This window comes from Pseudophryne corroboree, chromosome 11 (genome assembly GCF_028390025.1).
Source record: "Pseudophryne corroboree isolate aPseCor3 chromosome 11, aPseCor3.hap2, whole genome shotgun sequence".
In the NCBI taxonomy this organism is placed as follows: Eukaryota; Metazoa; Chordata; class Amphibia; order Anura; family Myobatrachidae; genus Pseudophryne; species Pseudophryne corroboree.
In genome coordinates this window covers 82,720,465-83,008,822 of record NC_086454.1, presented here as the reverse complement: position 1 = coordinate 83,008,822, position 288,358 = coordinate 82,720,465, and the positions used below count along the sequence as shown (strand labels likewise).

Sequence of the window (288,358 nt, the reverse complement as noted above, 5' to 3'; positions counted from 1 at the left end):
TGCTCTTACCAACTTGCACATTCCTTCCTTGCCCAGATGAGTCAGCCCGTGTGCTGCCTCAGCTAAACATGGAAGATATGCTCTGGGGGCCACCGGTTTACCTTGTCCATCCGTCCAGAGTCCTGAGGACTCCTGGCCATATCCCTTTGCCTTCCAGACTGCCTTTTCCTGTGTGGAACACAAATTTTGCATTTCACACAACTTCTGTGTGTTGATGGTATTAAATACCATCAGTTGCGTGGTATCTGTCTGTCTGGGGGTACCAAAGAAGTGTACCAATAGGTAATGGATCGGGCGCTGAAGGTTGCCGCAACTCTAATGCTGCTGCTAATTAAAATGGGGTAGTCACACCCAAAAGTAACAAAAACACAAACAAACAATAGCAGCGCTGATAAAATTGCTAACACATCGGATTGAGTGAAAAATATTTCTATTTAATATAGTGGCAATCTAAGCCTATTAAAACAAAAGTGCACAGCTCATAAACTGGAATGTAAAATTAAAATGGGTCTCAATTTGTAATTGCCTCAGGTAAGCAGTCCGTTCCTATTAGATGAACTGGATGAGCAGATAAACAATTGTGAGAAAAGACTGACTGCGCAGTCTAACCGTCCAACTTTACCCGTGCCGCTAGAGGTGTAGTCCCTTGGGAATTATTGCTGTAATTGCACGTCCAAACGGGTTTCCTCAGTATAATGCGGTGTCCTTTCACTTAAGGCGGTGAATTGTGGGATGTTGGAGAATTGGTTCCTCAGTGTATCTGCAGCAATGAATGTCCAGTTCTGGTCCGGATATAGGCAATAAGATGGCAAGTGGTGACCCAGGTGGTGGTTCCTGACGCGTTTCGCTGTACAACCTACAGCTTTTTCAGAGGATAATTTTGTGGCTGAACTGGTCTGATATTTATACCAGTGTTAATTAGCCAAACTATCTGCACCTGTTCACTCAATCCTTTTAATATACAGATATAGTGTTCAAAGCATATACATACTGTGACAATTGTACTCTATTTAAAATTCGTGGACAGACTCACCTGATTAAAACAAATTATTTCTATTATATCTAATATATTTAAAAAATTCATGGTATCGTATGTTAATTACTTCCGGGTGAAACTATCATGTGACATATACATCGTATTAATACATTAGTTATTTCTTCATTGTTTTTATTTTAGTATAAAGAGATCTTTATCTATACATACCTACAAAAACAGAAATGCTCAAATTCAGAATACAATAAGTCATCTTAGGCCGTTGATCTGGTTACGTCCATTATGTTAATGGACACTTCCGTACATTGACCCATTGAACTTCCGCCTTGTGGAACGCATCGAGACGATGTCATTTCCCTATCCGCCCACCGAGGCGTCATATGACTAACCACGGCTCTCCGCTCCCGGTCACCTGACTCAGTGAGTCCGATCACGTGACCCGATTACGGAGTCCCGTGGGGAAAACTCAGGGATTAACCATTTCAATAAGGGACCAATTATATGTTGGTCACGTGGTGTTGATACTCGAGAGATATGGATTTGTGTTTACATAGTTCCTTACCTTTAATTTAAAATTACTTCACATACATTAAACCATCTTATAAAGTTGCCGATTTTTTATTATTGTTTATATTCGACTATTTGTTTACCTATTCCTTTTATTTTTCTGGGCTATAACGAATTAGTTTTCTAACACATGACAGGGGGAAAAAAAATTTTTTATTTAATAATTCGCCCACATATTAAACCAATACTTCAATGCGGTTCTTAATAAGCTAAAACATTTCACATTACCTTATAATTTATTTATAGTGTTTAAATAACACATCAATATTTATATATAGAAATATATAAATGGAGAGAGAGAGAGAAGGTTCGCTTTTACTGTGGCTTTTTTATATATTATTTAGGCACGCCATGTTCGCAGAAAATTGCCCCATTATTAAGGGCACTAGGTTATGTGTATAATTGAGAATCACCTGTGTTAACAGAGAATAATTAACATTGCACATAATTTCCTGAGGGATCGGGATGGTAAATATGCATAAAATATGAAGCCATAGGAATCAAAGGCCTTAAAAAAGACATTCTCTATATTTATAAAAATTGATAAAGTTGATCTTATCAGTGTTATCGGCTTCATCAATATTACCAATGTCAGCCCATTGTTGCATAATGAATTATACAACAGTGTCGGAAATATCCATGATGCTATAAATCTGTCTTTAAGAGGGCAGAAAGTGGAAAAGGCAGAGGAAGAAGGGAGGTGGAAAGAGGATTAAGATAGCTGCTTCTTTCATGATGTACTGTCCTTTACCAGGAACTAAATGATTGAATTAAGTTCCACTGATTCGTTTAGACCATCAGGGAAGATGCTGTTCATCTGGTACATCCAGAAGACCTCCTGTCTACATAAATTTCTATATCTGTCACCACCTCGTTTGGTTTGTGGAATAAATTCCAAACCAATAAGTTTTAAACATTTCGGATCTCCTTTATGAACAACATCGTAATGTTTTGACACACTATGTGTCTGTAAGCGTTTGATAATGTTCCGCCTATGCTCCAAAAAACGTGTCTTGAGTGCGCGTGTTGTGCGCCCTATATATTTCTTATCACACCCACACGTTAACATGTATATAACGTATGATGTGTTGCAGTTGATGAAACTTCTTATTTCAAATGATTTTTTTGTGCTCTCTATCATTACTTTTTTCACCCGGTTCTCTATGTAATTACAGGTTATACACCGGTTTCCGCCACATTTGTGGCACCCCTTTATTGTCTTTGAATGTGTTTTCAACCAATCTTTCTCCCCTGCTTCTGCTATGTGATTCTCTTCTTCAGTTTTCAAAAAACTGGGAGCCAACATGCTTTTGAGAGATTTATTTTTACGAAAAATGAACCTGGGTTTGACTTTTAATACAGGTAGAAGAAGGGGATCTTGTCTTAGGATTCCATAATTTTTTGAAACAATTTTTTTAATTTCAGAGTGGCAGGTGTTATAGGTGGAGATAAAAGATATCTCCTCCGTCTGTACTTCTTTAATAACAGCTTTTTTTGTTTCTAGAAGGTCTTCCCTATTTATGTTTTTCACTTCTTCTAATGCTGAATCAACTAATAGCTTAGGATAACCCCTAGTGATAAATGCCTCTGACATTTCTTTAGCTTGTGTATTGAAGGAAGTGAGGTCCGAACAGTTTCTACGGAGTCTCTGTAGTTGACTCTTGGGGATACTCTTTTTCCAAGGCATATAGTGGCTACTTTTAAAGTGTAGATACGCATCAGTCCCCACTTCCTTCATATAATTCTTAGTACTGATTCTTCCGTCTCTGACCTCCAAGGAGACGTCCAAAAAGTCAATTTTGTGAGGGTGAAAAGTGTATGTGAAACTTAAATTAAAGGAATTAGAATTCAAATAAGTGACAAATTGTGAAACTGAATTAATATCACCATCCCAAATGATAAATAAATCATCTATATAACGGCCATAGAGGACCAGGTTGGCGCCAAATCCCCCCCCCCCACACGAGCTGATCCTCGACCTCGCCCATGTAGAGGTTGGCATAACTCGGCGCGAACCTGGTCCCCATGGCCGTTCCCATCACCTGTAAATAAACCGTGTCTAAAAATGAAAAATAATTATGTCGTAATATAAACCGTATAGAATCCAAAATAAATTGTTGGTGTAGGTCAGTGAGATCATTATCCTTTTTGAGTTTTTTCGCTATTACACTGATGCCCAATTCATGCGGAATATTGGAATATAGACTTTGGACATCAAGTGTAAGAAATCCAAATGAGTCCCTCCACTTGATGTCTTTAATTAAATTTAAAAAATGTGTTGTGTCCTTAATGTGTGATTTAAGCAAAGAAACACGTGGTTGTAAATAAATATCGACATAATGTGACAAATTGGAAGTGAGGGAACCCACACCTGAAATAATAGGTCGCCCAGGAGGTGCCTGTAGTGACTTGTGAATTTTTGGAAGGTGATAATAAATAGGTGTCATGGGGTGAGAATTATAAAGAAAATTAAACTCCTCCTTGGAGATCAGACCGGCGTCCACTGCTGGGTCTAAAAGAGCATGAAGTTCCAGCAGAAAGACGGAGGTGGGATCTTTAGGTAGAATTTTATAGAACTCAGGGTCATTAAGCTGTCTTTCCGCTTCAATAATGTAATCGGACCTGTTCTGTATAACAAGCCCACCCCCCTTATCTGCTTGTTTTATTATTATCGAGTTATCTTTCATTAGTTTACGAATCGCCTGTCTTTCCCACTTATTTAAGTTATCGTCTTTATGTGTGGAAGATGGTTTGGAGCATAAGTTCTTAAAATCCTCCAGAGTGGTTTTATAGAAACTGTCTATGCTAGACCCTTTGGATTTAATCGGGTAAAATTCTGATTTCTTTCTCAGTCTATCCTTACCCTTGATGTCAAACAATTTCATGGAATTGGGCTTATCCCCTGGGTTCTCGCTCAGGAGGTCCGACAGAGCCTCTAGGGCTCCCAGATCCTCCTGGTCGAGAACTATGGGCAGGGCTTCTTCTCTGTTTTTCAAGAGTGTTTGTTTAGCAAAGTATTTCTTACGACAAAGTGTCCTGACGAACCTATTGAGTTCCACAAATAGACCAAAAATATTGGGTGGAGCTGATGGGGAAAATTTCAGACCCTTATTTAGTAGTTGTACTTCAGTTTCTGTTAATTGTCTTGATGAAAGATTGAATATGTTCTTTTTTTGGGTTTGGCGTCTAATTTTCTTTAATCTCTTATATGCTTCCTTCCTACCTCCTCGTTTTCCTCGAAACTGACGTTTCTTCTTTTCCCTCCTTTCTCCCTCTGCCACTCCTTGTCTAGATCTTGGTATCTCCTCTTTCGTTGCTCTAAAAAACTTTCAGAAGAGTTGGTGGAATTGAATTTAGGTCTCGCTCCCAACTCACTATTTCTGGTGGAGGAGGGGGCTCCCTCTTGGGACTCTTTTGAGGGCATATCTCTTTCACACCACTCCCGGGAATCTTTCCTGAATTGGGTTCTATTTCTATACACGGACCTGGGAGTACCTCCTATCGATCTTCTCTCATCTCTCCCCTCCTGTCTCCGTCTGTATCTGTCAGATCCTTGATTATCAGTAAATGATTCTCTGGGATTTAGATTCCTATTCTGTCTATATGACCTAACATTCTCCGTTCTGTAATCTTCCACATCTCGCTGAAACTTTTTGCATTTCGTTTCAAGTATTGATTGTTCGAATTTATTAATTCTTTCTGTGACTCCAATATCTCTCTCCTTAAACTCATTACTCTGGCTATATACTTCTAGCTTCTTTTTCAAAGATTCAATTTCTATTTCTATACTCTTTAATTTCTCAGTTCTATACTCGATTACTATCCCCATTAAAGCCAAGGAGCATCGGTCTAATGTGGAGTCCCATTTCTTTTGGTACTCCACATTTTCCTTAAAAATAGAGGGTTTAGATAATCTTAGACCCCTTGGGACAATTTTTTTATCAATATACTTCTGCATGTTAACAGTGTCTAGCCAATGTTTAATTTCTGATTTGAGCAAATCTTCTAATTTAAAATTTTTATTTTTAGACACGTGGACAGGGAGTGGCTCCGTCTCAGGCTGTATTGTAAACAATCTGTGGTGAATTAACTGGTATTAAAAAATAAAAGGTGGCTCCTGAATGGCTTTCCTGTCTCAGCGGTCATGTGACATCACTTCCGGGTCAGACCTCTGAGGGTGTTTTATATCTTGGTATCTCCTCTATCCGGACCAGAACTGGACATTCATTGCTGCAGATACACTGAGGAACCAATTCTCCAACATCCCACAATTCACCGCCTTAAGTGAAAGGACACCGCATTATACTGAGGAAACCCGTTTGGACGTGCAATTACAGCAATAATTCCCAAGGGACTACACCTCTAGCGGCACGGGTAAAGTTGGACGGTTAGACTGCGCAGTCAGTCTTTTCTCACAATTGTTTATCTGCTCATCCAGTTCATCTAATAGGAACGGACTGCTTACCTGAGGCAATTACAAATTGAGACCCATTTTAATTTTACATTCCAGTTTATGAGCTGTGCACTTTTGTTTTAATAGGCTTAGATTGCCACTATATTAAATAGAAATATTTTTCACTCAATCCGATGTGTTAGCAATTTTATCAGCGCTGCTATTGTTTGTTTGTGTTTTTGTTACTTTTGGGTGTGACTACCCCATTTTAATTAGCAGCAGCATTAGAGTTGCGGCAACCTTCAGCGCCCGATCCATTACCTATTGGTACACTTCTTTTGCATTTTGATGTGAGCTGCATGCGCTATCGGTGTACCAGCTGCCGTCATGAAATTTCTGAGGCGCCATAGGGCTCCGAAATCATGGACTACCCCGAATGCGTATCTAGAGTCGGTGTAGATATTGGCTGATTTGCCCTTAGCCAATTCACATGCTCTGGTTAGGGCGACCAGTTCAGCAACCTGGGCTGAGTGAGGTGGGCCTAGCGGTTCCGCTTCTATGGTGCCTTGGTCATCTACGACTGCGTATCCAGTACACAAGTCTCCCGAGTCTGACTGTCTGTGACAACTACCGTCCGTGTAGAAAGTTAGATCTACATCTTCCAGTGGGTTGTCACCGATGTCAGGCCTTGCGGTAAAATTTTGGGTCAAATATTCCATACAATCATGTGTGTCTTCCTTTGTGTTAAATTCTCCTTCCCCACCACTCTCATCCTCCACCCTTTGTGCCTGTCCAGGCACACCTGGGAGATATGTTGCAGGATTTAATGCACTGCATCTCCTTATGGTGATGTTTACGGGGGCCATTAGTGCCAATTCCCATCTTGTAAACCGCGCTGATGAGACGTGCCTGGTTTGGGCAGAATTTAGCAAGGCTGACACTGCATGTGGTGTATGAATTGTGAGGTTGTGACCTAGCACTACATCTTCGCTTTTCGTTACTAGCAATGCTATCGCAGCAACGCTTCGCAAGCATGTGGGGAGGGATCGCGCTACCGTATCTAGCTGAGCGCTGTAGTATGCTACTGGCCTGCTGGCATCACCGTGCTTTTGGGTTAGGACGCCTGCCGCGCAACCAGCACTTTCTGTTCCGTACAGCTCAAAGGGTTTCCCATAGTCTGGCATACCTAATGCTGGTGCCTGCGTTAGGCACTATTTAAGTCTCTCAAATGCCATCTCGGACTCGTCTGTATGCGAAATCCGATCAGGTTTGTTTGAGGAAACCATCTCCTGCAAAGGTAACGCTAGAATGGAAAATCCTGGGATCCAGTTACGGCAATACCCACACATTCCTAAAAATGTTCTGATCTGTTGCTGGGTTTGTGGCAGAGTCATGTCTCTAATTGCTTGAATTCTATCAGCGGTCAGGTGTCTCAGTCCTTGTGTTAGACAGTGTCCCAAATATTTTACCTTAGTTTGGCATAATTGCAACTTGTCTTTGGAAACCTTGTGTCCTGTGTCTGAAAGATGAAACAGGAGCTGTTTCGTATCCTTCAGGGATGCTTCCAATGAATCAGAACACAGTAGTAGATCATCCACGTACTGTATTAATACTGATCCACTCTCTGGTTGGAAAGACTGTAAACAATCATGCAAAGCCTGGGAAAAGATACTTGGACTGTCTATGAAACCTTGTGGTAATCGAGTCCATGTGTATTGGACTCCTCTGTATGTGAATGCAAACAAATATTGGCTGTCAGGGTGCAGAGGTACCGAAAAGAAAGCGGAGCAGAGGTCAATAACAGTGAAAAATTTCGCAGTGGGAGGGATTTGCATAAGGATGACAGCTGGATTTGGCACTACGGGGAACTGACTCTCAACTATTTTGTTAATCCCCCTTAGATCCTGCACTAGCCGGTAACCCCTCCCCCCACTCTTTTTCACAGGGAAGATGGGACTATTGGCAGTGCTGGACGTTCTTACCAGAATGCCCTGTTGTAGCAAGCGCTCTATTACGGGATACACTCCTAACTCCACCTCTGGCTTCAGAGGGTACTGTGGGATTTTTGGAGCTATCCTACCATCTTTTACTTGTACAACTACCGGAGCTACGTTTGCCATTAATCCAGTGTCCTGTCCATCTTTAGTCCAAAGTGACTCTGGTATCTGGGATGTCATTTCCTCTACTTGGGATGGAGTCCTATTTGTCATAATGGTATGTGACATTAATTTTGACGGGGAGTCTAACATGTCTCGCACTTCCTGAGCGTGATTCTCAGGTATGTCCAAGAATACACCTTCAGGAGTACAATAAATGACGCACCCCATTTTACACAATAAGTCTCTTCCCAGGAGATTAGTCGGTGCCGATGCAGCCAGCAAAAAGGAATGCTTGGTATGTAACGGCCCTACTGTAATCTCGGCTGGTTTGCTAACAGGGTAGTGCTGGACTACTCCTGTTACTCCTATGGCTGGAATTGTCTTACCAGTGGTTCTCATGCCCACTGTCGAATTTATCACTGATTTGGCCGCCCCTGTGTCTACAAGAAAGTTTAATGATTTACCAGCTACATTGATTGCAATTTCTGGTTCACTCCCAAGACTTGCAATCAATTTTACTGGCTGCAGATTACAGGTATGGCCACACCCCTATTGGGTATGGTGACCTCCCTGAATCCCGCTGGCAGCAACTACTTGTGAAGGGGTGAAATGGGAACTACCAGTGGCTTGCCAGTCTCTGTTCGGGGGGTATCTTTTTGTTTCCCCTGTATGTGGCTCATAACTCCGTCTCTGCGGACCTTGCTCCCAATGTCGCGTGTCGTGTCGTTGTCTAGGGGGTTGGTATGATCTTTGCGAATTTTTCGCTCTACAGTCTCGTGCTATGTGTCCCTGTTTATGACAAAAATAACATGTTACCACCTTTGACTTACCCACAGGGTTTGGTGATATAAACACAGGCTGTTTTGTGGTCAGGGCCTGTATACTTACTGACATTAACTTATCACCTTGCGACTCCCTGTGTCTGGTGATATTCCGGTCGTGATCAATAGCAGCCTCTCTCAAAGTAGCCACCGACAGACCTCGCCAACATGGTTGTGTGGTCTGTACCCTGGTCTTTAATGCCTCTTTTAAACCATCCATTAGCACAGATACTGCTACTTCTTGATGATTTGCATTGGTCCTAATGTCCTCTATGCCAGTGTACTTTGCCATTTCTAATAATGCCCGGTGAAAATAATCAGCAGCTGTTTCTGATTCTTTTTGTTTAATGGAAAAAATTCTATTCCATTTGGCTACAGCTGGGAAATACTCCTTTAACTGTAAATTTATTCTTTTTACGTTATCTTTGTTGTACACATCTGTAAGAGGTACATCCTGATCCAGTCCACAGTCAGCTAAAAATTGAGCTGCGTCGACATTGGAGGGTAAACATGCCCTCAGCAATACCTGCCAATCTTTGTTATTGGGCTCTAAAGTGTTTCCTAGGTCTCTGATGTATTTTTGGCTAGCAACTAAGTCTTTTCTGGGGTCAGGGAATTCAGACACTATGGTCCTTAATTCCATTCGGGAAAACGGGCTGTACATGGCAATGTTCCTAACAGGAGTGACTCCTGAAGTGTCCGTTTTCCCATTTGGCACTACTATTACCTTAACAGGATTAATTCTAACAACATCATTCTGTGTAGGTTCTACAGTCTGTGGCGAAATAGTCTCAGCATAGTGTATGGTGCCGTACTTACCCGTTGATACGACCTCACCTGTCCCTCCGCTAGGGGGCTTTGTTACTAATCTTATGGGTTGGGCCGTGCCTACTGTCGTTTCTGATATGGTGGCTGCTAGGGAGAGCACCGATATTGTTGCCGATTCGTCTTCCTGATCACACTCCTGGGGAAAGTTCAAAACAGGGTACAACTTGCACGGGTTAATACTTGCATGGGTTAACTTATTAACATTATCCTTAACATTTATACAGTTGCTAAGTGCCTGTTTGTTACCCCCTGATGCGTCATTCTCCGCAACCAATTTCTCTCCTGATATGTATGGTGGCGGCGGGGCCGTGGCTATCAGTTTTCTGATAGGGCCAGATCCCGCCGCCTGAGCCAATCCTCTCTGTATTTCACCCTCCTGTTGCCATAGCTGCAAATAATCATAATGTTGGATTCGTCTCTTTGCTGATTTAATGAGACATATCCTTCTCCTTAAATTCATTAACACTTCTGGGCTGAAGCTACCTACTCTTGGGAATTTCTCCCCGTCATGTACAGTCATTTTCTCCCATTCATCACATAAAATTTGTGTGTGTCTTCCGTATTTTTCACACATTACATACCTTGCCGACCCGACTGGTCGGTTTACAGAATCAACCCGAACCGAGGTTGATCGCCCCCCTCCTGAACAACTGGCCCCCATAATTTGCAGGTGTTGCTTGCTCTACCTCTGACCTTTATATCAGGGTCTTCAGCGAACCCTCACAAAAAAACCAAAATATTCAAAGATAGGTTGACGGTGAAGTTTACCGAGCACCTCACTCACTCGCCCACGCCGACCAATATGCCCACACACTGATATAGTGCTGGCGTACTCGACCCAGGGCCCCTATTAACCTGAGTTTACTGGAACATGTGGGTGTAATCCGAAGAGCATTAACCCTTTCCAGTAAAGGTGGGGTTGTCGGATAATTCCTGAGTGACCAGAGAATTTCCCTTTTTGGTTAAAATAAAAAATTGCACAAATCACGTTAGAATGTACAAATAGCGTTTATGACCGGGTTTGTACACAAATGGTACTGGTCAGGTTACTAACTAATGCACACAATTACGTGCGGTACAATCGTTCAGTACATAAGCAACTAATCTTATGTACGGAGCGACCAGTGGAATCGACATTCAGCAGCTGCGAATTCCTTCAGCCTGAGCTTTATTTTCCTATATGGGTGTCGCACCAACCCTTCTTTGGTGTTGTGCCTTGTCTCTATAGCGGACTTCCTTGTCTGCTGTACCTGGACCTCCTGGTCTGTTATGCGACCTCCTGGTCTGACCTCCTGGTCTGTTACAGTATGACCTCCTGGTCTGCTACACTCTAATGCTCAAATTTTATATATGTTTAACCAGAGATGCCTCCCTAGCCACCATGTATGTCACTTACACGTATGTACCTTCACGAGAACTCGATGATTTCTGTGGTTCAATCCCCAAAATTGTAAAACTTAAAAACACTCACTCATCACATACACACTTTTGTTTCTATTTCTATTTCTGCGCAGAAATTTTTCTTTAGACCAGATGTGTTGTAAATTTGGAGAAGGATCTGTTAATTTAAATTTCGGATTTAAAATAGATTTGCGCTACTTATCGCCTGATGCGCTACTTATCGCCTTTTGCGCTATTTATCGCCTTTTGCGTTACTTATCGCCTGTTGCGTTACTTAAAAATCAACACTATCGTGTGACTTGAGTTACTTGGGCGTACCCAGACGCTCCGTTGCGTAATTTACGCTGCGTGCGTCGGCCTTTGCGTACGCGAGTCTCAGTCCTTTGTTAGAGACACGTGTACACAAAACCAATGTCCACCGTAACACAACTAACACGTTTATCAATGTAGATGATCCTTGATCGTCTACCGCGCAACACACCAATCTCTCCTTTTACCTTTAGGTAGAGCTGTGTGTGCTTTACACTTTATCCCTTAACGCATTACTTTTACACTTTAACTATGAAATAGCGACAAATCTCTCTTAGCACGTTTTATCAATTATAAAATGGCAAACAGGAGAGTGATATATGAAAATACACGAATGAAAAAGAAATGCAGATATGTGCGTGTGTACGCAAGACAGAAATAAACAGTTTTAAAAGACACTAGCGTGTTCTTACCTCCGGTTCCGGATTCCTTCAGCACCCTTTACTAAGCGAAGCAGACGCTTATCCCGTCAGCACTGCGAAGAATATGATCTCCCGCCCTTTGCTGATGGATAATGTCTGCTGAAATTACCTAGCAGAGATATGTGAAGGACAGGACGAGCCGCCAATTGATAAAGCTAAATATTTATCTTATATAAAACCCTTTATGAGGTCTAAGAACACTGTACGCTATTTACGTATGGAGTACCGTAAGGGTACGCTCGTTGCGTAACAATCGCTTAGCCGTGGTCGAGACGCTCAAGCGTGACGTTCGCTCACGGCCAAGAGATCACAGGCAGGCACGCTATTGGCTGCCGACTAACGTAATGATTCGCTATAGCGTAGCGGCCGCTCGGGACCACGAGGAGATCACCAGCGGCGCAGACGCTCACAATGTTAAACCTTTATATCTAAACCATAAACAATGTAATATGCTGTAAAACCTTAGTGTAGAGATAGGGTGTAGATGCAACACAGTGTAACCTTATTATCTTAAAAGCTGTTTGAGCGTCACCGACGCTCTGAGAATACTTAACACTATAAGAAATACACAGATACCGTGCTTAGGGTCCAACGCCTAATATATATATATTATGAATGTTATACTTGCAAAAGAATTAATACAATACAAGTCATACACTACAATATAACATAGACTACCTAACCAGATAACTACACATGAAATACAATACAATACTATTACGTTTAAGAGAATACGAGAGAAAGAGAAGAAGAGAGAGAGAGAGAGAGAGAGAGAGAGATATGGCCCACAACAACAAGAAAGACAATATGATTGCGGAGAAAACTTACGCACAAAGGAAACGATCGCATGCGCCTCTGGACATCCAGCTCCCGATTTTCAGCAATGATAACCGTTGAAGAGTGAGCTGGATGTGATCGGCTTGTCTATTTATGCCCCACACACAATACAATTCAATAGTCCCTACAATCTCATTGTTCATTGGACACAGGAATTCCTCCTCGCATTATAACAAAAGGTCATAGGTTGATTCATACAGGTGGGCTGTGACGATTTCCAACTGCTCAGGTGGGTGGGAAACTAGGTTTCCCGCCGCATGGATAATTAAGTGCAAATAATAGTAAATGGACTTAAACTTCTTATGTCCATAACTATTCGCACGAGCGATTAATCCGCTTCAAACCAACACCGGAATATTGCTAATTAAATACTCTTCCGATGGGTACTAAACACCACTGTATTACTCCTGTCTGACCCTTCGTATCAAACAAAGGGGGATTTCTCTGTTCATGAACATTCTACATTAACCAAACTTTCAGATTCTATCAAAGGGACCATGATCTACAAAATACATTATATGGTGAAAATATGTAACGATTGAGTCGCACGCTACGAACACATGAACTCTACCGTAAATGCACATACCGCGCGCCCGCGGGTGCCCGCAACAGCGAGTATGCGCACGCACGGGAGAGCGCACGCATGCGCAGCGCAGACCTGTGTGAGGTGCAAATATGGCAGTGTGCATCGTGATATTTTTCTGACTTTGACAGCGCAAAATTGATTGGTTGCAGGAGGGTGCTGAACACCCTAGCACCGGCCCTGCTTACACATATGCCACACATTATTAATGCCCTTATACACATAATGACACACATAGTGCCCCCTACACATTTGTTGCACATTATTAGTGCCCCTATACACATGATGACACACATACAGTAGTACCCTGTTACACATATGCCACACATTGTTAATGCCCTTATACACATAATGACACACATAGTGCCCCCTACACATTTGCTGCACATTATTAGTGCCCCTATACACATAATGACACACATACAGAAGCACCCTGTTACACATATGCCTCACATTATTAATGCCCTTATACACATAATGACACACATAGTGCCCCTTACACATATGTTGCACATTATTAATGCATTTTTACATGACACACATAATGCTCCTTACACATATTCCAAACACTACTGCACAACCAACCCACTCACATGCACACAGCACTCACACTTCCACTAACACTGTGACCTCTGCCTCTGCTTGGATACAGATGTGTCCTCACAAATCTTGCATCAATGCTAACGTCGGGCACCTTCTTTTTATTAAAATGCATCTTATTTGCATTGCTATGTGGCTAGGATGCACAAGCAGCTTCTGCTGATTAAAATGATATGCAGCATGCCTATATATTGTGTGAGACTGTGGCTGTATCTGCATATGAAATGCTACATACATAATATAGGCATGCCGCATATCATTTTAATCAGCAGAAGCTGATGATGCCCCTAGGCATATCAAATGCCCTAGGCAATTGCCTAGTTTGCCTATGCCTATGGCCGGCTCTGGCTGAATAATGAACTATATAAAGCAGCAAGTTGCATAATGTCACTTTGTGAAGACTAGGTGGGTAATTCAGACCTTATCGTAGATGTGCTAAATTTAGCACATCTACGATCAGCTTCCCTGGCATGTGGGGGGATGCCCAGCACAGCGCTAGTCCGCCCCGCATGTCAGGCCCTGCCCCGTCGCACAAGTACAAAAGCATCACACGGCGGCGATGCTTTTTTACTTTAAGAGTAGCTCCCCACCAGTGCAGCTCCTGCACGCTGGCAGGAAGTTACCAGTCGCTGTGACGGTCGCAGCGGCTGCGCGTGACGTCACGCAGCCACCGCGGCCCACCCTCCCAACTGTCCGGGCATACCTGCAGTGCCCGGACCGCGCCCCCTAAACGGCGGCCAAATGCCGCCAGCCCGCCCGGCGACTGCCTCTGCCTGTCAATCAGGCAGAGGCGATCGCAGGACTGAAACAGCCGTCAACTGTCTGGCATGCGCCGGTGCCGCATACGAAGTTCAGACCTGATCGCTGCTGTGCACAAATGCACAGCACTGATCAGGTCTGAATTAGGTCCTAGATGTCTAAAAGGTGAAAACAAAGATTAGAAAGACTGTGGCGGTCATTCCGAGTTGTTCGCTAACTGTTTTCGGTCGCAGCGCAGCGTTTAGTCAAAAAAGCGGCACTTCTGCGCACTTGCGACGTACTTTCACAACAGCCGATGTAGTTTCACACAAAGTCTAGTGGAGCTTTTCAGTCGCACTGCTGGCCGCAGAGTGATTGACAGGAAGATGGCGTTTCTGGGTGTCAACTGACCGTTTTCAGGGAGTGTGTGGAAAAACGCAGGCATGTCAGATACAAACGCAGGCGTGCCTGGGGAAACGCAGGCGTGGCTGGCAGAACGCAGGGCGTGTTCGTGACGTCAAAACAGGAACTAAATAGTCTGAAGTGATCGCAAGCGCTGAGTAGGTCTGGAGCTACTCTGACACTGCACAATCTTTTTTTTGTAGCCGCGCTGCGATCCTTTCGTTCGCACTTCTGCTAAGCTAAGATACACTCCCAGAGGGCGGCGGCTTAGCGTTTGCACGGCTGCAAAAAGAAGCTAGCGAGCGAACAACTCGGAATGAGGGCCTGTGTACTTACGTTACAGAACTAAGGGCCTAATTCAGACCTTATCACTGTGCTGCAAATTACACTGTCTTGCGATCAGATAGTCGCCACCCAGGAGGAGTGAAAATTCCACCCGTGCAAGTGTGCGAATGCATGTGTACACTGTGCAAAAATTCCCCTCAGTCAGCGGACAGCTGCAAAACCGTTCACATCACACTCACCATCGAATGTTTTTCCCATTCTGTGCAATGTGTGCATAGCTCAATACTTAGTCCTCCAGTGTGAACAAATCAGGCTGATCGGGGCCGGAGCTGACGTCACACACCCGCCCTTGGGAATGCCTGCAATTTTTCTGACACACCCAGAAAACGGCCAGTTACCACCCACAAACGTCCTCTTCCTGTCAATCACCTTGCGAACGCCCGTGCAATCTGAATTTTCGCACCATCCTGTTGCTGTTTGGCAACACGCATAAGCATGCACAGTAGTTCGATAATCGCCCGCTGTGCGAAAATGCACAGCTGCGATCAGGTGTGAATCGGGCCATACAGTATGTCAAATATGAGTTTATTTGCTCTGTAACTAACTCTGTAACTCTTTTTTTTACATTCAGGTGTAAAAATGATGGACAGGAGCAGCTGCCTAATATACTATTGGAGATGAGGATGTGATCTCAGACTTTACAGCTGGGTGACTGTCAGGACGCACTTGCGGACAGCCTTCCTGCTGATGTTAGTAAAGGGGGTCACTGCAGCCCGAGGGAAAGGCACCAATTACAAAACGGACCAATGTAGGTGTTCTAGTGGCTCCAGGTCATGTCCTACTAGAGGTCAGGAAGAATATTTCATAACAAGTGATACCTCCTAATAACCAAAACACGTTGTCATTTACAAAGACATTACACCATTAAATTAAAATCAGTATTCCATGTGACTCACATTACATTTCATGTTCATTTTTAGAAGTCTAAATGCACCAAACACAAATATTGAGCTGAAAATCAACTTTTTAAAAGTATGACAATAATATACAGGGTAGGTCGTCATAAATAATTAGAGCTTAGAAAAAGAGCAAAATGTACTCTTAGTAGTTAAATGTTATGGTTTATATGCGTGATTCATGTTACAACAGAACGGACATAGGAACGGAGGGGAATTTTCTATTTATTTAAACCTGCTCTCCTAATTATTTTTACAATATGTTATACTAAGACCCTAAACTTATGATTGACACACAAACAAAAAACTGAATGTTAACCAAACTATACTTAAAATCAATTTTGACTTGTGACTCGTGTGACATACGAATGTAACTCACGTTGCACTTCTGTCCCCAGTCACAGGGCTGGGTGTGGTTCGTTTTATCGACAGTATCTAGGTCGACAATGTTTAGGTCGACCACTATAGGTCGACAGTCACTAGGTCGACATGGATGGAAGGTCGACAAGGTTTCTAGGTCGACATGTGCTAGGTCGACAGGTCTAAAGGTCGACATGAGGAAATTTTTTTTGTGTGTCGTTTTCTTCGTAGTGTGACCGGGATCCCAAATTAGTGCACCGCTTTGCTCGCCATGCTTCGGGCATGGTGCCTTTGCTCCGCTACCGCTTCGCTCGGCACACTTTACCGTTCCAATCGTAGTCCACGTGGATCGTTAAGTATGAAAAAATCCCCCCCCCCAAAAAAAATGTGAAAAACTCATGTCGACCTTTAGACCTGTCGACCTAGCACATGTCGACCTAGAAACCCTGTCGACCTTCCATCCATGTCGACCTAGTGACTGTCGACCTATAGTGGTCGACCTAAACATTGTCGACCTAGACACTGTCGATCTTCAGACCGGATCCCCACAGGGCTCTGATACAAATTACTCAAACCTGTAGAATCCACATGAATGAATCAGTGGAGGCCTGTGTATCTTCCTGAATAACTGTGAAGATGTGTAAAGTATTTCATCTGATGATGACGAATATTTCCAGTGTCTGCATCGTGCTTACTAAAGGGCCCTACAATTTTAACGAGCAACGATATTATCGTTGGTCGATTTATTTTCATCAGCGATTTTTGCCTACACACTGGACGATATCGATGGCCGATTTGGACAATATTACAGTACATAAATCTATATCGTCCCAGTTGACTTATATGTATGAACGAGGATAGAGCAACGATGAACAACTGAGGGGCCGTGCATCGTTCATTGTTGATGCATCCACACTGAGTGATATGGACAATTTATCCTCGTTATCGTCAAGTGTGTAAGGCCCTTAAGAATTCACCATTTTTGCATCCGCTTAAACAACTTCCACATATGTTCAATGTTTGCACACGCAAGAAAGAGACACGTGATAAATATATCTATTTCCAATTATCACACAATATACTACGATCTTTTAGCAGCAGAAATATGCTAAAATGTTGTTAGTAGTTATGTGATTTTATATCCATGTGTTGTATCCTATATTTCATGGAATGATGCAGTATTATTTTCCTGGTGCCCTTTCTGTTTGACATTTGTTCTGGATTTATTTAAAATATAATTAATATTTAAAATTTATTTAAAATATTTACACATACTGTCAAAAGTGTAAACTTCGAAGTGCGCCCAACATGGCTGCCCCATATGGTACACTTGTGGATGGGATGAAAAATACATAGGCCTGATGGTTTTGATGGAACCCTACTATGAACTGTAGGACTCTGAAATCACCCCCATTTTGTGTCATCTCTTCTAGGGGTAGACTATTCCACCCTGGGTAATCCTACGCTGTGCAGTGTGCACCCATGATGGCTGCCGCACCTGGTACCTTGTGAGGGTGGAATACACAACCCTTGGAAGTTATTACCCAAATTACCTACACCAATCCTGCATTATGCTTTCTGTGTGTTTACGGTTTTCTTTTACTGTATGTGTATTGCTTATCTATTGCTGTATTACTTAGATCCTCTATATTATGTGCATTGTTTTTGATGTCTGTAAAGCACCTTGAGTCCTGTTGGAGAAAGAGCGCTATATAAATAAAATTATTATTATTATTATTGTTAAAGGCCAGCAGTACGCAAATAAGACAGATCGCAGCAATAGAATTTCTTAAAGAGATGGCCATGGACGCTGTAGCTATGGGAATTAAGAAATTCATAATTGATGCTTTAAAAGGACAAATAACACCTTGTCACACTATCATTGTTTCAACACCAATGGGCCTAGATATGCTAGGGCATCCTATTGGTTAGGGCCGGCTCTGGTAACACAAACATGGTAATACATGCTGTTGAGGTCTGTACCGGCTTCACAGTGATTAAGCAGTGAAGCAGATGTGAACATTTAAAGAATGATGTATGCTTTTTCATATATCTACCCCTATGTTACCTATTATTACCTTCTGGTTCATGTTGCTGTATGGAATTTGTCTGCGTAATGATTCTCTCCAAAGTACAGCATAATAGGTCAGTATTTTATATATACATAATATAATGCACTCACCGAGTGTCTTATGCACAGTGCTTTATCATCCACTACACACTTACGGTCACTAGGGCCATCTTTCCATATGGGCTAAATGGGCAGTTGCCCAAGGGACCCAGGAGTATAATGGTCCTGTGCTGATAGCTGAGGGTCCCCTCTTTCCAGGGGTACCAGATTTTTTTTAAATCGGCCCTGGGAAACTGGATATATACGACTTCAAAGCAGTGGTCCCCATCCGAGGCTGTTAATTGCTCTTCCCAGCCACATATCTCGAGTTCTGTCTGACTTAGAGTTTTTCTGAGGATATTCCCCAAAAGCTGGAACTCTCCCCTTTCGGTGGACACTGGCAGCATGTCTCTAATATGTCCAGAACCAGAGATATCAGCCTTCCAGCTGCTGGTTCCTGCTCCAGCTCCACACACCTGGTATGCAGTTTTATATTTTACTCAACAGATTGCTTTGGATTCTGAACTCTAATCCCCAAGTCCCCAGTACCTCCTGAAAGGTAGGGCTCTCTAGTGTTTCCCCATTGAAAGCTAAGAAATCTATTTCCAGAAACTGGAGATATCTGCAGTCAAGCAAGCTTCTCTCCCACCAGAAAATGAAGAATATTAAGCCCACTCCACTATCCACCCATCCCCTGTGTATTAAACACCCCTTACCACCCTGGAAGTCATGTACCAGGGCCCCTTCATTCAGCCCAATGCCCCTGCTACAGTTTAGTGTTCTCCTTCCTGCCCATCTCCCTCCATCTGTGCAGTAAAGGAATAATTAGCAGAAATTACTGCTCCGGGACCTACATGCTGAGCGGAAGATAGAACACCCCCTACTGCCCGCGGGACATCAAAGCTGCCGCTGATAGCACCCCCTGCCCCTACCGCTGGAGTATGGGTAGCGGCCCCAGTGCATTGCTTTGCCAAGGGGCCTACACAGCTGTTAAGATGGCCCTTATGATCACATATCTTTTCTGCACAAAAGGCTTGTTATGTATTATGGAACTACAAATACCAGCATACCAAGTCAGCTGGATAAAGGCTACTTATTTATTAATATCAGTGATAATAACTTCTATAAAGTCTGTCCTGAGTCTGACGTACAGTGGGAACAGGAAAAGGGGACATACATCAGCGAAGCGTCGGGGCAATTCCCCATTATCCCGATGCCTGGGTCAGGGGATCTGCAAAATCAACGATTAGGAGGTTTCAACCAAAAAAATTACTGGGATCAGTGAGCCAAAGATTACAGTTCACCCGGAAAGTATTCACAGCGTTTCACTTTCTCCACATTTTGTTATGTTACAGCCTTATTCCAAAATGGAATAAATTCTTTTTTGTCCTCAAAATTCTACACACAATACCCCATAATGACAAAGTGAAAATGTTTTTTTGAGATTTTTGCAAATTTATTAAAAATAAAAAACGAAGAAATCACATGTACATAAGTATTCACAGCCTTTGCCATGAAGCTTAAAATTGAGCTCAGATGCATCCTGTTTCGACTGATCATCCTTGAGATGTTCCTACAGCTTAATTGGACTCCACCTGTGGTAAATTCAGTTGATTGGACATGATTTGGAAAGGCACACACCTGTCTATATAAGGTACTGCACTTGACAGTGCATGTCTGAGCACAAACCAAGCAGAAATCCTCTGTGGAGAGAGGAGAACCTTCCAGAAGGACAACCATCTCTGCAGCAATCCACCAATCAGGCCTATATGGTAGAGTGGCCAGACGGAAGCCACTCCTTAGTAAAAAACACATGGCAGCCCGTCTGGAGTTTGCCAAAGTACACCTGAAGGACTCTTAGACCATGAGAAACAAAATTCCCTGGTCTGATAAGACAAAGATTGAACACTTTGGCATGAATGCCAGGCGTCATGTTTGGAGGAAACCAGGCGCAGCTCATCACCAGGCCAATACCATCCCCACAGTGAAGCATGGTGGTGGCAGCATCATGCTGTGGGGATATTTTTCAGCTGCAGTAACTGGGAGACTAGTCAGAATAGAGGGAAAGATAAATGCAGCAATGTACAGAACCTCCTGGATGAAAACCTGCTCCAGAGCGCTCTTGACCTCAGACTGGGGCGATGGTTCATCTTTCAGCAGGATAACGACCCTAAGCACACAGCCAAGATATCAAAGGAGTGGCTTCAGGACAACTCTGTGAATGTCCTTGAGTGGCCCAGCCAGAGCCCAGACTTGAATCTGATTGAACATCTCTGGAGAGATCTCAAAATGGCTGTGCACCGACGCTTCCCATCCAACCTGATGGAGCTTGAGAGGTGCTGCAAAGAGGAATGGGCGAAACTGCCCAAAGATAGGTGTGCCAAGCTTGTGGCATCATATTAAAAAAAAACTTGAGGCTGTAATTGTTGCTAAAGGGGCATCAACAAAGTATTGAGCAAAGGCTATGAATTCTTATGTACATGTAATTTCTTCGTTTTTTATTTTTCAAAAATTTGCAAAAATCTCAAAAAATCTCTTTTCACATTGTCATTATGGGGTATTTTGTGTAGAATTTTGAGGACAAAAAATAATTTATTCCATTTTGAAATAAGGCTGTAACATAACAAAATGTGGAAAAAGTGAAGCGCTGTGAATACTTTCCGAATGCACTGTATAAGATGCTATTTGTTTAATTTTTTACCAATTCTCTGACTGATTGCTAATCATCGATGTCATCCAGCTGATGTATGGCTAGCATAAGACTCTGGACATACTCATGTCCCCTGCTAATGGCTCTCACTGCAGGGGATGGAGAGAAGGGACTACAGGAAATTGCAGCTGGGGTAAGTGTAGGGGGACCCCTCAACCTGGATCTAATATCCTAGTTTATCTATATAGGGCTAGCATATTCTGTGCACTTTATAATTTGGTACACAGTAATAAAACAAGACTGGGTATTGACAAACAGAGAGGTCAAAGGACTATAGGAAAATACAGTAGGAACTTGATACATGCGGATTAGTGCTACTGTACATATAAAAGTGCTTAGTAGTGAGCTGTAAGATTTCGTCACAAAGCACAAATATCTAGACACAGCGAGACGAGAACAGAAAGAACACATGTATATTTTGTTTGAACTGTGGGTAGATAATTAGAGTAGCTTAGGGAGGTAAGTGGATGGTTCTGGAGTCTGCTAGCTCTGTACCAGGGCACGGTGTCACATTATAGCCATGAGACCCATACAGTGAGCACCTTACTGATTCTTGTATAATGAGAAGAGTCAGGCTGGCAGCATCACCCGGGAGGGGAGACAAATGCCCTGACAGGACAGGATGTCACCAGATGATATCACGCTGGCAATGTACCCGATGCTCTCTCACCAGCGGTAGAACTTGGGGACACCCATCCTGCTACCATGCGGTACCAAGCAGCTGCAACCAGAAACACACACACACCAGCCGAACTCCCCACCGTCAAGTCCAGCGCAGCTCCCTTACACCATGTCATGGCAGGAGGGGCGGAGAAGAGGGCGTCACAGGGAGAGCCGCCAATTTGTTCACCCGGCGGCGGCTGCTGCTGATGGTAGCGGTCACCGAGTTACATCATCGGCAGCCGAGTAAGTGAGGTTATATTATTATCCCTCCTGTGTGTGTGCCCTGGGCTGTGCCTATGGCTTCCGTTCCCATAGGTGCGGTGTGTACACATTATTACCATGTGGGGTGTGCATATGTAACTATTACAGAGGTGTTCTAGCAAAATATGAATAAAGACCTTTAATACAGTAGTTTACAGGTGATTGTGTAAGTATATAGATGCAGGAGAGCTGTGCCTCCGGGTATGTGCCTCCTTTTCTGCGGGTAGCTGCAGAGTGCTGTCCCATTCGCCTTCCGTCTGTTGCTGGCTGGAAAGTTGTGCACTGGCTTCTGTGTTGTTTCTTTACATTACATAAAATTGTTGAAGTGTACGAATATCATTTTACAGAATAGTGCATACATTTATTTATTATTGTTTCGTTTCTGTCAGGTGTCAGCGTTCTATGTAGTACTTTCTGCTTGGCCAGCTTCTTATTCACTTCTTATTCCAGCTCCAGCTTCTTATTCACGCTCCAGCTTTTTATTCACTTCTTATTCCAGCTCCAGCTTCTTATTCACTTCTTATTCCAGCTCCAGCTTCTTATTCACTTCTTATTCCAGCTCCAGCTTCTTATTCACTTCTTATTCCAGCTCCAGCTTCTTATTCACTTCTTATTCCAGCTCCAGCTTCTTATTCACTTCTTATTCCAGCTCCAGCTTCTTATTTTCTTCTTATTCCAGCTCCAGCTTCTTATTCACAACATGTTGTATTAAAACAGTTAAATCAAGTTGGATCACTCAGTTAACACTGACAATGCATATTCCTTACACAAGCTTCCATTGTATTTTTCCTGTGCTAACAAGGTTTTTGGCATGCAATAGATTGCCAAAGTGGACACAAACCATATTTTACCATTTTGAGTAAGTAGCTGTAGTTTTGCAAGGGTTAAATAGACTTGTTGGGGTCCCAGAATCAAACTTAGTGTTAGGGATCCACCAGAGACGAGATCACCTAGACACTGTTTGGTGGGCTAGTATCTTTTGGCCAAAAAGTATACCAAGAACCTCGAATTTGCTCTATGTTAGATTGCAGAGCTTATTATAATTATCCTGACTGGCAGTACTTGGTATTGTGGAGTGGGCATCGGCACCACTATAGAATAATTCAGGCTGAACTCCCAGTTATTGGAAAATCTGCCCAATAATTGCATTGTGTGTACTTAGTTTAAGATTATACATTTCCCTATACTGTATAGTGTACCATATTTCCACTCTTATTTTTCCATTTTTCCCCCCAGTATTATAAACTTAAAACTCAAAGCCAAAACCTAGATCTTTAGAAAGGACCTACCTACCAGAACGTTAAGTCCCAGTATATAAAGAGAGCTCCTGTATTCACAACTTTTTCAATACCCTGACAGTTTGCTATCAATAAAATAAAACACAACTCAGTTTTATGGTTTAATTGCGTTTATTTTTATTTGATGTTATTGCATGCAGGAGACTGTGGGGGGTATTTAATAAACAATTATCTCATAAACACTGGAAATTGTAGAGATGTTTGTTTAAAAAAAGAGATAAATATCTATTCTCCGTACCCTCCCACACCTGAAGAAGAAATATTTATCTCTTAATTTAAACTAACATCTCCAGAAAACATAAAATGTCAAATTTTCCAGCTTTTATGAGATAATTGCTTATTAAATATTCCCCTGAGCTTTCATCTTCTCACTATTACATACATGGTAGGGACAGGACCATGCGGCAATGTATCGTCAGGTCCAGGCAGAGAAGTGGGGGCAGGTCCATGCTGCTCGATGGTGGCAGGTCCACGTAGCACGATTGTTCCAGGTTCATGCTGCACGGAGATGGCAGGTTCATGCTGCACGGAGGAGGCAGGTTCATGCTGCACGGAGGAGGCAGATTCATGCTGCACATTGGTGGCAGGTCCATGCTGCACGGAGGAGGCAGATTCATGCTGCACATTGGTGGCAGGTCCATGCTGCACGGAGGAGGCAGATTCATGCTGCACGGCGGCGGCAGGTTCATGTGGTGCTGTGGTGGCAGGAGCATGCGGCGATGGTGTGCCATGTCTAATTTACGCAATTGTTCCAGCTTCATGCTGGACGGTGGTGGCAGGAGAATGCTGCCCGGTGGTTTCTGGTCGATGCTGCGCGGTGGTGGCATGGCTACAGGAGGCAACATTGTCGCTTCTCACTGCAGATATGGCAGTAAACTGCCTGGAGGAGAGCTTATCTAGCTACAGGGGCCATGAGCCAGTGACATCACAACTGTGCTGACATCACAATGAAGTGTAGATCACATGCAAGAGAACAAGGTCATTGTCCATTAACTAACAATATTGCTGGGGGCTGTAGGCTTAAATGCATTGATCAATACATGAACTAAAACGCCACTGTTTGTTAGATAATATGAGTGCAGAGCCCCTGGGATTTCTATTTAAACACTGTGGTCACATACTGTGTAGCACCCCAAATATAGGAATACAGTAGGTGAGTGCCGTGGACTAGTGCTTTCTGTTTATTAGATTCATTTTTAAATTCATCTTTTTGTGATCACATTTTCTCATGCACCCTGTTTAACTTAATTATAGCTTGTATCAGCTGTTTTCCTAGGTGCTTAACAACAGGTGTGTTGGTAACGGTCTCACCTTTATAAGCAAAGTTGCGGTGAGCTTTAGACCAGATAGCATGACCAAAGTTTAACACTAATGTGATAGATATTTTCATGATAATTATTTAGAGCAATAGAGTAGGACCTGCAGCATAGTGGAGTCCCTTGCCGGGGGCTGCAGTTATGTTGCCGGCGGTCAGGATACCTACGCCGGAATCCCGACCACTGACAATGCCACCAGCCGGGATCCTGGCAAACGGGCTATTCCCTCTCGTGGGTGTGCGTGTGCATTAAAGTGGGAATAGAGCACACAAGGGAACTCACTCACTCTATCTATCTATCTATCTGTATGTCTGTCTATCCATATACACACACACACACACACACACACACACACACGTACTGTATATATGCACACGTGTGTGTGTGTGTGTTTGTGTGTATGTGAGTGTTGTGCATATGGAGCCGCAAAGGGGGGCGGAATAAAGCTGTGATGGTGTGAAAGCCAGAGAGGGGGCAGAGCAAAGTGGGGGGACTATATATATACACACACACACATACATACATATATATTATACAAACCACAGTATTCACACATATAATACATACATATATTATACAAACCACAGTATTCACACATATAAATATATATGAAACTTGATCAAAATATATATTTCTGCTAGTGCTTGCATGCTGTGCCTTTTATGAGAGCACTATCTGAGGCTCGGTGATCAGTAGCAGCCAGCAGGACCTGACATCCCGATCACCAGTCAGCAGCACTGCAGGATCAGTCACTCGGCTGTCTGGGCTGCCCTCATGGAGATGAGTTCACACTCAGCTGCATAAGATTGAGGTGGTGAGGTCGGCACATAGGACATCATGCGGTGTGCTGTCACGTGGAGCACTGAGACACTATGCAGTACAGGGGGGCTGGTGCAGCTGCAGCCTACCGTGCGGCCATGTATCTGGTGGTGTTTGAAGTTAAACTGCTGCTGGGGTTTAAGTGGGCGGAGCCTCAGGTGGCCGCTGGCAGGAATGCTGTAGTGTTGCAGGTGCCCCCCCCCCCCTCCGTTTACAGCAGTGGGCCTATTTTGATGGTGGGCCTGGAGCTGGAGCTCCATCAGCCCCATTGTTAATCCGGCCCTGGGAACGTCCTAAGAAGGTATAGAGGTGTATAATAGTCGTCACTTTTCGACATTTTAATATTAAATTGAAGCGCTATTTTTCCGCCCTGTCGAAAACTCTGAAATGTCGAAAAACACACGGATGAGGGGAATCTCTGCTTAGCCATGTGTTTTTGACCCCGCTGTGGTCGAAAATGGGTCCGTTCTCGACCATACATTTTCGCCTGTAGGAGAGGGCGAAAATAAATGGTCAGAATGAGAGGGGAAACAGGCGGAAACTGCCCGTAATAGAATACTGAAGTGTCAGATCCTCACTGTCCGAGAGGATCCAACACTAATTGAATGCTCCCCATAGTGTGAAATGACCAAGACTTTTGTGGACAAGCACTTTCTTTGAAATTTCCTCCACAGTGTATTCTCGTGTCTCTGTGTATAATGGGGGGTCTTTCCGAGTTAATCGCTAGCTGCCGTTGTTTGCTGCGTAGTGATCAGTGAAAAAGATGGCTAATCTGCGCATGCGTATGCACCGCAATGCGCACGCACAACGTACGGGTACAAAGAGCACTGTGGTTTTGCACAGGTTCTAGCGAAGCTTTCAGTCGCACAGCCGATCGCAAGGAGATTGACAGGAAGAGGGCATTTCTGGGTGTCAACTGACCGTTTTCTGGAAGTGTTTGTAAAAACGCTGGAGTGGCCGGGCGTTTGCTGGGCGGGTATCGGATGTCATTACCGTGTCACTCGTCGCAGCAATGATCGCACAGGATAAGGCAAAAGATAGAGGTGACTGTTCAATATTAATCCTTCTGGATCTCTCGGCAGCATTTGATACCGTGGACCATGGGCTTCTGATTGAGCGACTGATACATTTCTGTGGTCTGGATGGCACAGTCCTAAACTGGTTCAACTCATTTCTCACAGGCAGGTCACAGAGAGTATCATCTGGATTATACTCATCACCACCAGTGCCATGTGGTGTCCCACAAGGTTCTATACTATCCCCCATGCTTTTTGCAGTATACATGCTCCCATTGGGCGAAATAATCAGGCGCCATGGCCTGGTCTACCACTGCTATGCAGATGATACACAACTGTACTTGTCCTTTGCTCCGGGCACTGATAACCCAATAGCAACCCTAAATGGCTGTCTAGCTGAACTACATGAGTGGATGAGCGCCAGTTGGCTGCGACTGAACCCGGATAAAACAGAGGTCCTTATGATACGACTGCAACATCAAAGGACAAGACTGCAGCATAGCCAACCAACTGGACTTACACTCGGGGATTCAGAATTACAGACCAGTGATCGTGTGCGGAATCTTGGCGTTGTCCTGGATGGTGGCTTGACACTTAAACATCAGATATCAGCCACAATCAAATCCTCATTCTTTCACCTGAGGAACAAAGCCAGAATCAAGCACTTAATTCCCTCAGATGATATGCCAAAAGTCATACATGCATTTGTATCATCTCGTTTAGACTACTGTAATGCCCTCTACCTTGGTCTACCAGCAAAAGAATTGCAGCGCTTACAGCTGGTGCAAAACACAGCTGCCAGGCTATTAACCAACCAGCCCCGTTCTAGCCACATAACACCCATCCTCTACTCCCTTCACTGGCTGCCTGTACGATGGCGAATCATCTTCAAGATTGGCTTACGGAGTTTCAAAGCATTACATGACCAAGGCCCAATGTACCTGAAACAGCTTCTGACCCCATACTGCCCCACTCGATTACTGCGATCTGTAGATGAAGGACTTTTAGCAGTACCTAGAATCTACCGTAATTCATCTGGGGGTCGAGCTTTTAGTCATGCGGCTCCGACTCTATGGAACTCACTTCCCCGCACAGTACGAGAGGACCCAACTATAGAATCCTTCAAAAGTAGACAAGACTTTTCTGTTTACTCAAGCATTTCCATAATGTCCCTTTTAGTACCTTCATGCTTCTGTATTTTATGAAAATGTACTTTATTATTTTCTGTACTATATTATGCTATGTATCTGTTAAGCGCCTTGAGTCCTATTGGAGAAAGAGAGCTATATAAATAAAATTATTATTATAAGTAATCACAGGGCTGGTCTTGTTTTGCACAAAATGTATTTGCAGGCGCACTGCTGCACAGGCGTTCACTCCTGCAAAGCAAAAAATACACTCCCCCCGTGGGTGGCGACTCTGCGTTTGCACGGCTGCTAAAAACTGCTAGCAAGCTATCAACTCGGAATGACCCCCAATATCAAGCAGGGTTGGGGAAAAACAAATTTGCTTGTTTTCAAGAATTTCCTGTACATTTGTGAAACAGACACTTTTCAGAGGCAGAACTACCATTGGTGCAGCAGGTGCATTGCACCGGGGCCCCTGATGACTAAGGGCAGAGCCAGCCCTAGCCATAAGCAAACTAGGCAATTGCCTAGGGCATCTGGTATGCCTAGGGGCACAAGCAGCTCCTGCTGATTAAAATGATATGCGGCATGCCTATATTCTGTGTTTAGCATTTCGTATGCAGATACAGCCACAGTCACACACAGTATATAGGCATGCCGCATATCATTTTAATCAGGAAAAGCTGCTTGTGCATCCTAGCCACATAGCAATGCAAATAAGATGCATTTTCATCAAAAATAGGCACCTGACGTTAGCAGAGCTACCAGTTGACTTGCGCCAGGCATCTCCCGCTGCATGGTGCCTGGAGGCAAGATTTATGAGGACTCATCTGCATCCAAGCAGAGGCAGAGGTCACAGTGATAGCAGCCGTGTGAGTGCTGTGTGTGTGAGTGGGTTGGTTGTGCAATAGTGTTCGGCGTATGTGTAAGGGGCATTATGCATTTCATGTGTATAAATGCATTAATAATGTGCAGCAAATGTGTAAAGGGCACTATGTGTGTCATTATGTGTATAAGGGCACTAATAATGTGCGGTATATGTTTAAGTGACATTACGTGTATAAGGGCATTACTAAGGGTTGGCATAATGTGTAAGGCGCATTATGTTTATAAGGACATTAATAATGTGTGCCATATGTGTAAGGGGCATTACTGAGTGGTATTGTGTGTATAAATGCATTACTAATGTGTGGCATTATGTGTATAATGTGCTCTACTGTGTGGTGTAATGTATAGAAAGGGCACTACTGTGTGGTCTAATGTGAATAAAGAGCAATATGGTGTGGTGTAATGTGAAAAAGGAGCAATATGGTGTGGTGTAATGAGAATAAAGAGCAATATTGTGTAATGTGAATAAGGAGCAATTCAGTGTGATGTAATGTGAATAAGGGGCACTACTGTAAGGAGTAACGTATATAAGGTAAAGTGGTACTACTGTGTGATGTAATGTGAATAAGGGACACTTTCGCATGATAAATTGTGAATAAAGTTGTACTACTGTGTGACATCATTTGAATTGGGGTTATTATTGTGTGGCCATGCCTCTTGCCAGCAAAAACACATACCTTTTTGGGCTGTGCGCCGACTGTGCACACTGTTCTTATTTAAAGCGGGTAGGAAAACCAAAATAAGGACTGCTATGGGTGAGGGGTGATGGTGCTGGGAAAGGGGTGCAGGGATCCGAGGGGAACTAGCGTTGGTGCTAGGGGTCACTAGCCAAAATCTTGCCTAGGGCATCATATTGGGTAGGGTCGGCTCTGGGTTCCGGAGGCTACAGGAGAAGGATCTGAAGATCCCTCTCCTGTGACATTGCCGCCATAGGTATAAAGGGGTCATGTCATCAGATGCTGGCGTTAACCACTGGAGCCAAACTCTGGAAAGCTACACTTTGTGGGACATACGGCTCCGACCATAGTTTCCATTGAGAATAACTGCGACTGCAATCTGCAGAGCTAATAAGCCTTCTGTGAAATCTGCAATAGGCTATAAGTACATAGTTCTGAGATTTTTTTCCTGAAAAACTGGTTCTTGTCCTTCTCTAGGAGAGTATCTAATAGTTGTCTGTCTCTGTTATTCATCCCTGGTTTACAGCGATTATTTTGCCTGCTCAAGAATACACTCTGATCCACCCGCCAAATAGTTACCCAGTGATTGGGTTGCAAGTCTCCATCTGGGAGTTATTTGAGAGAAATAAGGCTGTGGCAGACCATCGTTCCATGCTCTTACTATGGGCAGATTTAAAAAACCGCTTGTGCCATTTTTACAAACACGTGACAGTTAGGAGCTGATTGATTGGAGCACCAGTTAATATTAGTAACAAGTGATAACAAAAATAGCTCTACGTTTTCTGCCCCTATGCGTGCACGCCCAAAGGTTACACCTCTAATATTGGATGTGCTCCGTTATCATAACTAAATAGAGCATCTCAGATCCATAGGGGGACATACCCACAAACTTTTGCAATGAGAACGTAGCAAGGAACACAGTAAGGAAAATGTAAGTGTTGGGACTATGGGGGTAATTCTGAGTTGATCGCAGCAGGATTTTTGTTAGCAGTTGGGCAAAACCATGTGCACTGCAGGGGAGGCAGATATAACATGTGCAGAGAGAGTTAGATTTGGGTGTGGTGTGTTCAATCTGCAATCTAAATTGCAGTGTAAAAATAAAGCAGCCAGTATTTACCCTGCACAGAAACAAAATAACCCACCCAAATCTAACTCTCTCTGCAAATGTTATATCTGCCTCCCCTGCAGTGCACATGGTTTTGCCCAACTGCTAACAAAAATCCTGCTGCGATCAACTCAGAATTACCCCCCTATGGCCCTCATTCCGAGTTGTTCGCTCGCTAGCTGCTTTTAGCAGCATTGCAAACGCTAGGCCGCCGCCCTCTGGGAGTGTATCTTAGCTTAGCAGAATAGCGAACGAAAGATTAGCAGAATTGCTACTAAATAATTCTTTGCAGTTTCTGAGTAGCTCCAGACTTACTCCTAGATTGCGATTAGCTCAGTCCGTTTAGTTCCTGGTTTGACGTCACAAACACGCCCTGCGTTCGGCCAGCCACTCCCCCATTTCTCCAGACACTCCCTCGTTTTTCCCTGACACGCCTGCGTTTTTTAGCACACTCCCGGAAAACGCTCAGTTGCCACCCAGAAACGCCCCTTTCCTGTCAATCATTCACCGATCAGCAGTGCGACTGAAAAGCGTTGCAGAATCCACAGCAAATCTACTAAGTTTTTAGTTAAATAACTAAGCGCATGCGCCCTGTGTACCTTCCGCATGCGCAATTAGCAACAAATCGCAGCATAGCGAAAATCAGCAACAAGCGAACTCGGAATGACCCCCAATGTTCCATCCCTAATTCTGCACTGCGATGCTAGGCACATCAACACATACACCCATCTGTATGAGTAGTAGGTAACCTGTGGACCTACACACCCCAGCATGGCCTTACATCTAAACTGTGGCAGGGTATGCTGGAAGATGTAGTCCCATAAACTGCCTACTCCTGATCTGCATCATCCTCAGTGGGGTATAACAAGCCACACGTCAGGTAAATATCTGGTATGGCCAATACCAATGTATCAGCACACCGGTAGAGGGGCAATGCGGGAAACGGTCTATATTCGTGCACACAGAATGAATATATCACACCAGGTAGGAACTTCTTTCAGAAAAATGCTCATTTATAAATTGAATATTCTTTTCTTTGGAGGGAATTTAATTGTTATTGCCGCCCAATCTCCCATCTAAAGTGACAGTGAGATTGCATTGCAGTTTCCAGTCTTCCATTTCCCCCCCATAAAACATGACGCTAATCCGCAGTAACACTCCGTGTCCGCATACAGACATCACAGCTGTAGTTACAGATTTTACACTTGTTAACGGAACGCGTGCCGGCAACATGACATGACATACTGTATCTGGGTATGTTCCTTTGCAGATGTTTATTTTGCTCAGTGAGTACATTCCTTTGATCTCTTGCAAAGGATCAGATGGGTGTGCAGCTCCTGATCGGACCATTTGAAACGGTACATGACAATAGACATACTTCTAACAGTCTGCGTGAAAAGTGGAGCGCAAGTAGAGTAGAAGAGGCCTGATAAACCCCTGGCAATTTTCAAGCAGAAGTTTAAAATTAAATTATCATGACACCTGTTGCACGCAAGCTCTGATTGGATGCCTGCCACGCTGCTTAACAGATGAACAGACTGGGTGTGGTATGGAAGGTAGATAGTAACTAGGTTGACCACTATTGGTCGACAGTAACTGGGTCGACAGGGTCTCTAGGTTAACATGTTCTAGGTCGACAGTTCAAAAGGTCGACATGAGTTTTTAATTTATTTTGTGTGTCGTTTTCTTCGTACAGTGACCGGGAACCCCAATTAGTGCACCGGGTTCGCTTGCCATGCTTCGGGCAAGGTTACCTTTCCCAATTGTAGTCCACGTGGATCGTTAAGTATGAAAAGGTTTAAAAAAAAATCGTGAAAAACTCATGTTGACCTTTTGACCTGTCAACCTAGTTACTGTCGACCTGGAGACCGGATCCTGAACAGACTTCTCTGGCTTTCAGGAGAACTGATGGTTTGTGAAATACAGGCGGTATGAGAGATGGCAAGGGCCTGCTAATGGGTGTAGTATGGTATGCCGGCGGCCGGGCTCCCGGCGACCAGCATACTGGCGCCGGGAGCCTGACCGCCGGCCTACCGACTGCGTGGCGAGCGCAAATGAGCCCCTTGCGTGATCGCTGCGCTCGCCACGCTGCTCCTCCAGGGGGGTCGTGGACCCCTGCGAAGGAGAATGTGTGTCGGTATGCCGGGTGTCAGGATTCCGGCACCGGTATACTGTGCGCCGGGATCCTGACATTCGAAAACCAGAAGACCACCCCCTGCTAATACCACAAAGAGGATAATCAGTGATATTATAGTTCTGGTTGGAGTGCTACTTAAAGAATACATCAATGTGAAGAGGGCATGTTGCAACATTCATAAATACGTAGGGTAAAACGTCAATCACATTATGGGAGATAAAAGGCTACAGTATTTAACTTATGTGGCAAACTACTGCCACTTTGTTTTCAGCCATTGTGGTCTGCGTAAGGCACCCAAGCTTGGTCTTCAATACACTTACAGCTGGGAGCACCGCAAGTCCCTACATTACTTGTTCTGGAAAGCAGATATAACTTTTTTTTTTAATATAAGGAAATTTGTATTTGTCTCTCTTTAATTTATATTTTACTGTAGGCATCTGTAAAGATTTATATATTGTATCGATCAAAAGATTGTACACAGAAGCTGGCCCCAAACAATAAGCAGAACCACACAATACTGATTAACATGTCTGCAATAATCCACATTTTTCAATAAAAAGCGGTTCCATTTTAATGTGTTCAGTAACAGCAAATTATAATACAAAAACAGTTTTATTTACATTTGCATACATTTGATATGAGTAATGTAAAACGCTACATTTGAACGGCTGCTACCTCTGACACTCAAAGGCAAAACACACATTGTTGACAAGGATGATGGACAATAAATTAGGGTTCTTGACTTAAATTCCAGGGCTTGCCGATGGTCTTCAGACTTTCAAAGCTGTACACATTTCTCTTTTCAATGTCATGTTCCCTGTATTTCCCACCTACACTCACAGCAAGAAGAGTCAGCCAGAAGGTGAATACAAGAAAAAAAGCTTAGAAGTTGTATTTATAAACTCCTATAGAACAGGGCACTTTGACATCATTGGTCATAATCAATGAGGTTCGTATGTTACCTGGGAAACCTTGTGTATTGTAATGATCAGTCCTTGCTTTAAAATAAATCACAGATATTAGATGTTACATTGGTTTGCTGTGACCATTATACAAATCATTCTGCTTTATATGGTGACCGATTTACTCCGTGTCTTTCAGCATCCATATGATTTGCAGGAAACCATGCAATAAGTAGACATATAATCAGCATGAATGGTCATTTAAAAAAAAAAATCCATGAATGAAAATCAGGACATCATAAGAACACTATGCCCCACGTTACTGGTCATTACGAATCAGACACAGACGAACAGCAACTAGTGCACTGGGATTAATTCAGAAGCGGGCACCAAATTCAGCCGATGAAGGCTGTACAACAGCAACATGTTGGTTTGGCATTTTCTGTTCTCAAAGTATTTTGGAAACTGAAGACCTCTCTTACATTATACATTAGTAATGTTCCTGGTTCTAGTCATGATCATGTAAACCAAAGGGTTATTTGAAATCTCATTGCCTGTACTCCAAGGGGTAGATTTCCGAAAACTTCTAATGTTGGGTACACTGGCCCGATATATCGGCCGTTCTATTTAACAACGGATATATCGGTGGCACGTCGGCCAGTGTGTACCAACATAGTCTGTGAACGCCGTCGTTCACAGACATATCGCGTCAGCCCTGCTGCACACACAATGACCAATTTATCTGCAGATATACTGTTACATCGTTCTGTGTGTACGAGCGGTCAGCAGTCCGCCCGTACACATGCTGCAGCAGGCGGCGGTGATTGACAACTGAACTGAGCGGGCACATGTAAATGCCCGTCCAGTTTGTGACGTCAGTCACGACAGATTGGGCGATCCAGCTACAGATATATCTGCAGATCCGTTGATCTGCAGATATAGCTTCTACTGTGTAACCAGCTTAAAACACACAAGCGGTGGCCGTAGCAACCAGACTGTTGCATTCTAAAAAAACTATAGGTAGAGAAATTATAGTAACACCACCACTCGTCTGTTTTAGAAAATTTAGTACATCTGCCCCCTAGTGGTACCATGCAGTATTTGGTTTTTTTTTTTTCTGAATTACATCCAGACAACAAACAGGTCTTATTGATGGTCTACAGTCCCCATAACATTGATTTAGCCCACTACTTCAATGACAACGTTGCATCCTCTACATGTAGAGTACAGGTATACTTTAATAAGTATTTTGTTGAGCTCAGTGCACGAGTATATACACAGGACAGACAAGGGTAGGGACCACACTCTTTAGGCTCTTTAGGTATACATGTGAAGTTTCTTTAGTAGCATCTTATATAGCCTGTAACCAGCAGGGAGTGATTATAAGTCAAAATCAACAGTGGGGCAGATGTATTAACCTGGAGAAGGCATAAGGAAGTGATAAACCAGTGATAAGTGCAAGGTGATAAACGCACCAGCCAACCAGCTCCAATATGTAAATTAAATTAGTAGATGATTGGCTGGTGCGTTTATCATATTGCACTTATCACTGATTTATCACTTTTTTATGCCTTCTCCAAGTTAATACATCAGCCCCAGTGATTCCCAAAGCAATACCTATACAATGAGAATGTATGTTCTGTATATGTAACATAAGGTAAACGGGAAAAAAAAAAAAAAAAAAGTGTGTGACCATAGGTAAAATATACATGTATCATCTCCCTTACAAAGAGTTAATAGTGAGTATTATATGTAGATCCACTTAGGTAGAACTGGCTGCAAGAGTCGCACATATGAAATAAAAAAAACAATCTGGAGAAGTCAACAAACTTTATATAGACTTCTCCAGAGGTGGAAACATTCCAGCAATTAGGCTAAGATTTCACTTCTAGCATTCACATTGAGGGACTTTATTCATTTATCTATATATAAACTGGAAAGCTTTCAAACGTATTGAAGCAGGCTTTAGTTCCACATATGTTGTACATTATAAAGGCTGCTCCATCTGTATAAATATTCTAAATACAGAGTGTAATGATAACAAAAGCAAACAAAACAAAAAAACAGGTCAACACAAATGTGTTCGCTCTCGCCCTTGTCCTACTACTAGGACAATGGACCCATTGTTCCCCTACATATTTATATTACCAAATCATTTTATGAAATGCCATTAACTCTTCATACAAAATAGATTTATACAGGGTAATTACTGGGATTTGTATTGTAATATGCTTGGCACAGCTTTTGTAGCTGTAGTAAATCTGAGGCTAAACGAGCCAAAACTCTGCATTCTACAGTGAGACATTGTAGTCTGCAGTAACGCAGGGAGTGTGGCACCAGGTGGACTACAGGAGGAAAGACTTGGATACGGAGAGAGCCATTCATACACACCCGCAGGACAAAGGCCACATTGACCGGCTATACCTGCGTTTTATTTGACCGCGCTTGTAGAGATGATTAGGAATGCGCAACTGAGTTGATATTGCGACAGAAGCTGTAGAATTCCATAGGGATGCACGCAAGTAGCATAAGACAAAGGAAGCCAGTGTGGCTCAGACGTCACAGTGTGGCATCTGTACAATCCAGAGCGCACAGGAGAAAAAACATTTCACCTGTGGAATTCCACCCCTCCCCACCTTGCTCCATATTACATGAATTATCCAGGATTCTCTCCCCTGCATCACTGTGGTGCATGATACATTCTAGCAGTAGATCACAACAGGTGGTTCCAATGCTGAAGTGGGCAGCCTGTGAATGGCATGGGATGTAATTAATATCCCGGCAGTCAGAATACCAATGCCGGGATCCCGACCGCGAGAATGCCAACAACTGCGCCAGGGCTACTCCCACTCCATGTCTGCATACTGACCACCGGGAACCCGGCCGCCGGCGTTCCATCCCCAACCCAATGGTACAGCCTCCTGCTCACTCTTGACAGCACATCACCTGTGGATACTAGAGGTCCACACGCCAATAGTATAGCTCTGGGACTTCTAACATTAACAGCCTGGAACAGGACAATGGGGGTAATTCAGAGTTGATTGCAGCAGCAAATTTGTTAGCAGTTGGGCAAAACCATGGGGGTTATTCTGACCTGATTGCTTGCTGCCATTCATCGTAGCGCAGCGATCAGGTCTGAAGCGGTCATTGCCTAGCAATCGCCTCTGCCTGATTGACAGGCAGAGGCAGTAGCACGGCGGCGTTTGGACAGCGTTTTGTGGGCACGGTCTGGCCAACGCCGGCGTGGCAGGACCGTGTGTGTGTGTGGCGGGCCGCAGCGGCTGCGTGACGTCACACGCAGCCGCTGCGACCCGGGCAGCAACAAGTAACTCCTGGCCAGCCGCAGGAGCGTCGCTGGCCGGGAGTTACTCTTCAAGTAGAAAAGCATCACCGTTGTGCGATGCTTTTGTACTTGTGGGGGAAGGGGGGCGCCCTGACATTCTGAGGCGGACTAGCCCTGTGCTGGACGTCCTCCCACAGGTCAGTGTAAGTGATCGTAGCTGTGCTAAATTTAGCACAGTTACGATCAGGTCGGAATGACCCCCTCTGTGCACTGCAGGTGGAGCAGATATAACATGTGCAGAGAGAGTTAGATTCGGGAAGGGTGTATTCAAACTGAAATCTAAATTGCAGTGTAAAAATACAGCAGCCAGTATTTACCCTGCACAGAAACAAAATAACCCACCCAAATCTAACTCTCTCTGCACATGTTACATCTGCCTCCCCTGCACCGCACATGGTTCTGCCCAACTGCTAACAAATTTGCTGCTGCGATCAACTCAGAATTACCCCCAATGACCCAAATCAGTAGACAGAGCTCACATGGTGTCAGCTGGCAGCAGTTGCTTGATCTGTTGTAAGAAGCCAATAACATTATCCCAGTAGTGGAGCAGATATGTTTCTAGGGCGATACCCATAAGAGGAAGTAAGGGGGGGAAGGGGTGACATAACTACTATAACTGGAGTAATTTACTACTAATATACGGGGACTGGCTCCCAGCATCCTAATATACAGGGACTGGCTCCCAGCATCCTAATATACAGGGACTGGCTCCCAGCATCCTAATATACAGGGACTGGCTCCCAGCATCCTAATATACGGGGACTGGCTCCCAGCATCCTAATATACGGGGACTGGCTCCCAGCATCCTAATATACAGGGACTGGCTCCCAGCATCCTAATATACAGGGACTGGCTCCCAGCATCCTAATATACAGGGACTGGCTCCCAGCATCCTAATATACAGGGACTGGCTCCCAGCATCCTAATATACAGGGACTGGCTCCCAGCATCCTAATATACAGGGACTGGCTCCCAGCATCCTAATATACAGGGACTGGCATCCTAATATACAGGGACTGGCTCCCAGCATCCTAATATACAGGGACTGGCTCCCAGCATCCTAATATACAGGGACTGGCTCCCAGCATCCTAATATACAGGGACTGGCTCCCAGCATCCTAATATACAGGGACTGGCTCCCAGCATCCTAATATACGGGGACTGGCTCCCAGCATCCTAATATACGGGGACTGGCTCCCAGCATCCTAATATACGGGGACTGGCTCCCAGCATCCTAATATACAGGGACTGGCTCCCAGCATCCTAATATACAGGGACTGGCTCCCAGCATCCTAATATACAGGGACTGGCTCCCAGCATCCTAATATACAGGGACTGGCTCCCAGCATCCTAATATACAGGGACTGGCTCCCAGCATCCTAATATACAGGGACTGGCTCCCAGCATCCTAATATACAGGGACTGGCATCCTAATATACAGGGACTGGCTCCCAGCATCCTAATATACAGGGACTGGCTCCCAGCATCCTAATATACAGGGACTGGCTCCCAGCATCATCATATACAGGGACTGGCTCCCAGCATCATCATATACAGGGACTGGCTCCCAGCATCCTAATATACAGGGACTGGCTCCCAGCATCCTAATATACAGGGACTGGCTCCCAGCATCCTAATATACAGGGACTGGCTCCCAGCATCCTAATATACAGGGACTGGCTCCCAGCATCATCCTATACAGGGACTGGCTCCCAGCATCATCATATACAGGGACTGGCTCCCAGCATCATCATATACAGGGACTGGCTCCCAGCATCATTTGGCAGCGTCAGACACCTGGCAGAAAAGCTTTTCAGTGTTACACAGTACAGAGGAAACATGCAATGCAATACTAGCTAATTAATCTTTTTGGGGACGATTCACAATGAAACAAAGTAAAATGCCTACTTTATTGAAATGTCTTTGCAGTTTAATGTATTACAGCCTAATAAAACCTATGCCTGTTCCAAAAGGTACAGATACCTCTTGGAAGCTGTGAACAGCACTATGAGGGGATTAGGCTGCCTACAGAAATGAAAGGTCTGTACTTGAACAATGATTTCAGCCTCTCCCTTAAACGTTTCAATGTACCCAAGCAAAGAGCATTAGGCTGGGACTCTCATGATACCCCTTTTCCACTAGCTCAAAAAACAAGGGTAAATGCACGGGGGCACGCATTTACCCGTGTTTTTTGCAAGTGGAAAAGGGTAAACCCGGATCAAGTGACCCGTGAATCCTACCCGGCTATTTACCTGGGTAGGACACGGGAATGATTCGGGTAGGGTTGTAGTGTAAACGGGAGTCGTGTCGATGCGACACGGCTCCCGTTTACACTGTATGGAAGGGCGGCGCTGGGAGATCATGTGATCTCCCTGCGCCGCCCCTGCCGCTTCACTAGAAGCGTCACCAACCCGGCATATGCCGGATTGTGACTGCTGATGGGAAAGGGGCCGAGCACGGGTCGCAGCAGGGGGCAGCTCCCGTGTCAGGCTCCCAGCTGCGACCCGTGCTCGTAAGTGGAAAAGGGGTAGTCTGTTATGCCAAGGGTGCGACAATGCAGAAAGGGGTGTGTCCTCATCAGTCCATGCAAACGCTATTTAGCCTGGAAATGAAGGGAAGCTATAAGGAAGGTAACTGTAGGAGAGTGTGACGTGGAGAAAATAAGATTTTACTTACCGGTAAATCTATTTCTCGTAGTCCGTAGTGGATGCTGGGGACTCCGTAAGGACCATGGGGAATAGACGGGCTCCGCAGGAGACAGGGCACTTTAAGAAAGAATTTGGATACTGGTGTGCTCTGGCTCCTCCCTCTATGTCCCTCCTCCAGACCTCAGTTAGAGAAACTGTGCCCGGAAGAGCTGACAGTACAAGGAAAGGATTTTGGAATCCAGGGCAAGACTCATACCAGTCACACCGTATAACTTGTGATAAACTTACCCAGTTAACAGTATGAACAACAACGGAGCATCAGATCAACCTGATGCAACCACAACATAACCCTTATTTAAGCAATAACTATATACAAGTATTGCAGAAGAAGTCCGCACTTGGGACGGGCGCCCAGCATCCACTACGGACTACGAGAAATAGATTTACCGGTAAGTAAAATCTTATTTTCTCTAACGTCCAAGTGGATGCTGGGGACTCCGTAAGGACCATGGGGATTATACCAAAGCTCCCAAACGGGCGGGAGAGTGCGGATGACTCTGCAGCACCGAATGAGCAAACACAAGGTCCTCCTCAGCCAGGGTATCAAACTTGTAAAACTTTTCAAGTGTGTTTGAACCTGACCAAGTAGCTGCTCGGCAAAGCTGTAATGCCGAGACCCCTCGGGCAGCCGCCCAAGAAGAGCCCACCTTCCTTGTGGAGTGGGCTTTTACTGATTTTGGAAGCAGCAAACCAGCCGCAGAATGAGCCTGCTGAATCGTGTTACAGATCCAGCGAGCAATAGTTTGCTTTGAAGCAGGAGCACCCAGCTTGTTGGATGCATACAGGATAAACAGCGACTCAGTTTTCCTGACTCTAGCCGTTCTGGCTACATAAACCTTCAAAGCCCTGACCACATCCAGCAACTCGGAATCCTCCAAGTCACGAGTAGCCACAGGCACCACAATAGGTTGGTTCATATGAAAAGATGACACCACTTTTGGCAGAAATTGTGGACGGGTCCGCAATTCTGCCCTGTCCATATGGAAAACCAGATAGGGGCTTTTATGTGACAAAGCCGCTAATTCTGACACACGCCTAGCTGAAGCCAAGGCTAATAGCATGACCACCTTCCACGTGAGAAATTTTAACTCCACGGTTTCGAGTGGCTCAAACCAGTGTGACTTCAGGAAACTCAACACCACGTTAAGATCCCAAGGTGCCACTGGAGGCACAAAAGGGGGCTGAATATGCAGCACTCCCTTTACAACGTCTGAACTTCAGGAAGAGAAGCCAGTTCTTTTTGAAAGAAAATGGATAGGGCCGAAATCTGGACCTTAAAGGAACCCAATTTCAGGCCCAAAGTCACTCCCGACTGTAGGAAGTGAAGGAAAACGGCCCAGCTGGAATTCCTCCGTAGGGGCATTCCTGGCCTCACACCAAGCAACATATTTTCGCCATATACGGTGATAATGTTGAGCTGTCACATCCTTCCTAGCCTTTATCAGCGTAGGAATGACCTCATCCGGAATGCCTTTTTCTGCTAGGATCCGGCGTTCAACCGCCATGCCGTCAAACGCAGCCACGGTAAGTCTAGGAACAGAAAGGGCCCCTGTTGCACAAGTCCTGTCTTAGAGGCAGAGGCCACGGGTCCTCTGTGAGCATTTCTTGCAGATCTGGATACCAAGTCCTTCTTGGCCAATCCGGAACAAAGAGTATTGTTCTCACTCCTCTTTTCCTTATGATTCTCAGCACCTTGGGTATGAGAGGAAGAGGAGGAAATACGTAGACCGACGGGAACATCCACGGTGTCACCAGTGCGTCCACAGCTATCGCCTGAGGGTCTCTTGACCTGGCGCAATATCTCTGCAGCTTTTTGTTGAGGCGGGATGCCATCATGTCCACCTGTGGCAGTTCCCACCGACTTGCAATCTGCATGAAGACTTCTTGATGAAGTCCCCACTCTCCCGGGTGGAGGTCGTGCCTACTGAGGAAGTCTGCTTTCCAGTTGTCCACTCCCGGAATGAACACTGCTGACAGTGCGCTTACGTGATTCTCCGCCCAGCGAAGAATTCTGGTGGCTTTTACCATCGCCACCCTGCTCCTTGTGCCGCCTTGGCGGTTTACATGAGCCACTGCGGTGATGTTGTCTGATTGAATCAGAACCGGTTGGTCGCGAAGCAGGGTCTCCGCTTGACTTAGGGCGTTGTATATGGCCCTTAGCTCCAGGATATTGATGTGAAGGCAAGTCTCCTGCCTTGACCACAGCCCTTGCAAATTTCTTCTGTGTGTGACTGCCCCCCACCCTCGGAGGCTTGCATCCGTGGTCACCAGGACCCAGTCCTGAATGCCGAATCTGCGACCTTCTAGAAGGTGAGCACTCTGCAGCCACCACAGGAGAGACCCCCTGGCCCTGGGGGATAGGGTGATTAATCTGAAGATGTGATCCGGACCACTTGTCCAGTAAGTCCCATTGGAAGGTCCTCGCATGGAACCTGCCGAAGGGAATGGCCTCGTATGAGGCCACCCTCCTTCCCAGGACTCGAGTGCAGTGATCCACTGACACCTGTTTTGGTTTTAATAGATTCCTGACCAGTGTCACGAGCTCCTGAGCTCTCTCTATCGGGAGATAAACCCTTTTCTGGTCTGTGTCTAGGATCATGCCTAGGAGAGGCAGATGAGCTGTAGGAACCAACTGCGACTTTGGAATATATAGAATCCAGCCGTGTTGCCGTTACACTTCCAGAGAAAGTGATACGCTGTTCAGCAACTGCTCTCTTGATCTCACACTTTTATGAGGAGATCGTCCAAGTACGTGATAGTAGTAACACCTTGCTTCCGCAGGAGCACCATCATTTCCGCCATTACCTTGTTGAATATTCTCAAGGCCGTGGAGAGACCAAACGGCAACGTCTGAAATTCGTAATGACAATCCCGTACCGCAATTCTGAGGTACGCCCTGATGAGGTGGATAAATGGGGACATGAAGGTATGCATCCTTTATGTCCCGAGTCACCATAAAATCTCCCCCTTTCAGGCTTGCAATGACTGCTCTTAGCAATTCCATCTTGAACTTGAACCTTTTCAAGTATATGTTCAGGGATTTTAAATTCAATATGGGTCTGACCGAACCGTCTGGTTTCGGGACTACAACATGGTCGAATAATAACCCCCTCCTTGTTGAAGGAGGGGAACCTTGACCACCACCTGTTGAAGATACAATTTGTGAATTGCAGTTCACTGTTTCCCTCTCGTGGGGGGAAGCCGGCAGGGCCGTCGGTGAGAGGGCATCTTCTCAAAGTCCAGCTTGTATCCATGAGACACAATATCTATTGCCCAGGGATCTAACAGGGAGTGAACCCACTTGTGGCTGAACTTACGAAGGCGCACCCCCACCGGGCCTAGCTCCGCCTGTGGAGCCCCAGCGACATGCGGTAGATTTTTGTAGAGGCCGGGGTGGACTTCTGTTCCTGGGAACTAGCTGTGTTGTGCAGCTTCTTTCCTCTGCCCCCGCCTCTGGCAAGAAAGGACGCACCTCGGACTTTGTTTCTTTGTTTGAAAGGCTGCATTTGATAATGTCGTGCTTTCCTAGGCTGTGCAGGAATATAAGGCAAAATATCAGAATTACCAGCTATAGCTGTGGAGACCAGGTCCGAGAACCCTTCTCCACACAATCCTCAGCCTTCCATATGCCTCTTAAGTCGGCATCATCTGTCCATTGCATATTCTACAGGACACATCAAGCAGAAATCAACATAGCTTTGACTCTAGGACCCAGTATACTCATGTCTCTTTGGGCATGTTTTATATATACATATCTCTTAAGACAGCATCTTTAATATATATATATATATATATATATATATATATATATATACATACTAGGGTCTCAATCTCTGCTGATAAGGTACCTGTCCACGCTGCCACAGCGCTATAAACCCATGCCGACACAATCGTCGGTCTGAGTAGTGTACCATAATGTGCACGCTATCTGCAGGCTCCCTGAGAATAGCTGTTACGTCAGGGCTACCTTTTGGGCAAACGTGACACCCTAGGGGAAGATTCCCATCATATCCTGGCCCTAGTGGGGAAAGGATACTGCCTGAGAATTCTTTGTGGGAAACTGCAGTCTCTTGTCTGGAGATTCCCGCTCTTTTTCTTCATGAGAGGAGGGAAATGTACCTCAGCTTTCTTCCCCTTAAACATGTGTACCCTTGTGTCAGGGACAGATGAGTCATCAGTGATATTCAAATCATCTTTTATTACAATAATCATATATTGAATACTTTTCTGCCATTTTGTCTGTAACTTTGCATTATCGTAGTTGACACTGGAGTCAAACTCCGTGTCGATATCAGTGTCTATTATTTTGGATAGTGAGCATTGAGAGACTCTAAAGGTCTCTGCGACATAGGGACAGACATGGGTAGATTTCCTGTCTGTTCTCTAATCTTTTGTGCAATAAATTCACATTAGCACTAAATTACACATATCCAAACAGGTGTCGGCGTTGTCGACTGAGACACCCTCTCACACACATATTTGCTCTATCTCCTCCTTAGGGGAGCCTTTTACCTCAGACATGTCGACACACACGTACCGACACACCACACACTCAGGGAATGCTCATCTGAAGACAATTCCCCCATAAGGCCCTTTGGAGAGACAGAGAGAGAGAGTATGCCAGCACACACCCCAGCGCTATTAACCCAGGAATAACACAGTAACTTAATGTTAACCCAGTAGCTGCTGTTTATATTGATTTTTGCGCATAATTATGTGCCCCCCCTCTCTTTTTACCCTCTTCTACCGTGTAACTGCAGGGAAGAGACTGGGGAGCTTCCTCTCAGCGGTGCTGTGGAGAAAAAACATGGCGCTGGTGAGTGCTGAGGAAGAAGCCCCGCCCCCTCGACGGCAGGCTTCTGTCCCGATTTCATGTACAATTTTGGCGGGGGCTCATACATATATACAGTGCCCAACTGTATATTATGCAAACTTTTGCCAAAGAGGTCTCTAATTGCTTCTCAGGGCGCCTCCCTCTGCGCCCCGCACCCTACAGTGACCGGAGTATGTGGGTTTAATGTGGGAGCAATGGTGCACAGCTGCAGTGCTGTGCGCTACCTCATATGAAGACTGGAGTCTTCTGCCGCCGATTTCGAAGTCTTCTTGCTTCTGTCACCGGCTTCTGGCTCTGCGAGGGGGACGGCGGCGCGGCTCCGGGATCGGACGACCAAGGGTGCGATCCTGTGTACGATCCCTCTGGAGCTAATGGTGTCCAGTAGCCTAAGAAGCAGGACTTATCTTCAGTGAGTAGGGCTGCTTCTCTCCCCTCAGTCCCACGTAGCACGTGTTGCCAGCAGATCTCTCTGAAAATAAAAAACCTAACAAAATACTTTCTTTTTAGCAAGCTCAGGAGAGCTCACTAAGTAGCACCCAGCTCGTCCGGGCACAGATTCTAACTGAGGTCTGGAGGAGGAACATAGAGGGAGGAGCCAGAGCACACCAGTATCCAAATTCTTTCTTAAAGTGCCCTGTCTCCTGCGGAGCCCGTCTATTCCCCATGGTCCTTACGGAGTCCCCAGCATCCACTAGGACGTTAGAGAAATGTAATTGGACTTTTGTACATTAGGCTCTGGTGAAAGCATCGATGTGAAATCTCAGCACGGCAAAGTGCACGTTCCCTTTAACTTAGGGCACCAGTTTAGTTTCTTTATTGAAATTCACCCTAATACTTGCGTCACATTAAACGTTACCCGCAAACAAGGTCTTGTCTATACTTTTAACAGATGGTTGTAAACGCCAGTGTGCAGACTACCTTTCAGTCAAAATGGCTGTGGGCAGTGCATAAATGCCACCCTGCGATTTTTAATCCCACAACTGAAACTTCCTGGCATGTCACACTCGGATCATAGCAAATCATTGTGTAGATCAGTGCAGCCCAACAGTCTACGGTTCTACAAGAGGGGCGATCTCAGCAGCAAATATACAGCTACAGGATCTATACTGCAGAAAGTTATGAAAAAGTAAATACAGTCAGCTGATATTCTGTACACGTGGGCGGAGCTACAGAAACTTTCTTCCTACAGTTAATTACTTGTGGGGGGTGAAGGGACAGTGCTAGGAAAGAGTAGGGTAACTCTTAAACATAGTTTTACAATAAATTACATTGCAGAGAAAGTTTAGGAGTTCTTTCCCCAAGTGTCCTAGCCGCTCACGTAATAAACCCCCCTCCTACCTGAATATGTAGGAAGGTTTCAGGAATAAGTATATTTCATATCTGTCTGATGGGAGATTTCTAGAGCCCCTGTAAGCAGGTACAAAGAAGAACACTGCAGAGTCACAGAGCTGACAGGGATCAGTACACTATACTGTTCCTCTTGAAACAGCTAGCATACACATCAAATCAATGATAGTATATTGCATTCTGTCCGGATATGGCAACATTTCCATACACACGTTTGTGAAAGAGATTGGATCAGCCAGCATGTTACATTAAGCTGTAACCTGAAAAAAGCTCTATATGTTCTAGTTTAGGATCTCTCCGGCCAGGTACACACTGGAATTTGTACTTAAAATTGTTCAATAAGATTACACATTCTCACTTGCATTGGAAATCACTCCCATGTGACCTCACTGCATTTAATAAAGCGTTCAGAAAACCATAGCACAAGATAGTATGCTGAACTGGAAATGTCAGACCTACTGACCTGCATTGTAGGGCCATTAGTAAGCACGTCATGCAACAGCAGTGGGTATGAGGCCTTACTGACTCTAGACTCCAGGGAACAGCACCATTAAGGGTTTGCATGTGAGGGAATGCACCTGGTAGCTTGGTATAAAGCCATGATCTTCCTGAGAATGCCACCACCATGTGAAAGCGATTAACAAAGCGAAGCGTAAATAAATATGCAATACATTCTAATCTCTAGCAAGGATACTTGCACATTCTGGGAATTTCAGCAATGACTTTATAAAGCAAATGGGAATTACCTTCAAATCCAAGTATACGTTTGCAGATGTGCCTGTGGTATAACAACATGTAGTCAGTTGGTAACATTTGTTTCATTGGTTAGTTTCAAGATGACTAAATGGAAGGTAAAAAAATACAGGAAGAATTTGACCAGTTACAATACACATTGAACGTCCACGTGAGGCGGTATATTGGCTGAACTCAGAGGGGGCTTTTGCGAGAACATTACAGTCATTGAAATAACAAATAGAATGCACTGACTTAACGAATACAATGAGTCAGAACATTAACAATGTACTCTGAATGCGTTTGGTATGTTTGGCCAGCGGCAGGGATCCCGGCAGTCAACATACCAAAACCGGGATCCCGGCTGCCAGAATGCCGGCAAGCACAGCATAGCCCCTTGCGGGCTCGCTGCGCTGACCACAGGTTCTATTCCCACTCTATGAGTGTCGTGGACACCCAAGAGTGGAAATAGCCCTCGGCCCTCTGATGACATTCTGACGTCCAGGATCCCGGCGTCGGTATGCTGATCGCCGGGTTCCCGGGGCACCGGAATCGTAATTACAGTCCCTCTAAATGGGTATACCTCAATCCGCCTGGCGTTTCACTGCACAAGTAAACGACAATGGTCATAGTAACCCTAGAAACGAGGGTCTGTATTGCCCGATTTCGTCTATTACAAAATGCTAGTAACACATTTTAAAACTCCAGTGGGTTTCAGCCCTAACTTAGGACCTAAAGAGACAATTAATAACGGAGCTGTAACTCCTAAACCTTACATAAATCATGTCGAGCCACCAATTATAAACTAACAGAAAAAATAAAAAACTGCACATTGACCCTCAACAGGGTAAATTCACTAAGGTGGAGGGTTTTTTTTTTTTTAAACTGGTGCTGTTGCTCATAGCAACCAAACAGATTCTATTTAACATTTATCTAGCTGCTTCTAGACGATAATAGATAGAAACTATGGGCAACCATCACACCGTAGTAAATTTACCCCAGCGTATTACACAAAGCATTCTTGTTCTTGGACTCTGTAATCAGCAAAGGACTCACATAAGACACTTTAAAGAAAGCACCACTAAACTATAGAAAGGTCATTACAAACACAAGGGCAGCACCAGAAAATAATAGAATGAGAAAGCCATGAGATTGGCCCCTCTCTAATGTATTGCAGAAGACCTGTGAGCGAATATATCAACGAACACCCGGTAAATACTCCGGCATAGATCACCACAATGCATGATAAGTGACATTTTATTTTGGTATGGCCGACTGTCCGCCAAACTCAACAGATGTTGCCATATTGTGACCCCAAAACCCAATGGTTCCCAGTGAATGGACAAGCCGCACTCATTAGTTCAGCTCAAAAATGGCATCTCCCAGTGTGCATTGTACCAAGATATTTTAATATTGAATCAACCTATATAAGGTTTAGTAGTATATACATTCAGCATGTTATGATTGGGTACATGGCGGGACAAAGGTCTCAAACTAAAACATATTGCAGAGGTTTTTTGTAATCAATGCTCCATTCATCGAATACATGTTAAGTAAGTAATTTATTTCCAAGGATCAGAAAATTGGTTGCATTGTCTACATTGTAAAAACTATAGGTAACCCGCTTTACATATGGCGGTTAAAACTGTAGCTAACAACTAGGTGGAGGGGGAAGAGAAGCATTGCTTAAAGATATTGCATACAATCTGAAATCAACATGGAGATGAAGAGGATTTACCGAGAGACAACGGGAGGTGTATTATTACAAAGATCCAGGAAACAGAATTTTAACCACAATATTTTCTCTGTGAAAAATACAACTATTCGTGAGATAAAATGTACAATTGAAATTTTTTTTTTTTTTTAAAGAAAAAACACAGTATAAAGGAAAATAGCTTTCTTCAAAACAGGGAAAATAGTTAATGTAATTTTTTTTATCCATTACAATATAATTTGACACAAAAAAAAGCAGTCAAAGGATTGCACCAACTCCGCGTTCAGTCTCCTGAACAAAAAAAAAGGAACTTGTAAGAGGAGTCCGTAAAGCATAATGATTCCGTTTCTACTGGTTTTATCACGGCGGCTATCTTATATTGATGGATCGCAAAACTCTCTTTTACAAAATGTACAATATTCTAAATGCGGTGGTCTGGAAATTAAATTGCAAATATTGTTCTTGTACCTCCACCTTGAACCTTTTTTTTTTCTTTCAGTTTTTATTTTTTTTATTTATCCTTGAGCATGGAAGAAAAACTGGGGGATGGAGAGGAGGAAGAATTTTTAGAGGCAGGAAAAACAAAAAACTGTAGTAAAGCAGTTTAAGTGTTAACGCTATAGGTAATAAAGAAGGTCATTCTATATTTTTAGTGCATGCTGTATCATTTTGCCAGAGGGGGAAAAGAAAAAAAAAGAAAAGAAAAAAAAAGAAAAAATCAATGATAAAAATAAAAATGGGTAAAACGTGCTGTTTGTCGCCCCGGTGATCCGGGGCGTATATTCCTTCCCAGGGCACCATTGTTGGATAGGAGACGAAGCATTCGCCAGCAGTCTTGCGAGGCCAGCCAGACATGTGTAGTGACATTAGTCTTTTGTCTCCTCTTTCAATATGTTAATGCTCTTGGGGTGATATACTGGTAGGACAGGGGTCAGAGACGAATGCGGGTGGGTTAAAGTCAGGGTCTTAAGAACATGTCTGTTGAACCCGGCTCAAAAGTTCGCCAAATTTTTCAAAGAGATCCTCCACCCACTTCATTTTTTTCAGGCAGTGGTTAATAAGCTCCACTTGCTGTAGGTCCCGGTTTGATTTTTGAACAGAGGTAACCTGTAAGAAGTTGGACAAAAAAAAGAAATGTAAAAATCATGTGGCCAAGGCATACGTGATGTATACCAGGCACAACACTGCCCTCTAGTGGACAAGTTGAATGTGCATATAAATCACTCAGCTCTTGTAGCAGTCGCAAAGAACTTCCCGAAAAGGTTTCTCTACATAAGAGCTTCAAAAATAATTATCTCATCATGCATATTTCCTCTATAGAGACAATGGCGATAAGTTAGCCAAGAAACATCAGTGATCTTATTTCCTATACTTTGCCCTGCCTACTCTCTTACTAAGTGATATCAACATTCCCATAGACAACTTCACTGCATCTGCTGCCACCTAACATGGCCTCCTTTGGTCATCCACTGTGGTGGACAACACCCGATCCTTGTCTGCGCCATTTCTTATTTCCTCAGCTTTGCCTTCTCACCTGACCTCCAACCTCAGCTTACCACACCCACACCCACCGAAACGGTCTCAACTTGATGAAATTCTCGTTTGCACTGTAACAACCACGCTCTCCTATGATCACCCCCATATTGTATAACAAACCCCACAGCCTTTAAGCAATGCAGCTTCAGCAACCACATATGATTCTAAGTTGGATGGATCTCTGATCACAGATGGTTGAGTTTCTGCATACAGAGCATGCATAGATGCACATTTACACATTTCTGCGTCCGTCCGACTCATAGTTGGACAGAGCTTGTCCGAATCTGTCTTTCTGTGACATAGGGTGTTTTCTGGGGTAGGAACCTGGCACGACAATGCAAGCACTCGACCCACCCTGACTTGTGGGAGAGACTGTATTTAAAGATCTGTGCGATTCTGAGTCTTGCGTACGGGGAAGGAAGCCTGTGCCTACCAGCAAGTATAATGACGATGGTTGCGTAGGCTGCTGTACAATAACTGGGGGCACCGCTACCAGACGCACAAACCCTAGATTATATCTACGCATTTTCACATTAGCATAATGTAGTAAATCTGTCTTCCGCAGCTGCCAGCAAATACAGCCATGATCGACTCAGAATCACCCTCAAAGTCTCTGATGATCCAAACTTCAGCCATGGCGCACCGAACAGACCCAATACCTGCAAAGGTGCTTCCGCACAGCGGACTGCCAATGGAAGGAATCTGACTCCTATGCAGACTTCCTCTATACTAAACTCATCCAATTACAACACTGCCTCTCGCATATCCAGCCGGGCTACTAACTCCGATTTCCTCCATCACCTTCAGCTAGCTTCATCCAATGTCCTGCACGTTGGGATACAATATGCCCTGTAGGAGCACTGTAATGCTGCCAGTGATTGGCCATCACATGCTGCATCCCAGCACTACAAATACACTGGGATGTTACTGTAATTGCTTGGTGTGCAGAGGCCATAGCACACCAGGTCGTACAGCTCAGTCATTTACACAAACCAGTAAGTAGATTACTTTCTGAAGCACCTTTCAATAATGGTGGGCAGCACATATACTGCACCGGACTCTATGGGGGAGATTCAAATGTTTGAAAAGTCGGTTGAGTGTCTGTTTTTTCCTGACTATTAGATTGAAAAGTCAGTTGGGAGTCTGTTTTTTCCTAACATTTGAATCTCTCCCAATATTTGAGGGGTGACTTGTGGATCGCAGAATCTCTCTATGAGGGGCAAGGCAAAATCAGCAATTTTGGTGGTCGCAATGTGCCGTTCTGGAATGCACATCGCACCCATCACTCAGGACTGAATTGTCCTCTTTATTTTTGCAAAATGTATAAATTCCTTCCTGCATCAATGCCCTTACAAAGGGGGCTATTCAAATGTTTGTTCTTTGTTGATAATTAAAGGGCGCCCATTGTTGCTATTCAATTGTTTTGGGTGACCTTTAATTATTGCACCCAGTTAGACAGGTAAAGCTGCAAAATCTGTCTAAACTAATAGGCGCAACGGGGAAAAGTCATGGGAGGCTAATAATCTCTCCAACATTTGAATAGCCCCCAAAGACACGCACAAGATTTCCTGCAAGATGGGACGGTTGAGTTACAAGCACTTACCTCGTCTTTGCATATAAGATATATGTGGTATTTGTAATGGTGGAGTGCGTGATAAAGTGAGCACAGCTGGGATTTCTCTGGATCTACAGTGAACTCCTGTTGCAAAAAAGAAAGATCAAAAGGATAACAGTCACTAAATACGTTTACAGAGACAAAATGTATAAGTATAAATAGGGCACCAGAGAAAAGGGTGATCAATACGCAGATCATCACTTGTGCAGCTGGAATCTACTTGCCCCGCCAATACATGAGTTTGGGGACAACGTGGGGATACTGTGATTTATTCCCAATTTGGTAGTTGCAGACATCTGTAAATCATCAGAGACGTTTCTGGTAAATAATACACTTAGGGGGACATGTACTAAGCAATGATAAAAATGGAGAAGGGAGCCAGTGGAGAAGTTGCCTATGGCAACCAATCATCTGCTCTGTATACTTTTAAAGTATGCAAATTAGAAATGTTACATCAATACGGATTGGTTGCTTTGGGCAACTTCTCCACTGGCTCACTTCTCCACTTTTATCACTGCTTAGTACATGTCCCCTTTAACATTTACATTGCTAAGGAAAAATAGAACACAGGGTCTGTGACACTATTCCAATTCTGAAGGGAGATAATAGACATATGCTTTGACAAGTTATTTTCCTATGTAACATCTCAGCGGCATCTATGCTTTGCCTCTGACTGACAGTCTGCAGATCTGCCTTGCACTGTGAGTGATGTGGGCGGGGCTTGGACGGAGCTACAGAAGAAACTGAGGGCAATGCTGCAAACATTTCATAACTAATCTCTGTATATAAACATGTCACTTTTCTTCGTTTTATCTAGTAATACGATGATCTGCGGATTGCCTGCTAGATTTTGATTACGTGAAGGCTTCTAAGTGCCTAATCCAGAGCTGGATATTTCAGATGGCATGTAAACATACTATTTAGTTTGGGCTCCCATAACCCCTTCCATTGGTATTATACAGTGACATGTTTTTTTTTTTTTATTATTGAAGCAAGAGGTGCAAACCCCAATCACCCCATGCAGTGCAAAAACTGTGCTGGAGGGCTGGTACTCTGGATATTCTCCAAAAGAATAAGGGGGCAATGGACACACATGGGGTCAGGTGGTACAGAGTGAAAGGATGGAGCAGGGATCAGAAAGGGGGATGTAGTATAGAGTGGGGGGATGGAGGAGGGAACAGAAAGGGGGATGTAGTATAGAGTGGTGGGATGGAGCAGGGAACAGAAAGGGGGATGTAGTATAGAGTGGTGGAATGGAGCAGGGAACAGAAAGGGGGGTGTAGTATAGAGTAGGGGGATGGAGGAGGGAACAGAAATGGGGATGTAGTATAGAGTGGTGGGATGGAGGAGGGAACAGAAAGGGGGATGTAGTATAGAGTGGTGGAATGGAGCAGGGAACAGAAAGGGGGATGTAGTATAGAGTGGTGGAATGGAGCAGGGAACAGAAAGGGGGGTGTAGTATAGAGTAGGGGGATGGAGGAGGGAACAGAAAGGGGGGTGTAGCATAGAGTAGGGGATGGAGGAGGGAACAGAAAGGGGGGTGTAGCATAGAGTGGTGGGATGGAGGAGGGAACAGAAAGGGGGATGTAGTATAGAGTGGTGGAATGGAGCAGGGAACAGAAAGGGGGGTGTAGTATAGAGTAGGGGGATGGAGGAGGGAACAGAAATGGGGGTGTAGTATAGAGTGGGGGAATGGAGGAGGGAACAGAAAGGGGGATTGTAGTATAGAGTAGGGGGATGGAGGAGGGAACAGAAATGGGGGTGTAGTATAGAGTGGTGGAATGGAGCAGGGAACAGAAAGGGGGGTGTAGTATAGAGTGGGGGATGGAGCAGGGAACAGAAAGGGGGATGTAGTATAGAGTGGGGGGATGGAGGAGGGAACAGAAAGGGGGATGTAGTATAGAGTGGTGGGATGGAGCAGGGAACAGAAAGGGGGATGTAGTATAGAGTGGTGGAATGGAGCAGGGAACAGAAAGGGGGGTGTAGTATAGAGTGGGGGATGGAGCAGGGAACAGAAAGGGGGATGTAGTATAGAGTGGGGGGATGGAGGAGGGAACAGAAAGGGGGATGTAGTATAGAGTGGTGGGATGGAGCAGCGAACAGAAAGGGGGATGTAGTATAGAGTGGTGGGATGGAGCAGGGAACAGAAAGGGGGGTGTAGTATAGAGTGGGGGGATGGAGCAGGGAACAGAAAGGGGGGTGTAGTATAGAGTGGGGGGATGGAGCAGGGAATAGAAAATAAGATTTTACTCACCGGTAAATCTATTTCTCGTAGTCCGTAGTGGATGCTGGGAACTCCGTAAGGACCATGGGGAATAGACGGGCTCCGCAGGAGACTGGGCACTCTAAAAGAAAGATTAGGTACTATCTGGTGTGCACTGGCTCCTCCCTCTATGCCCCTCCTCCCAGACCTCAGTTAGGATACTGTGCCCGGAAGAGCTGACACAATAAGGAAGGATTTTGAATCCCGGGTAAGACTCATACCAGCCACACCGTATAACTCGTGATACTATACCCAGTTAACAGTATGAAATATAACTGAGCCTCTCAACAGATGGCTCAACAATAACCCTTTAGATAGGCAATAACTATATACAAGTATTGCAGACAATCCGCACTTGGGATGGGCGCCCAGCATCCACTACGGACTACGAGAAATAGATTTACCGGTGAGTAAAATCTTATTTTCTCTGACGTCCTAGTGGATGCTGGGAACTCCGTAAGGACCATGGGGATTATACCAAAGCTCCCAAACGGGCGGGAGAGTGCGGATGACTCTGCAGCACCGAATGAGAGAACTCAAGGTCCTCCTCAGCCAGGGTATCAAATTTGTAGAATTTAGCAAACGTGTTTGCCCCTGACCAAGTTGCAGCTCGGCAAAGTTGTAAAGCCGAGACCCCTCGGGCAGCCGCCCAAGATGAGCCCACTTTCCTCGTGGAATGGGCTATTACTGATTTAGGATGCGGCAATCCAGCCGCAGAATGCTCCAGCTGAATTGTGCTACAAATTCAGCGAGCAATAGTCTGCTTAGAAGCAGGAGCACCTATTTTGTTGGGTGCCTACAGGATAAAAAACGAGTCAGTTTTCCTGACTCCAGCCGTCCTGGAAATATAAATTTTTAAAGCCCTGACTACGTCCAGTAACTTGGAATCTTCCAAGTCCCTAGTAGCCGCAGGCACTACAAATAGGTTGGTTCAAGTGAAAAGCTGATACCACCTTAGGGAGAAACTGGGGACGAGTCCTCAATTCTGCCCTATCCATATGGAAAATCAGATAAGGGCTTTTACATGACAAAGCCGCCAATTCTGACACACGCCTGGCCGAAGCCAAGGCCAATAACATGACCACTTTCTACGTGAGATATTTCAAATCCACAGTTTTAAGTGGCTCAAACCAATGTGATTTTAAGAAACTCAACACCACGTTGAGATCCCAAGGTGCCACAGAAGGCACAAAAAAGGGGCTGAATATGTAGCACTCCCTTTACAAATGTCTGAACTCCAGGCAGTGAAGCCAGTTCTTTCTGGAAGAAAATCGACAGAGCCGAAATCTGGACCTTAAAGGAACCCAATTTTAGGCCCATAGTCACTCCTGACTGTAGGAAGTGCAGAAAACGACCCAGCTGAAATTCCTCTGTTGGGGCCTTCCTGGCCTCACACCACGCAACATATTTTCGCCAAATACGGTGATAATGGTTTGCGGTTACTTCTTTCCTGGCTTTTATCAGCGTAGGAATGACTTCCTCCGGAATGCCCTTTTGCTTTAGGATCCGGAATTCAACCGCCATGCTGTCCAACGCAGCCGCGGTAAGTCTTGGAACAGACAGGGCCCCTGCTGTAGCAGATCCTGTCTGAGCGGTAGAGGCCATGGGTCCTCTGATATTATTTCTTGAAGTTCTGGGTACCAAGCTCTTCTTGGCCCATCCGGAACCACGAGTATCGTTCTTACTCCTCGTTTTCTTATTATTCTCAGTACCTTTGGTATGAGAGGCAGAGGAGGGAATACATAAACCGACTGGTACACCCACAGTGTCACTAGAGCGTCCACAGCTATTGCCTGAGGGTCCCTTGACCTGGCGCAATATCTAGTTTTTTGTTTAGGCGGGACGCCATCATGTCCACCTGTGGCCTTTCCCAACGGTTTACCAACAGTTGGAAGACTTCTGGATGAAGTCCCCACTCTCCCGGGTGTCGGTCGTGTCTGCTGAGGAAGTCTGCTTCCCAGTTGTCCACTCCCGGAATGAACACTGCTGACAGTGCTAAGACGTGATTTTCCGCCCATCGGAGAATCCTTGTGGCTTCTGCCATCGCCATCCTGCTTCTTGTGCCGCCCTGTCGGTTTACATGGGCGACTGCCGTGATGTTGTCTGATTGGATCAGTACCGGCTGGTTTTGAAGCAGAGGCCTTGCCAGACTTAGGGCATTGTAAATGGCCCTCAGTTCCAGAATATTTATGTGTAGGGACGACTCCTGACTTGACCAAAGTCCTTGGAAATTTCTTCCCTGTGTGACTGCCCCCCAGCCTCAAAGGCTGGCATCCGTGGTTACCAGGACCCAGTCCTGTATGCCGAATCTGCGGCCCTCTTGAAGATGAGCACTCTGCAGCCACCACAGTAGAGATACCCTGGTCCTTGGAGACAGGGTTATCAGCCGATGCATCTGAAGATGCGATTCCGACCACTTGTCCAAGAGGTCCCACTGAAAAGGTTCTTGCATGGAACCTGCCGAATGGAATTTTGCTTCGTAAGAAGCTACCATTTTCCCCAGGACTTGTGTGCAGTGATGCACCGATACCTGTTTTGGTTTCAGGAGGTCTCTGACTAGAGATGACAGCTCCTTGGCTTTCTCCTGTGGGAGAAACACTTTTTTCCTGTTCTGTGTCCAGAACCATCCCCAGGAACAGCAGGCGTGTGGTAGGAACCAGCTGTGACTTTGGAATGTATAGAATCCATCCGTGCTGTTGTAGCACTTCCCGAGATAGTGCTACTCCGACCAACAACTGCTCCATGGACCTCGCCTTTATAAGGAGATCGTCCAAGTACGGGATAATTAAAAACTCCCTTTTTTCGAAGGAGTATCATCATTTCTGCCATTACCTTGGTAAAGACCCTCGGTGCCGTGGACAGTCCAAACGGCAGTGTTTGGAATTGGTAATGGCAATCCTGTACCACAAATCTGAGGTACTCCTGGTGAGGATGGTAAATGGGGACATGTAGGTAAGCATCCTTGATGTCCAGGGATACCATGTAATCCCCCTCCTCCAGGCTTGCAATAACCGCCCTGAGCGATTCCATCTTGAACTTGAATTTTTTTATGTATGTGTTCAAGGACTTCAAATTTAAAATGGGTCTCACCGAACCGTCCGGTTTCGGTACCACAAACAGTGTGGAATAGTAACCCCCGTCCTTGTTGAAGTAGGGGCACCTTGACTATCACCTGCTGGGAATACAGCTTGTGAATTGCCTCTAGCACAGCCTCCCTGCCTGAGGGAGTTGTCGGCAAGGCAGATTTGAGGAAACGGCGGGGGGGAGACGCCTCGAATTCCAGCCTGTACCCCTAAGATACTACTTGAAGGATCCAGGGATCCACCTGTGAGCGAGCCCACTGATCGCTGAAATTTTTGAGGCGGCCCCCCACCGTACCTGGCTACGCCTGTGGAGCCCCCGCGTCATGCAGTGGACTCAGAGGAAGCGGGGGAAGAATTTTGATTCTGGGAACTGGCTGACTGGTGCAGCTTTTTCCCTCTTCCCTCGTCTCTGTGCAGAAAGGACGCGCCTTTGACCCGCTTGCTTTTCTGAAGCCGAAAGGACTGTACCTGATAATACAGTGCTTTCTTAGGCTGTGAGGAAACCTGAGGTAAAAAAATTTCTTCCCAGCTGTTGCTGTGGATACGAGGTCCCAGAGACCATCCCCAAACAATTCCTCACCCTTATAAGGCTCTATGTGCCTTTTAAAGTCAGCATCACCTGTCCAGTGTCGGGTCTCTAATACCCTCCTGACAGAATGGCCATTGCATTAATTCTGGATGCCAGCCAGCAAAATATCCCTCTGTGCATCCCTCATATATAAGACGACGACTTATGTTCGCAAAATAGTATCCCTGTTTGACAGGGTTACAGACCACGCTGCAGCAGCACTATCTGCAGGTCTCAGTCTAGTACCTGAGTGTGTAAATACAGACTTCAGGATAGCCTCCTGCTTTTTATCAGCAGGTCCCTTCAAAGTGGCCGTATCCTAAGACGGCAGTGCCACCTTTTTTGACAAACGTGTGAGCGCCTTATCCACCCTAGGGGATATCTCCCAGCGTAACTTATCCTCTGGCAGGAAAAGGTACGTCATCAGTAACTTTTTAGAAATTACCAGTTTCTTATCGGGGGAACCCACGCTTTTTCACACTTCATTCACTCATTTGATGGGGGAACAAAACACTGCCTGCTTTTTCTCCCCAAACATAAAACCCTTTTTTAGTGGTACTTGGGTTAATGTCAGAAATGTGTAACACATTTTTTATTGCCGGGATCATGTAACGGATGTTCCTAGTGGATTGTGTATATGTCTCAACCTCGTCGACACTGGAGTCAGACTCCGTGTCGACATCTGTGTCTGCCATCTGAGGGAGCGGGCGTTTTTGAGCCCCTGATGGCCTTTGAGACGCCTGGGCAGGCGCGGGCTGAGAAGCCGGCTGTCCCATAGCTGTTGCGTCATCCAGCCTTTTATGTAAGGAGTTGACACTGTCGGTTAATACCTTCCACCTATCCATACACTCTGGTGTCGGCCCACAGGGGGCGACATCCCATTTATCGGCACCTGCTCCGCCTCCACATAAGCCTCATCAAACATGTCGACACAGCCGTACCGACACACCGCACACACACAGGGAATGCTCTGACTGAGGACAGGACCCCACACAGCCCTTTCGGGAGACAGAGAGAGAGTATGCCAGCACACACCAGAGCGCTATATAATGTAGGGATAAACACTATCACTGAGTGAATTTTCCCCAATAGCTGCTTGTATAAACAATATTGCGCCTAAATTTAGTGCCCCCCCTCTTTTTAACCCTTTGAGCCTGAAAACTACAGGGGAGAGCCTGGGGAGCTGTCTTCCAGCTACACGGTGAAGAGAAAATGGCGCCAGTGTGCCGAGGGAGATAGCTCCGCCCCTTTTTCGCGGACTTTTCTCCCGCTTTTTTATGGATTCTGGCAGGGGTAATTATCACATATATAGCCTCTGGGGCTATATATTGTAATTATTATGCCAGCCAAGGTGTTTTTATTGCTGCTCAGGGCGCCCCCCCCCAGCGCCCTGCACCCTCAGTGACCGGAGTGTGAAGTGTGTATGAGGAGCAATGGCGCACAGCTGCAGTGCTGTGCGCTACCTTGGTGAAGACTGAAGTCTTCTGCCGCCGATTTTCCGGACCATCTTCATGCTTCTGGCTCTGTAAGGGGGACGGCGGCGCGGCTCCGGGAACGAACACCAAGGACGGGTCCTGCGGTCGATCCCTCTGGAGCTAATGGTGTCCAGTAGCCTAAGAAGCCCAAGCTAGCTGCAAGCAGGTAGGTTCGCTTCTTCTCCCCTTAGTCCCTCGTTGCAGTGAGCCTGTTGCCAGCAGGTCTCACTGTAAAATAAAAAACCTAACATATACTTTCTTTCTAGGAGCTCAGGAGAGCCCCTAGTGTGCATCCAGCTCGGCCGGGCACAGAAATCTAACTGAGGTCTGGAGGAGGGTCATGGTGGGAGGAGCCAGTGCACACCAGATAGTACCTAATCTTTCTTTTAGAGTACCCAGTCTCCTGCGGAGCCCGTCTATTCCCCATGGTCCTTACGGAGTTCCCAGCATCCACTAGGACGTCAGAGAAAGGGGGGTGTAGTATAGAGTGGGGGGATGGAGCAGGGAACAGAAAGGGGGGTGTAGTATAGAATGGGGGGATGGAGCAGGGAACAGAAAGGGGGATGTAGTATAGAGTAGGGGATGGAGGAGGGAACAGAAATGGGGGTGTAGTATAGAGTGGGGGGATGGAGGAGGGAACAGAAAGGAGGGTGTAGTATAGAGTAGGGGGATGGAGGAGGGAACAGAAATGGGGGTGTAGTATTGAGTGGGGGGGATGGAGCAGGGAACAGAAAGGGGGGTGTAGTATAGAGGGGGGGAGCAGCGATAAAGATGGGACCCAGGTGTTACACAGGGGGGTGGAGCAGTGGACAGAGGTGGGTGAGGCAGACTGAGCTGTCCCGCTATACATATATATTTACTAGTAGATAAATAGTGCCGTAAGGCCCCAAACCTTTGGCTAAGAATGTTAAATTGTCCTAACACAACCAATAGACTATGCCAGTTGTTCTCAAACTCGGTCCTCAGGACCCCACACAGTGCATGTTTTGTAGGTAACCCAGCAAGCGCACAGGTGTATTAATTACTCACTGACACATTTTAAAAGGTCCACAGGTGGAGCTAATTATTTCACTTGTGATTCTGTGAGGAGACCTGCAAAACTTGCACTGTGTGGGGTCCTGAGGAGCGAGTTTGAGAACCTGTGGACTAGGGCAAAAGGACAAATGGGCCTGCATGAAAAAAAATAAGATTTTACTTACCGATAAATCTATTTCTCGTAGTCCGTAGTGGATGCTGGGACTCCGTAAGGACCATGGGGAATAGCGGCTCCGCAGGAGACAGGGCACAAAATAAAAGCTTAAGGATCAGGTGGTGTGCACTGGCTCCTCCCCCTATGACCCTCCTCCAAGCCTCAGTTAGGATACTGTGCCCGGACGAGCGTACATAATAAGGAAGGATATTGAATCCCGGGTAAGACTCATACCAGCCACACCAATCACACCGTACAACTCGTGATCTGAACCCAGTTAACAGTATGATAAACGCAAAGGAGCCTCTGAAAAGATGGCTCACAACAATAATAACCCGAATTTTTGTAACAATAACTATATACAAGTATTGCAGACAATCCGCACTAGGGATGGGCGCCCAGCATCCACTAAGGACTACGAGAAATAGATTTATCGGTAAGTAAAATCTTATTTTCTCTGACGTCCTAGTGGATGCTGGGACTCCGTAAGGACCATGGGGATTATACCAAAGCTCCCAAACGGGCGGGAGAGTGCGGATGACTCTGCAGCACCGAATGAGAGAACTCCAGGTCCTCCTCAGCCAGGGTATCAAATTTGTAGAATTTAGCAAACGTGTTTGCCCCTGACCAAGTAGCTGCTCGGCAAAGTTGTAAAGCCGAGACCCCTCGGGCAGCCGCCCAAGATGAGCCCACTTTCCTTGTGGAATGGGCTTTTACTGATTTTGGTTGTGGCAATCCTGCCACAGAATGTGCAAGCTGAATTGTACTACAAATCCAACGAGCAATCGTCTGCTTTGAAGCAGGAGCACCCAGCTTGTTGGGTGCATACAGGATAAACAGCGAGTCAGATTTTCTGACTCCAGCCGTCCTGGAAACATATATTTTCAAGGCCCTGACAACGTCAAGCAACTTAGAGTCCTCTAAGTCCCTGGTAGCCGCAGGTACCACAATAGGTTGGTTCATGTGAAATGCAGAAACCACCTTAGGTAGAAATTGAGGACGAGTCCTCAATTCCGCCCTGTCAGAATGAAAAATTAAGTAAGGGCTTTTATATGATAAAGCCGCCAATTCTGACACACGCCTGGCTGAAGCCAAGGCTAACAGCATCGACACCTTCCATGTGAGATATTTTAAGTCCACAGTGGAAAGTGGTTCAAACCAATGTGACTTTAGAAAACTCAACACAACATTGAGATCCCAAGGTGCCACTGGAGGCACAAAAGGAGGCTGTATGTGCAGCACCCCTTTTACAAAAGTCTGAACTTCAGGTACTGAAGCCAGTTCTTTCTGGAAGAAAATCGACAGGGCCGAAATTTGAACCTTAATGGACCCCAATTTTAGGCCCATAGACAGTCCTGTTTGCAGGAAATGAAGGAAACGACCCAGTTGAAATTCCTCTGTAGGGGCCTTCTTGGCCTCACACCACGCAACATATTTACGCCAAATGCGGTGATAATGTTTTGCGGTTACGTCCTTCCTGGCTTTGACCAGAGTAGGGATGACTTCTTCTGGAATGCCTTTTTCCCTCAGGATCCGGCGTTCAACCGCCATGCCGTCAAACGCAGCCGCGGTAAGTCTTGGAACAGACAAGGCCCCTGCAGTAGCAGGTCCTTTCTTAGAGGTAGAGGCCACGGTTCGTCCGTGAGCATCTCTTGAAGTTCCGGGTACCAAGTCCTTCTTGGCCAATCCGGAACCACGAGTATAGTTCTTACTCCTCTCCTTCTTATGATTCTCAGTACTTTTGGTATGAGAGGCAGAGGAGGGAACACATACACTGACTGGTACACCCACGGCGTTACCAGAGCGTCCACTGCTATTGCCTGAGGGTCCCTTGACCTGGCGCAATATCTGTCCAGTTTTTTGTTTAGACGTGACGCCATCATGTCCACCTTTGGTTTTTCCCAACGGTTTACAATCAGGTGGAAGACTTCTGGGTGAAGTCCCCACTCTCCCGGGTGAAGGTCGTGTCTGCTGAGGAAGTCTGCTTCCCAGTTGTCCACTCCCGGAATGAACACTGCTGACAGTGCTATCACATGATTTTCCGCCCAGCGAAGAATCCTTGCAGCTTCTGCCATTGCCCTCCTGCTTCTCGTGCCGCCCTGTCTGTTTACGTGGGCGACTGACGTGATGTTGTCCGATTGGATCAACACCGCCTGACCCTGAAGCAGAGGTTTTGCTTGACTTAGGGCATTGTAACTGGCCCTTAGTTCCAGAATGTTTATATGAAGAGATGTTTCCATGCTTGACCACAAGCCCTGGAAATTCCTTCCCTGTGTGACTGCTCCCCAGCCTCTCAGGCTGGCATCCGTGGTTACCAGGATCCAATCCTGAATGCCAAATCTGCGGCCCTCTAGTAGATGAGCACTCTGCAGCCACCACAGGAGAGACACCCTTGTCCTTGGCGACAGGGTTATCCGCTGATGCATCTGCAGATGCGATCCGGACCATTTGTCCAGTAGATCCCACTGAAACGTTCTTGCATGGAATCTTCCGAATGGAATCGCTTCGTAAGAAGCCACCATTTTTCCCAGGACCCTCGTGCACTGATGCACTGAGACCTGTCCTGGTTTTAGGAGGTTCCTGACTAGCTCGGATAACTCCCTGGCCTTCTCCTCCGGGAGAAACACCTTCTTCTGGACTGTGTCCAAAATCATTCCTAGGAACAGTAGACGTGTCGTTGGAATCAGCTGCGATTTTGGAATATTTAGAATCCACCCGTGCTGACGTAACACTACCTGAGATAGTGCTACTCCGACTTCTAACTGTTCCCTGGATCTTGCCCTTATCAGGAGATCGTCCAAGTAAGGGATAATTAAAATGCCTTTTCTTCGTAGAAGAATCATCATTTCGGCCATTACCTTGGTAAAGACCCGAGGTGCCGTGGACAATCCAAACGGCAGCGTCTGAAACTGATAATGACAGTTTTGTACTACAAACCTGAGGTACCCTTGGTGAGAAGGGTATATTGGGACGTGGAGATAAGCATCTTTGATGTCCAGAGACACCATATAGTCCCCTTCTTCCAGGTTCGCTATCACTGCTCTGAGTGACTCCATCTTGAATTTGAACCTTTTTATGTAAGTGTTCAAGGATTTCAGATTTAAAATTGGTCTCACCGAGCCGTCCGGCTTCGGTACCACAAACAGCGTGGAATAATACCCCTTTCCCTGTTGCAGGAGGGGTACCTTGATTATCACCTGCTGGGAATACAGCTTGTGAATGGCTTCCAAAACTGCCTCCCTGTCGGAGGGAGACTTTGGTAAAGCAGACTTCAGGAACCGATGAGGGGGAAACGTCTCGAATTCCAGTTTGTACCCCTGCGATACTACCTGTAGAATCCAGGGATCCACTTGCGAGTGAGCCCACTGCGCGTTGAAATTCTTGAGACGGGCCCCCACCATATCTGAGTCTGCTTGTAAAGCCCCAGCGTCATGCTGAAGACTTGGCAGAAGCAGGGGAGGGCTTCTGCTCCTGGGAAGCGGCTGCATGGTGCAGTCTTTTTCCTCTTCCTCTGCCCCGGGGCAGAAAGGAGTGGCCTTTTGCTCGCTTGTACTTATGGGAACGAAAGGACTGAGTTTGAAAAGACGGTGTCTTTTTCTGCTGATGTGGAGTGACCTGGGGTAAAAAGGTGGATTTTCCAGCCGTTGCCGTGGCCACCAGGTCCGATAGACCAGCCCCAAATAACTCCTCCCCTTTATACGGCAATACTTCCATGTGCCGTTTGGAATCCGCATCCCCTGACCACTGTCGCGTCCATAACGCTCTTCTGGCAGAGATGGACATAGCACTTACTCTTGATGCCAGGGTGCAAATATCCCTCTGTGCATCACGCATATATAGTAATGCATCCTTTAAATGTTCTATAGTTAACAAAATATTGTCCCTATCCAGGGTATCAATATTCTCGGTCAGGGAATCCGACCATGCGACTCCAGCACTGCACATCCAGGCTGAGGCGATTGCTGGTCGCAGTATAACACCAGTATGTGTGTATATACTTTTTAGGATATTTTCCAGCCTTCTATCAGCTGGTTCTTTGAGGGTAGCCGTATCAGGAGACGGTAACGCTACTTGTTTTGATAAACGTGTGAGCGCCTTATCTACCCTAGGGGGTGTTTCCCAACGCGCCCTAACCTCTGGCGGGAAAGGATATAATGCTAATAATTTTTTAGAAATTAGCTGTTTTTTATCGGGGGAAACCCACGCTTTTTCACACACCTCATTTATTTCCTCTGACTCAGGAAAAAATATTGGTAGTTTTTTCTCACCCCACATAATACCCTTCTTTGTGGTACTTGTAGTGTCAGAAAGGTTCAATGCCTCTTTCATTGCCGTGATCATGTAACGTGTGGCCCTACTGGACATTACGTTTGTCTCGTCACCGTCGACACTAGACTCAGTATCTGTGTCAGGGTCTGTGTTGACCCACTGAGGTAACGGGCGTTTTAGCGCCCCTGACAGTGTTTGAGACGCCTGGACAGGCACTAATTGATTTGCCGGCTGTCTCATGTCGTCAACAGTTTTTTGTAAATTGCTGACATTATCACTTAATTGTTTAAATACAATCATCCAGTCAGGTGTCGACTCCCTAGGGGGTGACATCACCAACACAGGCAACTGCTCCGCCTCCACATCATTTTCCTCCTCATACATGTCGACACACGCGTACCGACACACAGCACACACACCGGGAATGCTCTGATAGAGGACAGGACCCCACTTAGCCCTTTGGAGAGACAGAGGGAGAGTCTGCCAGCACACACCCAGCGCTATATATATATATATATAGGGATAACCTTATATAAGTGTTACTCCCTTATAGCTGCTGTTAATATATTTATTTGCTGCCAAACGTGCCCCCCCTTCTCTTTTTTACCCTGATTCTGAAGCAGGACTGCAGGGGAGAGTCAGGGAGCCGTCCTTCCAGCGGAGCTGTGAGGGAAAATGGCGCTTGTGTGCTAAGGAGATAGGCTCCGCCCCTTCACGACGTCCTTATCTCCCGCTTTTTTGTGTAAAATGGCAGGGGATTAAAATACATCCATATAGCCCAGGAGCTATATGTGATGTATTCTGTTTTGCCACCTAAGGTATTCTGTTATATTGCGTCTCAGGGCGCTCCCCCCCCAGCGCCCTGCACCCTCAGTGACCGGAGTGTGAAGTGTGCTGAGAGCAATGGCGCACAGCTGCGGTGCTGTGCGCTACCTTAGTCTGAAGACAGGATGTCTTCTGCCGCCGATTTCACCGGACCTCTTCGTCTCTTCTGGCTCTGTAAGGGGGACGGCGGCGCGGCTCCGGTGACCCATCCAGGCTGAACCTGTGATCGTCCCTCTGGAGCTAGTGTCCAGTAGCCTAAGAAACCCGATCCACTCTGCACTCAGGTGAGTCCGTTTCTTCTCCCCTTAGTCCCACGATGCAGTGAGCCTGTTGCCAGCAGGACTCACTGAAAATAAAAAAACCTAACTAAACTTTTATTCTAAGCAGCTCAGGAGAGCCACCTAGATTGCACCCTTCTCGGCCGGGCACAAAAATCTAACTGAGGCTTGGAGGAGGGTCATAGGGGGAGGAGCCAGTGCACACCACCTGATCCTTAAGCTTTTATTTTGTGCCCTGTCTCCTGCGAAGCCGCTATTCCCCATGGTCCTTACGGAGTCCCAGCATCCACTAGGACGTCAGAGAAAAGTGCCATACTACATGAGAAGGTAGGACGCCACCTCCAGTGACATGTCGGACACCTGTGGCTCACGCAGCACAGAACTTAGCCAAAAGGCTGAAAAACAATAATACTAAATTATCCTACATTGTATATTAAGGCGGCGGTGTAATCTCGGTAAATATATTGCGTAACTGCACGCTTCTACTCTGAGGTCACAGCGGGACGTACCTGTGTCTGCTTTGCTGCGGTCTTCGTGGGCCGCATGGTTTTCTTGTTGTACCATTTGCCATGTACTTTTATTTTACACACAGCAGCTCCTCCCGATTTGCCCTTTGCATCGCGATTAATCGTGGTTATATCTGGGTAGTTTTCCAAGGCGTTCTACAGACCCCAAACCAGAAAGATTAGTCAGCAGCAATGTACATCATACTTTCCTATCGTCAGACTATCACATTACACACACAAATCAGAGACCTAAGTCACACAGTGGGATAACTGCAGTTTCACTTACAAACTGGCAATAGAGAAACGGAAACATGCATTTTATTTTACCAAGGCTCCTGAAATATTTATTTCCGGCTCGACACAAGGTTACTAAAGGTTATGATATGTGACATGGATAGTCAAGGATGGATAAAGTCCAAAAACACGAAAAAAAAAAACACCACGTGTTGACCATATGTGCATCGACCATTGACCTGTTGACCATTTGCCCATGTTGACCTCTTCCAGTGTCAACTTTTCGCTTATATCGACCAAATGGTGTTGACCTAGACACTGTAGATCTATAGTCCGGATCCCGTCACAGGGATAAACTTTAAGGGATTGGCGTTAATTTGTTTTTCCAAATATTTTGCATAACAGTTCCGTCTCTATACCAACTAGAATTGTTACCACGCTTGAGGGAGGGTTGGATAACATCTATAGAAGGGACACCCAGGGCCGTCTTTTCGTATGGGCTCTTGCCCAAGGGCCCCAGGAGTAAAAGGACCCTAGACTGATAGCTGAGGGTCCCCTCTGTCCAGGGGTACCAGATTTTTGAAAATCGGCCCTGGGGAACCGGAGATATCAGACTTCAAAGCAGTGGTCCCCATCCAAGCCTGTTAATTGTTCTTCCCAGCCAGATATCTCGGGTTCTGTCTGACTTAGAGTTTTTCTGAGGGTATAGTCCAAAAGCTGGGACTCTCCCCTTTCGGTGGACACTGGCAGCTTGTCTGCACTATGCACAGAACCAGAGATATCAGCCTTCAAGCAGCTGGTCCCTGCTCCAGCTCCGCACGCTTAATATGCAGTTTTATATTTTTGTTGGTGGATTGCTCTGGCTCCTGAACTCTGATCCCCAAGTCCCCAGTACCTCCTGAAAGGTGGGACTCTCTAATTTTTTTTGATCCCATTAAAGCTAAGAAATCTATTTCCAGGAACTGGAGATATCTGCAGTAAAGCAAGCTGCCCTGACCCCCAGAAAATGATGAATATTAAGCCCACTCCACTATCCACCCCTCCCCTGTGTATTAAATACCCCCTATCACCCTGTAAGTCATGTACTAGGGCCCCTTCATTCAGCCCAATGTCCCCTTCTACAGTTTAGTGTTCTCCTTCCTGTCCCATTTGTGCAGTAAAGGAGTAATTAGCAGAAATTATTTCTTCAGGTCCTACATGCTGAGCGAAAGATAGAACACCCCCTACCCCCAGCGGGACATCAAAGCTGCCGCTGATAACAGCCCCCACCCCTACCGCTGATGGGTTGGTAGGGGCCCCAGTGCACTGCTGTGCCCAGGGGCCTACACTGCTGTTAAGACGGCTCTGGGGACACCAGTGGTGGCAACAGGGGCTGGAATCATGACCATACTTTATCTTATGGTGGCCCCTGAGGAGACCCTCTGGTGCAGACTGAAAGAACACCTGATATCCCTCCTTACTGGGTTAGAGATGAGCCGATTTGTGACTATATAGGACTTTCATTTATCAGGGAGCATTTCGGGCTGATAACCACACACATCAGGGTTATACCCGGTTTAACACTGCACTAATATAATTTTGCTGATATAATGGTCACATGGAGAACAGACATTGACTGGTCCCAAACATACCATGTAGCAGCTGCTTCATATACTTTGGACATGTAACCTGCAGTGGTATCTAAGGAGAAATGCAGACCACAAGCTCATCTAACCACTGTACACATGGGGGTAATTCAGAGTTGATCGCAACAGCAAATGTGTCAGCAGTTGGGTAAAACCATGTGCAATGCAGTTGGGGCAGATATAACGTGCAGAGAGAGTTAGATTTGGGATGGGTTATTTTGTTTCTGTGCAGGGTAAATACTGGCTGCTTTATTTTTACACTGCAATTTAGATTTCAGTTTGAACACACCCCACCCAAATCTACCTCTCTCTGCACATGTTATATCTGCCCCCCCTGCAGTGCACATGGTTTTGACCAACTGCTAACAAATTTGCTGCTGCGATCAGGTCTGAATTAGGCCCATGATGCTGTAACATTCCAGTTGTTATTCATTTGGGGAAGTTGCAGACACCAGTGAAAATAGTGGCTGCAGCAGAAGAACAGCCCCCATATAGCAGATGGAGCTAATACGCAGCTACTGCCTCTTGTATTCTATCATTTACATCTCTGCCCCAAAAATGACAGCATGCTGTAACATGTGTTCTTGCCACATGTACAAACGACGTGCAATGCTGGATATGGGCTTCAACTCCTGTGTGAACCACGCTCCAGCGGCATGCTGGGAACGTCATGCTAAGGTTGCTTACACTAGGCACAGTACCAGTGGCGGATCCCGGCTGCACACTAATCTTGTTGTGTCTGGAGGCTTAGAAGAATGCTAAACGGTTACGCAGATCCCTCTGCCTGCAGTGTGCTACCCAGTATCTGTGGACAGGTGGATGCAGTGGACCAGAAGGTTAGTGAGGGGTTCTGGTGTGTACTTCATCACAGAGTATCAATTACCCCTATTTGATTTCCAGTATGAGATACGTTCAATAGACCCAAACACAGGGACTCAATCAATGAGAGATAAAACTCATATGATAAATGGTGCTCCAGCCAATCAGCTCCTGTTATGTGTTTGAAAAATGACAGGATCTGATTGGCTGCAGCACCATTTATCATACGCAATGAGTTTGATCACTTGTTGATAAATGGACCCCCCAGATTGAAGTTAGCATACCACGGATGTTGAGAAGTGCTACGTGAACAGAACCTAAGGGCAGAACAACCACCTTCAAATTTAGATCAGTAGGTCCAGGAGATGAAGCACCAGCAGATACGCAGTTGTAGCATTGATGGGCTACACTGTAGTGTATTTAATCACATGCAATGCTATACAAAGCCCTGGTGTCCAATACTAAAACTATTTTTATACCTTTAATGGCTGATCCAATTGGAGCTTGGTGAGCAGTCGTCTCCTGTTCTCATTTAGCATGCCTTCAATCTTCCTCATATGCGGCAGAAGAACATCATCTGAAAAGACAGAATTCCGGCAGGGTCAGTGGTGGCTTCTGCAAGGAAGAACCTCAGCAGAGGAGCTCGGAGGTGTCGTGCTGCTTATGGATGTGATGGAGCAGCACAATAAGGGGGTGACCGTACAAACAAGCTTACCGTTGTCTTTCTCCAGGTTCTGCATCATGTCAGCATCCAGTGCAACGCCAACCAGCAGCTCGATGTAGCCCTTGTAGGTCTCCTTCATGGCTCGTGTGTTTAAAAAGCGAGTTACAATTGGAGGTGGCGGGGGCTCAAACTCTGGATAAGATATAGCAAAATGCAAATCACAAAAGGAATATAGTTTAACACATAGGGCATAAAAATATACTTTCCCAACCTATAAACATTATTAAGTGCCATAAGAACACATGCTCTAAAGGTTCCTCAAATTAACATGTGCATGTATGCTGCAAAGTGACAAAAAAAAAGTAAACTGAAATATTAAAGTCTACTGAACGTTTCATTAGAAATAATACCACCCCCCATCTCTCCTGTGACAGCTGAGAGATCTCCTTGCAGTTACAAGAACCCACCAGAAACTCTGCAGTGCACTGCTCTGCTCGCCTCTAACCTACAGATGTGTCCTCGTACACCTTTGCTGCAGTCGCAACAAACAGCCCCTCTTGGCACGCAAAATCACATGAGACTCTTCTAGCGCCTGGCGTCTTTTTTGCCGAAAATGCATCTTATTTGCAACGCAATGGGACTAGGACGCACAAGGAGACTGTATTGATCGATGTGATATATGACACTTGTATGTGTGTGTGTGACGGAGTCTCTGAATCTGTACACAAAGTGCTACAGTGTAGCAGCCGCAGCTTTTTCCAAATATAGGTTCTGTTCTGCTCCGTATACACTGGGTTACATACAATATACAAGTGCTATACTGTATATCAAATTAAATCAGCAGTCTCCTTGTGATTCCTAGTCACATTGCGTTGCCACTGAAGCGTACTTTCGGTGGGAAATAAAAAAATAAAATAAAAATAAATGTGCCCGACGTTGGAAGAGTTGCACGGAACCTGGCAGCTCACTCCCACCAGGCATTTTGCGCTGCATGGCGTATTGAGGCTGGATGTAAGAGGACGCATCTGTACAGGCTGAAGGAGAAGCAGACAGTTCACAAGGAGACACCAAGCTTCTTCAGTATTTCTGCCCCAGACGAAGAAGCATTGCAGGAAAGGAGTGGTATATAAATATCTGATATTACATTGACAATAATATACACATTTACAATTAATACTAAGTCAAAACTTTGAATGCAGCTGAAAAGGTCAGGCTACGATGTCCCTTACATTATAAATCAGATCTATTTATAAACAGAATAGTGAACGTCCTCAGCTGATGAGCAGAGGAAATGCAGCATGGCTGGCGTAGTGGTTAGTATTACTGCCTCACAGTCCTGAGCTCTTGAGTTTGATTCCAAAGGTAAAGAGCTTATATGTCCCCTCTGTGTTTGCATGGGTTTCCTCTTTGTACTTTAATTTCATACCACAATCAAAAATACTGGTAGGTTAACTGGATTCTGTCCAAAAAAATTTATTCTAGTGAATATATGTATAAGGGTGTGTATGGAATAGAAAATACAGGGGGGAGATTCATCACAGCTTGGAAAGACAAAGTACCAACCAAATCAGCTAAATCTCTCCAAACTTAGATAAATATCCCCCATAGATTCTAAGGGGGCAATTCAATTGTTTTTAGGGTTCGCAGAGCAATTCAATTGTTGCTTTGATCGAGTTCCCATTACTTCTGACGTGCCACAAAAATTGCGGGATTAGCCACGCAAATAGTCTGGACCTGACTTAAGTCAGCACTACAACACGTTTGAGCATCCAAACAGGACGCTTGGACATTATTCGTCGTCACCTCGCGAATTGCCAGCGCCCGCTGAACTCCACCAATGCTGAAAAAGTTGAATTGCTGCTGGCGAGACGCATCTAGTAGCGGACGCCTAAGCAACAACTGAATCACTCTATAAGCTCAAATTGGCAAGGACTGATGGGAATAACAAAATGTTTCTGTAAAGTGCTGTGGATAATGTGTGCGCTACATAAATAAACTTCAGAAATGAAAAATAAATCTATACATAAGTTAGTATTCTAAGAAATAAAATAATAGAAAACAATTTTGCCATTTTTGTCAATGTTAAACACACTGTAGGCGCTATACATGCCAGCCTTAGGAAAAGACACTGAAACTGGCCTGGCGCATAAAGGTACCAGGTATGAAGAGGTTACAGGCCCACCTTCCTCGTCGCTCTGCATGTCCGGCGAGGAGTCTGACTGAGAAGATGAGAACTCCTCCTTCCACTGCTTCCTCTTCTTTGGTGGAGGTTCCGCTTTTGCCTTCGGCTGTTTGGCTTTTGGTTTTGCAGAGGCCACTTTTGGTGGAGCGTTTTTCGGCGGCGGAGTTTCGGAGGCGGCTTTGTTACTCGCATTGACCTTTGTGTGAGTGGTCCGACTGAAATAAAACAATGGAAAAATAAAAAAAAAAGTCAACACTAAAGGCTGATTCAGACCAAAAAATAAATAAAAAAAACCTAACTAGGCCAAGGCTCCAATTTATGTTCTTAAAATATTGTTAGACGTAATGAACAAGTAATCCTCTTAGTTCATGCAGCAAATGCTTGCTGGACCCGTCATCCCCCACTGCTTGATGCTTTACATCAGAGGTTCTCAAACTCGGTCCTCAGGACCCCACACAGTGCGTGTTTTGCAGGTAACCCAGCAGGTGCACAGGTGTATTAATTACTCACTGACACATTTTAAAAGGTCCACAGGTGGAGCTAATTATTTCACTTGCGATTCTGTGAGGAGACCTGCAAAACATGCACTGTGTGGGCCCCAGAGGACCGAATTTGAGAACCTCTGCTTTACATAGATGCAGAGAGCGGGTAGATAAAACACTGACTGCTGAGCAGGGTGTCTAAACGTAGAGGAGGGGAAATAATGTTATACTGTGCCAACAGAGATAAAAACATTTTCTAACAAACATAAAAACACTGTACGGGAGGAGGTAGCCCTGCAAACGGAAACCCTTTTTCTAGCCATCCTTGTTTATATTGGAGCCCACGCTCTTCCCCAGAGGAACTCCTTTCCTGAAACAGCGTCTGCCATCGTGACAAGTGAGGAGGCAGGGCAGGTACCTGGGAACTGGAACAACCTTGCTCTTGGGTTTTCGGGAGCAAACCCTCACGTACTCCTTTTTGTTAGCGTTCTCGACAAACTTCACGTACACGCGCTTATACTTCGTTTTGGCATCTCCGAAGTAGCCAAGATACTGTTCAAAAGAGGAAACCATAAAAGTGGCAGAGGGAAATTGATTTGAATTATAAATAAGCTCATATACTTCATCTGAAAATATCTTTTGACAAACATTCAGCAAAACATATGGACAAACTTCTAATTCCTCTAAAAACACATTTTACGTTTAGTAAACAGTGGAAGCTGCCATTGTGCTGCTCTGGCAAAGTTAACCAAAAAAATTGAATAATGGAAGACTGCCCCCTGGTGATTACGCACTCACACAGCACGTTATTCAAGTAGCAAGGATGAAACAAAATAGAACTTGGACACAGAGGGGTCAACCCTATTAGCCACGATAATCTCGACGAAAGTCATCGCAGCAGCAGCCAGAGTTTCCTGCGGCCCAAGTGCTCGCTGCCCCATAGGGCTCCAAAGCAATTTGTGCGAGATCGGGTGCTGTTGCCGGTGTTTAAACGCCGCGGCAATAGCATATCGCACCTTTCACAGCTAATGGGATTGAACTCATACAGCTGGGCCAGGCTTAGCTAACACTGATTGAGTACTGCCTAGTTCTAGCCACCGATTCCTACTAATCTGACGGGATGACTTGTTTTGCAAACCCAAACAGCGCTCTTTAATACCTTTTCCACTAGCTCAAAAAACACAGTTAAATGCACGGGGGCGCGCATTTACCCGTGTTTTTTGCAAGTGGAAAAGGGTCCCCCCGTAAAAACCCGGATCAAGTGACCCGTGAATCCTACCCGGGTAAATACCTGGGTAGGACATGGGAATGATCCGGGTAAGGTTGTAATGTAAAAGGAAGCCGTGTCGATGCGTCATGGCTCCCGTTTACACTGTATGGAAGGGCGGCGCAGGGAGATTATGTGATCGCCCAGCGCCGCCCCTGCCGCGTCACTAGCAGCGTCACCAACCCGGCAATATGCCGGGTTGGTGAGCGCAATGGGAAAGGGGGCTGAGCATGGGCCGCAGCCGGGTAGCACCCGTGTCAGGCTCCCGGCTGCGATCCGTGCTCGTAGGTGGAAAAGGGGTATAAGATTACACCAGAAAACCCACTACACTTTCATACTAACATTTTTAATATTTTATTTTTGCAATCAGCATCTGCCCCACTACAATAATCACACGTGACTAGGAATAAATTTAGTTCAGTGGCTCCCAATCTCTCTCGTTATGGCACTTGTTGAAACAAATGGCCCATTATACATTGTTCTGTGACACTCCTATCATAAAATGTTGTAATAAATAAATCTAGACTCATGATTAAATGTGATTATGTTTGAAAACCAAAGTAAATTACAACCAATTTGTTTTAACAAGTAAAATATAGTCCATGAAAAATCCTAAGTGCATCTATAAATTATTTTAAACTCTGTCACTACGATTTGTACATTTTCGTTACACATGTGGCTTGATGCAGAGACACAGGGTGAGAATTACTGATCAAGTCTAAAAACCAGAATCATTGCCAGTTGAATCCTCCAGGATTGGTACCAGACAAGGCCGGGGGACATCTGTCCATCTTGGATAGTTAAATCATAAATAGACACTTGACCCTGCAACAGTTGGAGGGACACAGTGTATCTACCACGGTTCTAGATGGAGAACTTACACTGTTTGTGGCTGCAAATGATCTCTGTCCTTCCCGTATTTCAGGAATAAATTTCTGAAGCAAGGCCTTCTGCACTTTCCATATAGCTGGGGGTTCCTTGCCAGTATGCAATGCTTCCTAAATAAAACCAAATAAAGGCAATGGTAAAAAGTACTGTATTAAGGTTACAAAATTATTTTGAATAACAAACCTGCCCATAACTTGATCAACCTCTAGAACTAATCTAAAGCAAGAATAATCTAAACAGAACCTGCTCAGACAGTACTTACACGTATAATCTATCCGATCTTAATGTAAGTATACACAAAACAACACTACAGAATTGGTTGTCCCTTTTTGCCAAATACGCAGCTTAGTCAAGAGACTGTGCGGATTAATTTGCTATGCGACACGTGAGTATCTGTGTGCGACTGAGTCTGTGTATGAACAGAACTTGGCAAGGAAAAAAAGCAGCATCTGCTGCAACGTAGCACTTTGGATACAGATTCAGAGACGCAGTCACACACAGATAGGTGTGCCAGTGTCCCCTAGTGGCTGACAGAAGAAAACAACCAGTTTAAAAATAAAAATAAAAAGCACTTTTTTTTTGTTTTAAACCGTTTCTTGTTGTTTAAAATAGGTTTTATTGCATTGATGTTTTAATGAAAAAATATTGAATCCTGCTTATATTAATAGTGTGCAACATTGCTATGTATTAGAAATCTTGATAACCATGTTAACACTTTCTAACAATCCATAGTTATTAGGCTTTGATAGGATTTATATTACATCTTTAAAAAAAAAAAAAAAAAAACTTTTTTACTGCTTATAATTCCTATTGCATCTGAATATATCAGAGATAGATGAAACTGAAAATAAGAACAAGATAATACTAAGCATTAGTCCTACTTATTACTTATAATTAAATAAATCTGAATAGTAACACAAACTTGAAAATGCAAAAGCACTTTTCAGAGGAAAACACACACACCAAAAAAAAAGGAGGAGTTAAGCATTAGCACTGGGCATCCAACTGGCATTAAACATTTTAAATAAAGTTTTTCTTGTATAATAGGCTTTTTTTTAATTTATAAAGAAGTCACAGCGCTGTGTCTGTAGTCACAGCATAATAAAAACCATAGTGTTTAAAAAAATAATAAAAAAAAAAACACCCAAATTTGCAGTCTCACTGGGCCTGGCAGGCTAAGCTAGCCGCTTGGCGCAACTGCATCAAAGAGGTATAAGGACACATCTGTAGGAGTCAAATGAGGGCATGATCAGATCAATGAACTAAAACTTGTCAAAGGGTAGCCAGCTACAAGGGTATCATTTGTGTAATAAAGGTTTACTCTACACAGATCACTTCCAGTGTGATAGCACAAAGCAGTGGTGGTTCTCAACCAAAGTCCTCAAGTACCCCCCAACAGGTCATGTTTTCAGGATTTCAGGCTGTGAAACCATATGGGAATATCACTGACCCAGTAAAATAGATCAACTCACCTGTGCATGATTAAAGAATTCCAGAAAACATGACTTGTTGGGGGGCACTTGAGGACTGGATTTCAGAAGAACCAGTGGCACAAATCATATACAACCAGTGTCACCTATATTTAGATAGAAATACTGGCACTTAGAGTGTATATACGGATTAGATGATGGGTTTAATGTTAAATACAGGAATACAAACTTACTTTTAGCATTTCTATGTCTTCAATCTTCACCACAAACTCATCACGCTCCCGGTAAATTCCCTCCCCCCCACTTTCCAGGTTTTCATCGTCCGTGAAACCTTCAATTGCGATGCAATCTTGCGACTTGGCGAGCGGCTCGGCTGGGGTGGGCTCACTCTGTGGGGTCTTCTGTGCATCCCCTTTCAACTTATCCTGAGTGTTCCTTGGGGAAGATACAGGAGGAGAGTCCTGCTTTCCTGAAGCTGCTGTCTTGTCGCCTTCTCCGAAAAAATAAGAAGGTGATTAGTCAAATGAACACTCTGTATTTGACATGTTTCCACTTGCAGAACCACAATCCCTTCTTGGTTGATATTTACCATGTGTTAATATTTTCTTGCCTCTGTTCCCAGGGAGGTTTAACCTCACAGCTCACCCGTGATTTACGGGCACCAATGACAAGTGAGAGGTTTATTACCAGTCCTCAGCTTAAGGCTGTAAGAGTAATTAAAGAGCAGAGCCTACCCATACTGGCACACAGTGATTTAAATGTGAGCACAGATATTTTACTAAAATATATTGCTGTATTAAATCAAGGTCAATGCAATGAGCTTGAGGAAGAGGAAATCAGCTCTATAGACGGAGGGTGACATCAAGCGCTAAAGGGCTTCTGGAACTACAAGTCCCAGCATAGCACTTTCAATGACTCAACTTCTAGAAAGCCACAGTCTGCACACTGACATTGGATAAATAACTTATTTTAAGTCCCAGCTGACCTATAATACAAGTTTATTTAACATAAAAGAGCTTCTGGTCACACTGACATTTAAATCCCTGTGACTTGACACAATTGAGAATGTGTTACCAGAGCGCCGAAAACACGTCATTATCGGTCTCTTTCTCGCTGCGATACCCTTATAATACTTATAAAAAACAGTTTATTATAAACAAAATGAGTATGTCTTAATACAAAACCTCAAAATGAATTGTACAGATAAGAAGCATAAGGTCAAACGCATTGTTAAGTGCAGTCAAGACTACGGGGTCTATTTACTAAGCTTTGGACGGAGATAAAGTCGACGGAGATAAAGTAGCAGCCAATCAGGGGCAGATGTATTAAGCCTGGAGAAAGCATAAAGAAGTTATAAAGCAGTGATAAGTGCAAGCTGATAACGCACCAGCCAATCAGCTCCAATATGTAAATTGACAGTTATGAGCCGATTGGCTGGTGCATTATAACCTTGCACTTGCTTTATCACTTCTTTATGCTTTCTCCAGGCTTAATACATCTGCCCCTCAGCTCCTAACTACCATGTCACAGGCTGGGTTTGAAAAATTATAGTTAGGAGCTGATTGGTTGGTACTTTATCTCCGTCCACGGCTTAGTAAATAGACCTCTAAGCTCCCAAGCTCAGTTACAGGATGCCTGTAACCCCTCCGGCGTCATTAGTAGGAATCGGCTAGAAGTAAAAAAGCAGAAATCCAATTATTGGGCTATCAATGGCCCTTCAACTGTGCATGAATCAACCAATCCACAATATGCATTTCTACAATGCAGATTTTTGTAATTTTATTTTTTACAGTAAAAAATAAGGCACTTAAAGTACATTTTCAAACCCATAATTCCTTATTTGTCTACACGGCATTAAATAAAACCTGAAAAACATGCTGCTTGCGCTAATATTCAATTCCTGTGCAGCGGAAACTCCAAGATTAGACAAATTAAATATAAGGTTTTGCGGTCAGATGAAACAAAACAAATTGTAGCTTGTAGGCCCAATTAAAAATGCAGTGTGTGGCACAAACCTAACATTGCCCATTTATCATCACACATCATCCCAACAGTAAAAGCATGTGGGTGGCAACACAGGATCCGGTCTCTAGGTCAAAAATAACTAGGTCGACAGGGTTTCTAGGTTGACAGGTCGACATGAGATTCACAATTTAAAAAAACTAAAAAAACCAAACTTTTTCATACTTAACGATCCACGTGGACTACGATTTGGAATAGTAACCTTGCCCGAAGCACGGCTAGCAATGCGAGCCATGTGAGGGGACATGGTGCACTAATTGGGGTTCCCGGTCACTGTACGGAGAAAACGACACCAAAAAAACAAAAACTCATGTTGACAATTTCACCTGTCGACCTAGACCATGTCAACCTAGCATCCCTGTTGACCAATAGTGGTCGACCTAGTTACCATCTACCTTCCATAGCACACCCGGCAACACCACGTTGTTTCCTCAGCAGAACATCTTTTTAAAACCAGAAGGGCTGATACAGTTTGCAAAATACAGGGAGATACAGCTAGAAAACCTGTTTCTGTCTGGTAGAGAACTAAAGCTCAGTGGAAAAGCACACCTTTCAGCAGGACAATGATCCCAAGCACAAAGAAACACTAGCGTGCTGGAACAAGAAGGTGCATGTTCTACAATGGCCAAGTCAAAGCCCATATCTCAATTCTATTGAGAATCTGTGGCACGATTTGAAAATTTGTGCACAAATATCACCCAACCAACCTGGGGGGTAATTCCAAGTTGATCGCAGCAGGAATTTTGTTAGCAGTTGGGCAAAACCATGCGCACTGCAGGGGAGGCAGATATAACATGTGCAGAAAGAGTTAGATTTGGGTGGGTTATTTTATTTCTGTGCAGGGTAAATACTGGCTGCTTTATTTTTACACTGCAAATTAGATTGCAGATTGAACACACCACACCCAAATCTAACTCTCTCTGCACATGTTATATCTGCCTCCCCTGCAGTGCACATGGTTTTGCCCAACTGCTAACAAAATTCCTGCTGCGATCAACTTGGAATTAACCCCCCTGGAGCAAATCTGCAAGGTAGAATGGGCAAGAACTACTTCCATACAGTGTGCAGACCTGGTAGATTCTTACCCAAACAGACTTAAAGCTTATTGCAGCAAGAGGTGGTTCTACAGAATACTAGTCTGCAGGGGTTTAACACTTATGCAATCAGTTATAATGAATCAGGAGTTTTAAAATTTACGTTAAGATCCTACTGGTCCACAAGAAAGATGAAAGCAACAATGCATGCATAATAAGATAGGTGGTGACGGTGGCCATTACTCAGAGTTGGCTACAAAATCATGCTGTATGTTTATGTTGCTACACTGTATAGTAAAGTATGTGTCTTCGTAAACTACAACTTGAAAACTAGCGTATGGATACGTCCTTCACAAAGTAGTGCAGCCATTGTTATCAGCACAGAAAATGACATGTCCTATGGATGGTGTAAAATGCCTATCCAAAAATTAATACAGGTTGAGTATCCCTTATCCAAAATGCTTGGGACCAGAAGTATTTTGGATATCGGATTTTTCCGTATTTTGGAATAATTGCATACCATAGTGAGATATCATGGTGATGGGACCCAAGTCTAAACACCTTATACACACAGCCTGAAGGTTATTTTAGCCAATATTTTTAATAACTTTGTGCATTAAACAAAGTGTGTCTACATTCACACAATTCATTTATGTTTCATATACACCTTATACACACAGCCTGGAGGTCATTTAATACAATATTTTTAATAACTTTGTGTATTAAACAAATATTGTGTACACTGAGCCATCAGAAAACAAAGGTTTCACTATCTCGCTCTCACTCAAAAAATTCTGTATTTCGGAATATTCCGTATTTCGGAATATTTGGATATGGGATACTCAACCTGTATCTTGATCCTTCTATCATACCCTTCAGGGATTATGGGGGGATAACCAATTAGCCCGAATAATTTATCTGGGCTAATTGTCCCGCCGGGGACTAGCTAATTAGCCACGATAAGCCGCGGCACGCGCCGGCTTATCAGGGATTTAGTTTCACCTACCTCCGGCAGGCGAAGCAGAATCCCCGGAAACGGCCCCGTTTTGCTTCTGAAAACGGGGCTGTGTCACACAAAAACACACAGGTTTCACCGAACCTGTGTGTTTTCGGGAGAAGGGTTTTCTTTTTTTCTTTTTTACAGGCAATCCATCGGGATAGCCTGTAAAAAAAAAAAAAAAAAAAAAAAAAAAAAAAATTGTTAAAAAAAAATAAAAAATAAAAAAAAAACACGGTGAAACAGCAGAAAAAAAGTTCTAAAAACATCCGTTTTTTGGACCCGATTTATTACCGGGGATGATTGGATATCATTCTATTATGTCTTATTGGCATCTTAAAGCCCTTATTGTGCTAAACCTGTGTGTGATGTCCCCAACGTCTCACCAAGCACAGGGGGCTGCAAGCCTAACATACGCTCAATACAGCCATAAGTTGTGCATATGAACTAACAGTCAACGCTAAAGAAGTGAATGTGTATTTTACAATTATAATAAATGGTTACAAATTAAAGCCAGATTTTGGAAGCGTGATGCGAGGGTGATCTAGTTTTGGCTGCATATACTTATTTTTGTATGGTTAATGTCATTTACCAGTTTCACAACGATGGACAAGAAGCATTGGATAACAGCGCTTATTTAAACACGGATTTTCGATTCTTCGGGAGGGATCCATTAGGTGAGAGTCTGCAAATGCCAGTTTGTTTCTTAAAGCTCACAGAGTTCACACAAATGCATGAACAGAGAAATTTTCAGATCCAATTAGAAGTGGCAATACATGGGGGCTGACTTATATGTTGCGTGCACCCACCTAAAGTCCAGCTTTGGGCGTCCCAACTACTGTTGGATGGCCAAAGTGCTGAGGTTGCACACATTTTCTCTCGCTCCTCAGGAGGCAGCCAGAAAAATAAAAAAAATGTGTGTCCTCCCGCCCGAATGGCAGAACAACTGAATTGTTGCTGTCGTGCGCCATCTAGAGGCAGCCGCGATAAAAACAAATAGTTTCCCCCCCATGGTAGTTGCAGCAAGGGGGTGCAAATTTTCTACTAAATGTGACTTAGGGGAAGTGCATGAAAAATTGGGGAGACCTTTCTGGATCGCAAATAAGTGATAACTTCATTATCAGAATCAAAGACGGTCACTTTTAAAATGTGTCAAATGGATGATTGATGCATTAAAAAAAAAAGTTAAAAAACAAAAGCTTATGAATTTTAAGTACAAAAGGAAAAATGCAAAAAATAAAATAAAATGTGTTTTTGGGGTAATTTCTGGTGACCATTTTAAAATTTTTTTATAAAAAGCAATTTTTTTTTAAATACTTTAAATATGGGGTGTATCATCACACCCTCAGGGGTGCACAAATAAAACAAAAAAAGGATTTTAATTACCAACCGGTATATCCTTTTCTCGCAGTCCGTAGAGGATGCTGGGGTCCACATTAGTACCATGGGTAGTGTTCACTCTAGGCTGTTTTAGCAGGGCGCCGCGCCCTGCCTGTTTTTTAAAAGGCAAAACCCGCCCTGCCCTTTTTGCTGTGCCCTGCTAGAACAGCCGCCCGCTTCCTGCCCTCCCAGCTTGTAAAGATGCGCATGGCATCCATTCACGCTATGGGAGAGAGCTGGGGGAAGCCCAGCACTGACGGAGGTGCTGGGCACGCCCCCAACAGTGATGCCGCCGGCAACGGACGCCGCTACAGCAGCGTCTGTGGGCCGCCGCTACAGCAGCGTCTGTGGGCCGCACCGCCCACTAAAATGACGTAAGCGTAGCCACACCCCCTAATTTGAATTTTGATGCCTCCGGAGTCCGGCGCCCTGCCCCATTTAATTTCTAGAGGGAACTCTACATGGGGTATAGACGGGTCCACTAGAAGCCACTGGCACTTTAAGAGTTTAACAGTGTGGGCTGGCTCCTCCCTCTATGCCCCTCCTACCAGACTCCGTCTTGAACAGGCATTCCCAACCACGGTCCTCCAGGCACACCAACAGTGCAGGTTTTAGTGATATCCAGGTTGCAGCACAGATGGTTAAACCAAAATAACTGAGCTACTAATTAAGTCACCTGTGCTGAAGCCTGGATATCACTAAAACCTGAACTGTTAGTGTGCCTTGAGGACCGTGGTTTGGAATGCCTGGTCTAGAAACTGTGCCCGAGGAGACGGACAACTTCGACAGAAAGAATTTACACAGATGGTGGCGAGATTCACACCAGCTCACACAACAAGGCAAACCAAGCTAACTAGCTTAAAAACTCAGCAACAGCTGAATAACATTACTGAAACAAGTAATAATGCAGTACTTAATGAAGAACAAAGCCGTACTGACCAAGTAACCACTGCAGGATAACAAAGCGCTGGGCGGGCGCCCAGCATCCTGTACAGCAGGGGTGTCAAAGACAAGGCCCGCGGGCCAAATCCGGCCCGCCAGACCTCGTCTGATGGCCCGCGGTGCCGCCGCCATGAAACCCCCTTCTCCCGAGTGCCCAGCTCGGGGGGGGGGGGCGGGGTTTCGCGGAATGACGCGATTGCGTCGTGACATCACGGCGCAAACGCGTCATTCAACGAAACCCCGTCGGAGGAGGGAGAAGGGAGCCGCGCAGACGAGGAGGGAGAGGCGGCTGAAGAGCGGCGAGAACCGCTTCAAATGTAAGTCAGCCCCTCTCCCTTCCTCTCTTTCTCTCTCTCTCCCTCCTTCCACCACCTGCCACAATGTGTAAAATGGGGACCTGTGCCTGCCGCTATGTGTAAAATGGGGACCTGTACCTGCCGCTATGTGTAAAATGGGGACCTGTGCCTGCCACAATGTGTAAAATGGGGACCTGTACCTGCCGCTGTGTGTAAAATGGGGACCTGTGCCTGCCGCAATGTGTAAAATGGGGACCTGTGCCTGCCGCAATGTGTAAAATGGGGACCTGTGCCTGCCGCAATGTGTAAAATGGGGACCTGTGCCTGCCACAATGTGTAAAATGGGGACCTGTGCCTGCCACAATGTGTAAAATGGGGACCTGTACCTGCCGCTATGTGTAAAATGGGGACCTGTGCCTGCCACAATGTGTAAAATGGGGACCTGTGCCTGCCACAATGTGTAAAATGGGGACCTGTGCCTGCCACAATGTGTAAAATGGGGACCTGTACCTGCCGCTATGTGTAAAATGGGGACCTGTGCCTGCCGCAATCTGTAAAATGGGGACCTGTGCCTGCCGCAATGTGTAAAATGGGGACCTGTGCCTGCCACAATGTGTAAAATGGGGACCTGTGCCTGCCACAATGTGTAAAATGGGGACCTGTACCTGCCGCTATGTGTAAAATGGGGACCTGTGCCTGCCACAATGTGTAAAATGGGGACCTGTGCCTGCCACAATGTGTAAAATGGGGACCTGTACCTGCCGCTATGTGTAAAATGGGGACCTGTGCCTGCCACAATGTGTAAAATGGGGACCTGTGCCTGCCACAATGTGTAAAATGGGGACCTGTGCCTGCCGCAATGTGTAAAATGGGGACCTGTGCCTGCCGCAATGTGTAAAATGGGGACCTGTGCCTGCCGCAATGTGTAAAATGGGGACCTGTGCACTATAAAAGGGGGCACATGGCTGGGCACTATAAAAGGGGGCACATGGCTGGGCACTTTAAAAGGGGGCAGATGGCTGGGCACATATAAGGCAGGTGGAGCGGTAAATTTTGGATAGACCTACAGATACAACCGGCCCTTTGATGGGGACCAAACTGCTGATGCGGCCCCCGATGAATTTGAGTTTGACACCCCTGCTGTACAGACTACGAGAAAACCGGTAGGTAACTAAAATCCTATTTTCTCTTATGTCCTAGAGGATGCTGGGGTCCACATTAGTACCATGGGGATGCACCAAAGCTCCCAGAATGGGAGGGAGAGCGCGGAGGCTCCTGCAGAACTGATTGACCAAACTCCTCAGAGGCCAAAGTATCGAACCTGTAGAACTTAGCAAACGTGTTCGACCCAGACCAAGTAGCCGCTCTGCAAAGCTGTAAAACCGAGACACCCGGGCAGCTGCCCAGGTAGAACCCACCTTACGAGTAGAGTGGGCCTTAACAGATTTTGGACACGGCAATCCTGCCGTAGAATACGCATGCTGGATAGTGAACCTGATCCAGCGAGAGAGCATCTGCTTAGAAGCAGGACACCCAAGTTTCTTGGGATCATACAGGACAAACAGAGTCTGATTTTTTTGTGACGAGCAGTCCTCACATAAAGCTTCAGAGCCCTTACAACATCCAAGGACTGTGATGGAATTGAGGCGTCAATAGCAACTAGCACCACAATAGGTTGGTTGATATGAAAAGCTGACACAACCTTTTCAAAGGAATTGCTGACGTATCCGGAGCTCAGCTCTATCTTCATGAAATATAAAGTAGGGACTTTTACAAGACAAAGCCCCCAACTCCGACACATGTCTAGCAGAAGCTAAGGCCAACAAAGTGACAGCCTTCCACGTGAGAAACTTGACCTCAACATTGTGTAGAGGCTCGAACCAATCCGATTGGAGGAACTGCAACACCACGTTGCGATCCCAGGGTGCCGTAGGCGGCACAAAGGGAGGCTGGATGTGCAGAACTCCTTTCAAAAAAGTCTGAACCTCAGGGAGCGAAGCCAGTTGTTTCTGGAAGAAAATGGATAAGGCTGAAATCTGGACCTTTACGGATCCCAAACGCAGGCCCATATCCACCCCTGCTTGCAGGAAGAGGAGAAACCGTCCCAGTGTAAACTTCGCCATAGGAAACTTCTTGGATTCACACCAAGAGACATACTTTTTCCAAATGTGATGGTAATGTTTAGACGTAACTCCTTTCCTAGCCTGTATCAGGGTAGGAATAACCTTTTTCGGAATGCCCTTCCGAGCTAATATCTGGCGCTAAACTTCCATGCCGTCAAACACAGCCGTAAGTCTTGATAAGCGGACGGCCCTTGTTGCAGAAGGTCCTCCCGAAGAGGAAGAGGCCTCGGATCTTCCAGCAGTAGATCCAGAAGATCAGCGTACCAAGACCTTCTTGCCAGTCCGGAGCAATGAGGATTGCCTGAACTCTTGTTCTGTTTATGATTTTTAGAACCCTTGGAAAGAGTGAAAGTGGAGGAAACGCGTACACTGACTGGAACACCCACGGAGTCACCGCCACTGCTTGCGGGTCTCTCGACCTGGAACAATACCTCCGAAGCTTCTTGTTGAGACGTGAGGCCATCATGTCTATTTGAGGTACACCCCAAAGATTTTTCACCTCCGTGAACACCTCCGGATGGAGGCCCCACTCTCCTGGATGGAGATCGTGTCTGCGGAGGAAGTCCGCTTCCCAGTTGTCTAATCCCGGAATGAAGATTACGGACAGCGCCAGTGCGTGCCTTTCTGCCCAGAGGAGGATCCTTTTTACCTCTGACATTGCAGCTCTGCTCTTCGTTCCGCCCTGTCGGTTTATGTAGGCCACCGTCGTTAAACTGTACTTGAATGGCCTGATTTTGCAGAAGATGTGCCTCTTGGAGAAGACCGTTGTACACGGCTCTTAGTTCCAGAATGTTTATTGGAAGACTGGATTACAGGCTTGACCACCTTCCTTGAGGTTAACCCTTGAGTGACTGCGCCCCAACCCCGGAGACTTGCGTCCGTGGTTAGAAGGATCCAGTCCTGAATCCCGAACCTGCGGCCCTCCAGAAGTTGAGACATTTGCAGCCACCAGAGGAGTGAAATCCTTGCTCCCGGCGACAGACGTATCCTCAGGTGCATATGTAGGCGAGATCCCGACCACTTGTGAAGGAGATCCAGTTGGAAGGATCGAGCAATGAATCTTCCGTACTGTAGAGCCTCGTAGGAGGCCACCATCTTCCCCAGAAGGCGAATGCACAGATGAACAGATACCCGGGCTGGCTTCAGGACATCCCGGACCATTGTTTGAATCACCAACGCTTTTTCCTCCGGTAGAAACACCCTCTGCACTTCCGTGTCGAGGATCATCCCCAGGAAAGACAATCTCCTTGTCGGCTCCAAATGTGATTTCGGAAGGTTCAGGATCCAACCAAGTTCCCTGAGAAGATGAGCTGTGAGAACAATGGACTGCAACAAGGACTCCCTGGTCGAGGCCTTTATGAGCAGATCGTCCAGATATGGAATTATGTTCACTCCTCGTCTACGGAGGGAAACCATCATCTCTGCCATCACCATGATGAACACCCTCGGTGCCGTGGAGAGACCGAATGGTAGTGCCTGAAACTGATAGTGACTGTCTAACAGTGCAAACCTGAGATAAGCCTGGTGTGGCGGCCAAATCGGAAATGTGGAGGTACGCATCCTTGATATCCAGGGATACCAGAAACTCCCCCTCCTCCAGACCTGAGATCACTGCTTTCAGAGACTCCATTTTGAACTTGAACTCCCTCAGATAAGGGTTTAACGATTTCAAGTTCAAAATCGGTCTGACCAAACCATCCGGTTTCGGTACCATGAAAAGGTTCGAATAGTAACCCTTGTTTTGCATATGCGGTGGAACTGTAACGATAACTGCTGACCTTTCCAATTTTTGAATGGCTTCCTGTAGGACAGCCCTGTCTGTCAGTAACGCTGGCAAGCCTGATTTGAAGAATCGGTGAGGCGGGAGTTCTTGATACTCCAGTCTGTACCCTTGGGATACAATATCCTGTACCCAGGAGTCCAGGCCGGAGGATACCCAGACGTGGCTGAAATGTCTGAGCCTCGCACCCACCAGACCGTCCTCCAGGCTGTGCGGTCCACCGTTATGCTGAGAATTTGGAGGAACCAGAAGCAGGCTTCTGGTCCTGTGAGCCTGCAGGTGCGGGCTTTTTGGCTTTTGCACGCCCACCTCTAAAGAAAGTGGTAGGGGGCTTGGACTTTTTTGTCTTAGCGGTCCGAAAGGACTGCGATGTGGATGAAGAAAAGGGGTTTCTTCGTAGAAGACGTAGCTGAGGGAAGGAATGGTGACTTACCCGCGGTTGCCGTGGAAATCCACACATCCAACGCTTCCCCAAACAGAGCCTGACCTGTGTATGGTAGGTTCTCCACACTTCTCCTGGATTCCGCGTCTGCCGACCATTGGCATAGCCAGAGTCCCCTGCGAGCTGAGACAGACATAGAAGATATCCGTGCATTCAGTGTACCCAGGTCCTTCATGGATTCCATCATGAACCCCGCAGAATCCTGTATGTTATGTAAAAACAGTTCAATGTCACTTCTATCCATTGTATCTAAGTCTTCTAGTAACGTGCCTGACCACTTTACTATAGCTTTTGAGATCCATGCACAGGCAATAGTAGGCCTTAATGCCATCCCTGAAGCAGTGTATATGGATTTGAGCATAGTGTCAATCTTACGATCAGCCGGTTCTCTTAACGTGGTAGATCCAGGGACAGGTAAAACCACCTTTTTTGACAGTTTGGAGACAGAAGCGTCAACTATGGGTGGGTTTTCCCATCTTTTTCTATCCTCCTCAGGGAAGGGAAAAGCAACCAGAACCCTCTTGGGGATCTGAATTTTTTCTCCGGGGTTTCCCAGGATTTTTCAAATAAAGCATTTAATTCTTTAGACGCAGGGAAGGTTAGCGAGGCTTTCTTATTGTCTGCGAAGTACGCCTCCTCAACCTGCTCAGGTGGTGTGTCAGTAATGTTCAACATATCTCTAATGGTCTCAATCATGAGCTGCACCCCCCTAGCCAGGGATGCTGCCCCCCCTCAGCACATCCCCATCACCGTCTACCACTTACTGGGGGCACCGGTGACTCACTCGCCACCGGAATCTTCTGGCTCTGTTAAGGGGTGGCGGCATGCTGCGGGAGTGAGCGGTGCCCTGGGGTAGCTAACGATCATCACCCTCAGGAGCTCAGTGTCCGGTGAGCAGAGATAGTGGCCATAAACCTCTCAGGGTTGGACACTACTCCTCCCCCCTAAGTCCCTCGAAGCAGGGAGGCTGTTGCCAGCAGCCTCCCTGCGCCTAAACTCTAATTAAAAAAATAAAACTAGAAAAACTCCTATGGAGCTCCCCTAGCTGTGACCGGCTCCTCCGGGCACATTTTCTAAACGGAGTCTGGTAGGAGGGGCATAGAGGGAGGAGCCAGCCCACACTGTTAAACTCTTAAAGTGCCAGTGGCTCCTAGTGGACCAGTCTATACCCCATGGTACTAATGTGGACCCCGGCATCCTCTAGGACGTAAGAGAAACACATTTCCTCTGAAAAAAGCAATACAAGTTTAAACTGAATAGCAAATGCAATATGCAGTGCAATTTTGCTATGAAAACAGCTCACACTTAATTGGATTGACCCCTTTGTGCAAGACCGAGTTGGACCCGGAAACCCTAGTTTTGTACCAACAGAAAGGCATGGTCCTTGAATACCCGCCACAAGCTTGTTTTCTGAATCACTAAAGTGAAATTCCTACAGTTACTACAGGTTGCCCCGGGCATTTAATAACCTAACTGCAGGAAACTCCACTAATCTCCAAAATAACTATAAGAAGGGAATTAAAAGATTAAAATGAGGAAATATCTCAACTACTCGCCCATTTCCATAAATATGAGCTAATGTGAAAGGTAAAATTTAGGCCCTCAAATTTACAGTGTTAGGCAACAAGATACATGACCCATCCTTGCAAAACAATGGGCGGTATTCAATTCTTTTCACCCCCTTCCACACCTGTTCTGTTTCTGCTGACGGGTGTGGTATAATCATTTAAGCTCGCTAACCCCGTAGAAGCGAGGGCGCCCAACACTTTACGCAGCTAAACCAGATTACAATGGGCTTGATATGCACAATAACGGGGATCACTTTAGAAAGGAGATTGGGCGTGATATATCATTTGAATACCCCCCAATGTATCTAGTATTACTCTCATAACTGCACATTAAACCCAGCGTTAACAGCAATACTAGCTCTTTCTAAAGTAATCCATGACAGGGGGAAAAAACAAATCAATGTTATGGATTAAATATTTTCATTTATTAGAAGGTGGAGTCTATGTATATTCCTATAAATCCAGTAAAACATCAAATTATATATATATTCCTATAAATCCAGTAAAACATCAATGAATTGTTTATCTTCCTACTTGCATCAAACGGGAGCGGACATTCTGCCCATATCATCCATGGACTGCAGCAGAAGGGTATGACCAGTAGTCAAACGAAAAGGATAAAGAGGAAATAATAACAGTAGACTTGCACTTGTCCGTCACACCGTGAAGGCAGCCTATCAATTCACTATTTATAGTGTTCACTATAGGCTGTTTTAGCAGGGCGCCGCGCCCTGCCTGTTTTTTAACAGGCAAAACCCGCCCTGCCCCTTTTGCGGTGCCTTGCTAGAACAGCCGCCCGCTCCCTGCCCTCCCGGCGTGTATAGATGCCGTGCGCATGCGCGTGGCATCCATTCACGCATTGGGAGAGGGCTGGGGGAAGCCCAGCACCGACGGAGGTGCTGGGCACGCCCCCAACAGTGACGTCGCCGGCCACAGACGCTCTCTATAGTAGTGTCTGTGGGCCGCACCGCCCCCTAAAATGACGGAGGCGTGGCCACGCCCTCTAATTTGCGTGGCCGCGCCCCCATTTCGGACGCGCGAGTGCCCCCGGAGTCCGGCGCCTTGTCCCTTTTCACTCCTAGAGTGAACACTATATTTACCAGTGACTTCACCAAAGTACTGTGGGAGGGGAAGGGGGGTCGAGACTGAATTGTTTTACCCGCCACGCTAATTAATTGGCAACGGCCTGAGAAATTCAATTGCACCCAAATAGAAGTTTTTATTCCCGGTTAGCGCTCCCAAACTAAGGACTTTTTGCATGTTTCCATATCAGTCTCCGGGCAGAAATGTGAGCGTCTACAGCATTCTCACCCGATCAGGGCAACAACTGGATTGCTCCCATTACTTAGTGCAGCGTTTAAAACAATGGAATTCGCCAGTGTCTTCAGTGATGTTGTTAAGTCTCCGATGTCTATGATTTCTAATGAATCTATAGGGGTAGATTCAACCAGGCCCCTAGTAGATCGCAAGACCTTTTGCTACTCAACTAGAAGTCTGTTTTAACGCAGGCATCAATGGGAGTTAACGCAACTTTTAGTTTGGAGCTCCAGAGTAGGTGGAAAACAAACAAATCCTTATTTTAACATAAAAATTTACATGACATATTACAGTAACACTAAGGACACCCCATTCAATGCATAATAATGTATTTAGGATTCTAAACAGTAACACTGGGGGGGGGGGGGGGGGGGATTCAATTCAGCGCAAGTTTGTTAAGATCTCGTGCTGAGTACCAGGAGCTATTTAATTGGCCGTGCTGTAAGCCCACGCTAACTAGTGCATCGGGGCTAGTCACTGTGTTACCACATATGATAACAGCATTACGCCCTGGGGCTTAAGTCAGAAAAAATAAGAATTTACTTACCGATAATTCTATTTCTCGTAGTCCGTAGTGGATGCTGGGAACTCCGTAAGGACCATGGGGAATAGCGGCTCCGCAGGAGACTGGGCACAAAAAGAAAAGCTTTAGGACTACCTGGTGTGCACTGGCTCCTCCCCCTATGACCCTCCTCCAAGCCTCAGTTAGGATACTGTGCCCGGACGAGCGTACACAATAAGGAAGGATTTTGAATCCCAGGTAAGACTCATACCAGCCACACCAATCACACTGTACAACCTGTGATATGAACCCAGTTAACAGCATGATAACAGAGGAGCCTCTGGATAGATGGCTCACAACAACAATAACCCGATTTGTTAACAATAACTATGTACAAGTATTGCAGATAATCCGCACTTGGGATGGGCGCCCAGCATCCACTACGTACTACGAGAAATAGAATTATCGGTAAGTAAATTCTTATTTTCTCTGACGTCCTAGTGGATGCTGGGAACTCCGTAAGGACCATGGGGATTATACCAAAGCTCCCAAACGGGCGGGAGAGTGCGGATGACTCTGCAGCACCGAGTGAGAAAACTCCAGGTCCTCCTCAGCCAGAGTGTCAAATTTTACAAAAGTATTTGACCCTGACCAAGTAGCAGCTCGGCAGAGTTGTAAAGCCGAGACCCCTCGGGCAGCCGCCCAAGATGAGCCCACCTTCCTTGTGGAGTGGGCTTTTACAGATTTTGGCTGTGGCAGGCCTGCCACAGAATGCGCAAGCTGAATTGTACTACAAATCCAGCGAGCAATAGTCTGCTTAGAAGCAGGAGCTCCCAGCTTGTTGGGTGCGTACAGGATAAACAGCGAGTCAGATTTTCTGACTCCAGCCGTCATGGAAACATATATTTTCAGGGCCCTGACAACGTCCAGCAACTTGGAGTCCTCCAAGTCCTTAGTAGCCGCAGGTACCACAATAGGCTGGTTCAGATGAAACGCTGAAACCACCTTTGGGAGAAATTGAGGACGAGTCCTCAATTCTGCCCTGTCCGTATGAAAAATCAGGTAAGGGCTTTTACAGGATAAAGCCGCCAATTCGGACACACGCCTGGCTGAAGCCAGGGCCAACAACATGACCACTTTCCATGTGAGATATTTTAATTCCACAGTGTTGAGTGGTTCAAACCAATGTGATTTTAGGAAACCCAAAACAACATTCAGATCCCAGGGTGCCACTGGAGGCACAAAAGGAGGCTGTATATGTAGCACTCCCTTAACAAACGTCTGGACTTCAGGCACTGAAGCCAGTTCTCTCTGAAAGAAAATCGACAGGGCCGAAATCTGGACCTTAATGGATCCTAATTTTAGGCCCATAGACACTCCTGCTTGCAGGAAATGCAGGAATCGACCCAGTTGAAATTCCTCCGTCGGGGCCTTTTTGGCCTCGCACCACGCAACATATTTCCGCCAGATGCGGTGATAATGCTTTGCGGTTACATCCTTTCTGGCTTTTATCAAAGTAGGGATGACTTCGTCTGGAATGCCTTTTTCCTTTAGGATTCGGCGTTCAACCGCCATGCCGTCAAACGCAGCCGCGGTAAGTCTTGGAACAGACAGGGTCCCTGCTGGAGCAGGTCCCTTCTCAGAGGTAGAGGCCACGGGTCCTCTGTGAGCATCTCTTGAAGTTCCGGGTACCAAGTCCTTCTTGGCCAATCCGGAGCCACGAGAATAGTTCTTACTCCTCCCCGCCGTATAATTCTCAGCACCTTGGGTATGAGAGGCAGAGGAGGGAACACATAAACCGACTGGTACACCCACGGTGTTACCAGAGCGTCCACAGCTATTGCTTGAGGGTCCCTTGACCTGGCGCAATACCTGTCCAGTTTTTTGTTGAGGCGGGACGCCATCATGTCCACCTTTGGTTTTTCCCAACGGTTTATCATCATGTGGAAGACTTCTGGGTGAAGTCCCCACTCTCCCGGGTGGAGGTCGTGCCTGCTGAGGAAGTCTGCTTCCCAGTTGTCCACTCCCGGAATGAACACTGCCGACAGTGCTATCACATGATTTTCCGCCCAGCGAAGAATCCTTGCAGCTTCTGCCATTGCCCTCCTGCTTCTTGTGCCGCCCTGTCTGTTTACGTGGGCGACTGCCGTGATGTTGTCCGACTGGATCAGCACCGGCTGACCTTGAAGCAGAGGTCTTGCTTGGCTTAGAGCATTGTAAATGGCTCTTAACTCCAGGAAATTTATGTGAAGTGATGTCTCCAGGCTTGATCACAAGCCCTGGAAGTTTCTTCCCTGTGTGACTGCTCCCCAGCCTCGCAGGCTGGCATCCGTTGTCACCAGAACCCAATCCTGAATGCCGAATCTGCGGCCCTCTAGAAGATGAGCACTCTGCAACCACCACAGGAGAGACACCCTTGTCCTTGGGGACAGGGTTATGCGATCCGGACCATTTGTCCAGCAGGTCCCACTGGAATGTTCTTGCGTGGAATCTGCCGAATGGGATTGCTTCGTAGGAAGCTACCATTTTTCCCAGGACCCTTGTGCATTGGTGCACTGATACTTGGCCTGGTTTTAGGAGGTTTCTGACTAGCTCGGATAACTCTCTGGCTTTCTCTTCCGGGAGAAACACCTTTTTCTGGACTGTGTCCAGGATCATCCCTAGGAATAGAAGACGTGCGTCGGGATCAGCTGCGACTTTGGGATATTGAGAATCCAACCGTGCTGCCGCAGCACTACTTGAGATAGTGCTACTCCGACTACCAACTGTTCCTTGGATCTTGCCCTTATCAGGAGATCGTCCAAGTAAGGGATAATTAAAACTCCCTTCCTTCGAAGGAGTATCATCATTTCGGCCATTACTTTGGTAAAGACCCGGGGCGCCGTGGACAATCCAAACGGCAGCGTCTGAAACTGATAGTGGCAGTTCTGTACCACAAACCTGAGGTACCCTTGGTGAGAAGGGTAAATTGGGACATGGAGGTAAGCATCCTTGATGTCCAGAGACACCATATAATCCCCTTCTTCCAGGTTCGCGATCACCGCTCTGAGTGACTCCATCTTGAATTTGAACCTCTGTATGTAAGTGTTCAAAGATTTTAGATTTAAAATAGGTCTCACCGAGCTATCCGGCTTCGGTACCACAAACAGCGTGGAATAATACCCCTTTCCCTGTTGCAGGAGGGGTACCTTGATTATCACCTGCTGTGAATACAGCTTGTGAATGGCTTCCAATACCGCCTCCCTGTCGGAGGGAGACGTCGGTAAGGCAGACTTTAGGAAAACGGCGAGGGGGAGACGCCTCGAATTCCAATTTGTACCCCTGAGATACCACCTGAAGGATCCAGGGATCCACTTGTGAGTGAGCCCACTGCGTGCTGAAATTCTTGAGACGGGCCCCCACCGTGCCTGAGTCCGCTTGTAGAGCCCCAGCGTCATGCTGAGGACTTGGCAGAAGCGGGAGAGGGCTTCTGTTCCTGGGAACTGGCTGTTTGCTGCAGCCTTTTTCCTCTCCCTCTGCCACGGGGCAGAAATGAGGAGCCTTTCGCCCGCTTGCCCTTATGGGGCCGAAAGGACTGCGCCTGATAATACGGCGTCTTTTTATGTTGAGAGGCTACCTGGGGTAAAAATGTGGATTTCCCAGCAGTTGCCGTGGATACCAGGTCCGATAGACCTACCCCAAATAACTCCTCCCCTTTATAAGGCAATACTTCCATATGCCTTTTGGAATCAGCATCACCTGACCACTGCCGCGTCCATAACCCTCTTCTGGCAGATATGGACAGCGCACTTACTCTTGATGCCAGTCGGCAAATATCCCTCTGTGCATCACGCATATATAAAAACGCATCTTTTAAATGCTCTATAGTCAGTAATATACTGTCCCTATCCAGGGTATCAATATTTTCAGTCAGGGAATCCGACCAAGCCACCCCAGCACTGCACATCCAGGCTGAGGCGATTGCTGGTCGCAGTATAACACCCGTGTGAGTGTATATACATTTTAGGATATTCTCCTGCTTTCTGTCAGCAGGTTCCTTAAGGGCGGCCGTATCCGGAGACGGTAGTGCCACCTGTTTTGACAAGCGTGTGAGCGCTTTATCCACCCTAGGAGGTGTTTCCCAACGTGCCCTATCCTCTGGCGGGAAGGGGTATGATGCCAATAACCTTTTAGGAATTATCAGTTTTTTATCGGGAGAAACTCACACTTCATCACACACTTCATTTAATTCCTCAGATGCAGGAAAAACTACAGGTAGTTTTTTCTCACCAAACATAATACCCTTTTTAGTGGTACTTGTACTATCAGAAATGTGTAAAACATTTTTCATTGCCTCAATCATGTAACGCGTGGCCCTACTGGAAGTCACATTCGTCTCTTCATCGTCGACACTGGAGTCAGTATCCGTGTCGGCGTCTGTATCTACCATCTGAGGTAGCGGGCGTTTTAGAGCCCCTGATGGTCTTTGAGACGCCTGGACAGGCACCAGCTGAGTAGCCGGCTGTCTCATGTCATCAACCGTCTTTTGTAAAGAGCTGACACTTTCACGTAAATCCTTCCATAAGCTCATCCACTCAGGTGTCGACTCCCTAGGGGGTGACATCACCAGTACAGGCAATTGCTCCGCCTCCACATCATTTTCCTATTCATACATGTCGACACAGTCGTACCGACACACAGCACACACACAGGGAATGCTCTGATAGAGGACAGGACCCCACTAGCCCTTTGGGGAGACAGAGGGAGAGTATGCCAGCACACACCAGAGCGCTATATATATATGTTAAGATAACACCAAACAGTGTTTTTCCCTTTATAGCTGCTGTGTATATTATACTGCGCCTAATTAGTGCCCCCCCCCCTCTTGTTTTACCCTTTTCTGTAGTGCAGGACTGCAGGGGAGAGTCAGGGAGACGTCCTTCCAGCGGAGCTGTGAGGGAAAATGGCGCCAGTGTGCTGAGGAGATAGGCTCCGCCCCCTTCTCGGCGGACTTTTCTCCCGCTTTTTTCAGGAATCTGGCAGGGGTTAATATACATCCATATAGCCCTGGGAGTTATATGTGATGTAATTTAGCCAGCCAAGGTGTTTATATTGCTGCTCAGGGCGCCCCCCCCCAGCGCCCCTGCACCCATCAGTGACCGGAGCGTGTGGTGCATGAGGAGCAATGGCGCACAGCTGCAGTGCTGTGCGCTACCTTGGTGAAGACTGATGTCTTCTGCCGACGATTTTCCGGACCTCTTCTTGCTTCTGGCTCTGTAAGGGGGCCGGCGGCGCGGCTCTGGGACCGGACTCCGAGGCTGGGCCTGTGTTCGGTCCCTCTGGAGCTAATGGTGTCCAGTAGCCTAAGAAGCCCAAGCTGGCTGCAAGCAGGCAGGTTCGCTTCTTCTCCCCTTAGTCCCTCGATGCAGTGAGCCTGTTGCCAGCAGGTCTCACTGAAAATAAAAAACCTAAAACTAACTTTTCCTAAGAAGCTCAGGAGAGCCTCCTAGATTGCACCCAGCTCGGTCGGGCACAAAAATCTAACTGAGGCTTGGAGGAGGGTCATAGGGGGAGGAGCCAGTGCACACCAGGTAGTCCTAAAGCTTTTCTTTTTGTGCCCAGTCTCCTGCGGAGCCGCTATTCCCCATGGTCCTTATGGAGTTCCCAGCATCCACTAGGACGTCAGAGAAAGCCGTTTACCTCGGGCATTAGATGCTGTAAACTGCAACTCCCGACTTAAGTGCCGTGTGCGATGCAGGCAACTAAATAGCTGCAGCCACTCATCCCCAGGTGCCATGCGGGCAACTAATTAGCTGCTGCCACTCATCCCCAGGTGCCATGCGAGCAACTAGTTAGCTGCGGTCACTCATCCCCAGGTGCCATGCGGGCAACTAATTAGCTGCGGTCACTCATCCCCAGGTGCGATGCAGGCAACTAAATAGCTGCAGCCACTCATCCCCAGGTGCCATGCGAGCAACTAGTTAGCTGCGGTCACTCATCCCCAGGTGCCATGCGGGCAACTAATTAGCTGCGGTCACTCATCCCCAGGTGCCATGCGGGCAACTAAATAGCTGCGGTCACTCATCCCCAGATGTGATGCGGGCAACTAAATAGCTGCAGCAAATCATCTTGGGAGTTTAACATACTAGCGCTGAATTGAATTCCCCCTTTTAAGCCAGTAAACAACCCTTTTGATAGCCGATAGACACAGCTTGATTTTTGACTGACTGGTCATTATTGCGCTATCCAATTATAAACCGTTTTTATCGGTCGTGCGATAATACATGGTATCCATGCTGCGTATCAGGGCAAATTGGATAGCCCCGACCTAATCCATTAGCTGCTGTAAATCACTGCAGCTAATTGGATACTGGCTATTGTTGGAGATTGTTCTCTTTTAAAAGTTGCAAAAATGAACCCATCACCACCACGTATTTGCCACTTTTTGGGGAATTCAGGGTGATTTCCGCACTCTTTCATGCATTTATTATAGTCTGCCTACGGCAGCATAAACATGCAATATCGCCGCAATGCCCACGACTTGCCATTTCTAACTGCACTGCATGGTTATTGTGAGAGCACTTGATGAAAATATCCAGAGAAGAGCAGGTTCACGTAACCCATAATTACACAGCTTGCAACTGACAGCCAATTGATTCCACCCCATAGACTATACATGTACTTATGAAATTGTCCCACAAATGTCTGCCTTTACCATCTTTTGGGAATGCATAAGACAACCTCACCAGTCGCATAAAGACTCTACTTTATTGATTTTAAATATTAGCTCTAGATATACAAATAACATTAATCCTCAACAGAAACAAGTAAGGTAACATTAAAAAAGGTTCCCAATGTTCTTACATTCATTTACTCCATATCTAGAACGCGCAACAACTGGATGAATAAAAGAGTTGTGATGAGCACCGACATTAGGCGTTCAGTTCATTTTCTCAAAGCCACTAAAGCAATCTAGGAACTTACATCATCACACATTACAAGCAGATTTAATTGGTCGGGGGGTCATAACGCACGAATTACAGTAGGTAGAACATAGTTTATGTTTGCTCACACCTCTGTGGTGGCATAAGAACAATAAGTGATGCTTCCTACTGAATTATCCCATGACATGTCTTGGTGCAATGTTCAGGGTGACCCTTGGTGCTAATGAACCACCTCCATAGTGTTAAACATAGCAATTAGTTGTTTAAAAGAGCTAGATGGTACAACCTCTCTAAGCAAATCAGCTTCTCCTCAGCCTTGAGCGTTAGGGCTTTCTAAAACAGTCATTAAGTTGCTACATTCTTAATATAGAGGTCAGTAACCAAGAATGGAAACGTAAGCCTATTGAACTTGCACATAACTAGCTGGAAATTAGATGATCACACATTTAATTCACATAAAACTCTACACAGTGGATATAAACTCACCGGCTTTATTCTTCTTCTCTCCATTCTCATCCAAAGCAGACAAAGCTGTGGAGATGCTCTTCTGCAGATCATTGTTTCCTCCAACAGAATCATCATCATCATCAGACGAGAAGGAGGGCAGTGCCTCCAAGTTCTTCTTAAATTCATCCTCAGGCTTTTTAGGAGAACTACCAACCTCAGATCCAGGAGACTGTATCTGGGAAAGTGGACCTGGGCACGGTGACTTCACTGCCGGGGTACATGGCCTTCTTATTCGGTTGGGAACACGCACGGCAGGAGTTGAAAATTGTTGCTTTGGTCCAGTCTTTAGAAAGTCTAAGAAAGATGCTATGAAGCCAGTCTTAACCTCCGGCTGCTTTTCCTCCACTTCTTTTATTTTTTGCCTCATCCTTTCCTGGTGCTGGTAGGTATCGTAATACCCTTCAGAAACATGAGTTGAATACTGCATCCCTGCATCTGGGCCTTTCGGTAGAGGACGTTTCATTTGTACATTCCGCTTCATTTGCTTGAGATTTGCATTTTCATCTTCTCCAAAATGTTTCATTGGCATCTTATCTTTCGCTTTGCTCTTTTGGAACCCGTCTTGTGCTAGATCTTGGCAGTCTTCCTCCATTTGGCCACTGGAGCCGCCTCCTGCTTGCGGATCAGGTTTTAACATATGCTGGCCTTGAACATGACCAGCAACTGACGAGTTTTCCCCTCTGCCCATGATAAAGTCTCCTTCAGATGCAGCACTCTCCTCACTGAGGCTTTTAGCACTGGCCAAGAACTCTGACTCCCTGCCGTCTTCGGACACATCATTGCCATCCTTAGGCTCATGTTGCTTATTTATTTCGGAATTCTTCTCATGGTCGTCTTGGCTGGTCCCTAGCACCGGTGAACCCATGCCACTTGGCAAATCTTGCTCTAAAGGTTGAATGCGATTTTGATCAAGACTGACATTTTTGGAATGAGTTGTAGATACGGTAGAAAGGTTTATTGCGGTTTGGCCACCATTTAATGCAAGGGTATTTATATTATGCTGCTGTTGCTTTGCAGGTGTGAAGTTTGTAGACATATTTCTCATATTCAGGGACTGAAAACGAGATTTGGAGTCCTCTGTTTTTACAGATAAATCATCCCCGCTAGAAGACTTGGCAAACTCTTGAGCGGCTGTAGCAGCTAATATGTCATCAACATGAGACAAAAAGTTCCTTTCATCACTAAGCAACATGGTCTCTGAAAAGCACATTGGGTTCATAGCGTCAAACTGATTCTTTGAGTCCATCCGAGCTCTCTGGACAAAATCTTTAGAATGCAAGTGTGGCTGCAAATGCTTTCCATCGGAGGTGTCCATCTTTATTACATCCGAGCCTTGAGAGTGGAGCGACTGCTGAGGCTGCCCCCCATTGCTCTGTATAATGTGACCATCCATTTGAAGGAACTGGTGTGCTACATGTTGCGGACTCTGTATCCGTTGCATTGATGTGGGTTGCTTTGCTTGCGTTAGGTTGGACTGTAAAATAGACTGCTGAAAGATTTGCAGATCTGAATCTAGAAGTACCTGTGAGCCTGGTAGTTGTAGATGCTGAGGGTGCCTCAATACAGCTTGGAGCTGAGGGGACGTGCTTGGCTGCTCCGGGAGCTTTGTTTCGTGGACCTTGTGCAACATGTTATGCTGACTCAAGTCTTTAGCACTTACTTGTGTAGACTGTATCAAATCCGTAGACTTTTTAGCATCGTGGCCCGTTGCATGGTTTATGTGGGCTACATGCTGTGACATGTGTCCCACAGGGCTCATCATTCGCTCATCTTTTTTAGGTCCTTGAAGGCCAAGAACTTGGTCTTCCATACGAGAATTGCTCTTGATAACACTTTGGGAATAACGGTCATCAGCCTTTGAAACGCTGTATGCAGTCTCTTGCGTACTTATTTCTCCATCATTTAGTCCTTGTGTAGAGGACTCAATGTTCGTTTGCTGCTGCAATGCCTGTAATTCCTGAATCTGAAATTTGTCCTCTTGTTTTACAGGGGCATACATATTGGTTTCAGATTTTCTTTTCACATACGATTTGGAGTCTGCAGATGTCCGACTGTTCTGCAATGATTGTGAGTGAGGCGGGGATGAAAACGAGGGCGATGGAACAGTTGGCAAAAACTTTTGTGATTGTGGGGAAGTGGAGTCTTGCGAATTTTGTGATGAATGCATAGAAATGTAGTTTTGAGTGGGACTCGAGGCAGGCATAGTCTGTCCGCGAGAGGAAGCAGAAAAAGGAAGAGATGGAGATGCTAGTGGTAGGTTCTGTCCTGAATTATAACTCTCCGAAGGACTTACTGGCGACATCACCTGTGATTGAGATGAATAGCTAACTTGTGATTGACTGACCGGAGTTAAGCCCTGAGTGTTACTGGAAGAATAACTTTGCGTCTGGTTAGCTGAAGACATATCTCGCGTCTGACCAGAGTAGTTATCGCTTGAAACTGAAGACAGTGTAAGCGGCTGATCTGATGAGTAACTTAGTGTCTGGCTGCCGGAGGTTATGGTTTGTGATTGGCTGGAGAATGCGGTCAGTGGTTTGTACAGTGGAGGCAGCTTTTCAGATTTGATTGTTGAAAAGACTTGAGACTGACTAGCAGATGGCAGGTTTGGGGACTGTGTTGAAACATAGTTCGGGGACTGACTTACGGGCAAAAGGCTACTTAGCTGTGCTGAGGAGAAGGCTTGTGCTTGGCTTGAAATGACAGAACTCTGGTTCTGAGAAGACTTTGTATAACTTTGGGTCTGCCCAGGAGAAGCTACACTCTGAGATTTTGGGGTCTTTGAGGACCTTGGTGGTGCCTTTGTAGGGCAATTTTTTGTTTTTGTAGAAGAGGGAGGGTAGCCAGGGGATGGTATGACAGATGGGTAAGATTGAGATAACTCTACAGAAACTTGAGTTTTCTGCACTGGTCCCCCATTGCTCACCTGAGTAAGAGCTCCAAGGGGAGCACATAACAGAGAAGACTGCCTGGATGAGTCCTGCAAAGCAGCCCCACTTGCAGTTACTAAATAATTCTGTAAGGAATGCTGAGTACCAGATATCTGAGCCTGTACAGACTGCGTACTAGAAGGCCTCTGATGGTGTTTTATAACACTACATTCCCTCTGAAGTGCTCTTTCAATGGAGGCTGTAGAACCAGTGAAAACCGATGTACTATATGGCTGAGCGGACTGCTGGGTCCCACCAAGTGCAGATGGCAACAAACTGAACTGGGGCTGCAAGAGATGTGGTGCAGACTCCTGGGCAGACCGATATGTTGACGACTGTGGTATGCTGGTACTAAGCACCGCGCTGCCCAGACGCTCAAATGTCAAGGCAGTAGGAGTTTGTGAAGTCTTGATCTGCAGCAGAGGGTCATGGGGAGAAAGCAGACCATTGGTTGAAGCACTGAAAGTTCCATCTTGCAAGGTTAGAGATGGGGTTGTGGCAAAGTTCCTAGAGCTGAATGTATTTGGGTGCTGATAGGCTGAAAGAGCAGATGTTGGAAATGTCCCAGAAGTTTGCAGTGCTCCGGTAACAAACAGTTCTGTGGCTGTCGAGGAATGCATGCCTGGAAACAACGAAACAGAGTCAAAATCTGAGGAAAAATGAAACGGGAAAAAAGAAGACCTAATTAAATAACTGACAAATCACTGTTTATAATCATAAAATGTTTTAACATTAATTGAACAATGCATTGGTACACACTAGATAATGCAATAAGCCACAATTAAAATGTTAAAGTGGAAAAACATAACTATATACGTTAATTTATGAAACGTAGAAAGTGACGTGTCAGGACGTTATACAGAAGCTGGGACGTTCCACATCAACTGAGCCAATATTCAACTTTTATCAAAGTTTTCGCAAACGTACACATTTTTACTAGGCGTGCTTTATAATCCAGTAAACCTCTGCATCACTTAACAATTAAACATTCTAATAACATTAAACAACTTCTAGACACAGGTATGAGCATGTTCGACTATTGTAGAATAAAAATTACTAAAATAGAACATCCACTTCACAAACTGGTATTAAACAAATCCACATCAAAGTAATTGAAATGTTAACTTCCTCAAACCTGTTCATGCCGCATGCCAAAATAATTAATGTTACACAATTTCATTTCTACTAAAATTCATGAACCTAGGCCTGAGAAAATTAGGCCTTTGTATACTCACGAGCCATTTGCAAACTGTTATAGATAGAAATCTATACAAAAGTAACTTTTTTTTTCATTTAGAGCTAGGTCTGAGACTCTCTCAAAAATAATGCAGAGCATTATAAGAGTAAACTAAAATAAGTAAGGGAATTTTCCATGGAATTTCTTGACACATAGTAACCCAGCTGATTAATGCACACTGTCATAACTAACATAACCTGGGTTTTCTCAAGGCCCTTCAAAATTATGTCATATAGAACAAGCAAAAAGACGCTTGTTCAACATTCTTAAAGATCTGCTGTAACTGAAGCTGTAAGCTTCATGCTTGTGGCTTCTTATTGGTCTGCACAGGGACACCCCCATAAGCAGTACAAGCAGACTTGGCTTCACTGGTAGCGATACTACAGAGGACCACTATATAAAATCAAACAAAACCAAGACAAGCCGTTTCCAAGTCTCCACTGATTTATCTGGTTTCAATAGAAACATCTTTTTTATTACAATCTAAAGAATAGAATAAGGAGTAATCACCACAATCACTGATTTATAAAATGTAAAAAAATAAGATTTTAAACCTACCGGTAAATCTATTTCTCCTAGTCCGTAGAGGATGCTGGGGACTCCGTAAGGACAATGGGGTATAGAGGGGCTCCGCAGGAGATAGGGCACCTAAAAAGAACTTTTACTATGGGTGTGCACTGGCTCCTCCCTCTATGCCCCTCCTCCAGACCTCAGAGAACTGTGCCCAGAGGAGATGGACAATACAAGGCAGGATTTAGAAATCCAAGGGCAAGATTCATACCAGCCCACACCAATCATACCATGTAACCTGGATCATACATATCCAGTTAACCGTATGAACAATAACAGTCACGGTCCAAGACCGATTCCAACTGTAACAGAACCCTTATGTAAGCAACAACTATATACAAGTCTTGCAGAGTTTCCGCACTGGGACGGGCGCCCAGCATCCTCTACGGACTAGGAGAAATAGATTTACCGGTAGGTTTAAAATCTTATTTTCTCTTACGTCCTAGAGGATGCTGGGGACTCCGTAAGGACCATGGGGTTTATACCAAAGCATCCAATCGTGCGGGAGAGTGCGTATGACTCTGCAGCACCGACTGAGCAAACGCTAGGTCCTCATCAGCCAGGGTATCAAACTTGTAGAATTTAGCAAAAAAGTGTTTGACCCCGACCAAGTCGCCGCTCGGCAAAGCTGTAACGCCGAGACGCCTCGGGCAGCCGCCCAAGAAGAGCCCACCTTCCTAGTGGAATAGGCCTTAACCGAATTTGGTACCGGCAATCCAGCCGTAGAATGAGCCTGCTGAATCATATTACAGATCCAGCGAGCAATAGTCTGCTTCGAAGCAGGTGCGCCAATCTTATTAGCAGCATACAGGACAAACAGAGCCTCTGTTTTCCTAATTCTAGCCGTTCTGGCTACATAAATCTTTAAGGCCCTGACTACGTCCAGGGATCTGGAATCCTCCAGGTCACTTGTAGCCACAGGCACCACAATAGGTTGATTCATATGGAATGAAGAAACCACTTTAGGCAAAAATTGCGGACGTGTCCTCAATTCAGCTCGATCCACATGAAAAATCAAGTAGGGGCTCTTGTGTGACAAAGCCGCCAATTCTGACACTCGCCTTGCTGATGCTAAGGCCAACAACATGACCACCTTCCAGGTAAGAAATTTCAACTCTACCCTGTTAAGCGGTTCAAACCAGTGTGATTTTAGGAACTGCAACACCACGTTCAGGTCCCATGGTGCCACTGGAGGCACAAAAGGGGGCTGGATGTGCAGCACTCCCTTTACAAACGTCTGGACTTCTGGAAGAGAAGCCAATTCCTTCTGAAAGAAAATCGAGAGGGCCGAAATCTGTACCTTAACAGAGCCTAATTTCAGGCCCATATCCACTCCTGTCTGTAGGAAGTGGAGAAAACGACCAGGATGAAAATCTTCCGTAGGTGCATTCTTGGTCTCACACCAAGACACATACTTTCGCCAGATACGGTAACAGTGCTTTACCGTCAGCTCCTTCCTAGCCTTTATTAAAGTAGGGATGACCTCTTCCAGAATCCCCCTTTTTCGCTAGGATTCGGCGTTCAACCGCCATGCCGTCAAACGTAACCGCGGTAAGTCTTGAAATACACAGGACCCCTGTTGCAACAGGTCTTCCCTCAGAGGAAGAGGCCAGGGATCTCATGTGAGCATTTCTTGTAGATCCGAGTACCAGGCCCTTCGAGGCCAGTCTGGGACAACGAGTATCGTCTGTACTCTTCTTCGTCTTATGATCCTCAACACTTTTGTGATGAGAGGAAGAGGAGGAAACACGTAGACCGATTTGAACACCCACGGTGTTACCAGAGCGTCTACTGCTAGTGCCTGAGGGTCCCGAGACCAGGCACCATACCTCCGAAGCTTTTTGTTGAGGCATGACGCCATCATGTCTATTTGAGGAGTTCCCCAAAGACGCGTTACGTCTGCAAAGACTTCTTGATGAAGTCCCCACTCTCCTGGATGGAGATCGTGTCTGCTGAGGAAGTCTGCTTCCCAGTTGTCCACTCCCGGAATGAAGGCAGCCGACAGATCGCTTACGTGATTTTCTGCCAAGCGAAGAATCCTGGTGGCTACCGCCATCGCGACTCTGCTTCTTGTCCCGTCTTGGCGGTTCACATGAGCCACTGCTGTGACATTGTCTGATTGAATCAGAACCAGTAGGTTTCGAAGAAGACTCTCCGCTTTTCGAAGGCCGTTGTAAATGGCCCTGAGTTCCAACACATTGATGCATAGATAGCACTCCTGGTCTGACCACAGTCCCTGAAAATTTCTTCCTTGTGTGACTGCTCTTCATCCTCGGAGGCTCGCGTCCGTGGTAACCAGGATCCAATCCTGAATTCCGAACCTGCGACCCTCCAGCAGGTGAGTACTTTGCAACCACCACAGGAGAGACACCCTGGCCCCTGGGGACAGAGTTATTTTCCGATGTAAGTGCAGATGGGACCCGGACCACTTGTCCAGAAGGTCCCATTGAAAAGTCCTTGCATGGAACCTTCCGAAGGGAATGGCCTCGTAGGCCGCCACCATTTTTCCCAGAACTCGAGTGCATTGGTGAACTGACACCCTTTTCGTTTTTAGCAGGTCTCTGACCATGTTCTGGATGTCCTGGGCTTTCTCCAGTGGGAGAAAGACCTTCATTTGTTCCGTATCCAGTTTCATACCTAGGAACGTTAGTCGAGTTGTCGGAAATCAACTGTGACTTCGGTAGATTTAGAATCCAACCGTGTTGCTGGAGCACTCTCAGAGAGAGCGCCACACTGCTCAGCAATTTCTCCCTGGATCTCGCTTTTATTAGAAGATCGTCCAGGTATGGGACAATTGTGACTCCATGCTTGCGCAGGACCACCATCATTTCCGCCATTATCTTGGTGAAAATCATCGGGGCCGTGGAAAGCCCAAACGGCAACGTCTGAAATTGGTAATGGCAATCCTGTACAGCGAATCTCAGGTATTCCTGATGGGGGGAATATATGGGGACATGAAGGTACGCATCCTTTATGTCCAGAGACACCATAAACTCCCCCTCCTCCATATTGGCTATTATCGCTCTGAGTGATTCCATTTTGAATTTGAATCTTTTTATGTACAGGTTTAGGGACTTCAGATTCAAAATAGGTCTGACCGAACCGTCCGGTTTCGGGACCACAAATAGGGTTGAGTAGTAACCTCTTCCCTGCTGGTTCAGGGGAACCCTGATTATTACTTGCTGTAGACACAGCGTTTGACTTGCAGCTAAGACTACATCCCGTTCCGATGTGGAAGCTGGTAGGGCCGATTTGAAAAATCGGCGCGGGGGGCACCTCCTCGAATTCCAGTTTGTAACTCTGGGAAACTATTTCCAACACCCAAGGATTCAGGCCTGAGCTGACCCAGGCCTGGCTGAAAAGTCGAAGAAGTGCCCCCACCGGTGCGTACTCCCTCAGGGGAGCCCCAGCGTCATGCTGTGGGCTTTGGAGTAGCCGGGGAGGACTTTTGTTCCTGGGCACCTGCCGAAGCAGGTGCTCTTTTGCCTCTGCCCTTACCTCTGGCGAGGAAGGAGGATCCCAGACCTCTTCTGGACTTGTGGGACCGAAAGGACTGCATCTGATAGGGTGGTACTTTCTTTCTTTTTCATCCACTAGGGGTCACTGGAGTACTCTTGGGATATGGACGGGCTTCCGTAGGAACACAGCACTGAATATTTAAATTTAGTAACACTCCACCCCTCCATATCCCTGAGCACTTACTCAGTGTTTTTTCTGTGCTGAACGTGGCAACACATGCTTAGCTGAAGTCACGGTTTTGTTGAAGAAACTTTTATTTATTTTTATTTTTATTTTTTCTACTGTTTGACCACATCCCTGTCCCCCTTCCAAAAGGCAGGGTCAGGGATAGTGCAGCTGCTGATTGCAGCACGGGCGTGTCGGGCCTCTCTGAAAGAGCTCCCTCACAGCCCTCACATCCTCCTGCACTGGCTGGCCGGCGCTTACTGAAAAGCCCCGTCGGAGCCTCCGCACGTCTGCAGGAGTGAGGTATGTGAAACGGGGCGGTCAGCTCCCGCTGCCGCCCCGACGTGTGGAGACATAGTGCTGGGTGACGGCAAGGAGCGGCTCTCCCCTCTCAGCCTCCGGCATCTTCCCGCTCAGGCGCCCGCCCATTCCACCCCGCTCAGGCGGCCGCACGTTCGTCCACAGACCTCCGTGCAGGCACCGCGGCTCTCTCCACTCAGGCGCCCGCACGTTCGTCACAGACCTCCGTGCAGGCGCAGCGGCTCTCCCCTCTCAGGCGCCCGCACGTTCGGCCACAGACCTCCGTGCAGGCGCAGCGGCTCTATCCACTCAGGCGCCCACACGTTCGGCCACAGACCTCCGTGCAGGCGCCGCGGCTCTCCCCGCTCAGGTACCCGCCCGTTAGGCCACAGCCTCCGGCCAGGCACCTCGGAACAGCAGCGCTACCTTGGTAGCTGACACGCTATATATAGGAGCCCACCGCTGGGACACACGTAGCGCTCTACGATACCCGCTGGGGGCCCACACGCTGCGCTGCCGCTGTAATAAGATAAACAGCCATTACAGGGGGGACATATCAGTGAAATACTGCAGCAGCAGAGGGATTGTTACAGTATAATCAGTGAATGCACTGTGATTATGTGTATAAGTATAGCAGGGCAGCCATTTTTAACAGCTTCCTGTGTCTTCCTCTGTGATTCCAGAACGTTCCTGTCCTACATCTCTTCTCCACCGGAGGCGCAGGGGTGTTCGTGGGAATTTGGGATCAAATTTCATAGTACTGGCCACGTGTATTGCACTGGGCCAGATATATATACAGAGCCACCTTATTGCTATTTTACTGAGTCGTGCAGGTGTCTGTGTTTTGTGTATTGTATTGTCTGTCGCCATAATGAGTAAGGCACCAGCAAAAACTAAAAAGCATATTTGCAAAGTATGTGGCAGTGTGTTACCGGTTGGATCTACCACATGTAACGTATGTTTTGTGGATTCCGTTCAGAATACCATTTCTGCTCCGGTTTTGCAACCAATTTCATCACCGGACCCTCCGTGGGGTATGTTAGTAAATGTACTGGAGAAATTTCAGACTGAAATGACCGCTGCTCGTCTGGAGCGAGAAACGCTAAGATCTGAGTCTAGGGTGAGACCGCCAGAACTACCGGAGGCGTCTCAGCCTTGCGTAGGGTCCAAATCCATTTTGGGCAAACGGGATAATTTTCATATGTCTTATGATTTTCCAGTGTCTGCTATGTTGCAGTCTGACGATTCCATCCCAGACCTCACGGAACACGATGAGGGGGAGGAGGGCGAAGTGGAGTCAGACGGCGAGGATGTTAACAGTACCGGCATTGATGATCTCATCAGAGCGGTACGGCAGTCGCTAAGGTTTCCTGAAGCTGAGCAGCCTCTCACCAATGATCAGGTCATATTTACTAAACGACGGAAGACGCCAGTAAGTTTTCCTGTGTCGGATTCTCTAAATCAGATGTTAGTAGAATCCAGACAGAATCCAGATAAACGGTTTTCTATACCTCGCAGATTTAAGTCTAGTTATCCGTTTCCAGAATCGGTAACGGGTACATGGGAGAATCCACCAATAGTTGATTCTTCAGTGTCAAAGCTTACCAAGAAATTAACCATACCAGTGCCATCAGCTACTACGCTTAAAGATCCGTCAGATCGTAAGATAGAAACTATGCTTAAATCCATGTATGTAGCAGCAGGTGTGATGCTAAGACCTGGATTGGTTGGCATTTGGGTCACTAAGGCGCTCATAATATGGCTTACAGAACTCAAATCGGCTTTACATGACGAAAACCTGATAATTCAGGTGAATCAAATGATTGAGGCTGTAGAGTATCTCTGTACAGCGTCTACTGACGTCTGTCAGCTCACTTCTCGTATTTCATCTTCGCTAGTTACGGCACGAAGAGCACTCTACCTGCGTACTTATCAAGCGGAGGCAGAGGTCAAACGAAGTATAGAGGCGTTGCCTTACGATGGCAAGAAGTTGTTTGGTCCAGAATTGGACGCATGGATTAAGGAGGCTACGGGAGGTAAGTCTGTGTTCTTACCATTGCCTCCACCTGCGCCAAGAAGAAGGTACGCTGGACCTTCGTTCAAATCCTTTAGACCTCAGCCCTTTCGAGGACGTGGCAGAGGATCAGCCACGCCTGCTAGACGTGGTCGAGGACGTGGTTTCCATCAAACCAACACAACTCGCCAAGACGCTAAGGTTACCGACAAGCCAGTGGCATGACGGGTTACCAGCCCATCTCGGTTCTCCAATTGTGGGAGCACGCCTTCAGACGTTCCATGGGGCGTGGTTCCACACATCCGCGGAGGGCTGGATTCGCAATTTAGTGTTAAAAGGTTACAAAATAGAGTTCGACTGTCTGCCGCCTCTGCGGTTTTTCAAGACAGGATTGCCTCTGTCGGACGACAAGAGGAGAGTTTTGCAAATTGCCATTCAGTCCTTACTGGATTCGGCAGTGTTGATTCCGGTCCCTGTACACCAACAGGGTCAGGGTTATTATTCAAGCCTGTTTGTGGTCCCGAAGCCGGATGGCTCAGTCAGACCAATATTGAACTTAAAGGGCCTCAATCAGTACGTAACTTACTACAGATTCAAAATGGAGTCTCTACGGTCGGTGATTGCGGGGTTAGAGACCAAGGAATTTATGATTGCGCTAGACCTCAAGGATGCGTACTTACACATTCCAATTTGGCAGCCTCATCAGAAATTCTTACGATTTGCAATACGCCAGAACCATTACCAGTTTCAGGCTCTGCCGTTTGGCCTGTCATCAGCGCCTCGGGTATTCACCAAAGTAATGTCTGTGATGATAGCTCACCTCAGATCCCTGGGAGTGACGATAGTTCCGTATTTAGACGATCTGCTCATCAAAGCTCCGTCTCAACAGATACTTACCCAACATGCGCTGCTAACTTACAATGTATTGGTTCACCACGGTTGGATTGTCAATTTCAAGAAATCACATCTGATTCCGTCTCAACGCCTTCAGTTCCTAGGTATGATTCTCGATACGGTCAATCAAAGGATTTACCTACCACAACAGAAAGTACAAATGCTACGCCATCTAGTACAATTAGTACTCAAACCACGCACAGTGTCGGTACACTTGTGCATTCGCCTGTTAGGCACAATGGTGGCAGCTTTCGAGGCGCTTCAGTTCGGGAGATTTCACTCTCGTCCATTTCAGCTGAACGTGCTTGCCCAGTGGTCGGGCTCGCATCTGCAGATTCACCACAGAGTGAGGTTGTCACCAATAGCAAGAGTTTCTCTGCTATGGTGGCTCAAGGAACACAATTTAACCGCAGGAAGACGGTTCGGAGTTTGCAATTGGATAATTCTAACTACGGACGCCAGTCTCAGAGGTTGGGGAGCGGTAATTCAAAATTGTCAGCTCCAGGGTCTCTGGGCGGATCACGAAAAATTGCTGTCAATAAATGTTCTAGAACTCCGCGCGATTTTCAATGCGCTACGACAAGCGGTGCACATGGTTCGCTCTCAGCCTGTCCAAGTGCAGTCGGACAATGCGACAGCGGTCGCATACATCAACAAACAAGGAGGAACGAGAAGCCGCATGGCAATGCGGGAAGTAGCTCGAATCCTCAATTGGGCAGAATACCACCAGGTGATATTGTCGGCCGTGTTCATTCCGGGAGTGGACAACTGGGAAGCGGATTATCTCAGTCGTCGGGATCTTCACCCAGGCGAATGGTCATTAAATCCAGAAGTGTTTCACATGTTGGTTCAGCGATGGGGTTATCCTCAGGTGGACCTGATGGCATCTCGACACAATCATCAAACGCCCCAGTATGTGTCCAGAACAAGAGATCCAAAGGCAGTCGCGGTGGATGCTCTCACTGTCGCGTGGCCGTACAGTCTGGTGTATCTGTTTCCACCGTTTCCGCTGCTCCCTCTGGTGCTAAAACGGATCAAAGGAGAGTCGCTCACAGTCATACTAGTGGCGCCTCATTGGCCTCGGAGAGCTTGGTTCTCGGATCTTCGAGGATTACTCGCAGACGATCCGTGGCCGCTCCCGATACGTCCAGACCTGTTACAACAGGGTCCTTTTCTTTACCCCGATTTAGCGCGGCTGCGTTTGACGGGGTGGCTGTTGAGACCGCCCTCTTAAAAAGAGAGGGCATTCCAGATTCAGTTATACCAACCATGTTACGAGCTAGGAAGCCGGTTACGGCAGCTCATTATTACAGAATATGGCGTGCCTATATAGGTTGGTGTGAAGCTCGGAAATTTCCGACATCAGCTTTCAAGTTATGCCGCCTTTTGTTGTTTCTACAATCAGGCTTAGATGGAGGTTTGCGTTTATCTACACTAAAGGTGCAGGTATCTGCTTTGTCAATTTACTTTCAAAGACGATTGGCTCTATTGCCGTCTATACGCACCTTTCTCCAAGGTGTAATCAGGGTACAGCCTCCTTTCATTCCACCTACAGCGCCATGGGACTTGAATCTGGTTTTGGAGTTCTTACAGTCTTCATATTTTGAACCCTTACAACAAGTGGATATAAAGTTTCTCACTTGGAAAACAATTTTTCTCTTAGCCTTAGCTTCGGCAAGGCGTGTTTCGGATTTGGGTGCCTTGTCATGCAAGCCACCGTATTTGGTGTTTCATGATGACAGAGCGGAACTTCGGACGAATCCCGCCTTCTTACCAAAGGTAGTGTCATCTTTTCACATCAATCAACCAATAGTAGTTCCTGTGTTGACAGCACAGTCTGGAACTCTGGATGTGGTTCGTGCGTTACGCGTTTATGTAACCCGAACGTCTTCAGTTCGTAAGACGGATACGTTATTTGTTCTCTATGATGCTGCCAAGATGGGTTGGCCAGCATCTAAACAAACTTTATCCAGATGGATAAAACTGACCATACGCCAGGCTTACCTTCATGCTAGGTTACAACCGCCTACGTCAGTAACCGCTCATTCCACACGTTCTGTGGGAACTTCATGGGCAGCTGGTCGTGGGGCTTCTGCGACGCAGCTTTGCCGGGCGGCTACATGGTCTTCAGTGCACACGTTTGTGCGCTTTTACAAGTTTGATACTTTTGCGGCATCAGCATCTAGCTTTGGCCGCCTAGTGTTACAAGTGCCAAACTGCTCTCCCGCCCACGGGGGAAGCTTTGGTACGTCCCAAGAGTACTCCAGTGACCCCTAGTGGATGAAAAAGAAAATAGGATTTTGGTACTTACCAGGTAAATCCTTTTCTTTGAATCCATAGGGGTCACTGGACGCCCACCCAGAGCAGTTTACTTACTTGGGGTTAGTTCTGAGGATCTTATGGTAACACATTTTCACCGACTGGTTCAAGTTACAAGTGCTGGTTAGGGTGTCAACTGTTAGTTGTCAGTAACGTTATGGGTTAACTTCGTTATTGTCAGTTATGTTATATGTAATACTCCATTATTAACCTCTCTTAATTCCTGTTCGGCTCAGTAAAAAACACTGAGTAAGTGCTCAGGGATATGGAGGGGTGGAGTGTTACTAAATTTAAATATTCAGTGCTGTGTTCCTACGGAAGCCCGTCCATATCCCAAGAGTACTCCAGTGACCCCTATGGATTCAAAGAAAAGGATTTACCTGGTAAGTACCAAAATCCTATTTTTGCTGTTGGGGAATAAATGGTAAAAAGTTTGATTTACCTGCTGTAGCTGTGGAAACCAGGTCCGTCAGCCCATCCCCAAACAATACATCTCCCTTATAGGGTAGAACTTCCATATGTTTTTTGGAATCTGCATCACCCGTCCATTGGCGAGTCCATAAGGATCTTCTCGCAGAGATAGACATGGCATTGGCCCTAGAAGCCAGCAAACCAATGTCCCTTTGAGCATCCCCCATAAATAAGACTGCGTCTTTAATATGGGCTAGAGTTAAGAATATAGTATCCTTATCCATCTTATCAAAATCAGCTGTCAGCTCATCTGTCTAAGCTGAAATCGCGCTACACACCCATGCGGACGCAATTGTCGGTCTAAGGACTGCTCCAGTATGAGAATAAATACACTTTAAGGTAGTCTCTTGCCTGCGATCTGCAGGGTCCCTAAGGGCAGCTGTGTCAGGAGACTGTAGCGCCACTTTCTTGGACAAGCGCGTCAGGGCCTTGTCCACAGTGGGAGGTGATTCCCAACGCTCCCTGTCCTGTCTAGGGAAGGGGTATGCCATATAAATTCTTTTGGGCATCTGCGGTCTCTTTTCCGGAGTCTCCCAAGCTTTTTCAAAGAAATCATTTAGTTCATGAGATGTGGGAAAATGTATAATCTGTTTCTTTCCCTTAAACATGTGTACCATTGTGTCGGGGACCGAGGGTTCATCCGCAATATTCAACACATCCCTTATTGCCACAATCATACACTGAATGCTTTTTGTCACCCTAGGGTGCAATTTCACTTCGTCATAGTCGACACTGGAATCAGAGTCCGTGTCGGTAGTAGGGTCTTGTGTTAAGCGACACTTTTGAGACCCCGACGGGCCCTGTGAGTCGGTCCAATCCGAGGATTGACCCCCTGATGTCCCCCCTAATTCAGCCTTATCAAGCCTCTTATGTAAGGATGCCACACTTGCATTCAACATATGCCACATGTCCATCCATTCCTGAGTCGGCACAACCGACGTGGACACACCACTCATTTGCTCCACCTACTCCTTGGAAAAGCCTTCCGCTTCAGACATGTCGACACCACGTACCGACACCCCCCACACACAGGGATTAACCTATAAAGGGGACAAAACCCCAACCAGGCCCTTAGGAGAGACGGAGAGTATGCCAGCACACACCCAGCGCTTAATAACACTGGAAAAATATGACCAGATAGCGCTTTTATATATAAAATGACCAGATTCCCACTCACTGCGCTCAAAATGCCCCCCTCCTCTTTTTTCCAGCCTGAATGTTCAGCAGGGGAGAGACCAGGGAGCCAGCGTTTTCCTCATGCAGCTTCTGTGGAGAAAATGGCGCTGGTTAGTGCTGTGGCTCAAGCTCCGCACACCCGACGGCGGGCTTCGGTCCCGGTGATTTTTTTCAATAGAAAATGGCGGGGGATCGTAGAATTACTGCCCAGCAGCCTAATCTACCTCGTCAGTGCCCAAATGTGAGGTTTATTGCTGCCCAGGGCCCCCCCCCCACGCCCTGCACCCTTCAGTGCTGCTCTGTGTGTGTGAATGGGAGCAATGGCATGAAGGTCTGATGTCTTCTGCCACCTATGATGTCTTCTGCCTTCTCATACTCACCCGGCTTCTATCTTCGGCATCTGTCAGGAGGACGGCGGCGCGGCTCCGGGACGAACCCCAGGTGAGACCTGTGTTCCGACTCCCTCTGGAGCGAATGGTGTCCAGTAGCCTTAGAAACAGAGCCCAACCGTTAAGCCAGCCCTGCTTCTCTCCCCTCAGTCCCACGATGCAGGGAGCCTGTTGCCAACAGGACTCCCTGAAAATAAAAAACCTAACAAAATTCTTTTTCAACAGAAAACTCTGGAGAGCTCTCTGCAGTGCACCCATTCTCCTCTGGGCACAAGATCTAACGGAGGTCTGGAGGAGGGGCAGAGGGAGGAGCCAGTGCACACCCATAGTAAAGGTTCTTTTTAGGTGCCCTATCTCCTGCGGAGCCCGTCTATACTCCATGGTCCTTACGGAGTCCCCAGCATCCTCTACGGACGGAAGAGAAAATATATATTTTATTTTTTTAAAACCCCAAAACTTTGAAGGTTGCAAGAGCTCTCCAGTCTACAGATGTCTGCATCATCTTCCAGTATAATATAACGGATAATGAACAGAGTAATTTCATTTTGACCTTCTCCAGACTGAGGGGCAGATTTATTAAGCCTGGTGAAGTGATAAAGTGGAAGGTGATAAAGCACCAGCCAGTCAGCTCCTAACTGTCATTTTTCAAACCCAGGGGCAGATGTATTAACCTGGAAAAGGCATAAGGAAGTGATAAACCAGTGATAAATGCAAGGTGATAAACACACCAGCCAATCAGCTCACATATGTAAATTAACAGTTAGGAGCTGATTGGCTGGTGCATTATCACCTTGCATTTAACACTGGTTTATCACTTCCTTATGCCTTCTACAGGTTAATACATCTACCCTCCAGCCTGTAACATGTTAGTTAGGATATGACTGTCTGGTACTTTATCACCTTCCACTTTATCACTTCACCAGGTTTAATAAATCTGCCCCTGAATCTGGAGAATCACAGTGGTAGCAGCATGGAAAACCCTGCAGCCCTACTAGCTTGGGGGAAGGAGTGTATCTTTGTCGAGAGAACTCTTTTTCATTGCTTGCAAAAGGCTTGTAAGGCAAAAATCAGTATTGCGCAAGTATATTCCACAAGTATTTCATGAAATAGATGCGTTTCAATACATATTAAGCTGAGGGGACTGTCTAGGATGGTGGGTTTCTATAGAACGAGTAAGAATTGGAAGGTAGGGGAATGTTCCCCAAAACGTGATTAATGCTATTGTTTGTATTGAAAAAGGGCATGTTAGTTACACATATTGCAATATCAGTTATGCTGATCAACCCACGCCAAAGCCTTCCCCATGTTACCAGAGCTACACTAAATATATACATGAATAAAATACACATTATCATGCTACCATATTAACAGAGATGTCTTAAACCGCTTATTTCCCCAAGCAGTAACTTTATTGGACACCTAAGGATTCAGACAGTAAAAATGAGAAAATGCAGGTGAACACTCTAAATAATAAACACTGCTAAATCAGAATTATAATAATATCTGCAATATAACAGAGTAAATGTGAGGTGTTTAGCATAATTTTGGCCAAAGGATTCAACGGCTAAAAGAAAATCCAGCACCTGGGAGTGGGAGAAGGGAATGTGTGTGGAGAAGAGATGCAGATCCTACGAAAAGCGGAGAGGTTGAGTTTGGAGATATCTTGAGATGAAGGGAAGAGTTCCATTAATGGCTTTGTTTGATGGTAGAAGTATTTTATTTTGCATTCAGTAAATTAGGTGCAACAAAATGGGACTGAAAGAGTAGGCGAGGAAAATGTATTTGGTTGCTGCATACAAAACAGATTATTGGGGGTGAAACCTGGTTAGTAGTTTGAGCAAGACTGGTAACAAGTGAAATCCAAAAACCAATGTGATATAAGAAGTATATGAATATTAGGAGATAAGCCATATTATCAAAATGTATCTTCGATGTATGTAACAGAATTTGTACTCCAATGGGAAGTGGGCAACAAAATATAGGTCTGAGACCAGGATGACACCTAAGCAGCAGATATAAGAGGTCGGCAAGAGATCTAGAGAGAATAGGACTTATTAGTTTTCCAAGAACAGGTCTATAAATAGATAAGTGTGAAAGGCTGAAGAGCAAGTCTTGAGGTACTCTTAACTGATATCCGATTAGAATATGGACAGGCACTGTGTCAACATCCTAAGAATGTCATGTTCACAAAACTTGACATTTGACGTGTCAACATTCTCAGAATGCTGACACTTAGGTTTAGACGTAGAGGGAAAAGTTAGGTTTAGGCATAAGGAGGGGGGTTAGGTATAACGGATGAATACTCCCAGAACGCTGTGGACTAGGAAAATTCCACTGGAGACATGCTGCTGCCGGGACACCAGGGACGTTACGTTGACATTCTATCGTGTAGACACGATGAATGTCATCGTGGACAGTGATACATGAAGAGTGGGCAAGCAGTATTGTGGAAGCATAGAGAAGACTAGATACTTTATCTTCATTAGTGGGATCAAATGAAGAGAAAGTCAGAGGATGCACGAAAGGAATTGAGCATTCTGTAGCTCAGGCAAGAGGAAAGTATTTTATGTTGGGTCTTGTCCATCTTCATCTTGAACTAGGGAGATACACCCAGATGTTGTTTAGGGAGAACGGAACGACATATAGAGGAGGTGTGCTGGATTAGAAGCCTAAGCAGAGAGAGAATATGTCTCTTGGCAGTATCCAGAACATTTTGAGAGTGATATATATAAACATATAACATTATGAGAAGGAGACTTCTACCAATGTCATTCTATTGTGTAATAAAGTTTTTTTTTTGTGTAAGCATGTTTAATATAGTATACCACTGCTGCTAGATTGGTCAACAACGTAAAGTATAGCTGGAACCACTTGATCAAGGATTGTTGCTAGAGATTGATAAAGATGTGGCACTGCCAGGTCAGGAGAGACAAATTTACAACAGAGATGTTAAGCAGTCAGTGGGGTCGATTCAATTAAACGTGATGTGAACAGCGCCGTGAAGGAGGTCCCACAGCTATTCAATTCAGCACTGCTATGCCCGACCAGAGGATCTCTTTTCACACCACTCCTAGGGTGCGAGCATAAATCTGACTAAACTACTGCCGCAATGTTGTTTTCTGCCATTAGCGCAGTGCGGTAGGCCCTAAGTCAGAGAATGCTTGTTCTCGCGACTAAACACCTGTGTTAAGGCACGAGTACCGGCATTCTCAGACCTGTCCGTGCGCTGAATTGAATAGCTCCGGGATTTCCTTCAGCAGGCACACATTGGTGGAGGGTGCAGTCCTGTGATCCTGTGTTCCTAGTTTGCGGTCCCGATGTAAGTAAAGTCAAGTTTGTCTCATGTGTATTTGGCCTAACTGGTCCTGAGATTTTACCCCCTCAACATCTGAACTGGGTGCGATTCTACCAGATTGTTAAGAACAGAGTCCATCATGGACTTCCAAACTGGTGACCCACTTGACTTAGCCACACTTCGCTTGTGTAATAGATCTGACCAGATAATAAATAATTTCACGTCAAATCAATAGGAAATAATAGGCGGCACAGCAGAGGGCTTCAATATGTGTGTCTTCCATCAGCAAAGCCCAAAAACTCTTGTCAGTCACTGGTGAAAACTAGAAGCTGGCTAGACCCCCAATCCTCTGCTTTTGCCAGCACAAATCTAGATTGGCATAAGAAAATCTAATAAACCAGTATGAAATAGTGACCATTTAATTTATTTATTTTTTAATTAAATTTGATCCATCTAACTTTAGGTCCAGAGCTAGGATGAAATACTTTAGAATGCATCTGCATTTCTTCACATAGGTCTATGATGAAGGTTATTTGCATTGAGTTTGAAGAATATGTAGAGAAATCGTAACCAACTGTCCTCCTGGCTCACCAGCCACAAATACCCACTGTCCTCCTGGCTCACCAGCCACAAATACCCACTGTCCTCCTGGCTCACCAGCCACAAATACCCACTGTCCTCCTGGCTCACCAGCCACAAATACCCACTGTCCTCCTGGCTCACCAGCCACAAATACCCACTGTCCTCCTGGCTCACCAGCCACAAATACCCACTGCCCTCCTGGCTCACCAGCCACAAATACCCACTGTTCTATCAAAAACAGAGGTAAGATGGACTCTCATGGTGCTGTAAATAACGTCACTACCTGTTCTTCCAGCTCACCATTCACAATTAAATACCGCCCATATTTTGTCATCACCTTCATACTTTAAATGATGTAGAACAGCACAGTTTAGACACACCATTAGCACATTGGATAATGATTATCTCTGAATCCAGGCAGAGCCTTTGACGTTGGACCTGCCACTACACCTGCTAGGTGCTTAATGGAAGGCATTTAGTGCCAGTCTACACTTGTCAGGGGAATTATGTCCGCCTGACTTAACGGAGAACACATTTTCCATTAAAGATACCTAATGCTGATTAAAAATGATGAAGCACTTCAAAGTGCCCCTATCTCACAACGAGAGCCAGACAGAAATAAATGTGCCTGCAGAAAGGGATTTTAGGGAATTTCCTCGGGGAAGGAAAGTAAATCAAATTGGGCAAGGAAAAAGAAAAGAAAAAAAAAAGGTCCACATAACAAAGCTACAGTTTTACGGTCTATATTTACTACCCAACTTAATACTATATAACCTAGATATAAAATTAAAGCAACAAACATGGACAAGTAACATCACAAAACAAATACCAACATATTACGCATGAAATACATTTAACTAGTAACAAGCATTGCAACAATTTGTGCAAAAGAGAACTGTACTTTTAAATAACACCAACACAAAGTTACATAGGATTATCCCTGTACTACAAGATTAGATGTAATTATTTGATTGAGTCCTTCCTGTAGAATGGAAACCTTGGGTGATTTTACAAACATTCATTTCCCAATAAATAATTACATATGGATAGTCGAGGGGCTTTAGAGGCCTTGATAAAACAACACTGATTGTCTTGGATAATGGATACATTGAAGGTTTGGGATGGGACATTTTTGTGCCTGTACCTTCTGTAAGACTTTGGATGAAAGGGTTGGCCAATCTTATTCAAAAACAGAAAATGATTACGACCGTATTAGACAATATGTTTGAATATGGTCATCTTTCCTTTACGCAACGTCAAACACAATTCATCAATAAGACACTAGGTGCAAGAAAGTCGAATCCTTCGTTAAAATAGCAGAGGGATGTCTTAGGAAGGGACCACTACAACACCCAAAACACTCCAGAAAGCCAAAGTACCCTCACGTAGAGGAGCAGACCTTAGAGTTACTCTGACAATATGAACATACATATTTAATGCATATGGAGATGCTCATCTTGAACTATATTTGAGACCAACTAGATGTAATTGTATTGAAGTTAAAGATATTTTACATATCGACTGGAATTGTTTGGGGGACTCCAAAGCTATGGACATTTATTTAACATTATTAAAGATGTGATCGAGTATAATATCAAGCAGACACCTTCCCCAGATCTAACATGGATACGGGACGCGGTTATGGGACCGGCGGTCACTATACCGATGCCGGTATCCCGGACAGTTAACAACGCGCCGGCAGGGACTAAGTCTACTCGTGCGTGTCCATGACGGCCCCGCAAGGGGCTTCATTGCGCTTGCCACCCCGCCGGCCACCTAACAACCGGGATCCCGGTGTCCGTATGATGACTGGCAGTCAGCCAAACCCAAAGATAAACCATTATCCCCCTCAAATTATGAGCCATGATAGGCCGTGCATTAATTGTTACTAGAGCTACCATTGCTAATTGACTAAAGTTAAAATCAAACGTCTCTACGAAATAAAAATAAAATAAATTAGGATTTTAATCACCTACCGGTAAAATCCTTTTCTCGCAGTCCATAAGGGATATTGTGGAATCTAGTACGATGGTGTATAGACGGGGTCCAAAGGAGCCAGTACACTTTAAATTTCTTCAACTGGGTGAGCTGGTTCCTCCCCTCTACTGCTGCCTACTCCGGAGCTACACTTTGTCCCCGTAAAAGACCCAGTATGGACTTTACACGACAAGGCCCCCAATTCTGAGACACGTCGAGCAGAAGCCAGGGTCAGTAACACCACTGTCTTCCACGTGAGGTGCTTGTCTTCTATCATCATCAGAGGTTCAAAACCATGACGACTGTAGGAGTTCCAACACAATATCAGATCCCCGGGTGCCGTAGGCGGCACAAAAGGAGGTTGGATGTAGAGTACTCCTTGCAAGAAGGTCTGAACGTCTGGCAACACAGCCAAATTCTTCCGGAAGAAAATGGAGAGGGCTGAAATCTGGACCTTAATGGAACTCAGATGTAAGCCCTTATCCACACCAGCCTGCAGGAAACGTCCCAAGTGAAACTCAGCAGGCGGATACGTGCGTTCCTCGCACCAAGAGACATATTTCCTCCAGATATGAGGATATTGTTTTGACATCACAGGCTTCCTGGCCTGAACCACGGTTGCAATAACCTTTTTGGAAAGGCCCTTGTGTGCTAGAATGTTCCGCTCAACCTCCATGCCATCAAACAAAGTCGCCGTAAGTCCGGGTAGATGAACGGTCCTTGAAGAAAAAGTTTGCTTCTTAGTGGAAGAGGCCATGGGTCTTTGACGGACATGGCCAGAAGATCCTCGCACCACACCCTCCGAAGTCAATCCGGGGCAATTAGAATTTCCTGGACTCCCAGATTTCTGATGCGCTTGAGCACCCTGGGGAGTAACGGAATTGGAGGAAACAGGTAGACCAGCCGGTAAGGCTCGGGGTGGGTGGGCACAGTCATGCTGAAGCCTTAGCGGAAGCAGAACTGGTGGTCTGTTCCTGAGAGCTGGTGCTTGCAGGCTTTCTGGACTTATCTCTGGTGCCTCTAGTCGCATTGGAGGCACCTCTGGCCTTAGATCGAAATCTGTGAGACCGAAAGGATTGGACAGACGGACCCGGGTAGGAGCATCTTGCCGGCGGGGTCCAGAGGGGAAAAACGTGGATTTCCCAGCCGTAACTTTGGAAATCCAGGTATCCAATTCAACCCCAAAGAGACAATCCCCAGAAAAGGGGAGGGATTCCACACTATGTTTGGATTCTGCATCCGCAATCCACTGACGCAACCACAAGGCCCTGCGCGCTAAGTCCTAGCATTAATGTTCCCCATCTCTTTGAGCGAATCACAGAGGACGCGTGTAGTGTCCTGAATGTGTTTTAGGAGGGTCACCATAGTGACCAAGGGCATATCCCCCGAGAGGCCCCCCTGAATTCGAGTGGCCCAGGAATGAATGGCATGGGTCATCCAGCAACCCACAATGACCGGCCTTTGCGATAAACCTGCGGCATAGGCGTGCGCACAGGGGGCACCTGGTGCGCACCGGCACCCCCTAATGTCCGGCACCACCACACACGCCATGCACAGAGATGATCGCCGCGGCCCGCGGGTGTGTGAGATCGGACGCTGCCACCTGCTGCTCATTCCTGTCACTGTGCCTCCCCCAATGCACCTGTGCCTGGTGAGGATCATGTGCTAGCACTGGCTGTATATACTTTACTCAGGGCCGGCGCTACCTGAGTGAGCACAGGAAGCGCTTTGAAGACTGTCCCCGGTCCCTCACGCAGCACATGAGCGCATACATCTGCTCTCCAAGTTCGGCTGAGAGCCTCAGACTGCAGAGCTGGGAAGTGCTGCTGCTGCGCCCTTGCAAGTTAGGGGAGGGAGGGGCTGGAACTTGGAGTTGTAGCCACCACTGAGAGAACAGCTGTTCTCCCTCCAGAGTTTACAGCCGTGACAGACATCAAGTAGGGAGGGGTTGGCCCGGAGCTAATTAATTCCAAGGTGGGCGCCGCTGCTTTAAAGCCACACCCCTTTCTGTGATCACGTGGTGAAGTGTGGGTGCCCCACACCTGAAGATGACAGGCTTACAATTACTCCCCAGCTTGAGCCCCCTCCTCCTGCAGGTGTCACTGACTCTGGGAAAGAACAGCAGCCTGAGCCAGTAAGCAAGACACCCGCAGCCAGCCTGTGAGGAGCAGCTCAGAGTGAAGACAGGAGAAGAAGAGAGCAGTAAGTAGCAAGAGAAAGGTTGGAGGTGGAGCGGTCGGTGTTGAATCTGTGCTATTTATTAGAGGATGAGGACTATACTACATATTAGAGCATCGAGACTGTAATTTCCCCATACTACAATAAATGATCTAATATGTGACCTTCAAGGCCGGATTATAGGTGGGGCGAAAGGGGTGGTTGTCCAGGTGTCCCAACCAGCGCACTCTGCACATGCCGCTGCGCCGACCGACTGCATGCAGTTACAGTGGAAGCCAAGGTATAATGGCTCAGTGTCGTCTGGCACAGGCGGCAGCAGGGAGAGCAGTCACTTCTATGTGCCGGGGAGCAGCAGCAGAGCACAGTCTCTATGCTGCCCAGCGTCCATTCCTCATTCTGTACGCAGGAAGTGGAGGAGGCGTTTCGTTTCGTAACTCCGGTGGCCTAGCTTCCCCCACATGTGGCTGCTGCTCCCAATACCGGACTCACGGTGAGGTTTCCAGTACCTGGCTGCTGGCATCTTCTAATAACGATAGCTCAGCACCCTCCCTGTATACCATAAGAGTTTGGTGCCATATACCCAGGAATGGATGCACAACTCTGCGCCTTGTTTCTGCTAGGAGATGAGAGAAGGAACGCTGCTGCTTGTGCTTACACACTGTGTGAGGCCCTGATTAGTAGCAGAGGGTACCCCCAAACACATGCTGATCTATGAGGTTTTACATAAATATATTAGCGGAGTCAAGCATTCAGTAGTCTCCTGAGTGGGGGTTTTGTGTGTATCTGGCACTGCCTGGGGCATACTATGCGGCGTAATGAGAATTTGGTTCACACTGTGTGGCGTAATATGAATTTGGCTCATACCGTGAGGCATAATGTGAATTGTGTCTCACTTTGTGGCATAATGTGAATTTTGGCTCATACTGTGTGGCGTAACGTGAATTTCGGCTCACACTGTGTGGCATGTGAATTTCGGTTCATACTGTAGGGTGTAATGTGAATAAGGGGCATGGGGACGTGTAACAAATGCTTGTCTCCTGTGGACAAAGGGTCTGATGACATAGAAAGAGGCAGATGTGGCTCTGATGGCACATGTGTAAATTTTTAATTTTACTTGTGTTATATTAAAACCAAAATGTTCAGCCCCCTATATCTCCCGTATTTGCAGAGTGGCACAATCAAAATCAGGGTGTAGGTAATGGGGGGGGGGATGGGGGGGGGGGTGCAAGTGTTGGGGAGTGTGTGTGTGTGGGGGGGGGGGGGGGGGGGGGGAATGTACATGCACCTAGGCCCATCACTTTCTAGCTCCGCCACTGGGTCAGGGACAGGTTGGGGAAGTGTAAGCAGCGATAGGGTGCAGAGACAGCTAGGACACAGGGTTATGCCGCAGCAGACCGTGATTACTGGCCAGTGGTTTCACCTTTATGTTTCATTAAAACGGGGAATTGATGCAAGGGACGAGAGTATTATACTCCCATTATATAAATCACTAGTGAGGCCACATCTTGAATACTGTATGCAATTTTGGGCACCATATTACAAAAAGGATATCCTGGAGCTAGAAAAGGTTCAGAGGCGGGTGACCAAACTAATAAAGGGCATGGAGACGCTGGAATACGAAGAAAGGCTTGCAAGGCTAGGCATGTTTACATTGGAAAAGAGAAGACTAAGAGGGGACATGATCGACATCTACAAATATAGAAGGGGTCAATACACAGAGCTTGGGAGGGACCCGTTTCCATAAGATCAGCACAGAGGACTCGTGGTCACTCGCTTAGGTTAGAGAAGAGGAGTTTCCACACATTGAGGCGAAAAGGTTTTTTTCACAGTAAGGACAATACGTGTTTGGAATTCCCTGCCTGAGAGAGTAGTAACAGCGGACTCAGTCAACACCTTTAAGAATGGGTTAGATAAATTCCTATTGGATAAAGATATTCAGGGTTATGGTGCGTAGGCTAGTCCTAACATAAAAATAACTATTCCTATAATAAGACTGCATAGGAGACCACAAATAGGTTGAACTTGATGGACAATTGTCTTTTTTCAACCTTAGTTACTATATATTTTATTTCTTTGGGGGTGTACTATATCTACGTTATTATTAGGAACTAGGAAGAAATTCGATTAAGCCATGTGATTTTACTGAACGTAAAATAGTGCTAGATATGTTCCTGGGCGTTGCTAGACACGACCAAAAGGCGAAGCTTTACATGCCTAAAAGGCGGTGCTAGACACGCCCAAAAGGTGATGAAACTTCTGCAGGCACCCCCTAATAAAATTAGCTGCGCACGCCTATGACTTGCGGCCATGTAAGCAGATTTGAGTGTAGTCTCTATTTTCCTATCCCCAGGATCCTTTATGGTAAAGGAGTCCAGTGCAGGCAGCACCGCCTTTTTGGACAGTCGAGAGACTGACATCAACCCCTGGGGGCTCCTCCCAAAATTTCCTACCTTCAGGAGAAAATGGGAAAGTGCGCAAAACTTTTTTGAACACTTGGAATGTTTTGTCTGGATTTTTCCAGGCCAGCTCAAATAGGTCATCTAACTCTGCAGAATCAGGGAAAGTGACATTAGGTTTGTTTTGTACTAGGACAAACGACTGCTGTGACGCAGCGTCCTCTAGAGGGAGCTTTAACACGTCCCATATAGCCAGAATTAGGGATTCAATACCCTGAGCAGAATTGGGATCCCTACTAATGGGATCCAAGTCCTCCCCATCCTCCTGTACATCCTCATCTGTATCAGAAAGTAGTGCAGGCAAACCACACTTTTGTGGTCCTGCATGAGAGGGAGGCTGTGTAACATCTGTCCTAGCAGCTAAATCTTCAACAGCTTGTTGTAGTAGCTGAGTTTTCTGTACATTAGCAGTGAGCTGGGACGACATATCTGACATCATAGGTTTAAGAGACACTAGCCAGTGGGGCTCTGGACCCTCTCCCTTAGCCCCTTCACCGATTTGTGAAGATTGGCTGCATTGATCCAATGAAACAGAATCAGATGATAATGGAGAGAATCTGGTGTGGCATACACTGCAAAGCTTGTGTTTACCCATGTTTCACAGTAAGCACAATAACATACACATACACCCAGTTATATTGCAAGCCTGCCCTACTGTATGTGAGAGGAGATACACAGAGAGAAGTATACCAGCACACCCTGAGCTGTACAGCCCCAGTGAGGCTGTCAGCTAACTATATCACAGTAAACACTAACCAATTCTGTCCTGTAGAGGACCCAGATAGTGTACAATAGCGGCTCTCCCCCTTTGCTACACCCTGTACCAGATATGAGTCAGGTAGCGCTGTGTGTGCTGTGGATGACTGCAGTAAGCAGAGGAAGGCGTCAAAATGCCTCTGGTCCCGCTCTGAGGAAGCTCCGCCCCCTCCAATGGTGCCGGAGATATAGTTATTATTTATACTGGCAATGTCTCCTTTCAGCTTAAAAATATCACAAGCAGCGCTAGTCTAAGTGGTTTTGTGCCAGTCTACACGGGGATCTTAGCGGTATCCCACCCCCCGGGAGGGTCCCGTACGCTGCGCCCCCAGTTTGTACTCACCACAGATGTCACCTTCAGGCAGTGTTAGGGGTGTGCGGGTGCTGCTGCTGTGACAGCCAAGGCGCAGTGCCCCGCTGAACAACTACCCCTCAGAGCGGTGGTCCTACAGCAGAGAAAGCGGCTCTGCACCTCGCAAGGCCGGTGACCGTTCCCTCCCCCTAACTCCCACGGTGCAGGTATGCTGTTGCCCAAACAGCATACCGAAAATAACAAACAAGAAAAAGAAATTGAAGAAAACTCTCTGGAGCTGCAGAGTGTGCATCCTCACCTGAGGGCACTTTTTTCTAAACTACCTGTGGGAGGGGGCATAGAGGGGAGGAGCCAGAGCACCCAGGTTGAAGAAATTTAAAGTGCACTGGCTGCTTTGGACCCTGTCTATACCCCATCGTACTAGATTCCCCAATATCCCTTATGGATGCTAGAGAAATAAACAGTATAAATGGTATGTAAAAAAAAACAGATTCAACGCACTGCATACTTGCATTTGAAGTAGTATTACTGTATATAGGGTATACTTTTACTTAAGGTTTTAATAAAGACAATTAAGATAAACAATTGAGCTATTTGCATGATAAGAAAAGAAAATTATGGCAATGATCATGCGGATTTCATGTTTATACTTCTAGCACATTCCAGAATGGGATGGCTTTGGCTTTAGTTGGTCACATATATTGCAATATGTGGAAAATATAATGGTCATTAGTGCAGCGTAGAGGCAGAAGTGCATTTAACAGCTAGTACAGCTTGAAGTAACCAGAATAGCAGTATTTTGGTGAGCGTACAGGAGCAAAGACTGTAAAAATAAGATTTTACTCACCGGTAAATCTATTTCTCGTAGTCCGTAGTGGATGCTGGGGACTCCGTAAGGACCATGGGGAATAGCGGCTCCGCAGGAGACTGGGCACAGCTAAGAAAGATTTAGGACTACCTGGTGTGCACTGGCTCCTCCCACTATGACCCTCCTCCAGACCTCAGTAAGGATACTGTGCCCGGAAGAGCTGACACAATAAGGAAGGATTTTGAATCCCGGGTAAGACTCATACCAGCCACACCAATCACACCATATAACTCGTGATAATATACCCAGTTAACAGTATGAACACAACAGAGCCTCTCAAAAGATGGCTCAACAATAACCCTTGTAGTTAACAATAACTATATACAAGTATAGCGGACAGTCCGCACTTGGGACGGGCGCCCAGCATCCACTACGGACTACGAGAAATAGATTTACCGGTGAGTAAAATCTTATTTTCTCTGACGTCCTAGTGGATGCTGGGGACTCCGTAAGGACCATGGGGATTATACCAAAGCTCCCAAACGGGCGGGAGAGTGCGGATGACTCTGCAGCACCGAATGAGAGAACTCCAGGTCCTCCTCAGCCAGGGTATCAAATTTGTAGAATTTTGCAAACGTGTTTGCCCCGACCAAGTAGCAGCTCGGCAAAGTTGTAAAGCCGAGACCCCTCGGGCAGCCGCCCAAGAAGAGCCCACTTTCCTCGTGGAATGGGCTTTTACAGATTTAGGCTGCGGCAGGCCAGCCACAGAATGCGCAAGCTGAATTGTGCTACAAATCCAGCGAGCAATAGTCTGCTTTGAAGCAGGAGCACCCATCTTGTTTGGTGCATACAGGATAAATAGCGAGTCAGTCTTCCTGACTCCAGCCGTCCTGGAAACATAAATTTTCAAGGCCCTGACTACGTCCAGTAACTTGGAGTCCTCCAAGTCCCTAGTAGCCGCAGGCACCACGATAGGTTGGTTCAAGTGAAAAGCTGATACCACCTTAGGAAGAAACTGGGGACAAATCCTCAATTCTGCCCTATCCATATGGAAAATCAAATAGGGGCTTTTACATGACAAAGCCGCCAATTCTGACACACGCCTTGCCGAAGCCAAGGCCAAAAGCATGACCACTTTCCACGTGAGATATTTTAAATCCACGGTTTTGAGTGGCTCAAACCAATGTGACTTTAGGAAACCCAACACCACGTTGAGGTCCCACGGTGCCACTGGAGGCACAAAAGGAGTCTGAATATGTAGCACTCCCTTGACAAATGTCTGAACTTCAGGCAGTGAAGCCAGTTCTTTTTGGAAGAAAATCGACATCTGGACCTTAATGGAACCCAGTTTTAGGCCCATAGTCACCCCTGACTGTAGGAAGTGCAGAAATCGACCTAGCTGGAATTTCCTCCGTTGGGGCCTTCCTGGCCTCACACCACGCAACATATTTTCGCCATATGCGGTGATAATGTTGTACGGTTACATCTTTTCTAGCTTTAATAAGCGTAGGAATGACTTCCTCCGGAATACCCTTTTCTTTTAGGATCCGGTGTTCAACCGCCATGCCGTTAAACGCAGCCGCGGTAAGTCTTGGAACAGACAGGGCCCCTGCAGCAGCAGGTCCTGTCTGAGCGGCAGAGGCCATGGGTCCTCTGAGATTAATTCTTGAAGTTCCGGGTACCAAGACCTTCTTGGCCAATCTGGAACAATGAGAATAGTTCTTACTCCTCTTTTCTTTATTATCCTCAGTACCTTGGGTATGAGAGGAAGAGGAGGGAACACATAAACCGACCGGTACACCCACGTTGTCACTAGAGCGTCCACAGCTATCGCCTGAGGGTCTCTTGACCTGGCGCAATATTTTTCTAGCTTTTTGTTTAAGCGGGACGCCATCATGTCCACCTGTGGCTTTTCCCAACGGTTTACAATCAGTTGGAAGACTTCTGGATGAAGTCCCCACTCTCCCGGGTGGAGGTCGTGCCTGCTGAGGAAGTCTGCTTCCCAGTTGTCCACTCCCGGAATGAACACTGCTGACAGTGCTAACACGTGATTTTCCGCCCATCGGAGAATCCTTGTGGCTTCTGCCATCGCCGTCCTGCTTCTTGTGCCGCCCTGTCGATTTACATGGGCGACTGCCGTGATGTTGTCTGACTGGATCAGAACCGGCTGGTTTTGAAGCAGGGGCTTTGCTTGACTTAGGGCAGGCATTCCCAACCACGGTCCTCTCAAGGCACACCAACAGTGCAGGTTTTAGTGATATCCAGGCTTCAGCACAGATGGTTAAATCAAAATAACTGAGGTACTAATTAAGTCACCTGTGTTCAAGCCTGGATATCACAAAAACCAGGACTGTTAGTGTGCCTTGAGGACCGCGGTTGGGAAACACTGACTTAGGGCATTGTAAATGGCCCTCAGTTCCAGAACATTTATGTGTAGGGAAGTCTCCTGACTTGACCAAAGTCCTTGGAAGTTTCTTCCCCGTGTGACTGCACCCCAGCCCCGAAGGCTGGCATCCGTGGTCACCAGGACCCAGTCCTGTATGCCGAATCTGCGGCCCTCTCTGAGATGAGCACTCTGCAGCCACCACAGCAGAGACACCCTGGTCCTTGGAGACAGGGTTATCAACCGATGCATTTGAAGATACGATCCGGACCATTGGTCCAACAGGTCCCACTGAAAGGTTCTGGCATGGAACCTGCCGAATGGAATCGCTTCGTAGGAAGCTACCATCTTTCCCAGGACTCGCGTGCAATGATGCACCGACACCTGTTTTGGTTTCAGGAGGCCTCTCACTAGAGATGACAGCTCCTTGGCTTTCTCCTCTGGGAGAAACACTTTTTTTCTGGACTGTGTCCAGAATCATCCCCAGGAACAGTAGACGTGTCGCCGGGACCAGCTGAGACTTTGGAATATTCAGAATCCAACCGTGCTGGTGTAGCACCTCCTGAGATAATGCTACGCCGACCAACAACTGCTCTCTGGACCTCGCCCTTATCAGGAGATCGTCCAAGTATGGGATAATTAAAACTCCCTTTTTCCGAAGGAGTATCATCATTTCGGCCATTACCTTGGTGAATACCCTCGGTGCCGTGGACAGGCCGAACGGCAACGTCTGGAATTGGTAATGACAATCCTGTACCACAAATCTGAGGTACTCCTGGTGAGGATGGTAAATGGGGACATGCAGGTAAGCATCCTTGATGTCCAGAGATACCATGTAATCTCCCTCTTCCAGGCTTGCAATAACCGCCCTGAGCGATTCCATCTTGAACTTGAATTTTCTTAAATATGTGTTCAAGGATTTCAAATTTAAAATGGGTCTCACCGAACCGTCCGATTTCGGTACCACAAACATTGTGGAATAGTAACCCCGTCCTTGTTGAAGTAGGGGCACCTTGACTATCACCTGCTGGGAATACAGCTTGTTAATTGCCTGTAACACAGCCTCCCTTTCTGAAGGAGTCGTTGGTAAGGCAGATTTGAGGAAACGGCGGGGGGGGGGGGGGTTGTCTCGAATTCCAGCCTGTACCCCTGAGATACCACTTGAAGGATCCAGGGATCTACCTGTGAGCGAGCCCACTGATTGCTGAAGTTTTTGAGACGGCCCCCCACCGTACCTGGCTCCGCCTGTTGAGCCCCAGCGTCATGCGGCGGACTTAGCAGAAGAAGCGGGGGTGGACTTCTGTTCCTGGGAAGTGGCTGTATGCTGCAGCTTTTTTCCCCTACCTCTGCCTCTGGGCAGAAAGGACGCGCCTCTACCCCGTCTGCTCTTTTGGGGGCGAAAGGACTGCACCTGATAATACGGTGCTCTCTTTGGTTGTGAGGGGACATGTGGCAAAAATGCTGACTTCCCAGCTGTTGCTGTGGACACTAAGTCTGAAAGACCATCCCCGAACAACTCCTCACCCTTATAAGGCAAAACTTCCATGTGCCTTTTAGAATCTGCATCACCTGTCCACTGCCGGGTCCATAACCCTCTTCTGGCACAAATGGACAGTGCACTTATTTTTGATGCCAGCCGGCAAATAACCCTCTGTGCATCTCTTATGTAAAAGACAGCGTCTTTAATATGCTCTACGTTTAGCAATATAGTGTCCCTGTCTAGGGTGTCAATGTTTTCTGACAGGGAGTCTGACCATGCAGCTGCAGCACTGCACATCCAAGCTGAGGCAATAGCTGGTCTCAGTATAATACCAGTGTGTGTATATATAGCTTTCTGTAGAGCCTCCTGCTTTCTATCAGCAGGTTCCTTTAGGGCGGCCGTATCCTGGGGCGGCAGTGCCACCTTTTTTGATAAGCGCGTAAGTGCTTTATCCACCCTAGGGGGTGTTTCCCAACGTGACCTATCCTCTGGCGGGAAAGGGTACGCCATTAGTCATTTTTTTTAAATAACCAATTTTTTATCGGGGGAAGCCCACGCTAGTTCACACACTTCATTCAATTCTTCAGAAGGGGGAAAAAATAAAGAATTTACTTACCGATAATTCTATTTCTCGGAGTCCGTAGTGGATGCTGGGGTTCCTGAAAGGACCATGGGGAATAGCGGCTCCGCAGGAGACAGGGCACAAAAAGTAAAGCTTTCCGATCAGGTGGTGTGCACTGGCTCCTCCCCCTATGACCCTCCTCCAAGCCTCAGTTAGGTACTGTGCCCGGACGAGCGTACACAATAAGGGAGGAATTTTGAATCCCGGGTAAGACTCATACCAGCCACACCAATCACACCGTACAACTTGTGATCTAAACCCAGTTAACAGTATGATAACAGAGGAGCCTCTGAAAGATGGCTCCCTACAACAATAACCCGAATTAGTTAACAATAACTATGTACAATTATTGCAGATAATCCGCACTTGGGATGGGCGCCCAGCATCCACTACGGACTCCGAGAAATAGAATTATCGGTAAGTAAATTCTTATTTTCTCTATCGTCCTAGTGGATGCTGGGGTTCCTGAAAGGACCATGGGGATTATACCAAAGCTCCCAAACGGGCGGGAGAGTGCGGATGACTCTGCAGCACCGAATGAGAGAACTCCAGGTCCTCCTTAGCCAGAGTATCAAATTTGTAAAATTTTACAAACGTGTTCTCCCCTGACCACGTAGCTGCTCGGCAAAGTTGTAATGCCGAGACCCCTCGGGCAGCCGCCCAAGATGAGCCCACCTTCCTTGTGGAGTGGGCCTTTACAGATTTAGGCTGTGGCAGGCCTGCCACAGAATGTGCAAGTTGGATTGTGCTACAGATCCAACGAGCAATCGTCTGCTTAGACGCAGGAGCACCCATCTTGTTGGGTGCATACAATATAAACAACGAGTCAGATTTTCTGACTCCAGCTGTCCTTGCAATATATATTTTCAATGCTCTGACAACGTCCAGTAACTTGGAGTCCTCCAAGTCACTTGTAGCCGCAGGCACTACAATAGGCTGGTTCAGATGAAATGCTGACACCACCTTAGGGAGAAAATGCGGACGAGTCCGCAGTTCCGCCCTGTCCGAATGGAAAATCAGATATGGGCTTTTGTAAGATAAAGCTGCCAGTTCTGACACTCTCCTGGCCGAAGCCAGGGCTAGTAGCATGGTCACTTTCCATGTGAGATATTTCAAATCCACATTTTTTAGTGGTTCAAACCAATGAGATTTTAGAAAGTCCAAAACCACATTGAGATCCCACGGTGCCACTGGAGGCACCACAGGAGGCTGTATATGCAGCACTCCCTTAACAAAAGTCTGGACTTCAGGGACTGAAGCCAATTCTTTCTGGAAGAAAATCGACAGGGCCGAAATTTGAACCTTAATAGATCCCAATTTGAGACCCATAGACAATCCTGATTGCAGGAAATGTAGGAATCGACCCAGTTGAAATTCCTCCGTCGGAGCACTCCGATCCTCGCACCACGCAACATATTTTCGCCAAATGCGGTGATAATGTTGCACGGTTACTTCCTTCCTTGCTTTAATCAAAGTAGGAATGACTTCTTCCGGCATGCCTTTTTCCTTTAGGATCCGGCGTTCAACCGCCATGCCGTCAAACGCAGCCGCGGTAAGTCTTGAAACAGACAGGGACCCTGCTGAAGCAAGTCCCTCCTTAGAGGTAGAGGCCACGGATCTTCCGTGATCATCTCTTGAAGTTCCGGGTACCAAGTCCTTCTTGGCCAATCCGGAACCACTAGTATCGTTCTTACGCCTCTTTGCCGTATAATTCTCAATACTTTTGGTATGAGAGGCAGAGGAGGAAACACATACACCGACTGGTACACCCAAGGCGTTACCAGCGCGTCCACAGCTATTGCCTGCGGATCTCTTGACCTGGCGCAATACCTGTCCAGTTTTTTGTTGAGGCGAGACGCCATCATGTCCACCATTGGTCTTTCCCAACGGGTTACCAGCATGTGGAAGACTTCTGGATGAAGTCCCCACTCTCCCGGGTGAAGGTCGTGTCTGCTGAGGAAGTCTGCTTCCCAGTTGTCCACTCCCGGGATGAACACTGCTGACAGTGCTATCACATGATTCTCTGCCCAGCGAAGAATCCTTGCAGCTTCTGCCATTGCACTCCTGCTTCTTGTGCCGCCCTGTCTGTTCACATGGGCGACTGCCGTGATGTTGTCCGACTGGATCAACACCGGTTTTCCCTGAAGCAGAGGTTCTGCCTGGCTTAGAGCATTGTAGATTGCTCTTAGTTCCAGAATGTTTATGTGAAGAGACGTTTCCAGGCTCGTCCACACTCCCTGGAAGTTTCTTCCTTGTGTGACTGCTCCCCAGCCTCTCAGGCTGGCGTCCGTGGTCACCAGGATCCAATCCTGTATGCCGAATCTGCGGCCCTCCAATAGATGAGCACTCTGCAACCACCACAGAAGAGATACCCTTGTCCTTGGAGACAGGGTTATCCGCTGGTGCATCTGAAGATGCGACCCTGACCATTTGTCCAACAGATCCCTCTGGAAAATTCTTGCGTGGAATCTGCCGAATGGAATTGCTTCGTAAGAAGCCACCATTTTTCCCAGGACTCTTGTGCATTGATGTACAGACACCTTTCCTGGTTTTAGGAGGTTCCTGACAAGCTCGGATAACTCCTTGGCTTTTTCCTCCGGGAGAAAAACCTTTTTCTGAACCGTGTCCAGAATCATCCCTAGGAACAGCAGACGAGTTGTTGGCATTAACTGGGATTTTGGAATATTCAGAATCCACCCGTGCTGTTTTAGCACTTCTTGAGACAGTGCTAATCCCATCTCTAGCTGTTCTCTGGACCTTGCCCTTATCAGGAGATCGTCCAAGTATGGGATAATTAATACGCCTTTTCTTCGAAGAAGAATCATCATCTCGGCCATTACCTTTGTAAAGACCCGAGGTGCCGTGGACAATCCGAACGGCAGCGTCTGAAACTGATAGTGACAGTTTTGTACGACGAACCTGAGGTACCCCTGGTGTGAGGGGTAAATTGGAACGTGGAGGTACGCATCCTTGATGTCCAAGGATACCATAAAGTCCCCTTCTTCCAGGTTCGCTATCACTGCTCTGAGTGACTCCATCTTGAACTTGAACTTCTTTATGTACAGGTTCAAGGACTTCAGATTTAGAATAGGTCTTACCGAGCCATCCGGCTTCGGTACCACAAATAGAGTGGAATAATACCCCTTTCCTTGTTGTAGAAGAGGTACCTTGACTATCACCTGCTGAGAGTACAGCTTGTGAATGGCTTCCAAGACCGTCTCCCTTTCGGAGGGGGACGTTGGTAAAGCAGACTTCAGGAAACGGCGAGGTGGATCCGTCTCTAGTTCCAACCTGTATCCCTGAGATATTATCTGCAGGATCCAGGGATCTACCTGCGAGTGAGCCCACTGCGCGCTGAAATTCTTGAGACGACCGCCCACCGCCCCCGAGTCCGCTTGAGAAGCCCCAGCGTCATGCTGAGGCTTTTGTAGAAGCGGGGGAGGGCTTCTGTTCCTGGGAAGGAGCTGCCTGTTGCTGTCTCTTCCCCCTTCCTCTGCCTCGTGGCAGATATGAATATCCCTTTGCTCTCTTGTTTTTAAAGGAACGAAAGGGCTGCGGTTGAAAAGTCGGTGTCTTTTTCTGTTGGGGAGTAACTTGAGGTAAAAAGGTGGATTTCCCGGCTGTAGCCGTGGCCACCAAATCTGATAGACCGACTCCAAATAACTCCTCCCCTTTATACGGCAAAACTTCCATATGCCGTTTTGAGTCCGCATCGCCTGACCACTGTCGCGTCCATAAACTTCTTCTGGCCGAAATGGACATAGCACTTACCCGTGATGCCAGTGTGCAGATATCCCTCTGTGCATCACGCATATAAAGAAATGCATCCTTTATTTGCTCTAAAGACAGTAAAACATTGTCCCTATCCAGGGTATCAATATTTTCAATCAGGGACTCTGACCAAGCTACTCCAGCACTGCACATCCAGGCTGTCGCTATAGCTGGTCGTAGTATAACACCTGTATGTGTGTATATACTTTTTTGGATATTTTCCATCCTCCTATCTGCTGGATCTTTAAGTGCGGCCGTCTCAGGAGAGGGTAACGCCACTTGTTTAGATAAGCATGTGAGCGCCTTGTCCACCCTAGGAGGTGTTTCCCAGCGCGCCCTAACCTCTGGCGGGAAAGGGTATAAAGCCAATAACTTCTTTGAAATTAGCATCTTTTTATCGGGGGCAACCCACGCTTCATCACACACCTCATTTAGTTCTTCTGATTCAGGAAAAACTATAGGTAGTTTTTTCACACCCCACATAATACCCTGTTTAGTGGTACCTGTAGTATCAGCTAAATGTAACGCCTCCTTCATTGCCAAAATCATATAACGTGTGGCCCTACTGGAAAATACGGTTGATTCGTCACCGTCGCCACTGGAATCAGTGCCTGTGTCTGGGTCTGTGTCGACCGACTGAGGCAAAGGGCGTTTTACAGCCCCTGACGGTGTTTGAGGCGCCTGGACAGGCACTAATTGATTGTCCGGCCGTCTCATGTCGTCAAACGACTGCTTTAGCGTGTTGACACTATCCCGTAATTCCAAAAATAAAGGCATCCATTCTGGTGTCGACCCCCTAGGAGGTGACATCCCCATATTTGGCAATTGCTCCGCCTCCACACCAATATCGTCCTCATACATGTCGACACACACGTACCGACACACAGCAGACACACAGGGAATGTTCTTAACGAAGACAGGACCCCACTAGCCCTTTGGGGAGACAGAGGGAGAGTTTGCCAGCACACACCAAAGCGCTATATATGACAGGGATAGCCTTATAATAAGTGCTCCCTGTATAGCTGCTTTTATAATATAATTTTTGCCACTATTTTGCCCCCCCTCTCTTGTTTTACCCTGTTTCTGTAGTGCAGTGCAGGGGAGAGACCTGGGAGCCGTCCTGACCAGCGGAGCTGTGTAAGGAAAATGGCGCTGTGTGCTGAGGAGATAGGCCCCGCCCCTTTTTCGGCGGGCTCGTCTCCCGCTCTTTAGTGGATTCTGGCAGGGGTTAAATATCTCCATATAGCCCCCGGAGGCTATATGTGAGGTATTTTTTTAGCCAAATAGGTTTTCATTTGCCTCCCAGGGCGCTCCCCTCCCAGCGCCCTGCACCCTCAGTGACTGCCGTGTGAAGTGTGCTGAGAGGAAAATGGCGCACAGCTGCAGTGCTGTGCGCTACCTTTAGAAGACTGAGGAGTCTTCTGCCGCCGATTCTGGACCTCTTCTTGTTTCAGCATCTGCAAGGGGGCCGGCGGCGAGGCTCCGGTGACCATCCAGGCTGTACCTGTGATCGTCCCTCTGGAGCTGATGTCCAGTAGCCAAGAAGCCAATCCATCCTGCACGCAGGTGAGTTCACTTCTTCTCCCCTAAGTCCCTCGTTGCAGTGATCCTGTTGCCAGCAGGACTCACTGTAAAATAAAAAACCTAAGCTAAACTTTTCTAAGCAGCTCTTTAGGAGAGCCACCTAGATTGCACCCTTCTCGGCCGGGCACAAAAATCTAACTGAGGCTTGGAGGAGGGTCATAGGGGGAGGAGCCAGTGCACACCACCTGATCGGAAAGCTTTACTTTTTGTGCCCTGTCTCCTGCGGAGCCGCTATTCCCCATGGTCCTTTCAGGAACCCCAGCATCCACTAGGACGATAGAGAAACTACTGGTAGTTTTTTCTCCCCAAACATAATACCCCTTTTTTGTGGTACCTGGGGTCACCTCAGAAATGTGTAAAAAAATTCAATCATATAACGAGTGGCCCTATTGGACATTACATTAGTCTCTTCGTCGTCGACACTGGTATCAGTATCCGTGTCGACATCTGTGTCTGTCATCTGAGGTAGCGGGCGTTTTAGAGCCCCTGATGACTTTTGAGACGTCTGGGCAGGCCCGGGCTGAGAAGCCGGCTGCCCCGCATTTGGCATGTCGTCAAATTTTTTATGTAAGGAGTCGACACTTTCGCGTAATTCCTTCCACAAGTCCATCCACTCCGGTGTCTGCCCCGCAGGGGGTGACAACACATTTATAGGCACCTGCTCCTCCTCCACATAAGTCTCCTCATCAAACATGTCGACACAGCCGTACCGACACACCGCACACACACAGGGAATGCTCTGACAGAAGACAGGACCCCACCAAGCCCTTTGGGGAGACAGAGTGAGAGTATGCCAGCACACACCAGAGCGCTATATAATGGAGGGACTAACTGAATTATGTCCCCTATAGCTGCTGTTATATATACTGCGCCTAAATTTAGTGCCCCCCCCCTCTCTTTTTTACCCTTTTCTGTAGTGTAGACTGCAGGGGAGAGCCAGGGAGCTTCCTTCCAGCGGAGCTGTGAGGGAGAAATGGCGCCAGTGTACTGAGGGAGATAGCTCCGCCCCTTTTTCGGCTGACTTTTCTCCCGCTTTTTTATGGATTCTGGCAGGGGTATTTATCACATATATAGCCTCTGGGGCTATATATTGTGATATATTTGCCAGCCAAGGTGTATTTATTGCTTCTCAGGGCGCGCCCCCCCCAGCGCCCTGCACCCTCAGTGACCGGAGTGTGAAGTGTGTATGAGGAGCAATGGCGCACAGCTGCAGTGCTGTGCGCTACCTTGGTGAAGACTGATGTCTTCTGCCGCCGATTTTCCTTGCTTCTGGCTCTGTAAGGGGGCCGGCAGCGCGGCTCCGGGACCGAACACCAATGGCCGGTTCCATGCGGTCGATCCCTCTGGAGCTAATGGTGTCCAGTAGCCTAAGAAGCCCAAGCTACCACCAGTTAGGTAGGTTCGCTTCTTCTCCCCTTAGTCCCTCGCTGCAGTGAGTCTGTTGCCAGCAGATCTCACTGTAAAATAAAAAACCTAACATATACTTTCTCTCTAGGAGCTCAGGAGAGCCCCTAGTGTGCATCCAGCTCAGCCGGGCACAGGATTCTAACGGAGGTCTGGAGGAGGGTCATAGTGGGAGGAGCCAGTGCACACCCGGTAGTCCTAAATCTTTCTTAGCTGTGCCCAGTCTCCTGCGGAGCCGCTATTCCCCATGGTCCTTACGGAGTCCCCAGCATCCACTAGGACGTCAGAGAAAGTCTATTACTCAGTATACAAGAACATTTGTTTATTGAGATAACTAGCCCCCAGCGTCACCTAGGACTTGTGCATTTAAGTAATCACTGAAAATTCGTAAAAAATTCGTAAAATTCCACAACCTAAAATAGGGATACACTTTACACAAGACGTTTAGTTTTGCTTTGAAGATCCATTTATTACTCTGCACTGTATTTGCATAGAGATTTGCAGATGTAAACAAAGCCTTTACTGGCTTAGAAATTCACCAGCTTTACACTTATTGAAACTTGACCATTTTTATTTGTTGTTTAAATCACCTCCCGCACTTTGAGAGGGTTTGCAGGTGTGGCAGAGGCCTTCCGTTCATTTCACCATTTCGCTGTTGCGTCAGTGTTCTATTTGCATGTTCAGTAAAGCCAGATTGTTCAATTTCAAATTGGATATATGTGCGCCTTTGTAAGGTCTGTGTCAAAGCTTGTTCTGCCTGGAATAAACAGTTCTCTAACAGCTGTTGCTAAGAGAAATTAAGGTTTATAAAAGTAGAGCAGGCAGTCAGGCTCTAGCTTAAATCTCTCAATCTTTTTAAGTTACGGCCCACTTCCCCCGATCCGCCAAACAATGGTCAGTTAGGGAATTAAACATGATAAAAATGCCCGATTTTGACAATCCTACCTGTTTTTGGTCAGGATTGAGAATCTAGTTTTTATTTAAAAAAAATTTTTTAAACAGATTTAATATTCACCATTCCTCGAGCTGGCCATCAGGGGTGATCAGGTCATTGCTCTAATACATCTGTGATGTATAGGAACCAATAGTCTTACAAAATAGTTGAATCATAACTAGCACAATGGCATGAGACATTTGTGCACAACATTACTCAAAGCTGGGGATACGTACGTACCCTTTAAAGCAGAATTCCAAAATAGAAGATTTTTCGATCAATTTTCAATAAAAAGGTCACTATCCCTTGAGAATGCAGCAGATTGTGTGCGTTCTTTAGGGGTTATACAATTAGCTCCGGTAATCTTGGAGCTATTGAATTCGCCCCCATGCCTATTCAATTCAGGCCCATTTTTGCTTATGCCTTTTCACTTTTTTTTTTTGTGTGTGAAAAGGCACAGGCGCAAAATGGCTCAAAATCATCAAAAGCGGCCCGCGCTTTCGCAGGCACAGGTGAAAAAAGATGTGGATTCGCCAATCCACAATGTTCTCCTCTCCGGCTAAATATTTCGCCTAGGTAAAAAAAAACGGCCCTGCTATTGAATAGGGTGAATCCCCATTCGTCCTAACAATAGCGAAAAGCCACGTTTTTTTTTTCTCACCTAGGCGAAAAAACTGACCTACCTGAATACCCTCCATGGCTCTCCTGCTAAAGATCATTACCTCCTTTTAAATGCCTCTATGGGAGGCAAACAAATATGACATCACATGTAAAAGCAAAGGGAGGAGAAAGAAGAGGAAGATATCACAGTTAAAACAGAGCTCAGAGGGTGCTGCAAAGCCTCTGCTCGCTACATATCATGTGACAGTGGTTGCCATGGTAGTCCAATAATTAGTAGGTCATTAATTGTCTGAAGAAACACACCAGCTTCATTCCTACGTTTCTTGCTTAAATATATCTCAGCTAGACACTGTACTGCAGAATATACAGAAAGCATGTTATTTTCTATAAAGTCTTCACCCCCTTTCAGCATATAGTAGATTCTGAAAGAACAGTGGTTGGCAAGCAGCTGAACATAAAAAAAAACAAAAAAAACATAGAAACCCAATAAACTAAATTTTGACGTAAGTAAATAGAAAACTGTTATTTCTGAAGTCCACCTAACTTTACTTTCATCTATTACTACTAAAGAGTCTGGTGTGCACATTAGAAGGCCCTGCAATCACGTCACACCTCCTGATTGGTGAGTGCGCCTGTGTACTGTTAGCATGGTTACATATAGAAGCATGTATTGCTATTACCAGTTTGCCATGATGGAGCCCTGAACTGTGGCAGGAGGGTTGTGCCGGATGAAGCCGCCTGTGCCGTCCGAGACTCTATTGCAGAGAGAAAGTTCATCACTGATGTTTCTGTAGTGTTACCACCAGCCACGTGGAGACTGGTGTCGAAAAGTCCAGACAGACCTAGGATCAGACAACAGTATTTTAGTAGATTATTCATTAACCCCCCTCCCCCAGCCCCCTAATTTAAAAAAAAAAAAAAAAACTGCATGCAGATTTTAGAACATTTATAATAAAATGTCCAAGGATGTTACTGTAAACAACTGAAGACAACCACTCCCCCATTTCCTACTAGTGACTATGTAGTTCCACCGTGGAACATACAGCTGGGAATTTTAGAACATTTATCCAGATCTTTCCCATATAAGAAGACCATGCTCCTATCAAGCTATAGAGGGGAGCACAGGTTAATCTTCTAGTGTACCATGGGGGCCATTCCGAGTTGATCGTAGCTTTGCTAAATTTAGCACAGTTACAATCAGGAACACAGACACGCAGGGGGACGCCCAGCACAAGGCTAGCCAGCCCCGCATGTCAGTCCCTGCCCCGTCGCTGAAGTACAAAAGCATTGCACAGCGGCAATGCTTTTGTACTTCAGGAGTAGCTCCCGGCCAGCGCAGTTTTTGCGCGATGGCCGGGAGCTACTCGCCACTGCCCGGCTCACAGCGGCTGCGCGTGACATCACACAGCCACTGCGGCCCACCCCCCGCACGGTCCAGCCACGCCTGAGTTGGCCGGACCGCGCCCACATGCTGCCGCCTCCAGCCCAGCGACCACTTCTGCCTGTGAATCAGGCAAAGGCGATCGCTAGGCAACGACAGACGTCGGCTGTCAGCCATGCGCCGGCGCACTGCGGCGCAGTTCTGACCTGATTGCTGCGCTAAACTGCAGCGAGTGATCAGGTCAGGATGACCCCCAATGTCTGCTTCTTTACCCTACATGGCAGCTGAGATAAGTAACAATCACATGTAATCAGCACTTTATCGCCACCAGTCCCCTCAGATGCAGTACCTGTAGGATGGTGCGTGGTAGCATAGCCGGGTAGCTGGTGGGTAGCTGCATAGGTCTGCCTGTGTAGGAGCTCCGTTTCTGAATGTGAAGGGTGCCCAGCTCCATAGCCCAGACTGTAGAAACAAAAAAGGGATAACCAGCATTAACTTTCTTCATTAGGGGTGTGATTTACTCAGGCCTGGACTACTGAAAACTAGCAGCTGGAGACTCGGCACAGGGATCTTCTCTTGGTCACAGATCAGCGTTTGGGCCACACACATGCACAAATGCCTGATTACATACACACAAATATAGGATGACAGACCGAGTTTTCCAAGAACCGAACAGCAGGCATAGTCTTTGACATTCCTGCCTATGTTACACTGGGTAGCTCAAACACCAATTAGATAACAACGTTCTTTGGTAATCACAGAGTTTCAAAAGATCTTCCTCCCCCCAAATAAAACAGACATGCTGTTACATGAGGCACTTACAGTACGTGTCCACCTGCGGTGCAAAGCTTCATCTAAAATGACATTAAAAACCCAAAAGAATAACAGATGTCTTTTCTAAACAAATAACTTGTACCTGCCTCAGACACAAATTTAATACACTGTATATCCCAACTGCATCCATCCATGGGGGCCAATTCATTTGTTTTACCCCACCGCCACCACTAGGGGGCGCAAAATGGAGCAATTCAATTTAGACACCCAGTAGTCGCAGGGATGACATTTCTTCTTGCAGCCTCCAAAGGTGGGGGTAGCTTAGCCTTTAGTCCTGCCTTTTTTAGGGCATGAAATGCGCAATGTGCAATGTGCATGGGCGCCCAAACATCAACTGAATTGTGACAATTGGCCATCTAAATAGTCCCGTTTAGATGGGATATTTAGATCCTCAAAACAACCGAATCGACGACCCCCATGGTGTGGTAATAAAATCTAAAATGTTATCACTCTGACGGACAGTGGTCATACATTGGAAAACTAGAAATCAGTGGCACAAGGGGGTCGATTCAATTCTCAGACAGTTGAATAGCTCCGGGAATTCTTCTCTCACCCCCGGGGGATGCGAGAGGAAATCCGACAAAAGTGCTGCCACGCGGCGGATTCTGTCGGGAATCAGCATCGCGACGGGGAGTTAAGTCGGAGAATGCCCGTTCTCCCGGAAAATCAACCTGTTAAGTCCGGGAGAACAGGCATTCGCTGACTTAACTTGAGCTAAATTGAATAGCGACGGGAGTTAATTCACAGCGCTATTCAACTGTCGGAGAATTGAATTGACCCCAAGGGTTGAAGTTGTGCAGTAAGCCTTGGTCTGCATAATCTTATTAAAAAAATCTAGCGGGGTGTTGTAACAAAGTTCGAGATCACCGGAGGTGTGGGATGCTGCCGATCTCTGACTGATGTTTTGCCCCTTTAAAAAACATCCGAGATCGGCAGCATCCTTCACCTCCGGCGACCTCGGACTCCATTACATCCTGCTGCAGGTTAGGAACCTTTATAGGCCTGCTGGAGATTCATATGAGAGGGACCTATCACTACTTGCCGAATTGTAAGTCAGCGCCATATATGTAGACTTAGGGCTGGATCAGTTCGTCACACTAATTACCTTGTAGCAATAGCCAAGGCTAGTCAATTCACAGGATGCTTGAACAGAAACCTGCGGGAAGTAGGGCTTCTGCCTTCACTGCAGCCGCCACAAATGCATTAACCCATAGGTCCAGGCACTTCTCCCGGAATCTGTGGGTTAATGCACGTTAGCTGCAAATTTACCACGTGAGGAAAAGGAATTGAGTCCAAGGCTAAAAGCACTTTTCCTTGTGCGTTAAGTATGGAGCCTAATTGAATCCAGACCATAGTGTACTAACAGAAATATAAAGAAATCTCATTCGCAGTTTCCATTTCCAATACTGTCCATTAACAATTTTCTGATTGTAATTTTTATTAAATTATTTTTCAAACTCTCGATATTCTCCAGTACTAAGTAAGCAGGCTTCTGATTGGGTAAAGGTCATGCAGCCACCTGGCAGCCAATCTAATTTCATTTTCTGTGACGTGAAGTCAGGATGACCGAGCAACATTTAATGTGCAGATTGCAGCCTAAGGCAAAGGGATCACACGGAATTAGACATAAATATCCTTTAGATGTGCGAGGTATGGGAACTAACCTCACACAATGTAAGACTTTTTTTAAAGGAACAGTAAAGCTCTTCTAAAAGGTAACCATATATAAAAGTAAAATTTGTTTTAGGTTAAATAAGATTGGCAAATGTCGGTTCCAGAACGACTGGCTTGGACTGGTATATTTTAGCTTTCTGTCCACTGTCAGTTGACAGCTACAGGTTCCATGCAGACACTTTGGGGGTAATTCCAAGTTGATCGCAGCAGGAATTTTGTTAGCAGTTGGGCAAATCCATGTGCACTGCAGGGGAGGCAGATATAACATGTGCAGAGAGAGTTAGATTTGGGTGTGTTATTTTATTTCTGTGCAGGGTAAATACTGGCTGCTTTATTTTTACACTGCAAATAAGATTGCAGATTGAACTCACCAGACCCAAATCTAACTCTCTCTGCACATGTTGTATCTGCCTCCCCTGCAGTGCACATGGTTTTGCCCAACTGCTAACAAAATTCCTGCTGCGATCAACTTGGAATTACCCCCTTTGTGTAGTTAGTTATGGGTCTCTAGGAGGCCAGAGCACTGAAAACTGCAGCTAGGACTGAGTGACCAGTGGACACGACCTATTACAGATGCTGGAAGATACTGCAAAATACATACAAAGAACAGCTAAATATGTCATGTACAAATGACAAGGACAACCAATCTAATTCAGGGTAACGTTCAGCATGACAAGTCCACAACAGTCAAATTATACCTGGCAAAGTTTACATGCCCATGCAAATCTGCAAACATGTCTCATTGGTCAACAAGTGATGTTTAAAGATTCAGTCCATTAAATCTGGCAAACGTCGTTCATTGAATGGTTTTGAAGAGTCTTTTGGCTACAAAGTGAAGAGTAATGTGAAAGAGTGAGCGGTCTAGCATTGCGTGCCCCCCAGACTGACCAGCGTCTTGTCCACGTCCACTCCAGGCTCCAGAAATTACCCTGTGATTAGCAGAGTTCTAAAGCGTACAGTAGACAGCACAAATGGGTTCTAAAACCTTATATCTGGAAGAGATAACACTGAGAACGGCTCAGATGCACAGACTTCTGGCTGAGCATGAAATGCGCTACACAATAAAACAGTAAAGTATAGCTCATTATAGTCCATAAAATAAACCCTGTGCTTATGACAGCGAATGTGGAGGATCATGAGCTCATACTGCGTGGCTGACTTCCCAGACTTATAAAAGTCAGACAGGCATTCTTGCAGGACGGCTTCACCCGCTGCTCTCCTTTCCATTCACAAAGGCAAATGGATATATGAAGTAGCTGCACGGATTTATCAAACAGCACCATTACTTAATTACAGCAATTGCTCTCAATACGCAGAAGAATGAGACCTTGACATTCCAGACAGATGTATCAAAGTGTTACCTTGGTAGAGGGAAACATACCAATATTTTTTTTTGCATAAAAAGGAAGAATATCTAGTTCCTATTAAAGCGAATAATAAGAATTTACTTACCGATAATTCTATTTCTCATAGTCCGTAGTGGATGCTGGGGACTCCGTAAGGACCATGGTGAATAGCGGCTCCGCAGGAGACTGGGCACATCTAAAGAAAGCTTTAGGACTAGCTGGTGTGCACTGGCTCCTCCCCCTATGACCCTCCTCCAAGCCTCAGTTAGGATACTGTGCCCGGACGAGCATACACAATAAGGAAGGATTTTGAATCCCGGGTAAGACTCATACCAGCCACACCAATCACACCGTATAACTTGTGATCTGAACCCAGTTAACAGTATGATAACAGAGGAGCCTCTGAAAAGATGGCTCCCAACAATAATAACCCGATTTTTGTAACAATAACTATGTACAAGTATTGCAGACAATCCGCACTTGGGATGGGCGCCCAGCATCCACTACGGACTATGAGAAATAGAATTATCGGTAAGTAAATTCTTATTTTCTCTAACGTCCTAAGTGGATGCTGGGGACTCCGTAAGGACCATGGGGATTATACCAAAGCTCCCAAACGGGCGGGAGAGTGCGGATGACTCTGCAGCACCGAATGAGAGAACTCCAGGTCCTCCTCAGCCAGGGTATCAAATTTGTAGAATTTAGCAAACGTGTTTGCCCCTGACCAAGTAGCTGCTCGGCAAAGTTGTAAAGCCGAGACCCCTCGGGCAGCCGCCCAAGATGAGCCCACTTTCCTTGTGGAACGGGCTTTTACAGATTTTAGCTGTGGCAGGCCTGCCACAGAATGTGCAAGCTGAATTGTACTACAAATCCAACGAGCAATAGTCTGCTTAGAAGCAGGAGCACCCAGCTTGTTGGGTGCATACAGGATAAACAGCGAGTCAGATTTCCTGACTCCAGCCGTCCTGGAAATATTTTCAGGGCCCTGACAACATCCAGCAACTTGGATTCCTCCAAGTCCCTAGTAGCCGCAGGCACCACAATAGGTTGGTTCAAGTGAAAACGCTGGAACCACCTTAGGGAGAAACTGAGGACGAGTCCTCAATTCCGCCCTGTCCGAATGGAAAATCAGATAAGGGCTTTTACAGGATAAAGCCGCCAATTCTGACACGCGCCTGGCCCAGGCCAGGGCCAACAGCATGACCACTTTCCATGTGAGATATTTTAACTCCACAGATTTAAGTGGTTCAAACCAATGTGACTTTTGGAACCCAAACTACATTGAGATCCCAAATTGCCACTGGAGGCACAAAAGGAGGCTGTATATGCAGTACCCCTTTTACAAACGTCTAAACTTCAGGGACTGAAGCTAGTTCTTTTTTGGAAGAAAATTGACAGGGCCGAAATCTGAACCTTAATGGACCCCAATTTCAGGCCCATAGACACTCCTGTTTGCAGGAAATGTAGGAATCGACCCAGTTGAATTTCCTCCGTCGGGCCTTACTGGCCTCGCACTACGCAACATATTTTCGCCAATTGCGGTGATAATGTTTTTGCGGTTACATCCTTCCTGGCTTTAGATCAGGATATGGATGACTTCATCCGGAATGCCTTTTTTCCTTCAGGATCCGGTGTTCAACCGGCATGCCGTCAAACGCAGCCGCGGTAAGTCTTGGAACAGACAGGGTCCTTGCTGGAGCAGGTCCCGTCTTAGAGGTAGAGGCCACGGATCCTCCGTGAGCATCTCTTGAAGTTCCGGTTACCAAGTCCTTCTTGGCCAATCCGGAGCCACGAATATAGTGCTTTCTCCTCTCCATCTTAACAATCTCAGTACCTTGGGTATGAGAGGCAGAGGAGGGAACACATACACTGACTGGTACACACCCACGGTGTTACCAGAGCGTCTACAACTATTGCCTGAGGGTCTCTTGACCTGGCGCAATACCTGTCCAGTTTTTTAATCATGTGGACGACCTCTGGGTGAAGTCCCCACTCTCCCGGGTGGAGGTCGTGCTGAGGAAGTCTGCTTCCCAGTTGTCCACTCCCGGAATGAATAGTGTTGACAGTGCTATCACATGATTTTCCGCCCAGCGAAGAATCCCTGCAGCTTCTGCCATTGCCCTCCTGCTTCTTGTGCCACCCTGTCTGTTTACGTGGGTGACTGCCATGATGTTGTCCGACTGGATCAACACCGGCTGACCTTGAAGCAGAGGTCTTGCTAAGCTTAGAGCATTGTAAATGGCCCTTAGCTTCAGGATATTTATGTGAAGTGATGTATCCAGGCTTGACCCTAAGCCCTGGATATTCCTTCCCTGTGTGACTGCTCCCCAGCCTCGCAGGCTGGCATCCGTGGTCACCAGGACCCAGTCCTGAATGCCGAATCTGCGGCCCTCTAGAAGATGAGCACTCTGCAACCACCACAGGATGGATACCCTTGTCCTTGGTGACAGGGTTATCCGCTGATGCATCTGAAAATGCGACCCGGACCATTTGTCCAGTAGGTTCCACTGGAAAGTTCTTGCGTGGAATCTAACGAATGGGATTGCTTCGTAGGAAGCCACCATTTTTACCCAGAACCCTTGTGCATTGATGCACTGAGACTTGGTTCGGTTTTAGGAGGTTCCTGACTAGCTTGGATAACTCCCAGGCTCTCTCTTCCGGGAGAAACACCTTTTTTCTGGACTGTGTCCAGGATCATCCCTAGGAACAGAAGACAAGTCGTCGGAACCAGCTGCGATTTTGGAATATTGAGAATCCAATCGTGCTGTCGCAACACTACCTGAGATAGTGCTACACCGACTTCCAACTGTTCCCTGGATCTTACCCTTATCAGGGAATCGTCCAAGTAAGGGATAACTAAAATTCCCTTCCTTCGAAGGGATATCATTTCGGCCATTACCTTGGTAAAGACCCGGGGTGCCGTGGACCATCCCTACGGCAGCGTCTGAACTGATAGTGACAGTTCTGTTCCATAACCTGAGGTACCCTTGGTGAGAAGGGTAAATTTTGACATGAAGGTAAGCATCCTTGATGTCCCGAGACATCATGTAGTCCCCTTCTTCCAGGTTCGCAATCACTGCTCTGAGTGACTCAATCTTGAATTTGAACCTCTGTATGTAAGTGTTCAAAGATTTTAGATTTTAGATTTAGATTCGGTCTCACCGAGCCGTCTCGCTTCGGTACCACAATAGTGTGGAATAATACCCCGTTCCCTGTTGCAGGAGGGGTACCTTGATTATCACCTGCTGGGAATACAGCTTGTGAATGGCTTCCAAAACTGCCTCCCTGTCAGAGGGAGACGTCGGTAAAGCCGACTTTTGGAAACGGCGAGGGGGAGACGTCTCGAATTCCAATATGTACCCTTTAGATATTACCTGAAGGATCCAGGGGTCTACTTGCGAGTGAGCCCACTGCGCACTGAAATTCATTGAGAACGGGCCCCCACCGTGCCTGAGCTTGTAAGGCCCTAGCGTCATACTGAGGGCTTGGCAGAGGCGGGAAAGGGTTTCTGTTCCTGGGAACTGGCTAATCTCTTCAGCCTTTTTCCTCTCCCTCTGTGACGAGCAGAAAAGAGGAACCTTTTGTCCGCTTGCCAACAAAGGACTGCCCCTGATAATACGGCGTCTTATTTTGAGAGGCGACCTGGGGTACAAACGTGGATTTCCCAGTTGTTGCCGTGGCCACCAGGTCTAAAAGACCGACCCCAAATGTCCCTGGTAGAATTGGACAACGCACTTATACTTGATGCCAGTCGGCAAATATTCCGCTGTGCATCATGCATATATAGAAATGCATCTTTTAAATGCTCTATAGGCAATAATATACTATCCTTATCTAGGATATCAATATTTCCAGTCAGGGAATCCGACCATGCCAACCCAGCACTGCACCTCCAGGCTGAGGCGATTGCTGGTCGCAGTATAACACCAGTATGTGTGTGAATACATTTTTGGATAGCCTCCTGCTTTCTATCAGAAGGATCCTTAAGGGCGGCCATCTCATGAGAGGGTAGAGCCCTTGTTCTTACAAGCGTGTGAGCGCCTTATCCCCCCTAGGGAGTGTTTCCCAACGCACCCTAACCTCTGGCGGGAAAGGGTATACACCAATACTTTTTAAGAAATTATCAATTGTTATCGGGGGGAAACCCACGCATCATCACACACCTCATTTTATTTCTCAGATTCAGGAAAACTACAGGTAGTTTTTCCCTCACCGAACATAATACCCCTTTTTGGTGGTACTCGTATTATCAGAAATGTATAAAACATTTTCCATTGTCTCAATCATGTAACGTGTGGCCCTACTGGAAATCACGGTTGTCTCTTCACCGTCGACACAGGAGTCAGTATCCGTGTCGGCGTCTGTATCTGCCATCTGAGGTAACGGGCGCTTTAGAGCCCCTGACGGCCTATGAGACGTCTGGACAGGCACAAGCTGAGTAGCCGGCTGTCTCATGTCAACCACTGTTTTTTTTATTTTTTTATACAGAGCTGACACTGTCACGTAATTTTCAACAGTACATCCACTCAGGTGTCGACCCCCTAGGTGGTGACATCACTGTTACAGACACTCTGCTCCGTCTCCACATCATTTTTCTCCTCATACATGTCGACACAAACGTACCGACACACAGCACACACACAGGGAATGCTCTGATAGAGGACAGGACCCCACTAGCCCTTTGGGGAGACAGAGGGAGAGTATGCCAGCACACACCAGAGCGCTATATATATATATATATATATATATATATATATACAGGGATAACCTTATATAAGTGTTTTTCCCCTTATAGCTGCTGTATGTTTTAATACTGCGCCTAATTAGTGCCCCCCTCTCTTTTTTTAACCCTTTCTGTAGTGTAGTGACTGCAGGGAAGAGCCAGGGAGCTTCCCTCCAACTGAGCTGTGAGGGAAAATGGCGCCAGTGTGCTGAGGAGATAGGCTCCGCCCCCTTTTCGGCGGCCTTATCTCCCGTTTTTCTGTATATTCTGGCAGGGGTTAAATGCATCCATATAGCCCAGGAGCTATATGTGATGTATTTTTTGCCATGTAAGGTATTTTTATCATGTTTTATTGCGTCTCAGGGCGCCCCCCCCAGCGCCCTGCACCCTCAGTGACCGGAGTATGAAGTGTGCTGAGAGCAATGGCGCACAGCTGCAGTGCTGTGCGCTACCTTATTGAAGACAGGAACGTCTTCTGCTGCCGATTTTTCCGGACCTCTTCGCTCTTCTGGCTCTGTAAGGGGGCCGGCGGCGCGGCTCCGGGACCCATCCAGGCTGGGCCTGTGATCGTCCCTCTGGAGCTAATGTCCAGTAGCCAAGAAGCCCAATCCACTCTGCACGCAGGTGAGTTAGCTTCTTCTCCCCTTAGTCCCTCGGTGCAGTGAGCCTGTTGCCAGCAGGTCTCACTGAAAATAAAAAACCTAAACTAAAACTTTCACTAAGAAGCTCAGGAGAGCCCCTAGTGTGCACCCTTCTCGTCGGGCACAGAAATCTAACTGAGGCTTGGAGGAGGGTCATAGGGGGAGGAGCCAGTGCACACCAGCTAGTCCTAAAGCTTTCTTTAGATGTGCCCAGTCTCCTGCGGAGCCGCTATTCCCCATGGTCCTTACGGAGTCCCCAGCATCCACTTAGGACGTTAGAGAAATTTTATTTTTTCTATAAACCTCTCCACAGACTCACAAGAAGAACGATGCATAATACGGCACAGGGTCAAACAGTGACTACAGCAGGGAGAAGGCTGGAGGACCCGATCTACGCACAAAGGGGCAGATTTATTAAGCCTGGTGAAGTGATAAAGTGGAAGATGATAAAGCACCAGCCAGTCAGCTCCTAACTGTCATTTTTCAAACCCAGCCTGTAACAGGTTAGTTAGGAGCTGATTCAAATCAGTATATTCAAATGAAGTCGGATCCATTCCGACATTCATTTATTGGAATGGATCCGACCTTGGCTATTCAAAGCAATCTCAATTCGACTTTAAAAAAAGTCGAATTGAGATGCAGGAGCCGAGATGGGTGAGAACCGCGGGCAGAGGGGGGAGAGCCGCGCTACAGCAGCGCGCAGCGTAGCCGGAGGATGTCACAGCCGCCGCCCACCCGGCTCCAGCAAGCGGGACCTCGCTTGCTTGAGCCAGGTGGACGCTGCTGGAGCGGCGGCTGTGACATCCTCCGGCTACGCTGCCCGATGCTGTAGCGCTGCTCTCCCCCGTCTGCCCGCACAGCAGCTGGATAGCCGCATGACAAATACCCTTGTTGCATATCAGTCCGAGTCAGACATCTTAAGGAACGGATGCATTTCCTAATTTCACTAAGACAATGCATGCATCTGTATACAAAAATTGCTGTGTATACGCGCTGCACAATAAATCTGATGTTGCGAATAGCGGAAAACTGGCAAATCTCATGTGAATGGAGACTATAGTCAAGTAAGCATTTCCGGGTGGCGAGCATTAAGACGCTGTCTGTTGGGAGTGTCATCTGTGCGTAGCACAACTGCCATGCTTTATTTAGGCGATCGGACGCTTGTGTAAGATGGATCTTATGCTGCCGCCATAGGGCAAAAGCAAGTCCAGATAATGACAGTGCGACAAGGATGCATGAACCCAAACTAAACTGGCACACAGATATATCCTAGTCCATAGGCCGTTAGGCCATTAGCATATCCTAGTCCATAGGCCGTTTGCTACCAGGTGCAAACTGTGAAAACTATTAGCTATCAGGGCGAGTGAGGAAGGAAGCTGCACAAGTAGTTCTAGTGGGATCTCTTTCTGAGATTCAGGCAGGTATAAGATGTTGTATAGTTGAATATTTTGCCATTAAAAGAAAGCAAAAAGAAGAAAGCGTATTCCCCAAGGTGTTGGGAGTCGAAATTTAATGGGACACACTATAAATTAAACAAATAACAGTTTAACATATTGTTACAGCTCTATTACTAGAACCAGGAGAAAGCAGGGAAAAAAACCCTTTGTATGCGCGAGAGCTATATTCTAGCACAAGAACGGTTCCTTTTCCTGTTGCATGCCACATGTAGAGAGAATTACAAGAAAATTACGAGTTATGGCAGGATAATTATAGTAACCGGATCGTACTGGCTTTAAATTAATCCAAAAGGCATAGAGAAAAAGGAAATTCTCATCTGCAATGAAAAAAACAAACAAAAAAAACAATCCAGAAATAAAAGATTTACGTATACATGGCAAAAGAGCAGAACCAAGTAACCCGTCAATTCTCAAGCTGTGTACAAGTTCCTGCTACCCTAAGAGCCTAATTCCAAAGGTGACCAGAGAGAATACACGGATTTATCCAAGGTCCAGATGTGGCCTGGGGAAGCAGATTTGTTCTGAGGGTATTGTTCTTGACCAGTACTATTGGTGGCTGAACAGTTACTGTGGAACCACCCGTCTCTACGGATTCAGTATGATATCCCGGCTGACGGGATGCCGGATATCAGGATCCCGACAGCATCCCAACAGCCAGAATACAGTCAGCGAGCACAGCAGCTGCGCTCGCCATGCTTCGGGCCCGGTGGTGAGTCTCATGTGGTGGTGTGGACCCACCACCCAAGTGGGAATACAAAGGACCGGTCAGTATTCCAACTACCCACATTTTACCGTCTGTCAGGATTCCTGCGTCGGGATCCTGAATGACAGGATCACGTCAGCCGGTATATTATCTACATCCCGTCTCTACATGCCTTACCCACTAGATGTTAGCAGCATGGCATTATGTGACTTGTAGTTACAAACTACCTGAAGACCAAAAGCATTCTTAGGCTGGGCGATATGCACCCAATACATCATCAGATCCTTTGGATCAGATGATATATCGTTCACATTGTCCAGTGTGTATTCACTATATCGATAATGATGCGTGCACCCGTGGGTCATTAATGATGTACAATATTTTTAGTTTTTACCTTGAAATCTAAAAAGACACTGTACAGGACTGGACGTGACTGTGTGCCGTCACTATTATAATATTGCAGTGGTTCTCAAACTCGGTCCTCAGGACCCCACACAGTGCATGTTTTGCAGGTAACCCAGCAGATGCACAGGTGTATTAATTACTCACCGACACATTTTAAAAAGGTCCACAGGTGGAGCTAATTATTTCACTTGTGATTGTGTGAGACCTGCAAAACATGCACTGTGTGGGGTCCTGAGGACCAAGTTTGAGAACCTGTGCAATATTGTAATCGATAACGTTCAGTGTATATGAACGATATCGTTTGGATGGGGGGAGGGGGGGAATCATGCATGCTGTCGCATCTGATGTGCATTGGCAAGTGTATATCCAGCCTAATGGGCCCTACACACTTAGCGATTACACTGAAAGATATGAACGATCCCGTATCTTTCAGTGTGTATGCACTAACGATGAACGATGCACAGCCCCGCAATAGTTCATCGTTGGTGCCAGGTCGTTTATGCCTGCAAGCCAATATGGACAATCTCATCCATATTAGCAAGAAGGGCTATGGGGCCGGGTGACGGGGGGAGTGAAGAAGCAGGCAGTAGGGGACAGTAATTAATTCCTGTAAAGACAACCTCCCAGGGCTGTAGTCTTAGCAGGGATGCTTACTGTCAGACAACTACTGTTTAACTGCTCTGTGCCATGTAATGCATATATAATGCACACATATCAGAGAAAACAACAGCAGCTGCTGCAGGAATGTCACGCAGGTATCAGACTGGTCAAAATCCGGGACATTAGCAAAACAGCGTCAGGTATGCGCTCCAAGATTCAAAACAAAAAGGTATTGAGGGTCTGTCTATATGACTGGGCACCAAACAGGGGTTTTGCGTGTTGGCTTTGAATTTATTAAGGAACCCTCATACTGTGAGCGCCTCCAGAGCCCAATAGTAGGGTACACCAGGTATGAGCCCAGAAACCACACAATGGTGCCCACAAATGCCATTTATAAAATCAGAATTATTTTGCACTGTCAAATAATTTGAGTACAATACATAGAAAATAACAGACGACGCTACACAAGTGTTGACCTAAATAAAAGCTAAAAGAACTGGTACAGGTTTAGTTTTAATGGCCACACAGAAACTTAATAAAAAAGTAATACGGGAATGGGGGAAAGTAGGGGAAGGAAAGATGCCTACGTGGGTGTCAGCGAACGATATCCCAGAGTGTGTCTTTGGATTCTACCCAGTAACACCAGGTGGCGATAAAGTTGGAATATTTATAGTAGACAGAGAGGACTCAGTCTTCCATATGCAAATCAATACAGCAGAACCACTCCTGAATAGATGGACTAGAGGCGATCCCTAGAGTGTCAGAATAACCGCCTTGAAAGAATTGTTCAGATGTTTCCGTAAGGATTAAAAGGATAAGCTTTTAACTCATTTAGAGGAGTGTTCCATCGTCAAAATAATGTTTCATAAAGCAAACAGCTGCCCACGAAGGGTGACCACGCTCCCATGACAATACCACCACAGCTGCATGGGTGCTTCAACCTGTGTTACAATGTCGCACAGCCTATTCAGCATCAGTAGCAGTTTAGCAAAAATCGCAAAACTGCTACTGTTTAAAATCGCATTCTGGGAGCCACCCAGCCCAGGGCAAGGCCACCCTGCGGTGCGATCGCATTTCAAATGTGATTGCACTGCAGAAATTGGAAATACCGGTAGCCCCCCCTGCATAGGCAGCCAGGCTGCTCATTTAGGCGCACCGGCGCCATGTCCCTAGCGCAGGAATCACAGGTGACGTCATCTGGTCAGCCCAAAAACTGCCATGACACGCCTGTGTTTCTCGCACCACTCCCCACCAACGTTGTGTCCCCACCTCCAAACGCCCGACGGCTGTCAATCACTATAGTAATGAATTGCACACAATAGAACACAAATGCAGCCTGACATGGGAGGGCAGGAGTCAGTCCCTAGCCTGCGCTGTATTACCAAGAGTAACCAAAGAAAACAATGCTCCACATTAGGTCTGGCATATCTAGAAAGCTCAGAAGGTGCCTTATATCAATTAGCAACACCTTAGCTTGCAGCTTTACTCTCTCTAGGAGCTCCAACTATTCTTCGCTGAGCTTCATTTGCTGCCCAGCCCGGTAATAAAATAGTGGTGGCTTTGCAAGGCATAAAGTAATTATTAAGATGTAAATAACACACCTTTCACACTGCCTCTACCCTTGGTATTACAGGGTTAATCTAGGTTGTGGCTCGCTGCGAAATGGTTCAGTGACCCGGAATCCAACCCGGGTAGCTTGCAGGGTTGGATACGGGAAGGACCTGGGTTATGGGGCAGTGTGAACGGGGTAAGCCGGGCCGAATAACCCAGGTCCCATTAACATCCTATGGAGTGCTGGCTCACCAGCGTTTGGAGACTGTCATCTCCAAGTGCCCGCAGAGAAGCAGCTTCAGTAAAAACCTGGGTCCGGCCTGCGTTGCGAACGGGATTTCAAGCCGATGTGACGCAGCTTGAAACAAGTGTTCCGTGAACCAGGATTTCGGTATGAAAGATGTATTAGCAACCTCCACATAGCGCAGCAAATCAGAGGAGGCGGTCCATACGAAAGACCTCCCCTCATTCCTACTTGCTTAATTACAAATAGGGAAGGCATTTTAGGCAGGCCCCGTTACCGCAACCCCCCAGTGATTTAGGTGTAGTCACTTTATACAGTAGCAAAAGGCAGCGAGACAATCACCATCGCACGATAAAAATAACACATGCAAGAGGGAGGGTTTGATGGTTTCTCGCTGCCTGCAGTTCCTGTCTAAAGCAATGGAAGCAGTTTAATGGCATGTGCCGATGGGCACTAGTACCCCAGAGGCCCATTATATGTGCTCACAGCAGAAATCTACAAAAAGGGCTTTTGGGCACCCAGATGCAGGGCACTCAGTACTTTGCTGATCAGAGTATGGAAGGAGAAGGGTAAATTAGCATAAGCTTTCCATATTCAAATTTCACTCACAAAGATCAACTGTTATCTGCAAATGAATCTCTTCCAACTTTACATTCTCTCAGGCAACGCTAATGTTCTGCCTGCCCCTTATACTCTACATGGCTTAATTATGTGGACACGCCTTCTCATTAGTATGCTTGGCCTTTTCAGCTACACCTATTGCTAAAAGGGTAAAATCAAAAGCATACAGACATGCATTGACCATCACATGATCAGCAGAATGGGTCATTACTGAAGATCTCCATTACTTTCAATGTGGCACTGTAATAGGAAGCAGCATCTGCCGATAGGACAGTGTGTACGATTTCTGCCCTGCCAGAAAAGCCCACGTCAACTGCAAGTACCATTATTATGACGTGGCAATGTCTAGTGGAAGCAACAACAGTGCACCTGCAAGGCAGGCCACAAACGCTCACACCACAGGGGCCGCCACGGCAAGTATGGCGTGTCCTTAGGTGCAATATTCACTGCAGTTTCGCCTCTGGAACATACTTCAGCACAAGCACTGTTCACTGGAATCTGAAAGGATTGGGTTTCCATGGGCAAAACGCCACACACATGCCCCAGATCTCCACATGCTGTGCTAAATGACTGGGGACATGCTTTACACTGGACTCTGGAGCAGTGGAGACACGTACTCAAGAAGGACGAACCACATTCCTGCCTGAACCCATACCAATTGTAATGTTTGGTGGAATAATGATCTAGGGCTGTTTACGTGATTTGGTCTGAGCCCTTTAGTTCTAGCGCAGGGAAATCTTAATGCTAACAAATACAATGACATAGTATAGGCCTGTATGCTTCCAACCTTTGCACCATCAGCTAGGGGAAAAGACGTGTACTGTTTCGGCAGGACAACTTCCCCATGTATTGCTCCATAAAAAGAAGAAAAGATGGTTTGCAGAGTCTAACGGGAAAGAAACTGGCCCAAGGAACTTGACCTCAGCCATTATAAGCACATTTAGGATGACCTGAACGCAGACTCGGGACTCTCATTCACCAGTCCACCCTGACCTCACTAATCTTGTGGCCAAAATGGATACAAATCCCCACATTCCAAACATCTAGTGCACAGGTTCTCAAACTCGGTCCTCAGGACCCCACACGGTGCATGTTTTGCAGGTCTCCTCACAGAATCACAAGTGAAATAATTTGCTCCACCTGTGGACCTTTTAAAATGTGTCAGTGAATAATGAATACACCTGTGCACTTGCTGGGTTACCTGCAAAACATGCACTGTGTGGGGTCCTGAGGACCGAGTTTGAGAACCACTGATCTAGTGGAAAGCCTCCTCAGAAGACTGGAGAAAGTCACAACAGCAGAACAGAGACCAATAGTATAGTCATGTACATGGGAGTAGATTCAGTTCTGCACAGTGATGCCCGGTTGCACACATATCGGCCAGTTACGGTAGTGGGGGTGTTGCGCCCTACGGACTGCAAGGGAAACCGTGTGGTGCCAACAAACGCAATATACTGTTCCAGACTGGTATACTGCGTTGATGAGGAGAATGTAATTCCCCCCTCCACGGGTGTGCTGTTTGGCTGTACACTAACTGTAGGCCATGTAGTCATGCACATTATAAGTTAAGGGAACGTTATGAATACAAGATTTTATTTATTCCGAACATGAAATGAAAGTACAGTATGTCCCCAGCGATGTATGGCTGTATTTACCCGTTAGCCATCACAAGTACAAAACAAAGCATCTCTGATATGAAAGGTCTTGTTTTATGTGACAAGAGCACCTGAACATTAAACAGGCACAGTAACTTATACCTGTATCATGTGTAACCAACCTTCATACATAGCATAGAGACAAATACGTTTGTTTTTTTTCCTCCATCTGTAACTTTACTCCATAAAGACAACCATACGCACAGTGATCGGTATAGCAAATTGTACCTTTCAGCAAACCAAAACCAGCACTGAACATTCATGTAGTTTAAGCCACATTTTTAAGACATCTGTATGAAGCTCAAATCCAAAACATGAAAAACTTTATGCAAAAAAAACTCCCATTTGTTATAGGTTGTGTGGTGGAAATATTTAGTAAATAGCCATGCAGCAATTAGCCAATGCACAGAGCTGTAATCTAACTGCTTGGCATGAGTGCAAGTAATTAATCCCATTTTTGTGGCAAAATGAATATAACCACTAGCTGGCTCATCAAGAACACGACAGGAGAGAGGCTACCACCTTCAATATAGATCCGGCGATAGCGATGCGCGGCTGTCGCTGGCACCCTACACATGGAGCGATGTGTGCTTAATTTCTAAGCAATCTAGTCAGATTGTTTAGAAATTAAGTAAAAATCGCTCCGTATGTACCCCCCTTTAGATTTGATGGGCCGTGTTTAAGCGGAAATCTAGATTGCAGTGTAAAAATAAAGCAGCCAGTATTTACCCTGCACAGAAACAATATAACCCACCCAAATCTAACTCTCTCTGCACATGTTATATCTGACCCACCTGCAGTGCACATGCCCATTAAAGAACAAAATTTGCTGATGCGAACAGGTCTTAAACAGGCCCATAGTCAAGGTGACCTCTGGCAGGATAACATTAATAAGGTGATACGGCAGGATAACATTAATAAGGTGATACGGCAGGATAACATTAATAAGGTGATACGGCAGGATAACCAATATATAATCACTACTAATATGTACCTATGTCTGTCCCTGCTCCGCCCACTAACCTCTATTCTTTCCTACTGTTACTTGGGAAATAGACCCCCGTTCCGGTAGTCTGTCCCATTGGGGTTGGGTTGGGTTGCTACCATGGCTTGGACCTATTTTGATGCTAATCTTGTTCCGGTGTTCACTAGGTGCAACACGGCGAGACAATGCGGTTGTAAATAACATTGGGTAGGACCAGGGGCATCGGAATGGGGGGTGGTGGGGGGGGGCACGGGGCAGCTCGCTCCCCCCAAACATGGGAGGCGCCGATTCTGGGGTGCAGAAGAGCGGCTAGGTGAAGTACCGCTACCACATTCAGTCAGTGCGTGCCCGACCATAACATTAACCCACGGGAACACTGCTTCCTCTGCTAGACTCGTCGGTGCAGGTATGCGGCTGCCATGGCCCCGTACTGCCTTTAGGGGCCGCCGCTCCAACTGCACCCGATCACATGACGCTGCATCTTCCCCTCCCCTGCGCCGGAGATCTGAGCAGCCAGACTTCTCAAGCGGCCCCGGCACCCTCTCTACTCCAGCAGCGCCGCTCCGTGGGGGGTGAAGTAGAGGTCGGCCTCTGCATTTCATTACCGGGCACATGTTCCTGGAGTGCCCTCCTCGAGTTACCTCCAGCCTCACAATACCGGCCAAGCAGCCGGGGCGCCATGGTGCTGCTTGTGAGCTGGCTTACTGATCCTTCGCTGACCTCCTCATTGGCCTGTGCCTAGGTATGCGGTCCTCTCTCCCTGACACCCCAAGCTTGAGGTGAGTGACCAGAGGGCCCTGTGACCCCACGTCCTCCCACCCCCCCTGTGTGTGGATCCCTGTACCATGCCTTATGTGTGTGTGCCGCTCTGTCCTCCCTCAACCTGGTGTGTGGCCCCCTGTGTGTGACACCTTGCACCTCCTGCCCCACACCCCCCTGTGTGTGTGTGTGGCCCTCTGTACCCCCTGCCTTATTGTGTGTGGGTCAACCTCTACCTGTCCCCTCACCCTGGTGTGTGGCCGTGTGTGTGTGTGTGTGTGTGTGTGTGTGTGTGTGTGTGTGACACCTTGTGCCCTCCTGCCCCGTACCCTCCTGTGTGAGGCCCCCTGTACCTCCTGCCGTATGTGTGTGTGTGTCATCCTCTACCCCCCTCACCCTAGAGTGTTGCCCCGTGTGTGTGTGTGTGTGTGTGTGTGTGTGTGTCATCCTCTACCCCCCTCACCCTAGAGTGTTGCCCCGTGTGTGTGTGTGTGTGTGTGTGTGTGTGTGTGTGTGTCACCTTGTGCCCTCCTGCCCCGTGTGTGAGGCCCCCTGTACCTCCTGCCTTATGTGTGTGTGTCATCCTCTACCCCCCTCACCCTGGTGTGTCGCCCCGTGTGCTTGTGTGTGTGTGTGTGTGTGTGTGTGTGTGAGAGACACCTTGTGCCCTCCTGCCCTTCACCTCCCTGTGTGAGGCCCCCTGTACCCCCTGCCTTATGTGTGTGTGTGTCATCCTCTAACCCCCCACCACCCTGGTGTGTGTGTGTGTGTGTGTGTGTGTGTGTGTGTGTGTGTGTGTGTGTGTGTGTGTGTGTGTGTGCGTGCGTGAGAGAGAGACGCCTTGTGCCCTAGTGGTCCCCTGTACCCTCCACCTTGTGTATGTGGCACCCTCTAACCCCCTCACCCTAGTGTCTGGCCCCCTATGCCTGCTGACTTTGTTTGTTACCCTGTACCCCCCTACCCGTGATTATAACATTTTGTGCCCCCCTGTGTGTGGTGCACTGTGCGTCCCCTGCTCCTGTGTTTGTGACACCCTGCGCCCCATCCCCCCTATGTGTTTAATGCATTTTGAAACCCCTGCACCTCTGCGCGTGTGGCACCCATTGATTTTTACTATTTACTACTTTTTGTTTCTTTTTTATCGGCTCTGATGTATAATTAATATAATTTTAATTATCAAAATTTTATATATTTTTATCCATTCTTTTTGTGCGCTCTCCTTTTTTCCATTTTATTGATTTTTTCTGTTGTTCGGGTTGGCTATCCCTTGTGCATGAGACACCAGCACTGAAATTGTGTAAAAGGCCATTAACAATGTGTGGCATATGTGTAAGGGCCATTACTGTGTGGCAATTTGTGTATAAGGGCATTACTAATGTGTGGCAATATGTCTATAAGAACATTGCTTATGTGTGGCATTATGTGTATAATGTGCACTACTGTGTTATGTAACATGCAGAAAGGGCACTACTGTGTGGTGTAATGTGAATAAGAGGCACTACTCTGAGGAGTAACGTGCATATTGTAAAGGGTACTACTATGTGATGTAACCTGAATATGGGACACTGGGCCTAATTCAGACCTTATCGTAACAGCAATTTTGTTAGCAGACGGGCAAAACCATGTGCACTTTAAGGGGGGGCAGATGTAACACGTGCAGAGAGAGTTAGATTTGGGTGGGGTGTATTCAAACTGAAATATAAATTGCAGTGTAAAAATAAAGCAGCCAGTATTTACCCTGCACAGAAACAAAATAACCCACCTGCACCCACCTAACTCTCTCTGCACGTTATATCTGCCCCACCTGCAGTGCACATGGGGGGTCATTCCAAGCTGATCGGTTGCTAGCAACTTTTTGTTGTGCTGTGATCGGGTCAAAACTCTGCAAAACTGCGCATGCGTATGCACCGCAATGCGCAGGCGCATCGCACGTGTACAAAGCGGGTCGTTGCACAGCGATGGATTTTACGAAGACTCCATTCGCACGGGCGATCGCAAGGTGATTGACAGGAAGAGGGCGTTTGTGGGTTTCAACTGACCGTTTTCAGGGACTGGTAGGAAAAACGCAGGCGTGTCCAGCGTTTGCAGGGCGGGTGTCTGACGTCAAATCCAGACCAGAAACACTGAAATGATCGCATGGGCTGAGTAAGTCTAGAGTTACTTAGAAACTGCACAAAACTTTTTCAGGCCGCTCGGCAGCACACGCGTTTGCACACTTGCAAAGCAAAAATACACTCCCTGTGGGCGGCGACTATCTGAACGCAAGGCAGCAAAAAGTTGCTAGCGAGCGTCCAACTCAAAATGAGGGCCATGGTTTTGCCTATCTGCTAACAAAATTGCTGCTACGATCAGGTCTGAATTACCCCACTATCATGTGATATAATGTAAATAATGTTGCATTACTGTGTGACATAATTTGAACTGGGGGTACTATTGTGTACCCATGCCCCTTCCCAGCAAGAACGTGCCTCTTTTTCAGGGTGCGCATTGAAGGCACACGCTATTCCTATTTAAAATATATGGGGTGGGAGCACCAATGCTCTTACTGGCATAGGGCAGCAAAGTGAAGACTGCTATGGGTGAGGGAGATGGGTGCAGGGTAAGAGGCGGAACTAGCGGCGATGCTAGGGTGCACCTGCCAAAATGTTGCGTAAGCCATCAAATTGGTTAGGGACGGCTCTGCTCCCCCCACCTGCTGACTGACAGACACACGGACCGTGTATTTGATCTTCCGCCAGGAAGGAGGCAGCGGAGCTGTGCTGCTGACCGAGGGGAGCAGTTCCTGCTACTCGGACTGGCTGTAAGGATGGGTGGACCCCAGGGCAGCAATGGGGGGCCCAGAGTGCACGTCCTTCTTGCCCGCAGGGGAGCATCTCAGTGAAAGCCTGGTCCTGCTGCTGGTGTCGCTGCTTGAGATCAGGCTATTTCTGCGGAGGAGCGCCAGGGGAAGCTGGGGGTCAGGGACCTGCCAGCAGACGCTGCACATCCGGATAGTCTGGGCAAGAACTTGTTGCTGGTGGCGCTCTGCCTGACGTTTGGAGCGGATGTTAGCTTTAAATTTGCCACCAAAACGGTCATATACCTGCTGAACCCCTGTCATCCACTCACCTAATAATACAGTAATGATGCACCCACACATATGATTAGCATGTCACCCAGTGTGCAGGGAAGGTAGGGGCGCCAAACTGAATTTATATCTTGCCCCCCCCAACCTAAAAATATTCTGACGCCCCTGGGTAGGACGCACCCATTTACATCTCTCATCTGTACATTTGTGAAACATACGGCAGCCAGACAAATGTAATAGCTCATATAATGCCACCCACTTTGAGAATGATCACTATGCTATAAATGACAAGACTACAGCAAAACAGAGGATTAAGTTGCAGCTGTACGGTAATGATCAGCCACATTCTATTACACATTCTTCAAGGGGGAAAAAAAAAAAAAGGTTGATACAGTAGGTCTTATTTGCCTTCATTGTGTAGAGAAATGTGGAGATACAAGGCGATGAAGCATTCAGCATTTGCCACCTCTTAAATTTAGATATGACTGGCCTGTATGAGCCCTGAGAGACGGTTTGATATGAAAACTGGTGGGATAATTGAAAAGCTTATCCTGATCCCAGGTGGCAAACGCAGGCCATAATCACCAAGCTCTAGGGCAGAAAAGAACCACACACACTGCCGGATTTCTCGGCTTTGAAGCTGACGTGTCAAACTACAAGCCACTAATTGTCCCTAAAATGTCAATGGCTGCCACGGTTCACTTGATATGAAAACATCAAGCTCCGTGCTGAAATCAGGAACAGGGTGTAGACAATGAATTACGCTAAGCTGCACAATCTGCACATATGATAAATCAGATGCGTCGTCTTAGAGGGAGAAAGCCATCAAAGCAAAGAGTGGTAATAGAAACTCCAGTATGTGTGTGCTGTATGCAAAAGACGGCAGTATTTTCCCTACCGCATTTGCATCGATCAGAGTTTGTTCATAGCAAGTGTAAGGGCAGCTCCTTATATCCGTTCTTACAGGGATGTGACAAATCTATTTTGAAAATAATCCGGTTCATTCAATTAGAAAAACAGAAATGATAAATAAAATAAAAAAAATAAAAAAGTCAGCAAGATATAATGTTCTGATCTCAACAGCATCTGTAAATCCACCAAATAAAAGCCATTTCTATACCCCGTAACATGCCATGCACTGGGGGATTGCCATGCTGATGTACAGAGGCATCACTAATCATTTTAATACAATTAGCCTCGAAGGCCGCCCCAAACGGTTTCCAGTGTCTTCTAAGCAAGAATGTACACCCAGGAAAATACTTAAATTGGGACATGTGGTGAATACTTTTAGAGGAACTGCCACTATACGCTTCCTACACAAAGGCCATCAACCAAACTAATACTTCCCAGCTCGACCTTTCAACTCTGCACAGGATCTGCACCAATCATCCACACTCCTTCCCTGTTCCCATTCACAGTTACAGGACTCTCTTTGGACTGTGGGCCTAATTCAGCACCCAGTACAGAGCAAGCACGTATGCGGCCACCCCCTTCCTCGCCAAGCTGCCAAGGAAGTCGCTGTGCTGCCATGTTTTAGGTTGCAGCGGCTGCATGTGACGTCACGCAGCCGCTGTATAAAAAAAATGTAAAGGGGGTATCAGTCTTCTAATAGAAATTGCCTGAGGATCTTGACGCAGCTGACACGGCCCACACGTAAACAGTCCAGACACGCCTTTGTTATCCCAGCCCCCCTCCCAACCTCGCCAGGACTTAGATAGAGTGCAGAAATCGCCAAACAGCGATTTACACACTTCAGCGTTCTATGCAGAATTAGCCCCTGCATGCCGCTCTGTGGCATGTCCTACTCCCCCAGTATGACTTCCCTCTAGTCTCCAAACCGTTCCTGAACACACCTCTTCCAGATCCACACAGATAACCTCCAAAAGACTATTCTACCCAACTAGCTCCCCTTTATACAGCCCACACATTACTAAACACATTCTCTTACTGTACTCGCACACCTAGGGACCACCGGCCTATATTATACAGCCTACCAGTAACCTCTGCAATGAAGCTGCACCAATTTGCAATATATAGCACTTATCCTCAAATCATGCATCAAATTAGTATTTCCCTGGCTAACCTGTGGCTCAAATCCCCTCACCGCAAAAACACCCTTCAGAATGCCCACGCACAGCAACCACCACCAATATGCCCTTCAGAATCACATTCACCCAGAACACCCCGTAGGCCTACCACTTATTTAATAAGGGCTCTGGCTGACCGCACAAAAAGCAGACAAAGGAACCAATGAGTAAAAATAAGAATTTACTTACCGATAATTCTATTTCTCGGAGTCCGTAGTGGATGCTGGGGTTCCTGAAAGGACCATGGGGGAATAGCGGCTCCGCAGGAGACAGGGCACAAAAGTAAAGCTTTCCGATCAGGTGGTGTGCACTGGCTCCTCCCCCTATGACCCTCCTCCAAGCCAGTTAGGTACTGTGCCCGGACGAGCGTACACAATAAGGGAGGAATTTTGAATCCCGGGTAAGACTCATACCAGCCACACCAATCACACCGTACAACTTGTGATCTAAACCCAGTTAACAGTATGATAACAGCGGAGCCTCTGAAAAGATGGCTCACAACAATAATAACCCGATTTTTGTAACTATGTACAAGTATTGCAGATAATCCGCACTTGGGATGGGCGCCCAGCATCCACTACGGACTCCGAGAAATAGAATTATCGGTAAGTAAATTCTTATTTTCTCTATCGTCCTAGTGGATGCTGGGGTTCCTGAAAGGACCATGGGGATTATACCAAAGCTCCCAAACGGGCGGGAGAGTGCGGATGACTCTGCAGCACCGAATGAGAGAACTCCAGGTCCTCCTTAGCCAGGGTATCAAATTTGTAGAATTTAGCAAACGTGTTTGCCCCTGACCAAGTAGCTGCTCGGCAAGGTTGTAAAGCCGAGACCCCTCGGGCAGCCGCCCAAGATGAGCCCACCTTCCTTGTGGAATGGGCATTTACATATTTTGGCTGTGGCAGGCCTGCCACAGAATGTGCAAGCTGAATTGTATTACACATCCAACTAGCAATAGTCTGCTTAGAAGCAAGAGCACCCAGTTTGTTGGGTGCATACAGGATAACAGCAAGTCAGTTTTCCTGACTCCAGCCGTCCTGGAACATATTTTCAGGGCCCTGACAACATCTAGCAACTTGGAGTCCTCCAAGTCCCTAGTAGGTGCAAGGCACCACAATAAGCTGGTTCAGGTGAAACACTGACACCACCTTAGGGAGAGAACTGGGGACGAGTCCGCAGCTCTGCCCTGTCCGAATGGACAAACAGATATGGGCTTTTTTGAGAAAAAACCACCAATTTGACACTCGCCTGGTCCAGGCCAGGGCCAAGAGCATGGTCACTTTTCATGTGAGATGCTTCAAATCCACAGATTTGACTGGTTTTAAACCAATGTGATTTGAGGAATCCCAGAACTACGTTGAGATCCCACAGTGCCACTGGAGGCACAAAAGGGGGTTGTATATGCAATACTCCCTTGACAAACTTCTGGACTTCAGGAACTGAAGCCAATTCTTTCTGGAAGAAAATCGACAGGGCCGAAATTTGAACCTTAATGGACCCCAATTTGAGGCCCATAGACACTCCTGTTTGCAGGAAATGCAGGAAACGACCGAGTTGAAATTTCTTTGTGGGGCCTTCCTGGCCTCACACCACGCAACATATTTTCGCCACATGTGGTGATAATGTTGTGCGGTCACCTCCTTTCTGGCTTTGACCAGGGTAGGAATGACCTCTTCCGGAATGCCTTTTTCCCTTAGGATCCGGCTTTCCACCGCCATGCCGACAAACGCAGCTGCGGTAAGTCTTGGAACAGACATGGTACTTGCTGAAGCAAGTCCCTTCTTAGCGGCAGAGGCCATAAGACCTCTGTAAGCATCTCTTGAAGTTCCGGGTACCAAGTCCTTCTTGGCCAATCCGGAGCCATGAGTATAGTTCTTACTCCTCTACGTCTTATAATTCTCAGCACCTTAGGTATGAGAAGCAGAGGAGGGAACACATACACCGACTGGTACACCCACGGTGTTACCAGAACGTCCACAGCTATTGCCTGAGGATCTCTTGACCTGGCGCAATACCTGTCCCGTTTTTTGTTCAGACGGGACGCCATCATGTCCACCTTTGGTATTTCCCAACGGTTTACAATCATGTGGAAAAAACTTCCCGATGAAGTTTCCACTCTCCCGGGTGGAGGTCGTGCCTGCTGAGGAAGTCTGCTTCCCAGTTTCCATTCCCGGGATGAAACACTGCTGACAGTGCTATCACATGATTTTCCGCCCAGCGAAAAGTCCTTGCAGTTTTTGCCATTGCCCTCCTGCTTCTTGTGTCGCCCTGTCTGTTTACGTGGGCGACTGCCGTGATGTTTTTCCCACTGGATCAATACCGGCTGACCTTGAAGCAGAGGTCTTGCTAAGCTTAGAGCATTATAAATTTACCCTTAGCTCCAGTATATTTATGTGGAGAAAAGTCTCCAGACTTGATCACACTCCCTGGAAATTTTTTCCTTGTGTGACTGCTCCCCAGCCTCTCGGGCTGGGCTCCGTGGTCACCAGCATCCAATCCTGAATGCCGAATCTGCGGCCCTCTAGAAGATGAGCACTCTATAACCACCACAGGAGAGACACCCTTGTCCTTGGATATAGGGTTATCCGCTGATGCATCTGAAGATGCGATCCGGACCATTTGTCCAGCAGATCCCACTGAAAAGTTCTTGCGTGAAATCTGCCGAATGGAATTGCTTCGTAGGAAGACACCATTTTTACCAGGACCCTTGTGCAATGATGCACTGTTTTTAGGAGGTTCCTGACTAGCTCGGATAACTCCCTGGCTTTCTCTTCCGGGAGAAACACCTTTTTCTGGACTGTGTCCAGAATCATCCCTAGGCACAGCAGACGTGTCGTCGGGATCAGCTGCGATTTTGGAATATTTAGAATCCACCCGTGCTGTTGTAGCAGTATCCGAGATAGTGCTACTCCGACCACCAACTGTTCCCTGGACTATGCCCTTATCAGGAGATCGTCCAAGTAAGGGATAATTAAGACGCCTTTTCTTCGAAGAAGAATCATCATTTCGGCCATTACCTTGGTAAAGACCCGGGGTGCCGTGGACAATCCAAACGGCAGCGTCTGAAACTGATAGTGACAGTTCTGCACCACGAACCTGAGGTACCCTTAGTGAGAAGGGCAAATTTGGGACATAGAGGTAAGCATCCCTGATGTCCCGGGACACTATATAGTCCCCTTCTTCCTGGTTCGTTATCACTGCTCTGAGTGACTCCATCTTGATTTGAACCTTTGTAAGTGTTCAAAAAATTTTTTAGAATAAGTCTCACCTAGCCTTCTGGCTTCAGTACCACAATATAGTGTGGAATAATACCCCTTTTCTTGTAGTAGGAGGGGTAATTTAATTATCACCTGCTGGGAATACAGCTTGTGAATTTTTTCCCATACTGCCTCCTTGTCGGAGGGAGACCTTGGTAAAGCAGACTTCAGGAGCCTGCGAAGGGGAAACGTCTCGACATTCCAATCTGTACCCCTGGGATACTACTTGTAGGATCCAGGGGTCCTGTACGGTCTCAGCGCCATGCTGAGAACTTGTCAGAAGCGGTGGAACGCTTCTGTTCCTGGGAATGGGCTGCCTGCTGCAGTCTTCTTCCCTTTCCTCTATCCCTGGGCAGATATGATCTTATAGGGACGAAAGGACTGAGGCTGAAAAGACGGTGTCTTTTTCTGCAGAGATGTGACTTAGGGTAAAAACGGCGGATTTTCCAGCAGTTGCCGTGGCCACCAGGTCCGATGGACCGACCCCAAATAACTCCTCTTCCTTTATACGGCAATACACCTTTGTGCCGTTTGGAATCTGCATCACCTGACCACTGTCGTGTCCATAACATCTTCTGGCAGATATGGACATCGCATTTACTCTTGATGCCAGAGTGCAAATATCCCTCTGTGCATCTCGCATATATAGAAATGCATCCTTTAAATGCTCTATAGTCAATAAAATACTGTCCCTGTCAAGGGTATCAATATTTTTAGTCAGGGAATCCGACCAAGCCACCCCAGCTCTGCACATCCAGGCTGAGGCGATCGCTGGTCGCAGTATAACACCAGTATGTGTGTATATACTTTTTATGATATTTTCCAGCCTCCTGTCAGCTGGTCCTTGAGGACGGCCCTATCTATAGACGGTACCGCCACTTGTTTTGATAAGCGTGTGAGCGCCTTATCCACCCTAAGGGGTGTTTCCCAACGCGCCCTAACTTCTGGCGGGAAAGGGTATACCGCCCATAATTTTCTATCGGGGGGAACCCACGCATCATCACACACTTTATTTAATTTATCTGATTCAGGAAAAACTACGGTAGTTTTTTCACATCCCACATAATACCCTCTTTTGTGGTACTTGTAGTATCAGAAATATGTAACACCTCCTTCATTGCCTTTAACGTGTGGCCCTAATAAGGAATACGTTTGTTTATTCACCGTCGACACTGGATTCAGTGTCCCTGTCTGTGTCTGTGTCGACCGACTAAAGTAAACGGGCGTTTTAAAACCCCTGACGGTGTTTTTGAGACGTCTGGACCGGTACTAATTGTTTGTCGGCCGTCTCATGTCGTCAACCGACCTTGCAGCGTGTTGACATTATCACGTAATTCCCTAAATAAGCCATCCATTCCGGTGTCGACTCCCTAGAGAGTGACATCACCATTACAGGCAATTGCTCCGCCTCCTCACCAACATCGTCCTCATACATGTCGACACACACGTACCGACACACAGCACACACACAGGGAATGCTCTGATAGAGGACAGGACCCACTAGCCCTTTGGAGAGACAGAGGGAGAGTTTGCCAGCACACACCAAAAACGCTATAATTATATAGGGACAACCTTATATAAGTGTTTTCCCTTATAGCATCTTTTTTATATATTTCTAACGCCAAATTAGTGCCCCCCCTCTCGGTTTTAACCCTGTTTCTGTAGTGCAGTGCAGGGGAGAGCCTGGGAGCCTTCCCTCCAGCCTTTCTGTGAGGGAAAATGGCGCTGTGTGCTGAGGAGATAGGCCCCGCCCCTTTTTCGGCGGCCTCGTCTCCCGCTCTTAACGGATTCTGGCAGGGGTTAAATATCTCCATATAGCCTCCGGAGGCTATATGTGAGGTATTTTTAGCCAAAATAGGTATTCATTTGCCTCCCAGGGCGCCCCCCTCCCAGCGCCCTGCACCCTCAGTGACTGCCGTGTGAAGTGTGCTGAGAGGAAAATGGCGCACAGCTGCAGTGCTGTGCGCTACCTTTAGAAGACTGAGGAGTCTTCTGCCGCCGATTCTGGACCTCTTCTTACTTCAGCATCTGCAAGGGGGCCGGCGGCAAGGCTCCGGTGACCATCCAGGCTGTACCTGTGATCGTCCCTCTGGAGCTGATGTCCAGTAGCCAAGAAGCCAATCCATCCTGCACGCAGGTGAGTTCACTTCTTCTCCCCTAAGTCCCTCGTTGCAGTGATCCTGTTGCCAGCAGGACTCACTGTAAAATAAAAAACCTAAGCTAAACTTTTCTAAGCAGCTCTTTAGGAGAGCCACCTAGATTGCACCCTTCTCGGCCGGGCACAAAAATCTAACTGGCTTGGAGGAGGGTCATAGGGGGAGGAGCCAGTGCACACCACCTGATCGGAAAGCTTTACTTTTGTGCCCTGTCTCCTGCGGAGCCGCTATTCCCCCATGGTCCTTTCAGGAACCCCAGCATCCACTAGGACGATAGAGAAAGTTGGAAAGAGATGAGGGCCACAGGCAGAAGCCAGGTCAGCCACAAGCGGTCTATCACTAATTTATATATTCAGGCATACTTGTTGTACTCCCATGGGGTACACATGTAACCCAATGCAGAGAGTAAATCCAGTTACATTAGTGAGCGGATTGTAAATAAGTCTTCCTGCTCACATAAAGGACATTACAAACATAAAGCAACGTGTGTAATTAAACAACTTGTCAAGACCCTCAGGCAATTTCTATTAGAAGACTGAATCTCCCTTTACATTTTTTATACATTTGAAAAACGGTAGTCATTAATAGGTTTTCTAACCTGACAGGGAGATCTTGCTGGGATAATCTAGGGATATAGCAAGTTCACAAAGGAAATCAATTTTTTTAGACCAAAATCCTTTGTTTTATTGAGCTTTTTGTTACTACAACATTCACACTTACACAACTCTTATTTCAAAAGTTTAATAACACTTTATAGTCATGTGTTTGAGATTTTTACATTCGTACGGGGTGTGTCAACTGTTACTGGGAATTGTGATACCTGTCTAAGGTGACCAGGAGCTTTTCAATATTTTTGCATGACCAGCTTAGAGGAATCACTTTATTACCACAACGGGACCCTTTCTCAAACCCAAATGTACGGGAATATTCGGGTTAAGCCGTTTCTGCAATAAGCGCTGGGCACGCTGCAGATAGGGCCCGTCCGGCACTCGCAACCAGCCCCGACGCCTTACCTTATGTGGATATCTGCTCTCACCTCAGGAGGGTGCAAGCAGAAGTTAGTTCTAAGTGCAGCCTCGGGGCAAGTCTCGCAAAACAATTGAATAGCTCCTAGTCAGTTTAGACGGGAGCTACAGTGCCCAGAAACCTGCTTGAAAACCTCTAGAGCACAGGTTCTCAAACTCGGTCCTCAGGACCCCACACAGTGCATGATTTGCAGGTCTCCTCACAAAATCACAAGTGAAATAATTAGCTCCACCTGTAGACCTTTTAAAAAGTGTCAGTGAGTAATTAATGCACCTGTGCACCTACTGGGTTACCTGCAAAACATGCTCTGTGTGGGGTCCTGAGGACCGAGTTTGAGAACCCCTGCACTAGACGATGGTCACGTCTAGTGTTACCCCTCTCGTGCCATGAGCGATATGCCCAGTTATATCGCTTGGTGACGTCAGCCAGCAGCCGTGCAGGCAGCTCCTGGACAACGGTCCAGATTGAGCATGCATGCACTGGCACTGCTGACAGAGGGTCTTCAACAACCCGAGAAAGTGAAAAATGTCGCTCATGAAGGGAGAGAATGATCAATGTAATTCATTTTTCGGCAAGCGTGTATGCACCTTTAAAAAGGATGTCGACCCAAAATGGGCACTTCTAAAAATAAAATACAAACAAACAAAAAAATGCATTTTAGCTGGCAATGTTACCTCTATACAGTTGAGGTGTGTACATACGGTGAGATTTCGGCTATGCCCGATTCTCGATATGCGATAGGGACTGTGGTCGGTATCGCAAGCCTAGAGGACTGTGCTTGCGATAAAGGCTATGTGCGATTTTGTCTGTCAATTTTGACTATACTTTTATACTAGATAGTCAAAACTGACTTGCCTGCACAGTCTATATAGGCTTTCCATACCGACCTCGCAGCGGTATCGCAAGGTAACTTTCACCTTGCGATCTACACTAACTTTCCTTGTGATTTTGACTCTATAGTCAAAATCGCAAGCAAATATCTCACCGTGTGAACACACCTTTACACTGATAGCCGGCATGAGAAACTGCTTACTTCGGAACGATTATGAATACGCGTGAGGAATTCAGTAAGTTTTAGGGTGCCTCATGTCAAAGGCTTAAATTCTGGGCATTTTGGACACAATCCAATTAACTCGACCCGCACACTGTGTGTAAATAGCGGCCCCCTATCTTGACCCCGATTTTTTTATTTCTGTACAGAGTCCTATGTAGCTGCGTAAAAAAAAAAAAAAAAAACGGAGAATTCGGCAGTACCGTAAGTGCAGTATATAGCACCAGCGAGTAAATCGCAGCCAATTGGAATGACCCGTTCTGAATGACATTGGAGTTGTTATTTGTGATCCTAGCAGAATTGAACCAATAATAGGATTTTGGTACTTACCAGGTAAATCCTTTTCTTTGAATCCATAGGGGGCACTGGAGTACTCTTGGGATATGGACGGGCGTAGCCGAACAAAGGCACTGAATATTCAAATTTAGGACCCTCCCCCCCCTCCATATCCCCAAGTACCTCAGTGTACTTTGCCAGTGTTTTTTACTGAGCGAACAGGATATAGAGAGGTTGACAATGGAGAATCCCTATAACATAACGGACAACCACAAAGTTGATCCGTAACCTTATTGTCAACTAACAGTTGACACCTTAACCGATAGAACTTTATAATTTGAGCCAATTGGTGAAAATGTGTTACCCTAAGCTCCTTCGAGCTTAATACCATCCAAGTTAAATTTGTTCACTAAGCTCCCTTGAGCTTACAACAACCCAGGTAAAACTGCTCTGGGTGGGCGTCCAGTGCCCCCTATGGATTCAAAGAAAAGGATTTACCTGGTAAGTACCAAAATCCTATTTTCTTTATCATCCACTAGGGGTCACTGGAGTACTCTTGGGACGTACCAAAGCTTCCCTCGTGGGCGGGAGAGCTGTTTGATACTTGTAACAGTAGGCAGCCAAAGCTAAATGCTGATGGCGCCACCATTCATAACGTGTAAACGTGCACAAACGTGGTGCACTAAAGGCTATGTAGCCGCGTCGTAGACGCTCCACGACCCGCTGGGTGTGACATTCCCACAGAACCTGTGGGATGCTATTACTGACGTAGGCGATTGTAACTTAGCCTTAAAGTAAGCCTGACTTGTAGTCATTATTATCCAACCGGATAAAATCTGCTGAGAAACTGGCTAACCCCAGTTTGCAGTATCATATAGAACAAACAACGTATTCATATCACGTACTACATATATAAACGCGTAACGCGTGTACCACATTCAGAATTTTAGAATGTGCTGTCCCCACAGGAACCACTATTGGTATATTGATGTGAAGAATACGAAAGCGGATTTCGTCGGAAGATCTGCTTTGTAATGAGAAAACTCAAATACGGTGGCTTGGAATACAAGGCACCCAAATATGAAAACAAAATCCTTGCCGAAGCACCCTTGGCGAAGCCAAGGCTAGAAGAAAAATGTTTTCCAAAGTGAGAACTTAATACCCATTTGTTGTAAGGGTTCAAAAATATGAAACTTAATTCCCATTTGTTGAAAGGATTCCAAAATATGAAAACTAAGAAATCTGAACCCAACCTCAAATCGCCTGGCGCTGTAGGTGGGATAAATAGAGTCTGAACTTTGGTGACACCTTGTAGAAAGATGTTTACAGACGTAAATAGAGGCAAACGCTTTGAAAATAAGTTTACCACACAGATACCTGCACTCTTAGTGCAGATGAACGCAGTTTTCCATCCCATCCCGTTTAACAGAATACGGGTACTTGAAGTATGATGTTGGAAACTTCCGAGGTTTATAACCTATGTAAGCACACGAAATTTTTTTAATTATGAGCTGCCTTAAGCGGCTTACTATTTCGTAACATGGTTGGTATAACCGATACTGTAATTCTCTATTTTTTAAGAGAGCGGTCTGAACTCTCACCCCGTCAACCGCAGCTGCGGTACATAGATAATAGGTACATAGGTAACTATGGGTAAAAGAACGTTCCGTGATGTAACAGGTTGGCCGTATTATGAGCGGGCCAAGATCGTGTGCAAGTATTACTTGAAAATACGAGAAGCAAACTTCTCCGAAACCCATGAGATACCACCAGTATGACTGTGACGAACTGTCTTCTGATCCGTTTTGGCAACGAAGAGAGAAGCGGAAAATGGTGGAGCCAGATACACGATGCTGAATGACCCCATGAATGTGATGTACACATACTGAGCTTTTGTAATTGTGGCGAGATGCCATTATGTATACTTGGGGTAACCGCCTTCTGTGGACTCACATATGAAACACCTCTGGATTTAATGTCCAGTTTTCAAGATCCAAACCCTGACGGGTGAGATCTTTTGTCTAACAAATGTCCACTCACGGATTGATGTCTTGATATTTTCACATAATGGCGTTCTGAGCCATTGAAGATTTGAGTTACCTGCCGCATTGCCATGCGGCTTCTTGGTTTTCACTGGTTGTTGTGTATGCAACTGCCGTTGCTTTGTTTGACTGCTTAAGGGCAGCGTGAGCCAGGCATGAAAAAACAAAATTACATGAAACTCACGGTTGTTCCTGTCCACAGAAATCTTTAGTAAAAAGCGAAAGATTTATTCGTTCTGAAGAGAACCCAGAGTCTATCCCTGGTCAGACTGAAAACGAATCATTTATTGCATTGTAAAATGCACAGAGTTCTAGGACATTTATCTATTGCATTGTAAAATGCACAGAGTTCTAGGACATTTATTGACAGCAATCTGTCGTGTTTTAGAACCTTTGCGTTGAAAACACATCTTTATTCTTAATAAGTGAATACACCAATGTACCGCTGTGCGTGTACCTTTGTTCTTGCTGGTGTAGTAGGTAAAAGTCTTTGATTTACCTTATTTATAATCTTACCTAGGAATTGACATCGTTTAGACCGACTTAGATGTGATTGTTTTCAAACTTAATCTGCTACCGCAGTATACCTTAGTAGCGCAAGATAGAGGAACTTTGTTGATACATAGTTCTTATGTGAGATGAGCGATTATTCCAACATCACTTTGGTAAATACCGGAAGCGATAAGCAACGGTATAAATGAAATGGTTAATGGTTGTGGCTATTTGCAAACGCTAGAACCTGTGATGAAGAAACCGGACTGGGTAAATACGCATTGTGAAGATCAAATGCAATTATACAATTTTGTGGCTGCAATAAGCAAAAACTAACTGCAGAAAATCCATTTTCTAACTGTAGTAAATGACTTGCTGATTGATATTGCAACGGAGCTGTTTGATTTTGCTCAAACAGACGGGAATAAGTAATTTTGACTCTGTTGGCGTACTATTGCCTGGTTTATAAACCAGCAAAGACTAAATGACAACCTGCCAAACCGTTCGCCAGAAGCAGTTTTGTACTCTAAGCTGTAAATAGCTGAGACATATATGAGTTGAAGTCATGAAACCTCGCAAATGTAACCTGAAAAGACGCACTTCCACAATGCTGACTGTAACGTCCTGTCGTTACAAGGCGTGAGTGATTTTTATAAAGGAATAAAACGCCGTTACAAGTATATTGTATGCGCTAATGGCAGAATATCGTAAAGGGATAAAATGTCGTTACACATATATCCAATTTAGGAGCAAACAAGCTCTGGCCTTGTCGCGCTTAACTAGCGACATTGAAAATAACCGGCGTTAGCAAAAGCTTTACAGATATACTCTGCAGCTTCTTTTAACCGTGATCGGCATGGTTTCATACATATATTCTAGTGACCCAAATGTATCTGTGGTTTTTATAATGTTTGACAGAAACGCATATACCAATGGCGGATCGCGTCCTTTTGGAAACGATTATGTATGGTTGTCCAAAACCCCGCACTATCTGAATGCTGGACTAATGTACCCTTCTCACTTGTAGTTATCGGTGTGAGATTTGACATAGAATCGTGCATTAAATTATAAGACTAGTGAAATAAACACTCTGGTACCCAAAGGAAAATTGTCACTTTGGAAAGATTGTCTTTTGTTAGCGCTGGCGGAGTTATTCTGAGACTCCGATTACCGCTGTTTTAATTTGAATTGCCAATGTTAACATTTTTAGTCTGCACTAGAGCCTTATTCGCTATGTAGACAGACATCATAATAGGCAACAGACAGACACTTGCACGACTTAATAACATTATTATATGGCATATATATCTATATATATATATGTTATTGCTGAACAGCATATGTATTAGGAAACTAAAGTCTTTATGTGAAAAGCAGTTCACATGGGCATGAAACCCGAACCAAATTCCTACTAACACCCCTGCGCCTTCTGGTGGCTTAAAGATGTAGGGCAGGAATGTTCTAGAATTATCTTGAACTAAAAAATTCCCACTAACACCCCTGCGCCTCCTTGTGGAGTAGAGGTGTATGGTCTGGAATTATAACTGGAAAACCAGCAATGATTAAAATGGCCGTCATGCCATGCTTTCCCAGAAAATCACAGTACAGGTTACCTGCTGCAGTTTTAATATAGGCTTAATAGCCTATTATACAGTTACTTTGCCCAGGTGTAGGATACAGTAAAATATATATGAGCACTGCCTGCAGTGTATTTATCTTGCAACTGTAACCAAAAATAACAGAAAACATGGTTAAACGTGCAATAGGTTATGCCACTGATAACCTATTGCCAGCCAAAGCCTCATATATATATTATATATATATACAAAGTGTTTACACATATAATCACAGTTCATACTGATATTATAGACAGTTTCGCCAGCAAAAGCTTCATTATATGTATATATATATATAAAACGTGCTGAAACATCACAGTACACAGTGTACATTGTTTAACGTGCTGCGCTGCTTGTGTATTTTGAACCCCTGCAGCCTTTGCTGCTGCTATGGGTATTATTCCCCCCCCCCCCCCCCCCCTGCATCCCTTACCTGCAGCGTACGGAGATCGGGAGCAGGGAGAGCAGGAGAGCCTGAATCTAGCGCCGGGGAGCCGTCCGGCAGCTGCTTCCTACAGCAGTACACAGTCTCCCTGTGTCTGCGGTGTCTCTCTGGAAGAGTGGCCTGCGTCCTTTAGTGACGTGCGGCCGCTCTCTTTAGTAGAGGAGCGTCTCGGCGGCGTGTAGCGGTGCCGGGCCATCAGAGCAGTGAGAGCGGCCGGCGTCTGAGTGACGTGCGGCCGCTCTGCTTAGTTGAGCGCCCGGAGAATGTCGGCGGCGTGTAACGGTGCCGCATCAGAGCAGTGAGAGCGGCCGGCGTCTGAGTGACGTGCGGCCGCTCTGCTTAGTTCAGCCCAGGAGAATGTCGGTGGCGTGTAGCGGTGCCGTGCCCTCAGAGCAGTGAGAGCGGCCGGCGTCTGAGTGACGTGCGGCCGCTCTGCTTAGTACAGCGCACGGAGATTCTCGTACCGGGCCATCAGCGCAGTGAGAGCGGCCAACGTCTGAGTGACGTGCGGCCGCTCTGTTCAGCAAGACCTTCAGCGGCGTGCTCTTTCTACAGTATAACCCTCACGTGCTCAGCGGCTATGGCATTTCTACAGTATAACACTCACACACAGCAGGGCGGCAGCGTGAGCTGACCGCCCTGACACTCATACCTTGTGCCGCCTTCTCTTCTCTCTGCAAGCTCCGTTTCAGCCTCATCTTGGCTGTGACGGAGCTTCTGTAAGCTCCTTGCACTGTAGATCCTTCCAGCTCTTTGTCTTATCCTGGCTGTGACGGAGCTTCTTTCTGTAAGCTCCGTTCAGTTTGCAGGAGACAGTGGCTGCCTGTGAGGGTGCTCTTTGTGAGGACCGACACGCCATGCGCTTGCCTATAGCGCCTGTGGCTGTGAGGGTGCTCTTTGTGAGGACCGACACGCCATCCGCTGCCTTGCAGCGGCACCATCCCGGACCCATGTTTTTCCATAAACTGAGACGGGAAGTGTAAAAATTAAAATAAAAATAAAAATCTGAAAAGTGGCCATTGCCACAAGCCGATGTTCATCTGTGAGCACCGAAAAAACACTGGCAAAGTACACTGAGGTACTTGGGGATATGGAGGGGGGGGAGGGTCCTAAATTTGAATATTCAGTGCCTTTGTTCGGCTACGCCCGTCCATATCCCAAGAGTACTCCAGTGACCCCTAGTGGATGATAAAGAAATGTAGGTCTGTAAGAAAACAACCCATCAATTCATTAAGCAGCGGGTACACGGCTCAGCACTGTTGTTAGTCCCCGTAGAATTGATATTCATAATAATGCAACTTATAATATAATAAACTGCACATAGCTGGAACACTAAATGTCCCTTATGCCTCATCCTGTAACAGATCGCACCCCTCAGATGGCGCAGACTGCAATACTACCATTTACAGCTACAAATTAACTGAACATTCTGCAGTAGGAGTTATAAGAAAAAAATCCAGAATTCATTGTTCTGTAACGGGAAGAAAAAGCATCTGCAGCAGAGGAGCCAACAGACATAAAATCTCCTGATGTGATTACTGAGGTGATGCCAGTCCTGAATGCGTCATCCTGGCCTCACCTGCTTCCAGACCATCTTTTTCTGCCTACAAATCGTTATTTGTAGAGTCCCGGAGGTGCTGGAAAATGGCTCAGCTGGACAGAGGTAACATTTTCCATGCACAACATCTGGGATTAACAACAATGAGAAATAATCTAAGCAATGGCATATTCTGCTAATATGTATAACAACGGACTGTGTGCAGATCAGTAGCAGCCATCACAGTGTAGGTCCAAGCTGGCGGACCGTGGCGTAGAATGACTGACACTTGTTTGCATGCAGTCCTGGTTATCATTCAAGGTCAATACAGCCAAAATGCTCAACGCTTCTCAACTATCTTTACTGTGCACATTGGGGGCGATTCAATTCGGCAATTTATGAATAGCGCCGGGAATTAGCTCCCGACGCTATTCAATTCAGCTGCTAGTTACCCGCAATTGTCGGGAATTCTTCTCTCATCCCCGGGGGGTGAGAGAAGAAAACCGACAAAAGTGCTGCCGCGCGCCCGGTGCGAGGCTGATTCTGTCAGGAATCAGCATCTCCGCGGGTAGTTAAGTCGGAGAATGCCCGTTCTCCCGACAAAACTACCTGTTAAGTCGGCGAGAACTGGCATTCGCCGACTTAACTTTAGCTGAATTGAATAGCGTCGGGAGCTAATTCCCGGCGCTATTCATAAATTGCCGAATTGAATCGACCCCAATATATCATTCTTACACTAGTGCAGTGGTTCTCAAAATGGCAGGGGTGCCTCAGTACACTCGCAGGGGTGCCTCAGTACACTCGCAGGGGTGCCTCAGTACACTCGCAGGGGTGCCTCAGTACACTCGCAGGGGTGCCCCGGGTTGGTGGTCCAGGACCAAATTAAATTATTTATGATCAATGTAATAGGCAAAACCAGCACTGGTGGCTGCCAAGCACAAAATATGTGGACAAACAGAAGCAAATCTTATCCCTCACCACATAAATAAACCTAAGGATGACATATAAACATAAGTTACTAAACGTAATATTTCTTTACAAATTTCTTAAGAAACTTTTGGCCTAGGGGTGCCGTGACAAAAATTATGATACTCTAGGGCGCCTCTATTCAAAAAAAGTTTGAAACCACTGTAATAGGGTTATTCCACACCAAATCAACATAGGGGTGTATTCAATACCCGTCTGATCCATTCCGACAGGTCAGTATTCAATGAGCTAGCCAAATCGCCGTTCCCCTTAGCTCACCCATCCACGGCCCTCCGTCCCGACAGCCGCTCCCCGGCCCTCCGTCCCGACAGCCGCTCCCCGACACTCCGTCCCGACAGCCGCTCCCCGACACTCCGTCCCGACAGCCGCTCCCCGACACTCCGTCCCGACAGCCGCTCCCCGACACTCCGTCCCGACAGCCGCACCCCCGTCCACGCTCCACTACTCACCCGGTCCCCGGCATCCGTCCCCGCTCCACGCTGTCTCTGGCATCCGTCCACGCTCCCCCGTCTCATCTCGTTGACAATGTCAATCCGACTTTTAAAAAAGTAAAAGTGGCACTATTGGAACCAGGGCCAAAACCGGTCAGATTTGGCCACGGAACATGTGGCTCCGCGGCTAATCCGACAATCCACGTGGTTTCCGACAAGTAGGGAATTCCCGACTTGTCGAAAAAATGGCCTGGCATTGAATAGGTCAGAACCCCTGCAGACCTAAACCTGTCAGAAACTGCCGTCTTTCCGACAAGACGGCAGTTTCCGACAAGTATTGAATACACCCCATAGGTTTCAAACCGACCGATTCAGATTGTAATGAAATTTGGTCTAATAAATGCTGCCACGGGTGTAAGAAAAAACCCACAGATCTTAGACTCATGAGTACATTGTTTTGAAGTTATATGCATTTATACCTGCAATTTTTTAACAAAGAAATTTGCAAGTAATTTTTTTTTTTTAAATTGCACTTTCAGCTTTCCAGATTGAGGAACAGAGTTGTGCTAGGCCTCATTTAAAATTTCTTTTTATGGGCTTTCATATGATATAGCAAAGCAGTACGTTCATACAGTTATTAAATCCTCAGTTTTATTTTGGGATCATATTGGATCACTTGCTGTAAAAGTTCATTTTTGAGTGATTAATAATAAGAATTTACTTACCGATAATTCTATTTCTCGTAGTCCGTAGTGGATGCTGGGAACTCCGTAAGGACCATGGGGAATAGCGGCTCCGCAGGAGACTGGGCACATCTAAAGAAAGCTTTAGGATCACCTGGTGTGCACTGGCTCCTCCCCCTATGACCCTCCTCCAAGCCTCAGTTAGGATACTGTGCCCGGACGAGCGTACACAATAAGGAAGGATTTTGAATCCCGGGTAAGACTCATACCAGCCACACCAATCACACTGTACAACTTGTGATCTGAACCCAGTTAACAGCATGATAATAGAGGAGCCTCTAGAAAAGATGGCTCACTACAACAATAACCCGAATTTTTTGGTAACAATAATTATGTACCAGTATTGCAGACAATCCGCACTTGGGATGGGCGCCCAGCATCCACTACGGACTACGAGAAATAGAATTATCGGTAAGTAAATTCTTATTTTCTCTGACGTCCTAGTGGATGCTGGGAACTCCGTAAGGACCATGGGGATTATACCAAAGCTCCCAAACGGGCGGGAGAGTGCGGATGACTCTGCTGCACCGAATGAGAGAACTCCAGGTCCTCCTCAGTCAAGATATCAAATTTGTAGAATTTTACAAACGTATTTGCTCCTGACCAAGTAACTGCTCGGCAAAGTTGTAAAGCCGAGACCCCTCGGGCAGCTGCCCAAGATGAGCCCACCTTCCTTGTGGAGTGGGCATTTTAAGATTTTTGGCTGTGGCAGGCCTGCCACAGAATGTGCAAGCTGAATTGTACTACAAATCCAACGAGCAATCGTCTGCTTAGAAGCAGAAGCACCCAGTTTGTTGGGTGCATACAGGATAAACAGCGAGTCAGATTTTCTGACTCCAGCCGTCCTGGAAACATGTATTTTCAGGGTCCTGACCACGTCAAGCAACTTGGAATCCTCCAAGTCCTTAGTAGCCGCAGGTACCACAATAGGTTGGTTCATGTGAAATGCAGAAACCACCTTAGGTAGAAAATTTGAGGACGAGTCCTCAATTCTGTCCTTTCAGAATGAACTATTAAGTAAGGGCTTTTATATGATAAAGCCGCCAATTCTGACACCCGCCTGGCTGAAACCAGGGCTAACTCGTCACTTCCATGTGAGATATTTTAAGTCCACAGTGGTGAGTGGTTCAAACCAATGTGACTTTAGGAAAACTCAACACAACATTGAGATCCCCAAGGTGCCACTGGAGGCACAAAAGGAGACTGTATATGCAGTACCCCTTTTACAAATGTCTGAACTTCAGGCACTGAAGCCAGTTCTTTTTGGAAGAAAATCGACAGGGCCGAAATTTGAACCTTAATGGACCCTAATTTTAGGCCCATAGACAGTCCTGTTTGCAGGAAATGGAGGAAACGACCCAGTTGAAATTCCTCTGTAGGGGCCTTCTTGGCCTCACCCCACGCAACATATTTTCGCCAAATGCGGTGATAATGTTTTGCGGTTACGTCTTTCCTGGCCTTGACCAGGGTAGGGATCTTCAGGATCCGGCGTTCAACCGCCATGCCGTCAAACGCAGCCGCGGTAAGTCTTGGAACAGACAAGGCCCTTGCTGGAGCAGGTCCTTTCTTAGAGGTAGAGGCCACGGTTCGTCCGTGAGCATCTCTTGAAGTTCCGGATACCAAGTCCTTCTTGGCCAATCCGGAACCACGAGTATAGTTCTTACTCCTCTCCTTCTTATGATTCTCAGTACTTTTGGTATGAGGGGCAGAGGAGGGAACCCATACACTGACTGGTACACCCACAGTGTTACCAGAGCGTCCACCGCTATTGCCTGAGGGTCCCTTGACCTGGCGCAATATCTGTCTAGTTTTTTGTTTAGACGGGACGCCATTATGTCCACCTTTTGTTTTTCCCAACGGTTTACAATCAGGTGGAAGACTTCTGGGTGAAGTCCCCACTCTCCCGGGTGAAGGTCGTGTCTGCTGAGGAAGTCTGCTTCCCAGTTGTCCACTCCCGGAATGAACACTGCTGACAGTGCTATCACATGATTTTCCGCCCAGCGAAAATCCTTGCAGCTTCTGCCATTGCCCTCCTGCTTCTCGTGCCGCCCTGTCTGTTTACGTGGGCGACTGACGTGATGTTGTCCGATTGGATCAATACCGCCTGACCCTGAAGCAGGGGTTTCGCTTGACTTAGGGCATTGTAAATGGCCCTTAGTTCCAGAATGTTTTTATGAAGAGATGTCTCCAGGCTTGACCATAAGCCCTGGAAATTCCTTCCCTGTGTGACTGCTCCCCAGCCTCGCAGGCTGGCATCCGTGGCCACCAGGACCCAGTCCCGAATGCCGAATCTGCGGCCCTCTAGAAGATGAGCACTCTGCAACCACCACAGGAGGGATACCCTTGTCCCTGGTGACAGGGTTATCCGCTGAAGCATCTGAAGATGCGACCCGGACCATTTGTCCAGAAGGTTCCACTGTGCGTGGAATCTGCCGAATGGGATTGCTTCGTAGGAAGCCACCATTTTTACCCAGAACCCTTGTGCATTGATGCACTGAGACTTGGTTCGGTTTTAGGAGGTTCCTGACTAGCTCGGATAACTCCCTGGCTTTCTCCTCCGGGAGAAGCACCTTCTTTCTGGACTATGTCCAGAATCATCCCTAGGAACAGAAGACAAGTCGTCGGAACCAGCTGCGATTTTTGGAATATTGAAAATCCAATCGTGCTGCCGCAACACTACCTGATATAGTGCTACACCGATCTCCAACTGTTCCCTGGATCTTACCCTTATCAGGGAATCGTCCAAGTAAAGGATAACTAAAATTCCCTTCCTTCGAAGGAATATCATCATTTCGGTCATTACTTCAGTAAAGACCCAGGGTGCCGTGGACCATCCCTACGGCAGCGTCCGAACTGATACAGTTCTGTACCATAACCTGAAATACCCTTGGTGAGAAGGGTAAATTTTGACCTGAAGGTAAGCCTCCTTGATGTCCCGAGACATCATGTAGTCCCCTTCTTCCAGGTTTGCAATCACTGCTCTGAGTGACTCAATTTTGAATTTGAACCTCTGTATGCAAGTGTTCAAAGATTTTAGATTTTAGATTTTAAAATCGGTCTCACCGAGCCGTCTGGCTTCGGTACCACAATAGTGTGGAATAATACCCCGTTCCCTGTTGCGGGAGGGGTACCTTGATTATCACCTGCTGGGAATACAGCTTGTGAATGGCTTCCAAAACTGCCTCCCTGTCAGCGGGAGACGTCGGTAAAACAGACTTTTTGGAAACGGCGAGGGGAATACGTCTCGAATTCCAATTTGTACCCCTGAAATATTATCTGAAGGATCCAGGGGTCTACTTGCGAGTGAGCCCACTGCGCACTGAAATTCATTGAGAACGGGACCCCACCGTGCCTGAATTTGTAAAGCCCTAGCGTCATACTGAGGGCTTGGCAGCGGCGGAAAAGGGTTTCTGTTCCTTGGAACTGGCTGATCTCTGCAGCCATTTTCCTCTCCCTCTGTCACGAGCAGAAAAGAGGAACCCTTTTGTCCGCTTGCCAACCAGGACTGCGCCTGATAATACGGCGTCTTATTTTGAGAGGCGACCTGGGGTACATCCCCTCTTTTAAGGCAATACTTCCAAATGCCGTTTGGAATCCGCATCACCTGACCACTTTACTGGAATAATTGGACAACGCACTTATACTTGATGCCAGTCGGCAAATATTCCGCTGTGCATCCTGCATATATAGAAATGCATCTTTTAATTGCTCTATAGGCAATAATATACTGTCCTTATCTAGGATATCATATTTCCAGTCAGGGAATCCGACCACGCCAACCCAGCACTGCACATCCAGGCTGAGGCGATTGCTGGTCGCAGTATAACACCAGTATGTGTGTAAATACATTTTAGGATACGCTCCTGCTTTCTATCAGCAGGATCCTTAAGGGCGGCCATCTCAGGAGAGGGTAGAGCCCTTGTTTTTACAAGCGTGTGAGCGCTTTATCCACCCTAGGGGGTGTTTCCCAACGCACCCTAACCTCTGGCGGGAAAAGGTATACTGCCAATAACTTTTTAGAAAATATCAATTGTTATCGGGGGGAAACCCACGCATCATCACACACCTCATTTTATTTCTCAGATTCAGGAAAACTACAGGAAGTTTTTCCTCACCAAACATAATACCCCTTTTTTTGGTGGTATTCATATTATCAGAAAAGTGTAAACTTTTTCCATTGCCTCAATCATGCAATGTGTGGCCCTATTGGAAATCACGGTTGTCTCTTCACCGTCGACACAGGAGTCAGTACCCCTGTCGGCATCTGTATCTGAGGTAACGGGCGCTTTAGGGCCCCTGTATGAGACGTCTGGACATGCACAAGCTGAGTAGCCGGCTGTCTCATGTCAACCACTGTCTTTTATACAAAGCTGACACTGTCACGCAATTTCAACAGTACATCCACTCAGGTGTCGACCCCCTAGGGGGTGACAACACAATTTCAGACACTCTACTCCATCTCCTTATCATTTTTCTCCTCATACATGTCGACACCAACGTACCGACACACAGCACACACACAGGGAATGCTCTGATAGAGGACAGGACCCCACTAGCCCTTTGGGGAGACAGAGGGAGAGTTTGCCAGCACACACCAGAGCGCTATATATATATATATACAGGGATAACCTTATATAAGTGTTTTTCCCTTTATAGCTGCTGTATTGTTATATACTGCGCCTAATTTGTGCCCCCCTCTCTTTTTTAACCCCTTTCTGTAGTGTAGTGACTGCAGGGGAGAGCCAGGGAGCTTCCCTCCAACTGAGCTGTGAGGGAAAATGGCGCCAGTGTGCTGAGGAGATAGGCTCCGCCCCTTTCTCGGCGTCCTTATCATCCTTTTTCTGTATGTTTTGGCAGGGGTTAAATGCATCCATATAGCCCAGGAGTTATATGTGATGCATTTATTTTAGCCATATAAGGTTTTTTTATCGATTTATTGCGTCTCAGGGCGCTGCCCCCCCCAGCGCCCTGCACCCTCAGTGACCGGAGTGTGAAGTGTGCTGAGAGCAATGGCGCACAGCTGCGGTGCTGTGCGCTACCTTATCTGAAGACAGGATCGTCTTCTGCCGCCGATTTTTCCGGACCTCTTCGCTCTTCTGGCTCTGTAAGGGGGACGGCGGCGCGGCTCCGGTGACCCATCCAGGCTGAACCTGTGATCGTCCCTCTGGAGCTAATGTCCAGTAGCCTAAGAAGCCCAATCCACTCTGCACGCAGGTGAGTTCGCTTCTTCTCCCCTTAGTCCCTCGATGCAGTGAGCCTGTTGCCAGCAGGTCTCACTGAAAATAATAAACCTAAACTAAAACTTTCACAAAGAGCTCAAGAGAGCCCCTAGTGTGCACCCTTCTCGTCGGGCACAGAAATCTAACTGAGGCTTGGAGGAGGGTCATAGGGGGAGGAGCCAGTGCACACCAGGTGATCCTAAAGCTTTCTTTAGATGTGCCCAGTCTCCTGCGGAGCCGCTATTCCCAATGGTCCTTACGGAGTTCCCAGCATCCACTAGGACGTCAGAGAAAATAAATTTATATAGCACTTTTTCTCCAACAGGACTCAAGGCGCTTAATAAAAAACCACAACAATATTTTTCCAGTTCACTACATTAGAGGAATGCACGATCCTCTTCAGGTGTGTGTTGAGGGATGAGATTCCACAGACAGCGCCTGCTCCCACTTCTGCTCAGGCACACAAGCTTAAGTGGAAAAATACTCCATGTGGAAAGACCCTTCAACTGTGTTGATTTTTACATCTTCCTGGACCAATACAAGTGGTCTGGGAACAGGATATGTTTGGGTGGGCTTTAAGTGAAAAAAAGCCCCTTGATCACTAATTTAAGCCCACCCAAACCTAACCTGCTCCTGGGTCATTTGTGTCACATTTGAAAAAGCGAAGTGTTCAATTACAGTGGCGTATCAGACAGGAAGGGCAATATTCAATTGTATCTTTTTATCACGCTTGTCGCACCCCGACAAGGGCAGCAAACTAAAATGTCCATATGATAGTCCGATAATTACACCACAACAAAAAAATTTGGGCCAATTCAATTGTTTTGGGCATCCAAAAATTGGGACTTTTGAGACACCCAAACAATTGTCATAATTCAATTGTGTTTGGGTGCCCATGCACATCGTGCATGTTGCGCCAAAACACAGACGGGGTTTAGCCACTTAAAACTGCTAAACCAGTCTAAAAGTACCTGCTTTGGTCAAGTGCCAAGTTTCCACACATTTTTTTCTCGCACCTCAGGAAGTTGCGAGAACAAAAAAATAAAAAAAATAAAGTGTCCTCCGCGGCCACTGGGCGCCCAAACGGAAGGACAATTGAATTGCAGCAGTTGGTCCCCCTCTAGTGGCATCCACGCAAAAAAACAATTGAATTGGCCCCTTTGACTGGGCTGAGAAGACATTACAAGAATGCATTTCAGTTTCTCAACAGAAGAATTCAATTGTTTAATCGCGCCCGAACTCCTGTCTAAAGTGACAGGAGATTGCAGGGCAGTATTCAATTGACTACCCATTTTTGCAGTGATCGCACCCATTTCAGTCAGGTTTAGCCGAGTAAGGCAGCAAAACCAGGGCGCGGCGTGAAAAGTCCTGTTTGGGTGCCCAAACGGTCACTTTTCGCGCATTTCAGCTCGCCACCCCCGGGCCAATATTTGAATTGCTGCCGGCGGGAGCACGGGGACCCGTGAAAAGAACTGAATCTCGCCTAGAGACAGCAATATTTCTGGATGATTGCTTCAAAAACACAATAACAATTCCTACAACCCAGAAATTCTAGGCACATGCTGCATCAACAACAAAAATCTTTGGGAAGACATTTTCCTTCTCACAAAATTTATGGGGGTCAATTCAATTTGCCGACAGTTGAATAGCGCCGGAAATTAGCTCCTGCCGCTATTCAATAAAGCTCAAGTTAAGTCGGCGAATGCCCATTCTTAACTGGTTGATTTGTTGGGAGAACAGGCATTCTCCGACTTAACTGCCCGGCACGATGCTGATTCCCGACAGAATTGGCCTCGGGCCAGCACTTTTGTCGGATTTCTGCTCGCACCCCACCGGGGGCGAGAGAAGAAAACCCGACAATTAAGCGTCACATGGCACTGTATTAACTAGCGCCGGGTGCTAATTCCCGGCGCTATTCAACTGTCGGCAAATTCGATTGACCCCCTTGTAACAGACGATGTAGCATCCCATGAAAAGCTCCCAGTTGCCGACATCAGAGACTGACAACTGCTGTCTATGACAACAAATTATGGAGAGAGATGAAAACATGGATGAAGTGAAAATGACAATCCATCCTGCTGGTCCATCACCATCTTTTTTATACCCAAGGAAGCCGGATGTATTATGGATTGCTATAACAGATGTTCTGTGTAAGATGAATCTGTTAACTCCAACAGATCGAACATACACCCTTTCTGAAATGGAATACAAAAGGGAAGAATTCAATTGGGGAGACATTTCAGCTTGCAGACTCTAGAAGCGCCCAAACGGCATTTTTCATGTCACGCCTGTTTATTAGGGGGTAGCTGATTTATGTGGCTAAACCCTGTCTGTTATGGCCATGACGTGTGCATAAAAAAAAACAACCCCCCCCCAACAACAACAACAACAGATTATCGCCCCCGATCTCCCGTCACGTTAGACAGATCAGGCATACAAAACAATTGAATAGCCCCCTAAAAACAACCCAACCCATCAAGTAGCACCATCCATCCAGAGCAGCAGCACCAAATGGTACTGATCTATAGTAAGCTCTCTTAAAATATATGTGAAAGACATGAAATTATCACAAACGTTTAAATATTTTGTAATTGACACACTAGCTACCACCAGGGGGCGCAAAATAAAGCAATTCAAGAGTTGCTCTGCATGTCAGACTTTTTTTCTCGCAGCCTGCTGAGGTGCAAGGAAATTATATTTATATATATTAAAAAAATAATAATAATAATAATAATAATAATAATAATAATAATAATAATAGTAGAAACTCTGGAGTTTGGACGACCAAAGCAGGGAGTTTAGACAGATTTAGCCTTTTCAGGAACGACATGTGCGATATGCATGGGCGCCCAAACATAATGGAATAATGACAATTGCTTGGGCATCTAAAATGTCTAGTTTAGATGGGATTTTAAGACGCCCAAAACAACTGAATCGGCCCCACTGTGCTGTATAATAGACATCAAAGGGATTGTTTAAGGAGATAAATTAAAACTTAATGAACAGGCCTAGATCTAATTATCATTATTTTAACTAAAAATCCAAAGGGAAACCACTTGGAGTAGACGATCCCAAAATAAACTTTGGGGCTGTATTAACAATAGTACAAACAATTTTTTATTTTTTTTATTAAAAAATAAAGTTTTTTTTGTGAAAACCCAATTTAACTTTATTTTTTTTTATTCTTTTGGAACACATACTGCTGGATTATCGCATGAAACCCATAACGAGATTTAAAATGAGACCTTGCCCAACTCTGTAGCTCAGTTAGGAGAGCTGCACGTGCAATTTAAAAAAATAAGAATTTACTTACCGATAATTCTATTTCTCATAGTCCGTAGTGGATGCTGGGGACTCCGAAAGGACCATGGGGAATAGCGGCTCCGCAGGAGACTGGGCACAAAGTAAAAGCTTTAGGACTAGCTGGTGTGCACTGGCTCCTCCCCCTATGACCCTCCTCCAAGCCTCAGTTAGGATACTGTGCCCGGACGAGCGTACACAATAAGGAAGGATTTTGAATCCCGGGTAAGACTCATACCAGCCACACCAATCACACCGTACAACTTGTGATCTGAACCCAGTTAACAGCATGATAACAGAAGGAGCCTCTGAAAAGATAGCTCACAACAACAATAACCCGATTTTTGTAACAATAACTATGTACAAGTAATGCAGACAATCCGCACTTGGGATGGGCGCCCAGCATCCACTACGGACTATGAGAAATAGAATTATCGGTAAGTAAATTCTTATTTTCTCTAACGTCCTAGTGGATGCTGGGGACTCCGAAAGGACCATGGGGATTATACCAAAGCTCCCAAACGGGCGGGAGAGTGAGGATGACTCTGCAGCACCGAATGAGAGAACTCCAGGTCCTCCTCAGCCAGGGTATCAAATTTGTAGAATTTAGCAAACGTGTTTGCCCCTGACCAAGTAGCTGCTCGGCAAAGTTGTAAAGCCGAGACCCCTCGGGCAGCCGCCCAAGATGAGCCCACTTTCCGTGTGGAATGGGCCTTTACAGATTTTGGCTGTGGCAGGCCTGCCACAGAATGTGCAAGCTGAATTGTACTACAAATCCAACGAGCAATCGTCTGCTTAGAAGCAGGAGCACCCAGCTTGTTGGGTGCATACAGGATAAACAGCGAATCAGATTTTCTGACTCCAGCCGTCCTGGAAACATATATTTTCAGGGCCCTGACTACGTCCAGCAACTTGGAATCCTCCAAGTCCCTAGTAGCCGCAGGCACCACAATAGGCTGGTTTAAGTGAAAAGCTGAAACCACCTTAGGGAGAAATTGAGGACGAGTCCTCAATTCTGCCCTGTCTCGTATGAAAAATTAGGTAAGGGCTTTTATAGGATAAAGCCGCCAATTCTGAGACACGCCTGGCTGAAGCCAGGGCTAACAGCATTACCACTTTCCATGTGAGATATTTTAAGTCCACAGTGGTGAGTGGTTCAAACCAATGTGATTTTAGGAATCCCAAAACTACATTGAGATCCCAAGGTGCCACTGGAGGCACAAAAGGAGGCTGTATATGCAGTACTCCCTTGACAAACGTCTGAACTTCAGGAACAGAAGCCAGTTCTTTTTGGAAGAATATTGACAGGGCCGAAATTTGAACCTTAATGGACCCTAATTTGAGGCCCATAGACAGTCCTGTTTGCAGGAAATGCAGGAAACGACCCAGTTGAAATTCCTCTGTAGGGGCCTTCCTGGCCTCGCACCACGCAACATATTTACGCCAAATACGGTGATAATGTTGTATGGTTACATCCTTCCTGGCTTTGATCAGGGTAGGGATGACTTCATCCGGAATGCCTTTTTCCTTCAGGATCTGGCGTTCAACCGCCATGCCGTCAAACGCAGCCGCGGTAAGTCTTGGAACAGACATGGTCCCTGCTGGAGCAGGTCCTTTCTTAGAGGTAGAGGCCACGGGTCTTCCGTGAGCATCTCTTGAATTTCCGGGTACCAAGTCCTTCTTGGCCAATCCGGAGCCACGAGTATAGTCTTTACTCCTCTCCTTCTTATGATTCTCAGTACTTTTGGTATGAGAGGAAGAGGAGGGAACACATACACTGACTGGTACACCCACGGTGTTACCAGAGCGTCCACAGCTATTGCCTGAGGGTCCCTTGACCTGGCGCAATATCTGTCCAGTTTTTTTGTTGAGGCGGGACGCCATCATGTCCACCTTTGGTTTTTCCCAACGGTTCACAATCATGTGGAAGACTTCTGGGTGAAGTCCCCACTCCCCCGGGTGAAGATCGTGTCTGCTGAGGAAGTCTGCTTCCCAGTTGTCCACTCCCGGAATGAACACTGCTGACAGTGCTATCACATGATTCTCCGCCCAGCGAAGAATCCTTGCCACCTCCATCATTGCCCTCCTGCTTCTTGTGCCGCCCTGTCTGTTTACGTGGGCGACTGCCGTGATGTTGTCCGACTGGATCAACACCGGCTGACCCTGAAGCAGAGGTCTTGCCTGACTTAGGGCATTGTAAATGGCCCTTAGTTCCAGGATATTTATGTGAAGTGACGTTTCCATGCTTGACCACAAGCCCTGGAAATTTTTTCCCTGTGTGACTGCTCCCCAGCCTCTCAGGCTGGCATCCGTGGTCACCAGGACCCAATCCCGAATGCCGAATCTGCGGCACTCTAGGAGATGAGCACTCTGTAACCACCACAGGAGAGACACCCTTGTCCTTGGAGACAGGGTTATCCGCTGACGCATTTGAAGATGCGATCCGGACCATTTGTCCAGCAGATCCCACTGAAAAGTTCTTGCGTGGAATCTGCCGAATGGAATCGCTTCGTAAGAAGCCACCATCTTTCCCAGGACCCTTGTGCATTGATGTACTGACACTTGGCCTGGTCTTAGGAGGTTCCTGACTAGGTCGGATAACTCCTTGGCTTTCTCCTCCGGGAGAAACACCTTTTTCTGTACTGTGTCCAGAATCATCCCTAGGAACAGCAGACGTGTCGTCGGAATCAGCTGAGATTTTGGAATATTTAGAATCCATCCGTGCTGTCGTAGTACTACTTGAGATAGTGCTACTCCGACCTCTAACTGTTCTCTGGACCTTGCCCTTATCAGGAGATCGTCCAAGTAAGGGATAATTAAGACGCCTTTTCTTCGAAGAAGAATCATCATTTCGGCCATTACCTTGGTAAAGACCCGGGGTGCCGTGGACAATCCAAACGGCAGCGTCTGAAACTGATAGTGACAGTTCTGTACCACAAACCTGAGGTACCCTTGGTGAGAAGGGCAAATTGGGACATGGAGGTAAGCATCCTTGATGTCCAGAGACACCATATAGTCCCCTTCTTCCAGGTTCGCTATCACTGCTCTGAGTGACTCCATCTTGAACTTGAACCTTTTTATGTAAGTGTTCAAGGATTTCAGATTTAAAATGGGTCTCACCGAGCCGTCCGGCTTCGGTACCACAAACAGCGTGGAATAATACCCCTTTCCCTGTTGTAGGAGGGGTACCTTGATTATCACCTGCTGGGAATACAGCTTGTGAATGGCTTCCAATACCGCCTCCCTGTCGGGGGGAGACGTTGGTAAAGCAGACTTCAGGAACCGGCGAGGGGGAGACGTCTCGAATTCCAATTTGTACCCCTGAGATACTACCTGCAGGATCCAGGGGTCCACTTGCGAGTGAGCCCACTGCGCGCTGAAATCCTTGAGACGGGCCCCCACCGTGCCTGAGTCCGCTTGTAAGGCCCCAGCGTCATGCTGAGGACTTGGCAGAAGCGGGGGAGGGCTTCTGTTCGTGGGAAGAGGCTGCCTGCTGCAGTCTTTTTCCCTTTCCTCTGCCCCGGGGCAGATATGAGTGGCCTTTTGCCCGCTTGCCCTTATGGGGACGAAAGGACTGAGGCTGGAAAGACGGAGTCTTTTTCTGCTGAGAGGTGACCTGGGGTAAAAAAGGTGGATTTCCCAGCCGTTGCCGTGGCCACCAGGTCCGATAGACCGACCCCAAATAACTCCTCCCCTTTATACGGCAATACTTCCATATGCCGTTTGGAATCCGCGTCACCTGACCACTGTCGCGTCCATAACCCTCTTCTGGCAGAAATGGACAGCGCACTTACTCTTGATGCCAGGGTGCAAATATCCCTCTGTGCATCTCGCATATATAGAAATGCATCCTTTAAATGCTCTATAGTCAATAAAATACTGTCCCTGTCCAGGGTATCAATATTTTCAGTCAGGGAATCCGACCAAGCCACCCCAGCACTGCACATCCAGGCTGAGGCGATTGCTGGTCGCAGTATAATACCAGTATGTGTGTATATACTTTTTAGGATGTTTTCCAGCTTCCTATCAGCTGGCTCCTTGAGGGCGGCCGTATCAGGAGACGGTAACGCCACTTGTTTTGATAAGCGTGTGAGCGCCTTATCTACCCTAGGGGGTGTTTCCCAACGCGCCCTAACCTCTGGCGGGAAAGGGTATAATGCCAATAATTTTTTAGAAATTAGCAGTTTTTTATCGGGGGAAACCCACGCTTCATCACACACCTCATTTAATTCATCTGATTCTGGAAAAACTACGGGTAGTTTTTTCACACCCCACATAATACCCTTTTTTGTGGTACTTGTAGTATCAGAAATGTTCAAAACCTCCTTCATTGCCGTGATCATGTAACGTGTGGCCCTACTGGAAAATACGTTTGTTTCCTCACCGTCGACACTGGAGTCAGTGTCCGTGTTTGGGTCTGTGTCGACCACCTGAGGTAACGGGAGCTTTAGAGCCCCTGACGGTGTTTGAGACGCCTGTACAGGTATTAACTGATTTGCCGGCTGTCTCATGTCGTCAACAGTCTTTTGTAAAGTGCTGACACTATCACGTAATTCTTTCCATAAGACCATCCAGTCAGGTGTCGACTCCCTAGGGGGTGACATCACTAACACAGGCAATTGCTCCGCCTCCACACCATTTTCCTCCTCATACATGTCGACACAACGTACCGACACACAGCACACACACACAGGGAATGCTCCGATAGAGGACAGGACCCCACTAGCCCTTTGGGGAGACAGAGGGAGAGTTTGCCAGCACACACCAGAGCGCTATATATATATATATATATATATATATATATATATATATATATATATATATATATATACATACAGGGATAACCTTATATAAGTGTTTTTCCCTAATATAGCTGCTGTATATATTTATATGCCAATTTAGTGCCCCCCCTCTCTTGTTTTACCCTGTTTCTGTAGTGCAGGACTGCAGGGGAGAGTCAGGGAGCCTTCCTCCAACGGAGCTGTGAGGAAAAAATGGCGCTTGTGTGCTGAGGAGATAGGCCGCCGAGAAGGGGGCGGAGCCTTTCTCCCGCTTTTTTGTGGAAAACTGGCAGGGGTTAAATACATCCATATAGCCCAGGAGCTATATGTGATGTATTTTTAGCCATTTAAAGTATTTTCATTGCGTCCCAGGGCGCCCCCCCCCCCCCCCCAGCGCCCTGCACCCTCAGTGACCGTAGTGTGAAGTGTGCTGAGAGCAATGGCGCACAGCTGCGGTGCTGTGCGCTACCTTAGTGAAGACAGGACGTCTTCTGTCGCCGATTTTCCGGACCTCTTCAGTCTTCTGGCTCTGTAAGGGGGACGGCGGCGCGGCTCTGGGACCCATCCATGGCTGGGCCTGTGATCGTCCCTCTGGAGCTAGTGTCCAGTAGCCTAAGAAGCCCAATCCACTCTGCACGAAGGTGAGTTCGCTTCTTCTCCCCTTAGTCCCTCGATGCAGTGAGCCTGTTGCCAGCAGGTCTCACTGAAAATAAAAAAACCTATTTAAACTTTTACTCTAAGCAGCTCAGGAGAGCCACCTAGATTGCACCCTTCTCGTTCGGGCACAAAATCTTAACTGAGGCTTGGAGGAGGGTCATAGGGGGAGGAGCCAGTGCACACGAGCTAGTCCTAAAGCTTTTACTTTGTGCCCGGTCTCCTGCGGAGCCGCTATTCCCCATGGTCCTTTCGGAGTCCCCAGCATCCACTAGGACGTTAGAGAAATAGATTACTAGCAAATTATTCAATCAAAAACTGCAGCTTTAAAACTAAAGGGGGGTACTCACGGAGCGATCGCTGTTTAAAATCTAAGCAATCTAGTCAGATTGCTTAGATTTTAAGGCTGATCGCTCCGTGTGTACCCCGTACAGCGATAGCGATGCGCAGGCCCGCACATCGCTATCACTGGTGCTAGATTGGCCTGCTGAGTGGCGGGAGAGATGTGTGCTGAGCGGTTCGCTCAGCACACATCTCTCCCGCATCGGCCAGTGAGTACTGGCCTTTAAGGTATAACCAGTGTACATATCAGCCTAAGATTTGAGGGTTCTCTTTACCTCCAAGGCAGCATTTAATAGACCAAATTTCATTACAATCTGAAATGGTCAGTTTGAAACCTGTGTTAATTTGGTGTGGAATAACCCAGTACTACAGTGGGTGGGACCTCTATTACATAAATACATCTCCCTCTCTCACCCTCTATTAATACACATACAATGGCGAGCAGGACCATCACATAATGGCAGCATATCAATGGAGTCAGGACTTAGTAATTTTATACTTTAGGTATTTAGAGGAAGTACAAATTATGGGTTTATACCATGGCTGGGCATTTATTTTAGCTTGAGGGCCACTTGGCAGGTTTTCGTGAACAACAGAGGGCCAGAGATGGTGGACCAGACCTGCAGTGCATACCAGGAGGGTGCACTCCTCCACCTATGTGAGCTAAACTGGGCTTGGTGGGATATAGAGAGGGAGGAGCCAGCTACACTACCTGAAAAAAAATTAAAGTGCCAGGCTCCAATTATCCACTTGTCTATACCCCATTGTCTATATGCTCCGGTGTCCCCTAGTGGACGTTAACCAAGAATTCGTCTGGGACATGTGGAGCAGTGAAAGAAGGCTGACAAACACAATTACATTTTACAACACCCCTGAAGAAATGCGCTGGATGTCCTTCAATGAAGACACACATTCCACTAAGAGCTCGCACCCAGGAGAGGACAATAACTTGTTGTTTACATCTGTTGCGTCTTCTGAGCAGTTGTATGCATACAGGTATGTGAACGGTTTTTAACAAGTATATTAAATTTGGTGCTATACTACACAATGGCGAGAATGCAATTGTTTTTTTGGGTGCCATTAAGTAATGGGCACCTAACAGGAGCTATTCAATTTTTGCCAATGGGCATTAACTTTGCAAGCGCCATCATTTTTGTTCACACCCTCCTGATGTGGCAAGTAGAAATCCACCAATGTCTGGCAGAGTATGGGAAATTCTGTACTGCAAGTTAATGACTTGAGCTTCAAATTTACTACACTATATGAAGCAGTCTCAATTCAGTGTGATGTCTCAGGAATTTGATGATTGCATTAAATGAAATTGCGTATAGAAATATCAGTTGTAATTCAATTCCAAACTCCCGGACAATTATCAGAGCAAAATTGTGTTATTTTTCTTGCAACCCCTCAGCAGGGGAAATGGTGGAGAAGGCTGCTTAAAATAAGACCTATCTTGTTACATATAAATCCCACATACACAAAAGTTTTGAGTGGAGAAAGACTAATCTCTTAATTGGTACACAACCACCTGACATTAACATATGAATTATGTTTTATATAAAGCAGGTTAACACAGCACCTTTCCTGATTGGCTGATCTGTCCAGTTGTTCAGGCTCCCATTAGAGACATGGGGGTAGATGTATTAACCTGGAGAAGGCATAAGGAAGTGATAAACCAGTGATAAGTGCAAGGCGATAAACGCACCAACCAATCAGCTCCTGTCAATTTATATATTGGAGCCGATTGGCTGGTGCGTTTATCACCTTGCACTTATCACTGGTTAACCCTTATGCCTTCTCCAGGTTAATACATCTGCCCAACTAATCCATAAGTACAGGAGCTCTTGCTCTACAAAAGAAACACTTCCTTCTATAAAGTCCCTCTATACATGTCAGGCCTTTGCATCTGGTCACAAGGTAATATAGGTATTAATGGCTATCAGTTCAATATGGCAAGCTTAGAGGAAGGCACTGTCCAAAGTTGGACATTCGTCAGGAGATCAGGATGGTGCAACTATGCAAAACAGATTCCAAAGCATTAACACAAGCCAACCCATTACTGGGGCAATTTAGTTTTGTTGCAAGGATGATAAAACTCCACTCTATATTTAACAGCAAATTGTTTACAGGTTAATGTCCCAATAAACCAGACCTCTCTCGGCAGCTGGATACATACACACTATACCGAATTTTCGTTCCAACCAGAAAGATTGGACAGATAATTGTAATGTATGGGAGCAAATGAAAATGGAGCATTTATGGGAGCAAATATCAACCATTTGCTCCCAAAAGGTGGAAAACAGACAAGAATGGTAATTCAGACAAATTGGTTAAATTCGTTTGATTCAACCAATTTATCCGAACAACTGTTTTTGTCCGTTTTTCGACATCACTTTACATTCCTCCACCCCTCAATGATATATTTAGCAACGCAAGAAGCAAGATAAAAGGAAACTGTGTGGGAGCACAACATCTAGAAAGTATCACAAAGTCATACAGCCTCCTGTCTGCAAACAAGAACAATAAAGTACTAGAGTGAACACTTCCCAAGTACAATGCACATTCCCTTAAAAGGATAGTACAAGACTGGCAAAACATTGCATGTAGATCTGAAATGAAATATTACGCAGATTAACAGCGTAACTTGCGGATACTTGTACAGTGCATTAGCAAAAAGGGCACAAGTGAGTATAGAGGGTGTGAAAGTGGCCACATTTATTGCTGTCTTCTCATCAGTAGTGAAACACAATAAATGTAATAATTAATTACAATTTAGTCTGGTTACTCATGTGTCTGTCTATTTGTTTTGATATTGTATAGGGTATAAGGGGGATGCGGCCAAAACACAGAGGGGCAGATGTATTAACCTGGAGAAGGCATAAGGAAGTGATAAACCAGTGATCTGTGCAAGGTGATAAAGGCAGCAGCCAATCAGATCCTAACTGTTAATTTACATATTGGAGCTGATTGGCTGCTGCCTTTATCACCTTGCACATATCACTGGTTTATCACTTCCTTATGCCTTCTCCAGGTTAATACATCTGCCCCAGAGTGAATCCCGGAGATAAGCATAGGGGTTTAGGGTTAGGAACTGGGGAAGGGTAAAAATACCGGGATGTGTTGGGATTCCAGCCATTAGGAACCCGCCGTTGGCCTACTGACTGCTGGTATTTTGTACCCAACCCCACCCAGCGCCATATTCCACCTGCGGAAACTTTAACTAACTTTTCTTGCAGAAACTTGCTTCCCATGTCCCAATTAGTCTCCCTACCAAATCAGGTGATATTGTGATTGTTAAAGCAAGCTACAGATGGCTCTGAATAGGGGAAGTTTAATTATGGCCGTCCTGCATACACCGATCCAAATCACAGGCTACTGAAGAGTCAAAATAAAAATAAAAGACCACAGTAAAACCACAATAATATAGAGTGTGAGTGAGTGTGTGTGTGTCTCCTGGGTCTCAAAATGGAAAGTCATAAACAGAGCACTGGATTTTAGAGTGTACCAAGCATTACTGAATTGACTGGAGCATTCCAAAATACAAAGCTAAGGCGACACTATGGGAGCAACCACCTTCGGGGACTGCGAGCGGAAAGGTGTCCCCTCACGGCTAATCGGGCCATAACAGATCAACAATTGAACTGCTCCATCAGGCGCCATTTAGTAGCGGCCACTGAGGGAAAATAAATTATTGAGTCCCCCCCCCCCCCCCCTAATGGTTTATTTATGCCCTTTCAGAATAAAATCCTGTGTCCAAGCAGGGTTAATGAACACCGTTTCAACCTGTGTTACAGCAGGTTTTGCGCCGCACATTGGACTTGGGTTATTCCCGGGTCGTTGCCTTTCACACTGCACCAGTGTCTGGGACTCATCTGTCACTGCTTTCAATCCGCCAATTAGCAGCTTCTAAACACAGTTCGAACGTTCACACCAACACAGGATTTTGTAAAATTGCGATTTAGTACATATAACGCCATAACAAGTAACCACCAGTGTATCTCCGTATTCTCATAAGGATACGGCCACCAATTATATGCTTGATACATTCATTTTACGCACTTCCATCCCACATCAATGGCACAGGGCAATGTCAGTGTCAGTATTACCAGAGTCCTACAAATACAAAACATAGCTCAAAAATTTATTCAGTCCTGCATATTAAATGTGATGCATCTTTGTAATATGTCATAGGACTACCGACACAGATCCAGGGTAGACCGATACAGGACGCTGTCAGTTTCCTTAAATATGATTAATGGATATAATAAGCCATGAATGAGAAACTGGCTAAGAGCAAGCTGAGGGAAAACAAACATAAATCATGTCTGCTTTCCATTTAAAAAAATAATTATCGGACCATTATAGCAATTCCTTGTTAAAGGGTTTAAATTACCTAGAGCCACAGGAGCAGACACGTTGTGGGTGGAGCACTATATTTTTTGCTCAAAATGGGCATCCCAAGAGAGGTATACACGGAGAGATCAGCGCTTCATTTCTAAGCAATCTGACTAGATTGCGTAGAAATTAAGCACGGATCTCTCCGTGTGCACACCCCATAGCGATAGGGTTGCACGGCCCAGCGTGTCGCTATCGCCGGTCTAGATTGGGCTGCATGCAGGCCAAATCTTGTTAGATCGCTCACTTCACCGCTGGGTGAAGCGAGCGTGTCCCTCCCCCCGCTTAGCACACATCGCGCTGTGTGCCGAGTGTTCTGTGCTAGATCGCTCAGCACTCATCGGTACGTGTGTATGCCCCTTTATTCACACAGGTAGCTAGACTTATCGATTTGATGTGCGAATGAGTCTGTATCTGTGTAACGTATACACAATGCTACCATACAGCAGCGTCTGTCTCACGCCTAGTTCAATTGTGCTTCATCTGTAACTTCATACGTGTTTAAAGTCAGTCACAGCATCTGTATTACACTGTGTGGTGTTCCAGTGCATCTGCAAACAGGATGCCAAACGCTCCATAACGGAGCAGCTCAGTCGTACTGGGCATCTCGTGCCATGACATAATGATGCTAGGGGTATAAGGACACATTTGAGCCATTCCACTATCACGTGCGGGACATTTTTTTCAAACTATTAATGTCTGTTAATACCTTAACATGAGGAAGTAATTTAAGAAAAGAAAAAAAAAAAAAAAAGAAGGATGGGGGTAATATCAAAGTACCTAACTAGGGCTACATTGCGGCCTCCGGCGCTTCTGTTCTATATTGTGCTGGGAGGCTTTACCCGCTGCTAAAGCTATGATGAGTTACCGACTGCTTTAGCCGTCCATTGGGCAGGAGGCCGTGGGACCATGGCACTAGCTTTTTAATGAGCTGTGGTGGGTCCCCCTGGATCTGGTGATCCTGTGGCCAGAGATCTAGACACAAGTTTTTCTGTAAGATATGGTAGTCTCCTCCGGAGGCTTCCCACGGTGCCGGGAGACTACAGCAGCATGTAGTCTGCCTGTTGAATGCCTTGATAGAAGTCAAATAAAATTACAATGAAAATAAAAGTAAAAAGGCTGGAGACGGACTTAAAAGCACCCGGCTCCCTCGGGCACTAATCTAAAACAGAGTCCCTGTGGGGCATAGAGGGGGAGGAGCAAACTAGTAAAATCTAAAGAATTAGTGCCGGCTCTACTCGTCCACCGTCTATACCCCTGTGTAGTCACTCCAGTGTCCCCTAGTGGATGAAAGAGAGAAGAAGAAGAAAAAAAAAAAAAAAAAGAAGAAGATGGGGGTAATATCAAAGTCCCTAACTAGGGCTACATTTAAGGCCCAAACACATTAGCCGATTTTGAGCTCAAAGTAGCTCACTTTTAGCAACTCGGCCAGTGCATATGGCCGGGCGATGAGTGCTCCCGCATCATCGCCAGCTGCCGCCGTCCGTTGGGCTGTCTGAACACCCGAGTGAACCACTTTCCACAGACTCCTACTGTGGAAAATGCTTCACCCCCTGCCAACATCGGTGGGCCAGGTAAAAACTGCTCAGTGTGTATGCACTGAGAGTTTCTCCTGCCAGTGATGTTCACATCATCGCTATGCATACACACTGGGCAAAAACGTAAAGTGTGTATGCACCTTTAGGTAGAACACAAAGATTCTCCAGTAAACCCAATACAATAACACAAAATGTAGTGGTCATGTATGGGACAAGACAAGCTCACCACCCTTCTGTAAATGGGAACCTACGCGATAATTCAACTCATCTCGTTGTATTAAGAGCCTGTGTTCATTTTTTTTTTTTTTTTAATGAAAACCCATGAGAGCTATAAAACTTGGTATCCGGACTCCAGGTCGACAAACCTTAGGTCGACATGGACAAAAGGTCGACATGAGTTTCACTTTTTTGGAACCTTTTTATACTTAACGATCCACGTGGACTACGATTGGAACGGTAATCTGTGCCGAGTGAAGCAAAGGCACCATGCTCGCCATGCGAGGGGACGCGGTGCACTAATTGGGCTTCCCGGTCACTCTACGAAGAAAACGACACAAAAAAACTTGTCGACCTTTTTTCCACGTCGACCTTGTGTCCAGGTCGACCTAAAGTGTGTCGACCAACTGGCGTCGACCTAAGGTGTGTCGACCTGGAGTCCCAGACCCATAAAACTTACGTTGAGAACACAAAAGAAGCGCAGCTTCAGATTTTTATTTTACAGTATCATGTAAGGGACATTTTCACGGAACGGCCCATTTGTATATTGCTTTAGACTACAACACTGCTGCCGCCACTGTGTAGGTGATGGGTAACCCAAGCCCCTCCCTATCCAAATATACATGTCAGAGACCCAGAATATTTAGCCACTTTTCCATGAAGTAATCCCTCTGGGATTCTGTGTAGGCACCGCTCAATAACTGACATTAAGGAGAGAATACCAGTTCTGTGTAAAATAATAAGAATTTACTTACCGATAATTCTATTTCTCGTAGTCCGTAGTGGATGCTGGGGACTCCGTCAGGACCATGGGGAATAGCGGCTCCGCAGGAGACAGGGCACAAAAATAAAGCTTTAGGATTAGGTGGTGTGTACTGGCTCCTCCCCCCATGACCCTCCTCCAAGCCTCAGTTAGGATACTGTGCCCGGACGAGCGTACACAATAAGGAAGGATATTGAATCCCGGGTAAGACTCATACCAGCCACACCAATCACACCGTATAACTTGTGATCTGAACCCAGTTAACAGTATGACAAACGTAGGAGCCTCTAAACAGACGGCTCACAACAATAACAACCCGAATTTGTTTGTAACAATAACTATGTACAAGTATTGCAGACAATCCGCACTTGGGATGGGCGCCCAGCATCCACTACGGACTACGAGAAATAGAATTATCGGTAAGTAAATTCTTAGTTTCTCTAACGTCCTAAGTGGATGCTGGGGACTCCGTCAGTACCATGGGGATTATACCAAAGCTCCCAAACGGGCGGGAGAGTGCGGATGACTCTGCAGCACCGAATGAGAGAACTCCAGGTCCTTCTCAGCCAGGGTATCAAATTTGTAGAATTTTGCAAACGTGTTTGCCCCTGACCAAGTAGCAGCTCGGCAGAGTTGTAATGCCGAGACCCCCCGGGCAGCCGCCCAGGATGAGCCCACTTTCCTTGTGGAATGGGCCTTGACAGATTTAGGTTGTGGCAAGCCTGCCACAGAATGTGCAAGTTGAATTGTGCTACAAATCCAACGAGCAATCGTCTGCTTAGAAGCAGGAGCACCCATCTTGTTGGGTGCATACAATATAAACAGTGAGTCAGACTTTCTGACTCCCGCCGTTCTTGAAATATATATTTTCAATGCCCGGACCACGTCCAACAACTTGGAATCCTCCAAATCGTTAGTAGCCGCAGGCACCACAATAGGCTGGTTCAGGAGAAACGCTGACACCACCTTAGGCAGAAAATGAGGACGCGTCCGCAGTTCTGCCCTGTCCGTATGGAAAATCAGATATGGGCTCTTATATGATAAAGCCGCCAATTCTGATACTCTCCTGGCTGAAGCCAGGGCCAGTAGCATGGTTACTTTCCATGTAAGATACTTCAACTCCACCGATTTGAGCGGCTCAAACCAATGGGATTTGAGAAAATCCAAGACTACATTAAGATCCCACGGTGCCACTGGGGGCACAACCGGGGGCTGTATATGTAGTACTCCTTTTACAAAAGTCTGGACTTCAGGAACTGAAGCCAATTCTTTCTGGAAGAAAATCGACAGGGCCGAAATTTGAACCTTAATGGACCCCAATTTGAGGCCCATAGACAATCCTGTTTGCAGGAAATGTAGGAATCGACCCAGTTGAAATTCCTCCGTGGGGGCCTTCCTGGCCTCACACCACGCAACATATTTTCTCCAAATGCGGTGATAATGTTGTGCAGTCACCTCCTTCCTGGCTTTAACCAGTGTAGGAATGACCTCTTCCGGAATGCCTTTTTTCCCTTAGAATTCGGCGTTCAACCGCCATGCCGTCAAACGCAGCCGCGGTAAGTCTTGGAATAGACACGGTCCCTGCTGAAGCAGGTCCCGTCTTAGAGGTAGAGGCCACGGATCCTCCGTGAGCATCTCTTGAAGTTCCGGGTACCAAGTTCTTCTTGGCCAATCCGGAGCCACTAGTATCGTTCTTACTCCCTTTTGCCGTATAATTCTCAGTACTTTTGGTATGAGAGGCAGAGGAGGGAACACATACACTGACTGGAACACCCACGGTGTTACCAGAGCGTCCACAGCTATTGCCTGAGGGTCTCTTGACCTGGCGCAATACCTGTCCAGTTTTTTGTTGAGGCGGGACGCCATCATATCCACCATTGGTTTTTCCCAACGGTTCACAATCATGTGGAAGACTTCTGGATGAAGTCCCCACTCTCCCGGGTGTAGATCGTGTCTGCTGAGGAAGTCTGCTTCCCAGTTGTCCACTCCCGGAATGAATACTGCTGACAGTGCTATCACATGATCTTCCGCCCAGCGAAGAATCCTTGCAGCTTCTGCCATTGCTGTCCTGCTTCTTGTGCCGCCCTGTCTGTTTACGTGGGCGACTGCCGTGATGTTGTCCGACTGGATCAACACCGGCTGACCCTGAAGCAGGGGTTTTGCCAGACTTAGAGCATTGTAAATCGCTCTTAGCTCCAGTATATTTATGTGAAGAGACATCTCCAGGCTTGACCATACTCCCTGGAAGTTTCTTCCCTGTGTGACCGCTCCCCAGCCTCTCAGACTGGCATCCGTGGTCACCAGGACCCAGTCCTGTATGCCGAATCTGCGGCCCTCTAACAGATGAGCACTCTGCAACCACCACAGAAGAGACACCCTTGTCCGTGGCGATAAGGTTATCCGCTGATGCATCTGCAGATGCGATCCGGACCATTTGTCCAGCAGATCCCACTGAAAAGTTTGTGCGTGGAATCTGCCGAATGGAATCGCTTCGTAAGAAGCCACCATCTTTCCCAGGACTCTTGTGCATTGATGCACAGACACTGTCCCTGGTTTTAGGAGGTTCCTGACAAGTTCGGATAACTCCCTGGCTTTCTCCTCCGGAAGAAACACCTTTTTCTGAACCGTGTCCAGAATCATTCCCAGGAACAGCAGACGTGTCGTCGGGGTCAACTGAGATTTTGGAAAATTCAGAATCCACCCGTGTTGTTGCAGCACTAGTTGGGTTAGTGCTACTCCGTCTTCCAGCTGTTCTCTGGACCTTGCCCTTATCAGGAGATCGTCCAAGTAAGGGATAATTAATACGCCTCTTCTTCGTAGAAGGATCATCATTTCGGCCATTACCTTGGTAAAGACCCGAGGTGCCGTGGACAATCCAAACGGCAGCGTCTGAAACTGATAATGACAGTTTTGCACCACGAACCTGAGGTACCCTTGATGTGAAGGGCAAATTGGGACATGCAGGTAAGCATCCTTTATGTCCAGGGACACCATAAAGTCCCCTTCTTCCAGATTCGCTATCACTGCTCTGAGTGACTCCATCTTGAACTTGAATTTTTGTATGTACAGGTTCAAAGATTTCAGATTTAGAATAGGTCTTACCGAGCCGTCCGGCTTCGGTACCACAAATAGCGTGGAGTAATACCCCTTTCCCTGTTGTAGGAGGGGTACCTTGACTATCACCTGCTGAGAAAACAGCTTGTGAATGGCTTCCAATACCGTCGCCCTGTCTGAGGGAGACGTTGGCAAAGCAGACTTTAGGAACCGGCGAGGGGGAGACTTCTCGAATTCCAACCTGTAACCCTGAGATACTACCTGCAGAATCCAGGGGTCCACCTGTGAGCAAGCCCACTGTGCGCTGAAATTCTTGAGTCGACCCCCCACCGCTCCTGAGTCCGCTTGTAAGGCCCCAGCGTCATGCTGAGGGCTTTGCAGAACCCTGGGAGGGCTTCTGTTCCTGGGCAGGGGCTGCTTGCTGCCCTCTCTTACCCCTTCCTCTGCCCCGAGGCAGATATGACTGTCCTTTTGTCCGCTTGTTCTTATAGGACCGAAAGGACTGCGGCTGAAAAGACGGTGTCTTTTTCTGTTGGGAGGGGGTCTGAGGTAAAAAAGTGGATTTTCCGGCAGTTGCCGTGGCCACCAGATCCGATAGACCGACGCCAAATAATTCCTCCCCTTTATACGGCAATACTTCCATATGTCGTTTGGAATCCGCATCACCTGACCACTGTCGCGTCCATAAACTCCTTCTGGCAGATATGGACATCGCATTTACTCTCGATGCCAGAGTGCAAATATCTCTCTGCGCATCTCGCATATAAAGGAAAGCATCCTTTAATTGCTCTATAGTCAATAAAATACTGTCCCTATCCAGGGTATCAATATTTTCAGTCAGGGAATCCAACCAGACGACCCCAGCACTGCACATCCAGGCTGAGGCGATGGCTGGTCGCAGTATAACACCAGTATGTGTGTATATACTTTTTAGGGTAGTTTCCAGTCTCCTATCCGCTGGATCCCTGAGGGCGGCCGTATCAGGAGACGGTAACGCCACTTGTTTTGATAAGCGTGTGAGCGCCTTATCCACCCTAGGGGGTGTTTCCCAGCGCGCCCTAACCTCTGGCGGGAAAGGGTATAATGCTAATAACTTTTTTGAAATTAGCATTTTTCTATCTGGGTTAACCCACGCTTCATCACATACATCATTTAATTCCTCTGATTCAGGAAAAACTACAGGTAGTTTTTTCACCCCCCACATAATACCCCTTTTTGTGGTACTTGCAGTATCAGAGATATGCAAAGCCTCCTTCATTGCCGTGATCATATAACGTGTGGCCCTACTTGAAAATACGTTTGTTTCATCACCGTCGACACTAGATTCAGTGTCTGTGTCTGTGTCGACCGACTGAGGTAAAGGGCGCTTTACAGCCCCTGACGGTGTCTGAGACGCCTGGGCAGGTACTAACTGGTTTGCCGGCCGTCTCATGTCGTCAACTGATTTTTGTAATGTGCTGACATTATCACGTAATTCCATAAACAAAGCCATCCATTCCGGTGTCGACTCCCTGGGGGGTGACATCACCATTATCGGCAATTGCTCTGCCTCCACGCCAACATCGTCCTCATACATGTCGACACACACGTACCGACACACAGCAGACACACAGGGAATGCTCTTATCGAAGACAGGACCCCACTAGCCCTTTGGGGAGACAGAGGGAGAGTTTGCCAGCACACACCCAAGCGCTATAATATATATGGGAACAACCTTATATAAGTGTTGTTCCTTATAGCAGCTTAAATATATCCAATATATCGCCAAAAAATGCCCCCCCTCTCTGTTTTACCCTGTTTCTGTAGTGCAGTGCAGGGGAGAGTCCTGGGAGCCTTCCTCACAGCGGAGCTGAGCAGGAAAATGGCGCTGTGTGCTGAGGAGAATAAGCCCCGCCCCCTATTTCGGCGGGCTTTCCTCCCGTAGTTTTAGATAACTGGCATGGGTTAAATACATACATATAGCCTCAATGGCTATATGTGATGTATTCTTTTGCCATAAGGTATTAAAATATTGCTGCCCAGGGCGCCCCCAGCAGCGCCCTGCACCCTCCGTGACCGCTTGGTGTGAAGTGTGTGACAACAATGGCGCACAGCTGCAGTGCTGTGCGCTACCTTCATGAAGACTGAAGAGCCTTCTGCCGCCTGTTTCCGGACCTTCAATCTTCAGCATCTGTAAGGGGGGTCGGCGGCGCGGCTCCGGGACGAACCCCAGGGTGAGACCTGTGTTCCGACTCCCTCTGGAGCTAATGGTGTCCAGTAGCCTAAGAATCCAATCCATCCTGCACGCAGGTGAGTTGAAATTCTCTCCCCTAAGTCCCTCGATGCAGTGAGCCTGTTGCCAGCAGGACTCACTGAAAATAAAAAACCTAAAAAAACTTTTTCTAAGCAGCTCTTTAGGAGAGCCACCTAGATTGCACCCTGCTCGGACGGGCACAAAAACCTAACTGAGGCTTGGAGGAGGGTCATGGGGGGGAGGAGCCAGTACACACCACCTAATCCTAAAGCTTTATTTTTGTGCCCTGTCTCCTGCGGAGCCGCTATTCCCCATGGTCCTGACGGAGTCCCCAGAATCCACTTAGGACGTTAGAGAAATATTGCATTGTATAACGACCCACTAGCACTGCAGGAGTACTGTACATATACTGTATGTCATTACTAATAATTAGAAACCAGTTCTACTGCTAAAATTACCACTTTAAAAAGTCTTGGTGCGGGATGTAAAAATGACTGGTAAGGAGCCTGTTGAATAGTATAATATACATACAGGCAAAAAAAGCCCCCTCTACCCCCACCCACTTTAGATCAGCAGGTCACTCCCACTTTTAGTTGTGAATAAATGCTTATTATAGGATGTGAGGCCAAGAAATAAAAGCACACAATTTCTATTTTGTCTATAACATGATTTTCAATAACAGTACATTATTGAACAAGACAAACATGTTAGTTGCCTAGAATCAAATAACAGTTCTAACATAGTAACAATTTAATGTGCCCATTCTATGCTTAGTAACTTATCAGAGTTCTATACATGTGAGCAAATCAAGGGGATAACCAAAAAAAAAAAAAAGGAAGAAATATACTGGAGATAAAAGTTCTGAGTGTAAGGGAAGATATTTTACTACACACAGCAGACTTCCTGTCTCTGACCCACACTGAAGGCATGCGCTGCTTTAGCCAAAATTAGCCAACTAAAGACAGCAATAGATTTTCTAGGTCAAACACCTTAAGCTATCATGGGACGAGTACAGTGTGTGTATATGTATATATAGTGACAAAGCAGCTGTGTAGTGGAAGCACTTGTTTTGCACGCCCAATCATCGCGGGGTGCAATTCAATTGTTTGTTTTTTTCACGCTGATCGAGCCAAGACAGGCCAGGCTGAGCCGCGTAAAACGGTTAAAATCAACTAAAGTGCTGGGCGCAATGCGAAAAGTGTTATTTGGGAGCCCAAACAGGTAACTGTTCCCTCATTTCTGCTCGCCAGCTGAGAGCAGACATATCAGCGACGGCAGCTATTCGCATCCGACTGCAACCGCAACAACTGAATTGCTCCATCAGGCGCCATCTACTGGCCGCTGGCGCAAATAACAACTGAATTCTCCGCATTGACTCAGGATTTGTCCACTACTGTTTATTCGTCAGATTGACTGCAGACCAGCAACAATCGTACAGTAAAAGTTCTAAAGGGGAATTCAATTACATGCAATTCAGCTGTTGCGTTTCAACACCAGCCCAATTCACCAGGCTGGTTGAATGCCAGCGCCTAAAAGTTTTTTGAGCTAGATCCCTACCATCGTAAAAGTGCGGCAGTGTTGCGCAAATCCGACGGCACTTAAATGAACCCCATCCCCCCTCCCCTTAGTCACCAGCCGCTTTCCTAGTGTGTGTCATACAGATAAATGTCCCAGAGAGTCTTTTATACCCTAGACCAGTGATTGCCAACCCGTCACTCGCGAGCTAGTACCAGTAGCTCTCCGGCGCATTTTCGATAGCTCGCACAGGGCTTGGGCAGTCACTGGCACTGTTCCCTTCATTTCTAATGTTGCCGGCCGCCAGCCAATCGGCAGCATCTGACTGGCTCACAAACCGGCGCAATATATATCAAATGGCCGCCAGAGACTCTGTCATCGCTCACTGTACATAGCAGGAGAGGCGCGCGTTCCTTCCTTTCCGTCCCTCATACAGTAGAAGAAGCCAGCAGCAGTGAGCACTGTTGGGGGCATTGTACCCGACACTGTATATGGCTCTGCTGGGGGCATCACTTGTATCTGGCACTGCTGGGGGGCATTTTTATGTATGGCATACTACTGTGGGTGTTCTGTAAACCCCTTCTGCACAGCAGGACCCGCACTTAGGTATTACCTTCCCTATCCAATGAGCAAGCAAGAGGCAGTAGCAGAAGGAACATTCCGTTATCAGGCAGTTTTCATTTTTTAAAAAATGTTAGTAGCTCTTACAGAGGTTTCATTTTTGGAGACCACTGCCCTAGACTCTTCCCCCCCCCTCCCTGACTGACGGGCATTTCCGGTCAAATTGGAACAACATATCGGCCAGATAGCTCAGTGTGCGTGTGGCCGTGCTGTGCAGCCAACCAGGCGGGCTGAACTGTGTGAAAAGTGATCCGTATGGTCGCCCAAACAGCACTTTTTCTGATCGCATCCATTAGTTTAGTCAGGTTTAGCTAATGGGCGCGATCAGGGACATCATTTGTATAACCGCCCCCTGTATGTATTCAATGTCAACCACACAATGTTGACACTGCTGAAATGCTGACATGTGAAATATCGACACCCTACAGAGAGCAGAAGGTTAGTGCTGGAAGCGACGCAGTCAGCCGAAAGTCAACTATTAACCAATAAATCCACCATAACAGGTAAGTCACCACTAGACTGTCAGGAACATTATGTCAACAATCTAATAATGTTAACATTTCATCGGTGTCGACACGAATGCCATTGTCGGACGATGCCTGTAGATATACATATGATATATTTTTAACACTAAACAGATACAACTTGACACAAGTGATACAGACGGCTGAATTATGTCTATTAAACACACACATATATATATATATATATATATATATATATATATATATATATATATATATATACATACATATACACACACACACACACACACATACATAGCTTTGTAATTTGTTGCCTCATGAATAAATGTAGATGAGGGGAAAAAAAATACCCTTCCTCCAGCAGAGCAATGATGAACGTCCCATAAGTAATGCACGTCTCAGACATGGGTTCGTTCCCCTTATTTTATTTAGCTTCACAATACATTGAACATCAGCTATACAAGCATGTCAGTCAATGGCATCACAATGTGCAGTAAATAAATGGGTCAAAATGTGCAAGCAGCCCGAGATTGGTATTTTAGAGAACTGTCACATTAATTAGCTGTACTGACAGGTATTACTGTTGCCGTGACCCTCGTTTTGTTATACTGCGTTAATACTTCACTGCCACATCCGCTATAGGATATTCCATTACCTGTCCTTACAATGGGCATAATTCAATTCGATGACAGTTGAATAGTGCCGAGAATTAACTCTCGCGGCTATTCAATACAGCGCAGTGGTAAGTCAGAGAATGCCTGTTCTCCCGGACTAAACAGGGTGTTTTGTCGGGAGAACCTGCATTCTTCGACTTAAGTGCCCTGTGCGACGCTGTTTCTGCCACACTAAGGGCAGAAATCAGCATTGCGACGGCACTTTTGTTGGATTTCTGCTCGCATCCCTCCCCCAGGGGTGCAAGAAGATATCCCATCGTTGGGTGTCACATTGTGCTGTATTGAATAGCCCCGGGAGCTAATTTCTGGCGCTATTCAACTGTCAATGAATTAAATCTTGCCCAATGTGTTTGCAGAACAGCAGCCATGTAAGGAGTCTAGTAGGGTGACTGGGAATGTGCAGAGTATGGCATAAGGCAGTCCTAGATCTATAACCTAGGGTGGATTAATCATCTTTCTTCTGAGCAGAACACCTCTATAAATCACTGCAGACTGCTGGTAAATTGGTATTCGTAACAATGATGCATTAACATTATACCATAAAAAGCAAGGGAAATGCATCAATTTCAGATCCATGAACAGTCCATTTCCTTTTGTCTCCTGTCCATTATTATTACAGTAAGGAGATGATCCTGAGTCACATGCAAAATGGCTATAGTAGCGCATAGGCCTGATTTCCTTCATTCATCTGCAAGCAGAAAGCCGCCCACTGATTTTACATCAGCCGATGCAACGTCATCATTACTATCTGGATGCTAGGTGCAAGAGATCTGTCAGAAACAGGCTTCCCTTTACGCACAGACCTGGAGACACACTCACTAGTCAGGGCGGTTTCATGTGATAGCATTGTCACCACCCAGCTCCCGGACAGAACGATCTGGCCAAGTCCTGTCCGACTCAGAATAGCACAGATACGCAGAAATGTGTAAGTGTAGATGCTAAGACTTGCCGTTTGCCACCGTGCACAGAGCTCAATCTCTCACAATCAGCCCCTAGTACCCCTGTCACATCGGAACAATAACCTGGTATCGACCTAGCATATTGCCGGGCCAACACGGGTCAGTGTGCAATGTGAAAGGGGCCTTGGAGAATTCCCGGATCGCCTGACCCAGTAATTCAACCCGGGTAATAAGAAGGGTTATTCCTGGGTTGAATACTAGGTCAGTGGCAGCATAAACGGATTTACGGGTCGATGCGACCTGGGACCCGTTCACTACATAGAGAGAGGCGGCACGGAGATGAGCTCATCTCCCAGCGCCGCCTCCACCCCTGCCTCAATGGCAACTGACACAGCATATTGCTAGATTGGGAAGCCAGCAGAGAGGCTCCAATGCCGGATCCCACTCGGAAAAGACCTGTTCCCAATTCCCGGGTGGGATCCGGCACTGGAGACGTGATAAGAGCCAGGGGCTTTCCCGACAGAAGCTTAATTGCTAACCTACATGTACGAGAGCTCACAAGCTCTTGCCCCTCAAACAGCTGAATATGTTCATTTTAGACTTGGCCAGTCAGGGTGCTCTGCTGTTACTATCACACTTCTGTAGCCAGAACATCAGATCAGTTAGAAGAAAATAAAAGCTATTACAATACATTCAAACACCAAAGATCTTGAGATTATATGGTATATTAGACAAGTGTTATTGACCAATGATTTGTCAATGCAAACAGGAATAAAATCAAATTCCGGTGTCAAAATATATACTTTTACTGGCATTTAATATGCAAACAAGTATGAAAATGGAGCAAACTGGTTCCAGCAACTCCAAACTCACAGGTATTTGCTTGTGTGGTCCAAGACCATTGGGGTTGCGTGTTTTTGGCTCTGCACGCTTATTTACTTGTGAACAATAGGAGAGCCCTGCTAGTTACTAACACGTCACATGCCTGGGTAACAAGCCACCACACTCCCTCATCCAGTGTTCTATCAAAGGCGAAAAAGTATCTAATAATAAGAATTTACTTACCGATAATTCTATTTCTCATAGTCCGTAGTGGATGCTGGGACTCCGTCAGGACCATGGGGAATAGCGGGCTCCGCAGGAGACAGGGCACATCTAAATAAAGCTTTTAGGATCACATGGTGCGTACTGGCTCCTCCCCCTATGACCCTCCTCCAAGCCTCAGTTAGGTACTGTGCCCGGACGAGCGTACACAATAAGGAAGGATCTTGAATCCCGGGTAAGACTCATACCAGCCACACCAATCACACCGTACAACTTGTGATCTGAACCCAGTTAACAGTATGATAACAAAAAACGAAGTAGCCTCTGAAAAGATGGCTCACAACAATAGTAATAACCCGATCTTTGTAACAATAACTATGTACAAGTATTGCAGACAATCCGCACTTGGGATGGGCGCCCAGCATCCACTACGGACTATGAGAAATAGAATTATCGGTAAGTAAATTCTTATTTTCTCTAACGTCCTAGTGGATGCTGGGACTCCGTCAGGACCATGGGGATTATACCAAAGCTCCCAAACGGGCGGGAGAGTGCGGATGACTCTGCAGCACCGAATGAGAGAACTCCAGGTCCTCCTTAGCCAGAGTATCAAATTTGTAAAATTTTACAAACGTGTTCTCCCCTGACCACGTAGCTGCTCGGCAAAGTTGTAATGCCGAGACCCCTCGGGCAGCCGCCCAAGATGAGCCCACTTTCCTTGTGGAGTGGGCCTTTACAGATTTAGGCTGTGGTAGGCCTGCCACAGAATGTGCAAGTTGGATTGTGCTACAGATCCAACGTGCAATCGTCTGTTTAGACGCAGGAGCACCCATCTTGTTGGGTGCATACAATATAAACAACGAGTCAGATTTTCTGACTCCAGCTGTCCTTAAAATATATATTTTTAATGCTCTGACAACGTCCAGTAACTTGGAGTCCTCCAAGTCGCTAGTAGCCGCAGGCACCACAATAGGCTGGTTCAAGTGAAAAGCCGAAACCACCTTAGGGAGAAAATGAGGACGTGTCCGCAGTTCTGCCCTGTCCGAATGGAAAATCAGATATGGGCTTTTGTATGATAAAGCCGCCAACTCTGAAACTCTCCTGGCTGAAGCCAGGGCCAATAGCATGGTTACCTTCCATGTAAGGTATTTTAAATCTACCGATTTTAGAGGCTCAAACCAATGAGATTTGAGAAAATTCAAAACTACGTTCAAATCCCACGGTGCCACTGGAGGCACTATTGGGGGTTGTATATGTAGTACACCTTTGACAAAAGTTTGTACTTCAGGCACTGATGCCAATTCCTTCTGGAAGAAGATTGATAAGGCCGAAATTTGAACTTTAATGGACCCCAATTTTAGGCCCATAGACAATCCTGCTTGCAGGAAATGTAAGAATCGACCCAATTGAAATTCTTCCGTTGGAGCCTTCTTGGCCTCACACCACGCAACATATTTTCGCCAAATGCGGTGATAATGTTGTACAGTCACTTCCTTTCTAGCCTTAATCAAGGTAGGAATAACTTCCTCTGGAATGCCCTTTTCTTTTAGAATCCGGCGTTCAACCGCCATGCCGTCAAACGCAGACGCGGTAAGTCTTGGAACATACAAGGTCCCTGCTGAAGCAGATCCCTTCTTAGAGGTAGAGGCCACGGATCCTCCGTGAGCATCTCTTGAAGTTCCGGATACCAAGTTCTTCTTGGCCAGTCCGGAGCCACCAGTATTGTTCTTACTCCTCTTTTCCGTATAATTCTCAGTACCTTTGGTATGAGAGGCAGAGGAGGGAACACATACACTGACTGGTACACCCACGGTGTTACCAGAGCGTCCACAGCTATTGCCTGAGGGTCTCTTGACCTGGCGCAATATCTGTCCAATTTTTTGTTGAGGCGAGACGCCATCATGTCCACCTTTGGTCTTTCCCAACGGTTCACAATCATGTGGAAGACTTCTGGATGAAGTCCCCACTCTCCCGGGTGAAGGTCGTGTCTGCTGAGGAAGTCTGCTTCCCAGTTGTCCACTCCCGGGATGAACACTGCTGACAGTGCTAGGACATGATTCTCCGCCCAGCGCAGAATCCTTGCAGCTTCTGTCATTGCTCTTCTGCTTCTCGTGCCGCCTTGTCGGTTTACGTGGGCGACTGCCGTGATGTTGTCCGACTGGATCAACACCGGCTGACCCTGAAGCAGCGATTTTGCCAGGCTTAGAGCATTGTAGATCGCTCTTAGCTCCAGTATATTTATGTGAAGGGACGTCTCCAGGTTTGACCACACGCCCTGGAAGTTTCTTCCCTGTGTGACTGCTCCCCAGCCTCGTAGGCTGGCATCCGTAGTCACCAGGACCCAGTCCTGTATGCCGAATCTGCGGCCCTCTAACAGATGGGCACTCTGCAACCACCACAGAAGAGACAACCTTGTTCTTGGTGACAGTGTTATCCGCTGATGCATGTGCAGATGCGATCCGGACCATTTGTCCAGCAGATCCCACTGAAATGTCCGTGCATGGAATCTGCCGAATGGAATCGCTTCGTAAGAAGCCACCATCTTTCCCAGGACTCTTGTGCATTGATGTACTGACACAGTTCCTGGTTTTAGGAGGTTCCTGACAAGTTCGGATAACTCCCTTGCTTTCTCCTCCGGGAGAAACACCTTTTTCTGAACCGTGTCCAGAATCATTCCCAGGAACAGCAGACGAGTTGTCGGGGTCAATTGAGATTTTGGAAGATTCAGAATCCACCCGTGTTGCTGAAGCACTACCTGGGTTAGTGCTACACCGACTTCCAGCTGTTCTCTGGACTTTGCCCTTATCAGGAGATCGTCCAAGTAAGGGATAATTAATACGCCTTTTCTTCGTAGAAGAACCATCATTTCGGTCATTACCTTGGTAAAGACCCGAGGGGCCGTGGACAAACCAAACGGCAGCGTTTGAAACTGATAATGACAGTCTTGTATCACGAACCTGAGATACCCTTGGTGTGAGGGGTAAATTGGGACATGCAGATAAGCATCTTTTATGTCCAGGGACACCATGAAGTCCCCTTCTTCCAGATTCGCTATCACTGCTCTGAGTGACTCCATCTTGAACTTGAATTTCTGTATGTACAGGTTCAAGGATTTTAGGTTTAGAATAGGTCTTACCGAACCGTCCGGCTTCGGTACCACAAATAGTGTGGAATAATACCCCTTTCCCTGTTGTAGGAGGGGTACCTTGACTATCACCTGCTGAGAATACAGCTTGTGAATGGCTTCCAAAACCGACGTCCTTTCTGAGGGAGACGTTGGTAAAGCAGACTTTAGGAACCGGCGAGGGGGAGACCTTTCGAACTCCAACATGTAACCCTGAGATATTATCTGCAGGATCCACGGGTCCACTTGTGAGCGAGCCCACTGATTGCTGAAAATCTTGAGTCGACCCCCCACCGCTCCTGAGTCCGCTTGTAAAGCCCCAGCGTCATGCTGATGGCTTTGTAGAACCCGGGGCGGGCTTCTGGTCCTGGGCAGGGGCTGCTTGCTGCCCTCTCTTACCCTTTCCTCTGCCTCGCGGCAGATAAGACTGTCCTTTTGGTCGCTTGTTTTTATAGGAGCGAAAGGACTGCGGCTGAAAAGACGGTGTCTTTTTCTGTTGGGAGGGGGTCTGAGGTAAAAAAGTGGATTTGCCGGCAGTTGCCGTGGCCACCAGGTCCGAAAGACCGACCCCAAATAATTCCTCTCCTTTATATGGCAATACTTCCATATGCCTTTTGGAATCCGCATCACCTGACCACTGTCGCGTCCATAAACTTCTTCTGGCAGATATGGACATCGCGCTTACTCTTGATGCTAGAGTACAAATATCCCTCTGAGCATCTCGCATATAAAAAAAACGCATCCTTTAATTGCTCTAGAGTCAATAAAATACTGTCCCTATCCAGGGTATCAATATTTTCAGTCAGAGAATCCAACCACACTACCCCAGCACTGCACATCCAGGCTGAGGCTACTGCCGGTCGCAGTATAACACCAGTATGTGTGTATATACTCTTCAGTGTAGTTTCCAGCCTCCTATCTGCTGGATCCTTGAGGGCGGCCGTATCAGGAGACGGCAACGCCACTTGCTTTGATAAACGTGTGAGCGCCTTATCCACCCTAGGGGGTGTTTCCCAGCGCGCCCTAACCTCTGGTGGGAAAGGGTATAATGCCAATAACTTCTTGGAAATTAGCAGTTTTCTATCTGGGTTAACCCACGCTTCGTCACACACGACATTCAATTCCTCTGATTCTGGAAAAGCTACAGGTAGTTTTTTCACCCCCCACATAATACCCCTTTTTGAGGTACCAGCAGTATCAGAGATCTGCAAAGCCTCCTTCATTGCCGTGATCATATAACGTGTGGCCCTATTGGAAAATACGTTTGTTTCTTCACCGTCGACACTAGATTCATCTGTGTCGGTACCCGTGTCGACTGACTGAGGTAAGGGACGTTTTACAGCCCCTGACGGTGTCTGAGACGCCTGAGCCGGTACTAACTGGTTTTCCGGCCGTCTCATTTCGTCAACTGACTTTTGTAATGTGCTAACATTATCACGTAATTCCATAACTAAAGCCATCCATTCCGGTGTCGACTCCCTAGGGGGTGACATCACCATTACCGGCAATTGCTCTGCCTCCACACCAACATCGTCCTCATACATGTCGACACACACGTACCGACACACAGCAGCCACACAGGGAATGCTCTAATCGAAGACAGGACCCTCTTAGCCCTTTGGGGAGACAGAGGGAGAGTTTGCCAGCACACAACAAAAGCGCTATAAATGTATATAAACAACCCTAGAAGGTGTTGTTTTTGATATAAGCGCTTTTAATATATCAATATCGCCAAATTATGCCCCCCTTCTCTTTGTTACCCTGTTTCTGTAGTGCAGTGCAGGGGAGAGTCCTGGGAGCCTTCCTCACCAGCGGAGCTGAGCAGGAAAATGGCGCTGAGTGCTGAGGAGAATAAGCTCCGCCCCTTTTTCGGCGGGCTTTTCTCCCGGGTTTTAAGAAAACTGGCCTGGGTTAAATACATACATATAGCCTTAATGGCTATATGTGATGTATTTATTTTGCCACTAAAGGTATTTAATATTGCTGCCCAGGGCGCCCCCAGCAGCGCCCTGCACCCTCCGTGACTGAATCAGTGAGACGTGTAGCAACAATGGCGTACAGCTGCAGTGCTGTGCGCTACCTTCATGAAGACTGAGGAGTCTTCTGCCGCCTGCTTTCCGGACCTCCGTCTTCAGCGTCTGTAAGGGGGATCGGCGGCGCGGCTCCGGGACGAACCCCAGGAGGACCTGTGTTCCGACTCCCTCTGGAGCTAAGTGTCCAGTAGCCTAAGACTCCAATCCATCCTGCACGCAGGTGAGTTGGAAATCTCTCCCCTAAGTCCCTCGATGCAGTGATCCTGTTGCCAGCAGGATTCACTGAGATTTAAACCTAAAAAAAACTTTTTCTAAGCAGCTCTTTAGGAGAGCCACCTAGATTGCACCCTTCTCGGACGGGCACAAAAACCTAACTGAGGCTTGGAGGAGGGTCATAGGGGGAGGAGCCAGTACGCACCATGTGATCCTAAAAGCTTTATTTAGATGTGCCCTGTCTCCTGCGGAGCCCGCTATTCCCCATGGTCCTGACGGAGTCCCAGCATCCACTAGGACGTTAGAGAAAATGTGATTAACCAACAGTCACTAGCAGAAGACATACAACGATCTAGTACAATTTGTGAGGCAGCAAATTACACATGCAATCTCACCATATACAATGGTGAGCAGGACAGTCATATAATGGCAGCATATCAAACTCCATCACAGCCTAACCAAGTATTACAATGACTAATTATGGGTTTATGCCAGGGGTGGGCTATTACTACAGCTGGGGGTGGGGGGGCGCACCTAGTAGGTTTTAGGGAACATTTGAGGGCCAAAAGAGGTGAGCCAGACCTGAATTGCAGGAGGGTTGCAAGCCTCCATCTACAGTACGTGTAAAACACACACACATTATTATATATATATATATATATATATATATATATATATATATATAATTTAAAGAAAACTATATTCAAACATATAAATGCATGTCCACATGTCCCTAATAAAAGTGATTTAAGATACTGAAAAGCATTATAATTTAATGGCAGCTTAGTTGACAGCTCTTTGCCACAGAGACTATCCGCTCTCTCTCTTCTCCGACTCCCACTTTACTTATACATAACCCCTCCCATCTCAACCCTATATTACAACTGGAAACACTATCTCCCTTGCCAATTGGATGATCTGCATTGCTTGCTGCTTCCTGGACTTGGCTCCGCCCCCATACAGAGTGCTGCGCAGTCAGCTGTTTGGCTCCCAGCAGCAAGGGCAGCCGGGAGCAGTAATTCATTTCGAGCATTGCGATGCTGGGTGGGCAGCCACAGCATAATGCCAGAAAAAGGGGCTGCAGCATCAACCAGGCCGGCACCAATTGCTTTACAGGAAGCATCCGGCCCGCAGGTTTTATTTTGGGTTCACTGCGGATTGCCGGCGGTCGGGCTCCCGGTGACCAGCATACCGGCGCCGGGAGCCCCGACCGCCGGCTTACCGACAGTGTGGCGAGCGCAAATGAGCCCCTTGCGGGCTCGCCACGCTACACGCGCCACACTATTTTATTCTCCCTCCAGGGGGGTCGTGGACCCCCACGAGGAAGAATAAGTGTCGCTATGCCGGCTGTCGGGATCCCGACAGCCAGCATACTGAAAACCACCCTTTATTTTAACTAGGTATGTACTTGCAAACATTAAGCAAGCGATTCAATTATTTGAGAGAATTAGCTCGTATCTAAAGTAGTCAGGGACCAATTCAATTGTTATGGGCGAACATTCCTGGGTCTGCGCTTTTTGCGGATTTCTGCTGGCAGGAGCGCGCAAACAGAAATCCACGTAAGGCATGGCTTTGGGGCTGGTTGCCAGTGCCAAACGTGCCGTAAATGCAGAGTGCCCAGCACTTGGCAGCGGAGAAGCCGCTTTATGCGGCTAATCCTGTGCAATAGGGCACGAGAACGCGGCCACTGTGACCAGCATTGGACTAGTAGCACAAACAGCTGAGTTAGCTTTTAGCAAGTTTAGATGGGAGCTAATTCTCTCAAAACAATTGAGTTAAAAACCTATAACTTTCTTCAATTATTTGTACCATAAAGAAAACAAAATGACTGTGACATGTGATCAGAGTGTCTATAATCCATAAAATACATTTAAATGTATTGTATGCATAACCTTAATGGAAAAAAAACACTAGGCCTACAGTATATTCAATGCAAGGCTGAAAACAAAACCCATCAAACATGCAGCAAAGGCAACAGATGAGTATAATAACAAAAAGACAATAAATCTGTCTGGTTAAATGGTTACAACCATATCCCGGCTATGAATACAAATGTTCTATATAGGACGTTTTTTGCATACAAATTAACAGCACAAAACAGCCTGTATATAGGAAGGTACTGTACTGTATAAAAGTGCTCGTCACTGCAAATGAGTAGACTAGTGTCTACCAAACTATAAACACATACAGGTAGATGAAGCTGTAATACTAACACAGGTGCAAGAAAGCCCAACTAACCTAATGGGCGTGATCATGAAAAGAGACGTTTGCCCGCCCAAATGGGTTAATTTTTGCACATTTCAGCTAGCCAGCATAGGGGGGCTGCGAGCTGTACTATGTCTCTGCCGCCGCTCAGCACACCCAAATGGAGCAACAATTAAATTGCGCCATCTAGTATATTACAGCAAATGTGTGTCTTCTGGTGTACGAATGTAAAGCAAAATAAATAAATAAAAATCACAGTAAAAATACACCCACAAAATCGCAATCTAAGGCTAGCTTAGTGTTGGCGATGGTCATTATAAGCGTGGATTTGCGCCAGCCGCATGCAAGCGATACAGCTGTGGACCCGTGCAGGTCTGTCTCAGCCCAATTATGCAAATGAACGTGTAAATTGCTCCTTCTCTCCAAAGTGTTGCTTGTGTTCGTGGGCATCAAAGTACAAATATTTCACAGTAAGCAAACGGGTGCACACTCAACTCAGCATTTACCCTTGTATTCTTAGAAAGCAGCGTAAAATGTTCATATGCTCTGGGGCAGAGATAAACTAGCCTCTTAAAACGGATGTATGTGATAAGGAAGCACCAAAACACAGAGACACAACTACAAAATCTGAAAAATACCAATTACCTAGACATCAAATCACATGGGTCTGGGACTCCAGGTCGACACACCTTAGGTCGACATGGACAAAAAGTCGACATGAGTTTTTTATGTTTTTTTGGTGTCGTTTTCTTCGCAGAGTGACCGGGAACCCCAATTAGTGCACCGCGTCCCCTCGCATGGCTCGCCATGCTTCGGGCATGGTGCCGTCGCTCCGCTCAGCACAGATTACCGTTCCAATCGTAGTCCACGTGGATCATTAATTAAGAAAAGGTTCCAAAAAATAAAATTGTGAAAAACTCATGTCGACCTTGTGTCCATGTCGACCCATTGGCATCGACCTAAGGTGTGTCGACCTGGAGTCCAGATACCAAATCACATCATTACACATTTACCAATGCATGCAACACTAGTATTGTTCTTCCAAATTATAAATGTAATTTTCTACCAGTTCCCTGGACACATCTGGCCACGCCTTTGGGAGACCTCAATCTTTTTTTTTTTTTTTTTTTTTTTGCTTGATTGGGATCAACCATGCTCCCCATATTCAGGACAAAACCTATTGGGATTAATGAACTCCTACTGAAACAAACCTGAACTATTGAACTGTGGGGCAGTCCTGCCAAAATCCCTACTATTTATAGCAGGGCTGACTACAAGAAGAAATAAAACCAAGGGATTGTCTCTCTTGGTTAGTTACTGTATGTATTGTTGCATGCAATCTACTGTACAATGCTACCAAGTATTAGGTATTTATGCATTAAAAACACCTCTATTAGGAGCCTATTTATTAAATCACATTTGCAACATATCCCAAAAACACATTTTTCATGTATAACCATCAAAATGTATCTACAGAGATTACCGCTATGATTCCCAGATTTCATCACAAAAGTAGCCCTCATAGATTTCTAGGAGGGTGGCTTCAAAGACGAATTTACCAACTATTCCAGAGCTTGGCCCTGGCAGTAAACGCCATCTTCAGATGCCATTAGCTCTTGTAACCTAAGGGCTACCTTCTGTAATAGTTACCAGCAGAGGAATCTGAAGGATCTATCCCTGGCACTCTCTGCTCGTACATGCGCAGTCACCAGACCACGCAGACACAGCAGTACTTCCAGATTCCAAGAAGTGAAGTCATCAGACTTCACTTCTCACCTATCAAAAATAAACACAAAACCATAGTTGTGTGTGCAGCACATTACATAATACATGTTCCCACATCTGTAGAGTAAGCAGTACTCAAACCACCATCTGGGTACCACTCCACCTCTGATATTACAGGGGGAGGAATGTTTCAATTCCTTGGTATCCACACAAGGCAGGGGTAGTCAAATGTTTGCGCCACAACTGTCAGTGCCAGGGGTCCAACGGAGCAAACAGCTGCCAGGTCCGGCACTTCTGCTTGCAGACGCCCCCGAACTGGCGACCGGAAATGAGCAAAGTGACCTATTTGGGCTCCAAGTGGCACTTTCCACGTCACGCCCAGCACTTTGGTTGAGTTTAGACATTTTACGCTGCTGAATACGGCACTACAGAGCGCAATCAGTACTGAAAAAACAACCCCAATTGTATGCACTGATAAGTGTGCCCCAATATCCCATCACTTTAGACAGGAGGTTGGGGCGCACGTAATCAATTGAGTAGCCACCAAGGTGTGAGAGGTTGGCACTACAGTGGTTGTCTGATGTGAGCATAGCCAGGCAACAAAAATTACTTTGTCCTAAACAACCATCAGCCACTGTGCAAAAAGTTAGTAGAAAATGTGACTTTTAAAGCTTTAAAAAACAAAAAAACACAACCCTTGTTTGTTTAAGAATCTAGGCAGCATACTGCTATGGGACCCCTTCCCCAAACCCATGTACACTCTGATAACTAGGCAGGAGCCTAGGTTGCCTAATGGATTATCCAGCTCCACAGTATTTGAAAGGATACTTTTTTTCATCCAATGACATCTAAAACCAGCCACCTTTGTGCAGCAAGACGTAGGCTGCTGGGAGGAATAACGTACAGTAACATTCATGTAAATATGTACTTATGTATCTGGCACAGTGACACAATGTTGTATTGGATAGTGTGTGCTGGGTACTGATGGGAAGTCACATAGGACATGTTGTCAGGCCTAAGCCTGGGATGTCACTGTAGATACCCTTTTTATGGGGGGCAAATACAGTGGGCCTCAGTGCCCACCATGGCGCCAGAAGCATAGTGACATCAGGACCATGAGGGGTGTGGGGCAATACGCCAGGGGCATGAGGGGTGTGGGGCAATACGCCAGGGGCATGAGGGGTGTGGGGCAATACGCCAGGGGCATGAGGGGTGTGGGGCAATACGCCAGGGGCATGAGGGGTGTGGGGCAATACGCCAGGGGCATGAGGGGTGTGAGGCAATACGCCAAGGGCATGAGGGGTGTGAGGCAATACGCCAGGGGCATGAGGGGTGTGAGGCAATACGCCAGGGGCATGAGGGGTGTGAGGCAATACGCCAGGGGCATGAGGGGTGTGAGGCAATACGCCAGGGGCATGAGGGGTGTGAGGCAATACGCCAGGGGCATGAGGGGTGTGAGGCAATACGCCAGGGGCATGAGGGGTGTGAGGCAATACGCCAGGGGCATGAGGGGTGTGAGGCAATACGCCAGGGGCATGAGGGGTGTGAGGCAATACGCCAGGGGCATGAGGGGTGTGAGGCAATACTCCAGGGGCATGAGGGGTGTGAGGCAATACGCCAGGGGCATGAGGGGTGTGAGGCAATACGCCAGGGGCATGAGGGGTGTGGGGCAATACGCCAGGGGCATGAGGGGTGTGGGGCAATACGCCAGGGGCATGAGGGGTATGGGGCAATACGCCAGGAGCATGAGGGGTGTGCATGGGGGATGTGGGGCACTACACCAGGATCTGGGGAAGATGGAGCAGGTCTGGCATGTCTGTCAGTCGCTGGTCACAGTCTTCTTGACCATCACTGAGCAGCACACCGCGGCCTACTGCTGGGATGGGAGCCCGGCCTGTCGTGGATGTTCGCCCGAGGGTGGCTGCACCCTGCTGCGGGAGCCCCTCCCTCCCATCCCCGGATGGGTACGGAGCGGAGAGCCCCGTGTGCTATCGGGCAGCTCTAGGCCTCGCAACCCCGGCCTTTCCTACACCGCGCCCGCCCACCGCTCCATCTTACCTGGGCTTGATCCCGGCCGCGCTCCGCTCGTAGGCCCAGGCGGCGGTGGAGGCTGGGGCCAGCGGGTCGGTGAAGGTGGGAGTCGGGTAGTTCCTGTCCATCATCCGGGAGAGGCGGGGGGTAGGGGGGGGACGAGGCTGCGTTTCCTCGCTTCCAGCCCCTCACATCGTCCCCCGTGGGGTGGCAGAGAGGCGGGGGGGGGGTCGTGTGATGGCGGTGGCGGAGGAGGGGGTAACCTCAGGCTCTTACTCCGTGGGGATGAGGTGCATGGTGAGCCTGGAGCTGCTCCCCATGTTGGTTTATTTCCCAGGATGCACCGGTTATCATGGCGCCTCCTCCTCTCTCTCCCCCTCCTGGTAGCAGAGGCCTAGCGCAGGCAGCATTATTAGGCCTCAGCCACTATCAGCAGCAGCAGCAGCAGCCCCTCCAGGAGAGGGAACATCAGGGCTAACGTCATCCATAGCCCTCAGCATCATCATCTGTGCATACACCCATACATGCCCCAGTGCGTGCACCCACCAGCCCTTCACAGTGCTATGCATTACACCTCAGCATCATGTGTGCATACACTCATACATGCCCCAATGCATGCACCCACCAGACCTGTCACAGTGCTATGCATTACACCTCAGCATCATGTGTGCATACACTCATACATGCCCCAGTGCATACACCCACCAGACCTGTCACAGTGCTATGCATTACACCTCAGCATCATGTGTGCATACACTCATACATGCCCCAGTGCATGCACCCATCATGTGTGCATACGCACATACGTGCCCCAGTGCATGCACCAATCATGTGTGCATACACCCATACATGCCCCAGTGCATGCACCCACCAGCCCTGTCACAGTGCTATGCATTACACCTCAGCATCATGTGTGCATACATACAAACATACATGCACCCACCAACCCTATCACAGTGCTATACATTACACCTCAGCATCATGTGTGCATGCATACATACAAACAAACATACATACCCCAGTGCATGCACCCACCAGCCCTGTCACAGTGCTATGCATTATACTAGTGCTATGCATCATCATGTGTACACACACACACACACACACACACACACACACATACATGCCCCAGTGCATGCACCCATCAGCCCTGTGTCAGTGGTATGCATTATATGCCCTCTCCTCCCCAGTATTTATCCTTATTGTCTGCCATATTAGCAAATATACCACATAATGAGTTTCTGGACACCCCAGTTCCATATCCAATATATCCCTTGTATAGTCCGATCTAAGCAGCATTTTCCATAGTTATAAAAAGTACCTGAAAGCTGGGTACACATTAGACCACCTGTGTACCCAGCTGACGACAGATGCGACAGAACAATATATTGTGCGGCCCCTATACACTGCACAATCTGGTGAACGGCCTCATAAAATAACGCTCCCCCGCCACATCCAACTGCATGGGGGCATCAGCCGCATCTTCAGATTAACCTGCATATACGACCGATCTGAAGATGCGAAGGACGACCCGCGGGAGCGCACAATAGCATAAACATTTCACTATTTGAACGATTTTTCCTTCTGAATCCTTTGGGAATCAGGGAATCGGTCAAAAGAATCGTCTAATGTGTACCCAACTTACGTCCGGGGATGTACAAAGATTTTGGGGTATGTTTAGTCATTTTGAGGAAAATCCCCTGAAGACGGAAAATTGCGGTCCCTCCATCATCGATCACAAAAGCAGACTCCATAAGTTGTAATGGGGGCTGCTACAGTGTCAGGAGGTATAGCTAATAATGAGTATACTGTATAGTAGCATATGAGTAACTGAAAGAGTGGGAGCCTTCAGATCCCCGCCAGCCTGCCACCGAGTGGCTGCACATGTGAATTTGGCTCACCAGTTGGCCTATTAATCATATGGTATAAGAGAAGTATTACACACACATGTGGCGCTCAAGGACAAATTAGTATCCCATGTGTCATAGATGATAATAAAACAATAATCACCCTAGATATTCACAGTATTGATGATCCACCGTATCTTTTATCAACCTAGGGAAAAAGGGTGACCACTTCCACACAATAATTGTTGGCAGTGGGGTCAGGGATAAAAAGAAATAGATAGTGCGGTGATCCTTTTCACAATGGATTAAGTTTATGCAAATGATGCACTTACAAACACACAGAAAAAATCAGCATTTCAAAGATGGTTCCACTGTTGTAGAAGGAGAGCTTTCAGATCTCTTTAACATGTGAGATGTTTAAATCTGTAAGATAGAATGTACTTGCCTCCGTATAGTATGAAGGAGCGCAAGTGAAAGAATATAGGCCCTCATTCCGAGTTGTTCGCTCGCAAGGCGATTTTAGCAGAGTTACACAAGCTAAGCCGCCGCCTACTGGGAGTGAATCTTAGCTTCTTAAAATTGCGAACGATGTATTCGCAATATTGCGATTACAAACTACTTAGCAGTTTCAGAGTAGCTTCAGACTTACTCGGCATCTGCGATCAGTTCACTGCTTGTCGTTCCTGGTTTGACGTAATAAACACACCCAGCGTTCGCCCAGACACTCCTCCGTTTCTCCAGCCACTCCCGCGTTTTTTACGGAAACGGTAGCGTTTTTATCCACACGCCCATAAAACGCTGTGTTTCCGCCCAGTAACACCCATTTCCTATCAATCACACTACGATCGCCGGAGCGAAGAAAAAGCCGTGAGTAAAAAAACTATCTTCATAGCAAAATTACTTGGCGCAGTCGCAGTGCGAACATTGCGCATGCGTACTAAGCAGAAAAACGCTGCGATGCGAAGAAAATTACCGAGCGAACGACTCGGAATGAGGGCCATAGTGCAGTGGTTTTGGTAAAAGACACACATTTAATACAAAAATGCACTTACAGACATAAATGATTCAAAGGCATGGTATATAAATCCAAAAGAAGGTACATCAACTCAGCATACAGCCCACAGACCACCGGTTCCCAACAGAAGATCTCTAGGTCCGGATACTGGAGATCAGGAAATACCCTCAGAGTAATGGTGTTGAAGCTGGTGAGTTTCCTTATAAGCAGAGATTGTAAGAAAAACAGGCACTTAACGCGTTTCTGACTTAAAAGTCCTTCGTCATAACTAATGGGCCCGTTACACACATGGAAACGCAAGTTTCCGCATGTATAAGTAATGGATGGGCCCTTTCATTATTAGGGGCCCATTGGGGCAGCCTAAAATTCAGCAAACTCTGAAAACTTTCAGTTTTCACTTAAACTAGATTATGTGCTGCCCTCTAGTGGTAAAGGATAACACTACATGTAACTGTATAGTCGTGAAGGCTGGCCCCAAAACAAATAGCAAAAAAGCACCCCACCCCACCAAATCCCCCCCCCACACACACACACACACACACACACACACACACACACAAAACCACAAATTCCCAAAAATAAATTCATAAATGGTCTTGAGAGAATGAAAAATATATAAATGGATAGGCACAAAATGTATTAAGAAAATAAGGGTGGTGCACATGACGCCGATATCGGCACAATTTGCTGAATTGGAACATCAGATCGTGTATATCGCACGCTCAATTGCATGGGTCGCATGCGACTTCTTCCAGGCGACCGTGCTGCACAGCCAACCAGACAATATCGAATGGGGCGCCGTGCATATTAATGAAGGGATCATTCCATCGTTCATTAAATCTTCCTGGTGTGTACTGGCAATCTTGCATGGTCCGGGACATAGGAAAATCGCTGGTCATCTTAATGTCTCCACAGCCTGCTAAGCATACATCGCATGTGTCCAGTATTCAGTCAGAACACCAGCAGTTTCTGTTACATTATTACTTTAATACCAGCTGAAGCAGCCAATGACCCGCTATTTTCTCAACGTTACATCCGCAGACATGAATTCCTCTGAGTGATCTTGTTGCCTCTGAAATATTTTTTCTTTAATCATAGAAAGAGCAGAAGGAGCGATATGGATCCATTGCTGAAGGAAAGTATTTTTCATTTATTTTGAACTAATTATCTCTCAGATTGTTCAGATATATTATATCTTCTGCCTGGATGTTATCAGTAGCTCATTAGCAAATAAGGCAGCACAATGATCATGCCGTGCCACAATGGGCCTAATTCTGAGTTGATCGCAGCAGCAAATTTGTTAGCAGTTGGGCAAAACCATGTGCACTGCAGGGGGGGCAGATGTAACGTGCAGAGAGAGTTAGATTTGGGTGGGGTGTATTCAAACTGAAATCTAAATTGCAGTGTAAAAATAAAGCTGCCAGTATTTACCCTGCACAGAAACCAAATAACCCACCTAAATCTAACTCTCTCTGCACATGTTACACCTGCCCCACCTGCAGTGCACATGGTTTTGACCAATTGCTAACAAACTTGCTGCTGCGATCAACTCAGAATTACCCCCATTGTCCAGTGTATTTAGGGAAAACCTCTGACTACAACCTGCTGGACTCAGTTGCTGCCTAGTCTACAAACAGGTAGCTTAATTAACACTAGGGCAGATGTATTAACCTGGACAAGGCAAAGCTCCTAAATGTCAATTTGAATATTGGAGCTGATTGGCTGGTGCGTTTATCACCTTGCACTTATGCCTTTATCACTTCCTTATGCCTTCTCAGATTAATACATCTTTATCAGGTTTATCACTTCCTTATGCCTTCTCCAGGTTATACATCTGCCCCAATGTGCTTGAAACGGACCATGCCTGTCTGATTGCTTTCAGCAGTCAGAGCCACCACAGATCACACAGCAGATGTATTAAGCCTGGAGAGGTGATAACGCACAAGCCAATCAGCTCCTAACTGCCAATTTACATGTTGGAGCTGATTGGCTGGTGCGTTATCACCTTGTACTTATCACTAGTGATGTGCACCGGAAATTTTTCGCGTTTTATGTTTTGGTTTTGGGTTCGGTTCCGCGGCCGTGTTTTGGATTCGGACGCGTTTTGGCAAAACCTCACCGAAATTTTTTGTCGGATTCGGGTGTGTTTTGGATTCGGGTGTTTTTTTCAAAAAACCCTAAAAAACAGCTTAAATCATAGAATTTGGGGTCATTTTGATCCCATAGTATTATTAACCTCAATAACCATAATTTCCACTCATTTCCAGTCTATTCTGAACACCTCACACCTCACAATATTATTTTTAGTCCTAAAATTTGCACCGAGGTCGCTGGATGGCTAAGCTAAGCGAAACAAGTGGCCGACACAAACACCTGGCCCATCTAGGAGTGGCACTGCAGTGTCAGGCAGGATGGCCCTTCAAAGATGGTATTTGGTACCGGGGACACAGTACCTCAATCAAGTCTATAGTTGGCTCTGAATTAACGATGGATACCGGAACCACGTTTCTCACCGCCCAGGCTGCCAAGGCCTCAGTTATCCGCTTTGCAGCAGGATGACTGCTGTGATATTTCATCTTCCTCGCAAAGGACTGTTGGACAGTCAATTGCTTACTGGAAGTAGTACAAGTGGTCTTCCGACTTCCCCTCTGGGATGACGATCGACTCCCAGCAGCAACAACAGCAGCGCCAGCAGCAGTAGGCGTTACACTCAAGGATACATCGGAGGAATCCCAGGCAGGAGAGGACTCGTCAGACTTGACAGTGACATGGCCTGCAGGACTATTGGCTTTCCTGGGTAAGGAGGAAATTGACACTGAGGGAGTTGGTGGTGTGGTTTGCAGGAGCTTGGTTACAAGAGGAAGGGATTTAGTGGTCAGTGGACTGCTTCCGCTGTCACCCAAAGTTTTTGAACTTGTCACTGACTTATGATGAATGCGCTGCAGGTGACGTATAAGGGAGGATGTTCCGAGGTGGTTAACGTCCTTACCCCTACTTATTACAGCTTGACAAAGGCAACACACGGCTTGACACCTGTTGTCCGCATTTGTGTTGAAATAATTCCACACCGAAGAGCTGATTTTTTTTGTATTTTGACCAGGCATGTCAAGGGCCATATTCCTCCCATGGACAACAGGTGTCTCCCCGGGTGCCTGACTTAAACAAACCACCTCACCATCAGAATCCTCCTTGTCAATTTCCTCCCCAGCGCCAGCAACACCCATATCCTCATCCTGGTGTACTTCAACAGTGACATCTTCAATTTGACTATCAGGAACTGGACTGCGGGTGCTCCTTCCAGCACTTGCAGGGGGCGTGCAAATGGTGGAAGGCGCAAGCTCTTCCCGTCCAGTGTTGGGAAGGTCAGGCATCGCAACCGACACAATTGGACTCTCCTTGGGGATTTGTGATTTTGAAGAACGCACAGTTCTTTGCTGTGCTTTTGCCAGCTTAAGTCTTTTCTTTTTTCTAGCGAGAGGATGAGTGCTTCCATCCTCATTTGAAGCTGAACCACTAGCCATGAACATAGGCCAGGGCCTCAGCCGTTCCTTGCCACTCCGTGTCGTAAATGGCATATTGGCAAGTTTACGCTTCTCCTCAGACGCTTTTAATTTTGATTTTTGGGTCATTTTACTGAACTTTTGTGTTTTGGATTTTACACGCTCTCTACTATGACATTGGGCATCGGCCTTGGCAGACGACGTTGATGGCATTTCATCGTCTCGGCCATGACTAGTGGCAGCAGCTTCAGCATGAGGTGGAAGTGGATCTTGATCTTTCCCTTTAACCTCCACATTTTTGTTCTCCATTTTTTAATGTGTGGAATTATATGCCAGTATCAATAGCAATGGCCTACTACTATATTTACTGCGCAAAACTAAAATGCACCACAGGTATACAATGTAGATGGATAGTATACTTAATGGATGATGAGTGACGACACAGAGGTAGGTACACAGCAGTGGCCTACCGTACTGCTATATATAGTATACTGGTGGACACTGTCAGCAAACTGCAAAACTGTCTAAAATGCACCACAGGTATAGAATGTAGATGGATAGTATACTTAATGGATGACGAGTGACGACACAGAGGTAGGTACACAGCAGTGGCCTACCGTACTGCTATATATAGTATACTGGTGGACACTGTCAGCAAACTGCAAAACTGTCTAAAATGCACCACAGGTATACAATGCAGATGGATAGTATACTTAATGGATGACGAGTGACGACACAGAGGTAGGTACACAGCAGTGGCCTACCGTACTGCTATATATAGTATACTGGTGGACACTGTCAGCAAACTGCAAAACTGTCTAAAATGCACCACAGGTATAGAATGTAGATGGATAGTATACTTAATGGATGACGAGTGACGACACAGAGGTAGGTACACAGCAGTGGCCTACCGTACTGCTATATATAGTATACTGGTGGACACTGTCAGCAAACTGCAAAACTGTCTAAAATGCACCACAGGTATAGAATGTAGATGGATAGTATACTTAATGGATGACGAGTGATGACACAGAGGTAGGTACACAGCAGTGGCCTACCGTACTGCTATATATAGTATACTGGTGGACACTGTCAGCAAACTGCAAAACTGTCTAAAATGCACCACAGGTATACAATGCAGATGGATAGTATACTTAATGGATGACGAGTGACGACACAGAGGTAAGTACACAGCAGTGGCCTACCGTACTGCTATATATAGTATACTGGTGGACACTGTCAGCAAACTGCAAAACTGTCTAAAATGCACCACAGGTATAGAATGTAGATGGATAGTATACTTAATGGATGACGAGTGACGACACAGAGGTAGGTACACAGCAGTGGCCTACCGTACTGCTATATATAGTATACTGGTGGACACTGTCAGCAAACTGCAAAACTGTCTAAAATGCACCACAGGTATACAATGCAGATGGATAGTATACTTAATGGATGACGAGTGACGACACAGAGGTAGGTACACAGCAGTGGCCTACCGTACTGCTATATATAGTATACTGGTGGACACTGTCAGCAAACTGCAAAACTGTCTAAAATGCACCACAGGTATAGAATGTAGATGGATAGTATACTTAATGGATGACGAGTGACGACACAGAGGTAGGTACAGCAGTGCACTCTGCACTGTACTACTCCTATATAATATTAATTATACTGGTGGTCCCCAGTCCCCACAATAAAGCAGCACACTGTGAGCACAGATATGGAGTGTTTTTCAGGCAGACAACGTATACTGGTGGTCACTGTCAGCAAAACTCTGCACTGTACTCCTGCTATAGCTGCTCCCCAGTCCCCATAATTAAGCAGTGTGAGCACTCAGCACAGATATATCATGCAGCACACTGAGCACAGATATGGTATGGAGCGTTTTTTTCAGGCAGAGAACGGATAAAAAAACTGGTGGTCACTTATCAGCAAAACTCTGCACTGTACTCCTAACAGCTGCTCCCCAATCCTCCCCACAAATAAGAAATAAAGTAAACCAATCAACTTCTACAATAAACGGAGAGGACGCCAGCCACGTCCTCTCCCTATCATCTCCAATGCACGAGTGAAAATGGCGGCGACGCGCGGCTGCTATATAGAATCCGAATCTCGCGAGAATCCGACAGCGGGATGATGACGTTCGGGCGCGCTCGGGTTAGCCGAGCAAGGCGGGAAGGTTCTAACCTGCCTCGGACCCGTGTGGAAAAGGTGAAGTTCGGGGGAATTCGGTTTCGGAGAAACCGAACCCGCTCATCACTACTTATCACTGCTTTATCACTTCTCCATGCTTAATACATCTGTGTCTTGAGGATCACGGTTTGGGTATCACTAGCCTATCTGCATTTATCCCACCTTCCAACAGGCCAGTACTAACAGGGTCATCTTAACAGCAGTGTAGGCCCCTGGGCACAGCAATGCACTGGGCCCCCTACCCATCCTCCAGCGGTAGGGGTGGAGGGTGGTGTCAGTGGGAGATTTGATGTCCCGCGGGCGGTAGGGGGTGTTATATCTTCCGCTCAGCATGTAGGAACTGGAGTTAGTTACTCCTTTACTGCACAGGTGGGGCGGGAGGGAGTACACTAACCTGTAGATGGGGCATTGGGCTGAATGAAGGGTACATGAGTTCCAGGATGGTAGGGGGTGTTTAATACACAGGGGAGGGGTGGATAGTGGAAATAGATTTCTTAGCTTTTAATGGGATTTAAAACTAGAGAGTGTCTAAGTCAAAAATATTACATAGAAAGAACATACAAACTACACACATTATGAGTCGCTATACTTGCAAATACGCGCAGCGAGCACAGCAATATATGGTAACACACGCATTTACACGGACATGCCACAGAGATGGATTCAACACTTATTTCATGCAGTACATAATTATAATCATATCAAGCGCCAGACATCATGATGACTTAAAATTATATAATGAAGTAATGTGTCAGGAATCTGCATTTTCCATCGCATCACTGCTGTGGAACTACAGGTCCCAGCAGTTCAGTTCTGTTCCAGTTCTGGTTTTCAGTCCTCTGCAGCCTGGAATGCTTCAGCTAACTCACAGCTGATCTGGACACCTAATCCAGCTAGTATCTCTGCCTGCAGTTTGTGTCCAATCACTGCTGGGCAGGAGGTATAACTTCCAGTTTGTGGCTCTCTCACATTGCCTTGGACAACACGTCACATCCCGTGAACAGGTGGCTCCTGTTTGCAATCCTCTGTCTTCAGAGATTTCCTTGTGTGTTAGACCTGTGGAACAACAGGTCCCAGCCGTTCCAGGTTCCAGCAGTTCCGGTGTTCCTGTGGAACTACAAGTTCCAGCAATCACTCCAGCTCTCCTGCGACATTCCGTGTGCAAGTTCCTGTGTTCCTGTGGAACTACAAGTTCCAGCAACCACTCCAGCTCTCCTACTGCATCCAGTGGTTCCCTGTGTTCCAGTCTCCAGATCCCCTGTGTTCCTGGTTATCCTCCTGCATCTCTGTGGAACTACAAGTTCCAGCAACCACTCCAGCTCTCCTGCTGCATCCAGTGGTTCCCTGTGTTCCAGTCTCCAGATCCCCTGTGTTCCTGGTTATCCTCCTGCATCTCCGTGGAACTACAAGCATCAGCAATTCCTGCATTCATTTACAGGCTTCACACCAATCTCCAACACAGTGTGCTTCAGCCTCAGCTGTAGAGACTCCATCTCCAGGTGCAGCTCATCACCTCACCTGTGAATCAGCTTGCAAGCTGCCTGTGCTTTCCAATAGCACTGTGAACCCTGCATCAAGTCTTCTGCATCTGCTACCAGGTTTGCTACCATTATCATCACCTCTGCTGGCTCCACGTGTTTATCATCTCTGGTTCCCATACCAGCATATTGCCATAGACTCTCACTGTATTGCCATAGACTCTCACTGTATTGCCATAGACTCTCACTGTTTTGCCATAGACTCTCAGCTTCCACGCTGCATCATACCCATTGCATTTATTATTGTTTATTTCTCCAAGTATTCCTGCTGCCATATTGTTTTATCTTTCTCCTTAATAAACAACATTGCGCACATGCGCAGGAATCCAATCCAGTATCCTCACTTCTTCCATCCTACCTCCACTGACCCACTAGCGCCCCCTCCGGGGACACAAACCAGACCGAACCTGACATAATGTCATGTATGTGTATTATTTGAACGAAACCAGATACACCTGTCATATTTGGTATTAAAGCAAGCAGATTAATGTGTAAATTCATTTGATACTTGTTATTAAGTTGTAGGACATTGCAACAAATAATTATGATTAAATGTATAAAAGCTAAAATCACTTTTATTAGAACAATAGATATTCCAAACAGGTAGTGGACAGGAAGCTCAGGCCAGCCCTTTGGATGTCTTCAAGGCTGAACCTGATTAGCATATACAAAGAGACTAGTGACTCATCATGAATGAGTAAGTCCCCTCCCCCAGAAACTAGATAACACATTGCTGATCACACAGGAGTTCAGTTCCTGTTTTGGTCTCAGCGTAAGATGGAGTCCCAGCATGATTTTACAGAGAGAGAGAGAGACATAAGCATTGAAATGGTATTGTATTGCTAGCCTGTAACTGTATGTAACTGTAACTGTATGTAACTGTAACTGTATGTATTAACTGCTTACTGTATGAGTTGTAACTATAGGTATACTGTACATTGTAATATATTGAATCCATATCCTTTTAATAACAAATATATACATCAATGAGCTTTGGAACTCAGATAATGTGTGGGTGTATTGTTTTCTCTTATGGGATGCAGTGTTTTGCGATGTACAGCGCACTTTTATCGTATATGGTAATAAGATGCGCCTGGCGTCTGCAATATATATTAGAGCGGGCATTTTAAATATTTGTGAGAAAGCAATTTGGCATTCACAGATGGGGCTGGTCCGCGATATCAGGGTCTTAATGATGCACTGTACATTACAAACGCGGCTGTAATCGACCGGCTCTGATGGACGCATCGCGAAGCTGATGAAAATAACATCCACATGTATTGTTGTGATATCAGTAAGCCAATGATATGAAATTTCAAGGGACAATGCGTTTCTCATAATATTTAAGATGCTAAAATGTATTTTCTCTATCGTCCTAGTGGATGCTGGGGTTCCTGAAAGGACCATGGGGAATAGCGGCTCCGCAGGAGACAGGGCACAAAAAGTAAAGCTTTAGGATCAGGTGGTGTGCACTGGCTCCTCCCCCTATGACCCTCCTCCAAGCCTCAGTTAGATTTTTGTGCCCGGCCGAGAAGGGTGCAATCTAGGTGGCTCTCCTAAAGAGCTGCTTAGAAAAGTTTAGCTTAGGTTTTTTATTTTACAGTGAGTCCTGCTGGCAACAGGATCACTGCAACGAGGGACTTAGGGGAGAAGAAGTGAACTCACCTGCGTGCAGGATGGATTGGCTTCTTTGGCTACTGGACATTAGCTCCAGAGGGACGATCACAGGTACAGCCTGGATGGTCACCGGAGCCTCGCCGCCGGCCCCCTTGCAGATGCTGAAACAAGAAGAAGGTCCAGAATCGGCGGCATGAAGACTCCTCAGTCTTCTTAAGGTAGCGCACAGCACTGCAGCTGTGCGCCATTTCCTCTCAGCACACTTCACACGGCAGTCACTGAGGGTGCAGGGCGCTGGAAGGGGGGCGCCCTGGGAGGCAATGAAAACCTATTTTTGGCTAAAAATACCTCACATATAGCCTCCGGGGGCTATATGGAGATATTTAACCCCTGCCAGAATCCGTTAAGAGCGGGAGACGAGGCCGCCGAAAAAGGGGCGGGGCCTATCTCCTCAGCACACAGCGCCATTTTCCCTCACAGAAAGGCTGGAGGGAAGGCTCCCAGGCTCTCCCCTGCACTGCACTACAGAAACAGGGTTAAAACAGAGAGGGGGGGCACTAATTTGGCGTTAGAAATATATAAAAAAGATGCTATAAGGGAAAACACTTATATAAGGTTGTCCCTATATAATTATAGCGTTTTTTGGTGTGTGCTGGCAAACTCTCCCTCTGTCTCTCCAAAGGGCTAGTAGGTCCTGTCCTCTATCAGAGCATTCCCTGTGTGTGTGCTGTGTGTCGGTACGTGTGTGTCGACATGTATGAGGACGATGTTGGTGAGGAGGCGGAGCAATTGCCTGTAATGGTGATGTCACTCTCTAGGGAGTCGACACCGGAATGGATGGCTTATTTAGGGAATTACGTGATAATGTCAACACGATGCAAGGTCGGTTAACGACATGAGACGGCCGACAAACAATTAGTACCGGTCCAGACGTCTCAAAAACACCGTCAGGGGTTTTAAAACGCCCGTTTACTTTAGTCGGTCGACACAGACACAGACAGGGACACTGAATCAAGTGTCGACGGTGAATAAACAAACGTATTCCTTATTAGGGCCACACGTTAAGGGCAATGAAGGAGGTGTTACATATTTCTGATACTACAAGTACCACAAAAGAGGGTATTATGTGGGATGTGAAAAAACTACCGTAGCTTTTCCTGAATCAGATAAATTAAATGAAGTGTGTGATGATGCGTGGGTTCCCCCCGATAGAAAATATGGGCGGTATACCCTTTCCCGCCAGAAGTTAGGGCGCGTTGGGAAACACCCCTTAGGGTGGATAACGCGCTCACACGCTTATCAGAACAAGTGGCGGTACCGTCTATAGATAGGGCCGTCCTCAAGGAGCCAGCTGACAGGAGGCTGGAAAATATCATAAAAAGTATATACACACATACTGGTGTTATACTGCGACCAGCGATCGCCTCAGCCTGGATGTGCAGAGCTGGGGTGGCTTGGTCGGATTCCCTGACTAAAAATATTGATACCCTTGACAGGGACAGTATTTTATTGACTATATTGCATCAAGAGTAAGTGCGATGTCCATATCTGCCAAAAGATGTTTATGGACACGACAGTGGTCAGGTGATGCAGATTCCAAACGGCACAAAGGTGTATTGCCGTATAAAGGAAGAGGAGTTATTTGGGGTCGGTCCATCGGACCTGGTGGCCACGGCAACTGCTGGAAAATCCACCGTTTTTTACCCTAAGTCACATCTCTGCAGAAAAAGACACCGTCTTTTCAGCTTCAGTCCTTTCGTCCCTATAAGAGTCATATCTGCCCAGGGATAGAGGAAAGGGAAGAAGACTGCAGCAGGCAGCCCATTCCCAGGAACAGAAGCGTTCCACCGCTTCTGACAAGCTCTCAGCATGACGCTGAGACCGTACAGGACCCCTGGATCCTACAAGTAGTATTCCAGGGGTACAGATTGGAATGTCGAGACGTTTCCCCTGCGCAGGCTCCTGAAGTCTGCTTTACCAAGGTCTCCCTCCGACAAGGAGGCAGTATGGGAAACAATTCACGAGCTGTATTCCCAGCAGGTGATAATTAAATTACCCCTCCTACAACAAGAAAAGGGGTATTATTCCACACTATATTGTGGTACTGAAGCCAGAAGGCTAGGTGAGACCTATTCTAAATCTAAAAAAATTTGAACACTTACAAAGGTTCAAATCAAGATGGAGTCACTCAGAGCAGTGATAACGAACCGGGAAGAAGGGGACTATATGGTGTCCCGAGACATCAGGGATGCTTACCTCCATGTCCCAAATTTGCCCTTATCACTAAGGGTACCTCAGGTTCGTGGTACAGAACTGTCACTATCAGTTTCAGACGCTGCCGTTTGGATTGTCCACGGCACCCCGGGTCTTTACCAAGGTAATGGCCGAAATGATGGTTCTTCTTCGAAGAAAAGGCGTCTTAATTATCCCTTACTTGGACGATCTCCTGATAAGGGCAAAGTCCAGGGAACAGTTGGAGGTCGGAGTAGCACTATCTCGGATACTGTTACAACAGCAGGGGTGGATTCTAAATATTCCAAAATCGCAGCTGATCCCGACAACAAGTCTCCTGTGCTTAGGGATGATTCTGGACACAGTCCAGAAAAAGGTGTTTCTCCCGGAAGAGAAAGCCAGGGAGTTATCCGAGCTAGTCAGGAACCTCCTAAAATCAGTGCATCATTGCACAAGGGCCATGGTAAAAAAATGGTGACTTCCTTCGAAGCAATTCCAGTCGGCAGATTTCATGCAAGAACTTTTCAGTGGAATCTGCTGGACAAATGGTCCGGATCGCATCTTCAGATGCATCAGCGGATAACCCTATATCCAAGGACAAGGGTGTCTCTCCTGTGGTGGTTACAGAGTGCTCATCTTCTAGAGGGCCGCAGATTCGGCATTCAGTTTTGGATGTTGGTGACCACGGAGGCCAGCCCGAGAGGCTGGGGAGCAGTCACACAAGGAAAAAATTTCCAGGGAGTGTGATCAAGTCTGGAGACTTTTCTCCACATAAATATAGCTAAGGGTAAATTTATAATGCTCTAAGCTTAGCAAGACCTCTGCTTCAAGGTCAGCCGGTATTGATCCAGTGGGATAAAACATCACGGCAGTCGCCCACGTAAATAGACAGGGCGGCACAAGAAGCAGGAGGGCAGTGGCAAAAACTGCAAGGACTTTTCGCTGGGCGGAAAATCATGTGATAGCACTGTCAGCAGTGTTTCATTCCGGGAATGGAAACTGGGAAGCAGACTTCCTCAGTAGGCACGACCTCCACCCGGCAGAGTGGGAACTTCATGGGGAAGTTTTCCACATGATTGTAAACCGTTGGGAATTACCAAAGGTGGACATGATGGCGTCCCGTCTGAACAAAAAACGGGACAGGTATTGCGCCAGGTTAAGAGACCCTCAGGCAATAGCTGTGGACGTTCTGGTAACACCGTGGGTGTACCAGTCGGTGTATGTGTTCCATCCTCTGCTTTTCATACCTAAGGTACTGAGAATTATAAGACGTAGAGGAGTAAGAACTATACTCATGGCTCCGGATTGGCCAAGAAGGACTTGGTACCCGGAACTTCAAGAGATGCTCACAGAGGACTTATGGCCTCTGCCGCTAAGAAGGGACTTGTTTCAGCAAGTACCATGTCTGTTCCAAGACTTACCGCAGCTGCGTTTGACGGCATGGCGGTGGAACGCCGGATCCTAAGGGAAAAGGCATTCAGGAAGAGGTCATTCCTACCCTGGTCAAAGCCAGAAAGGAGGTGACCGCACAACATTATCACCACATGTGGCGAAAATATGTTGCGTGGTGTGAGGCCAGGAAGGCCCCACGAAGAAATTTCAACTCGGTCGATTCCTGCATTTCCTGCAAAACAGGAGTGTCTATGGGCCTCAAATTGGGGTCCATTAAGGTTCAAATTTCGGCCCTGTCGATTTTTCTTCCAGAAAGAATTGGCTTCAGTTCCTGAAGTCCAGAAGTTTGTCAAGGGAGTATTGCATATACAACCCCCTTTTGTGCCTCCAGTGGCACTGTGGGATCTCAACGTAGTTCTGGGATTCCTCAAAACACATTGGTTTAAAACCAGTCAAATCTGTGGATTTGAAGCATCTCACATGAAAAGTGAACATGCTCTTGGACCTGGCCTGGACCAGGCGAGTGTCAAATTGGTGGTTTTTTTCTCAAAAAAGCCCATATCTGTTTGTCCATTCGGACAGGGCAGAGCTGCGGACTCGTCCCCAGTTCTCTCCCTAAGGTGGGGTCAGTGTTTCACCTGAACCAGCTTATTGTGGTGTCTTGCGCCTACTAGGGACTTGGAGGACTCCAAGTTGCTAGATATGGTCAGGGCCCTGAAAATATAGGTTCCAGGACGGCTGGAGTCAGGAAAACTGACTTGCTGTTATCCTGTATGCACCCAACAAACTGGGTGCTCTTGCTTCTAAGCAGACTTTTGCTAGTTGGATGTGTAATACAATTCAGCTTGCACATTCTGTGGCAGGCCTGCCACAGCCAAAATATGTAAATGCCCATTCCACAAGGAAGGTGGGCTCATCTTGGGCGGCTGCCCGAGGGGTCTCGGCTTTACAACTTTGCCGAGCGGCTATTTAGTCAGGGGCAAACACGTTTGTAAAATCCTACAAATTTGATAACCTGGCTAAGGAGGACCTGGAGTTCTCTCATTCGGTGCTGCAGAGTCATCCGCACTCTCCCGCCCATTTGGGAGCTTTGGTATAATCCCCATGGTCCTTTCAGGAACCCCAGCATCCACTAGGACGATAGAGAAAATAAGAATTTACTTACCGATAATTCTATTTCTCGGAGTCCGTAGTGGATGCTGGGCGCCCATCCCAAGTGCGGATTATCTGCAATACTTGTACATAGTTACAAAAATCGGGTTATTATTGTTGTGAGCCATCTTTCAGAGGCTCCGCTGTTATCATACTGTTAACTGGGTTCAGATCACAGGTTGTACAGTGTGATTGGTGTGGCTGGTATGAGTCTTACCCGGGATTCAAGATCCTTCCTTATTGTGTACGCTCGTCCGGGCACAGTATCCTAACTGAGGCTTGGAGGAGGGTCATAGGGGGAGGAGCCAGTGCACACCACCTGATCCTAAAGCTTTACTTTTTGTGCCCTGTCTCCTGCGGAGCCGCTATTCCCCATGGTCCTTTCAGGAACCCCAGCATCCACTACGGACTCCGAGAAATAGAATTATCGGTAAGTAAATTCTTATTTTTATTGTTGCAAAACAAAGTTCAAATAAGTCATATTGTGTTTGATTCAGATTGGATTGTATATCTGTTAAGTAGATAAAAGTACATGTAAAAGTTGCTGCATAGCCTTGATATAGTTTTTTTTAACTGAGGCCTAAAATAACTTCTGGTGCTTGTATAATGTGTGATTTCTTTGTGACAAAGGAAGCCGCATGGTCTGTCCTCCATTTTGGACTAACCACATGGCCTGTCCACCATTTTGTGTAAACCTCATGGATGTGGAAGGGGGAGGAGCAGTGGCCATTTTAGGAAGGTCATTTTCTAAATAGCTGATTTTCACTCTGCTCAGAACAATCACTTTCTTTGGTCACATCAAGCACAATTTATGAATTACCAATGCATTTATTTAACCCATGCCTTAGTCAATTACAAATAGTAAGAGTAAATGGTGAGATAAATGCTTGGCTTGGTGTAAAAAAAATTGCACACAAAAAGAAAAAAAATAAAAAAAAAATTTTTTTTCTTCTTCTTTCCCAGGATTTAGTTAACTCTGCTTACTAGGGAAGATAGCCATTGAAATGCAAATTAACCTGTGTAACTGCTTTTTTTTAGCAGTGGAAAAGCAAATAGCTTTGATATGCAAATAAGAGGTAAGGTGTCTCATAGGAGACCAGTGAATGGTACATATATATAATATTATAATTATGTGTTTATTTATATCAGTGTATGTTCTACAAGATAGCTATCCAATCTGAATCATATCATTTAAATTATTGATTATTGCTAGAGTCATTATAGATCTGTGTGAAATAGGATACATTTGTTGCTATATAGGTAAATTTGAAATAACATTATTTTAAGGAAGTAAGTGTAAAGACAAAAACGCAGGTCTGCATAAAAGTTTATACAGAACAAGTTGTGTCTAGTGGGCAATAGTAATTAGTATTGTTCACATTTATAGAGCTGTGTGATTTGTTTTATTGCGGATGCAGGGTTTTGTACACGTGTCTCGGACAAAGTAAAGGACTGCGCACGCAGCGTAAGAGACATGCACGGTCGCGTGTTTTCGCAAAGTGCGTAAGAATGCGGGCGCTAAGTACAAATTACACAATAGTGTTGTTTAGTTCAAAGGTGGGATAGTAGACATTTAATACAATAGCACATAACTATCAGATTTCAAAAGCAGGTTACTCTAAATTTCTCTGACGTCCTAGTGGATGCTGGGAACTCCGTAAGGACCATGGGGAATAGCGGCTCCGCAGGAGACTGGGCACAAAAGTAAAGCTTTAGGACTACCTGGTGTGCACTGGCTCCTCCCCCTATGACCCTCCTCCAAGCCTCAGTTAGATTTTTGTGCCCGGCCGAGAAGGGTGCACACTAGGGGCTCTCCTGAGCTTCTTAGTGAAAGTTTAGTTTTAGGTTTTTTATTTTCAGTGAGACCTGCTGGCAACAGGCTCACTGCATCGAGGGACTAAGGGGAGAAGAAGCGAACTCACCTGCTTGCAGAGTGGATTGGGCTTCTTAGGCTACTGGACACCATTAGCTCCAGAGGGACCGAACACAGGCCCAGCCTCGGAGTCCGGTCCCAGAGCCGCGCCGCCGGCCCCCTTACAGAGCCAGAAGCAAGAAAAGGTCCGGAAAATCGGCGGCAGAAGACATCCTGTCTTCACCAAGGTAGCGCACAGCACTGCAGCTGTGCGCCATTGCTCCTCAGCACACTTCACACTTCGGTCACTGAGGGTGCAGGGCGCTAGGGGGGGGCGCCCTGAGCAGCAATAAAAACACCTTGGCTGGCGAAAATACATCACATATAGCCCCCAGGGCTATATGGATGAATTTTAACCCCTGCCAGATTCCACATAAAAGCGGGAGAAAAGGCCGCCGAGAAGGGGGCGGAGCCTATCTCCTCAGCACACAGGCGCCATTTTCCCTCACAGCTCCGCTGGAAGGACGTCTCCCTGACTCTCCCCTGCAGTCCTGCACTACAGAAACAGGGTAAAAAAGAGAGGGGGGCACTAATTGGCGTAATATTAACAATATAGCAGCTATAAAGGGGAAAAACACTTATATAAGGTTATCCCTGTATATATATAGCGCTCTGGTGTGTGCTGGCATACTCTCCCTCTGTCTCCCCAAAGGGCTAGTGGGGTCCTGTCCTCTGTCAGAGCATTCCCTCTGTGTGTGCTGTGTGTCGGTACGTTGTGTTGACATGTGTGAGGAGGAAAATGATGTGGAAGCGGAGCAATTGCCTATAATAGAGATGTCACCCCCTAGGGAGTCGACACCTGAGTGGATGAGCTTATGGAAGGAATTACGTGACAGTGTCAGCTCTTTGCAAAAGACAGTTGACGACATGAGACAGCCGGCTACTCAGCTTGTGCCTGTCCAGGCGTCTCAAAAGCCATCAGGGGCTCTAAAACGCCCGTTACCTCAGATGGTAGATACAGACGTCGACACGGATACTGACTCCAGTGTCGACGGGGAAGAGACAAACGTGACTTCCAATAGGGCCACACGTTACATGATTGAGGCAATGAAAAATGTTTTACATATTTCTGATAATACCAGTACCACTAAAAAGGATATTATGTTCGGTGAGAAAAAACTACCTGTAGTTTTTCCTGAATCTGAGGAATTAAATGAGGTGTGTGATGAAGCGTGGGTTTCCCCCGATAAAAAACTGATAATTTCTAAAAAATTATTGGCATTATATCCTTTCCCGCCAGAGATTAGGGCGCGTTGGGAAACACCCCCTAGGGTGGATAAAGCACTCACACGCTTATCAAAACAGGTGGCTCTACCCTCTCCTGAGACGGCCGCCCTTAAGGATCCTGCTGATAGAAAGCAGGAGGGTATCCTAAAATGTATTTACACACATACTGGTGTTATACTGAGACCAGCAATCGCCTCAGCCTGGATGTGCAGTGCTGGGTTGGCTTGGTCGGATTCCCTGACTGAAAATATTGATACCCTAGACAGGGTCAGTATATTACTGACTATAGAGCATTTAAAAGATGCATTTCTATATATGCGTGATGCACAGCGGGATATTTGCCGACTGGCATCAAGAGTAAGTGCGCTGTCCATTTCTGCCAGAAGAGGGTTATGGACGCGACAGTGGTCAGGTGATGCGGATTCCAAACGGCATATGGAAGTATTGCCTTATAAAGGGGAGGAGTTATTTGGGGTAGGTCTTTCCGACCTGGTGGCCACGGCAACGGCTGGGAAATCCACATTTTTACCCCAGGTCGCCTCTCAACATAAGAAGACGCCGTATTATCAGGCGCAGTCCTTTCGTCCCCATAAGGGCAAGCGAGCGAAAAGCTCCTCATTTCTGCCCCGGGGCAGAGGAAGGGGAAAAAGGCTGCAACAGACAGCCAATTCCCAGGAGCAAAAGCCCTCTCCCGCTTCTGCCAAGTCCACAGCATGACGCTGGGGCTTTACAAGCGGACTTAGGCACGGTGGGGGCACGTCTCAAGAATTTCAGCGCGCAGTGGGCTCACTCGCAAGTAGACCCCTGGGTCCTTCAGGTGGTATCTCAGGGGTACAAATTGGAATTCGAGACCTCTCCCCCTCGCCGTTTCCTAAAGTCTGCTTTACCGACGTCTCCCTCCGACAGGGAGGTGGTATTGGAGGCCATTCACAAGCTGTATTCTCAGCAGGTGATAATCAAGGTACCCCTCCTGCAACAGGGCAAGGGGTATTATTCAACGCTGTTTGTGGTACCGAAGCCGGACGGCTCGGTGAGACCTATTTTAAATCTGAAATCCTTGAACACTTACATACAAAGGTTCAAGTTCAAGATGGAGTCACTCAGAGCAGTGATCGCGAACCTGGAAGAAGGGGACTATATGGTGTCTCTGGACATCAAGGATGCTTACCTCCATGTCCCAATTTACCCTTCTCACCAAGGGTACCTCAGGTTTGTGGTACAGAACTGTCACTATCAGTTTCAGACGCTGCCGTTTGGATTGTCCACGGCACCCCGGGTCTTTACCAAGGTAATGGCCGAAATGATGATACTTCTTCGAAGAAAAGGCGTCTTAATTATCCCTTACTTGGACGATCTCCTGATAAGGTCAAGATCCAAGGAACAGTTAGTAGTCGGAGTAGCACTATCTCAAGTAGTGTTACGGCAGCACGGGTGGATTCTAAATATCCCAAAATCACAGCTGATTCCGACGACACGTCTGCTATTCCTAGGGATGATTCTGGATACAGTCCAGAAAAAGGTGTTTCTCCCGGAGGAGAAAGCCAGGGAGTTATCCGAGTTAGTCAGAAACCTCCTGAAACCAGACCGGGTCTCAGTGCATCAATGCACAAGGGTCCTGGGAAAAATGGTGGCTTCCTACGAAGCGATTCCATTCGGCAGATTCCACGCAAGAACATTTCAGTGGGATCTGCTGGACAAATGGTCCGGATCGCATCTTCACATGCATCAGCAGATAACCCTGTCCCCAAGGACAAGGGTGTCTCTCCTGTGGTGGTTGCAGAGTGCTCATCTTCTAGAGGGCCGCAGATTCGGCATTCAGGACTGGGTCCTGGTGACCACGGATGCCAGCCTGAGAGGCTGGGGAGCAGTCACACAGGGAAGAAATTTCCAGGGCTTGTGGTCAAGCCTGGAAACGTCACTTCACATAAATATCCTGGAACTAAGGGCCATTTACAATGCTCTAAGCCAAGCAAGACCTCTGCTTCAGGGTCAGCCGGTGTTGATCCAGTCAGACAACATCACGGCAGTCGCCCACGTAAACAGACAGGGCGGCACAAGAAGCAGGAGGGCAATGGCAGAAGCTGCAAGGATTCTTCGCTGGGCGGAAAATCATGTGATAGCACTGTCAGCAGTGTTCATTCCGGGAGTGGACAACTGGGAAGCAGACTTCCTCAGCAGACACGACCTCCACCCGGGAGAGTGGGGACTTCATCCAGAAGTCTTCCACATGATTGTAAACCGTTGGGAAAAACCAAAGGTGGACATGATGGCGTCCCGCCTCAACAAAAAACTAGACAGGTATTGCGCCAGGTCAAGGGACCCTCAGGCAATAGCGGTGGACGCTCTGGTAACACCGTGGGTGTACCAGTCAGTGTATGTGTTCCCTCCTCTGCCTCTCATACCCAAGGTACTGAGAATTATAAGACGGAGAGGAGTAAGAACTATACTCGTGGCTCCGGATTGGCCAAGAAGGACTTGGTACCCGGAACTTCAAGAGATGCTCACAGAGGACCCATGGCCTCTACCTCTAAGAAGGGACCTGCTCCAGCAGGGACCCTGTCTGTTCCAAGACTTACCGCGGCTGCGTTTGACGGCATGGCGGTTGAACGCCGGATCCTGAAGGAAAAAGGCATTCCGGATGAAGTCATCCCTACCCTGATCAAAGCCAGGAAGGATGTAACCGCACAGCATTATCACCGTATTTGGCGTAAATATGTTGCGTGGTGCGAGGCCAGGAAGGCCCCTACAGAGGAATTTCAACTGGGTCGTTTCCTGCATTTCCTGCAAACAGGACTGTCTATGGGCCTAAAATTGGGGTCCATTAAGGTTCAAATTTCGGCCCTGTCGATTTTCTTCCAGAAAGAACTGGCTTCAGTTCCTGAAGTTCAGACGTTTGTCAAGGGGGTACTGCATATACAGCCTCCTTTTGTGCCTCCAGTGGCACCCTGGGATCTCAATGTGGTTTTGGGGTTCCTAAAATCACATTGGTTTGAACCACTTACCACTGTGGACTTAAAATATCTCACATGGAAAGTGGTAATGCTGTTGGCCCTGGCTTCAGCCAGGCGCGTGTCAGAATTGGCGGCTTTGTCCTATAAAAGCCCTTACGTGATTTTTCATACGGATAGGGCAGAATTGAGGACTCGTCCTCAGTTTCTCCCTAAGGTGGTTTCAGCGTTTCACCTGAACCAGCCTATTGTGGTACCTGCGGCTACTAGGGACTTGGAGGACTCCAAGTTACTGGACGTAGTCAGGGCCCTGAAAATATATGTTTCCAGGACGGCTGGAGTCAGAAAATCTGACTCGCTGTTTATACTGTATGCACCCAACAAGCTGGGTGCTCCTGCTTCTAAGCAGACTATTGCTCGTTGGATTTGTAGTACAATCCAGCTTGCACATTCTGTGGCAGGCCTGCCGCAGCCAAAATCTGTAAAAGCCCAATCCACAAGGAAGGTGGGCTCATCTTGGGCGGCTGCCCGAGGGGTCTCGGCGTTACAACTTTGCCGAGCAGCTACTTGGTCAGGGACAAACACGTTTGCAAAATTCTACAAATTTGATACCCTGGCTGAGGAGGACCTTGAGTTCTCTCATTCGGTGCTGCAGAGTCATCCGCACTCTCCCGCCCGTTTGGGAGCTTTGGTATAATCCCCATGGTCCTTACGGAGTTCCCAGCATCCACTAGGACGTCAGAGAAAATAAGAATTTACTTACCGATAATTCTATTTCTCGTAGTCCGTAGTGGATGCTGGGCGCCCATCCCAAGTGCGGATTATCTGCAATACTTGTACATAGTTACTGTTAACTAATCGGGTTATTGTTGTAGTGAGCCATCCTTAGAGAGGCTCCTTTGTTATCATACTGTTAACTGGGTTCAGATCACAAGTTGTACGGTGTGATTGGTGTGGCTGGTATGAGTCTTACCCGGGATTCATAAATCCTTCCTTATTGTGTACGCTCGTCCGGGCACAGTATCCTAACTGAGGCTTGGAGGAGGGTCATAGGGGGAGGAGCCAGTGCACACCAGGTAGTCCTAAAGCTTTACTTTTGTGCCCAGTCTCCTGCGGAGCCGCTATTCCCCATGGTCCTTACGGAGTTCCCAGCATCCACTACGGACTACGAGAAATAGAATTATCGGTAAGTAAATTCTTATTTTAGTTTAAAAACTGTATTTCCTCTGGGGTAAAGCTGCCTATCTGAATGAATTGAAATTTTCTGTACAGAAAAACCAAAGTGTATTTGAGTGAGCGAACGTAGGAGTGAGTGGATATTGAACCCAGGGAATTCGGGATCCTGTAGTGTGGTACATCAAGTAAGTGGAGGCTTGGTGGCGTGAGGCAGCTGACTCATGTTAATATAGATTGAAATACGCAAATCGTGAGGAGATTTGCAGAGGAGCGTGATAGGGAATTGTGCATTGTGTAGTATTGAAGTAAAAAGGTTTTTTGTTAAGCTCCGAGCTGAGGGTCACAGTTTGTACATTGACCCATGGTTGTACGGCAGATAGGTAACAAGTACCTATACGCTGTGCGATTGGACCGCGCGTTTGTGGGTGCGATAGATAGCGCAACTTGATACCCTTTTTACGAGCTTTTTGCGTAGAATCGCGGTATCATTAGCGCTGTAGAGAGCATACGCAAGTGTGATTTGTGTATAAAAAAGTGTATAGGGAGTTTTCGCTGGTCTCTCTCAGGAAAATCTCCAGCGGCAGATATTTACTGGAAAATGTAAGTCACTCCTAACACTTCCAGTAAATAGAAACCAATAGGGCCTCACTGGGTACACGGTGTTCACTATTGGAGTAAGTCGTGGTACTCAGCGGAGAAGGAGCGAGTGAAAGCGCTAGGTGTCTTTCACCGTCTATTTGCGGTGTGCATTGGGGATTGCGTTTATTGGCAAAAAGTCCACGATGGGATCCAATTGCACAAGCAGTGGGCGTTTGGTAGCTAGGGTTCAGGCTGAAGAAGAGTTGGGATCGAGAAGGTCAGACTCGGGACCGAGAAGGTCAGAATTGCGACCGAGAGGGTCAGCAAGGTTTATTATGTGTGAAAAGTATGGTTCACACACGGAGGCTTTTTGCAATGAATGGTTACGTATGACTGACAAAGATAGGGTACCATTCCCTAGGGTGGGCAGCTTTGAACCAGAGGTATTGCAGAACTTAAGGATAAGGGTATGTCTGATAAAATCCAGAAAACAAAGGGTCAGACATACAAAGTGTTTAAACCTGTGGCAGCAAGAGGGGTTGGTGAGTTTGATCCTAAGGTATTGCAGGTGGTATATCTAACCAAAGTCATATAAGACAAGAATGGAAATATAGACCAAGTAGAGAATCACTTCCCCGTAGTGCCCAATCCAGTTGTCAAATTTTTATAAAATCTTCTTTACCTCTACAAACTCATCTGTCACCAACCTCTATTCTGTTTCTCTACAGTTTCCTCTTCATCTTTTGCGTTCACACAGGGTGGTACAATACATGGACCCAAGTACAGTTCAAACTCCACATGCCTAGGTCCTTCAGAGTTCTGCCCGAACCCAGTATATCTCAACAGCACGATGACACCAGTATTACTGCAGTGTGCCTTGTCATGCACAAAGGGTGGAGAATGGGAATACTGGTGAAGGGTAATTATGTATAGACACTGATATGCCTGTTGGTGAATGGCAAACCTGACATTTTCTTTTTCATTTTCTTCTTCTTTCTCTCCTCTAGAGATGTTTCTTTTTCTTTTCTTTTTTGAGTTATGCTCATGGTACTCTACATTGCAAACACACGATAGTAAATTAAGATACAAAAATTTGTGTTCCCTACAGGAGGCAGTCTGGAGGACAAAGGGGTATGGCCAGGAGTCCTCAGGACTGTGGACAGGTGGACACGGTAAGCCAGTAGGCCCCAGAGCATACCTTCCAAGTCTAGCTGAGGTGGCACATGGTCTGACTCATCTAGGCAAAGAGGGTAGGTGCAGGCTGATGAGAGCCTACTGGTGTGCGCCAGGATTCTATTCTCATGCAGGTAAGAGAGCAATGACCTGTCTTGCTTGCTTGAGGAAGAATATTGGTAAAGCAATACCAACAGAGCCATCCCATATCCCTCCTGCAGACGGATCTTTTCAGGAAATACAAATCGACTTCGTACAGTTAACACCCTTTAGGAATTATTGTTATGTATTGGTGTGCACTGATGTTTTCTCAAACTGGGTAGAGGCATTTCCTGCCGCCACGGATGCTGCTGTGTTTACCGCAAAGAATAAATTGCGCAGAAATTTGTGTGTAGATAATGGTACCCCTAGAAGTAGGAGCAAAGCTTGAAATTGTACTATTGTGATCATAGATACTGCCACTAGTATTATGTAGCTTTGGAACCACTCCCAGATCTTCACTCAACGAATCACCCTCTTCGAAATTTGTTTTTGTTTTGATATTTGTGTCTTTTTTGGGGGGTTGTTTTTGGAAGACAACCTCATGTCATGATTGATCCGCACAATGATCAGAAATACACCAATGAGGTGACAGTACAGTACCTAATTGAGATGAGCCAGCATTTGAGAACTTGACAAAAGAACTTGAAACTGTTGATTGCTGGTATGCCAAATACTAACTGTCTTGATTGTGAACCAATAGACTGTGTGATTGTTCTTACGCTCAGGTTGCCTAATAGACAGGTGGGAAGGACCATGCCAAGTTTTGTTGACAGCACTATCCCAGTGAAAGTAGCCGAGAGAGAGACTTGGGTCCACGATTCCCATTGCAGGAAAGTCGGTAGTCCGGAAGGAACTCGTAAATGGAGTGAGATCGCAAAAGTATCACCAGAGACTCTGTTCCGTGAAGACTGAGAGGCGGTACTGTTGAACACTACCTGAGCGTACTAAAGGATTGCAGAAAGACCAGTCATTGTAATTGATTTGTTATGAACAAGAGTTGTTTTGTTCTATTTCTCTTTTCTCTCTTTCCCGCTGACAAACATTTTTTTTTCAGAATATTCTATTTTTGCTAGGTTTTTATATGAGGAGTCGAGTGTGGGACTGGAACTGGTTCTGGAGGAAGGAGTGATTTCCTTATAGGATCCCAGGATTAGCCGATCAGTTTGTTAAAGTCAGAGAAAAATTAAAGTTCTAGTAGTTATGGAGTTCAGAGGTAATCAGGAACAATCAGACAATGGCTATTCACACATTGCAGATAAAGAGCTCATTAATATATGTGGAAGAAAGGTTTATGAGTGGCTCTCCCTGAACTCTGAAGGTTTATGTTATTTAAGAAGGACACTACGTATAACCCATGTTCAGTGATTAAACAGACCTAGCATACGTTCCAGAAATGGAAACAATGTTCAGAAAATGATAGGAATATGTAGATCATGAAAATTTTATATGTCACTTTCACGATTTGTTTGTGTCTTCTTCATCTACCCAGCAGAACCTCAATCGAATCCAAACATCGGTGTACAAAGACGTAGGTACATGTACGTGTGAAATGTTCGTCGCAAATCAGACATTATAGGCCAAAGCACTGTCCCAGCATACTCTATAGGGTAAATGTTGTCCCACACCCAACCAGTGGTCCCGTGACCGACGAGTGCATATAGAGGATGTCTCGTCCTCCTCCCTGTCTTCCCCAAATATAGACAAGTGTCTGATATGCAAAATTAATATATACTTGTGTCTAAGTCACCGATTATTGTATGAAATATTTTTTTTCTTATGTTAATAATTGATGGCAGTTATTGTTTGCTGCCAAAGGGTGGACTGTCGAAGTCAAAAATATTACATAGAAAGAACATACAAACTACACACATTATGAGTCGCTATACTTGCAAATACGCGCAGCGAGCACAGCAATATATGGTAACACACGCATTTACATGGACATGCCACAGAGATGGATTCGACACTTATTTCATGCAGTACATAATTATAATAATATCAAGTGCCAGACATCATGATGACTTAAAATTATATAATGAAGTAATGTCATGTATGTGTATTATTTGAACGAAACCAGATACACCTGTCATATTTGGTATTAAAGCAAGCAGATTAATGTGCAGATTCATTTGATACTTGTTATTAAGTTGTAGGACATTGCAACAAATAATTATGATCAAATGTATAAAAGCTAAAATCACTTTTATTAGAACAATAGATATTCCAAACAGGTAGTGGACAGGAAGCTCAGGCCAGCCCTTTGGATGTCTTCAAGGCTGAACCTGATTAGCATATACAAAGAGACTAGTGACTCATCATGAATAAGTCCCCTCCCCCAGAAACTAGATAACACATTGCTGATCACACAGGAGTTCAGTTCCTGTTTTGGTCTCAGCGTAAGATGGAGTCCCAGCATGATTTTACAGAGAGAGTGAGACATAAGCATTGAGGGAATGGTATTGTATTGCTGGCCTGTAACTGTATGTAACTGTAAATGTATGTAACTGTATGTATTAACTGCTTACTGTATGAGTTATAACTATAGGTATACTGTACATTGTAATATATTGAATCCATATCCTTTTAATAACAAATATATATATCAATGAGCTTTGGAACTCAGATAATGTGTGGGTGTATTGTTTTCTCTTATGGGATGCAGTGTTTTGCGATGTACAGCGCACTTTTATCGTATATGGTAATAAGATGCGCCTGGCGTCTGCAATATATATTAGAGCGGGCATTTTAAATATTTGTGAGAAAGCAATTTGGCATTCACAAGAGTCCCAACTTTCAGGGGGTGCTGGGGACTTGGGGATCAGAGTTTAGGAGCCAGTGCAATGCAACAACGAAAATGTAAAACTGCATACCAGGCGTGTGGAGCTGGAGCAGTGACCAGCTGCTTGAAGGATGATATATCTGGTTCTGGTCATAGCAGAGACAGGCTGCCAGTGTCTACTTAAAGGGGAGAGTCACAGCTTTAGGAGTATACACTCAGACAAATTCTAAGTCAGACAGAACCTGAGATATCTGGCTGGGAAGAACAATTAAGAGGCGCGGATGGGGACCACTGCTTTGAAGTGGGATATCTCCGGTTCTCCAGGGCTGATTTTCAAAAATCTGGTACCCCTGGAAAGAGGGGACCCTCGGCTAGCAGTCTAGGGCCCTTACACTCCTGGGGCCCTTGGGCAAAAGCCCATTGAGCCCATACGAAAAGACGGCCCTGAGTACTAAAACCCACTTGCCTATACCTTTTCACACTTTTCTCACCTTTCTTATGGGCAGAGATCTCTAAACAACAGTCCACAAGGCATAGCACATAACCCTGCTTTTCAGAGATTAGCCAAACTGAACTTAAGTATGGCTAAACTTTGAAAACCTAGACTGTGCACACAGTGCCTTGAGGCTCACGGGTTGAATTTCTTGAGGCCTACCTTTTTTTTAATGCAAAATATAATTTCTCTTACGTCCTACAGGATACTGGGAATTCATTTAGTACCATGGAGTATAGACGGGTCCACTAGGAGCTATGGGCACTTTAAGAACTTGATAGTGTGGGCTGGCTCCTCCCTCTATGCCTCTCCTACCAGACTCAGTTTAGAAAGTGTGCCCAGAGGAACCGGTCGCGCATATGGAAGCTCATGAAGAGTTTTCTGCATTTATTTTTCTGTTTGTGTTTTTCAGCCAGGACTGGATGGCACCAGCCTGCCTGCTTTGTGGGACTTAGGGGTGGGAAAAGGCCTAACCTCTTGAAGGTTTAATGGTCCTGTTCCCAGCTGACAGTACACTAGCTCCTGAGGGAACTATTCGCAAGCCCCATCACGGCGAGCGTACATTCCCGCAGCACGCCGCCACCCCTAACAGAGCCAGGAGATAGAAGAGTGGTGAGTACTAAGCTGGCGTCCCAGTTAGTAGGTCGCCGGCCATTATGACGGCATGAGGATACGGAGACACATGGCTTCTACGGGGGCAGCGGGGTCTCCAGACTCAGTACACAGTGCGGACGCACCGCTTCTGAGGGAGCGAACTGAGTCTATGTTCACTACGGGTGTACACAGTACCCAGACTGGTATTACAGACTTAAAAGGCAACTGACTCCATTTTAAGCACTAAAATTACCTCAGCCAGTATAAAAAAGCGGGAAGACCGCACGCCATTGAAGGGGCGGGGCTTCAGTATGAGCGGATCCGCATTTTCCCTCTGCAGTGGACACAGATGCTGACTAACAGTGACGCGCAGCTCCTCCGGAGAGACTCCAGATGAACTCAGCGGTACCAGGGGTCATAGTATTGGGGGGGAACGCTTACTAGTGTACTAAATCCCCAATCTGGGTACTTAGTCTGCGACCCGGCTAAGCTTGGCATTAGCAGTAAGGGCTCTGTATGCTGGCTCCATGCTATCTCTGTGTCTCCCTGGAAGGGCTCTGTGTGGGTTAATTGTGCATTTAACCTTTGCCTGTGTGTGTGTGTGTGTGTGTGTGTGTGTGTGTGTGTGTGTGTGTGTGTGTGTGTGTGTGCTGTCACTGTCACAGTATGTCAGACAAAGAGTGCGTTTTTCATGTAAGGCACAGTGTTCCTCTACTCCAGGGGGTTCACTACAATGTACTCAGTGCAGTGTTCCCCCGAACCCCCCCCCCCCCCCCCCGGGCTAGCGTGGGAAGAGCCATTAGGGAAATTATTTCTACTAAATTGTCCCGCAAAGAGAAAGAGACGCAATACTTAAGAAAATCGATGACTGAGTTTATGAATAGAGATTCAGTACCCAAACCAGCGTCTCAGTCCCCTACCATTTGTCCGCAAAAATGTCCTTCGGCCCATATCCTGCAGTCTGACTCTGATGATGAGGGGTCAGACATGGAGGAGGGGGAGGTGGACTCATAGGTGGGGGAGGCTACTCTGTCACAGGGAATAGAAGCTATCAGAGAAGTTCTCCATATCCTTGATAAGGTAACAGAGGAGACTCCTGAGGATAGGAAAAAATGAGAAAATCCACCGACAGTGGATGCATCAGTATCTAGACTGTCACGGAAAATTGTATTGCCTGTCCCAGGTGCAGCCTCCCTAAAAGACACGGCTGATCGTAAAATTGAGAATATACTCAAATCTTTGTATACAGCTGCTGGGGTGGCCCAGAGACCCACTATAGCATGTGAGTGGATTTCTAAGGCCATCGCCAAATGGTCAGGTAACCTAATTGAGGGGTTAGGTACCTTGTCTCAGGGGGAGATTAATTTACTCCTGCCACTGTTGTGTAGTTATCTGAATAGTCATGTCCAAAAATGTTATGGATGTCTGCAGGACCGGATTAAGGTATGTGGGGGCCCCTGGGCAACAAATTTGTGGTTCCCCCACACACTTTCTTCACAACTGCAAAAAATAATAATTGGAGTAGGAGTACAGCATTTACCTGTCTCCTTTCCATCCTCCTCGGCAGCTGAGCTGTTCCTTTACTGCTGCGGCCACCGAGGAGCTTCACTCACAGCAGTGTGAAGTCTCGTGAGATAATGTCATATATATATAGGACTCTGCGAATTTTATGGTGGAAGCCATAAAAGAAATAGGATTGTTTAATGAACGCACCACCGCTATGGCAGTGTCAGCACGCAGAAGCTTATGGCTACACCAGTGGACTGCTGACGCGGTCTCAAGGAAAGGTGTGGAAGGCCTACCCTTCACAGGAGAGGCCTTATTTGGAGATGAACTAGACAAATGGATCTCCAAAGTTACTGTGGGTAAGTCCACGTATTTTCTGCAGCTCCCCCAGCCAGGAAGGCCTACTCAGGACCTAATCTACAGTTCTTTCGGACTGCCAAGTTTAAGGGCAAAACCAGAGGTTCTCTACAGCCACCAGAGGCGCTAGAGGTAAACCACGAAAACTAGCAACTGCCAGTTCACAGGAACAGAGCTCAAGCTCTGCTTCCTCAAAGCCTTCAGCATGACAGTGGCCCGCGATGCCTGGAGAACTGGCAGGTGGGAGCCCGACTAAAAATTTTCAGTCACATCTGGACAACATCATGCCAGGATCCCTGGGTCATAGATCTTATTTCCCAGGGCTACAGACTGGAGTTTCAGGAGCTCCCACCTCACAGATTCTTCAAATCAGGCTTACCAGTTTCACAGGAAGCAATTATAACCTTACAGGACGCCATTCAAAAACTGGTACAGACTCAAGTCATTGTTCCAGTTCCACTTTATCTGCAAAACAAGGGATATTATTCCATCTTGTTTGTAGCACCGAAGCCGGACGGTTTGGGAAGACCAATTTTGAACCTCAAGTCGTTGAACCCATACTTACGAGTGTTTAAATTCAAGATGGAGTCTCTGAGAGCGGTAATCTCAGGTCTGGAGGAAGGGAAATTGCGTACCTTCACATTCCGATCTGGCCGCCTCATCAGGCTTATCTACAGTTTGCACTGCAGGACTGCCACTACCAGTTCCAGCCAGAGGCATAGAGGGAGGAGCCAGCCCACACTAGACACACTAGACTGCCACTGCCATTTGGTCTATCCACGGCACCGAGAGTGTTCACCAAGGTGATTGCAGAGATGGTGTTTCTACTCCGCAAACAGGGAGTGAACATAATTCCGTACCTGGACGATCTTCTGATAAAGGCACCATCCAGGGAGCGGTTCCCTTGGAGAAGGCTATGGAAATCCAGTCGATGGTTCAGGCTGTCCTGAAGCCAACACAGATCTCGGTGCATCTGTACATTCGCCTTCTGGGGAAAATGGTGGCCTCTTACGAGGCGCTTCAGTACGGGAGGTTTCATGCGAGGCCCTTCCAGCTGGATCTGTTAAACAAATGGTCCGGATCGCATCTTCACTTGCACCAGAGGATCTGTCTGTCGCCAAAAGCCAGAATCTCCCTTCTGTTGTGGCTACAGACTTCTCACCTCATCGAGAGTCAGAGGTTCGGGATCCCGAATTGAATTCTGCTAACAACAGACACAAGCCTCAGAGGTTGGGGAGCAGTCACCCAGGGGGTGCAGTTTCAAGGAAGATGGTCAAGTCGGGAAGTCGTCGTTACAATAAATATCTTGGAACTCAGGGCAATCTACAATGCCCTTCTGCAGGCCTCATCTCTACTTCGGAACCAGGCCATTCAGGTCCAGTCGGACAATGTAACGGCGGTAATGTACATAAACAGACAGGGCGGAACGAAAAGCAGAGCAGCAATGTCAGAAGTGTCAAGAATTTTCCTCTGGGCGGAAAAACACGCCGTGGCATTGTCTGCGATCTTTATTCCGGGAGTAGACAACTGGGAAGCAGACTTCCTCAGCAGACAAGACCTGCACCCAGGAAAGTGGGGCCTTCAACCAGAGGTGTTTTGGTGGTTGACACGTCGGTGGGGGTATCCACAGATCGACGATGGCCTCTCGACTCAACAAGACGCTCAAGCGCTATTGTTCCCAGTCGAGAGACCCACAAGCAGTGGCGGTAGACGCTCTGACAACTCCATGGGTCTACCAACTGGTGTACATCAGTGGCGTGCGGTGAGGTTAGTGGCTGGTGAGGTACTGCAACCATAATATCTACTGAGTCCCGCCGATGACCCTTACCACTGCTGAGCTGATGCCCGCTACAGCACCTGAGCCTATGCCCGCTACCGCCACTGCCCCTGATGTCCGCTACCCCGCCACTAATGACCACCGCCTCCACCAATTGCTTACAAAATTGCCACCATTAACTGCCTCAGCCCCCCTTGCCACTAATTCGCACCTCAGTCTGATGCCGTCACTGCCAATGCCCGCAGCCTGCCTGCTCATCAAACTTGTGATGAGTAGGCAGCTAATATATTTTACATTTTGATATATAAAAAAAATATAGTGTTTGAGACCGGGGAGGGAGTGGAAGGAGGACATGAATGCAATTTTGTTGTCCATTTGCTTCCATTAACTTAATTGCGCCACTTGTGCGATGCTATTAAGTTAATGGAAGTCCTGGACAACAAGGACAGTGGATGACAGGAAGAGCATAACGCCAGGAACAGGGTGACAGCAGTGGGTGACGGAGAGGGTGACACCAGGGAGTGAGTGACAGGGAGAGGGTGACAGCAGTGGGTGAAAGGGAGAGGGTGATGCCAAAGAGAGGGTGACAGGAAGAGCATGAAGCCAGGGTGAGGGTGACAGGAAGAGTGTGACACCAGGGAGAAGGTGACAGGAAGAGAGTGACGCCAGGGAGAGGGTGACAGCAGTGGGTGACAGGGAGAGTGTGACGCCAGGGAGAGGGTGACAGGAAGCGCCTGACACCAAGGAGAGGGTGACAGGGAGAGGGTGACGCCAGGGTGAGGGTGACAGGAAAAGCGTGACGCCAGGGAGTGGGTGACAGCAGTGGGTGACAGGGAGAGGGTGACGCCAGGGGGAGGGTGACAGGAAGAGCGTGATGTCATCGAATGATTTTTCTTTGCGTAGTCCAGGACTTACTCCTACAGTGCAATATAAACAGGCTGATCGGGCCGGAGCTGACGTCACACAGACGCCCTGAAAATTCTTGGGAATGCCTGCGTTTTTCCTGACACTCCCAGGAAATGGACAGTTACCACCCACAAACGTCTGCTTCCTGTCAACCAGCCTGCGTTCGCCTAGCGATCAAAAAAGAAGCTGGATTTTTTCACAGTTTGGCCTTAATCCATACGCATGTGCAGTCGTTCGATAGTCGGACGCTGTGCAATTTCGCACAACAGCGATCAGGTCTGAATTAGGCCCATAGTGCATACACACTATACGATGTGAACAAGTTATCGTTACAAATCGCCTCGTAACGATAAACTGTCCATATGATCGCATAGTGTGTACCCAGCTTTACAGAGTGTATGGTATGGGGACCTTCAAGAAAAGGAATTGTGATCCCACCCTAGTTGCCATTTTATACAACATAGTGCTATACAGTATAATGCAATACAGTTTTAGTAGGAAGGAGTTCGCATGTTTTATTTAAGCACTTTAAGAAAAACACAAAACTCACACTGCGATTCACTAATGTCCACAGCCTGCTCCTCACTATCCACTGGCCTGGAAGGTTCTGCTGGGGCTGGATGGGGCTGTGCGGCGCTGTCAGGAACTCCCAACTCCACTACAGTGTGCAGACTCCGGTCTCCTAGTGGGGGCGAGTCCAGCGTGTGACGTCAAGACATGGCAGACGTCATGAAACGTCATGACGTCTCCTCCGCCCCGCAGGGCTCCTCTGGGAATGGAGCCCAAAAAGAAGTCAGATTCCACTGCCCGGCTGAGGCCCTCACCCTCCGTGCCTGCAGCCGCTGGGTAAGTTAATAGCTGATGACTGCCCGGCTGCGATAAGGAGCGGAAAACAATAACTGCCCGGCCGCGGTGGTCCAATAGGCCCCGCCCCCTATGCCAAAAGTGGGACAGCTATACACCAGCCTGACTGTGAGTGAGTGCTTGCCCCCCTTCCCTCCGAAACAGCCCAATCACAGTGACAGGGGCGTGCTTTCATACGGACTGATAGCACGCCCCTGTCAAAGAGGCACTTATGCCGGTGCCACTTCCAGGGCTTTTTTGAATGGGCTTTTACTGCCCGATGCTTGGCCCCGCCCCCCTCTTCCGTTCCTTTCACATTGACAGCGGGAGGCACCGAGAGCGGTGCCTCCTAAACACTTTTTTACACTGTACAAATGATTAAAATAATACAAGGGGTAGAGCAGATACTTATGACACAGAATATGTGTCATAAGTATCTTTTTTGTATTATTTTAATCATTAATGACAGGGGAGGCACTGCCTCCCCTGACTGCACGTCCCTGGTGTACGTATTTCCTCCACTTTCTCTGATCCCAAGAATTCCAAAAAGAATAAAAAGGGAAAAGGTTCAAGCAATCCCCATTGCTCCAGACTGGCCTCGAAGGGCCTGGTACCCGGATCTTCTCGAGATGCTGATAGAAGATCCGTAGCCTCTACCTCTTCGCGAAGATCTTCTGCAACAGGGCCCATTCGTCTATCAAGACTTACCGTGGCTACGTTTAACGGCATGGAAGTTGAACGGCTATTTCTAGCCAGAAGAGGGATTCCTGACAAGGTCATCCTGACTATGATCCAAGCCAGGAAGGGGGTAACGTCTAAACATTACCACCGTATATGGAAGAAGTATGTCTCTTGGTGTGACAGCAGACAATATTCCGCGGTGGAATTTCATCTGGGACGTTTCCTGCTTTTTCTGCAGTTGGAAGAGGATGTGGGCCTACGCCTAGGCTCTACAGCTTTGTCTGTTTTCTTTCTTTCTTTTCTACCTGAGGTCCAGATGTTCTTGAAAGGTGTTCTGCACATCCAGCCTCCCTTTGTGCCTCCCACGGCACCTTGGGATCTCAATTTGGTGCTGCAGTTGCTCCAATCGGACTGGTTTGAACCGTTACAGGAGGTTGATGTAAAGTACCTTACGTGGAAGACCGTCACACTGTTGGCCTTGGCCTCAGTAAGAGTGTGTCAGAGCTAGGGCGTTGTCTCACAAGAGTCCCTACTTAATTTTCCATAAGGACAGAGCTGAACTCAGAACTAGTCAGCAATTGCTTCCTAAGGTGGTGTCCGCTTTTCACATCAACCAACCTATTGTGGTTCTGGCTGTGACGGACACACCTGCTACTTCAAAGTCTTTGGATGTTGTGAGGGCTTTGAAGGTGTATGTAAAGAGAACAGCTCGTCACAGAAAATCCGACTCGCTGTTTGTTCTCTATGATCCCAATAAAATTGGGTGTCCTGCTTCAAAGCAGTCTATCGCACGCTGGATCAAAAGATAGACCATAAAGATGGCCAAAAAGCACTTTCCACAGCCCTTACTAACAGCACTTTGGATCAAAACCTACAAGATTTTATTAAAGAGGGGGTACAATTTATTTTACAAAACAATTATTTTTCTTTTAATAACACATTTTATCTACAACAAGTCGGCACAGCCATGGGCACCAGGTTCGCCCCGAGTTATGCGAATATTTTTATGGGACAGTGGGAAGATGAAAAATTCTGGAACCACTGCCCCTACGGGGCGAACCTGGTGTCCTGGAAAAGATATATAGATGACGTGTTTTTTATTTGGAAAGGGGGTGCTGAGAGTTTGGAGGCCTTTTTAAAATATCTTAACACGAATGACGTGAATATTTTCTTCACGTTTGATATTAATGAGCAAACAATTAATTTTTTTAGACGTAACGGTTTTTATAGAAGAAAATAGCTTGAATACAAATTTTTTTATTAAACCTACTGATTCAGGGGCGTACATCCAGTCCTCTAGTTGCCATCACCCCAATTGGCTGGAGTCAATACCAGAAGGCCAATTTAAACGACTCAGAAGAAATTGTACTAATAATGCTATATATGAGGAACAGGCGGAAATATTAAGCAAAAAGTTCGAAGCATCAGGTTATAACACCGATAGGGTAACCATCTCAAGAAATAAGGTAGCGGAAATAGACAGGAAGGAATTACTAAAACCCACCATTCGAGGTGACACCAGAAATAACAATTACGAATGGGCATTTATTACCTCTTTTAGTAGTCAGCATAAGAGGTTGGAGGGGTCACTAAAGAGACATTGGAAAATTCTACAGAAAGACCCGTTAATAGGGGATTTGCTCCCTTCCAAACCAAAATGTATATACAGAAGAGCACCTAATATTAAAACTAAATTAGTAAAAAGTGCACAGCCCCAAAAAAGCCGATGACTACCATAAAATCAAAAGGCTTCTTTCGTTGTGGGCTGTGCTTAGGATGTAAGGGGATACGTGGGAAGGGCAGTAAAATTACGGAAGTTACTATCAATGGTACCAGGGCTGCAATCACAGATTTCATGACATGCAATAGTAAAAATGTAGTGTATGGCATGGAATGTGCTTGCGGCCTCTGGTACATAGGACGAACATCACGCCCCCTAAAAGTTAGGATAGGAGAACATCTCCGTAATATTAAAAAGGGCCTAACCACCCACTCACTTTCGGAGCACTTTAGTACCAGTCACCAAGGTAATGTTACTGCAATTAGGCAATTCTGTGGTAATTTACATATTAAAGGCAGCTGAAGAAGAAATGATATCGCAACCCAGCTAGCCCAATCAGAAATGCAAACTATTTACGAATTGCGGACATTAAAACCTGACGGTCTAAATAGTGACTTTGAAATAAAATGGTTTTTGTAACAAGAAAAGGTGGAGTGTCTGTTTTAAGATATCTTTATTGTGCTATATCTGTATGTTTATATTTTTCTGAAGCTATTACTACTGTTTACTATTTATGACAGATGACATCACCGGAAGTGACGTCGCGGCACTGGTTGCCGGGGAATAAAATCAAATGGACGTTTCTAAGTACTCATAAAAGTACAAAATATGTGGCCAGTAAGACTCTATGTGCCATGCCGAGATCGAGAAAATCCGTGCGGGGGAAAGGTCTATAGCGCTACCGCGACCCGGAAGTAATACCGGAAGTGACCGTCGCTATGGAAACGGATAAGCGCTAGACGGCACGGACGGACGATGCGACCTGGAAGATCATAGCAGAACGTCACCAACCGCAAAGGACCATGGGACCTGATAGAATTAAATATGTATAGGGTCCAGCTGAGTGGGTGACGTTCTGATTGGCTGATTGAGGATTTAAATATCAGTATTGAGGTAGCAGCATTGTGAACATTACACCTTGAAAAAGACTCCTGTTTGGAGTAGAAACGCGTCGGTGGAACGCACAGGTGCCGTGGGACAATATACTGGAGGACTTGCCATTCTGTTCCAGTCATACGAGGATTGAGGGGATTTCCGGGATCCTCCAAAACAAAAACTCGCATGCTGGTTTAGAACTGTTTTTACAGTTCTGTACACATTGGTAATTATCCACCAGTCTTTTTTGCCCATGAGGATTTCTGTGCAATTTATTCAATTCAATTTTTGCTGCTATGAATATGTATATGGATTTTATAAGTGTGTTATATGAATTTTATATGTATTAAATTGTGCTTCACTATATCCACTCTTTTAATCTTTTCTATTCTCCCACATAATTTGCATTGAGCATCTGATTGCTGTCGATGGAAACAAAGACGAGCGCAGGATAAGTTACGCTTTCCATCTTTTCTCTATTGTAGAAGATAGAACACCCTTTACCTCCCATGGGACATCAAAGCTGCCGCTGATAGCACCCCCCACCCCTACCTCTGAAGGATGGGTAGGGGGCCCAGCGCATTGCTGTGCCCAGGGGCCTACACTACTGTTAAGATGGCCCTGCTTATCGGGAGTTTACAGATGTCTTCTCGGAACAGGCGGCCGATAAGTTACCACCGCATAGACCCTGGGACTGTCCTATTGAGCTCATTCCGGGGAAAATGCCACCTCGAGGTCGTACCTATCCTTTGTCAGTACCTGAGACTCAAGCCATGTCAGAATATATCAAGTCTAATCTGCAGAAGGGATTCATCCGCCCCTCTACTTCCCCAGCGGGAGCAGGCTTCTTCTTTGTGAAGAAAAAAGATGGAGGCCTGAGGCCATGTATCGATTATCGTGGTCTAAATGAAGTCACCATTAAGAATAAGTATCCTCTGCCGCTCATCACGGAGCTTTTCGATAGAGTTCGCGGAGCTCGAGTCTTCACTAAGCTCGATTTAAGGGGAGCTTATAACTTGATACGTGTCCGACAAGGGGACGAATGGAAGACGGCCTTCAATACTAGGGACGGGCATTATGAGTACCTGGTAATGCCGTTTGGCCTCAGCAACGCCCCCGCCGTCTTCCAGGGATTCATCAATGAAGCCTTTCGGGACATGTTATACCTAAATGTGGTGTTATATTTGGATGACATCCTGATATTTTCGAAGAATCTCTCTGAGCACAGAATACAAGTTAAGGAGGTACTCCTTCGGTTGCGAGAGAACCATCTTTATGGTAAGATTTCCAAGTGCACCTTTGAGGTCCCATCTATTCCATTTCTGGGCTACATTATTTCAGGTACGGAGTTGCGTATGGATCCGGAGAAACTTTCTGCCATTCGGGACTGGACTCAGCCTCTTTTCCTGAAAGCAGTGCAACGATTTCTAGGGTTCGCAAATTACTACCGGAAATTCATAAGGTGTTTCTCTACTATTGTGGCGCCTATTACTGCCCTAACCAAGAAAGGGGCTGACCCAAGCCATTGGTCCTCTGAAGCTGTAGCAGCGTTCGCTCAGTTGAAGGCAGCCTTTATGACCGCCCCGGTACTTCAGCAGCCAGACTTTCTAAAACCATTCTTTCTGGAGGTTGATGCTTCTACGGTAGGCATAGGTGCCGTACTTTCGCAGTACGCTCCAGATGGGAAGTTACATCCATGTGGTTTCCATTCTCGCAAGTTCTCCCCTGCTGAATTAAATTACACCATTGGAGATAAAGAGCTGTTGGCAATAAAATCTGCCTTAGAAGAATGGAGATATCTTTTGGAAGGTGCTAAACACCTAATAACGATTTTCACGGATCACAAGAATTTACTGTATCTCAAGACGGCCCAGTGCTTGAATCCCTGTCAAGCAAGATGGGCGCTCTTCTTTGCTCGATTTTCGTTTGTCATTAAGTACCGGGCTGGAACTCTTAACACCAAGGCGGATGCCCTATCCCGTTCCTTAATGGCTCCGGATGAGGAGAATACCGTTGAAAAGGCGTTGATCCTCAGTCCTGTCTCTATCTCTGCGGCTCCTACTGCGTTGGGTCCTCCTCCTGGAAGAATGTCTGTGCCAGCTAAATTTCGACCAAAATTGTTGCAGTGGGCTCACATTTCCAAGTTTTCTGGCCATCCGGGAGTTCAAAAGATGTGGGAATTTCTACGAAGATCTTACTGGTGGGACACTATGAAGAAGGACGTTCAAGAGTATGTCAACTCGTATCCTCACTGTGCTCAGCACAAAACTCTTCGTCTGCCTCCTGCGGGATTGTTGCACCCACTGTCCATTCCTAAGAGGTCTTGGACTCATATCTCTATGGACTTTGTTACCGAACTACCTCTCTCTGAGGGTCATAACACCGTCTGGGTGATTATCGACCGATTCTCTCAGATGGCACATTTTGTTCCGTTGACCGGATTACCATCAGCTTCTAAGTTGGCTTTGTTATTCATTCGGGAACACTTCCGCCTGCACGGGTTACCTCTGGAAATAGTCTCGGATCGAGGGATACAGTTTACGGCAAGATTCTGGAGAGCACTCTGCACGGCTCTACAAATAAAACTCAAGTTTTCATCTGCTTACCATCCACAGACCAATGGGCAAACTGAATGCGTCAATCAAGATTTAGAGACTTTTCTCCGTGTTTACCTCTCCCCCTCACAAGATAATTGGGTGGAGTTGTTGCCTTGGGCCGAGTTCGCCCATAATCATCTATATCACTCCTCGACTGGTGAGTCTCCATTTTTCATTAATTACGGATTTCATCCTCAAGTTCCGGAATTACCCATTTGTCCTCCAGAAGAAGTTCCTGCTGCAGCCTCTACTCTCCTGCATTTCAGTCAAATCTGGAGTCGAGTTCATGCCAACCTCAAGAGAGTTTCCGGTCGCTATAAGTTCTTTGCGGATAGGAAGCGACGGGCAGCTCCTCAATACAAGGTTGGTGACAGGGTATGGCTCTCTACCCTCAATCTCCGTTTAAAGGTGCCCACCATGAAGTTCGCTTTAAGGTTCATTGGTCCTTATCCCGTGTTACAAGTCTTGAATCCGGTTGCCTGCAAATTGGGATTGCCTTCCCATCTCCGGATACCAAATTCCTTCCATGTCTCTCTTCTTCGCCCTCTTGTTTTGAACCGGTTTCATTCCAAGTCCCCAAGGCCAACTTCTGCAGAGGCTGAAGAGGGTACGGACCTTGAGATCAAAGCCATTCTTGATTCTCGCTATCTTCACAAGAATCTACAGTATTTGGTGGAATGGAAAGGTTTTGGCCCCGCGGAAAGGAGCTGGGTCAAAGCTACTGAAGTTACGGCTCCCCGACTGGTGCGGATGTTCCATTCCAGATATCCAACAAACCTGGAAAGTGTCCAGGGGCCACTCCTGGAGGAGGGGGTACTGTCACACATCAGAGGCGGCCGCGCTTACCCCTGTGTGTCTGCTGGTCGGTGTTGCGGCCTTTGCCTTCGGTGGGCCACGGGCTCCGGCGTCTGGCTAGCGCGGCTCCCGGCGGTTCTCCGAGGCATGGGCGCCGCCATGACACCCGGCATCACGTGGACGGGGGGCAGGTGACGTCATCAGACTGCTCCGCCAATCCAGCGCTGGCGGGAGATTCAAAGTCAGACGCCGGACAGAGCTTCAGTGCCTGAGTATCGTCTTTCCCTGACGTAGATGCCAGCGCTCTTGTTCCCGGCAAGGATCTCTGCAGTTGTACTCCAGTGTCTCCGGCATTTCCAGCTGCCAGTTCGCTGCACCGGTTCCAGTGTATTCAGCGGCCGGTATATCTCTCTGCGTTCCAGTCACCAGTGCTCCTAGGAATCAGCGTGGCTGCGGGCCTAAATCACCGTTCTCAAGTTCTGCGAATCAACAGCGTCTTAAACCCCTGCACTTCAATTCCTCACATCATCGGCGTCTCCGTCTCCGTTCTCAAGTTCTACAAATCAACAGCGTCTAAAACCCCTGCACTTTAGTTCCTCACATCACCAGCATCTCAGTCTCCGTTCTCAAGTTCTACAAATCAACAGCGTCTAAAACCCCTGCACTTCAGTTCCTCACATCATCAGCGTCTCAGTCTCCGTTCTCGAGTTCTACAAATCAACAGCGTCTAAAACCCCTGCACTTCAGTTCCTCACATCATCAGCGTCTCTGTCACCGCTCACAAGTTCAACCATCTGTGCTATTAATCATCATTTATAAGTTCCACAAGGTATCAGTGACTTTTAAACATCACCCACAGTTTCTTCAATTACCAGCATCTCTAATACTGTTCACAAAACCCTTCAGTGGGTCTGGACATTTCCCTCATTTATTCCTTTTTGGCATTTGACTTTAAGTTGTTTTCCTCTGCAATAAAGCTCTTTAATATTTCATCAAACTCCACTGTCAGCGTCCTGTATGAGGAAATCCTATATTAGGCCTCCCCTTTTCCAGCACAGTTGTGGTTCCTCTTCCCAACCATCGGAAGAATCCCGAGTTCACAACACCCTCAGTCTAGGCCAGTGACAGTGCCCAGAATTGTACACAGTATTCAAGGTGTGGCCTCACAAGTGATTTATATAACGGGAGTATAATACTCTGGTCCCTAGCATTAATTCCCCGTTTTATGCATGCTAATATCTTATTAGCCTTCTTTGCTGCAGTCCTACTTTGGGTACTACTGCTTAGTTTGCTATCTATGAGGACACCTTAGTCCTTTTCCAGTACAGAATTCCCTAATTTTACCCCATTTAGTAGGTAGGTGTTATTTTTGTTCTTGTTACCACAGTGCATTACCTTACACTTGTCTGTATTGAAGCGCATTCTCCATTTCGCTGCCCAAGCTTCTAATTTAACTAAGTCGTTCTGAAGCGACTCAGCATCCCCCTCCGCATTTATAACTTTACACAATGTGGTATCATCTGCAAAAATTGACACCATGCTCTCTAGACCTTCTGTTAGGTCGTTAATGAAAATATTGAACAATAGCGGTCCTAATACTGAGCCTTGCGGCACACCACTTAGCACTTCAGTCCAAGTTGAAAAAGATCCATTAACCACAATGTGCTGCTCCCTATTATCTAACCAGTTTTTGACCCAAGTGCATATTGTGCTTCCTAGCCCTGATTCTTGTAGCTTGTAGATCAGTCTCATGTGTGGTACAGTGTCGAATGCTTTGGCAAAATCTAAAAAGATTACATCCACCTCTTTACCCTGATCTAGGTTTGCGCTTACTGTTTCATAAAAGCCAAGTAAATTGGTTTGACAGGATCTGTCCTTCATAAACCCATGTTGATTCCTTTTAATGACCTTATTGACTTCAAGGAACTTCTGAATACTATCTCTTAGAATACCTTCCAATACTTTCCCCAGGGCCGTTTCTAGCCAATTTGGCTCCCAGTGCGAGATTTAAAAATGTGCCCCTCCCCCCCCCCCCATTCACATAAGAAAAAATGCGCGCCCCCCCTAAGATATAAAGAGGAACAGTATGCGCGCGCCTCAGGCGCGCGCGCTCCAGGCAAGGGGGTACGACCCTGTTAAAATGGGCGTGGCTTTGTTAAGATGGACATTACAGCAGGCAAGTGTCCCCATTTTACACAGCACGGTAGGCAAGTGTCACCATTTTACACAGCACGGTAGGCAAGTGTCCCCATTTTACACATTGCGGCAGGCACGTGCCCCCATTTTACACATTGCGGCAGGAAAGTGTCCCCATTTTACACATTGCGGCAGGCACGTGCCCCCATTTTACACAGTACAACAGGCAAGTGTCCCCATTTTACACATTGCGGCAGGCACGTGCCCCCATTTTACACAGTACAACAGGCAAGTGTCCCCATTTTACACATTGCGGCAGGCACGTGCCCCCATTTTACACAGCATGGCAGGCAAGTGTCCCCATTTTACACATTGCGGTAGGAAAGTGTCCCCATTTTACACATTGCAGCAGGAAAGTGTCCCCATTTTACACATTGCGGCAGGAAAGTGTCCCCATTTTACACAGCACGGTAGGCAAGTGTCCCCATTTTACACATTGCGGCAGGCACGTGCCCCCATTTTACACATTGCGGCAGGAAAGTGTCCCCATTTTACACAGCATGGCAGGCAAGTGTCCCCATTTTACACATTGCGGCAGGAAAGTGTCCCCATTTTACACAGCACGGTAGGCAAGTGTCCCCATTTTACACATTGCGGCAGGAAAGTGTCCCCATTTTACACAGCACGGCAGGCAAGTGTCCCCATTTTACACAGCATGGCAGGCAAGTGTCCCCATTTTACACATTGCGGCAGGAAAGTGTCCCCATTTTACACAGCACGGCAGGCAAGTGTCCCCATTTTACACATTGCGGCAGGCACGTGCCCCCATTTTACACATTGCGGCAGGAAAGTGTCCCCATTTTACACATTGCGGCAGGCACGTGCCCCCATTTTACACAGTACAACAGGCAAGTGTCCCCATTTTACACATTGCGGCAGGCACGTGCCCCCATTTTACACAGTACAACAGGCAAGTGTCCCCATTTTACACATTGCGGCAGGCACGTGCCCCCATTTTACACAGCATGGCAGGCAAGTATCCCCATTTTACACATTGCGGCAGGAAAGTGTCCCCATTTTACACATTGCGGCAGGAAAGTGTCCCCATTTTACGCATTGCGGCAGGCACGTGCCCCCATTTTACACAGCATGGCAGGCAAGTGGCCCCATTTTACACATTCTGGCAGGCACGTGCCCCCATTTTACACATTCCGGCAGGCAAGTGTCCCCATTTTACACATTACGGTAGGCAAGTGTCCCCATTTTACACATTCCGGCAGGCAAGTGTCCCCATTTTACACATTATGGCAGGCAAGTGTCCCTATTTTTCACATTGCGGCAGGCAAGTGTCCCCATTTTACACATTGCGGCAGGCAAGTGTCCCCATTTTACACATTGCGGCAGGCACGTGCCCCCATTTTACACATTCCGGCAGACAGGTGTCCCCATTTTACACAGTACGGCAGGTGGGGGGGGGGGGGGCTGACTTACATTTGAAGCGGTTCTTCCCGCTCTTTAGCCGCCTCTCCCTCGTCTGCGCAGCGCTGGCCGGCTTAGCTCCCCCTTCTCCCTCCTCCCAAGTGCCCAGCTCGGGGGGCGGGGTTTCGCGGAATGACGCGATTGCGTCGTGACGTCACGATGCAAACGCGTCATTCCACGAAACCCCGCCCCCCGAGCTGGGCACTCGGGAGGAGAGGGGAGGGGGGTTTGAAAGTGCTCAGGAAGTGCCGCGGCGGGCACCCCGTGCAATTGCACGGCTCGCCCGCCGCAAGAAACGGCACTGACTTTCCCCACTATAGATGTAAGACTAACTGGTCTATAATTACCTGGTTCAGCTTTACCTCCCTTTTTGAATATAGGCACTACTTCCGCTATACGCCAGTCTTTGGGAACCATACCTAATATTACTGAATCCTTAAAGATCAAAAATAGCGGTTTTGCAAGTTCAGAGTGAATCTCCATTAGAACCCTTGGGTCAATACCATCGGGACCTGGTGACTTATTAATCTTTAAATGTTTTAATCGGTCACAGACTACTTCCTCGCATAAATAAGTACCTATCAAGTGAGATATTCTCATTATTGAGATTATGTGTTAGTCCCTGAATTGGGTCCTCTCTAGTAAATACTGTTGAAAAAAACTCATTTAGTGTGTCTGCTATGTCATAATAATTTTTGCTTAAGACTCCCAACTTGTCTTTTAAAGGGCCTATACTCTCCTTCTTTAATCTCTGCTATTAATGTATTTAAAGAATTTTTGGGGATTCGCTTTGCTTTCCTTTGCTACTATTTTTTCATTTTCTACTTTAGCCGCTTTTATTTCCTATTGCCTTTTAGAATATGATAGACAGCATCTGATTGGTTGCTATAGGCAATATTACCAGTGCTCTGTTTTAAAACCTTCCTACCTCTATGACTGTTTGTTATCACCCAGTTTGTTATTGTTATTTCCAATTGTAAAGCGCAACGGCATTTGCTGCGCTATATAAGAAACTGTTAATAAATAATAAATAAATAAATAAATAAATAATAAAAGCTGTAGTAAATTACTCCATAGTGTTTAAAAGTGGCAATACCTACAGCAGGGAGTATCTGCTCCTTTATTATACATCTATAATACACACTTGACATTACATTTCTACAAGGATGCACTAAGAAAGCGGAATACATTCCGCCACACATCGCATCCACATCGAAGTGGTCCTAATCGCATATGCACTAACATATGCACCGCTTAGTACTGCAATGAGCACCGGTCACTGGGCTTCCGGGTTTTTCGGCCCCAGGAGTCTATCTGCGCATGCACAGAGTGACGCGGAAGCCGCGGGGAATGCTGAGAGGCATCCAATCACAGCTCAGAGCGGAAAGAAGCCCATACGCTTCTTTAGGGTAATGCCAGGTTTTGCTGTTGTTACCCTCCGCACCGAAGCCAGAGGATAGAGGGCTTAGTGCATATGGAAATACGGCAAAAACCTTGAAAACATGATTTTTTACCACATTTTTCCTTAAGTGCATCCCGACCTGTATAAAATATCTATATAAACAGCAAATTCTGATTTCATTGCTTATAATCTGTGAGTTCTGATGTCATTGATTATAATCTGTGAGTTCTGATGTCATCGATTATAATCTGAGCTCTGATGTCATCCCTTCAGTGTATATTAGGAAAGTATATATTATAAGGAATAACTCAGTCCTAACGTTAAGGAATACAAATTGTAGAAGCCACCTAGATTTCTGTGGCCTTTATAAAGCACTACAGCTCCAGCCTCATTCATTATGGTCATAGAACTCGCCAGTAACTTCTAATATTCATGTATATAACGGGAGGCAGAGGCAGAACTCTGGGAGACAACGGAGTCACCTGCCGCCGGGCTCCTGCTTTGAAGGGGGCACCTCTCCTCCTGTTCCGTGTGTTCAGCGACATTAATCAATTAAGTTAATTGACAGCAGCCGGTATCTCGTTTGTAGCCGACTTCCCCACTAGTCACTACACCTTACAAATCACACCCTCTTTATTATAGATACACTGGAAGCAGACACCTTACTGATGAAGCTATTTGCTCCTATAAAGGAAGCATGAGAATTCTAACTATATGAAGTTATTTCTCTGACAATTACAAGTAACTTCATATAGTTAGAATTCTCATACTTCCTGTGCAAGAGCAGATATCTCCATCAGTAAGGTGCTTGCTACCAGTGCAAAAGGTTGTGGGTTCTAATCCTGGATATGACCCTTGCAAATTAATTGTCAGAGAAATAATCAGCATTGGGAGTGACTGAGCAGATCTATGTAGTGTGTGGTTGGACCCCTACAAAGATCTGCCTAGTTGCAACGGTTTTGTAGTAGCTTCATATAGTTAGAATTTGCAGGCTTGCTATGCAGGAGCAAATGTGTGTGTGTGTGTGTGTACTATATATATATATATATATGTATATATATACAGTATATATATATATATAGGGGGCACCAATATTTTCCTTGCCTCCGGGCAACTGGGTCAAACTTACGCCACTGACGGGAGGAGTGCAGGATCTGATGTATAGAGGCTTGTGTATCTACTATACAGTTGGGAAATACTGTATTGTAATTCACCACCAGTGGCGCCTTCCTTCCAGAAGTCCACTGACTTTCCTCTTATCCCCTTCTGTTTATAGGCAGTGGCTGGCACACAGTCAGAGAGATGAGGTACTGTATGGATGTGCCAGTCTCCGACAAGTAACATTTATGAAGTGAAATGTGACAGGAACCAGGCGGTGGCTAGGTTCTCATCTAATTGCCAGTGGGAAATAGAACATAAAAGCTGATTTGCATATGCATATTAGACATCCCGGAGACTAGCCATTCTTTAGCGATTCTCCACACATGTCAAATGGAAAATGTGCATACAGTATATCTGTTTCACTTCTCCAAATCTCCAGCAAAGAATTGAGGGATTAACTGATATGTCAGACAGGAACATTCCCGGGAACAGAAAGTGGGGGCTGTCCTGTCATGAAGACACGGCCATTGCTATTATTCTACGTCTGATTGTATGGGCTGCTTTATACGTTCCATGAAAACACTGAGGGCTCCCAATTAGAAAGTCACATTACTAGGAAGATAGTCTTCTTATGTAAAGAGTCTCAGAGACAAGCCGTGTCATTCCCATCATCGTACAGTATCATTCTTACTACAGCACTAAAACTCCCAGCATGCCCTGGCATTCATCTCTTCCCCCCTCCCCCTTTCCTGCATTAATCTAGGCCCCATGATTTAATAATAATAGAATATGGATGGAATTTGAAATATGACAAGTATATGCTTAGAATGTTATCAAAGCTTGGACAGAGATAAAGTGTAGAGATAAAGTACCAACCAATCAGCTCCTAGCTGTCAGTATCCAACACAACCTGTACAATGCTAAAAACTGATTGGTTGGTACTTTATCTCTTTACACTTTGGAGGGAATTCAATCAGCTGCGATAATTTACTGCGGTTTATTGATCCCCCAGGGGTTATCCAATTACCCCTGAGAGATGGATATGACAATATGAAATATTGGTTCTACTGTGTTTTTCAGAACGCAGTTTGCTTTGCTTTTGGGTTTCGGCTTTTTTTGGCGGCGAATGGATGCATGGATGAAGGACAGTGAATGTGATGATCATATAGCAGCAATTAGTCAGTGCTCCCGCTATCTAACATGGGAGCATGGGGGCACAGTAACACATGGCTTGCAGGATATCAGGATCTACCCTTATCTGGAATCTGACAGTTTATACTCACTTCACCTATACAGCGCCTCACCCTGCAAGATCAATATTCCCAGCTCTCACACTGACATCCCTCTCCTCTGTGTAATGTCATCATGATGATTTCTCACTCCCACAGTCACGTTTCCTCCATCTTTGAAATGTCCCCATAAGTACAGAAGGATTGGTACTTTCCTGCACACACAGATAATAATAATTCATGGAAGAAGCATACAGGCTGGGTCAGTGTAATTTAAAATGACATTAGACATCCGCCATACTTATTTGGAAGACCGCGCATGTTTGCATAACTCTCTTAGCTGATGACAGGAGTGTGCTACCATGTTTGAGACGTGTTTCGTTCTGTTTTCCCATGCCAACCGTGTAAACTACAATAACGCATAGACCATACCTCCCTACTGTTCCGATTTTGGCGGGATACTCCCATTTTTCAGGGACTTTCCCGCTGTCCCACCCGCGGGCCGCAGTGTTCCACGGTGGGGAGGCAGTTGTGAAACCCTCTCTCACTTTCTGCGCTGCTTAGCAGCGCAGTGGTGAATACACACTGTGCACATGCGCACAGTGTCTATTCCACGGGAGAGAGAGACAGGGGGCATGCCAGCAGCTCACAGAGGGCTGGCCACGCCCCCACAGTGATGAAAATGGGGGCGTGGCTCACCTTAGCCTATTAAAATGCTGCAATCTTACAAAATAGTTTTTTTCTACCAACTCTGGTTAACGGCAGTTACATAACATATGATGTAGTGAACAGAGGGGATTCGGAGTGCCCTCCCTGTTGGCATGCTGTGCCTGGGATCATGCTTTTTTCCCCTTTCCTGGTCTTTTCCTTTGGAACAAGCTTAAGTGCTGAAACTGAGATATATTATAGGGTGAGGTGTATCAAACCTTTGAAAGTGATAGAGTGGAGAAGTTGCTCACAGTAACCAATCTATTAGTAGCTGATGGGTTGCTATGGGCAACTTCTCCACTTCATCTCTTTCAAAGGTTTGATACATCTCCCCCTATGGATAGAACATCATGCAGCATGTGCACACAGGCAAAAAGATCAAAGCCATAGGCGTTTGCAGGAGCCGACATGGGGGTGCTGCTCTGGGACTTCCCCCTTCCATCGCATTATGGTCTAGTTCCCCACCCCCCCTCCCGGAAATAGACTGCTTACCTGGATGGCCAAGGTGAGTAGTCTATGTCCCATAGCAAGGGGTGGAGGAGGTAGTCCGTTACCTGGCGGAGGGGGGAAGTCCCACAGCGGCTTCCCCGTGTCGGCTCTTGCGCACGCCTATGGTCAAAATGGACCCCTGCTGGTATCTTGATTTTTGGACCCAACCTGCATAAGGTTAGTGATAGAGGATCAGCATGATATCCTGGCTGTCGGGATGCCGGCTGTCAGCAGACCAACGCCGGAATCCCAACAGCTGGAATACCGGCGGCGAGCACAGCGTGTCTTCTCTCGGGCTTGCTGCACTCGTCACGCATCAGGCGTTCGCCACACTAATCTATTCCCCATTGGGGGGTGGCGTGGACCAACACCCAAGTGGGTATTCCAGGCGGGGGGCGGGATTTCGACCGCCGGCATTTCATTGGGTGTCGGGATTCAGGAATCGGTGTTCTGACTGCCAGGATCCCGACAGCAGGCAAATTGAACGCATACCAGTGATAGGAGGTGGGGGAAGGGAGTATGATGGATAACAGGATGAAGCCTGATTAATAACAGCTCAGTGGATAATAAAGAGGTTGAGTAGTAGCAGGCTGGTAGTAATGAAGGGAAATAATGAATCTGGAGTGACTTATGATTACTAACAGTGGAAGGTGGTAGTGGATGCGTGTAAAGAGCAACAGGGACCAGGGTAATTAAGGGAAATGATGATGTATGATTAATAACAGGTGGATGAATAATGAAGGGGGGAGATGAGTTCTACCCCTTTCACATCGCAAAAATAACCCGGTATATTGCCGAGTTTGAGCCGTGTCAACCCGGTTTGAGGTGCAGTGTGAAAGCGCCATTATGAATTTACCGTGTCAAACAACCCGGTATTTTAACCCGTGTAAAAAGAAGGATCCTACACGGTTCAGAACCGGTTCATTTGGCAGTGTGAAAGCCTCAGACCCGCTATATTTAACCCGGTAATCTTAAAAAGGAGGTGATAGGTTGTCTCCCTGCATGATGTCACCTGTCTGAACCCGGAAATAAACAGGCAGCACGCTTTAAACAGTGTGTTTTTATTTATACTACATTCACAGTGCTGCATTGCTACAGTGCTTGGAGAATATGGCAAACTGGAGTGAGGCTGAGGTTAGGGAGCTGTTACGGATAAGAGGGGAGTCGGAAATCACCCACCAAATGACAGGGACTGTTAAGGATGCAATCACGTACGAAAACATAACGAAGATGCTTGCAGCCTCTGGATTCCACCGTACCTCCCAGCAGGTAATCAATAAACTAAAGGCCCTTAAAAGGAATTTCCATAAGGTCCACGACCACAACAGAAACAGAAGTGGTGCTGCCCGTATGGAGTGGCAATATTATGAGCAGTGTGCCACCATATTTGGCCACACAGCACTTGCAACACCGGTTAGCTTATCCTCCAGCATAGCAGCAGCAGAAACAAGACAGGCCTGTGCTGCTTCCACCTGCAGCGTACAGGACCCAGACACCCGATCACAGGACCCAGACACCCGATCACCACCACCACCATCTCCACTACTCGTACTGGATGATACGCAACCGATGCCAACCACTATGCCTGACCCAGTTGTACAGGAGCCCAGCAGGACTGAAACCACTGATGCGCCAGAAGACACAGAGGCTGGGCCAAGTCAAATGGCCCCAATTGCACAAACGCAGCCTTTGCGTGGAAACAGTAAGTACAACAATCCTAAACACATAATAACTAACATTAACAATTAACGTAAACTAAACACAAACTAACAACTCTAAACATTAACGTCATTAAATCTTAACAATAAATGCATACAATTAAAAATGATAAATGTTGCAGAGTATATGCAGTGTGTAGGTGGAAGGAGGCCACAAACACGTTTGCGAACACTGCTATTTTATATAAGCTCTTTGCAAATTCCAATAACATATTATTTGATTTGTGTCTGCAGTATATACTGTTCCGCCAAGGAGGCGCCGCCCAAACAAAACGGAGCAAGCTGCAAGAATTATGACCACTGTCCTGGTGGAGAAATTAGAGCAGATGGACGCTGCCATGGCTGATCGAGAAGATGCACGTCTCGAGCGATTTTTGCAGGCAGAGCAAGACATGAACAACACATTTATGACGCAGCTGATCTCTATGCAGGAAACCTATAATAGGGATGCAAGAGAACGTCAGAGAGAAATGCAGGAATTTCAAATGTCCATATTTGACCGAATGTTCCAATGCATTGAAGGGCTGCACACAGTGCCACCAAACTACCCTCAACCGTATACCCAATATTACCCTGTACCCCCCTACTATGATCATACCCCACCTCAACCAACGCCACACCATACCCATCCTCGACATAACCAACCCCAACAAACCCCACCTCCACTAACTCCAACTCACTATACCCATCCTCGACATACACAACCTCAACAAACCCCACCTCCACTAACTCCAACTCACTATACCCATCCTCGACATACACAACCTCAACACACCCAATCACCTTCTGAAACGGAGACAACTACAGAGTCTCCTGTTTATCGTAATTTATCTTAAATGGTTATTGTTTTTTTAAAAAGTTGGTTTTAAAATCATAGGAGTGTTTTTCCTACACTATTACTGGTTGGACTTTTATTACTGTAAAGATTTCACTACTTTATTTACCAACGTTTTATACAAATTAAAATTCTAAGGTCTCTGATCTTTTGTTAATCTTTGGACTTGTCCTATTTTTACTTACAAACAAAATGCATGATACATCCATTTCAAATTGGATATTGATGTTGTACATTTGTTATCGACACAGTAGCAGAACGTCAACTAAACAGGTTTATTTTTTGTAGCAACAACAATTTACTGAATATACAAACTGAAAAAAATTAACGGAGTAATGAGGGAAGGTTGGCCATTATAGCAGACCTCATCTGTTCTGCACTTCCAGAATGGTCGCCCAGATAGGCCTCACAATCAAGTGCAGGGTACGCAGCAGAGGCCTGCACTGTCCACTCTGGGAGGAATTCCTCCCTCTGAAACTCACATAGGTTATGCAGAATACAACATGCTGCAACAATGTTAGGCATGATATTAATGTCTACATCATTGCGCTTCATAAGACAGCGCCAACGTCCTTTTAATCGTCCAAAGGCATTTTCGACCACCATTCTTGCTGAGCTCAGGGTGTGCATATAAGTAATTTGATTGGAGCTCAGCTGGACATGTTGGGTGAACCCCTTCATGAGCCATCGTCGTAACGGGTAGGCGGCATCACCAATTATGTGTACCGGGATCTCCACTCCATCCACAAATTTTGATTTCTAGTAGGAATATAGATAAAACAATGTACGTTAGCACCAAGAAATTGGAATACAAATATGAGCAGACTCCTCCGTGATGGGCAGGCTGGTGGGCACATAGGAAGCATGTTTGAAGGTAACGCCAACTAATTGGTCCCAATGTAAATTAAATTGCATTCATCTGTTACCTGCTTGATTCATGAACATTGCGTCATTTTAACACATCTTTTCTTGGGCATGTTTTCAAAAGTATTAAAATTATTAAACAAAATCACCTCTCTTGGAAAAAGGTCGCCCCCTTGCTTGTCCTCTGCTACCCGGTACAGATCAGAGTTTGCAAGCACTCGAGCGTCATGTGACCGTCCCGGCCAACCGATGAATACGTCTGTGAAACTAATATAAAAATATATATTAAGTTGTAAATTAATTATAAACAATTAGCATTAAGAAAACACAATGATAAGAACATTACCAATACTTATGATCCACCACAGCTTGCAAAACAATGGAATGCCATCCCTTTCTGTTGTAGTAGTCGGCAGGATTATCATGAGGTGCAATTATAGGGATGTGGGTACCATTAATTGCACCTGCACACTGCGGATATCCAGACTCCACAAATCCCAATATTGTTTTATCCAAACGCTGGCCATGCGGAAGAGAAATAAATCTGTGGTATAGGTTGTCCACCAATGCTCTGGTCACCTCATGTACAATGGTGCAAACGGTAGATAACCCCACACCAAACAGGCAAGCAATTGTGCGATATTCACCTGGAGTGGCATACCACCACAATGCTATAGCTAGCCTCCTGCTTGGCTCTATTGGTGACCTGAAGTTTGTGGTCTGTCTAGAGAGTGCTGGGGACATTAAATCCAAAAGATAGTGGAATGTGTGACGTGACATTCTGAAGTGACACTTCCACTGAACATCCTGAAAGTTCAGCACACTTTGCATAAAAACTTGCCCATGCTGCCGTTCTCTAGACCACAATTTTCGTTGAGTAGTGAGGTTAAGGTTGAGTATGGTGGTCACAGAAGCAGATATAAACGATCTCCTCCTGCGCAGGTATTGCCGGCGACGAATGGCGGTGTCTCTCAAATACTGCAGCCTCCTCCTCCTCATAACATAGCTGCTGAACAAGCTACAGAATGTGAGAAGCTCAAATATCCTCTCACAGGCTAAATCCAAGAGCAGTACAGCTGAGACTATCACAAAGTCTATAGAGACATGTGCTGTGTCGGCCATGATTGCTGCACTACTGAGCACTCCCCAGCCCCTCCTTGTAATACCGTTCAAACCTCATCAATAGGAGACAGAAAAGTCCATTTATAATGACATCACAAATGTTTTCAAAGGGTGAACCGGGTTCAGTGTGTCAAAGTCAGAAAAATATCTCTATGCACACTACCATATTTGCACCTCACACAGGTCCGTGCTGCGCATGCGTACGCTCTCCCGTACGTGCGCATACTCACAGTCGCGGGCACCCGCAGGCGCACGGTATGCGTATTTACGGTAGAGTTTATGTGATCGTAGCGTGCGACTCAATCGTTACATATTTTCACTATATAATGTATTTTGTAGATCATGGTCCCTTTGATAGATTCTGAAAGTTTAGTTAATATAGCATGTTCCTGGACAGAGGGATCCCTCTTTGTATTGTACGAAGGGTCTAACAGGGGTCATACAGTGGTGTTTGGTACCCATCGGAAGAGTATAGCAATATTCCGGTGTTGGTTTGGAGCGGATTAATCGCTCGTGCGAATAGTTATGGACATAAGAAGTTTATGTCCATTTACTATTATTTGCTCTTACTTAGTCATGCGGCGGGAAACCCAGTATCCCACCCACCTGAGCTGTTGGAAATAGTCACAGCCCACCTGTATGAATCAACCTATGACCTTTTGTTATAGTGCGAGGAGGAATTCCTGTGTCCAATGAACAATGAGATTGTAGGGACCATTGAATTGTATTGTGTGTGGGGCATAAATAGACAAGCCGATCACATCCAGCTCTCACTCTTCAACGGTTATCATTGCTGAAAATCGGGAGCTGGATGTCCAGAGGCGCATGCGATCGTTTCCCCTTGTGCGTAAGTGTTTCTCCGCAACCATATTGTTCTTACTGTTATTATGGGCCATTTCTCTCTCTCTCTCTCTCTTCTCCTCTTTCTCTCTTATTTTCCCTTAAAACATAATTGTATTGTATTGTATTTCCTGTGTAGTTATCTGGTTAGGTAGTCTATGTTATATTGTAGTGTATGACTTGTATTGTGTTAATTCTTTTGCAAGTATATCATTCATAATATATATATATTAGGCGTTGGACCCTAAGCCCAGGTATCTGTGTATTTCTTATAGTGTTTAGTATTCTCAGAGCGTCGGTGACGCTCGAACAGCATTTGAGTTAATAAGGTTACACTAGGTTGCATCTACACCCTATTTCTACACTAAGGTTTTACTGCATAATATACTGTTTATGGTTTAGATATAAAGGTTTAACATTGTGAGCGTCAGCGCCGCTGGTGATCTCCTCGTGGTCCCGAGCGTCCGCTACGCTATAGCGAATCATTACGTTAGACGGCAGCCAATAGCGTGCCTGCCTGTGATCTCTTGGCCGTGAGCGAACGTGACGCTTGAGCGTCTCGACTACGGCTAAGCGATTGCTACGCAACAAGCGTACCCTTACGGTACTCCATACGTAAATAGCGTACAGTGTTCTTAGACCTCATAAGGGTTTTATATAAGATAAATATTCAGCTTTATCAATTGGCGGCTCGCCCGTCCTTCACATATCTGCACTAGGTAATTTCAGCAGACATTATCCAGCAGCAAAGGGCGGGAGGTCATATTCCTCGTAGTGCTGTTTGGATAAGCGTCTGCTTCGCTTAGTAAAGGGTGCTGAAGGAATCCGGGACCGGAGGTAAGAACAAAACGATAGTGTTTTTTTTTTTTTAAAAACTGTTTATTTCTGTCTTGCGTACACACGCACGCATATCTGCATTTCTTTTCATTCGTGTATTTTCATATATCACTCTCCTGTTTGCCATTGTATAATTGATAAACGTACTAAGAGAGATTTGCCGCTATTTCATAGTTAAAGAGTAAAGGTAATACAGTTAAGGTATAGAAATACACACAGCTCTACCTAAAGGTAAAAGGAGAGATTGGTGTGGTGTGCGGTAGATGATCGAGGATCATCTACATTGATAAAACGTGTTAGTTGTGTTACGGTGGACAAAGACTGGTGTACACGTGTCTCTAACAAAGGGAGACTCGCGTACGCAAAGGCCGACGCACGCAGCGTAAATTACGCAACGGAGCGTCTGGGTACGCCCACGTAACTCAAGTCACACGATAGTGTTGATTTTTAAGTAACGCAACAAGCGATAAATAACGCAACAGGCGATAAGTAGCGCAAATCTATTTTAAATTCGAAATTTAAATTAACAGATCCTTCTCCTAATTTGTAACACATCTGGTCTAAAGAGAAATTTCTGCGCAGAAATAGAAATAGAAACAAAAGTGTACATGTGGTGAGTGAGTGTTTTTACATACATTTATACAATTTTGAGGTTGAACCAAAAGAAATCATCGAGTTCTCGTGAGGTACATACGTGTAAGTGACATGCACGGTGGCTAGGGAGGCATCCTTGGTTAAACATAAAAAAATTGAGCATTAGAGTATAGCAGACCAGGAGGTCATACTGTAACAGACCAGGAGGTCATAGCAGACCAGCAGGTTCAGGTACAGCAGACAAGGAAGTCCGCTATACAGTCCACAGGCACAACACCTAAAAGGGTTGGTGCAACACCCATATAGGCCATACAAGCTCTTGCTGAAGGAATTCGCAGCCGCAATTTTCGATTCCGCTGGTCGCTCCGTACATAAGATTAGTTGCTTATGTGCTGAACGATTGTACCGCACGTAATTGTGTGCATTAGTAAACCTGACCGGTACTATTTGTGTACGAAGGTCATAAACGCTATTTGTACATTCTGACGCGATTTGTGTAATTTTTTATTTTTACAAAGGGAAGTTCGCTGGTCACTCAGGAATTATCCAACAACCTCACCTTTACTGGAAAGAGTAAGTGTTCTGCGGATATCCCTCGCATGTTCCAGTAAACAAAGGTTAATAGGTGCCCTGGGTCGAGTACGCCAGCACCATATCGGTGTGATCAGGTCGTATTGGTCGGTGTGGGCAGAGTGAGTAAGGTGCTCGGTAAACCTTACCGTCAACCTATCGTGAATATCTTGGTTTTTTGTAAGGGTCCGTAACATCTGCAAATTATGGGGGCCAGTTGTTCAGGAAGGGGGCGATCAACCTCGGTTCGGGTTGATTCCATAAACCGACCAGTCGGGTCGGCAAGGTACGTAATGTGTGAAAAGTACGGAAGTCACACAGAAGCTTTATGTGATGAATGGGAGAGAATGACAGTACATGACGGGGAGAAATTCCCAAGGGTAGGTAGCTTCAGCTCAGAAGTGTTAACGAATTTAAGGAGAAGGATATGTCTCATTAAATCAGCAGAGACGAATCAAGCATTATGATTATTTGCAGTTGTGGCAACAGGAGGGTGACATACAGAGAGGATTGGCTCAGGCGGCGGGATCTGGCTCGATCAGGAAACTGGTAGCCACGGCCCCACCGCCACCATACATATCAGGAGAGAAATTGGTTGCGGAGAATTACGCACTAAGGTGTAACAAACAAACACTTAGCAACTGTGTAAATGTTAAAGATAATGTTAACCAATTAACCAATGCAAGTATTAACCCGTGCAAGTTGTACCCTGTTTTGAACTTTCCTCAGGAGTGTGATCAAGAGGACGAATCGGCAACAATTTCAGCGCTCTCTCTAGCAGCCACCATAGCAGAGACCACAGTAGGCACAGCTCCACCCCCGAGATTAGTAACAAAGGCCCCTAGCGGAGGGATAGGTGAGGTCGTATCAACGGGTAAGTACGGCACCATACGCTATGCTGAAACTATTTCACCACAGCCTGTAGAATCTACACAGAATGAGGTTGTTAGAGTTAATCCTGTTAAGGTAATAGTAGTTCCAAATGGGAAAACAGACACTTCAGGAGTCACTCCTGTTAGGAACATTGCCATGTATAGCCCATTTTCCCGAATGGAATTAAGGACCATAGTGTCTGAATTCCCTGACCCTAGAAAAGACTTAGTTGCCAGCCAAAAATACATCAGAGACCTAGGTAACACGTTAGAGCCCAACAACAAAGACTGGCAGATATTGCTGAGAGCATGTTTACCCTCCAATGTTGACGCAACTCAATTTTTAGCTGACTGTGGATTAGATCAGGATGTACCTCTTACAGAAGTGTACAACAAAGACAATGTAAAAAGAATAAGCTTACAGTTAAAAGAGTATTTCCCAGCGGTAGTTAAATGGAACTGTTAGGCGCCGAGGGTCCGCCCGTCAGTGCGGCCCGGCGCCTAGCAACTAGGGACGCCGCAGGCAGACAGCCGCCGGCTCCCTAGCAACGCTAGACGCCGGGCGCACGGAGCCGCTCAGACCCTAGCAACGGGGACGCCACGGTCAGACCGCGTTCCCCGTTGCTGGGTCTTAATTAATCAGTGCTTGTGTATTCTGGCCGTGCAGCATGCAGCTGCACGGCATCATTATGTGATTACCCTGTCTGGATCATGATTGGAGGGCTCCCAAATTTAAGCACTCTCAGGACTTCTCACAGACGCCGGTGATAGCTTCCTGTTTGCTGTGTCAGTTACAGAGAGTTTCCAGTCCTGCTCAACCCGGTTGTTCCTGTCCTCAGTGATCCAGTACTCGGAATTTGTCATCTATTCCTGGAGTCCGACCGAGCACCTTTAACATCCTGTGGTGTTCGTGAGTCGCGGCGTAGCCGTGTGTTGCGGCTTGACCGCTTACTATTTATTATTTAGTTTATTGTGTTCTGGAGCTTTTGCGGAGGATTCCGCTCCCACAAATCCACTCTGGTATCCAGCGGTGCTGGATAGGAGTAACGGATCAGTGGATCTTTGGTTGTCCTTTTCCCTGGCGGTTTGTCCGCACATACTTTTGGTTTAAGTTAGATAGCTTGTAACCCCTGGCCTGGTTGCTTAGTCAGAGGGCCCCTTGTTATCACCCTGTCTCGGATTTCCCTTTGTCTCCCATTAAGACCTGAGGGGGCATCGGGGTTGGGCAGACATAATCCGCCCTTCGAACGCGGCTGCCATGGGCTCAAGCAACCATAGTCTCGCAGGGGATTTCTGATAACACGGGCGAGACAACGGAGTTAGGGCGCCAGGGGTTACTAGGCTTTCCTGCTCCCGTACCAGCATATCCTTCCAGTACTCAGACCTCTGCCATAAAGATCTCCTCTGGTCTGGAGTACGGGAATCATAACATTATCACCGGCCCAACTAAAATTTAAAAATTAAACAGGAGTTAATTTTTTTCCCCTTATTCTGTTGGGAGATTTGTCAGCCTCATGAATCCCTCCGGTGTTGGGCCAAATCCTGGCCAGCTTTTAGTTAGCCAGATTCAAGAGCTTACTCAGATGGTTCAAGATCTGTCCCTTCGGGTGAGGTCACAGGAAGATCTGTTACGGACTTCCCCGAGGGTCATTCCTGAACCAAAAATGCATCTGCCTGACCGTTTTTCTGGGGATAGAAAGCAGTTTTTTAATTTTAAAGAGTCTTGTAAACTGTATTTTCGTTTAAGACCAGTCTCCTCAGGTACGGAATCTCAGCGGGTAGGAATTATTATTTCTTTGCTACAGGGGGATCCTCAGACCTGGGCTTTTGGCTTAAAGACAGACGATCCGGCTTTATTGTCTGTAGACGCCTTTCTGGGGTCTTTAGGGCTATTGTATGACGACCCTGATAGAGAGGCATCCGCCGAGAGTCAGTTGCGTGCTCTCAGACAGGGTAGGAATCCCGCAGAGATTTATTGTACGGAGTTTCGCCGTTGGTCGAACGACTGTGGATGGAATGATCCAGCCCTGCGCAGTCAGTTTCGCCTCGGCTTATCCGAGTCTATAAAAGACAGTCTCCTTCAGTATCCCGCTCCTGAGACTCTCGATAAACTCATGGAGCTCTCTATTAAGATTGATCGTCGTCTCAGAGAGCGGAGGGCTGAAAAAGGAGCATCTGTCGGGTCTTCTCCTTGTGTTTTTTCCATTCCTGTGGACATAGAGGAGCCCATGCAGATAGGCCTCTCCAAACTGTCTCCTGAAGAAAGAACCAGAAGGCAAAATTCTGGTCTTTGTTTATACTGTGGGGGTAAGGGACATTTTGCCCGTAGTTGTCCGAACAAGTCGGGAAACGCCTCGACCAAGTGAGTTGTGAGGGGGTTCACTTTGGTCTGCAGCTTATCTCCTCAAATAATTCACTGTTGGTTCCAGCTAAAGTTTCCTTTGGCAGCCTCTGTTCCTCGATCTCGGCTTTTGTGGACAGTGGAGCTGCAGGGAACTTTATGGATTTAACATGGGCTAAGGCCTTAGGTATTCCTCAGTTAGCCTTGGGTAGGTGTATCACCATGCATGGTTTAGATGGGAGTCCCTTGTCCAATGGGGTTATTTCTCTCTGTACACCTCCTGTTCTACTTTCGGTAGGAGCTCTGCATTCTGAAAAGATTGAGTTTTTCCTTACCCATTGCCCAGCAGTTCCTGTGGTTCTGGGTCACCCTTGGCTGGCCTTTCATAATCCCATCATTGATTGGCAGTCGGGGGAGATCTTACAATGGGGTACCATCTGTAATAAGGAATGTATTACACTTCCCATCAGAATAGCTGCTGTCATTCCCGCACCCATTCCTGTGGAATACCAGGATTTTGTTGATGTATTTTCCAAGGGCAATGCGGATATTCTGCCTCCCCATAGGCCTTATGATTGTGCTATCGAGTTAATTCCTGGTGCCACTTTGCCCAAGGGAAGGTTATATGCATTGTCCGGACCTGAAACTGTGGCCATGAATGAGTATGTTAAAGAAAGCCTAGGGAAAGGATTTATCAGGCCATCTAAATCCCCTTTAAGTGCAGGCTTCTTCTTCGTGGAGAAGAAGGATGGATCACTCAGACCTTGCATTGACTTTAGAGCCTTGAATAAAATCTCAGTAAAGAATACTTACCCTTTGCCGCTGATTTCTGTCCTCTTTGATCAGCTACGTTCGGCTGTGATTTTTTCTAAGATTGACCTGAGAGGAGCATATAACCTCATCAGAATCAAGTCAGGGGATGAGTGGAAAACGGCATTCAGTACTCAATCAGGCCACTATGAGTATCTGGTTATGCCATTCGGCCTGTCCAACGCTCCGGCAGTTTTCCAGGATCTCATTAACGATGTGCTCCGTGAATTTCTTGGAAGATTCGTTGTAGTCTACTTAGACGATATTTTGATATATTCTGACTCTATTGAACAACATGTTACCCAGGTGCGTCAGGTTCTAAAAAAATTACGTGAAAATCACCTATATGCCAAGCTGGAGAAGTGTGAATTTCATGTCACGGAGGTATCCTTTTTAGGGTACATTATTTCCCCTCGGGGATTCTGTATGGAACCAAAGAAGCTCCAAGCCATCCTTAGTTGGGCGCAACCCACCAATTTAAAAGCAATTCAGCGCTTTTTAGGGTTTGCGAATTACTATAGAAGATTTATTCACTCTTTCTCTGACCTAGTTGCTCCCATTGTGGCACTGACTAAAAAGGGAGCAGATCCTACCAACTGGTCACGTGAAGCGGAGTTATCTTTTCAGGCCTTGAAACAAGCCTTTGTCTCAGCCCCAGTCCTCAGACATCCCAACCCAGAATTGCCTTTCATTGTTGAGGTTGATGCCTCGGAGGTTGGAGTAGGGGCTATCCTATCTCAGAAAAATCCGGATTCCCTGGAATTACATCCTTGTGCCTTCATGTCCAGGAAATTCTCATCTGCTGAATCCAACTACGATGTTGGTAACCGGGAATTACTGGCTATTAAATGGGCTTTTGAGGAGTGGAGGCATTGGCTTGAAGGAGCCACTCATACCATTTCAGTTTTGACTGATCACAAAAATCTTCAATACATTGAATCAGCTAAACGGCTGAATGCCCGGCAAGCTCGTTGGGCTTTATTTTTTACTCGTTTCAAGTTCATTATCACCTTCAGGCCAGGTTCCAAGAATACCAAGGCAGATGCCCTGTCACGCTTTTTTATTCCAGTTCAAGACAACAGTCCTGTTACTCCCATACTTCCGTCTTCAGTCATTAGGCCATGGTCTCATATTTCCATGGATTTTGTGGTGGACCTCCCTCTGTCAGCCGGATGCCGAGTCATATGGGTGGTAGTGGACCGTTTTAGCAAAATGGCCCATTTCATTGCTCTTCCCCGATTGCCATCTGCCCAGGGATTGGCAGTCTTGTTCCTCCGCCATGTTTTCAGACTCCATGGGTTACCCACTGATATTGTTTCTGATCGGGGTCCACAATTCATTGCACAATTTTGGAAGTCTTTTTGTGCCTCATTAAAGATGAAATTATCTTTAACGTCTGGCTACCATCCCCAATCCAACGGGCAGACTGAGCGAGTTAATCAATCATTAAAACAATATTTGCGTTTGTACTCGGCCAAACTCCAAAATGACTGGTCTGAGTTTCTTCCGTTTGCAGAGTTTGCTTACAACAATGCCTGTCATTCCTCCACCAATGTATCTCCATTTTTTACAGTTTTTGGTTTTCACCCCAGAGCTAATTCCTTTTTTCAACATTCTTCTGTCTCCTCACTGACCTTGACCTCTCATCTCAAACTCATTTGGAGAAAAGTGCACCTGGCTCTCAGAAAAGCGGCATTTCGGGAGAAAAAATTTTCTGACAGGCTCCGGCGGCCGTGCACTTTTAAAGTTGGAGATAGGGTATGGTTGTCGACTCGCAACATTAAACTTCGACAAACCTCAGCCAGATTGGGTCCTAAATTTATTGGACCATTTCATATTATCAAAAAAGTCAATCCAGTGGCTTTCCGGTTACGTTTACCAAAAACTTTACGGATCGGAAATACCTTCCATTGCTCCTTGTTAAAACCATATGTTTCGTCCAGTAGATTTCCTCGCAAGATCTCTCAGGGGAAATCACCAATAGATGTACAGGGTCAGCAGGAGTTCTTAGTGGAGAAGGTTCTCGATTCCAAGTTGTCCCGGGGTCGGCTTTATTTTTTGGTACATTGGAGAGGTTATGGTCCAGAAGAAAGGTCTTGGGTCCTGGATGAGGATCTCCATGCCCCGAGGCTCAAAAGGGCATTTTTTCGAGAATTTCCTCAGAAACCTGGCCTTAGGGGTTCCTTGACCCCTCCTCAAGGGGGGGGTACTGTTAGGCGCCGAGGGTCCGCCCGTCAGTGCCGCCCGGCGCCTAGCAACTAGGGACGCCGCAGGCAGACAGCCGCCGGCTCCCTAGCAACGCTAGACGCCGGGCGCACGGAGCCGCTCAGACCCTAGCAACGGGGACGCCACGGTCAGACCGCGTTCCCCGTTGCTGGGTCTTAATTAATCAGTGCTTGTGTATTCTGGCCGTGCAGCATGCAGCTGCACGGCATCATTATGTGATTACCCTGTCTGGATCATGATTGGAGGGCTCCCAAATTTAAGCACTCTCAGGACTTCTCACAGACGCCGGTGATAGCTTCCTGTTTGCTGTGTCAGTTACAGAGAGTTTCCAGTCCTGCTCAACCCGGTTGTTCCTGTCCTCAGTGATCCAGTACTCGGAATTTGTCATCTATTCCTGGAGTCCGACCGAGCACCTTTAACATCTTGTGGTGTTCGTGAGTCGCGGCGTAGCCGTGTGTTGCAGCTTGACCGCTTACTATTTATTATTTAGTTTATTGTGTTCTGGAGCTTTTGCGGAGGATTCCGCTCCCACAAATCCACTCTGGTATCCAGCGGTGCTGGATAGGAGTAACGGATCAGTGGATCTTTGGTTGTCCTTTTCCCTGGCGGTTTGTCCGCACATACTTTTGGTTTAAGTTAGATAGCTTGTAACCCCTGGCCTGGTTGCTTAGTCAGAGGGCCCCTTGTTATCACCCTGTCTCGGATTTCCCTTTGTCTCCCATTAAGACCTGAGGGGGCATCGGGGTTGGGCAGACATAATCCGCCCTTCGAACGCGGCTGCCATGGGCTCAAGCAACCATAGTCTCGCAGGGGATTTCTGATAACACGGGCGAGACAACGGAGTTAGGGCGCCAGGGGTTACTAGGCTTTCCTGCTCCCGTACCAGCATATCCTTCCAGTACTCAGACCTCTGCCATAAAGATCTCCTCTGGTCTGGAGTACGGGAATCATAACAGGAACAAGATATTCTCCATTAAACAAAAGGAGTCAGAAACAGCTACAGAGTATTTTCACAGAGCATTATTAGAGATGGCAAAATACACAGGCATAGAGGACATTAAAACAAACATAAACCATCGAGAAGTAGCAGTATCGGTACTGATGGATGGTCTAAAAGAGTCATTAAAGACTAGGGTACAGACCACACAACCATGTTGGCGAGGTCTGTCTGTGGCTACTTTGAGAGAGGCTGCTATTGATCACGACCGGAATATCACCAGACACAGGGAACAACAAGGTGATAAGTTAATGGCAGTAAGTATACAGGCCTTGACCACAAAACAGCCTGTGTTAATATCACCAAACCCTGTGGGTAAGTCAAATGTGGTAACATGTTATTTTTGTCACAAACAGGGACACTTTGCACGAGACTGTAGATCGAGAAATATACAAAAATCTTATCAACCCCCTAGACAATGACACGACACACGACATTGGGATCAGGGTCCGCAGAAACGGAGTTATGAGCCACATGCAGGGGAAACAAAAAGATATCCCCCGAACAGAGACTGGCAAGCCTCTGGTAGTTCCAATTAACTCCATCACAAGTAGTTGCTGCCAGCGGGATTCAGGGAGGTCACCATACCCAATAGGGGTGTGGCCATACCTGTAATCTGCAGCCAGTAAAATTGATTGCAAGCCTTGGAAGTGAACCAGAAATTGCAATCAATGTAGCTGGTAAATCATTAAACTTTCTTGTAGATACAGGGGCGGCCAAATCAGTGATAAATTCGACAGTGGGCATGAGAACCACTGGTAAGACAATTCCAGCCATAGGGGTAACGGGAGTAGTCCAGCACTACCCTGTTAGCAAACCAGCCGAGATTACAGTAGGGCCGTTACATACCAAGCATTCCTTTTTGCTGGCTGCATCGGCACCGACCAATCTCCTGGGTAGAGACTTACTGTGTAAAATGGGGTGCGTCATTTATTGTACTCCTGAAGGTGTATTCTTGGACATACCTGAGAATCACGCTCAGGAAGTACGAGACATGTTAGACTCCCCATCAAAATTAATGTCACATACCATTATGACAAATAGGTCTCCCTCCCAAGTAGAAGAAATGACATCTCAGATACCAGAGTCACTTTGGACTAAAGATGGACAGGACACTGGATTAATGGCAAACGTAGCTCCGGTAGTTGTACAAGTAAAAGATGGTAGGATAGCTCCAAAAATCCCACAGTACCCTCTGAAGCCAGAGGTGGAGTTAGGAGTTTACCCAGTAATAGAGCGCTTGCTACAACAGGGCATTCTGGTAAGAACGTCCAGCACTGCCAATAGTCCCATCTTCCCTGTGAAAAAGAGTGGGGGGAGG

The 288,358-nt window shown here is 46.5% G+C and overlaps 3 protein-coding genes and 1 non-coding gene across 5 annotated transcripts; 1 reads left to right on the top strand and 3 right to left on the bottom strand.

The window, feature by feature from the left end:
• Nucleotides 1-24,011: 24,011 nt before the first annotated feature.
• LOC134968646 (cornifin alpha-like) lies at nt 24,012-24,482 on the bottom strand. Its single transcript, XM_063944172.1, has one exon. It carries the CDS (start codon nt 24,480-24,482, stop codon nt 24,012-24,014), a length of 471 nt encoding a protein of 156 aa, XP_063800242.1.
• Nucleotides 24,483-47,976: 23,494 nt separating this feature from the next.
• On the bottom strand, nt 47,977-222,784 carry QSER1 (glutamine and serine rich 1). 2 transcript variants are annotated; one of them, XM_063944477.1, is made up of 13 exons: nt 222,362-222,784; nt 140,209-140,321; nt 139,159-139,320; nt 97,313-100,909; nt 75,734-75,990; nt 74,064-74,180; nt 72,334-72,467; nt 71,434-71,648; nt 69,303-69,443; nt 69,067-69,164; nt 65,913-66,065; nt 51,442-51,537; nt 47,977-49,409 (listed from the first exon to the last, which is right to left on the bottom strand). In XM_063944477.1, the coding sequence occupies exons 1-13, from the start codon at nt 222,463-222,465 to the stop codon at nt 49,269-49,271; spliced, it is 5,328 nt and encodes a 1,775-aa protein (XP_063800547.1). In that variant the 5' UTR covers nt 222,466-222,784; the 3' UTR covers nt 47,977-49,268. The 2 variants fall into 2 exon arrangements, with proteins under 2 accessions (XP_063800547.1, XP_063800548.1); XM_063944478.1 differs by having other exon boundaries at nt 97,313-100,882.
• On the bottom strand, nt 173,160-173,275 carry LOC134971065 (U5 spliceosomal RNA). Its single transcript, XR_010190213.1, has one exon. It is a non-coding gene; the product is annotated as a U5 spliceosomal RNA (small nuclear RNA).
• A 50,854-nt stretch (nt 222,785-273,638) lies between the features above and the next one.
• LOC134969954 (basic-leucine zipper transcription factor A-like) lies at nt 273,639-274,966 on the top strand. The gene is made up of 2 exons (XM_063946099.1): nt 273,639-274,113; nt 274,364-274,966. Exons 1-2 carry the CDS (start codon nt 273,642-273,644, stop codon nt 274,963-274,965), a joined length of 1,074 nt encoding a protein of 357 aa, XP_063802169.1. The 5' UTR covers nt 273,639-273,641; the 3' UTR covers nt 274,966.
• Nucleotides 274,967-288,358: the final 13,392 nt, after the last annotated feature.

Coding starts and splice junctions, on each gene's coding strand:
- LOC134968646 (XM_063944172.1), bottom strand. CDS start 24,482: ATGTTGCCTCCTGTAGCCATGCCACCACCGCGCAGCATCGACCAGAAA.
- QSER1 (XM_063944477.1), bottom strand. CDS start 222,465: ATGATGGACAGGAACTACCCGACTCCCACCTTCACCGACCCGCTGGCC. Junction 100,910..139,158: donor GGCTCCATCATGGCAAACTG/GTAATAGCAATA, acceptor ATTTTTCCTCAG/ATTTTGACTCTGTTTCGTTG. Junction 49,410..51,441: donor ATCTTATATGCAAAGACGAG/GTAAGTGCTTGT, acceptor AACTTCTTACAG/GTTACCTCTGTTCAAAAATC.
- LOC134969954 (XM_063946099.1), top strand. CDS start 273,642: ATGCTTGCAGCCTCTGGATTCCACCGTACCTCCCAGCAGGTAATCAAT. Junction 274,114..274,363: donor GCAGCCTTTGCGTGGAAACA/GTAAGTACAACA, acceptor TTGTGTCTGCAG/TATATACTGTTCCGCCAAGG.